This window comes from Salvelinus alpinus, chromosome 6 (assembly GCF_045679555.1).
Source record: "Salvelinus alpinus chromosome 6, SLU_Salpinus.1, whole genome shotgun sequence".
NCBI classification, from domain to species: domain Eukaryota; kingdom Metazoa; phylum Chordata; class Actinopteri; order Salmoniformes; family Salmonidae; genus Salvelinus; species Salvelinus alpinus.
Genome location: NC_092091.1, coordinates 65,734,542 through 66,022,899, shown reverse-complemented (window position 1 = coordinate 66,022,899; position 288,358 = coordinate 65,734,542). Strand labels below are relative to the sequence as shown.

The 288,358-nt window shown below is 45.2% G+C and overlaps 1 protein-coding gene across 6 annotated transcripts; it reads right to left on the bottom strand.

The window, feature by feature from the left end:
• Positions 1–163,493: 163,493 nt before the first annotated feature.
• LOC139579131 (F-box/WD repeat-containing protein 7) lies at positions 163,494–283,966 on the bottom strand. 6 transcript variants are annotated; one of them, XM_071407441.1, is made up of 11 exons: positions 283,374–283,966; positions 196,337–196,419; positions 194,477–194,618; positions 190,468–190,602; positions 186,777–186,900; positions 186,389–186,528; positions 185,048–185,161; positions 172,737–172,918; positions 171,519–171,744; positions 169,597–169,807; positions 163,494–166,172 (listed from the first exon to the last, which is right to left on the bottom strand). In XM_071407441.1, exons 2-11 carry the CDS (start codon positions 196,417–196,419, stop codon positions 165,904–165,906), a joined length of 1,626 nt encoding a protein of 541 aa, XP_071263542.1. In that variant the 5' UTR covers positions 283,374–283,966; the 3' UTR covers positions 163,494–165,903. The 6 variants fall into 6 exon arrangements, with proteins under 6 accessions (XP_071263542.1, XP_071263537.1, XP_071263539.1 ...); XM_071407436.1 differs by lacking the exon at positions 283,374–283,966 and adding an exon at positions 260,437–260,859; XM_071407438.1 differs by lacking the exon at positions 283,374–283,966 and adding an exon at positions 260,464–260,859 and having other exon boundaries at positions 186,389–186,525.
• Between the last annotated feature and the right edge of the window lie 4,392 nt (positions 283,967–288,358).

Below are 288,358 nucleotides of genomic sequence, written 5' to 3'. Positions count from 1 at the left end.
AAGTTATCGACAAAATCCAACTTGAACGCGTTCACCGCTTCGGACAGAGAGGGCAGAGGTACGAACGCCCAATCGTTGCCAAATTTGCTTCATTTAAAGATAAAATAATGGTTAAAAGCCTGGGTAAAAGACTTGCTGGGACCAAAATTGGCATGAATGATCAGTTTCCGAAGGAAATTGCAGAACGGCGCAAAGTTCTGTATCCAATTTTCAAAGAAAATAGATTAAAAGCGAAACGAGTAGCTCTCGTCGTTGATAAACTATATATTGATAACCAGTTGTTCAGAGACACAAAGACTACTCCATGGTTATTTTAAAAATTACAAAGTTCTCATAGACGAGGGAAATAAACACAATTCAAGCCCGGTTACTGATTGTAACAATACAATAAAAAATATAGCTTTTCTATAAATCTTCACATATAACTAATTGAACACACAAGCACTAATTCAACATAGTGAAGATAAAAACTAAGTAAACAGAAGGCACAGTATGTGTGGATGGTATGGTTTGTGTTTATTTTTTATTTTATTTGCTATGTTTGGAAAGTTGAGTGAGTGAGTAATGAAATGGTTGCATATCCCAGAGCCAATGTATTGCTGTGAGCCGGGTATGAGAGGGCTTTCAATGTTGTTCAGATGATGGATATACTTTTATGAATTATACGTCTTATTTATTTATTGTCCTATCATGGAGAACTACATCTTTTTACATTTTTTTTCTAATTATTTCTTATCCTATTTTAATGGTACGGTCCATGGCACTATACCCTAGACACCCACCTGAATGACCCAGATACTAAGGAGAAGTCCCTAACTGTTTTATGTGCTCGCTGTAAGCGGTCTGTATGCAGCTAAAATGAGGTCAGAGACCAAGAGCAGCACTGCCCCCTCAAGATTCTGAGCCTGCTTGGCAGGGTTGGTCCTGCAAAGCCAAAGCCCCCTAAAGGGAGAGCATAATATACAAGGAAATTCTCAAAGCTGCTAATGAGAACCTTGACGACCTTGTACCTAGCCGGTGGGGATTCCGGTGGGGTGCCCCCACCCAGGCAGTGGCAGTGCTGGCAACACTAGCTGCAGTAACCCATGGGGAGGGGGTCACACTCGGACATTCAGAGAGGGGGTATATTATTGTGGCCCTGGCGGCACAAAATCAAAGTCGGACTGCATGGAGATGCGTGGGGACATGGTCATGACGGGTGGCCGTATTGTGGGTGTTTCAGGAATAAGGTGTACATTTGACCTCCATTATCTAGGATGTGACAATGGTAAATAAATCTCTCAATTTTTGCTCATTTTTTGTGCGGTCTTGCAGGCCTTCTCATGCAGCTGCAACTGCAAGTGCATTTGTAAATCTTGACCCATCTTGAGTTGGGCTCTGGGATGGTGCAATTGTTGAGAAAGTGAGCTTATGGTTGTGTGGGGGTAAGGGCTGAGTGTGTGTGGGTTTATGTGTGTATCCCACAACTGTTGCGAAGGAAGAAGTAAAAGATGTTAGGGACAATAGAGGATGATCCACAGATATATATAATACAAATCGAGGTGAGGGCAATGGAAATGCATATGGCAATTGATCTACTTCAATTCGGTAGATGGCACTGTATGCTCTTTTCAAAGAATGGATCCCAGTCGGTTCAGGGCTATGGGATACAGGGGGTCGAGGGTGGTCTGCCGGGCATTGGGATGACAAGCCATCTCGAGATGAGGCCTTTTAGCGGGTGGAATAGTAGGGACCAATTGGAGGTTTACTTAGTAGAAATGCAAATATCATGGTACAACTATATAGACACTCAATCATTATGTTACTTTTTAATAGTACCTTTACAAAAATATATTCTGATTAAAAGAATGAAAGGTGTGTCTCATTATGGTAAGTGGTGAAATAAGTATAGCCAGTTACAATTGTAATGGCTTAGCAGATAATAAGAAAAGACGATCAGTATTTACCTGGCTAAAAGAGAAGGATTATAATATCTATTGTTTACAGGAAACCCATTCAACAGTTTTAGATGAAGTTTTGTGGAAAAAGAACTGGGGGGGCAAAATATATTTCTCCCATGGGCAAAGAAATTCAAAAGGGGTGATGGTTTTAATTAACAATAATTTTGATCCAAATGTGCAAATTGTCCAAACAGATCCTCAAGGTAGATGGATTATTTTAAATATGTTATTGGACAATAAACAAATATGGCTTGTTAACCTATACGGTCCGAATAATGATGATCCAAGCTTCTTTGAAAATATATATAAGAATTTATCAACTCTACAAGCAACACTAGACTCTATTATTATAGTGGGAGATTTTAATACGGTCTTAAATACCTCTATAGACCGGAAAGGAAATCACACTACAAACTATCACCCTCAGGCACTTAAGGAAATCATGAATGTCATGGATATATTGGAATTAGTGGATATATGGAGACTTAAATACCCTGATTTAGTGAGATATACATGGCGGAGGCTGAATCAAGCTAGTCGTCTTGACTACTTTCTTATACCATTCTCTCTGGCACCAAAAGTTAAAAAAGTGTTGATAGGGGACAGAATGCGGTCGGATCATCACATAATTGGCATATATATTTCTCTTACAGAATTTCCACGTGGGCGAGGATATTGGAAATTTAATCAAAGTCTACTAGATGATAAATTGTTTAGAACTAGGACAGAAGATTTTATAACTGACTTTTTCAGACATAACATAGGTACAGCAGATCCCCTTATTGTATGGGACACTTTTAAGTGTGCCTTTAGAGGCCATGCAATTCAGTACTCATCTATAAAACAAAGGGAATTTAGATCAAAAGAGTCCATATTAACAAAGGAAATTGAAGGACTAACAGTACAGTTAGATAGCAATAAAAACGGTACCATAGAGGCACAGAATAAGTTAGAGGAAAAACAAAAAGAAATGGAGGAACTTATTCAAGAAAGATCCAGTGTAATATATTATAAAAATAAAGCGAACTGGATGGAATATGGGGAAAAATGCACCAAATTCTTTTTCAATCTTCAATATAGAAATGCTACCAAAAAAAATGTATTAAAACTTGTTACAAATGATGGAGTCACGCATGATTCACCAAATGATATTTTGAAAGAGGAAGTAAAGTACTTTAAGAATATGTTTTCGTTTCAGGCTCCTCCATCTCCACTAACTGAAACTAATTGTATGGATTTTTTTCCTATTAATAATGTAAAATTAACATCTGTACAGAAAGACTCATGTGAAGGCCAAATTACAGAGGAGGAACTGCTTGATGCAATTGGGGCCTTTAAGGATGGGAAAACTCCAGGGCTGGATGGCATACCAGTGGAAGTATACAAAACTTTTTTTGATATACTCAAAGGACCATTATTAGCTTGTTTTAACCACTCCTATATAAATGGTAGATTATCAGACACGCAACAAGAAGGTCTGATATCGTTATTACTGAAACAGGACCCAAGTGGTATATATAAAGATCCAGTCCAATTAAAAAATTGGAGACCTCTTACACTTCAGTGTTGTGATGCAAAAATCCTAGCAAAATGCTTGGCGCATAGAATAAAAAAAGTTTTGTCAGATATTATTCATCCTAATCAGACAGGTTTTTTACATGGACGATACATTGGAGATAATATAAGGCAAGTACTGGAAACAATAGAACACTATGAAATATCGGGGACACCAGGTCTGGTTTTCATAGCTGATTTTGAAAAGGCTTTTGATAAAGTACGACTGGAGTTTATATATAAATGCCTAGAATATTTCAATTTTGGGGAATCTCTTATAAAATGGGTTAAAATTATGTATAGTAACCCTAGGTGTAAAATAGTAAATAATGGCTACATCTCAGAAAATTTTAAACTATCTAGAGGAGTAAAACAAGGTTGTCCACTATCGGCATATCTATTTATTATTGCCATCGAAATGTTAGCTGTTAAAATTAGATCAAACATTAATATTAATGGATTAGAAATCCGTGGCTTAAAAACTAAGGTGTCATTGTACGCTGATGATTCATGTTTTCTTTTAAAACCACAACTAGAGTCTCTCCACGGCCTCATAGAGGATCTAGATACCTTTGCTATCCTCTCTGGATTAAAACCAAATTATGATAAATGTACCATATTACGTATTGGATCACTAAAAAATACACATTTTATATTGCCATGTAGTTTACCAATTAAATGGTCTGACGGAGATGTGGACATACTCGGTATAAAAATCCCAAAAGAAAGAAATGATCTCACTCCAATAAATTTTTATAGAAAGTTAGCAAAAATAGATAAGATCTTGCTACCATGGAAAGGAAAATACCTGTCTATTTGTGGAAAAATCACCCTGATTAACTCTTTAGTCATATCACAGTTTACCTATTTGCTTATGGTTTTGCCTACACCTAGTGACCTGCTTTTTAAATTATATGAACAAAAAATATTCCATTTTATTTGGAACGGCAAGCCAGATAAAATTAAAAGGGCCTATTTATATAACGAATATGAATTCGGAGGGCAGAAATTATTAAATATTAAAGCATTAGACCTCTCACTAAAGGCATCAGTCATACAAAAGTTATACTTAAATCCAAACTGGTTCTCTAATAAATTGGTACGAATGTCTCATCCTATGTTCAAGAAGGGCCTTTTTCCCTTTATTCAGATTACACCTGCTCACTTTCGGTTGTTTGAAAAGGAAATAATCTCCAAAATATCCTTATTTTTTAAACAAGCCATAGAAAGTTGGTTGCAATTTCAGTTTAATCCACCTGAAAGGACGGAACAAATAGTACAACAAATATTGTGGTTAAATTCAAATATAGTAATTGATAAAAAAACTGTATTTATCGAAGAAATTTTTAAAAAAGGTATAATTTTTGTGAATGATATCATAAATAGGACTGGTGGAGTTATGTCACACATGCAGCTAACACAGACATATGGAAATGTCTGCTCTACCCAAAATTACAACCAATTAATTGCAGCATTACCACAAAAATGGAAGAGGCAAGTAGAAGGGGAAAAAAGTAAGGAACTTGTATGTCGGCCATGTATTAAAGAACATAAATGGTTAAAGAAAAGTGTGATAAATAAAAACATATACCAATTTCATTTAAGGACCAAAAAACTGACAGCTGTGCCATATAAATTGCAAAATAGTTGGGAAGAGATTTTCGATGTACCCATTCCATGGCACATGGTTTATGAATTGATACGGAAAACAACGCCGGATTCAAAACTTCGAATTTTTCAATTTAAATTACTGTACAAAATTCTTGCAACTAATAGAATGTTATATATATGGGGTATACAATCTTCCCAGCTCTGCAGATTCTGTTGTGAGGAGGCAGAGTCATTAGATCATTTATTTTGGTATTGTCCATATGTAGCTCGTTTTTGGTCACAGGTCCAGGAATGGCTGAAGAATTGCAACATTTGCCTAGAACTAACGCTACAGATAGCAATACTGGGGGATTTGAAAAGCCATAGTCAATCAATCAATAATATAATAATTATTTTAGCAAAAATGTTTATTTTTAATTTACAATCTGTAGAAGCTATGAGAATAGGAAGGTTCAAATCTTTTGTGAAGCATCACAGCACAGTTGAAAAATATATGGCAAATAAAAATCCGAAATGGATGATGTTGGAAGATAGATGGGAGGGGTTGAGTGGAACTGAAGGGTGGGACTAATAACAGGATAAACAATGTAGGGCATGCGGGATCTGTGAAATGTGTATAGGTGCGGAGCTTTTGGGAAATAGCACAGTTACAAGTGGAAATAAAATTGGATGGACAACAGAAATAGAGGAAGGACTAAGAACAAACAAGAGAGAACTATTGTAAAGTAGACTGTGTCTGTAAAATAGGTATAAGATGTATAAATTGAAGGTAAAAGCAGAAGTGTTTATTAGTTTACTCCAATTGGGGGAGCGGTGGTAGGGTTGCGGGGAATAATAATAAAGGTATATTCTTTAAAAAAGTATGTATGTCTATATAGGTATGTGTATGTATATATGTGTATATGTATGCATGCGTGTATGGATATATATATTTACCCAAAAAAATATGGGGGATTGGAAATGATGCAGACAATTACATTGGAAGCAACATTCTTTCCGCAATATTAAGCTGATCCACCCCTAATTAAAAAAAAAAAAAAAAAAAAAAAGAGAAAAAAAAAAAAGAGGAAGGCATTGATGCTATGGACTGGCCCGCCCGTTCCCCAGACCTGAATCCAATTGAGCACATCTGGGACATCATGTCTCGCTCCATCCACCAACGCCACGTTGCACCACAGACTGTCCAGGAGTTGGCGGATGCTTTAGTCCAGGTCTGGGAGGAGATCCCTCAGGAGACCATCCGCCACCTCATCAGGAGCATGCCCAGGCGTTGTAGGGAGGTCATACAGGCACGTGGAGGCCACACACACTACTGAGCCTCATTTTGACTTGTTTTAAGGACATTACATCAAAGTTGGATCAGCCTGTAGTGTGGTTTTCCACTTTAATTTTTAGTGTGACTCCAAATCCAGACCTCCATGGGTTGATAAATTTGATTTCCATTGATAATTTTTGTGTGATTTTGTTGTCAGCACATTCAACTATGTAAAGAAAAAAGTATTTAATAAGAATATTTCATTCATTCAGATCTAGGATGTGTTATTTTAGTGTTCCCTTTATTTTTTTGAGCAGTGTACATCCTCACATATGGATTTTTATCTGCAAGAAGTCCGTTTGGTGGAAAAACACCACTGGTGGGGAATATCTGCGCATTTTCATAATGCGATTTTTGAACATTTACTTGAAAATCTGTTGCCAAATGAATGGAAACCGAGCTATGATATAATTAAGCAATAAGGCCCGAGGAGTGTGGTATATGGCCAATATACCACGGCTAATGGCAATTCAAAAATCGCAAACAGATTTTCAATAAGCCCCCGCAATGCCTTATTCATATTATAAACTATTTACCAATGAATTTTGAGCAGTAAAAATAAGTGTTTTGTCATACCAGTGGTATACAATCTGATATACCACAGATGTCAGCCAATCACCATTCAGGGCTCCAACCACCCAGTTTATAATATGATCTAATTTAGCGATAGTAGGAGTGTATTTAATAACCTAGCGATAGTAGGAATGTATTTAATATGACATAACCTAGCTATAGTAGGAGTGTATTTAATAACCTAGCTGTAGTAGGAGTGTATTTAATATGATATAACCTAGCTATAGTAGGAGTGTATTTAATATGGTCTAACCTAGCTATACTAGGAGTCTATTTAATATGATATAACCTAGCTATAGTAGGGGTGCATTTAATAACCTAGCTATAGTAGGAGTGTATTTAATAACCTAGCTATAGTAGGGGTGTATTTAATATAATATAACCTAGCTATAGTAGGAGTGTATTTAATAACCTAGCTATAGTAGGAGTGTATTTAATAACCTAGCTATAGTAGGAGTGTATTTAATAACCTAGCTATAGTAGGAGTGTATTTAATAACCTAGCTATAGTAGGGGTGCATTTAATAACCTAGCTATAGTAGGGGTGTATTTAATATGATATAACCTAGTTATAGTAGGAGTGTATTTAATAACCTAGCTATAGTAGGGGTGTATTTAATAACCTAGCTATAGTAGGAGTGTATTTAATAACCTAGCTATAGTAGGAGTGTATTTAATAACCTAGCTATTGTAGGGGTGTATTTAATATGATATAACCTAGCTAGTTTCATAGTTTGAAAGGACATGTGTAGTTTGACTGGAAAAGTGTCTCTCAGATGTATTTTCAGAAACTCTGGGGAGTGAGATGAGTTTTGTAATGTTCTACTGTAGAGGCCTGTTTATTGCGTGTGGGCGCATGTGTGTGCCAGTGGAGGCTGGTGGGAGGAACTATAGGAGAACGGGCTATTGTAATGGCTGCAATGGAATGGAGTCAACATGTGGTTTCCATATGTTGGATACCGTTCCATTTATACTATTCCAGCCATTACAATGAGCCTGTCATCCTATATCTCCTCCCACCCACCTCTGGTGTGTGTGTTTGTTTGTGTGTGTGTGTGCTAAGATAAGTGTGAGATACAGTTGAAGTCGGAAGTTTACATACACCTTAGCCAAATACATTTAAACTCAGTTTTTCACAATTCCTGACATTTAATCCTAGTAAAAATTCCCTGTTTTAGGTCAATTAGGATCACCACTTTATTTTAAGAATGTGAAATGTCAGAATAATAGTAGAGAGAAGGATTTATTTCAGCTTTTATTTCTTTCAGCACATTCCCAGTGGGTCAGAAGTTTACATACACTCAATTAGTGTTTGGTAGCATTGCCTTTAAATTGTTTTACCTGGGTCAAACGTTTTGGTTAGCCTTCCACAAGCTTCCCACAATAAGTTGGGTGAACTTTGGCCCATTCCTCCTGACAGAGCTGGTGTATCTGAGTCAGGTTTGTAGGCCTCCTTGCTCGCACACACGTTTTCAGTTCTGCTCACAAATTTTCTATACAATTGAGGTCAGGGTTTTTTTGATGGCCACTCCAATACCTTGCTTTTATTGTCCTTAAGCCCTTTTGCCACAACTTTGTAAAAACGAGTTTTAATGACTCCAACCTAAGTGTATGTAACCTTTCGACTTCACCTGTAAATTTTCTTTAAGAAGACCGTAACATTACTGTGTGGAATTGCCCGTAACGTAACTTTTGGATTACTTAAACTCAGTAACAATCTGATTACTTTCAGTTACTTTTGGATTACTTTACCCTTAAGAGGCATTAGAACAGGTGTAGGCAACCTTGTTCCTGGAGTGCTGCAGGATTTGGTCTTCAGGTCGGTTAAATCAAAAACATGAAGTACTGCGGCACTCCGGGACCAGGGTTGCCTTACCCCTGCATTAGAAGAAGACTAAAAAGATCCATCAAACGCATTTGGTGTGTCATCATAGTGGCCTCTGACTTGTGGTTTGACTTGTTCAGGTGGAACAAACTTAAACTTTCTTATTTTTTCATTGCTTAATTTAATGTCCTTGAGAAAACAGAAAGGTTTCATAAGGAGCAGGTGTCATCCAAGAAGTAATCATCTACAAAAATATAAACGCAACATGTATATAAGATAAAAGATCCCAGAAATGTTCCATACGCCAAAAAGCTTATTTCTCTTAGGAGGAGTATTTTTGTCTGTAATAAAGCCCTTTTGTGGGGAAAAACTAATTCTGATTGGCTGGGCCTGGCTCCCCAATGGGTGGGCCAATGCCCTCCCAAGACCACCCATGGCTACACCCCTGCACACTCATGTGAAATCCATAGATTAGGCTGCAGGGGTGGGCAATTCCAGTCCTCGAGGGCCTGATGGTGTCACCTGACTCCAATAATCACCTAATCATGATCTTCAGTTTAGAATGCAAATTGATTAATCAGCTGTGTTTGCGAGGGATGGAGAGAAAGTGTGACACTAATCAGGCCCTCGAGGACTGGAGTTGCCCACCCCTGGTTAGGGCCTAATGAATTGATTTATATTGACTGACTTCCTTAAATGAACTGGAACTCAGCAAAACCTTTGAAATTATTGCATGTTGCGTTTATATTTTTGTTCAGTATAGTTCAATGTTTCCCAACCCCGGTCCGCGAGTACCCCCAACAGTATACAGTTTGTAGCCCTTGGTTGTAGCCCCTGACAAACACACCTCATTTAACTCATTGAGGGCTTGATGATTAGTTGACAAGTTTAATCAGGTGTGCTTGTCCAGGGTTACAGTAAAAATGTGTACTGTTCAGGGTACTCACTGTTTGGGAAACACTGATCTAGTTTTTCTAAAGTATCTGCAATCTGATTACAATATTTTTGCTGGTAATGTAACTGATTACATTTTAACTGATTACATGTAACCAGTTACTCCCCAACCCTGTGTGGAGGTGTGGCCTCTTTATTTACAGTGTTGTTTTTTGAAGTGGTGAATTGCATTCTAACCCCACGGCCAATCATTCTCATAGATTGGATTCTTGTTGCGTGTGTGTGTGTGTGTGTGTGTGTGTGTGTGTGTGTGTGTGTGTGTGTGTGTGTGTGTGTGTGTGTGTGTGTGTGTGTGTGTGTGTGTGTGTGTGTGTGTGTGTGTGTGTGTGTGTGTGTGTGTGTGTGTGTCTTCGTTTAGGAGCCATGCCTGGCTTTTTTCCAAACAGTTGCCTTTGCTCACTCAAACTAATGGGAAAGAGGAGAGAGAGATAAAGTCTGTGAGTGGCACTATTGAGAGATACTCGGCTGGCATCATAACTATAACTATTCTCCTGGGTTATTGGACTCTGTCAGGCTCCCTGGGCTTTGGTTTGAGTGTGTGCCCTTGACTTTAGTCTAGCCTCATGCAATATTACATTCCCAACACACACATACGTTCACACACATCTCACGTAAAGAGTCAATCAGCAGTAGAAACAAAAAAAAAGCGTCCTCCCCGTCTCTGTTTCGGTAAGAGCTGAGGGATGGGGCTGGAGAAATGTAACCACTTTCAAATTCATAGACAGAGTTATGGATGCAAAATTATTATTTCAAAATGATCATTCTAAGCATGTTTTGAGGCTATATAGTGTTTGTTTAAATGTACTTTGTTTACAAACATGGGAGTAAAACAAGCTTATATGTTGGGTACTGATGGGTACGACAGTTAAACTAAGCCCTTGAAGCATTTATAAGTTATATTCTTCAAGAATCAATGGGTACATGTCATTAATTTATAAATCGAAAAATGTATGGAGCAACTGCTGATTGCCCCTTTAAATAACACATGTGGAATCATGTAGTAACCAAAAAAGTGTTAAACAAATCCAAATATATTTTACATTTTGAGATTCTTCAAAGTTGCCTTGATGACTGCTTTGCACACTCTTGGCATTCTCTCAGCCATCTTAATGAAGTACTCACCTGGAATGCATTTCAATTAACAGGTGTGCCTTGTTAAAAGTTAATTTGTGGAATTTCTTTCTTAATGATTTTGAGCCAATCAGTTGTGTTGTGACAAGGTAGGGGGGGTATACAGAAGATGTGCCCTATTTGGTAAAAGACCAAGTCCATATTATGGCAAGAACAGCTCAAATGACCAAAGAGAAATGACAGTCCATCATCATGAAGGTCAGTCAATCTGGAAAATTTCAAGAACTTTGAACATTTCTTCAAGTGCGGTCGCAAAAACCATTAAGTGCTATGATGAAACTGACTCTCATGAGGACCTCCACAGGAAAGGATGACCCAGAGTTACCTCTCCTGCAGAAGATAAGTTCATTAGAGTTACCAGCCTCAGAAATTGCAGCCCAAATAAATGCTTCACAGAGTTCAAGTCCAAATTTGAGATTTTTGGTTCCAACCGTCGTGTCTTTGTGAGATGCAGAGTAGGTGAACGGATGATCTCCGAATGTGTGGTTCCCACCGTGAAGCATGGAGGAGGAGGTGTGCTGGTGCTTTGCTGGTGACACTGTCAGTGATTTATTTAGAATTCAAGGCACACTTAACCAGCATGGCTACCACTAAATTCTGCAGCGATACACCATCACGTCTGGTTTGCGCTTAGTGGGACTATCATTAGTTTTTCAACAGGACAATGACCCAACACACCTCCAGGCTGTGTAAGGGCTATTTGACCAAGAAGGAGTGATGGAGTGCTGCATCAGATGACCTGGCCTCCACAATCACCCGACCTCAACCCAATTGAGATGGTTTGGGATGAGTTGGACCGCAGAGTGAAGGAAAAGCAGCCAACAAGTGCTCAGCATCTGTGGGAACTCCTTCAAGACTGTTGAAAAGCATTCCAGGTGAAGCTGGTTGCGAGAATGCCATGAGTGTGCAAAGCTGTCATCAAGGCAAAGGGTGGCTACTTTGAAGAATCTAAAATATATTTTGATTTGTTTCACACTTTTTTGGTTACTACATGATTCCATACGTGTTATTTCATAGTTTTGATGTCTTCACTATTATTCTACAATGTAGAAAATAGTAAAAACGAAGAAAAACCCTTGAATGAGTAGGTGTGTCCAAACGTTTGACTGGTACTGTAGGCCTATAGTCAGATTAGTGAATGATTGTAGGTATCCCTTCTGCATCACAATCTTTTGATGCTTTTTTTCCTTTGTTGCTCAGGTTTGAGCAGTAGAATATCAATAAGGAGTTTCTGTTTTTTTTAGTTTGTGTGAAAATCGACGTCTGACGTAGTGGACAAAAGCAACGCTAGAACAATCCCAGTCTGGTCAGTTTCTCTCCATGTCTCCTAACAATGGTTTCTCCACAGAGTATAGTTTTAATCAGCCTCCATCTCCCCTCTGATAACTAACTCCCCATCTTGGCCCAATCCTCACTTACACAGAAGCCTTTGTTTAGCTAAGATCCCCTCCTCTCCGTCTTTCTCTCTCCATCTCCATCTCCCTCTTTTCATTTTTCCCTTTCCTTTTTGTTCTGGAATTGTAATTAGCACCCAGAACCACACTGGCGCCTAAAGACAGGACCACGAAAACACAGCAAAAATCAGTCTCGGGGGCAGCTGTGTCTGTGTCCTCAACAACAAGCATATGGCAGAACCTTCTGGAATGTGCAAGACTGGTTGGAGGATGTCTTTTCCTCTTCTTCTCTCTCTCCCAACCCAACATTCTTTAAATGTGTCTCCTTCTCAGATCACATTGAAATTGGCTCCTGTCATTGGCATGACCGTGTGATTCCGGCGTGTACATTCCTGTCAGGAGCAGGAAGGGTGAGGGGAGGGTGTTGAGGTGTCCCGACCCACCATCTTACGTACGTTGTCGATGTACCCTCATCTCGGAGGGGATCAAGCACATGCAATCTCAATACGTATGCACACACATACACACGCACACTCCTAAGCCTCACTCAGAAGTCCCCGGCCCAGGGCGTTTGCGGGGATATCTGCTCCACACTCGAGAGGCGGACACACATGCTCACACAGACAACACAGACAACATATTCAGAGAAAACACACACACACACACACACACTTTTCAGGAGCGAGCTGGCTCCAGGATAACAGATAGTCTTCTTGTTTTTAGGTATTTTTTTGATTTTCTGAAAGAAAATAACAAAACAGGATATCTGTAGAATGCAGTGTAGTCATACTCAGCGGCGGTTGAATGGCTTCTGAAAGCATCTTGGCTTTATTAATGCCTCTGATTTTCATCTTCCTTCAGTAGATGAGTTTTGAAATTCTGAACAGACAGTACTCCTCCTCCTCCTCCTCTTCCTCCTACTCCACCACCTCCTCCTCCCTCACATGCTCCAGCCTGTATTAAAGACAAGGCCCAGGCGGGGGGTAGGGTTCCCCATGGAGGCGACCCAAGGATTCTGAACACCAAACACTTGCTCACACAGTGGCTTTGTGTGGCCAGCCTAGCGTGACGCCCACAGGGCTTATAGCACAGTGAGCGCTCAGCGCCAGTGTTGGTTAGCTCACCACCGACACATTCACAGTGTCCTGGTATACAGGAGTACTGCTGTAAGACTGTCGATTTATTGTGCGTTATCTTCTCTCCTTGCCTAATTGGTGAATGAGTGATGGCACTTGAATAGGAAGAATTATACCCTGATCCTGAATGGTGTGTGTCTGTCTGGTGTAACTCCTCATGCTTGCTTAACCACAGACATATTATATACAGTTGAAGTCGGAAGTTTACATACACGTTAGCCAAATACATTTAAACTCAGTTTTTCACAATTCCTGACATTTAGTTCTAGTAAAAAGTCCCTGTTTTAGGTCAGTTAAGATCACCACTTTATTTTAAGAATGTGAAATGTCAGAATAATAGTAGAGAGAATGATTCATTTCAGCTTTTCTTTCTTTCATCACATTCCCAGTGGGTCAGAAGTTTACATACACTCAATTAGTATTTGGTAGCATTGCCTTCAAATTGTTTAACTTGGTTCAAACGTTTCGGGTAGCCTTCCACAAGCTTCCCACAATAAGTTGGGTGAATTTTGGCCCATTCCTCCTGACAGAGCCTCCTTGCTCGCACACGCTTTTTCAGTTTTTTATTTATTGATTTATTTCACCTTTATTTAACCAGGTAGGCAAGTTGAGAACAAGTTCTCATTTACAACTGCGACCTGGCCAAGATAAAGCAAAGCAGTTCGACACATACAACAACACAGAGTTACACATGGAGTAAACAAACATACAGTCAATAATACAGTAGAAAAACAAGTCTATATACAATGTGTGCAAATGAGGTGGGATAAGGGAGGTAAGGCAATAAATAGGCCATGGTGGCGAAGTAAATACAATATAGCATTTAAACACTGGAATGGTAGATGTGCAGTAGATGAATGTGCAAAGTAGAAATACTGGAGTGCAAAGGAGCAAGATAAAGAAATAAATACAGTAGGGGATGAGTTCTGCCCACAAATGTTCTATACGATTGAGGTCAGGGCTTTGTGATGGCCACTCCAATACCTTGACTTTGTTGTCCTTAAGCCATTTTTCCACAACTTTGGAAGTATTCTTGGGGTCATTGTCCATTTGGAAGACCCATTTGCGACCAAGCTTTAACTTCCTGACTGATGTCTTGAGATGTTGCTTCAATATATCCACATAATTTTCCATCCTCATGAAGCCATCTATTTTGTGAAGTGCACCAGTCCCTCCTGCAGCAAAGAACCCCCACAACATGATGCTGCCACCCCCGTGCTTCACGGTTGGGATGGTGTTCTTCGGCTTGCAAGGCTCCCCATTCTTCCTCCAAACATAACGATGGTCATTATGGCTAAATAGTTCTATTTTTGTTTCATCAGACCAGAGGAAATTTCTCCAAAAAGTACGATCTTTGTCCCCATGTGCAGTTGCAAACCGTAGTCTGGCTTTTTTATGGCTGTTTTGGAACACTGGCTTCTTCTGCGCAGCCTTTCAGGTTATGTCGATATAGGACTCATTTTACTGTGGATATAGATACTTTTGTACCTGTTTCCTCCAGCATCTTCACAAGGTCCTTTGCTGTTGTTCTGGGAGTGATTTGCACTTTTCACACCAAAGTACGTTCATCTCTAAGAGACAGAACTCGTCTCCTTCCTGAGCTGTATGACGGCTGCGTGGTCCCATGGTGTTTATACTTGTGTACTATTGTTTGTACAGATGAACGTGGTATCTTCAGGCGTTTGGAAATTGCTCCCAAGGATGAACCAGAATTGTGGAGGTCTTGTGGAGCTCAATTATTTTTCTGAGGTCTTGGCGGATTTCTTTTGATTTTCCCATGATGTCAAGCAAAGAGGCACTGAGTGTGAAGGTAGAACTTGAAATACATCCACAGGTACACCTCCAATTGACTCAAATGTTGTCAATTAGCATATCAGAAGCTTCTAAAGCCATGACATCATTTTCTGTAATTTTCCAAGTTGTTTAAAGGCACAGTCAACTTAGTGTATGTAAACTTCTGACCCACTGGAATTGTGATACAGTGAATGAAGTGAAATAATCTGTCTGTAAACAATTGTACAATGTACAAAGTAGATGCCCTAACCGACTTGCCAAAACTATAGTTTGTTAACAATAAATTTGTTGAGTGGTTGAAAAACGAGTTTTAATGACTCCAACCTAAGTGTACCTGTATGTAAACTTCCGACTTCAAATGTACATATTATATACAGTAACTTAACCCCCCCGCCCCCATCAAAAAATAAATCTGTTCTGGACATTCATTGAACAACAAGACCTTCTCTTTAGGAATGCTCCCGCTAAACCCCTAAACCGATCTACTAAAATCACGCATTCCTTGACAGTCAGTTTCTTCCTCCCCTGAACTTTTTGGGGGCTGTTTTTCAGAAGAATGCACAACACGCACCAACCTCTGTGGTGATGAAACCATGGAATCTTCCCGTTCTGGATGGCTGTGTAACATAGTCCTCCTGAGTGTACATAAGTGCAAACAAACCCCAACCCAAAAGATTTGAGACATTCCGTGAATGTAGATGGAATGTTTTCTCAAAACCCCTTAATTAATGTGAACAAGCTGTGAGGTTCAGTGCACTTGATCACACTGTGTGTGCGTGCACCGCTGAGGAGCGAGCGCATGCACCGCTGAGGAGCGTGTGCACCACTGAGGAGCGCGTGCACCGCCAAGGAGCTCCACCATGGTTTGGTTAACAAAAAGAGCCTGATTTGAAATACATTTTCATGTTAATGACGCCCTGTAATTGGCAACTGTAGAGTTTAAAGGCACTCATTATGGATCGCCGAGCAGGGCTGCCTGCTTGTCAAAGAGAGAGTGTGTGTGTGTGTGTGTGTGTGTGTGTGTGTGTGTGTGTGTGTGTGTGTGTGTGTGTGTGTGTGTGTGTGTGTGTGTGTGTGTGTGTGTGTGTGTGTGTGTGTGTGTGTGTGTGTGTGTGTGTGTGTGTGTGTGTGTGTGTGTGTGTGTGTGTGTGTGTGTGTGTGTGTGTGTGTGCTTGTCAAATGGTGCAGAGTGAGCTCTAATCGTTCTGATCCAACATGCTGCATGGTGTGATATTGTTCTACAAGTGTAGGCCTTATTTCTGAATGTGACTAAAGCAGACAATACTGACGAGGGTTTCTCCTTTGAGGCTGTGCATTGTTTTGGATTTTCAAGATTCCGTCCAAGATTCCGTCCACATTTCCCTATAAATTGAACTGTTTTTGACCAGAGCCCATAGCATTGTTGATCCTGTTATGCTGTTATTTAAAAAAAAATGTAACTGTTATTTAACTATTGGTCAGGAGGGTCTTACAAATAACTGTCAATGCATGAGTAGGTTGACCCAACAGGAACTATAAAAGTAAATGTTTGCAATACTGGGCATCAGGCTTCTGTTAACCGTTTGAATTCATCCCCACACTCAACAGTTGACATCTTTTGTTGTGCCTCTTATGACCAGCAATTCAGCTTTGCACTGTAGGTCTAGAGGAGAGATGGCCTAGTCCCATAACAGTTTGATCTGTTTGTGCTGTCTTGGTCAGCAGTGGCAAACACGTACAAGCAGATCTTGGACCAGGCTGTAGAGAGGCTGCTTCATTACATGATTGGCCTGGCTGCAAGTCTCTTAAGGTTGTTTGAAGGCGCCAAGGCGAGGTGCACTTTTACAGTATTGAACATGTAGAATATCAATATTCCATTTGACAAAATATTGCTTTCTGTTGTTTTTGCTCCTCGTTGGCTTGGACTACTTCCGGCGCCGACCGAGATGGCCGCCTCGCTTCGCGTTCCTTGGAAAATATGCAGTATTTTGTTTTTTTATGTGTTATTTCTTACATCGGTACCCCAGGTGATCTTAGGTTTCATTACATACAGTCGGGAGGAACTACTGAATATACGATTAACGTCAACTCACCATCGTTCCTACCAGGAATATGACTTTCCCGAAACGGATCCAGTGTTTTGCCTTCCACCCAATACAATGGATCTGATCCCAGCCGGCGACCCTACGCGACGCCGTAAAAGGGGCAAACGTAGCGGTCTCCTGGTCAGGCTTCGGAGATGGGCACATCGCGCTCCACTCCCTAGCATACTACTCGCCAATGTCCAGTCTCTTGACAATAAGGTTGATGAAATCCGAGCACGGGTAACATTCCAGAGAGACATCAGGGATTGCAACGTGCTCTGCTTCACGGAAACATGGCTAACTCAAGAGACGCTAACGGAGTCGGTGCAGCCAGCTGGTTTCTTCACGCATCGCGCCGACAGAAACAAACATCTTTCTGGTAAGAAGAGGGGCGGGGGGGTATGCCTTATGATTAACGAGACGTGGTGTGATCATCATAACAACACACAGGAACTCAAGTCATTCTGTTCACCTGATCTAGAACTCCTCACAATCAAATGTCGACCGCATTATCTACCAAGGGAATTCTCTTCGATCATAATCACAGCCGTATATATTCCCCCCCAAGCAGACACATCGATGGCCCTGAACGAACTTTATCTGACTCTTTGTAAACTGGAAACCACACACCCTGAGGCTGCATTCATCGTAGCTGGGGATTTTAACAAGGCTAATCTAAAAACAAAACTCCCTAAATTCTATCAGCATATCGATTGTGCTACCAGGGCTGGTAAAACCCTGGATCATTGTTATACTAACTTCCGCGACGCATATAAGGCCCTCCCCCGCCCTCCTTTCGGAAAAGCTGACCACGACTCCATTTTGTTGATTCCAGCCTACAAACAGAAACTAAAACAACAAGCTCCCGCGCTCAGGTCTGTTCAACGCTGGTCCGACCAAGCTGATTCCACGCTTCAAGACTGCTTCGATCACGCGGATTGGAATATGTTCCGCATTGCGTCCAACAACAACATTGAAGAATATGCTGATTCGGTGAGCGAGTTCATTAGGAAGTGCATTGACGATGTCGTACCCACAGCAACGATTAAAACATTCCCAAACCAGAAACCGTGGATTGACGGCAGCATTCGCGTGAAACTGAAAGCGCGAACCACTGCTTTTAACCAGGGCAAGGTGACCGGAAACATGACCGAATACAAACAGTGTAGCTATTCTCTCCGCAAGGCAATCAAACAGGCTAAGTCCCAGTACAGAGACAAAATAGAGTCGCAATTCAACAGCTCAGACACAAGAGGTATGTGGCAGGGTCTACAGTCTATCACGGATTACAAAAAGAAAACCAGCCCCGTCGCGGACCAGGATGTCTTGCTCCCAGACAGGCTAAATAACTTTTTTGCCCGCTTTGAGGACAATACAGTGCCACTGACACGGCCCGCTACCAAAACCTGCGGGCTCTCCTTCACTGCAGCCGAGGTGAGTAAAACATTTAAACGTGTTAACCCTCGCAAGGCTGCAGGCCCAGACGGCATTCCCAGCCGCGTCCTCAGAGCATGCGCAGACCAGCTGGCTGGTGTGTTTACGGACATATTCAATCAATCCTTATCCCAGTCTGCTGTTCCCACATGCTTCAAGAGGGCCACCATTGTTCCTGTTCCCAAGAAAGCTAAGGTAACTGAGCTAAACGACTACCGCCCCGTAGCACTCACTTCCGTCATCATGAAGTGCTTTGAGAGACTAGTCAAGGACCATATCACCTCCACCCTACCGGACACCCTAGACCCACTCCAATTTGCTTACCGACCCAATAGGTCCACAGACGACGCAATCGCAACCACACTGCACACTGCCCTAACCCATCTGGACAAGAGGAATACCTATGTGAGAATGCTGTTCATCGACTACAGCTCAGCATTTAACACCATAGTACCCTCCAAACTCGTCATCAAGCTCGAGACCTTGGGTCTCGACCCCGCCCTGTGCAACTGGGTCCTGGACTTCCTGACAGGCCGCCCCCAGGTGGTGAGGGTAGGTAACAACATCTCCACCCCGCTGATCCTCAACACTGGGGCCCCACAAGGGTGCGTTCTGAGCCCTCTCCTGTACTCCCTGTTCACCCACGACTGCGTGGCCATGCACGCCTCCAACTCAATCATCAAGTTTGCGGATGACACTACAGTGGTAGGCTTGATTACCAACAACGACGAGACGGCCTACAGGGAGGAGGTGAGGGCCCTCGGAGTGTGGTGTCAGGAAAATAACCTCACACTCAACGTCAACAAAACAAAGGAGATGATTGTGGACTTCAGGAAACAGCAGAGGGAGCACCCCCCTATCCACATCGACGGGTCAGTAGTGGAGAAGGTGGAAAGTTTTAAGTTCCTCGGTGTACACATCACGGACAAACTGAATTGGTCCACCCACACAGACAGCGTTGTGAAGAAGGCGCAGCAGCGCCTCTTCAACCTCAGGAGGCTGAAGAAATTCGGCTTGTCACCAAAAGCACTCACAAACTTCTACAGATGCACAATCGAGAGCATCCTGTCGGGCTGTATCACCGCCTGGTACGGCAACTGCTCCGCCCACAACCGTAAGGCTCTCCAGAGGGTAGTGAGGTCTGCAGAACGCATCACCGGGGGCAAACTACCTGCCCTCCAGGACACCTACACCACCCGATGTCACAGGAAGGCCATAAAGATCATCAAGGACAACAACCACCCAAGCCACTGCCTGTTCACCCCGCTATCATCCAGAAGGCGAGGTCAGTACAGGTGCATCAAAGCAGGGACCGAGAGACTGAAAAACAGCTTCTATCTCAAGGCCATCAGACTGTTAAACAGCCACCACTAACATTTAGCGGCCGCTGCCAACATACTGACTCAACTCCAGCCACTTTAAAAATGGGAATTGATGGAAATTATGTAAAAATGTACCACTAGCCACTTTAAACAATGCCACTTAATATAATGTTTACATACCCTACATTACCCATCTCATATGTATATGTATATACTGTACTCTATATCATCTACTGCATCTTGCCATCTTTATGTAATACATGTACCACTAGCCACTTTAAACTATGCCACTTTATGTTTACATACCCTACAGTACTCATCTCATATGTATATACCGTACTCTATACCATCTACTGCATCTTGCCTATGCCGTTCTGTACCATCACTCATTCATATATCTTTATGTACATATTCTTTATCCCTTTACACTTGTGTGTATAAGGTAGTAGTTGTGGAATTGTTAGGTTAGATTACTTGTTGTTATCACTGCATTGTCGGAACTAGAAGCACAAGCATTTCGCTACACTCGCATTAACATCTGCTAACCATGTGTATGTGACTAATAAAATTTGATTTGATTTGATTTGATTTGATTTGAAACACACTCCATTGGAGGACCTTTGGAGTGGAATTTCTGTTCCATCTTGAACCTTCATGAATTTCTGAGATGCTTGGCAAAGGAGAAGATCTCACAGACTTGTTCAATCATGGTCTTTTAGCTGACTTCATAGCTCATGTCTTAGACCTGTTGATCAGTCAGTATGACTGATGATAGTGACGCATGCAGTCGATCCATTTTCAGCTGCTGCTTCTATCTTCCTGGTAGAAACGGCAACGGGGCTTGATAAGGATAAACATGATAAATGTGAAAGAAAGGAGACATATGGTACACAGGTTATAGATGTGATTACTCTCTGTCACAACGAAACCCTCCTCTTCTAAAGAGAAAGAGAGAGAACGAGGGAACGACACAGAGAGAGAAACATTGACACAACTAGAGAAAGATGGAGAAACAGAGCGAGAAAGAGGGAGAGAAGCGTGCTGCAGAAAACGACTGCCTAATTTATCCAGTCCGGTCACATCTTCCTGCAAATTATGTTGCTTATTATCCCTATAAGCGCTCTATCACAGCCTTAAATCAGACTGAATTATGGGAGCACAGCCTTCGCCTGCATGTGACTGAGCAGCAGGGAGGGTGCAAGTCTGAGAGCCCATCAATACTATTTATCTCTCTTTCTCTCTCTCTCTGTGTCATTGTCTCTCTCTCTCTCTCTCTCTCTCTCTCTCTCTCTCATTCTCTCTCTTTTTCTTTCTCTCTCTCTCTCTCTCTCTCTTTCTCTCTCCATCCACCAGGACAGAAAAACAAGTGTCATTTAGAGGCTTTCATGATAGAAGATAATATAATGACTTGTTGCTATATTATTGAGGAAAAGTACACATCTTAACACAACAATCAGGCCAATGCATATGACCACTTAACCTCTTTCAGGCTATGGACTCAAGGTAAGGATGAGTAATACTCACCAATTACTAGTTTTACAGCTGTAGTTTACATCTTCAATTACGGAAAGACGCTGTTTTTTAATTTTTAATTTAACCTTTATTTAACTAGACAAGTTAGTTAAGAACAAATTCTTATTTACAATGACGGCCTACCAAAAGGGCTCATTTTATTTTATTTTATTTCACCATATTTAACCAGGTAGGCCAGTTGAGAACAAGCATTTACAACTGCGACCTGGCCAAGATAAAGCAAAGCAGTGTGACAAAAACAACAAGACAGAGTTACACATAAACAAACGTACAGTCAATAACACAATAAAAAAATCTATGTTCAGTGTGTGTAAATGTAGAAGATTAGGGAGGTAAGGCAATAAATAGCCCATAGAGGTGAAATAATTTCAATTTAGCATTAGCACTGGAGGGATAGATGTGCAGATGATGATGTGCAAGTAGAGATACTGGGGTGCAATAGAGCAAAAAGATATAACAATATGGGGATGAGGTAGTTGGGTGGGCTATTTACAGATTGGCTGTGTACAGGTATAGTGATCGGTAAGCTGCTCTGACAGCTGATGCTTAAAGTTAGAGGGGAGATATAAGTCTCCAGCTTCTGTGATTTTTTTCAATTCGTTCCAGTCATTGGCAGCAGAGAACTGGAAGGAAAGGCGGCCAAAGGAGGTGTTGGCTTTGGGGATGACCAGTGTAATATACCTGCTGGAGCGCGTGCTATGGGTGGGTGTTGCTATGGTGACCAGTGAGCTGAGATAAGGCGGGGCTTAACCTAGCAAAGACTTATAGACATCTCCTGCAGGGATGGGGGCTGGGATTAACAATAAATGAAATAGAAATATAGTACAAAACATGGTTACATGTGTAACGTCTGCTTCCAACTCACTCTCAAACACATAGATCCCCTGAACACAGCTCACTCTCCAGATCCCAATCACCTGAATTCTGATCACCTGTTCACATACCTGTATGTCATTTACACACACTATTTAGTTCAGTTCTTTGCACCCTATCATTGTGAGGTATTGTTCGTTTTTGTCCACATTCTAGTCGGAGCGCTGTTTATGTCCAAATTAGTCATCCTGTGTATTGTAGTTTTTGGCCATCCTCACTAACAACGTTTTTTTCCTATTCCCTGCCTGTACTTTTGCCTATCAGATTTCCTGTCATCAACGTCTTGCCTGATCTCCCTGCCTGTACTTTTACCTTTTTGGATTCCCTGTGTATGACCTTCTGCCTGGCCCTGGACCCTGCTACCTGTCTCCTCCTGTGGTCCTTTACTAAATAAACACCTGCTGCGCCCTGCGCTTGAACCCAGGACTCTGTCTCCCATCATACTCATTACAACATGATTTGACTGTCTTGGTAACTGGCTCCATATCCTGTCCTCCCCAATAGTCATTACACTGCACTTCTCTACCTCACCTCACCCCCTCGCCTACCCCTCCAACCCTGTCTTTTGATCAACCGTCTATCCCTCAAGCCATTCTATTCCATGATCGATACTACCCATCTCCCCTTCTCCTCTATGTACCAGCACTCTAATTGCAGTAATTTGGGCTTATTCAAGGATGAGATACAGTACACTGCCATAAACTTGTCAGCACATATTGCAATGTTGGAGAGACGAGCAGGGGGAGAAAGTGTCGTCCCTCCTCCCCCATTCCTCACCCGTGCCTCACCGAGCGTTCTTCAGTCTCATGGCGCTCAATTTCATATGGCCATTACATCAAAGCAGCCAGCAAGGCTCTTACATTAATGTACGTTGGCTTTGACATTACTTTTTGAGGAAACAACTTTGTTGTCACTGTGGAAGAAAAAATACCCAGTTTGATCTTGACAACATCGGAGAGAGCAGACCAGATATATTACCCATGGGCAATTTCACCGTACTGGAATTAAACTTTAATTTCACTTTAAAATGTATGCCAAACAAAAAACATTGATTTCAAAGTTTAACAAGCCAGACAACTCTATGCACAAGGACTACTTTGAACAATTTCTACTGAAAAATGTACAAAAACGAATTTAGTGGAAGAATTGTGCTGATGCAAACTTTGGTAACAGAATTACAGTAAAGTCTTCCTCAGGTTTTTATGCTACCACGTTTCCCACCTGGGATGTCGGGTATGACATGGTACCTTGAGTTTGAAAATATCTCTTTTGGTTATTGAATTTAAAGTAAGCGAAATGGATTAGATTAGATCATAGGTCCCTGATCTGTACTACACAGAAATGCATAATTATGGATATGAATGTCATTCTGCTTCACAAGTTTGGACATCACAGCAGAGCACAGTTGAGTACAGTAGAGTTTAGCACAGTAGAGTAAAGATATACTGTACTCTACTGTACTATACTACACTGTATTGTATTGTACTGTACTGTATTATACTATACTATACTGTGTTGTACTGTGCGGTACTGTGCTGTGCTATCCAAACTTGTGAAACATACGTCTGTGATAGGTTCAGATTTGGTCCAGTCCGTCTGTGGACGTTAACATCAAGGCCAGGTTGGACTGACCAAATTTCAACTACTTTTTGACGTCCGGTGTCGGTTGGTGCTCATATGGGTGAGGATGCTGGTTACAGTAAATGGAAAGAGAGGGGGCTGATGGGTAGGTGTCAGTAAGAGCTGGTGACAGAGAAAGGGAGGGTGAGGGGTGGGGTTGTCCAGACTCTTGGTTTGAACATCCTATAAAAGAAAGAGAAATAAAAGTTATCAGCTGAACATAACAGTATGCCACTTGATAAGGAGGACAGTAGTACAACTGTGGTTTGTGACTATTATGATTTCCCTTTGTAGCCAATTCAGCTGCAGTAATTCCGTTACTGGTTTTGATATCAGTAAAATCACTATAACTAATTCTTGTTACTTCTGTGAACTTTCATTATCCTCCTCCCTCATGAGGGAAATTAATTAGAACATATCTTACAGATATGTGGTTTTTTGGTAAGGAATTACAAGGCACAAGGCCAATATTTCTTAAAAACCTCTTAAAAATTTGACCTTTTTCCCCACAATTTTCGCCTAAAATGACATACCCAAATCTAACTGCCTGTAGCTCAGGACCTGAAGCAAGGATATGCATATTCTTGATACCATTTGGAAGGAAACACTTTGAAGTTTGTGGAAATGGGTAATTAATGTATGAGAATATAACAGATTAGATCTGGTAAAAGATAATACAAAGATATTTTTTTTTGTACCATCATCTTTGAAGTACAAGAGAAACGCCATAATGTACTATTCCAGCCCAGGCACAATTTAGATTTGGCCACTAGATGGCAGCAGTGTATGTGCAAAGTTTTAGACTGATCCAATGAACCATATCTGTTCAAGATGTTGTATCAAGACTGCCCAAATGTGCCTAATTGGTTTGTTAATACATTTTCAAGTTCATAATTGTGCACTCTCCTCAAACAATATAATGTTATTCTTTCACTGTAATAGCGACTGTAAATTGGACAGTGCCGTTAGATTAACAAGAATTTAAGCTTTCTGCCCATATCAGATATGTCTATGTCCTGGCTTTTTTGTTTGTTACTTACAACCTCATGCTAATCACATTAGCTTACGTTAGCTCAACCGTCCATCAGAGGTTAAACTTACAGAAGGTAAACAATTTCTGCCAAACTAAATATAAGTGTTGGCAGGGGACTTTACGTCAACATTATTGGATTTTGATGTATTTCTGATAGCTTTTAAGACTTTTTCTGGTAGATGTTTTCTAAGACAATGTTTAAACAAATTTTTTTGTGGGACAATGGTTGAAAAATATATCTATGCATTAGTTTCCCCAAAATATATTGACTCTTAGCTTCATTTGACACCCAATTTCATACTCCCATGAACTTCACATATTGGTGCTCATGGGTCCTGTTCGATGGAAATGCTCCCATGTACTGTTAAGAGACCCTTTTGAAAAAGGAATCTGATTTCCTTCTCCACGGCCGAAAAAGGCCCGTTCAGTAGTAATCCCTCTCGGGAGGTACTGGAGCTCAAAGTCCTGTTTAACTGTCCACTGAGGCTCCTGCCCTCCCTGATTTTCCCTGCCGGAGTGTGTGAGGTGTGTGTGTGTGCGTGTGGTGGTAGTAGTAGCCAGGTCCATGGCTGGACACTGAGAATACATTAAGAAGCTGCTCAATCATACTGTACGCTGAGGCTTTATCAAAGGTATCCTGCTGGACAGGGCAGAATCAATTTAGAACCATGCGGATGGAATTATATCCCTGAGTGAGAGAGTGAGAGGGGTGAAGAGAGAAGGAGATAAAGAGAGAGCGATAGAGAACCTTTCAGTGTATCCTGTCAGATGATGTCTGGGGTTGCTTGTGGGCCGTGGAGATTGGGAGGTCCCGGTTGTGTTTATCAGGCCGGTGTCTCTGTGATGGATCCTTGCCCCAGGTTGCCCCCGCTACGCAACACAAAACGCCATTCTCCATCTTGTCGGGAGTTGAAAGGGAGTCCAGTTTGAGGCACTGTGGAGGGACTTTGGTTCTGTGGTACACACACACACACACACACACACACACACACACACACACACACACACACACACACACACACACACACACACACACACACACACACACACACACACACACACACACACTGACAAACTAGCACACAAACCATTGCATATAGATGGCTGTGTATATTCATATGAGGCACCAAATGTAATTCTGATTCAATCACTACAGCTGAATGCTGACTATCCTTATTGTTATTGGTCTGAATGCTGTCTTCTGTTATTGCTATTGGTTGAGGAGGAGAGGAAGTGGCTGTAGTGCCTGTTTTGTTTGGATGAGTGGACATTAAAGATGGGAGGCATGGTGCTAAATCACATCTCCACAGTCTTCCCATGATTCCAGCACCCTAAGGGGGATACAACTCACTCCCCAACGCCGCTCCAACCAATCATCTCCCCAGGCCCTGGATAACTAGGAGGGGGGAAAGAGTGAGAAGGGCGAGAGGGGTTTGTGTGACACTTCGGTTGGTGCATTAGCCACATCACACGTGTTCCACCCCTCAACCAGCTGTGCTTATTGCTGCTAGATAAATTGTTGTTTTCAGCACTGGCATGAACTGGAGGAGTGCATTTTAAACAGGCTTGGTATGTTTCCCATTCCAGAGACAGATGAAGCAGCTCTGTCTCCGTGAGTGTGCTGGCAGTGAGTACAGCATGATTGAGTTATTTAAGATCTCATTCCGAGCAACATTTCCATGTGTACTCTCCCTCTCCATTGATGTGCTGGCGGGATGGGAGAGTCACCGGCATCTCCTCCCCTCCTCCACTCTGCTCCCACATTGATAGTAATAAGAGAGGACATAGGAATCAAGGTCTCGATTCGGCATTCAGATGAACTGACACACACACTCATAGTACACACTCATAGTACACACTCATAGTACACACTCAGGGCCAAATGAGGTGCAGGTTCAGGACTGATCATTTATCTCCCTGTGATTAAGACGGAGCAATTTCACATAGAGATGGATTGGAAGTGTGTGTATGTGTGTTTGCGTGTGTGCAGCGTTACAGGAGCCAAAAGCCCTTCCTCTTCACCCTGGTGATAACATTAAGGGAAATGTTCCTCTCCAACTGCAGAAACCAACACTATAATCTTAGGCTAACACCGTGAAGGCCACAGGGCCATAGCCGTGGGAAGTAGGGGAGCCGAGGGTCCTGCAGCACCCCCTGAATAAAACAGATTTAAAAAATATATATATTTCACAAAAGTCGTGTATTACTAGTATTAGCAGACTGATATAGACTGGAGAAGAAAAATAAATTCAGCATCTCCGCTTTAGCCAAAAAGGTAGTTGTATAATTAAGAACAATATCTTGCAGGACTTAATAGTTGGAATTGTAAGAGTTGTTGCCCTGTCCCTTTCTCTGCAATTGTTGTTCTAATGGGATCCAGAAAGAACTAAACCCTGTCCTCAAACATCTACATCAAAAGGTGCAAAGTTATATCCAAAGACACAAAACATCCACATCAATTTTTGTGCAGTACTAATTTACCATCCTTACAAACCACTTAATGTAAATGTACATTATTGTATTGTACATAGGCTGGTCATCTAGGTTTGTACCTGTAGACTTTCCATCACCATGAAGAAAAACAATGACCAATCCAGTAATTAAGTACATTGAGACATCAAGTGGTTTGTGATGATCAGTTGGTAGAGCAGGGTGCTTGAAATGCCAGGGTTGTGGGTTTGATTCCCACAGGGGACCAGTACAAATGGCGCTTTCAATGCCAGGGTTGTGGGTTTGATTCCCACGGGGGACCAGTACAAATGGTGCTTTCAATGCCAGGGTTGTGGGTTTGATTCCCACAGGGGACCAGTACAAACGGTGCTTTCAATACCAGGGTTGTGGGTTTGATTCCCACAGGGGACCAGTACAAATGGTGCTTGCAATGCCAGGGTTGTGGGTTTGATTCCCACGGGGGACCAGTACAAAAAAGTATGAAAATGGATGCACTCTGCACTCTGGATAAGACGTCTATTAAAATGGAAAAGGAATGAATAGACAGTTTCAGTTTTTACATAGAAATAAGTTGCATTTGCAAAGTATTTCAAGAAACTGGAAAACATATATCAAGCAAGTATTATCAGATTAACTGTTTTGTACAGATAATTATCAGACTCAAGTTACAAATGCTGGTAAACACTGAAATACATTTTGTTAAAAAAATCACAAAAGTAGTGTACTGGGCCTTTACTAGTCCTGTATTAGCAGACCGATATACAGTAAACGTCTTCAATGCGGGCAACAACAAAAAAATTCTGCACCCCCCACCCCCAAACTACTTCCTGCGTCTATGCGCAGGGCAGAGTGACATTACACAGACTGCTGAACGCCACAGGGCAGAGTGACATTACACAGACTGCTGAACGCCACAGGGCAGAGTGACATTACAGAGACTGCTGAACGCCACAGGGCAGAGTGACATTACAGAGACTGCTGAACGCCACAGGGCAGAGTGACATTACACAGACTGCTGAACGCCACAGGGCACAGTGACATTACACAGACTGCTGAACGCCACAGGGCAGAGTGACATTACACAGACTGCTGAACGCCACAGGGCAGAGTGACATTACAGAGACTGCTGAACGCCACAGGGCAGAGTGACATTACACAGACTGCTGAACGCCACAGGGCAGAGTGACATTACACAGACTGCTGAACGCCACAGGGCAGAGTGACATTACAGAGACTGCTGAACGCCACAGGGCAGAGTGACATTACACAGACTGCTGAACGCCACAGGGCAGAGTGACATTACACAGACTGCTGAACGCCACAGGGCAGAGTGACATTACACAGACTGCTGAACGCCACAGGGCAGAGTGACATTACAGAGACTGCTGAACGCCACAGGGCAGAGTGACATTACACAGACTGCTGAACGCCACAGGGCAGAGTGACATTACAGTGACTGGTGCACAGTGCAGGGCACAGTGACATTACACAGACTGCTGAACGCCGCAGGGTAGAGTGACATTACAGTGACTGGTGCACAGTGCAGGGCACAGTGACATTACACAGACTGCTGAACGCCGCAGGGTAGAGTGACATTACAGTGACTGGTGCACAGTGCAGGGCACAGTGACATTACACAGACTGCTAAATGCCACAGGGCAGAGTGACATTACAGAAACTGCTGAATGCCGCAGGGCAGAGTGACATTACACAGACTGCTAAACGCCACAGGGCAGAGTGACATTACAGAGACTGCTGAATGCCGCAGGGCAGAGTGACATTACAGAAACTGCTGAATGCCGCAGGGCAGAGTGACATTACACAGACTGCTAAACGCCACAGGGCAGAGTGACATTACAGAGACTGCTAAATGCCACAGGGCAGAGTGACATTACAGAAACTGCTGAATGCCGCAGGGCAGAGTGACATTACACAGACTGCTAAACGCCACAGGGCAGAGTGACATTACAGAGACTGCTCGTCTAAGCTACAGGACTGTTTTGCTAGCACAGACTGGAATATGTTCCGGGATTCATCCGATGGCATTGAGGAGTTTACCACATCTGTCATTGGCTTAATAATAAGTGCATTGACGACATCGTCCCCACAGTGACCGTACATATACATTCCAACTAGAAGCCATGGATTACAGACAACATCCGCACTGAGCTAAAAGTTAGAGCTGCCGCTTTCAAGGAGCGGGACATTAATCCGGAAGCTTATAAGAAATCTCACTACGCCAGCCGACGAACCATCAAACAGACAAAGTGCCAATACAGGACCAAGATCGAATCCTACTACAGATCCACAGATGCCGAAATCTCTATTGCACTGCCCTTTCCCATCTGGACAAAAAGAACACCCACGTGAGAATGCTGTTCATTGACTACAGCTCAGCGTTCAACACCACAGTGCCCACCAAGCTCAACACAAGCTAAGGACCCTTGGATTAAACACCTCCCTCTGCAACCTCTCCCTCAACATCATCAAGACAAAGGAGCTGCTCGTGGACTACAGGAAACGGAGGGCCGAGCACGCCCCCATTCACCTCGACAGAGCTGTAGTGGAGCAGGTCGAGAGCTTCAAGTTCTTCGGTGTCCACATCACAAATGAATTATCATCGTCCAAACACACTAACAGTCGTGAAGAGGGCACAACAATGCTTCTTCTCCTCCAGGAGACTGAAAAGATTCAACATGGGCCCTCAGATCCTCAAAAAGTTATACAGCTGCACCTTGACTGGCTGCATCTTGACTGGCTGCATCACCGCTTTGATTTAGATTTTGGAACTCTCTTTCTTATTGGTCTATTAACTACACTGAACAACAATATAAACACAACATGTAAAGTGTTGGTCCCATGTTTCATGTGCTAAAATAAACGATCCCAGAAATGTTCCCTATGTATAAAAAACGTATTTCTTTAACATTTTGCGCACACATTTGTTTAATTCCTGTTAGTGAGCATTTCTCATTTGCTAAGATAATCCATCCGCCTGACAGGAGTGGCATATCAAGAAGCTGATTAAACATCATGATCATTGCACAGGTGCAATAAAAGGCCAGTCTAAAATGTGCACAGATGTCTCAAGTTTTGATGGAGTGTGCAATTGACATGCTGACTGCAGGAATGTCCACCAGAGATGTTGCCAGAGAATTTCATGTTCATTTCTCTACCATAAGCCGCCTCCAATATCGTTTTAGAGAATTTGGAAGTATGTCCAAACAGGCCTCACAACCGCAGACCACGTGTAACCACTCCAGCTCAGGACCTCCATATCCAGCTTCTTCACCTGCAGGATCATTTGAGTCCAGCCACCCGGACAGCTGATGAAACTGTGGGTTTGCACAACTGAAGAAATTCTGCTCAAACTGTCAGAAACTGCCTCATGGAAGCTCATCTGCGTGCTTGTTGTCCTCATCAGGGTCTTGACCTGACTGCAGTTTGGCGTCGTAACAGAGTTCAGTGGGCAAATGCTCACCATCGATGGCCACTGGCATGCTGGAGAAGTGTGCTCTTTACAGATGATTCCCGGTTTCAACTTTACGGGCAGATGGTGACTTTTTAACATTTTACTAGGCAAGTCAGTTAAGAACAAATTCTTCTTTCTTGACAATGCTGGGTCAATTGTGCGCCGCCATATGGGACTCCCAATCACAGCCAGATGTGATGCAGACAGCATGTATGGCGTCATGTGGGTGAGCGGTTTTCTGATGTCAACGTGGTGAACAGTGGCCCATGGTGGCGATGGGGTTATGGTACGGGCAGGCATAAGCTACGGACAACACACACAGTAGCATTTTATTGATGGCAATTTGAATGCGCAGCGATACCGTGACACGATCCTGAGGCCCATTGTCGTGCCATTCATCCGCCGCCATCATCTCATGTTTCAGCATGATAATTGCCTCCCCCATGTCGCAAGGATCTGCCCACCATTCCTGGAAGCTGAAAATGTCCCAGTTCTTTCATGATTTTAGGGGCAAGGCCATTTGGCCTTCTAGAGGTGCCCAATCGGCTAGGGCACCAAGGCCATCTGCTAGGGCACCAAGGCCATCTGCTAGGGCACCAAGGCCATCTGCTAGGGCACCAAGGCCATCTGCTAGGGCACCAAGGCCATCTGCTAGGGCACCAAGGCCATCTGCTAGGGCACCAAGGCCATCTGCTAGGGCACCAAGGCCATCTGCTAGGGCACCAAGGCCAATAACCAAAATAGCAAATGAAATTGATTTGAAAACCGAAAACCTCTAGCTATTCAGTTAAGAAAAACATACGTGTATGTAAATGTACATAAATATTTAACCTACATGCCAAATTGTAAGTGATAGCCTATGCGTATTGGCTACAGTCTGTCATGTCCAGACCGATGCTGACAGGAGGGAGGTACCTAAAAATGTTGACAAACTTTAATGAGACTTTAATTACATGTATTATAAGCTAAACACCAGTCATGTTAACCAAATATAATGTAGGTTGGATAATTCATATTAGCGTCTAAGGGCTTGATTCTCTCATACTCCAGTCACTTTCCTTTCAGATAGGAGAGAAAGGCCCGTACCTGTTGTGCATCCCAACATCACCCACCTTGCAATCTGAACGGAGGCAGTCAACGTTTTCAAACTATTTAACCATGAACGTAATTGAATTGTTTTTCATTTTATGAGTCATATCTTACCGTGTTCCGTTAAGGGGATCCTTTTATAAACATTTCCTCAAATGCCATTGAAACCAGTATTTCTCTCATGTTCTCAACTTTCTTTCATTGTCCAGCAGCAAAAGAGACAATCCTAGTCCTATTAACAACCTATATGTTGTGCTTTGGAGAACGGTGTTTTCCTGCTAATTGCATTTCGGAACATTCACGCTTATAGCCTACTGCCGTGTGGGCATTGCTGCGCTTATAATTTGAAGACATAGCATAATAGTTTATCAACATTTTAAACGCTCTGATCTTTTGCATCAGCTTTATGGCTTTTAAAATGTTAAAAACATTTTTTTTATTGTTTTAAAATGTTTTTTGATAATTTTTTTTGTAGTTGTATTCATTTGGGATCTATTGTCCCAGAGTCTGTTTTGGAATATTACTTTCTTGCACAGAACAACAAGAAGGACTCCCCAGTTGCATCCTTGATGTGTCTGTCTTCATTAGTAGCCTCCTTCGGAGCTGCAATGCCTGTGAGAAGGACCATATCACCTGATGGGGATTGGCTAATTGAGATATATGAGAGAGCCATGTGAGTGAGAGGTGCTTTCGAAGCAGGGCGATTGGCAGCCATGGCCTTCAATACCCCATTGTGTGGTATTGCCAAACTGGGGTACGCCTAGCCCCAGGGGTAGATGCAATACCGTCGGGGGTACGCCAAATAAAAATGTGATTTATATTATTTATTTTATTTAAAATGTTTCACATTTTCGGGGCCTCCCGGGTGGCGCAGTGGTCTAGGGCACTGCATCGCAGTGCTAGCTGCGCCACCAGAGTCTCTGGGTTCGCGCCCAGGCTCTGTCGCAGCCGGCCGCGACCGGGAGGTCCGTGGGGTGACGCACAATTGGGCTAGCGTCGTCCGGGTTAGGGAGGATTTGGCCGGTAGGGATATCCTTGTCTCATCGCGCTCCAGCGACTCCCGTGGCGGGCTGGGCGCAGTGCGCGCTAACCAAGGGGGCCAGGTGCACGGTGTTTCCTCCAACACATTGGTGCGGCTGGCTTCCGGGTTGGAGGCGCGCTGTGTTAAGAAGCAGTGCGGCTTGGTTGGGTTGTGCTTCGGAGGACGCGTGGCTTTCGACCTTCGTCTCTCCCGAGCCAGTACGGGAGTTGCAGCGATGAGACAAGACTGTAACTACTACCAATTGGATACCACGAAATTGGGGGGGGGAAGAGGGGTTGTGTTAAATGCGGAAGACACGTTTCAGTAGAATGCATTCAGTTGTACAACTGACTAGGTGACCCCCTTTCCCTGTAATCTATATAATATGTATTATTTGTGTCTTTCATTCGAGCAGAATGTTGCTTTCAAAACTTTCTCTCTTCTCGCCTCTCTCTGTCTCTCTGTCTGTCTCTCGCTCGCCTCTTGCCTCTCTCTTCCTCTCTCTCTCTGTCTGTTTGTCCGTCTGTCTGTTCGCTTCTTGTCTTTCTTTCTCGCAACTTGCCTCTTTCGCTCGCTCTGTCTCTACGTTTTGTTTTTCATATCTTCCTCTCTCCACTCTCTCTTGCTACGCATCTTGAAAACTTCTCAGTTGGGCTTAATGTTGAGTTTTGGCGGAAAGGAAATGTTCTCACTTTGAATTCTTCAAAGAGAGTAAAAGTAGTCCTGGTAGGTTTGTTTGGAAGATGTTAAATGGTGGCTCCTACTTTATAATTTATCACAGCAGGGAAGCTGGCTTCATGATTGGATTTTCAATAACACCATGTAGGTCACAGGTCAATTGAGGCAAATGGGTAGAAAATTAGGATATTTGGCTAATAATGCCATGTGGAAAAGAAATGGGCTGGTGTCAGGGCCTTGAAAAGAATTCGGCCGGTGTTTTAAAAATGCCCAATCAGATGTCTGTTCCAATCCGCTCCTGCATTCCCTATGGCTTTGAGGTGTAGTACTTTCCAGTAGAGAAAAACAAATAATAAAAGCCCAGCTTTATGTCCTGTGAAATTAAACTTCGCTTATAGACATATATTTTGTCTCCCATTGGCTTTGCTGCAATGACAACCACCCTTAGCTGAAATATATCTTTCCATTTCTTCATTGGACACGTATTATTATATACTGTATATTACTCACCCGTTGGAAAGCGAATGCGAGTGGTTAATTTAGTTGGGGTATGGTTGTTTGAGTAATACTGTACACGTACAGGAGGACCAGTAAGCTGAGAGAGGAGAGGGGAAGGAAATGTTTGTTGCTGCTGAGTGTCATGGCGAAGGTTCTGGGTACTGCCTGATACTGCCTCGCTCGCTCTCTCTCTCGCTCTCTCTCACTCTCTCTAAATCAGTCACTTCCCCAGAGCAGTAACTCTCAGCTATACCACAGCACTACCAGTGACTAAGAGTTCTGCTCCTCTGACATCTGGACAGTGAGTAATTCTTGATACTGAGTTTGTGCTCTCCTCCTCTGTTTTGTCTCTGTAATGGCCTAGCTTCACACTTTTTCCACAGTTTTAGGAAACTTTGAATCAACAACCTTGTGCCACAGCTAATGCCTTCCCCGTCCCCCATTCCACATCCCATGGAATTGGCATTACTGTGAGAGTGTCTGCATCTCAGAGACTTTGATTATTTGCTGTCAAATGTCAAACGAAATATAAATATCAGGAAATCCTCCCTGGGTACACACACTCTCTGTCTCCCTCTGTGTCTTTCTCTCTCTCTGTCTTTGTATCTCATGTGTGTGTGTGTGTGTGTGTGTGTGTGTGTGTGTGTGTGTGTGTGTGTGTGTGTGTGTGTGTCTTTCTCTCTCTCTGTCTTTGTATCTCGTGTGTGTGTGTGTGTGTGTGTGTGTGTGTGTGTGTGTGTGTGTGTGTGTGTGTGTGTGTGTGTGTGTGTGTGTGTGTGTGTGTGTGTGTGTGTGTGTGTGTGTGTGTGTGTGTGTGTGTGTGTGTGTGTGTGTGTGTGCGCCAGATGAACAGGCTGGGAGCTCTGATCCAAAGTGTAATTCCAAAGACAACATCTTGTTAAGCCCTTATACCCAATAACTTAAAAGTAAAGGAGAACCTCTACAGTGATGGCACTTCTAGATTCTACATTGTTGCATCTAAAGCCCTTTGAAGTTGACCAGGTGTTACATGCATAATTTATCCTCTTTTACAGCCTCTCTCCAAGGACTATATTATCTTTGGCAGAAGTATTACTTTTTGATTCTGTTGAAGAGCCTTCCCCTGGGCAGCGGTGGTGGGAAAGGAAGAGTTTCTCAGAGATGAACCATGTAGGCTAAGGCATACTCAATTATCCTTATAGCTTATTTTGTCTAAACCCCTTCTCTTAAGATCAAAGTGTGTTTGTTGTCTAATATTCTTTCTCTTTTTACTCTACCATGCCCTGGGCTTCAAACCTGTACTTACTGTATACTGAACAGAAATATAAACGCAACATGCAACTTCAACGATTTTACTTACAGTTCATATAAGGAAATCAGTCAATTCAATTAAATTCATTAGGCCATCTATGGCAGGGGCGCAGGCATGTCTAACATTCGATATGTAGCTCTAGAACACAGGAGATTGGCGGCACCTTAATTGGGGAGGACAGGCTCATAATAATGGCTGGAGCAGAGTTGCTGGAATGGTATTAAATACATTGATGCCATTCCATGCGCTCCTTTCCAGCCGTTATTATGAGCCATCCTGCCCTCAGCAGCCTCCACTGCTCTAGACGCTTTCATCTGTTACTGTGCTCTATGGAGAAGCTGCAGTTTAACAGATATCAGCTCTGTAAACGCTTGTCCGACTGAGATACAAGTCCTCCGTGCTGAACATGACGAGGTATAGATGACATTGACCTATCACACGCAGTACAACAGTACTGTGCAATTAACATCATCGCACTTGACACGTCTTTAGTTCAGACATTCTATCAGCATTACACACACATTATTGAATAGCATATCTGTAAAAAAAAAATCGCCTAATGACAACGTTTGCGATCCAATCTGACAAGCGTGTCACAATAACACTTTTCCCCTCCGCATCATTCTGTTCCTTTGATGACAGTTCCAGCACCATTACTATTAATAGTTTACCCAGCTCATCTAAACATCCCCATTAACCAAGCCTCTCCTCTGCCTCAGTCTCAGTCTGCCCTCTGATGTCTGAGATGTGGTGTCCTTCACGGCTAATTCAGATCCCTTTTGATTGCTACAATTAGTACCGTCATTATCCCTCTTCTGTCTGTCTCATCCCATCCAGCTCCGAGTACACTGTCTATCTCAGTCCCCCACTGCACCTTTGCCTGTGTGTGTGTGTGTGTGTGTTTGTTTGTTTGTTAGGCCCTGTAATGCAAATAGGGCTTACTCCCCTCCACACACACAACCTCGCCATCATGTGGCTCCAATCAACCAAAACCAGCAATCATACCGTTAACCTCAATGAGTGTTTTTCACCCCCACCATTTGGAGAAATTATGCCCATTTTGGCATCTTTTCTCCAGCTCCAATATGCATGGCATCGCACAGAGAAGAACCCCTGTTCCCAGTGGTAGCACAACGTGGGCATGGATGGGGGTGAATGGCTAAGTGTCTCAGTAATGGCTGGTCTTCATGGCTGTGGCATTTAATGTTTCCACTGAGGGCAGTAGGCCTTATTTGCAGTGCGAGGCCAAACAAACAAACAAACACACACACACTGGCAGAGGTGTGGTGGGGGACTGAGATAGACCGTGGATGGGAAGAGACAGACAGAAGAGGGATAATGACGATACTAATTGTAGCAATCCAAAGGGATCTGAATTAGCCGTGAAGGACACCACATCACATACATCAGAGGGCAGACTGAGACTGAGGCAGAGGAGAGGCTTGGTTAATGGGGATGTCTAGATGAGCTGGGTAAACTATTTATAATAATGGTGCTGGAACTGTCATAGTCATATACACTTGTTGCATGATGGGAACCTGCTGTACTTAAATAGATTGTTCAGCTTGAAGTCCATTACTGCATTCACTTTAAAGACACTGCAGGTATTGATTGACACTTTGCAGCCCTTTCAGTCTGATACAGTGTAACTGCCCTACTTTTCTCTGTCATGGCTGGATCTGCTGCTTAGTGTTTGTGAATAATGAAGGTGCAGGTAACTGCTTGAGTCATTAGGTGTAATGGGGACACACTGCTTAAAACTACGCAGAATGTAATTGATCAATGCCTGTGTAATGTTTATGAAATGTGGACATCCTATATCAGCTTGAATGTGAAAATGGTACATTTTGACATGATGCAACATGATGCAGCTATTTTGACGTTGATGTGCCATGTACTGTGATTACATCTACACTACATCAGATTGAACGTTTTGTCAGTTTGGTGCATCACTTGGTGCCGTGGATAATTTATACATCAACGTTTGACTCTATCACTTGAAGGACGTTATCCTTGGCTTCCCTTTGAGACACTATTCAAACACAGACCCTTTTAAAATGTTGCCTTTGTGCCACTTCCTTCTCAAACATCATTGATTGGTCACTGTGAACACAGCTGAGGAGTCAATATACTGTAGAACTACTTAGTGCCATTCAGATTCATGCTTCAAGAAAATAGTTGTCAAATGTCTGGGCTGTGTGTCGTTGGCGTCATCCCACTATCCTCCCTGTCTCTCTGTCTCTCCAACCATTACTGAATGATTACCCCTGGGTGCAATTGTGTGTGTGTGTGTGTGTGCGTGATATATACTGGATTCTTGAGCCATAGCTCACTAATATACAGTGCCGTGAAAAAGTATTTTCCCTTTTCTGATTTTTTTCTATATTTGCATTTTAACACTGAATGTTGTCAGATCTTCAACCAAAACCTAATATTAGATAAAGGGAACCGGAGTGAACAAATAACACAACATTTGTATACTTATTTCATTTATTTAATTTGGAAAAGTTATGCAACCCCCAATGCCCCCTGTGTAATAAAAGTAATTGCCCCCTTACACTCAATAACTGGTTGGACCTCCTTTAGCTGAAATGACTGCAACCAATATTTTATTGTAGTTGTTGATTGTGGCCCACTCTTCAACACTTGTAGTTTTTTTTGCACAAACTGCTCGCTTCAGGTTCTACAATTGGGTTATGGTCTGGACTTTGACTAGGCCATTCCAAAACAGTATATTTCTTTATTTTCAGTCATTTCTGATGTACAATTGCTTGTGTGTTTTGGATCATTGTCTTCAGCTTACAGACAGATGGCCTGACATTCTCCTTTAGAATTTTCTGATGCAGAGCAGAATTCATGGTTCCTTTAATGATGTCAAGTCATCCAGGTCCTGAAGCAGTAAAGAATCCCCAAACCATCACACTAGCACCACCATGCTTGACTCTTGGTATGAGGTTCTTACTGTGGAATGTTTGGGTTTTCAGCAGACATAATGGGACCCATGTCGTTCAAAATACTTTAGTTTGCCAAAACGCATCTGGAAGCACCTATCTAGAATGTTCTATGGACAGGTGAAATATATACAGTTCCAGTCAAAAGTTTGGACACACCTACTCATTCAAGGGTTTTTCTTTATTTTTTATTATTTTCTACATTGTAGAAAAATAGTGAAGAAATCAAAAGTATATGAAATAACATATGGAATCATATAGTAACCAAAAAAGTGTTAAACAAATCAAAATCTATTTTATATTTGAGATTCTTCAAAGTAGCCACCTTTTGCCTTGATGACAGCTTGGCAGACTCTTGGCATTCTCTCAACCAGCTTCATGAGGTAGTCACATGGAATGCATTTCAATTAACAGGTGTGCCTTGTTAAAAGTTCATTTGCATTTGAGCCAATCAGTTGTGTTGTGATAAGGTAGGGGTGGTATACAGAAGATAGCCCTATTTGGTAAAATACCAAGTCCATATTATGTCAAGAACAGCTCAAATAAGCAAAGAGAAACAACAGTCCATCATGACTTTAAGACATGAAGGTTAGTCAATACGGACAATTTCAAGAACTGTGAAAGTTTCTTCAAGTGCAGTTGCAAAAAACATCAAGCGCTATGATGAAACTGGCTCATGAGGACCGCCAAAGGAAGGAAGACCCAGAGTTACCTTTGCTGCAGAGGATACGTTTATTAGAGTTAACTACACCTCAGATTGCAGCCTAAATAAATGCTTCACAGAGTTCAAGTAACAGACACATCACAACATCAACTGTTCAGAGGAGATCGTGTGAATCAGGCATTCATGGTCAGATTGCTGCAAAGAAACCACTACTAAAGGACACCAATAATAAGAAGACTTGCTTGGGCCAAGAAACACGAGCAATGGACATTAGACTGGTGGAAATCTGTCCTTTGGTCAGATGAGTACAAATGTTCGATTTTTGGTTCTAACCCCCATGTCTTTCTGAGAGACAGAGTAGGTCAGCGGATGATCTCTGCATGAGTGGTTCCCACAATGAAGCATGGAGGAGGAGGTGTGATGGTATGGGGGTACTTTGCTGGTGACACTGTCAGTGATTTATTTAGAATTCAAGGCACACTTAAAAAACATGGCTACCACAGCATTCTGCAGCGATACACCATCCCATCTGGTTTGCGCTTAGTGGGACAATCATTTGTTTTTCAACAGGACAATGACCCAAAACACACCTCTAGGCTGTGTAAGGGCTATTTGACCAAGAAGGAGAGTGATGGCGTGCTGCATCAGATAACCTGGCCTCCACAATCACCCGACCTCAACCCAATTGAGATGGTTTGGGATGAGTTGGACCGCAGAGTGAAGGAAAAGAAGCCAACAAGTGCTCAGCATATGTGGGAACTCCTTCAAGACTGTTGAAAAGCATTCCTCATGAAGCTGGTTGAGAGAATGCCAAGAGTGTGCAAAGCTGTCATCAAGGCAAAGGGTGGCTACTTTGAAGAATCTAAAATCTAAAATATATTGTTGTTGATGTCTTCACTATTATTCTACAATGTAGAAAATAATAAAAATAAAGATAAACCCTTGAATGAGTTTACTTTTACCCCTTTTTCTCTCCAATTGGTAGTTAGTCTTGTACAATCGCTGCAACTCCCCTATAGACTCGGGAGATGTGAAGGTCGAGAGCCATTCTTCCTCCGAAACATGACCCTGCCAAGCCGCCATGCTTCTTGCTTGCTTAACCTGGAAGCTATCCGTACCAATGTGTCGGAGGACACCGTCCAGCTGGCGACCGAGGCCAAACCATCCCCTAACCCGGATGACGCTGGGCCAATTGTGTGCCGCCTCATGGGTCTCCTGGTCACGACCGGCTGTAACACAGCCTGGGATCAAACCCAGTCTGTAGTGACGCCTCAAGCACTGCGATGCAGTGCCTTAAACCGCTGCGCCACTCGGGAAGCCCCAGGTGAACTTTTTTACCGACATGAGTCCCGTTATGTCTAGAGACATAGGGCCATCATGTTTTATACTTGTCACGTTCCTGACCTGTTTTCCCTTGTTTTTGTATATGTTTAGTATGGTCAGGGCGTGAGTTGGGGTGGGCATTCTATGTTGTGTGTCTAGTTTGTCTGTTTCTGTGTTCAGCCTAATATGGTTCTCAATCAGAGGCAGCTGTCAATCGTTGTCCCTGATTGAGAATCATATATAGGTGGCTTGTTTTGTGTTGGGGATTGTGGGTATTTGTTTCCTGTCTCTGTGTTTGTGTTCTGCACCAGATAGGACTGTCTCGGTTTTCACGTTTGTTGTTTTGTATTGTTGTAAGTGTTCACAGTTCGTTAAATTAAACATGTTGAACACTAACTGCGCTGCATTTTGGTCCTCTCCTTCATCCCAGGAAGAAAGCCGTTACAATACTCTTCAAGTTCAACTTAAATATTTGAGTAGAAAACATTAGCATTTTATTTTCACTTAGTTTCAGTTTTTTATATTCACTGTTGAACAAGAGCTGTACACCTCGCACAGGTGCAGATGGAAGCTTGGTCAATCTGGTTCATTGGTTGGTTCCGGAAGCAGGTCTGTTGGCATTGTTACTGTACCGGTCATCACACTCTCTGTCTGGCCACAGATGCCACCTGCGCTCCCTAGTTAACTATTTGGCTAGCGTCCCAAACAATTACACCAGCTTGGCAAATTTGTGGGCCTCTGCCACCAAATGGCAAATTTACCCAGCAGTAATAGTAAAGTCGATGTTTCTGTTGTAAACACACTTGTAGCTTTAATAGTGCAGTACCATTAATGTTCACTATAAAGGAGAATTTAACTGTTTAAGGCATCCAATCATGTTTGTTGTTATTGGAAGATGGCTCTTAAAGATTTTGGTAGTCCAGACCAGAGCAAGGGATTCCCAGTAGCCATGATGACTGTAGTGTGATTGCTGTTTTAATGAAAAAGATACTATCGAATAGAGAGCAATCAATGTGTTTGGCTGAGTCTCATTAAGAAACATGGGAAGCCATTTTCCCCTTCACTGATAACAATGACAGAGTGAGTTGCTGATCTAAACCAGTGGTCTCATTTCCATGAAGACAACCTTCAGATGAAATGATTGTCACATATTATTTTATCTTTCTTTCCATATCTGTGCATGAATCTGTGCACGAATTGAAGTGTATTCTTTTTTTAAGTTTGGCAAAATAGTTGATGTATCTCAAAGCAAGCAATTAAGTTGCTCCACCCCCCCCCCAAAAAAAGTTGCCTTTCTCCAATCTTGATTCAGAAAGTTGAGATGATGATGTGAGTGGGTTTCGGCAGCTGTTAAGCTAGACAGGAATCTTGGCTTTGCTATTTCATATTTATCTCTCTTTCTCACTCTCTCTCCTTCCCCCCTCACACACTCTCTGTCTCTCTCGCTCTCTCTCTCTCCACTCTCTCTCTCTTTCCTTCTCTCTCTCTCTCTCTCCTTCTCTCTGTCCCCCCCTCTCTCTCCCCTTCTCTCTCTCTTCCTCCATCTCTCTCTCTCCTCCCCCCCTCACTCTCTCTCCTACTGCTAAGACATCTTGACTTATAATTCTGAAATATACGCCAGCTGGGACCATTAGAATGAATTATTTGGTATGTTTGTGCTACTGCTTCACATGGCGCTACAACGCAAACCACAAAGGACTTTCAAAGTGAAAGAAAATGTGTTTTGTCTCCTCTCTTAGTTGCTTCAAAGGGAGATGCATGAAATGTCAGCTCCACTTAAGAAGCCATACATAATGTTCAGACTCCTCAGTCAGACAAGCGTGTGGTGTGTTAAAAGGTTTGTGGTGGTGGATATACATAACGATGAGAAGATGATTTAGACAACTTCGTACGGTGCCATAGCAACACCTCTTGAGGTGTCTGAATGATTTCAGGGACTTGACATTGGCACTGACATTTACTGTAGGCTCCGTATCACTTTGCTCTGCCCTATATGAAGTCATGTCAGCGGATATGGGTATGAATCATAGTCATAGAGATTATGGGTTGAGCAGCTACAAGTTCCTAACACTTTCATGTTTTCCCTGATGTGATGCTTGTCTTGATCTTAGACTACAGTGATGCTATTATTCTATTTGAAAATGATCCTCAATCTTTTCAATATCATGTAGTGATTCAGTTTTATTTCATAGTTATCTAGCTGGTATAACATGGTAAAATGGCAAATACATAGTAATAACATGGTGATAACATTGACATTTTAGTCATTTAGCAGACACTCTTATCCAGAGAGACTTACAGAAGCAATTAGGGTTACATGCCTTGCTCAAGGGCACAAAGGCAGATTTTTCACCTAGTCGGCTCAGGGATTTGAACCAGCGACCTTTCAGTTACTTGCACAATGCTCAACGCTAGGCACATCAACAGTCAAATAAAGCCAATTGACTGGTCTTTGGATCAGGAAAGTAATCATCCAGTGATTTTATCATCTACATACAGCTGCTGATTTTATATACATTTGCTTCTGTAAATGTTAATTAGTCTCCTACTGCGAAAACACATACATGTACGGACTTGAACTGGTGCCAGCGTTATAACTGAGTAGTTAAAAGCAAGATTGCGCCGAAGAACATGGCTGACGTTTTACATTCTCCCAACCAATTGTGCAATTTTATTTAAAAAATTGCGTTTTGTGTAACTTATTTTTTTACTTATTGTGTACATAATGTTGCTGTTACCATCTCGTATGACCGAAAATAACTTCTGGACATCAGAAAAGCGATTACTCACCGTGGACTGGAAGAAACTTTTCCCTCTAACGAGTCCGACGAGAAGGATATCCTGCTTTTACTGGAACAGGCCCAGATCCACGCCTTTTGCGTGAAGAAAAGACGCCGGAAAAGGGGACGCATATCGGGGATCCTTCTGAGAATCCGTAGGCGAGCGTTTAAACTCCCTATGCCTTTTATTCTGATTGCTAACGTGCAATCATTAGAGAATAAAATTGATGACCTACTATTAAGATTATCCTACCAACGGGACATTAGAAACTGTAACATCTTCTGTTTCACCAAGACGTGGCTGAACGAAGAAACGGACAATATAGAGCTGGCGGGATTTTCCATGCCCTGGCAGAACAGATACGCTACCTCTGGTAAGACGAGGGGTGGGGTTGTGTGCGATGTCTAATATTAAAGAAGTCTCGAGGTATTGCTCGCCTGAGGTAGAGTACCGTATGATAAGCTGTCGTACACACTATCTACAAAGAGAGTTATCATCTGTATTATTCGTAGCCATCTATTTACCACCACAAAACGAAGCCGGCACTGAATGCTCTCAACCAACTCTATAAGGCCATAAGCAAAGAAGAAAATGCTCACTCAGAACAGAAGCGGCGCTCCTAGTGGCAGGGGACTTTAAAGCAGGAAAACTTAAATCAGTTTTACCAGCATGTCACATGTGCAACCAGGGGAAAAAAATCTTAGACCACCTTTACTCCACACACAGAGATGCATACAAAGCTCTCCCCTGCCCTCCATTTGGCAAAGCTGACCACAATTCTATCCTCCTGATTCCTGCTTACAAGCAAGAACTAAAGCAGGAAGTACCAGTGACTCACTCAATACGGAAGTGGTCAGATGACACGGATGCTACACTACAGGACTTTTGCTAACACAGACTGGAATATGTTCCGGGATTCATCCAATGGCATTGAGGAATACACCACATCGGCTTCATCAATAAGTGCTTCGATGATGTCATCCCCACAGTGACTGTACGCACATATCCCAACCAGAAGCCATGAATTACAGGCAAAATCCGTATTGAGCTAAAAGCTAGAGCTGCCGCTTTCAAGGAGCGGGAGACTAATCCGGACGCTTATAAGAAATCCCGCTATGCCCTCAGACGAACCATCCAACAAGCAAAGCGTCAATACAGGATTAAGATTGAATCCTACTACACCGGCTCTAACGCTCGTCGGATTTGACAGGGCTTGAAAATTATTATGGACTACAAAGGGAAACCCAGATGCGAGCTGCCCAGTGACGCGAGCCTACCAGACGAGATAAATGCCTTTCATGCTCGCTTCGAGGCAAGCAATACTGAAGCATGCACGAGAGCACCAGCTGTTCTGGATGACTGTGTGATAACTCTCTCGGCAGTCGATGTGAACAAAACTTTTAAACAGGTCAACATTCCCAAAGCCACTGGGCCAGACGGATTACCAGGACGTGTACTCAAAGCATGCGTGGACCAACTGTCAAGTGTCTTCACTGACATTTTCAACCTCTCCCTGACCGAGTCTGTAATACCTACATGTATCAAGCAGACCACCATAGTCCCTGTGCCCAAGGAAGCGAAGGTAACCTGCCTAAATGATTACCGCCCCGTGGCACTCACGTCGGTAGCCATGAAGTGCTTTGAAAGGCTGGTCATGGCTCACATCAACAGCATCCTCCCGGACACCCTAGACCCACTCCAATTCGCATACCACCCCAACAGATACACTGATGACGCAATCTCAAGCGCACTCCACACCACCCTTTCTCACCTGGACAAAAGGAACACCTACAGTGGGGAGAACAAGTATTTGATACACTGCCGATTTTGCAGGTTTTCCTACATACAAAGCATGTAGAGGTCTGTAATTTTTTATCATAGGTACACTTCAACTGTGAGAGACGGAATCTAATCTGGTCCAAACATACCTAGACAGTCGTGAAGAGGGCATGACAAAAACTTTTCCCCCTCAGGAGACTGAAAAGATTTGGCATGGGTCCCCAGATCCTCAAAAAGTTCTACAGCTGCACCATCTAGAGCAGGGGTGTCAAACATACGGCCCGCGGGCCGGAACCGGCCCCCAAGGAGGTTCGATCAGGCCCGCAGGATAATTTGAAAGTGGAAAAAATGCATAAAAGACATGGAATTAATATTTTTAATTCGCTGCAATTCATGGATTATCCGCTAAGGGGCGCACTCTTTCCATCAGAGTAGAAGACAAGCTGCATCACTGAGACAGACTGAAAACAGCAGACGGTATCAATGCGCCATCTGCTGCTTGTTACGACGTTGTTAATACCTTAATACCTCATTAGCCAAAATGTCGTTATCCAAACGGAGAAAAGTAGATAAGGAGTGTAGAATTTTCAAAGAAAAATGGACCACGTCCTATTTATTTACAGAGATGCACGGAAAACCTTCGTGCTTGGTGTGTTTGCAACAAGTTTCGGTATTGAAGGAATATAATATTCGACGCCACTACGAGACTCATCACAGCGAAAAATATGACGGCTTGCAAGGACAACTGAGAAGAGATAAGATTAACGAATTGCTGGCGGGTCTGAGGAAACAGCAGTCAACTTTCATCCAGAGCCGAGAAGTCAGTGAAGCAGCGGTAAAAGCCAGCTACCTAATTGCTAGCGAAATAGCATTAGCATCGAAGCCGTATTCCGACGGTGACTTTGTTAAACGATGCATGATGAAGGCGGCTGAACTTGTATGTGCCGAGAAGCGACAAGCTTTTGCCAATATTAGCCTGACGAGGAATACTATAGCAGAGAGGATTTCGGAACTATCGGCAGATTTAGACAGTCAATTGAAACAGAGAGTCAAGTCATTTATTGCATTTTCCGTGGCAATTGACGAGAGCACTGACATCACAGACGTGGCCCAACTGGCCATATTTATTCGAGGAGTTGATGAGACATTGACTGTTACTGAAGAGTTTCTTGAGTTGGTGCCAATGATGGACACCACAACAGCCGTGGACATTTTCGGCTCTGTCGTTGCTGCATTGGACAGAGTTGGAGTGGACTGGTCCCGCGCTGTCAGCCTGGCTACAGACGGCGCGCCATCCATGGTCGGAAAGAAAGCAGGTGTCGCGACAAAGTTCAAAGACAAAGTTCAAGCCCTTAATGGAGGAGATCGTTTCTGGACATTTCACTGTATTTTGCACCAGGAGGCATTGTGTTGCAAGTCGCTGAAAATGGACCACGTCATGGAGGTGGTTGTTCGCACTGTAAATTTCATCCGGTCCAGAGGTCTGAACCATCGTCAGTTTGACAAACTTCTCAGCGACAGCAACATTACCCACAGCCTGCCATACCACACTGAAGTGAGATGGTTAAGCCGAGGCGCTGTGCTGAGGCATTTCTTTGATCTACGAGAGGAAATCGGACAGTTCATGGAGAAAAAAGGAAAACCGGTGTTGGAATTACAATCTCAGGAATGGCTACGGGACCTTGCATTCTTGGTTGATATTACTGAACACTTGAACAATCTGAACAAAATGTTGCAAGGCCGCAAAAAAGTTGTCACACAGTTTTCTGACAACATACATGCATTTAAGTTGAAGCTGACTTTGTGGGAGATGCAACTGGCAAATGGCAACCCTGCTCATTTCCCCTGTCTGAGAGATGTGTGTGTGACCAGACCTGATGCGGACATAAAACGGTACAAAGACAAAATTGCAGGACTACTGCGGGAGTTTGAGAAACGTTTTCAGGTATTTGGTGAACTTGAGACAGAATTTTCAGTTTTTCGCTCACCTTTCACAGTTAAAGCTTCTGATCTGCCGGTCGAAATTCAGCTAGAGATAATTGATTTGCAGTGTGATGCAGATTTGAAGGGCAAATTTGCCTCTGTAGGTCTGGACAGATTTTATCAGTATCTACTACCAGGGTACCCCAAATTAACAGCCCTGGCTGCTAAAATTTTGTGCATGTTTGGGACAACCTACCTTTGTGAACAAATTTTCTCAGTGATGAATATCAATAAAACAAAAATGCGTTCAAGGCTCACAAACAAGCACTTAAATGACATTCTGAAAGTGACAGCTAGTCAGGACATGACACCTGGTGTTGATGCACTTGTACAGGCCAAAAGATGCCAAGTTTCAGGAACAAATACAAGTCCAGACTAGACTAACACCTTTAAAATGCTGCCTTAGATACTGTTTGCATTGAAAGAATACAGCTCTGTGAAGATGAATCCTTACTGTGGTGATTTAAAAAAATGTGCACTTTAATGTTAGTCAGCAGCTTCAAAACAAAAGTTGTGTGATGGAATTCTACTGTTCATACAACTCCATAAATTTTCAGTATGTATTGTATGTGTATGTATGTTTCATGTATGAAGTTTACAGATTTACAGGACAGGCGAACACTTTCTTCATTACACATTTAAAATCACTCTCCTTAGTTTGTAAGGTGTACGCAGGGATTACATTTAGATTTTATATGCGTATGTGTAAGTGGTTTAAAAATTCCTTTCTTTAAAAGTCTCATTTAATCTTAAAGTGCATTACTATATTTTTCAGTACCAATTAAAGTTTTGTGCCTTTGTACAATCAGTGGGATCAGTTGCAATGCATATTTGTGAATGATAAAAGTAAATTGCACATTTGTCTAAGGAAATATGAGGTGTTTCATTAAATGTTTTGTAAAAGGATAGTTCATTAAATTTCAATATTTTCCTAATGTTCTTGTGCTTCTTTACACCAAAACAAAGGAAAGACATGATATTTTGGTTATTTATAGCAGAGTATGGTATAATTTTAATGGTCCGGCCCACTTGACATCTCCCTAGGCCGTATGTGGCCCACGATGCGAAATGAGTTTGACACCCCTGATCTAGAGCATCCTGACCGGTTTCATCACCGCCTGGTATGGCAACTGCTCGGCATCGGACCGTAAGGCGCTACAGAGGGTAGGGCAAACTGCCCAGTACGTCACAGAGCCAAGCTTCCTGCCATCCAGGACCTATATAATAGGCAGTGTCAGAGGAAAGCCCATAAAATTATCAGAGACTCCAGTCACCCAAATTATAGACTGTTTTCTCTGCTGGAGTGCCAAATCTAGGACCAAAAGGCTCCTCAACAGCGTCTACCCCAAAGCCATTAGATTGCTGAACAATTCATAAAAATCACCAGTGGACGATTTCCATTGACCCCCCCTCCCCTCTTGTACACTGCTGCTATTCTCTGTTTGTTTGTTACCTATGCATAGTCACTTCGCCCCCACCTACATGTACAGATTACCTCAACTAGCCTGTACCCCTGCACACTGATTTGGTACCAGTGCCCCCTGTATATAGCCTCGTTATTGTTATTCTTATTGTGTTACTTTTTAATATTACTTTTTATTTTAGCCTACTTGGTAAATAGTTTCTTCTTCTTGAACTGAACTGTTGGTTAAGGGCTTGTAAGTAAGCATTTCACGGTAAAGTCTACACTTGTTGTATTCGGTGCATGTGGCTAATAAAGTTTGATTTGATTAATGGGAGTGGTCCATGTGGTGTGTACTTGTCTGGAACACGGGAACGTCACTGTGTGTGATGTAATAAGGTGATATTACTAATTCTGCCAATGCCATGTAATCTTACTAAACTCCCAATTAGCACTTATCAAAACCCGTTGAGCCAAATGATCACCTTAGGAAATTGGCACCTGTCTTCACAACCATTTCTCAACAGTGGTAAGACTTTCAGTAGCTAACGCCTTTACGATATGCCCAATGTTATTCTGTAGACATGTTCCCATGTGGCAAATCAAGAGAAATGGCTATATATGAATTGGTTGTTAATACAATGTGTAGTTATTGTTGTATTGAGACTATGATTCTTTCTTACTACACGCTAGGATGGCTTCTTACTAATATATTACATCGCTAGCTACTGTAACCACATAAACGGTTAGTAAAGGTAAATACCAGCTGAAAAATAAAGCCAATTAGCTGGTCTTTGGTTCAGGAAGGTAACCATGCAGTGACTTCATCATCTCTGCATATGGCTGCTCATTAAGGATACATTTACTGTTGTCATTTTTCATTAGTCACCTACTGTGAAAACACAGACATGAACGGGTGCCAGCGTTATAATTGAGTTGTTAATGGGAGTGGTCCATGTGGTGTGTACTTGTCTGGAACATGGGAACTTCACTCAGTCTGCTATAGTTTAATGTAATGAAGGGATATGACTAATTCAGTGAAGAATTCAATGTTGATAATGCAATTAACAGTTATCAAAACCTGGTGAGCTTTCTGTAATTGGCACCAACCGTCAGAGCCTTTTGTGATTTGCGTCGTGCCTAAGAACAGTCCTTAGCCATGTGTTATTAGTAATAATCCATTGGTTCTCATGCCTAATTGATTAAATAACATGTAGTTATTGTACTATGATACATAGACTATAGCAGGGCTTTCCAAGCCTGTTTCTGGAGAGCTACCGTCCTGTAGGTTTCCACTCCAACCCTAATCTAGCGCACCTGATTCTAATGATTAGCTGGTTGATAAGCTGAGTCAGGTTAGTTACAACTGGGGTTGGAGCGAAAACCTACAGGAGGATAGCCCTCCAGGAACAGGTTTGGAGAGCCCTGGACTATAGGCTATTATGGTGTTTCATGTAACCACCTTCCCACCAATACGTAGTCTACAAGCTGTCACTGAGGAACCCAATGACATTGCTAGCTAGGAAATTGTTTTTGTGTGGCTCCTCTGATTACACCATTGCAGCTTTGAAAGCTTGGCAATTATTCCAGCAAGGCACAACTGCTTCAAATGAGAAAAGGTTACAGCCGCCCCTGTAGTGGTCTGATCACCACTGCTGTAGTTTAGCATCATTCAGTGGCTAACGCCTAGCAGTGAAAATGGCAGATTGAAGGATTTGATTGAAAATGGGCCCCTCGTGGCGAAGGCGTGGAGGTGAAAATTGCAATTGCGAATCCCTATCTCGATCTGATGTTTACATGTATTTATCAATCAGGGTCTGCAGCTGCATCACACACACACACACACACACACGCTCAGGGTTGTCTCTTCACAACCACCACCTACCAGCGTGATTGTATTCTATATAACAGGGATGATGTAATCAAGGACAACACATACAGGAGCAGGAATTTATATGGCAAAATATATCACTCGCCTATACCTGAGTGGCAGGATTGTAGTATGCGGGTAAACAGGAAATTATTCTTCATGGACGAGTGGTGTTTTTTCTCAGCTGGCAATCTAATTTGACATATTTTAGTGTGTTGTGGTGGGTATCTCTAAGGCAACAGGCAAACGAGTCTTCTGCATGCCAATCTTTTGATTGCCACACACACACACACACACACACACACACACACACACACACACACACATACAATCTTCTGATCTTGTGGCCCCATTACAAGGCTAGATTTCCATGTAATAGGTCATCATGGGACAAGGACAATCTGTGGCAGGACAGAACCGTGTCTAATGGAGGGCCAGATAAGAGTCTGATAATGACCTGCCAATGTCTGATGCTATGGGGTGATAGCAATCAGGGGCAAGGGTGGTGAGGTGTGTGTGTGTGTGTGTCTAGGGTATGTGGGGTGTCAGATATGCTGTATCCATTGCAGACACACACTTATTTACAAACTAACACACACACACAATGCACAATACATCCATATTGATATTGATGTGTTGTGCATTTTTTGTGTGTGTTCGTTTTGTAAATAAATGTGTGTGTCTGCAATGGATACAGCATCTCTGACACCTCGCAGACACAGACGTCAAAACCCCTTTCAGCAAGCTGAAAGAATTTGAGTAAAATAGATCAAAAGCCTAGGGAGGAATTGAAACAAGACAACCTGACACAATGCTATGTGCATGTTGACAAGAGAGCAGGAGAAGGGTTGAGTGGAGATAGTAGGATAGTACAACCCCTCCATGCCTGTAGCCTTCTCCACTTCTCCACACAACAGGACTACCTGTCTGAAACATGGCCCTGGGAATCCCACTGTAGAAAGATAGATTATTTACCGCTGCAGGTATCATATCCATATTCACCCTGAGTACAAGATAACAAATATATATATATATATAGTGTGGTGTGTGTGTGTGTGTGTGTGTGTGTGTGTGCCAGATGAAAGGGGGTCATACACCTCAGTGCTTCAGATAGTAGCTATATATACTATACTGTATCATACAGTGCTTTCAGAAAGTATTGAGACCCCTTGACTTTTTCCACATTTTGTTACGTTACAGCCTTATTCTGAAATTGATTAAATGAAACAAATTCCTCAGTAATCTACACACAATAACCCATAATGACAAAGCGAAAACAGGTTTTTTAAGAATGTTTGCAAATGTATTAAAAATTAAAAATAAAACATATTTACGTAAGTATTCAGCCCCTTTGCTATGAGACTCGAAATTGAGCTCAGGTACATCCTGTTTCTATTGATCATCCTTGAGATGTTTCTACAACTTGATTGGAGTCCACCTGTGGTAAATTCAGTTGATTGGACATGATTTGGAAAGGCATACACCTATCTAAATAAGGTCCCACAGTTGACAGTGCATATCCTGTCTTATCCGGTGTCCAGTGTGAATTTAAGTATTCTCTCTCTCTCTCTCTCTCTCTCTCTCTCTCTCTCTCTCTCTCTCTCTCTCTCTCTCTCAATTCAATTCGCTTTATTGGCATGACGTAACAATCTCTAAAAAAATATTTAAAAAAATAAAAATGTCTCTCTAGGACCATGCCTCAGGACTACCTGGCCTGATGACTCCTTGCTGTCCCCAGTCCACCTGGTCATGCTGCTGCTCCAGTTTCAACTGTTCTGCCTGCGGCTATGGAACCCTGACCTGTTCCAGACCTGCTGTTTTCAACTCTCTAGAGACAGCAGAAGCGGTAGAGATACTCTTAATGATTGACTATGAAAAGCCAACTGACATTTACTCCTGAGGTGCTGACCTGTTGCACCCTCTATAACCACTGTGATTATGACCCTGCTGGTCATCTATGAACATTTGAACATCTTGGCCATGTTCTGTTATAATCTCCACCCAGCACAGCCAGAAAAGGACTGGCCACCCCTCATAGCCTGGTTCCTCTCTAGGTTTCTTTCTGGGTTCTGGCCTTTCTAGGGAGTTTTTCCAAGCCACTCTGCTTCTTCACCTGCATTGCTTGCTGTTTGGGGTTTTAGGCTGGGTTTCTGTACAGCACTTTGTGACATCAGCTGATGTAAGAAGTGCTTTATAAATACATTTGATTGATTGTCAGAGCAAAAACCAAGCCATGAGGTTGAAGGAATTGTCCGTAGAGCTCCGAGACAGGATTGTGTCGAGGCACAGATCTGTGGAAGAGTACCAAAAAATGTCTGCAGCATTGAAGGTCCCCAAGAACACAGTGGCCTCCATCATTCTTAAATGGAAGATGTTTGGAAGGACTAAGACTCTTCCTCAAGGTGGCTGCCAAGCCAAACTGAGCAATTAGGGGAGAAGGGCCTTGATCAGGGAGGTGACCAAGAACCTGATGTTCACTCTGACAGAGCTCTGGAGTTCCACTGTGGAGATGGGAGAACCTTCCGGAAGGACAACCATCTCTGCATCACTCCACCAATCAGGCCTTTTATGGTAGAGTGGCCAGACAGAAACCATTCCTCAGTAAAAGGCACATGACAGCCTGCTTGGAGTTTGCCAAAAGGCACCTAAAGACTCTCAAACCATGAGAAACAAGATTCTCTGATCTGATGAAACCAAGATTGAACTCTTTGGCCTGAATGCCAAGCGTCACGTCTGGAGGAACCCAAGCATGGTGGTGGCAGCATCATTCTGTGGGGATGTTTTTCAGCAGCAGGAACTGGGGGACTAGTCAGGATTGTGGCAAAGATGAACAGAGCAAAGTACAGAGAGCTCCTTGATGAAAACCTGCTCCAGAGCGCTCATGACCTCAGACTGGGGCGAAGGTTCACCTTCCAACAGGACAACGACCCTAAGCACACAGCCAAGACGACGCAGGAGTGGCTTTGGGAAAAGTCTCTGAATGCCCTTGAGTGGCCCAGCCAGAGCCCGGACCCTAACCCGATCAACATCTCTGGAAAGACCTGAAAATAGCTGTGCAGCAACACTTCCCATCCAATCTGACAGAGCTTGAGAGGATCTGCAGAGAAGAATGGGAGAAACTCCCCAAATACAGGTGTGCCAAGCTTGTAGCGTCATACCCAAGAAGACTGTAATCCCTGACATAGGTGCTTCAACAAAGTACTGAGTAAGGGTCTGAATACTTATGTAAATGTAATATTTTGTACTTAAAAAAAAAAAAATTGGCAAAAAAAACTGTTTTTGCTTTGTCATTATGGGCTATTGTGTGTAGATTGATGAGGGAAAAAAACAATTGAATCAATTTAAGAATAAAGCTGTAACGTAACAAAATGTGAAAAAAGTCAAGGGGTCTGAATACTTTTTGAAGGCTTTGTAAGAGTTTACACAACACATAGAGCTGAATTGTATTTTGTTGCGGTCTCCACCATCCAAACTGAACTGAGATGAAAATAATGAAACACAGAGGAGAAAGAATGAAAGTTGGAACACTGTCTCCTTATGTATGAAATATACAGGAAGGAGAATCATCGCTGTCTGTCTACTGGTGATGTAGTACACAACTTGGCAGCTCGTCATAAATATCATGATGACCCAGTACTCCTCAGTCAGTGCACAGTAATATCTCGCCCTAATATTTATACAGTATGAGTCAAAAGTTTGGACACAGTTACTCATTCAAGGGGTTTTCTCTATTTTACTATTTTCTACATTGGTTCTTCCTTTAAAAGTTTGTAGCTTACGCCGTGACAGTTTGTAGTAGATGGTGACAGATTGTGGTAAATTGCATCATTCTGGCAACAATGGCTGACACTTAAATAACGTGCCATAGAATTCTCCGCACCCTGCAAGCTGTGCTGCAGTACGCCGCAACTTTTAAAGGAAGAACCACTGTGGAATAATAGTGAAGACATCAAAACTATGAAATAACACATATGGAATCATGTAGTAACCAAAAAAAGTGTTAAACAAATCAAAATCATTTTATATTTGAGATTCTTCAAAGTAGCCACCCTTTGCCTTGATGACAGCTTTGTATACTGTATATTTCTTTTTTATTCATTTTTTACTTTTAGATTTGTGTGTATTGTTGTGAATTGTTAGATACTACTGCGTTGTTGGAGCTAGGAACACAAGCATTTTGCTACAACCGCAATAACATCTGCTAAATATGTGTATTTGACCAATAAAATGTTTATTTGGTTTAATTAAGCCTGCTATGTGCCCCCAGGCTGTTCTCTCAGGACATCCACTCTTGTCTAACCTCTGCTGTGTGTATAACCTCTGTCTGAGATGGACATGCTCAGAGGGATATGGGGTAGAGTCCTAAAAGTGAAACTGCTTTCCGAGGAGGTCGTTCCATCCCTTGAGTCCTGCCCTACATATAAGCTATACTACTGCATTACATGTACTATAGTATGTGAAGGTCGACGCTATACCATACAGTAAAGGAAGGCCTGTATATTTCACTGTTTGTGTTATGGCTACTAATGGTATTTTAATACTCATTCAATGCAAAGTAACAGCAAAATCTGTTGTTTTTCGGCTTTAGCGTTATTTGCCAATTTATTTGTTTTATATTATATTCTCTGTCTTCTACTTTAATCTTGTTCTTTTCCTACGGTTGTTACTGTACTAGCCACAAACAACATGTTTAACTCAACCTGGAGGCATCGACAACAACACAGATTATTGCAACATTTGTTAGGTATTTAGGCTACCATTAGTTTGTTTGTACTCTGCTCTATTTTGTAGCTGTGAAACAATATCAACGTGACCAACAAGCTAATGATAATTATCAGTCTGTGGGGGTGTTTTGTTTTCATGTTATTGGAACATAAATTGGGTCCGCAGGAAAGCCGTTTGAGATGGGGATTGTGACCCAGATGGTACCATATTCCCTATTGGATGCACTAATTTTGACCAGGGCCCTAGGGTCCCTGATGAAAAGTAGTGCACTTGTTGGGAATAGGGTGCTATTTGGGAGGTAGCTGCTGTTTTCGAAAGTTTTTTTTTCTCCCCCTGGTCCGAATTAGACGTTGTGCCTCCTAAACTCTGATTTACATACGTCTCTTTGAGAGGACCAGTGATTAGCCCGTATTTAAAAAGGCAGAAGGCACAGTTACCGCGGTAATTGCTTTATTAATTTGTAGGGGTTTGGTTTGAGCTAAACTGATAAGATTCCCTTTCATGAGAGTCAGAGGGGCTGGCGAAGTCAACAAAGTCTCTCTCCGCTTAGGGAGACATGATTTAAAGCCCATTTCACACTTGACTTCAGAAATGCCTGAATCATCCTGCCTCTCTCTCTCTCTGCCTCCTCACCCGCAGAGCTGCCATCTTGTTTTGTCCTTGTGGCTCTGGCACTTTGTCTGTTTCCAGAACTAGACTTTTACAAGAGTTTAACTTTTGTAAAAAGTGGGTGGCAGGTGTGTGTGTTGGTGTGTGTGGGTGGGTTGGTTGGTGGTTTTGTGTGTGTTTGGTTGGTGGTTGGTGGTTGTGTGGGTGGGTTGGTGGTTGTTTGTGAGTGTGTGTGTGTGTGTGTGGGTTGGTTGGTGGTTGTGTGTGTGTGTGTGTGTGTGTGTGTGTGTGTGTGCCTCTGTACGACACACTCTGGCCTCTCTGACTGTGTGGGTGGGTGGGTGGGTGAATAATGCTGTTACAAGAAAGCTATAGCCTAAGTGCAGCCATCTTGTCATGTCCATATGCCATCTCCTCTCCCTTTGAGAGCTCATACTTGTTTCTGCACTCTATGTGGGTGGGAAAACATCTGCCAGTGTGTCTCGGCACTCTCCTTATTTCCATTAGAAAGTAAACAGATAGTTTCCCTTGTGACTTTCACTCCCCAACATGGCTTAAAGGTTCATATATATGCCCTAGTAGTAAAAATGATAAATAAATGGGGCGGTGGGATGTGAGACAGAATATGCGGTCTGACTCCAGGAAGACTAGCAGCCTCTAAGGCATCAGCTAATGGAGATCCAACTAAAGAAGAAAGAGAACCAGAGCTATAGAGTGAACCAGGGGAGATAGAGGCCAAAGGTATATGTGTATTGTGTATGTACAGATGCCGTATCTTAATTTGATCATCCTGCACACAGGAAACGCAAAATTGCAGTGTATTCCAGGTTTAAAAAGGCTTCAAAAGTGTAATTTCGACTTCAGACTTGATTTGCCCTAATGAAAAATGTATGTAATCCCTACAAAGAATTTCCATTAAATATAATCCACATAACAATTCACATTTCCTGTTGCTGCAGAATTATTTTCCTACTGTGTGATACTGGCTCAAATTAAGATACGGCATCTGTATATTTGCTCCTCTATATAGCCAGATAGCCACTCGTATACACTGTCTTCATTAAAACTCTAGTCACACCTGCTAAACCACTGAGCACAGATGATCAACCAAATACTGTGCTGATCAAATTCCCATTCCCTTTGTGTAAGCAGTAATTAGAGGGAGAGTGACAAACAGGCTGTGTGTGTGTGTGTGTGTGTGTGTGTGTGTGTGTGTGTGTGTGTGTGTGTGTGCGCTCTACTCTTATCTCCTCTTCCCCCTCTCCTCTGGTCACATCACAGGCTGCATGGATTGTAGAGGGTCTCCATGGCTACAAAGCATGGCTGAATTAGACGTAGGGCATTAGACATACATTATAACCGGTAACTGGGTTTACTTTCCATGACAAGACCAATACAATATCCCCCCAGTCTTCCTGTGCAGCGAGAAAGCTTTTGGAATAGATTTTTTGTTATTTGTTTCTTTTCAAACTGTAAACACTGGGCCATGGTTCTGAGTAAAATTGTTAGGTATAGGGGTCCAAATTTGCACTCTTGCAGTGTAAAATTATATTTGTTTTCATCCCCAGAAATGCAGGTATTGTTTTCGATTGAATGGCACCTTAACTTAATATCGTGGAGAGGAGTAAAGCAAAGCTGACTGGTTGTACAACACTTCTTAATATTTTTCCCATAATAAAATGGAGCACGGTGTCAATCATTGGCGTACATCGACCTGGGATGTTAATTGAATGACCTTCGTTAATGAATGCATTATCCCTCCTCATTTGCGGCTGTACGCAGTCTTAATCTGCATTAGGAGAACGGGATACGGCGTCCTGTCTCTGTAATCAGTTTATCTCTCCAAACTGTTATATTTGCTTATCTGCTTATTATCTTAATTAGAACGCAATAGGAACAGTAGATATGAACATCTAGTCTGGACCACCCGGTATTTCATGTAGGCCTAAAAGTGAAACAGAAGCTTTGTTTAATTAGATACTTTTTACATCTGTTGATTTGGTTTTGATTGCTTTGGGCTTGATAAGAACCCTGCCAACAACTGAAAGATTCAGTAATGTTGAGTTACATGTTGTTTTTCATAGCGTTACATTGAACTGAATGTCCTATTGCCAGTAAATCTTTTGCTGGACATAATGCCATTTGTCGTGTGCTGCTTGGTAGCTACTTGTACCTACAGTATTCAAGAGGGAGTAATGTAAAGTAACAAACGACAGATAATGATTGGCTTGTGGCCTATACTGTAGGTCCGGCAATCTAAAGGTCAGACAGTAGTGATAATCAGTTTCCTTCTATAGCATATTGTAGTTCTCAGAACTTTGATAGTGTTAGTTGTCCCTGAAAGAAAAGAGCCTGCACCTTTGAAGATGTAGTAACATGTTTCATCAGAATATAAATGGAGGAAAGGGCATCAAGGAGAATAGAAAACCTGATTTCCTTTGACATGTTATAAGGCCAAGGGAGACGCAGAGATACTGCAGAATCAGTTTAGATGGTATTATAAGCAGGTACAGGAAATGTTTGATGCTCGCCTCAGATTACATATTCTTCCTGTGGTGTTTAAAAAAATATATAATAATTTGCAAGAGAAGTTCACACTAGGCCACATACTGTAGTATAGGATATGAATTCACAATCAGATCAGTGACAAATATTGGCTGTGGCAGTCTTTGCTTATGTGAAGAGTAATATTATGGTTGTTGATTAATTCATATGTTGTCATATTGAGTTTGTCTAGCAGAGCTGTTCAATGTCGGTCCTGTGGAGACACGACTTCTGGTTTTGATCCTCTCCTAATAAGGGACTAATTCAAACCAGGGACAGCAGGTGAGTGCAATTAACTACCAGGTAGAAGAAAAACTACAGAAGTGTTTCTGCCCTCCAGGACCGGAATTGAACAGCCCTGGAGCCTGGCTGAATTCAAATAGGCATAGGAAATGACTGATGGTGGAATGATTTATTTTTGTAAAAATTCAGAGAAACTTTTGACTTTCATGGCAGTTGAATATCCCAGAAGCAAGAAAACAAGTCAGTTGTTTGACATCAATGGCTGTCATTAAATGATAATTAAACATGAAATATGGGTTGCATAACTGCAATTTGGACTTTCATCCCAGATAACAGAGCAGGGAGGACTTGTTTTCACTCTGAATAAAAGAAAGAAAGAGATACATTGATATGTCTATCTCCGGCACCATTTTTGACTTGTTTTATAACCTACATGAAATGAAAGAATAATGGCGATCTCTTTTGGTTTAGGAAATAATTGCCGTCAAGAGGAAAGGAAATAATGATATGTGAGAGTTTCAGACTGAACCTATCCTTATTTAATCATTTGAATCTGCTTCTGACACGATCCCTATAATGAAATAGTTTAGTAAAAATATCATCCCTGCCTAACGTAGCCTACCAACGGAAACATGGAACCGACATATCCAGAAAGGGAAGAATGTAGTTAGGCCTTCAACTAGAATTGAAAATCAACTTTATTCCCTAAGTACATTTACACATACTCTGAATTTTACTTAGTGATATAGTGCTGCTAGTGATAGACAACATTTAGAGACAGCATACAGAGAGAGGAATTTACTAAAATGTACACAAAGTAGATAGACGTAAGTGCGAAGTAAGTAACATAGAAGGAAGTGTTTGCTACTTTCACATCATCTGCATTCCACAGCTCTGATAAAGCAAATGCTATTAGCATTAAAGTGCTAGAGCTCCCCAACCATCATCGGTGTATATTCAACAGTCAAAGCTAACAGTATCAGCGTTGAAGTGTTGCTGTTTAGCTGTGGTGCTAACTGTCAAAGCTAATGCCATTAGATTAGCATTCAAGCCCTAGTGACTTAGTTGTGGTGATAAATGTCAATGCTAATGCCATTACATTAGCATTCAAGAGCTAGCGACTTAGCTGGGATGCTAACTGTCGCGTTGGTTGCACCTCATTTAAAAAGAGCAATCAGCGGCAGCATGCTGCTTATCAGCAGGTGTTTGGAGCATAAACAAATTAACCTTAGATAGATGGAGCCCAGAGGCGAAAAAACTGATGAATAGAATACATTAGCGAGAAACAAGAACGATAACCTGTCTGTCACATTCACAAACACGACCAGGCTAGAAGGCAGGAGTGTCTCTATTAAAAGATGAGGGTGTTTGATTAGAGTTTTATTGTTATTTTGTTATCTAACCATGTCATAGACACATTCATTGTGTTGTTCATCATCTACTACATAGCTTTGATCATTTAGGCCTAGGCTACTCTGAGTACAACACACAATTTGTGCGCTGTGACGTCATGCGAAGTTGAGTTGGGCAGTTAGGGGCTACGTTAGGCCAATCTATATGCTCTCAGTTGACCGGTATCCATATTCTGATATACTCACTGACACAACTTCCATGGATGTGTGACGCTGTCTTAATATGGACACCGTGCAGGTAACTTTTACTTAACTAACTGTAACTTTTGAAAGGACAATGCTTCGTTCTATCCTATCTCTGAGTGAAGGGAAGCTTTATGGCCATTAGGTATTCTCCCAGTGCAGTTTGCATTAGCCAGTATGTTCCCAAACAAACAGGAACCTGTCACCTGTGAAATTACTTCATGCATTTCCAAACACCCTTTTTGTATTCAACAGTGACAGATAAATAAAAGAACCGATTGTTTTGCGTAACGCATAATTGCTTATTAATGAGAGGCAAATTCAAAAGAGCATCACCGTTTCTCGGTCGTCACTACCCACTGGGCACACACTAGTTGAATCAACGTTGTTTCCACGTCATTTCAATGAAATTGCGCTGAACCAACGTTGAATAGACGTCTGTGCCCAGTGGGTATTGGCATCGTCTGCATGATACTGTACCTGCATTGGAATGGAAGTAACCTTATACCACCGCTAGCTATGGGATTTTATCTTGATGCTTAGATTTGTTATTTAACCTTTTCAAAAACTGCTGTGATGTCATCTGTATCTGTGCCCAGTGGGTAGTTGCCACAGTTATAATGATGACTAAACCCCGCCTATTTCTACAATGTATCTTCGAAAAAATAATATTTTAAACCTAACCCTAACCTTTACCACACCGATAACCTTATTCCTAACCCTAAACGTAAATTTTTACAATTTTGACTTTGTGGCTATGGTAACTAATTGTAACCCAATTTCTATGTAATTGAATGGAAACTTAACGTTGAGGATTTTCTGGTTTCAAGCAACACCAAAATTGTGTATGGCAACAGCTTTTCATTTATATGGGCAGTGAACACAGTTACAGTAAACAAATGTATAAAACAAATGACACAGACAAAACAGAGCCATTGATGGTGTGTACATTGAGCCCCGGGACAATCTTCCTCTCTTGATTATGGACCTGCTCTTTTATGGAGCACTCTACCAACCAACATCAATGAGAAGATCTATATATCAGTGAAGCACTTGGCCTCCTGCCTTTGAGGCTGCTGCTCTCTCCTCACCTCACTGCACCACCGGCCATAACACAATGAAACACCTTGGCTCCAGGCCTAAAGCCCACCGGCATTTGTTACCCATAATCATATCATATATTCACACTACCGCCGGAGTGTCTGCTTCGCTTGGTTCTCTCCTCTCCTCGCTTCTGTCTTCTGTCCTTTATCCCCCATTTCTCTGTCTGTCTCTCTCTCTTCTACGCCTTGTGTATTTGCGGGGGAAAGCATTCTGATTTGGATGAGCGATGACCGGGGGAGAAGCGCAGCTAGCAGGGCCCTAAGAAGCGTCGTCAAGCGAGGGAAACAGTCACAGCTGGCGTTTCTTTCATTCCCCCGCAACCAGCCAGAGTGACGTGATGAAAGTGTGTCTGCTTTTACAGAAATATATCTTTGAGGCTAGTGGAATGTAATGCTGTTGATGTGGCAGCGTGCGAGTCCTTTGAGAGACTTGGCTCAGATACAGTACACAGCAGACCCTGCTAATGAAACACAACTCATATACCTTTCAGATATTAATGTCGCTTTCTTTCTTTCAGAGTTGAACTGGGGACTGTGGAGACATCTAGTGTGGTATTGAAAAAGAAATGGACTAAGAAGTGAGGCAAGTTACGCAATCTAACTCTCTCCCCAATAATTATTCACAGGCTAATTATCCAAAATGTCTGACAGTCCCTCTCAGTAGAGGAAGTCCCTTCCTCTGCCAACGCTGTGTCTCGAAATCCCAGAGCAGAACTAAGTGCTAAACGCCCACTTTTATGGAGAAGAGGATGGATGGAGGAGATGATGGGAGTTCTGGGTTTCTCTCTGCCACCAGCCTCAGTCATCCACACAGCCAGGTGGGCGGATGAATCGTCTGGTGCTGGACTGATAGGGCGGGGTGGAACTGGATCCGACGGTTGGATTTGTTTAATAGACTGCATCGTCGACTTACTGTAGTAAACTAGACCCTTATGGGTTTGAGTGCTCTAGGGCATGTTCAAACCGGGTGTATGACAGTATGGGTTTGAGTGCTCTAGAGCATGTTCAAACTGGGTGTATGACAGTATGGGTTTGAGTGCTCTAGGGCATTTTCAAACTGGGTGTATGACAGTATGGGTTTGAGTGCTCTAGGGCATGTTCAAACTGGGTGTATGACAGTATGTATGACACCATATACACTTGTGTACCAATTGAAAGTATTCATGTTATTTCTTGCACTGCCTCCTAAGTTGACTCACTGTCCTATTCAAACAAGACACATTTTGTCGATTACTTTTGGTTGCATTTGCCCTTTAATTCTTTCACATTTTTCATATCTGTGAGAGAACTACAGTATGAGAGCACGATCTGTCTGAAAAGTAGATTTTCAAAAGCTTGAAGGATTGAATTTTTCGCCCGCCCGCCCGCCCACACACACATACACACACATTCAAGATAGCCCCTAATACGGTTCAGCTAATAACAAGTCCACATATAATTACACGGTATTATGCCTGAACTTAATGAACCTGACGTCTACAAACTTCATACAGTGAACTTTTTAATGGTCATGGTGAATACACCAGTTCTTTGGCTTTGACAATACAGTACGCCCACTAAGCGTAGCGAAGCTATGATTTGACTCTGCAGTGTGCATACTGTCTAAATTTACCCATCATGGACAATTGGACTCAGAAAGAGATCCTGCATTTCTCTGTCTCTAGGTCTGTCTTTCTCTGACAGTCTTTCTCTCTGGCTGTCTCTCTGGCTGTCTCTCTGGCTGTCTCTCTCTCTTTTGTTTCTGTCTCTTTTTCTCTTGCAGTTCTCCCTCCCTCCATAGTACAGTATGTGAGGGTCTTAGTGTGAATCCACTCAGCAGTGTACATGTTCTTAAGCAGGCCAGGGATTTCCTCTCCCCACTCTAGAGTGGGGGATGTTACCGTTGGACCCACTCCTCCTCATCCCCAGACCCTGGGACATGCCACATTTGTCGGGCATGGACTCTCGTGTAATCCCCCTCCTCCAGCAGATTTCCCCTTATTACCCAGTCCCATCACACACTGAGAAAGCCACCAGGGACCCCTATTCAGGCGAGAGCGCCTGAGATTAGATCACTCTAGCTAGCTAAAGTGGATCAGTACACACACACACACACACATGCACATATTATTCAACACGCATACACAAATGTTCTGATGCATTATACACAGTATATTCACAATCACATATGGCAATGCAATGCCTGCAGTGGCTAAAAATGAAACGGACATCAGTTTGCTGCAAACAGTATAGCTTCCCCCACCAACCCTGTACCCATACCGGGCTCCAACCAGTGATCCTCTGCTCACAGACAGACTTGAGCGCCCTCCTTGACAACGTTTGAGCTATCGAAAAATATCTAATTGGATAGCTCCATCGGCGGCAGTTCAATCTAGCTGTGGAGAGCTCACAGTACTCTGTTACACACACACTAACGCACTTCAAAACAATACATTTACCTGCAGGGGGATTATATCAGTCTCCTAAATGTTTCCCAGGGAAATTAAACACACAAAAGCACAGCATTCATATTCCTGTCATGTCGCTGAGCCACACACACACACACACACACACACACTAATGCACTTCAAAACAATAAATGTACCTGCAGTATGAATATATCAGATTATATCAGTCTCCTAAATGTTTCCAAGGGAAATTAAACACACAAAAGCACAGCATTCATATTCCTGTCATGTCTCTGAGCCACACCAAATACAACACAAACAAATTCATGCACATCATACAGGAATACTCATACATATAGACTCACGAGCACACATTGAAATGTAGGGACCGGCGAAATGTCCCCACTTGGCCAAATCTACCTTCTTTTACTATCCTTCTGAGGACTTCTGGACCCCACATTGAGACTCACTGTAGAAAACCTCTTCCCAGCTCCCAGCCTTTACTGTCTAGAAGTGCACTGGAGATGCTGCACCAAGACCTGCTGCTGTAGGCTACATACTGTACAGTATGTCTTCAAGACTGTTCCCCTTACAGCACTTCAGCTTGCTGGTTTCCTTGGAAACCCCATACTGTGTACTGCAGCATACATCATCCTCATATGGATCGATAATGTGCTCATCCAAAAGGTGTGTTACCGTGGTAGCATTATTTTATAGTGTAGCGTAGTCTTCCGACAGGTGGTGTCAGTCCTGCATGAAGCTATAATCCCCGACAGTGCAGAGGAAAGTTACGCTATGTGACACAAGACAATGGTACTGTTGTGAATATGTCTCACTTCAAACTTCCTGAAATGACTGCATCAACTAGACTAGAAAAGGGTACAGACGTGACTCAGACAGTACAGTACACACTGTCTTAGTGAGTTGTAATGGATTCTACCTTAATGCATTTATAATGATTTGCTGTCAGATAATCATACTTATGGACAATAATAATGAACAACTCACAGAAGGGCTTTTGCTTAGGGCAACAGTCGACAGATTTTCAATATCTTATTAACTTCTATTGGAAGATAATACAATATTTCTTATCTTCGGACTAACTCTGAGGTGTGTCTGACTCTGCTTTATTAAGAAGTAAAACAAATTTGAAAAGTAAAATTCATACATACAAACCAAGGAATTATGTAATAAATATAAGATAATTTGGACTTGTGCTCTTGTCGAACTATTCTGAAAGTAACTGAGAGAACTGTAAAGAAAGAGACACGCTACTTAAATTGATAAAGCCTCAGTATTAACCTTACATTTACAATGCACTTAAGTAGGAGTGCTACATCTTAGATAGCCTTTCTTCATTCTCCTGCATGCGTTGCGATGCCTCCGAGTCTCAAGGTTTTCTATGCGTCTATAATTTAAAAACAAACCCAAATCAGGCCTCTTTTATACTGTACAGTTGAAGTCGGAAGTTTACATATACCTTAGCCAAATACATTTAAACTCAGTTTTTCACAATTCCTGACATTTAATCCTAGTAAAAATTCCCTGTCTTAGGTCAGTTAGGATTACCACTTTATTTTAAGAATGTGAAATGTCAGGAAAATAGTAGAGAACGATTTATTTCAGTTTTTATTTATTTCATCACATTCCCAGTGGGTCAGAAGTTTACATACACTCAATTAGTATTTGGTAGCATTGCCTTCAAATTGTTTAACTTGGTTCAAACGTTTCGGGTAGCCTTCCACAAGCTTCCCACAATAAGTTGGGTGAATTTTGGCCCATTCCTCCTGACAGAGCCTCCTTGAACGCACACACTTTTTCAGTTTTTTATTTATTTCACCTTTATTTAACCAGGTAGGCAAGTTGAGAACAAGTTCTCATTTACAACTGCGACCTGGCCTGCAAATGAGGTGGGATAAGGGAGGTAAGGCAATAAATAGGCCATGGTGGCGAAGTAAATACAATATAGCAATTAAACACTGGAATGGTAGATGTGCAGTAGATGAATGTGCAAAGTAGAAATACTGGGGTGCAAAGGAGCAAGATAAATAAATAAATAAATACAGTAGGGGATGAGTTCTGCACACTAATTTTCTATACGATTGAGGTCAGGGCTTTGTGATGGCCACTCCAATACCTTGACTTTGTTGTCCTTAAGCCATTTTGCCACAACTTTGGAAGTATTCTTGGGGTCATTGTCCATTTGCAACCAAGCTTTAACTTCCTGACTGATGTCTTGAGATGTTGCTTCAATATATCCACATAATTTTCCATCCTCATGAAGCCATCTATTTTGTGAAGTGCACCAGTCCCTCCTGCAGCAAATAACCCCCACAACATGATGCTGCCACCCCCGTGCTTCACGGTTGGGATGGTGTTCTTCGACTTGCAAGGCTCCCCATTTTCCCTCCAAACATAACATTATGGCCAAACAGTTCTATTTTTGTTTCATCAGACCAGAGGACATTTCTCCAAAAAGTAAGATTTTTGTCCCCATGTGCAGTTGCAAACCATTGTCTGGCTTTTTTATGGTGGTTTTGGAGCAGTGGCTTCTTCCTTGCTGAGCAACCTTTCAGGTTATGTCGATATAGGACTCATTTTACTGTGGATATAGATACTTTTGTACCTGTTTCCTCCTTTTTTTCTGAGGTCTTGGCTGATTTCTTTTGATTTTCCCATGATGTCAAGCGAAGAGGCACTGAGTTTGAAGGTAGGCCTTGAAATACATCCACAGGTACACCTCCAATTGACTCAAATGATGTCAATTAGCTTATCAGAAGCTTCTAAAGCCATGACATCATTTTCTGGAATTTTCCAAGCTGTTTAAAGGCACAGTCAATTTAGTGTATGTAAACTTCTGACCCACTGGAATTGTGATATAATTACCTGTAAGTGAAATAATCTGTCTGTAAACAATTGTTGGAAAAATTACTTGTGTCATGCACAAGGTAGATGCCCTAACCGACTTGCCAAAACTATAGTTTGTTAACAAGAAATTTGTGGAGTGGTTGAAAAACAAGTTTTAATGAACATGTCAGGACCCGGTGCGAGAAACAGTCACTAATAATTGGCAGAACCCAGAAGATGAGGCAGACACAGCAGTACTAGAGATGGTGGTTTAATAAAAAATAGATATCTTCCAAAATACAAAAGAAAATCCACAAAGTGGTAAAAACAGCAAGGGAAAAAACAACCCTCAAAAGACCAATCCAAAAATACACGAGAACAAAACCAGAGAACCTCTGGAAAATCCAACAAGAGAAAAATGTTCACAAAGGCTGGGGCTGGGTGCTAACATACAAACACTGAGCAAGGAACTAAGGAACACACAGGGTTTAAATACTAACAAGGGAATGACTTACAGGTGCAAACAATAATTAGGGCAAGAAAAACAAAAGGTACAAAAAAGGTGCAAGGGGGACATCTAGTGAACAAAACCAAACAGTCCTGGCCAAAACCTGACAGAACATGCACCTGTGGAACGGTCACTAAGACACTAACAGGTTACAGACGGTAGGCAATTAAGGTCACAGTTATGAAAACTTAGGACACTAAAGAGGCCTTTCTACTGACTCTGAAAAACACCAAAAGAAAGATGCCCAGGGTCCCTGCTCATCTGCGTGAACGTGTTTTAGGCATGCTGCAAGGAGGCATGAGGACTGCAGATGTGACCAGGGCAATAAATTGCAATGTTCGTACTGTGAGACGCCTAAGACAGCGCTACAGGGAGACAGAACAGACAGCTGATCGTCCTCGCAGTGGCAGACCACGTGTAACAACACTTGCACAGGATCAGTACATCCGAACATCACACCTGCGGGACAGGTACAGGACGGCAACAACAACTGCCCGAGTTACACCAGGAACGCACAATCCCTCCATCAGTGCTCAGACTACCCGCAATAGGCTGAGAGAGGTTGGACTGAGGGCTTTTAGGCCTGTTGTAAGGCAGGTCCTCAACAGACATCACCGGCAACAACGTCGCCTATGGGCACAAACCCACCGTTGCTGGACCAGACAGGACTGGCAAAAAGTGCTCTTCACTGAAGAGTCGCGGTTTTGTCTCACCAGGGGTGATGGTCGGATTCGCGTTTATCGTCAAAGGAATGAGTGTTACACCGAGACCTGTACTCTGGAGCGGGATCGATTTGGAGGTGGAGGGTCCGTCATGGTCTGGGGCGGTGTATCACAGCATCATCGGACTGAGCTTGTTGTCATTGCAGGCAATCTCAACGCTGTGCGTTACAGGGAAGACATCCTCCTCCCTCATGTGGTACCCTTCCTGCATGCTCATCCTGACATGACCCTCCAGCATGACAATGCCACCAGCCACCACCCCCCCTTGGTTCAGGGACACATTATTCCATTTCTGTTAGTCACGTCTGTGGAACTTGTTCAGTTTATGTCTCAGTTGTTGAATCTTACGTTCATACAAATATTTACAAGTTTTTTAAATAATATGTTTATTATTTTCCAATTAAAAATACATTTAAAAAAGACAGCAATACAAACATTGACATTCATTGTACTGTTGAATGGGATGGCCAATTTAGAGGCCAAAACAGAACTTAACTCACACATACACAAAATAAAACAAAATCCTATTAGGTGGTACATGTAAACGAAGACAGCATATAGTCATTATGAACAGTGTAGTTAAGCCACTGAGTGGAATACAGCACAGAGTAGCAGCAGATCATTAACCCAGTTATGAAGGTGGACTAGACCATTTATCCAGTATCTGCTGCCATATTTTGTAAAACAATGGACTTCCATTGGAGGTATTGTATAGAATCTTTTCCATATGTATTACATTCCCTAAATCCCGTAACCACATTTCAAAGGTAGGTACCGTCTCCAATTTCCAAAATTGCAATATGAGCCTTTTGGCTAATAGAGTACAAAGAGAGACAGCCTTCCCCTCCTGGTTATTCCCATCAACTGTACCAAACAGAGCGATCAATGGGTCTGGGGCTAGAACTCTATCGAAGGCTTTAGATAAGTAATCAAAAATGAGAGCCCAGTAAGCATGTAACTTAGGACATGTCCAAAATAAGTGGGTCAACGTCCCCTCCTCCTGCTTGCACCTCTCACACAGTGGTGAGGTGTCCGGGAATATTTTATGCAGTTTCACTATTGAGTAATGTAACATGTGTATCACCTTAAACTGTACAAGGTTGTGTCTGGCATTCACTGAACTGTGGTTTATATTACTGAGAGCTTCTACCCGGTCCTCATCTGAGATTTCTGAACCAAGTTCTTGTTCCCAAGCCCTTTTAATAGTGTCTGTGGATACCTCTATGTGGGACTGTAGCACATCATACAGTCTAGAGACCGACCCTTTTGAACGGGGTTTGACAAGGATCAGGCTATCTAATGTAGGATTTTTTGGCTTAATGTGGGATATGTGTCCTTAAGAAATTCCTGATTTGGAGGTATCTGAAAAAATGTGTTGTTGGCATTTTGAGCTTTCCCTGTAATTGTTGAAATGAAGCTAACTGACCATCCATGTATACATTACCAATTGTTGTGAGCCCCTTCTCCCTCCACTGTGAAAACACCACATCATCCAATGCAGGGTGGAAAGCATGGTTCAGGCAAATCGGGCTGTCAATGTATACAGTGGGTATGTTAAGAAAATACCTCATCTGTTTCCAGATCCTAAGAGTATGACAAATGACTGGATTAGAGTCATAAGTGGCTTTTTTCACATATGATGGACTATTAACAAGTGCAGGGAGTGAGGAACGTTGACAGGAGGCCTGCTCAATCAAAAGCCATGAAGGCATATCATTCTGTTGCATCCCAGGTAAACTTTCCCTCCAGAAAGACACAATGTTCAGATTAGCAGCCCAATAATACAGTTTAAAGAGAGGGGGGCTTTGGCCTTCCTCAATCTTGTACTTGCATAAATGCTTCTTTGAAATTCTGGCTGCCTTGTTATCCCATAAAGATGTAATTACTATTGAATCCAGTTTCTTAAAATAGCTTTGCGGTATGAAATTGGGTAGACATTGGAAGAGGTAAAGAAACCTGGGTAGGACAACCATTTTAATAGCGTTTATAAGACCAACCAAGGAGATAGGCAGAGTTTTCCAAAAATCAATATGTTGTTTAAGCTGATAAATTTTAATGTCCCAATTCACTTTCAATAGCTGGTCAAGGTCTCTTGTCACTACAATGCCAAGGCTTGTGAACTTGTCCATCACTGTTCTAAATGGGGTAGATTGCAGAAATTGCATATCCACAGGCCGTGATATCGGCATCAATTCGCTGTTTTGCCAGTTTATGTTGTAGCCAGAGAAGGAGCCGAATGTATTTATCAAGTTAAGTAAGGGGGAATAGAAGTTTTAGGCTTTGATAAAAACAAAAGAACATCATCTGCATATAGGGACATTTTGTGCTGCGTGTCTTTTATTTTAACAGAAGCTATATCGGCACATGCCCGAATGCGAGTAGCAAGGGGTTTCATGGCTATAGCGAAGAGAGCAGGCGAAATAGGGCACCCCTGTCGGCAGCCCTTGAACAGGCGGAATGACTGCGACCTTTCCTGATTGGTTACCACGGACGTCATTGGGTGTGCATAAATAATTATTATCTAAATAATAAATTCCTTTCCAAACCCGAAATGCTCCAGAACCGACATCATATACTTCCACTCAATCTGATCAAACGCCTTTTCTGCGTCAAGAGCTATTACCACTGCCTGAACTTTATGATCATGATACATTACGTTGAAAAGGCGTCTCAAATTGTAGTATATATGTCGGCCCGGGATAAAACCTGTCTGGTCAGGGTGTATGATGTCAGAAATATATTTTTTCAATCGGTTTGCCAATATCTTTGTCAACACCTTATTTTCTATGGGGAGTAACGACACGGGGCGATACGACGACATCTCCATGGAATCTCTATCTTTTTTCAAGATCAGTGCTATTGTAGCCTCATACAGTGTTTGCGGGAGTTTGGCATTTTCTTTGGATTGTTTAAACATTCGCAACATAAGTGGAGCTAGACTGGCGCAGTACTTCTTATAGAATTCTGTTACATATCCATCGGGCCCAGGGGCCTTGCTGTTTGGAAATTGTGCTATCGCTGTGTTAATTTCCTCTAAAGTTATCCCAGCATCGAGTGCAGCAGCTGCCTCCCTGTCTAGTTTAGGAAGTTCACATTCAGCGAGAAAGCATTCCATAGTTTGTGGATCAGTAGCATCGCATTTTGATTGATATAGTAAAACTGCGCAAAGCATTTATTAATATCCTGCGGATCTGTTACTATTTTACCCTTCTTGTCTTTTATTTTGTGAATAGCTCTAGATGCCTGTACATGCCTTAGCTGTCTTGCTAATAATTTATGTGGTTTGTCACCCAGTTCAAAATAACTTCGTTGCGTTCTAGCAAGTAAAGAGCCCACCCGTTTCGAAGGGATGATATTGTATTCATATTTCAACTTTGTGATCTTAAGGACTGTATTCGAGGAATTCATCCTAAAAACGTTCTCCTGTTCCCCTAACTCTCTTTCAATTTCTCTCAGCCCAGTATTGGCGCGTTTCTTCCTCTCTGATGTATAAGAAATAATGTAACCTCTAATCACAACCTTTAGAGATTCCCAAAGCGTGGAGTCGTCAACATCCCCCGTGTTGTTAGCTCCGAGGAAAAGGGCAATCTGCTCCTTCAAATACTGACAAAAAGCCTCATCTTTCAACAGGTATGCGTCTAAGCGCCACAGTCGCCGACCTGTCGACATATTGTCGAGTTTCAGCACCATGGACAGAGGAGAATGGTCCGTAATTAGAATAGGTCGATAGGTAACCGACGCAGCTGCTGGAGTCCAACAAAAAAATTGTCAATTCTGGAATATGATTTATGAACTGATGAAAAGAAAGAATAATCCCTGTCTGTTGGGTGCGTCAGTCTCCAAATATCGACAATGTTAAGGTTTGTCATCAATGTATTTAGACAGACACTGGCATTTGATTGTTGAAGTGACTTTGATAGTTGTTTATCTTAAAGAGGATCTAACGTACAGTTAAAGGCACCTCCAACAATAACACTTGTATCCGAGATGTTTGGTAAGGCCTTAAGGTGGCTTAGCAGTTCAGACGTCTTTTTCTGTTCCGTATTGTCGTGTCCTGTATATATATATATTTACACCTTTCTTCGCATATCTTTTATTTATTTTATTATCCAAGAACTCAACTACAAAAGCTTTCCTGCAAAAGCTTTCCTGCAACCCGCTTCACCAATTACAAAAAGTATTATTTACCTCAATCTGAAAATCCATCGTGGAAGCTAGCCAGGGGCTAATTCAGAAGCTAGCCTGAAAGCTAACCAGAAGCTACTCCGATAGCTAGCCAGAAGCTAATCTGTAGCTGCCCCGAAATTAGCCGGTTTGCTGGCTAGCGTTGGTGTTTCAGCTGCCCACGTTTTGTGGTCATCAGCTATTCCTTTAGCTCGATAATCTACCGGCACTTTTGTGCAACGCGACTCGGACCGGAGCATTCCGGGACTTTTTTTTTTTCTCTCAGTTTCCCCGGATTCCAGCCGCAGGCTCTGGACACTTGCACCTTGATTCCGCAGCTAGCTAGCTGCAAACCGTGTGACTATTGGCTTACGTCGACCCCGGAGCAAACTCAAATCATTCTGGAGCTAGCCAGCTGAGGAGTTCCATCACCATCCGGACCCGTTTCTTTTGTTGCTGCTGCAGATACGGAACCCCACCGGGCCTTCACGACTGACTGCCGCGACTGACTGCCGACGTTATCTGCCCGAGGGATTTATCCAACCGGCACCTCCGTCCCGACGTTACCTGAACGCTCATCTGAGGCCCGCTAATCGTTAGCTGTCTTATCGGCTGCTATCTGAACAAGTATATCGGACAACTATTATTATTATTATAATTTTTTTTTTTTTTTTTTTTCCTTGGGTCACTATATCTATTTTGCCAATTTGGATTGATCCCCTCTACCACACGGAACCCCACTACACGGAACCCCACTAACCTACCGACGGAAACGCACGAGGTATCTACAAACAGACCTCCATCCTATGCTGCTACCGGTAGCCATATACCCGGCCAGCTGTCTGGATCGCCACGACCCCAAACCAACCTCTACTCACTGGACCCTTATTGATCACTCGATTAAGCATGCCTCTCCTTAATGTAAATATGCCTTGTCCATTGCTGTTCTGGTTAGTGTTTATTGGCTTATTTCACTGTAGAGATTCTAGCCCTGCTCTCTATACCATATCCAACCTCTCAGTTCCACCACCCACATATGCGATGACATCACCTGGTTTCAATGATGTTTCTAGAGACAATATCTCTCTCATCATCACTCAATACCTAGGTTTACCTCCACTGTATTCACATCCTACCATACCTTTGTCTGTACATTATTCCTTTAAACTATTTTATCGCCCCCAGAAACTTCCTTTTACTCTCTGCTCTAGTAGCTCTAGGCGACCAATTCTCATAGCTTTTAGCCGTACCCTTATCCTACTCCTCCTCTGTTCCTCTGGTGATGTAGAGGTGAATCCAGGCCCTGCAGTACCTGGCTCCACTCCTATTCCCCAGGCGCTCTCTTTTGATGACTTCTGTAACCGTAATAGCCTTGGCTTCATGCATGTTAACATTAGAAGCCTCCTCCCTAAGTTTGTTTTGTTCACTGCTTTAGCACACTCTACCAACCCGGATGTTTTAGCCGTGTCTGAATCCTGGCTTAGAAAGACCACCAAAAATTCAGACATTTTCATCCCCAATTACAAGATTTTCAGACAAGATAGAACGGCCAAAGGGGGCGGTGTTGCAATCTACTGCAAAGACTGCCTGCAGAGTTCTGTTATACTATCCAGGTCTGTTCCCAAACAATTTGAACTTCTACTTTTAAAAATCCACCTCTCTAAAAACAAGTCTCTCACCGTTGCCGCCTGCTATAGACCACCCTCTGCCCCCAGCTGTGCTCTGGACACTATATGTGAACTGATTGCCCCCCATCTATCTTCAGAGCTCGTGCTGCTAGGCGACCTAAATTTGAACATGCTCAACACCCCAGCCACCCTACAATCTAAGCTTGATGCCCTCAATCTCACACAAATTATCAATGAACCTACCAGGTACCACCCCAATTCCGTAAACACGGGTACCCTCATAGATATCATCCTAACAAACTTGCCCTCCAAATACACCTCTGCTGTTTTCAACCAAGATCTCAGCGATCACTGCCTCATTGCCTGCATCCGTAATGGGTCAGCGGTCAAACGACCTCCACTCATCACTGTCAAACGCTCCCTGAAACACTTCAGCGAGCAGGCCTTTCTAATCGACCTGGCCGGGGTATCCTGGAAGGATATTGATCTCATCCCGTCAGTAGAGGATGCCTGGTCATTTTTTAAAAATGCCTTCCTCACCATCTTTTTTTTTTTTTGTTTTTTTTTTAAAATTTTATCCCCTTTTCTCCCCAATTTTCGTGGTATCCAATCGCTAGTAATTACTATCTTGTCTCATCGCTACAACTCCCGTACGGGCTCGGGAGAGACGAAGGTCGAAAGTCATGCGTCCTCCGAAGCACAACCCAACCTAGCCGCACTGCTTCTTAACACAGCGCGCCTCCAACCCGGAAGCCAGCCGCACCAATGTGTCGGAGGAAACACCGTGCACCCGCCCCCTCGGTTAGCGCGCACTGCGCCCGGCCCGCCACACTTCCTCACCATCTTGAATAAGCATGCCCCATTCAAGAAATTTAGAACCAGGAACAGATATAGCCCTTGGTTCTCTCCTGACCTGACTGCCCTTAACCAACAGAAAAACATCCTATGGCGTTCTGCATTAGCATCGAACAGCCCCCGTGATATGCAACTTTTCAGGGAAGCCAGAAACCAATATACACAGGCAGTTAGAACAGCCAAGGCTAGCTTTTTCAAGCAGAAATTTGCTTCCTGCAACACAAATTCAAAAAAGTTCTGGGACACCGTAAAGTCCATGGAGAATAAGAACACCTCCTCCCAGCTTCCAACCGCTCTGAAGATAGGAAACACTGTCACCACCGACAAATCCACTATAATTGAGAATTTCAATAAGCATTTTTCTACGGCTGGCCATGCTTTCCACCTGGCTACCCCTACCCCGGACAACAGCACTGCCCTCCCCTCTGCTACTCGCCCAAGCCTTCCCCATTTCTCTTTCTCCCAAATACAGTCAGCTGATGTTCTAAATGAGCTGCAAAATCTGGACCCTTACAAATCAGCCGGGCTAGATAATCTGGACCCTTTCTTTCTAAAACTATCTGCTGAAATTGTTGCCACCCCTATTACTAGCCTCTTCAACCTCTCTTTCGTGTCGTCTGAGATCCCCAAAGATTGGAAAGCAGCTGCGGTTATCCCCCTCTTCAAAGGGGGGGACACCCTTGACCCTAACTGCTACAGACCTATATCTATCCTACCCTGCCTTTCTAAGGTCTTCGAAAGCCAAGTCAACAAACAGATTACCGACCATTTCGAATCCCACCACACCTTCTCCGCTATGCAATCTGGTTTCAGAGCTGGTCATGGGTGCACCTCAGCCACGCTCAAGGTCATAAACGATATCGTAACCGCCATCGATAGGAAACAATACTGTGCAGCCGTATTCATTGACCTGGCCAAGGCTTTTGACTCTGTCAATCACCACATCCTCATTGGCAGACTCGACAGCCTTGGTTTCTCTAATGATTGCCTCGCCTGGTTCACCAACTACTTCTCTGATCGAGTTCAGTGTGTCAAATCGGAGGGTCTGTTGTCCGGGCCTCTGGCAGTCTCTATGGGGGTGCCACAGGGTTCAATTCTTGGACCGACTCTCTTCTCTGTTTACATCAATGATGTCGCTCTTGCTGCTGGTGATTCTCTGATCCACCTCTACGCAGACGACACTATTCTGTATACCTCTGGCCCTTCTTTTGACACTGTGTTAACAACCCTCCAGGCGAGCTTCAATGCCATACAACTCTCCTTCCGTGGCCTCCAACTGCTCTTAAATACAAGTAAAACCAAATGCATGCTCTTCAACCGATCGCTGCCTGCTCCTGCCCGCCTGTCCAACATCACTACTTTGGACGGCTCTGACTTAGAATATGTGGACAACTACAAATACCTAGGTGTCTGGTTAGACTGTAAACTCTCCTTCCAGACTCACATCAAACATCTCCAATCCAAAGTCAAATCTAGAATTGGCTTCCTATTCCGCAACAAAGCATCCTTTACTCATGCTGCCAAACATACCCTTGTAAAACTGACCATCCTACCAATCCTCGACTTCGGTGATGTCATTTACAAAATAGCCTCCAAAACCCTACTCAATAAATTGGATGCAGTCTATCACAGTGCCATCCGTTTTGTCACCAAAGCCCCATATACTACCCACCACTGCGACCTGTACACTCTCGTTGGCTGGCCCTCGCTTCATACTCGTCGCCAAACCCACTGGTTCCAGGTCATCTACAAGACCCTGCTAGGTAAAGTCCCCCCTTATCTCAGCTCGCTGGTCACCATAGCAGCACCTACCTGTAGCACGCGCTCCAGCAGGTATATCTCTCTAGTCACCCCCAAAACCATTTCTTCCTTTGGACGCCTCTCCTTCCAGTTCTCTGCTGCCAATGACTGGAACGAACTACAAAAATCTCTGAAACTGGAAACACCTATCTCCCTCACTAGCTTTAAGCACCAGCTGTCAGAGCAGCTCATAGATTACTGCACCTGTACATAACCCATCTACAATTTAGCCCAAACAACTACCTCTTTACCTACTGTATTTATTTATTTATTTATTTTGCTCCTTTGCACCCCATTATTTCTGTCTCTACTTTGCACTTTCTTCCACTGCAAACCAACCATTTCAGTGTTTTTTAGTTTTTATTTTACTTGCTGTGTTGTACTCACTTCGCCTCCATGGCCTTTTTATATTTTTATTTATTTATACATATATTTGTTTGCCTTCACCTCCCTTATCTCACCTCACTTGCTCACATTGTATATAGACTTATTTTTTTCACTGTATTATTGACTATATGTTTGTTTTACTCCATGTGTAACTATGTGTTGTTGTATGTGTCGAACTGCTTTGCTTTATCTTGGCCAGGTCGCAATTGTAAATGAGAACGTGTTCTCAATTTGCCTACCTGGTTAAATAAAGGTTAAATAAAAAAAAAATAAAAAAAAAATACCGTTTGAAAAAATAATGGATAATCTAGTTGGGTCCATATAAATTGACCAAGGTTATTGGTTTTGAATTCAGTGTACTAGCCACAATTATATACCGACCATTAGGATCTGAAATCGAGGATGAGTAAACAAAAGGAATGTTTTTCCTTATCAGGATTGCTACCCCTCTCGCTTTTGCATCAAAGTTAGACTGGTATATCTGACCAATCCAGCCGACTCGTAGCTTGGCCTGAGCAGAGCGTTTAATATGAGTTTCTTGAAGAAGCACTATGTCAGCCCCCAGTGATTTAAGATGAGAAAAAACCTTAGCTCATTTCACGACATGCCCTAAGTGTAACGATCTTCGTTGGGAGAAAGAGAGGAGGACCAAAGCGCAGCGTGGTAAGTGTTCATGATGAATATTTAATGGAACAAAAACTGAACACTGAAATACAAAACAATAAAGTGAACGAACTAAAACCGAAACAGTTCCGTGTGAAACACACAGACACGGAAGACAACCACCCACGAAACCCAGGTGAAAAAAGGATACCTAAGTATGATTCTCAATCAGAGACAACTAACGACACCTGCCTCTGATTGAGAATCATACCAGGCCAAACGAAAAAAACAACATAGAAAAACGAACATAGATAACCCACCCAACTCACGCCCTGACCATACTAAAACAAAGAAATAACAAAAGAACTAAGGTCAGAACGTGACACTAAGCCATTACAGTTCCAGCTGACTATCTTTATTCCACCAGGTCTACTCTGTGCTCGGTCACTATGTGGCAATTCTTATTTTAGAGCAAATTGTTGCTGTCATACAAAACCCAGACCACCTGTATTAATAAACGTGAACATAAAACACAGACCCCATCCCCCCTCCCGTCCGACTTCCCCAAACGAAGCACTCCTTGACTAACACACAAACCTTAGGGTGTCTAGACATACAGCTTGAACTAACTCGTCGTCTATAGATGCTCCGCATATAAACTAATATTAAATAACACTTAACTCTCACATTAGGGGGTGAGTGGAGCTAAAACATGATAGGCTAAACAATGCTATATAAGCCACAACATCTAACCCATCGTATAAGTCACAATTTCTGATCGAAAAGACATAGGCAGGACATTCAAACACATTCCTGGCCTGTATTTGGCCATTTAGCCGGTTGACACAGCCGTTCTGTATCCTCAGCCAGGGAACTTGCTTGCCAAGAACAGATCGGCCTCTTTTGGGTTGTCAAACGTACGTGTTGATCCCTCAACTGTCACCTTAAACCGGGTTGGGAAGAGGAATCCAAATCGGATGTTGGCCGCCCTGCATTTGTTGCGTACCTCATCATACTCTTTCCGTTGGTTCCTCGCCTCCAAAGTAAGATCTGGGTAGAAAGATACCCTGGCTCCGTTGTAGTTAAGGGAGAACTTTTGACTAGCCATCTTGAGGATGAGATCCCTGGTCTGGGGATAGTGCAGCCGTACAATGAATGGCCTTGGTGGCGCACCCTTGGCCGGCTTCGTTGCCTGTGATCTGTGTGCGCGGTCGATCAGGATGGCGGTTTTGAAGTGTTCACTCCCCAGCAATGCCAGTATCAGCTCCGAGACGAATTCAGTGGGTTTCCCTTTCTCAGTGTCCTCCTGGATCCCAAATATTCGGATGTTCTGGCGTCTTGAATGCGACTCGAGCATTTACAATCGGGCTTTCAGGGTTTTGTTGTCATTTTTGAACGTTGCGCACTGTTTCTCTATGTCCTGTAGCCTCGCCTCGTGATCGACTGTCGTCTGCTCAACCTCATGCACCCTTCCCTTAGTTGCCTTCACAGTTTCAGTCAAAGTCCCAATATTCTTTGAGATATCAGCCAACCTTGTGTCCACCTTCTTTGTTAGTGACTTTATGGCAGCCAGTATGTCACTTTGAGTAGGATCTGTGGGGAACTCTTGGGAGCTAGCATCTTCAGTTAACTCCTCGTGTGTCGGCGATGTTCGAATTGGTTCGTTGTCTATCTCATTCAAATTATCTTGTTTACGCCCACTTTTTTGGTGCCTTTTCCCTTGTCATATTGCCAGACAATGTTGGAAGTTATAGGTTGTGAGAGGTTAAGATAAATATTAATTTGTTTCAAAATAGAGCGGAGCTCTAGCAAAGCACGTCTACTCCATAGCACGCTCTCTAGCGCCCCCTACACATGTTACGTTTGCTGAAAATAAACGCAGTTGACAGTGAGAGGACGTTTCTTTTTTTGCTGAGTTCATCATTGATATCTTTTGAATCTTTTGTGTTGCTGGTGCAGATAAGCCCTGGTGTTAGTTTCCCTGTGAGAGATGCTGTTTATACAGCTCAAATGGTGCATGTTTTGTGGTTGACCTCAGGCCAACGTTCTCCCACTAAATTCCAACACAAAGCACTATAGTAGAGTACACTTTTTCTCCTTTGGAGCCTGGATGTTTGTCTTCCAGTGAAGGGGAAGGAGGGAGGGGTGGGGCCGTCACCCGTCGGAGAATGTGCCCATCCGTGTTGCCGCCTGCATCTGTCCACCTTTCCCTTCGGTCCCGATGGCGATGGGATCTTATCTGGTTTCCTGTGCGGTCGGCCTGTCTCTCAGATAGCAGGCCAGGGCCCTCAGTGGTGCTCTGGGTAGGGATAATGGATGACGACTGTGCTCTCTCCATCCCAGACAGGACATGGTGTCAAAACACCTCCTAGCACTAGCTTAGCGCTGCTGGCACTGACAGCACCATTGTTTGTGTTTATTGTGTCTGCGTCTGCTAGATATGGTGGTTGGAGGGGGGTGGGGGGGTTATCTGCAGACATACTGTAGCCGTGTGTGTGTGTGTGTGTGTGTGTGTGTGTGTGTGTGTGTGTGTGTGTGTGTGTGTGTGTGTGTGTGTGTGTGTGTGTGTGTGTGTGTGTGTGTGTGTGTGTGTGTGTGTGTGTGTGTGTGTGTGTGTGTGTGTGTGTGTGTGTGTGTTGAAGGATGACAAAGCAGCGTTACTACTGACCACACTGGGTAGCACAGTTGTTGAACGGTTCCGATTAATGATGCATCATGGGAGTTGTAGGAGATTTACTGGTGGTAGGAACTCGGCTCTCTCTCTGTCTGGTAATCAGATAGCTCTGGGGTTGGTTGTTTTTCTCACAGAGGGTGCACAAAGAACATTAGTCAGTCAGTTGGTTTGCCCTTCAAAAGGAAATTGATTATGTAAAAAAGGCTACTGAACGATCTTCAAAACGAATGTTTGCATGACAGAGTAACATAAGGGTGAACTACATTGGACCCAGAGATAATACATTGAGATCTTCATTAAAGCGTCAATCAGCAGCTGAAACAACAACAAAGTGTGCTCCCCGCCCCTGTTTCTGTAAAAAGCTGAGGGATGGGGTCTTGAAAAATGAAACCACTCTCAAATTGAAAGACAGAGCTATGGCTGGAAGGACTGACCATCCATGAAATCAAAATTATAGTTTGAACTATGTTTTTAGGCTATATAGTGTTTGTTTACATTTACTTGGTTTACAAACATTGGACTAAAACAAGCTTATATTGTGGGTGCTGATGAGGTATGAGAGTTGAATTAAGTTCATGGGTAGATATCATTAATTTATGAATCCAGAAATAGATGTAGCAAGTGCAGATTGCCCCTTTAGCAAATAATAAATGGATGTCAATGTAAATATTGAGGAAGTGCTACTATACGTCTCTCCATTCCACAAAGTCAACCTCAGACAGCATTTTAACTCTTCTCTCCCATTACTTCATTGGTTGATGCTGTGGGAAAACAACCAACTCAAGACCTGGGTAATTTACTCGGACCAGACATGAGTTATACACAGCTTCAACGTTATGCATGAGTTAGAATCCATTCGGACGTCATGGAAACCAATTCATTACCCCGTTGACGTCAACCCACAGCTGGTCCAGGTGTGTATTTATGGTTATGACCTGCATTACACAGTCCTTTTACCTTCAGAGCCGGACGGAGCGGCTGTAATTATACAAGGAGGAAGTGTAATCATAGGAACAGGAAGTGTTATTGGTGGCAATAATGGTGATTGGTTAGGAAGGTGATTGGTTAGTGGATGGAGGCCCTGGGATTCATGTCTTGGAGGTCGCGGGGTCAAAGACATAGGATGATTCCATCATGACGGCCTAATAACATGTAATGATGACACGTGTATTTCCCTTCAAAGCAATCAGCGTAAAATGAAAACATGGAATGGCTATTGCTAAGGCAATGCATAGGCTACATGTTAAACCTATGGCTAAGGCAATGCATAGGCTACATGTTAAACCTATGGCTAAGGCAATGCATAGGTTACCTATTAAACCTATGGCTAAGGCAATGCATAGGTTACCTGTTAAACCTATGGCTAAGGCAATGTATAGGTTACCTGTTAAACCTATGGCTAAGGCAATGCATAGGTTACCTGTTAAACCTATGGCTAAGGCAATGCATAGGTTACCTGTTAAACCTATGGCTAAGGCAATGCATAGGTTACCTGTTAAACCTATGGCTAAGGCAATGCATAGGTTACCTGTTAAACCTATGGCTAAGGCAATGCATAGGTTACCTGTTAAACCTATGGCTAAGGCAATGCATAGGTTACCTGTTAAACCTATGGCTAAGGCAATGCATAGGTTACCTGTTAAACCTATGGCTAAGGCAATGCATAGGTTACCTGTTAAACCTATGGCTAAGGCAATGCATAGGCTACATCTTAAAGCTATTGCTAAGGCAATGCATAGGTTACCTGTTAAACTTATGGCTAAGTCAATGCATAGGTTACCTGTTAAACTTATGGCTAAGGCAATGCATAGGTTACCTGTTAAACCTATTGCTAAGGCAATGCATAGGCTACATAATGTATACATGTTACAGCTAAAGTAACAGCTCTATAGCTCTGTAAACTGTAAGTAAAGCTCTGCAAGATTCGCTGTTGGTATTTTAAGATCAAAGAAACGCTGCTGCTACCTCGCTTTCAAACCGTAAGGTGCATGAACAGACTGACTGAGCAGACTAAAGTGGAAAAGATATGCAACTCTCGGTAGCACAATGGAAGTCGTGCTTCAAAAATGAATATTTTATGATTAAAACCAACACGTTTTGATGAATTCCATCATCATCATACACGTCACTAACATCTGAAGGATTAGACTTGTAGACGCATTAGGAAAACCAGTATGCAGTGTATCTCCTTAAACTCATCAGAATGAACAAAAGGGGTTTAACGGTTTATTTATTAGCAGCATTTCATCTTACTCTGTATAATAATATTTTAATAATCCCCTCTTTCTCCCAACGATAATCTCATCAACCCTTAATCTTCGTTCCCTATTCCAACTCAGCGAAGCAGGCCTGCATTAGTGCTTGAAACTAATTCAATTATATCAGACAAAAGCATTCTGGTAAACGAGGGTAATTCGAATAGGGTGCAATTTTGGACGCAACCTGTGAAAGCACCAAACCCGTGAAAGCACCAAACCCATTATAACCAGAGTCCTGGTCAACCGTAGTGCACTATGTAGGCAACAGGGTGCCAATTTGGACGCCTCCACAGGCTTTGGCCACAGTGCAGAAACTCTACAGCGGCTTCACACTAAATTGAGTTTGATTAGGATTAACCCTTTAATGTCTTTATTAGGGAGTGATTTGAGCTAAATGCTAAATGCTTTTCTCTTCCTAATCATATTTATTCCCCGTTAGCTGCAGCTGTGTCGTCAAAACACAATTAGTAATCAGTGTTTTGGCATCTAGTGCAATGTACACACGGAGGGGCGCTGCTATTGTAGTTTTCTTTCGAAAATGTCATCTCTGTTCTGTGTTCCTTCATCGGAACAGTGTGTGTGTGTGTGTGTGTGTGTGTGTGTGTGTGTGTGTGTGTGTGTGTGTGTGTGTGTGCCTACGTCCATGCCTGTGCTTGAGCGTGAGCGTGCGTATCTCTGTATATCTAATTATGATGTGCTTTATTAAATCCATTCTCTATCATTTGCAGATCGCCACGACCACCTTGAGGACACGCTACTGCCCAGTCACCACTGGGCCCAGTGGGTTGGCATGCCAACGAACACCGTGAGGCTTTGTGTTGCTGTTTGTGTCTGGTCGTCTGATTCTACAACAGAGCTTGATGCAATTTAAAATCCAATTTGATACATTCATATGTACAAGATTGGCATAAACCCCTGTTATATTCTCATTACCCCGGTTGTTGCTTTCGGGATAGGAATGAAATGACATCAACTATCTTGAGATTGTATTGCTTGTGTTTTGATTATCTACATTAAATAAGTGTGAAAGTAAAAACAGCCTGTGTAAATTAAACATGCTGATGTCAAAATAACAGATGTCTGCGTCTCAAATGGCATCCTATTTCCTATATAGGGCACTACCTTTGACCAGAGCCCTATTGGGAATAGGGTGCCATTTGGGACGCTGCTATTGAGTCATACAGCCTGTATTGATCAGGGAAATCTGTCGCATTCGACCGGATTACATTTGCCATTTGATTCCTTTTCAATTATCTCTGCTTTTCATCACTCTTTCTCTCTCTCTCTGTGTGTGTGTGTGTGTGTGTGTGTGTGTGTGTGTGTGTGTGTGTGTGTGTGTGTGTGTGTGTGTGTGTGTGTGTGTGTGTGTGTGTGTGTGTGTGTGTGTGTGTGTGTGTGTGTGTGTGTGTGTGTGTGTGTGTGTGTGTGTGTGTGTGTTACAACAGGAAAAGTAAGGGTAAAACCTTAAACAACAATTCCAACCTAGATGCTGATAGATGACTGCAATAAATGAGCTCATTTGAAAGAATGCCCAGCCCCCACGACACCTTATAGCTCTGGGAATTGTTTTTGTTCGACCTGTTTGACTTTGACTCTTCATCCATGATTCTGCCCACTGTGTGTCTCAGTGTGGCTATCCTTGTGTGGATGGCATATTCCCGCAAGTTAACTTTTTTCCAATTACTGATGAATACGGGTTGGAGAGAATCCTATTTGTGGCACTTAGGATTCAGAGAGGCTCACTGCAGAGAGTCCAGTAGTAGTGACTGGATTGCTTTAGTTGATATCATACCACAGGGATTCAATCATACATCATCTTTTGAGGCTGAGATAAGGTGAGTGAAGTGCAGAGATGAAGCATAACTCTTCAGTCGATCTGTCCAGAGTTTGGCTGTGTTTGCGTACTAATGTGATTTTTCTTATATGGCTAGACCTCCAGGCAAGTGCCTGAGGGGAGCTGTCTGGCCCAAAAGGCTGGCCTACAAATGCCATGTATTCAACTCCAACTACCTCAAATTGATTCTGGATGACACAAAAGCAGCATACAACTGGCGAGAGAGGAAATTACTTTGCGTTATCGGCAAACTGAATTGATGTTTTGATGGGAGCAGTTCCACATCTCATATTTGTATTGTTATCCATATGAAACTGACATTACCCTTGTTATTTGGGGACTACTGTTTATATTACCAGTACCAGTGGGAAAAACAGTATCCTGAAAATGTTTTGATCTGTAGTGAACATGTTTCCTGGTTTGTAGGTCTCAATGTTATATAGCAGGGGTACTCAACTCTTACCCCACGAGGTCCGGAGCCTGCTGGTTTTCTGTTCTACCTGATAATGAATTGCACCCACCTGGTGTTCCAGGTCTAAATCACTCCCTGATTAGAGAGCAACAATGAATTGGCGTCGATGTCCAGAATTTAGTTTGTGGGTTATATGAACTCAGCAAAAAAAGAAATGTCCTCTCACTGTCAACTGCGTTTATTTTCAGCAAACTTAACATGTGTAAATATTTGTATGAACATAACAAGATTCAACAACTGAGACATTAACTGAACAAGTTCCACAGACATGTGACTAACAGAAATGTAATAAATGTGTTCCTGAACAAAGGGGGGGTCAAAATCAAAAGTAACAGTCAGTATCAGGTGTGGCCACCAGCTGCATTAAGTACTGCAGTGCATCTCCTCCTCATGGACTGCACCAGATTTGCCAGTTCTTGCTGTGAGATGTTACCCCACTCTTCCACCAAGGCACCTGCAAGTTCCCAAACATTTCTGGGGGGAATGGCCCTAGCCCCCCCCCCCCCCCCTTGATCTAACAGGTCCCAGACGTGCTCAATGGGATTGAGATCCGGGCTCTTCGCTGGCCAAGGCAGAACACTGACATTCCTGTCTTGCAGGAAATCACGCACAGAACGAGCAGTATGGCTGGTGGCATTGTCATCCTGGAGGGTCATGTCAGGATGAGCCTGCAGGAAGGGTACCACATGAGGGAGGAGGATGTCTTCCCTGTAACGCACAGCGTTGAGATTGCCTGCAATGACAACATGCTCAGTCCGATGATGCTGTGACATACCGCCCCAGACCATGACGGACCCTCCACCTCCAAATCGATCCCGCTCCAGAGTACAGGCCTCGATGTAACACTTATTCCTTTGACGATAAACGCGAATCCGACCATCATCCCTGGTGAGACAAGACCGCGACTCGTCAGTGAAGAGCACCTTTTGCCAGTCCTGTCTGGTCCAGCCACGGTGGCTTTGTGCCCATAGGCGACGTTGTTGCCGGTGATGTCTGGTGAGGACCTGCCTTACAACAGGCCTAAAAGCCCTCAGTCCAGCCTCTCTTAGCCTATTGCGGACAGTCTGAGCACTGATGGAGGGATTGTGCATTGCTGGTGTAACTCGGGCAGTTGTTGTTGCCATCCTGTACCTGTCCCGCAGGTGTGATGTGTGGATGTACCGATCCTGTGCAGGTGTTGTTACATGTGGTCTGTCACTGCGAGGATGATCAGCTGACCGTCCTGTCTCCCTGTAGCACTGTCTTAGGCGTCTCACAGTACGTACATTGCAATTTATTGCCCTGGCCACACAGTATCTGCAGTCATCATTCCTCCTTGCAGCATGCCTAAGGCACATTCACATAGATGAGCAGGGACCCTGGGCATCTTTCTTATGGTGGTTTTCAGAGTCAGTAGAAAGGCCTCTTTAGTGTCCTAAGTTTTCATAACTGTGACCTTAATTGCCTTCCATCTGTAAGCTGTTAGTGTCTTAACGACCGTTCCACAGGTGCATGTTCATTAATTGTTTATGGTTCATTGAACAAGCATGGGAAACAGTGTTTAAAGCCTTTACAATGAAGATATGTGAAGTCATTTGGATTTTTTGAAAGACAGGGTCCTGAAAAAGGGACGTTTCTTTTTTTGCTGAGTTTATGTCTGATGTGACAGAAAGGCATGTAATGCCACGAGTTTAGTATACCTGTCCAATATATCAGATTTTTTATTGATCCTATATTTTACCAGGTCAGTCTCATTGAGATTAAAAATCTATTTTAAAAGAGAGACCTGGCCAAAATCTGTGATTTCTTTAAGGAAGAAAGGAAGGACGATAGAAAGACAGACAAAGAAAGAAAGAATGGAAGGAAGGATACATGTTAAAAGTATTAGAACAGGCCCATGGTATTAGGTTAGTATCCACCCCCTATTGGCTGATTATTATACCATGTGACCGCAACACCTGCTGCTGATTTGCTCTAATGAACTGCCATGGTGTTTTGAGGGATAAAGCATGAGCGAAACTACTGTATTGGACATCATAGGCTACATTTAGACAGGCAGCCCAATTCTGATATTCTTTTCACTAATTGGTCTTTTGGCCAATCAGATCAGCTCTGAAAAAGCTCTGCTGTGAAAAGATCTGATGTGATTGGTCAAAATACCAATTAATGGGAAAAATATCATAATTGTGTCTGACTGTCTAAACACAGCCATATTGGCTAAGTTCCCTGGGTTGGGGTTGAATGGGAAGTCATTGATTGGATTTAATCTCTTTATTGATTGATTGTTTATTTGTTAATCTACCCATTATTGAGTAATGTGTGTGAAAGTGTTTGTGTGAAATAAATGTTTTCTGTGTATGCTTTGTCGTAGCATTTTTGGATCCTAAGAACATGACAGACTTGTATATTCATTGTTAGGACAGCAATAAAAACCGCTGGCACATCAACAGCTTGAACAGACACTACTTTCCAACCCAAATCAGAACTCACCCTTATTTCCAAATCAGAACTAACCCTTATTTCTCTCTAAACTCCTTCTCCCAAGGTTTGAGTGACCGGTACAAAGCTGTTACAATAGATTGGTTTATCTTTTGATTCATGAATCTCAAAAGGCGACGGGAGAAAACAGTAATTGTAGCAATAGCATTCCCAGGTTGTGTTCCTATATGACCAGAGCCCATCAAAAGTAGTGCACTATATAGGGAACAGGGTGCAATTTGGGGACGAAACCTTACTGAGTCACGGTACATACAGCTATCAGTCCTCCTGTTTGTACAATACACTCACACAAAGTCTATTCACAAACCCTAGAAAGTTATGGCCTTTGGCTTTCACCTGGAATTATTTACACGTACGTCTTGATCTAGTACATATGATCTAATACATAAAAGTATAATAAACCATCAAAATATGATTATATCATCGTGAATGAATAAGCCTTTTCATACTTTATAACATGTCCATATATAGTTACAGGAACATATGCCCCAAATATTTTTGTTATAAGTGTATGCCATGTGTCTGCCTCCTATGTAAAACAAAGTTTGACATCCACACAAAATGTCTTATTTACTTATTTTAGGCTTAAGGGTCGCATTCATCGTACAGCTATGAAAGTTCTTTATTTAAATCTGCCTGATCGAGAGGAATCTGGAGAGTCCAAGCCATGGCTGTCGTGAAACATAGAGATAGAGGACTCATCTTTATATCTGTGCCTTTATTACACCTGTGACAGCATGGGCAGCGCCATTGAGGTTACAACCTATAGGAATCCCCACCCAGTTGACTACTTTGATTACTTTAAAATGGCAGAAGCATAGTGGAAGCCCTCAATGGCGCTGCCCATGCTGTTAAAATGGCCTTTTGGCCACTATAGGCCTCTATCATTCTCTATGGTCGTGAGCAGGTTGATCTGTAGAAATGGTTTTCTAAGGACCTCCAACCACCCCTTTGACGAGACGCGGCAGAGACCTGACATAAGAGGGTGTAATGACACAGCCGACCACCGGATGCAGCCAAAGACACATTTATTGAATAAAGAAGCTTCTGAGTTTCCTGGAACTGTGGGTTTTTGTATTGACTTACAAAATGGTGGGAAATTAATAAAATAGGAAATGTAAACATTATCTGTAATTACCATTAAATCTAGTGAATGATTGAGTACTGTAGTCTTAAGTAAATGTAGCTTACATAAGTGGGAAAAACAGCTTCCAGAAAGAGGAGTTCAAACCAGGGGTTGGAACCGAAATGATTTTCCAATAGTTCCGTTCTGAACAGAAACATTATTTTTTCTGTTCTGTTCCACTGTTCTGTCCTGCAAAGTAAAGTTCTGAACTGGTTCTAACCCCAAAAAGGTATTGGCTTATATCGTTCTTTTCTTGTTATGACATGCATTATCTGAATTAGGTCCAGAGAATTATAACTACGGATGAGCGGCTTCTACCGAATAACTTTGAATGTCTTTGAACTTCAGACAGTTGGCTTAACGTTGGACCAGAGCTTGCTAGCTAGCTAGCAAACAAACTTATGTTTTTAATTCTGGTGCCGCTCTGCACACATCTTACCTTTTTGTAGTTAATAAATCTAATGTGAGACTTGACACCTATAGTCTCCGTAACTAGCATTGAAAAAGTAAATCTATTCTTCTCCAATTAAAAATATCTCCCTAATTTCTGAATCAGGCTGGCAGGCAGGCACTGGAATACGTTTCTGAGTAACAGAGTGAGAGCCTTGTTGCTTCCTTTGTGGGACCCCAAAAAAATGACCGGAACGTAAAATAACAACCGTTTCCCATACTTTTAAAAATAACGGTTCTGTTCCGGAACAGTATAGATCTCTTTCGTTCCTGGTTCTGATTCTGTTCCTTCAAAAATGGCCTTATTTTCAGGTTTTGGGTTCTGTTCCGTAACTTTATTTTGTAACATTTTGCTATTCATGTGAGTAAAGATAAAATTCCAAGACGTGGATAAATTATTTGCTTATATTGCAAAGGTAGGAAACCCTGGTCCTGGAGTGGTGCAGGTATTTTTCAATCCGTAGCATGGAAGATCTGCGTCGCAGCGCGATTGACATTGAAAGTTAATGTTACCGCTTTTGTGGAGACTGCGTTCACAATAAAAATAAAAATAAATATTTTTTATTTCACCTTTATTTAGCCAGGTAGGCTAGTTGAGAACAAGTTCTCATTTGCAACTGCGACCTGGCCAAGATAAAGCATAGCAATTCGACACATACAACAACACAGAGTTACACATGGAATAAACAAAACATAGTCAATAATACAGTAGAAAAAAAGAAAACAAAAAAGTCTATATACAGTGAGTGCAAATGAGGTAAGATAAGGGAGTTAAGTCAATAAATAGGCCATGGTGGCGAAGTAATTACAATATAGCAATTAAACACTGGAATGGTAGATGTGCAGAAGATGAATGTGCAAGTAGAGATACTGGGGTGCAAAGGAGCAAGATAAATAAGTAAATAAATAAATACAGTATGGGGATGAGGTAGATAGATGGGCTGTTTACAGATGGGCTATGTACAGGTGCAGTGATCTGTGAGCTGCTCTGACAGCTGGTGCTTAAAGCTAGTGAGGGAGATATGAGTCTCCAGCAATTTTTGCAGTTCGTTCCAGTCATTGGCAGCAGAGAACTGGAAGGAAAGGCGGCCAATGGAGGAATTGGCTTTGGGGGTGACCAGTGAGATATACCTGCTGGAGCGCGTGCTATGAGTGGGTGCTGCTATGGTGACCAGTGAGCTGAGATAAGGCGGGGTTTTACCTAGCAGGGACTTGTAGATAACCTGTAGTCAGTGGGTTTGGCGACGAGTATGAAGCGAGGGCCAACCAATGAGAGCATACAGGTCGCAGTGGTGGGTAGTGTATGGGGCTTTGGTGACAAAATGGATGGCACTGTGATAGACTGCATCCAATTTGTTGAGTAGACTGTTGGAGGCCATTTTATAGATGACATCGCCGAAGTCGAGGATCGGTAGGATGGTTAGTTTTACGAGGGTATGTTTGGCAGCATGAGTGAAGGATGCTTTGAGTGAAGGATGATTCTAGATTTAATTTTGGATTGGAGATGCTTAATGTGAGTCTGGAAGGAGAGTTTACAGTCTAACCAGACACCTAGGTATTTGTAGTTGTCCATGTATTCTAAGTCAGAGCCGTCCAGAGTAGTGAGGCTGGACGGGCGGGCAGGTGGGCAGTGATCGATTGAATAGTATGCATTTAGTTTTACTTGCATTTAAGAGCAGTTGGAGGCCACGGAAGAAGAGTTGTATGTCATTGAAGCTCATCTGGAGGTTAGTTAACACAGTGTCCAAAGAGTAAGTATACAGAATGGTGTCGTCTGCGTAGAGGTGGATCAGAGAATCACCAGCAGCAAGAGCGACATCATTGATGTATACAGAGAAGAGAGTCGGCCCGAGAATTGAACCCTGTGCCACCCCCTTAGAGACTGCCAGAGGTCCGGACAACAGGCCCTCCGATTTGACACACTGAACTCTATCAGAGAAGTAGTTGGTAAACCAGGCGAGGAAATCATTTGAGAAACCAAGGCTGTCGAGTCTGCCAATAAGAATGTGGTGATTGACAGAGTCGAAAGCTTTGGCCAGGTCGATGAATACTGCTGCACAGTAATGTCTCTTATCGATGGCGGTTATGATGTCGTTTAGGACCTTGAGTGTGGCTGAGGTGCACCCATGACCAGCTCTGAAACCAGATTGCATAGCGGAGAAGGTACGGTGGGATTCGAAATGGTCGGTAATCTGTTTGTTAACTTGTCTTTCGAAGACCTTAGAAAGACAGGGTAGGATAGATATAGGTCTGTAGCAGTTTGGGTCTAGAGTGTCACCCCCTTTGAAGAGGGGGATGACCGCGGCAGCTTTCCAATCTTTGGGAATCTCAGACGATACGAAAGAGAGGTTGAACAGGCTAGTAATAGGGGTTGCAACAATTTTGGCAGATCATTTTAGAGAGGGTCCAGATTGTCTAGCCCGCCTGATTTGTAGGGGTCCAGATTTTGCAGCTCTTTCAGGGCAGTTGACCGGGGTAGGGGTAGCCAGGTGGAAAGCATGGCCAGCCATAGAGAAATGCTTATTGAAATTCTCAATTATAGTGGATTTATCGGTGGGAACAGTGTTTCCTAGCCTCAGTGCAGTGGGCAACTGGGAGGAGGTGCTCTTATTCACCATGGACTTTACAGTGTCCCAGAACCTTTTTGAGTTTGTACTACAGGATGCAAATTTCTGTTTGAAAAATCTAGCCTTAGCTTTCCTAACTGCCTGTGTATATTTGTTCCTAACTTCCCTGAAAAGTTGCATATCACAGGGGCTATTCGATGCTAATGCAGAACGCCACAGGATGTTTTTGTTCTGGTCAAGGGCAGACAGGCCTGGAGTGAACCAAGGACTATATCTATTCCTAGTTCTACATTTTTTGAATGGGGCATGCTGATTTAAGATGGTGAGGAAGGCACTTTTAAAGAATAACCAGGCATCCTCTACTGGCGGGATGAGGTCAATGTCATGCCAGGATACCCCGGCCAGATCGATTAGAAAGGCCTGCTCGCAGAAGTGTTTTAGGGAGCGTTTGACAGTGATGAGGGGTGGTCGTTTGGTCGCAGACCCATTACGGATGCAGGCAATGAGGCAGTAATCGCTGAGATCTTGATTGAAAACATCAGAGGTGTATTTGGAGGGTGAGTTAGTTAGGATGATATCTATGAGGGTGCCCATGTTTAGAGATTTGGGGTTGTACCTGGTAGGTTCATTAATAATTTGTGTGAGATTGAGGGCATCAAGCTTAAATTGTAGGATGGCCATGGTGTTAAGCATGTCCCAGTTTAGGTCACCTAGTAGCTCAGAAGATAGATGGGGGCAATCAATTCACATATGGTGTCGAGGGCACAGCTGGGGGCAGAGGGTCTATAGCAAGCGGCAACAGTGAGAGACTTGTTTCTGGAAAGATTAATTTTTAGAAGTAGAGGCTTGAATTGTTTGGGTACAGACCTGGATAGTAAGACAGAACTCTACAGGCTATCTTTGCAGTAGATTGCAACACCGCCCCCAAGCTAGCAGTTAGCAGACCGGGTTAGCAAGCAAGCAGTTAGCAGACCGGGTTAGCAAGCTAGCAGCTAGCAGACCGGGGCAAGCAAGCTAGCAGTTAGCAGACTGGGGCAAGCAAGCTAGCAGTTAGCAGACCGGGGCTAGCAAGCTAGCAGTTAGCAAACCGGGGCTAGCAAGCTAGCAGTTAGCAGACCGGGGCTAGCAAGTTAGCAGAAGGGCCTTTGGGGGACGTCGCGATGGAGGTAAGTCTGTTTTTGCCTCTTCGTGCAGTGACGTCGATAGACCAGTCGTGGATTAGTAGGGTTCCAAGTAGCTCTAGGTAGCTAGCAGGCCGCGGTTAGCAGAATGTGCCTTCAGCGGACGTCGCGCCTGAGGGGCCTGTTGGAATCCTCGGGCAGATTATGTCGGTGTTCCAGTCGTAGAGGATCGGTGGGGTTCCGTGCCCCGTACCGGCAGTAGAAGGGGTCGGATATTGTAGCCCAGGAGTGGGCTTCGGTGGTAGCCCAGGAGCCATAGCCAGGCTAGCTTCAGGCTAATTGGTGCTTGCTCCGGGATGGAGATGCTAGCCAGGAGTAGTCACCCGGGATTGCCGTTAGCTAGTTGCGAAGATCCAGATGAAAATGTTCAGAGTTTGCGGTAGGAATCCGGGGATATGGAGAGAAAAAAATAGGTCCGTTATGCTCTGGTTTGAGTCACGTTGTACGAACTGGCGAGAGCTTTCCGAGCTAAAGGTTAGCTGATGACCGCTAGCAGTGGTTTCCTGACTGATAGCTGGTAGGTAGTTAGCTGGCTAGCTTCAGTTGAGGGATTCCAGATCCGAAGTAAATAGAAATACTTTAGAAAAAAAACAGATCCACACCACATTGGTGATCTTGTAGATAATTTAGAGTTAGGTAAGTATTTATGAATCATTAAAAAAAACGGATTTGGAGAGCCTTTACACATGAAATATATTGATGAATAAAAAATACAGTGGTTTGATTCATGCTGAAAGTTGCCATAATAATGCATTAATTGTTCAATCCATGAAATATTGGAAGGTGTTCTTGAACAAAGTTTACTCTAATACCCACTAATCATGGAACTGTAATTACAACGGTCCAGTCGTCGTGAACCGCACGCCAGGCTCCAGGTTTAAAATGCTAAGTGTGGTCTGAGTTTCATTGTCACGCCCTGATCTGTTTCACCTGTTCTTGTGCATCCCCCCCCCCCCTCAGGTGTCGCCCATCTTCCCCATTATCCCCTGGGTACTTATACCTGTGTTCTCTGTTTGCCAGTTCGTCTTGTTTATGAAGTCAACCAGTGTTTTGTCTCAGCTCCTGCTTTTCCCCAGTCTCACTTTTTCTTGCCCTCCTGGTTTTGACCCTTATCTGTCCTGACTCAGCCCACCTGCCTCACCACTCTGCCTGCCCCTGACCCTGAGCCTGCTGTCCTATACCTTTGCCCCTACTCTGGATTACCGACCTCTGCCTGACCCTGATCCTGTCTGTCGTACTGTACCTTTGACCCACTACTCTGGATTATCGACCCCTGCCTGCCTTGACCTATCGTTTGCCTGCCCCTGTTGCTGTAATAAACATTGCTACTTCAACACAGTCTGCATTTAGGTCTTACCTGAAACCTGATATACATGATGATTAAAATAGGCTACATGTCCCAAATTATTGCACAACAGTCTAATATGATCCTCAGGAATAACTATACGGACGTCACAAAGGAAAGACAGGTAAATGGAATAGATTGATGCAAAATGTAGGCTACAAAATTGAAGGAAACTAACACTAAAGTGACAGTTATAAATGTATGTGGGAATTATTGACGGTGGCTATCCATAGTGGCTAATATTTAACATGATAAAAAAAACTGTGAAAGGCCCGGGGTTATAATTAAAAGATTCTAGAGCGCATAAATCAACTCGGTACGTTCGGTGCTACAGAGGCCAATAGTTTGGGTCTTCAAATTTCATCCCCGCAAATGATACATTTTAATTGTCACAGTGAAATGCCTTTCTCGCAAGCTCCAAACCCAACAAAGCAGTAATCAATATCAATGTAGCACTAAAAATAACAAGGTAGAACAAAAACACACACAATAGAAATAAGAACAAGAGAAAGTAAGAAGCTATATACCAGGTCAGTACCAATATCATATTTACAATGTGCAGGGATACTGGAGTGATGGAGGTAGATATGTATAGGGGTATGGTGACTAGGCATCAGGATATTTGATAAAAAGAGTAGCAGCAGCATAAATTCTGATTGTATGTGAGTGTGTTTAAAGTCAGTATAAATGTGTGTGTTGGAGTGTCAGAGTGTGTAGACTCCTGTGAGTGTGCATAGAGATGAAAATAAAATACAAGAGTAAACTCAGTCTGTGTAGAAATTCTGTTAGCTATTTAGGGGTCTTATGGATTGAGGATAGAAGTTGTTCAGGAGCCTGTTGGTGTCAGACTTGTTGCTCTGGTACCGCTTGCCGTGCGGAAGCAGAATGAACAGTCTATGGATTGGGTGGCTGGAGTCCGAGTCTTCCTTTCACTCCGCCTGATATAGAGGTTGCGCCTTCTTCCAAACTGTGCATGTGTGAGTGGGCCATTTTAAGTCCTTCGTGATTTGGACACTGAGGAACTTCACTATGGAAAAGGGGCCAAAATACATGTCATGTTGATATGATTTTCATTTTTCCCTCCATATGGCTGATTTCACATTCGTCTCCAGCAATCATAAGGAAAAATCATCTAAAACAATTGCTATTTGTATTTACAATCCCCTTCAAACGGATTACTCATTTACCTAGCTCTTATCAATTCATACATTATATAGTGCATGGAGAATGATGTTATTTATATCGGGAATAGTAGATGTTTTTCCACTTGGAACCGACAGGCGCTCGATCTTATTCATGGTTTCTTCACATATAAAGGTAGTGAAATCATGAGGGAATTAAGTGTACAGTGTATCTGTAGAAACACCTCTGCCACACCTCCATTCCTGTGATCTCCACCCCAAACGTATAGCTGGTTGGCATATGCGTTTTCAATTGCTTAAGTTCAAGGTCAAAGTAAGGGTAAAGAGAAAAGTGCATAAAAAGGGAATGTGTGTTATTCAGTTACTGGGAATTCAGACCGGAGTTATGCTCGCTTAAATAGAACTACAATCAGTGGAGTGAACCTTAAAATAGCCATCACACACTAAATAACCCCAAAGAACTACAATCCCCATATGGCATTGGATAGAAATAGTATCAAACTGAGTGAAGCTGAGCAGGTGTGTATAAAATATATTATCCACACCTACTCAGTTTTATTCTATTTCTATCAATAAAAAGACCCAATGCAACATGCGAGCAAAGCTGACGGATGAATTGAAGTCTGCTGATGTATGGCTCGATTATCAATCTTCTATCATTAGTCACTAGATGAAGCAATTTGTCTTGGACTTGACAGCTTCCATTTTCTCCCAGCGTAAACTTAATCGAGGCAATTGCCTTTTGAGTCTCTTGATAAATCCCCTTACTCAAAAGGAAAAACACAGAAATGATTGTGCTACTGTATAGTTTCTAGATCATTTAAAAAAAAAAATACCTCAAAGATAATTTGAACATCTGTCACTTTCCCTGAAGACAAAGTACTACTGGTTCGACTTCTGTCACTCTCCCTGAAGACAAAGTACTACTGGTTGGACTTCTGTCACTCTCCCTGAAGACAAAGTACTACTGGTTGGACTTCTGTCACTCTCCCTGAAGACAAAGCACTGCTGGTTGGACTCCTGTCACTCTCCCTGAAGACAAAGCACTACTGGTTGGACTTCTGTCACTCTCCCTGAAGACAAAGTGCTACTGGTTGGACTTCTGTCACTCTCCCTGAAGACAAAGTACTACTGGTTGGACTTCTGTCACTCTCCCTGAAGACAAAGTGCTACTGGTTGGACTTCTGTCACTCTCCCTGAAGACAAAGTGCTACTGGTTGTGGCTATGTGTGTTATTGGCGCTGCACTGCAGTGTACTGAACAGTATATAGAGTTACAGTATAATATTTAATGAGTATACCAAACATTAGGAACACCTTCCCCTTTTGCCCTCAGAACAACCTCAACTCTTCGGGGCATGGACTCTACAAGGTGTCGAAAGCGTTCCATAGGGATGCTGACCCGTGTTGACTCCAATGCTTCCCACAGTTGTGTCAAGTTGGCTGGATGTCCTTTGGGTGGAGGCCCATTCTTGATACACACAGGAAACTGTTAAGCATGAAAAACCCAGCAGTGTTGCAGTTCTTGACACAAACCGGTGCGCCTGGCACCCACTACCATACCCTGTTAAAAAGCACTTACATCTTTTGTCTTGCCCATTCACCCTCTGAATGGCACACATACACAATCCATGTCTCAATTGTCTCCAGGCTAAAAAATCCTTCTTTAATCTGTCTCCTCCCCTTCATCTACACTGATTGAAGTGGCATCAATAAAGTCTCATAGCTTTCATCTGGATTCACCTGGTCAATCTATAGCTGTGTTTTAATATCCATACCAACATACTGTATACTACATACTTAATGAGTGTATTAGTTCATTTTAGTATACTGTAAACGAACGGTATCCTTTCAGCTGAGCGTACTAGTGCTTTGCCTGTCTACCGGAAGTTGATGCTGTTGCTATGCAACCTCTTGCTAGCTTGTTAGCGTAACAAATGACTAGCTAGACATTTTACGATTTCGGGTGTGTTCGCAAAATTCAATCTGGATTGCCAGACTGCGCTCAGAGTGCGCTCTGGGCGTTCGTAAATCCAGAGCGAAGCCAGATTGTCTGTTCGCAGTTTCGATCTCGGAGAGCGCATCACTCACAGTCCAGCACCCAAGCTAACTGACTAACGTTGGCTAGCTTGCTAGCCATTTCCAGACACAAATGAGAGAACACCTCTGACCATTTTACTCGCCATAGCAGAGCTGGTTAGGCTGTTTTGATGTTATCCAGAGCATTGGTGACTGTAACTGTGCTGCTGGCAACAATTTAAATACGCTTTTTTTTGCCGACGTTTACATTCAACACCGAGAGTGCTCTGAAATTGGAGTAGATAGCCAGTAGAACGCACAAAGACTATACCACTTAGCTAAGAATGACGTGAATAATAAGTCAATAAACATTTGGTAGTTAGCTAGATTATAGTTAATATACTGCCTGGCAAGTTCGATGTATTATTAGCCAACTAACGTTAATGTTACTCGTTAGGTAACTAATTTTAGCTAACATACCGGTATACCGGTACATACTACTGTAATGCTATGCGGTTCGTCAGGATAGAGTAGCTAACAAATTGTCAGCCAACATAACGTTTAATGTAACTTATTTGAAAAGTCATTACTTTATTACATTTCTCAACATTTTCTTAACATTTGTCATAATTAGTTAAAACCATGAATTTGTATCCGCTCTCGTCGGACTTCTGCTGCATATTTTCCACCATTTTCTTCATATCTGAAAATGTTGTGAAGCCACGCCCATTTTCTGAGTAATTGCATTATGGGCCCTAAAAGCCACGAAATAGTGCCCACTGCTTGTATACTTCGTATTTTGCCGTATTTAGTACAACATCCGGGAACTTTTGGCATACTAACTATATCCATACTATGACCAATAAGCATACTACATACTCAATTTATGTTACAACAAATAGTACAGTTAGTGAGGTTAGTATAAGTATTTGAACACAGCTTATGTCATGTAAAGAGCAGGTGTTCCTAGTGTTTTGTACATTCAGTGTATATAATAGAGTATCACAGCTAATATCTACTTGACAAAACTTCCTCTCTATCCTCAAGGCTTCTTTGTAAACATGGAATTGTGAGAAGATCAAATATCAATGTTTTTAAATATTTTATTTATTAAAGCTTACATCATATCATTTCACTTTCATTCTTACTCTCTATTCTCAATATTTTGGTAAACAGAAGATCAAATGTATTTTTTTTTACTAAAGCTTATATCACATCACTCAATATCATATCACTATATCAGACAATATTACATCATCTGGCTACATTACTATCCAATCCTTCTACCACCCCTGAAGTGTCATCGATTAGATATGAATGAGACAGGTTTTCTTTTCCCATCATCTCTCTCCATTGTCACTGAAAGTACCAAACCTGCTGTTTTCCTGTCAGAGGCCTCAGAGAGGGACTCTCACAGTGTGTGTGTGTGACCAGACCGAGAAAAGGCCGCGCCTTCCGCATGAGCAGGAAACATTGCCTAACGTCCTCCTCGTGGCAGGTGCATCACGACACTCCCTTGTTTTGAAAAAGCGAAAGATGGAGCGAGAGAGAGAAGAGGATGGACAGATGAAGAAAAGAGAGGATATTTCTACATCCCTGTCAGATGGCTCCAGAGAGGTAGGCTAAGATGGGCTGCATCATTCCACTATGTGCTTTCTTTCCAGGGGAGTTTTTTCACCCTCTTTTTGGGTCTTCCCTGGCTTTAATGAAATCTGTGGTTCCTGAGAATAACGTGTGTGGGGGAATGGGATGAATATTTCAAGCCACTCCTAAGAACAGAACATTGGCGTGTTAAACTGACACTGGCAGCTGTCCCTGTTCTGTAAGACTTCCTGGCGTTCCTTCTGTGCTGTAGGACTTTCTCTCTCCTCTAGCACGGAATAAAGTTAGTAACACGCGCATGAACCGGCAGCTCAGTTAAACCTTTTACCACAGTTGCATGCAAACGGTGCACGGTCCCCTGGTGGAATGCAACTCAACGGCCCCCTCTCCATCTCCGGGACCACTCTTCCCCGTCCATGTGTGTATGTCTGTGTGAACACAAACCAATAACGATACTGAACACCCAGCTTCTAATAATATCCCTGACCACTCTTCCCCGTCCATGTGTGTATGTCTGTGTGAACACAAACCAATAACGATACTGAACACCCAGCTTCTAATAATATCCCTGATCACTCAGCGGGGTATCCCTATGCGCCCCTGGCCGTCTTACTCCTCTAGCTCCATCTCCTTCCACCAGCCTGCCTGGCTGTTTTAGTATTGTGTCCTTAGCAACTGTGACTAAGGACCCACTACTTTACACACCCAGCATGCTGTGAAATTCAATTAAGTCTCAGCATGGAAAATTTGCGTTTGGGGAAATAAGATGGGAAGACGTGAGAGGGAGTGAGGGAAATACATCTGTCCTTTAGTTATGATTTGCTAGAATCAGAATTAGACTGGGCGTGAAGATGCAGAGTAAATGTTTTGCGGCTAGATGTGTTCAATGTGGTTTATTACAGGGGAAAGTTAAAGGGGTGGGGAGAGGGGAGGGGAGCGGAGCGGAGGAGAGGGTAGAGGAGAGCGGACAGGGAGAGGAGAGGGGAGAGGAGAGGCTAAATCAATAGGAGTATAAAACACCTGCTCCATTTCATCTCCTGGATTCCAGATGGATACAAATGCAGAACCACCGGTGCCTTCATAATGAAATCTGAAAAGTAAAAACAACACAAAGGAATAGGGATAAGTGATGAATATGTGGTGTCGAGGGCTCAAGGCAGCACATCCATTCTGAGGAAGAGAAGCTTCAAAACAATATCATTATGTCACATTTAGATACATTATTCTGTAAAGAGTTCCATCTCATCTAGGCCATATTTATCCAGCATTATGATGAGTCACCAGTGGAACTAAAAGCTATTCTCTGTCCTCAACTCGTGAAGTCTGTGAGGGTATTGATAATTATAGTTGATGAATGGCTCTCTGAAATTGGAAGCGTAAGGACATGGTTTTAAATGATTCATTAGACTCTACCTGGCTATGCAAAATGTTACAGGTGATATCTCATTTTGCTCCACATTGAGCTGTGGTTGACGATTGAGGGCTGGTTTCCCAGACACAGATTAAGCCTATTCCTGGACTGAAAAACTATTTCTATGGAGATTCTCCATTGAGCATGTTTTTTTAGTGCAGATCTAATCTGTGTCTGGGAAACAGCCCTGTATGCCTGTCAGAAGACGGATCCTTACAGAGCGGTGGCAAAGAGTGAGGGGTTGGAACTCTAATGGCTCGTGGAGCTATGATCTAATAGTATAATTCCTCAGAGTCTGCTGGCAATATGCACGACTAACCACACTGGGCAAACAGTAAGCGATGCAACACACAAGGAATGCTCTGTGCTCAGCCTCAGAAATCGATCCCTGTTCTCTTGCTGTCGGCGCTCTCTCCTTCTCCGTTTTTTCCTTTTCCCCCTCTCTTTCTCTCTTCTTTTCTCCGTTCCTTTGTATTCTCCTCCTCCTCTCTCCACATTATTGGAAGACCAAGTGCGTGCTTACTGTTCCATCTCTCCCTTGGGATCCCAAAGATTCTATTTCTACCCACCATCGTGCCATCGTACGTTGAGTTCATCTCCTCCTGAGGAAAACTACAACTAACTTTTCTTCAGTGCGAGTGGATTTCTTCCCCATTCTTTTCCACTCCTTCCTCTTCCCCCCTCCTCTTTCTGTCTCTTATCTATGTTCCTCATGCTCAACCTAAGAAAAGTATCCCATCATCCGAGGAACCATCCTGGCTTGTCTCAATGCAATTACAAGGCCTGTTATTTCATACCCTCCACTAGACCGCTGCACACTACTCCACTCCCCTCAACCAGACAGTGGCCAGTGCACTGGAGACACACACAAGGTTATTATTTCCCACTCTCCACTAGACCGCTACACATCACCCCCACACACACCCCCACACACACCCACACCCACACCCACACACACACACACACACACACACACACACACACACACACACACACACACACACACACACACACACCCCCACACACACCCACACACACACCCACACACACACACACACACACACACACACACACACACACACACACACACACACACACACACACACACACACACACACACACACACACACACACACCCTACCTGACAGTAGCTGTACACTGTAAAGCTTATCCACAAAACAACATCCACACAAACAACATCCACACAAACAACATCCACTCAAACAGATGGCTTTTCGCTCGTAGGCTACCTTTCTCTGAGATTACAGTGAAAATGTACACGATTTTGTTGATTTTGTAGTTTCTTGAGCTAAGACCCTGAAACTATGAACGAATGAAAAGTCCTTATTGGCCTGTTGTGCAGTGGCCTCAGTAGGAAATTGCATTGGACTGGTAATGGGAAGGAAAGAAAATGATATTATCTGCCCTGACCATTTCAGTAGAGGAAAAGCATCATTACAACATGATGTGACATTTCATTCACTTGCAAGCAAACACACCACACACAAACAAGCAAACACACACACACAATCATTTGGTTAGTAGCAGATGTTTACAGAATCTCTCTCACCTGCAGTTCAGAGCCATTCCAAACATGGCTGCACACCCAGATCAACTCCATCTCACATGACACCACACATTCTCTGTAATTGGTCAACACCACAGGCGTGGCTCTCGCTTCATCCAATCAGGAAATTCATGGCTAGAGGTTTAGGGGGAAAGAGTCACATTCCATCAAATATTGACAAGAGAAATTGGGTGAGTGTGAGAGCGAGAGAGACAGAGAGAGAACGTGAAGGTATGGAAATGGAGAATCCAGTGGAGTTGATGGTGGTTGATGGTGGACCAATGCATTACCCTGCCTGCTTTGCCCCAGAGCAGAGTTTCCCACCCCATGGGGTGCACATATTGGTTTTTGCCCTAGCACTACACAGCTGATTTAAATAATCAACTAATCATCAAGCTTTGATATGTTAGTGTTAGGGCAGAAACCAAAAACTCCACCCCTTGGGATCCCGAGGACCGAGTTTAGGAAACACTGCCCTAGAGGGATACGCTTCGCAGGCAGCATTGAACCTGTAATGAACCCCATTCCACTCCCCTGTCTCCCACTCCTCTATCCGCATAATCCTTCCTTCCTTGGGGGGGGGGGGGGGTAGAGGGAGATAGAGAGGGGGCAGAGGGAGGGAGGAAGAAGAGAGAGAGATGGGGGGGGGGGGGTAGATGGAGTTAGAGAGGGGGCAGAGGGATGGAGGAAGGAGGGAGAGAGAGAGAGAGCTACTGCATTTATTATTTATGATTTTATATGTTGTTGTTTTGTCCAAGAACTGCATCTAACCAGTTGGTAGAATGTGTGGGATTTGGCCATTTTCACCTCTCACAGAGTCATGCCAAGGAATCATGCCAATAAAGCAAATGGCTAATATGAATTTAAAACTAAGCGGGCGAGAGAGCAAGAGAACGCGATAATGAAAGAGAAAGAGATAGTTTGGAGACCAAAATAGGAACAGAGAGTAAGAGTGAGAGACAAGGGAAGCGAGGGAGAAAAGAGAGAGAGAGAGAGACTGCAGGTGTGAGTCAGGCAGACTGACTTAGTGGAGGAGGTAGAGAGGTGGATGGGGAGGTCAGCTGTTTCATCATTAGCAACTGCCTCTGCTGCAGTGGCTTCCTTTCCTCTCTCCTTCAGAGCTCGTCTGAACAGCAGACTGGATCCCCCTCTCGCTCTCTCTCCAGCCATCTCTCTTTCTCGCTCTCCCCCTCTATCTCTCAAACCCAGACATGGGGAACAGACAGTATATGCTAGCTGACAGGAGATTCTCATTCGTTCCCTTGCGTTCACGCTCTCAGCTACTCTCTCGCTTTTTCTCTCTCACACCTCTCTTTCCTACATCCTAACATATCCCTCAGGTAGTGCTCGGTATGCAGTATAGGATACTCTCCCTCTACCTCTCCCGTTCTCTCTCTCTCTCCAAATGTCCCTTGTTTCTGGGTCTCTAGTATACTCTAGTATACCCATACCCATGATGAAACTATCTGGTATTGGCTGTAAGGTGGTGTTGTTGTTCTTCCATCTGGTTGTGATGAGGCCACACATTTCACTCCAGCCAAGGTCATTTCACAGTCCATACACAAGCACTTTTCATCTGTGAATCAATTCCCCCCCTCAGCGATCGATATTCTGAGGAATTGCTAATGCTGACATATCACACATTTCTATACATAAACAACTGCTTAACCTTTCCAGCTAAGGAGATAGTCAGGCTGTGTCCCAAATGACACTCTATAGGGGAATATGGTTCCTGGCCAAAAGTAGTGCACTATAAAGGGAAAAGGGTGTGATTTGGGACACCACCCTCAGCAAATGCAGGAGGCATACTACAGTCAAGTGATTGATAACAAGGTAATAATTGGACCGACTTTGGGTTTAATGGAAATATTTGCCATGCTGTAAAGCGTTCGGACGGAACAGAATGAAATGGAGTATAAATGAATGCTGGTTCCAACACACAAAAATGACTTGATTTAGTTGATGCCTATATAGCTCAGTCCTCAAGCTAGCACAACTCAATCCCCTCACTTTGTGATTTAGTTCTGTCGTTTAAACATACGCAGTCATATTGGAATAAATATTTCGAAGGTATTTTTATTCAAACATTATCCGTCACTCCAAGGGATTGGGAATGTGTCCACGATTTGTCCCAAAATATGATTTGCAGAGGTACAGTGGGGAGAACAAGTATTTGATACACTGCCGATTTTGCAGGTTTTCCTACTTACAAAGCATGTAGAGGTCTGTAATTTTTATCATAGGTACACTTCAACTGTGAGAGACGGAATCTAAAACAAAAATCCAGAAAATCACATTGTATGATTTTTAAGTAATTCATTTGCATTTTATTGCATGACATAAGTATTTGATCACCTACCAACCAGTAAGAATTCCAGCTCTCACAGACCTGTTAGTTTTTCTTTAAGAAGCCCTCCTGTTCTCCACTCATTACCTGTATTAACTGCACCTGTTTGAACTCGTTACCTGTATAAAAGACACCTGTCCACACACTCAATCAAACAGACTCCAACCTCTCCACAATGGCCAAGACCAGAGAGCTGTGTAAGGACATCAGGGATAAAATTGTAGACCTGCACAAGGCTGGGATGGGCTACAGGACAATAGGCAAGCAGCTTGGTGAGAAGGCAACAACTGTTGGCGCAATTATTAGAAAATAGAAGAAAATAGAAGAAGTTCAAGATGATGGTCAATCACCCTCGGTCTGGGGCTCCATGCAAGATCTCACCTCGTGGGGCATCAATGATCATGAGGAAGGTGAGGGATCAGCCCAGAACTACACGGCAGGACCTGGTCAATGACCTGAAGAGAGCTGGGACCACAGTCTCAAAGAAAACCATTAGTAACACACTACGCCATCATGGATTAAAATCCTGCAGCGCACACAAGGTCCCCCTGCTCAAGCAGGCGCATGTCCAGGCCCGTCTGAAGTTTGCCAATGACCATCTGGATGATCCAGAGGAGGAATGGGAGAAGGTCATGTGGTCTGATGATTCAAAAATAGAGCTTTTTGGTCTAAACTCCACTCGCCGTGTTTGGAGGAAGAAGAAGGATGAGTACAACCCCAAGAACACCATCCCAACCGTGAAGCATGGAGGTGGAAACATCATTCTTTGGGGATGCTTTTCTGCAAAGGGGACAGGACGACTGCACCGTATTGAGGGGAGGATGGATGGGGCCATGTATCGCGAGATCTTGGCCAACAACCTCCTTCCCTCAGTAAGAGCATTGAAGATGGGTCGTGGCTGGGTCTTCCAGCATGACAACGACACAAAGCACACAGCCATGGCAACTAAGGAGTGGCTCCGTAAGAAGCATCTCAAGGTCCTGGAGTGGCCTAGCCAGTCTCCAGACCTGAACCCAATAGAAAATCTTTGGAGGGAGCTGAAACTCCGTATTGCCCAGCGACAGCCCCGAAACCTGAAGGATCTGGAGAAGATCTGTAGGGAGGAGTGGGCCAAAATCCCTGCTGCAGTGTGTGCAAACCTAGTCAAGAACTACAGGAAACGTATGATCTCTGTAATTGCAAACAAAGGTTTCTGTACCAAATATTAAGTTCTGCTTTTCTGATGTATCAAATACTTATGTCATGCAATAAAATGCAAATTAATTACTTAAAAATCATACAATGTGATTTTCTGGATTTTTGTTTTAGATTCCGTCTCTCATAGTTGAAGTGTACCTATGATAAAAATTACAGACCTCTACATGCTTTGTAAGTAGGAAAACCTGCAAAATCGGCAGTGTATCAAATACTTGTTCTCCCCACTGTAGGTGTCACAGTGTCATTGTATTGATGAACAAATATTTGTGTATATCAATATTTCAACTCATATAGCTAGTTAGGTAGTTAGCTATGTATTCTTTACAAACACCTTAGCGACAAAACACAAACAGTCATTTCAACTCCATTTTCAACACCCTAGACAAACAGTCTGCCAATACGAACACCCACTCACCTACAGCCTAACGAATCAAACATAATAACACCAATAAAAAGAATCCTGTACTCAGCAATGCAAAAGGTGCTATATCATGTTGTTATGACCATTTGGATTTATCACAGCCATATACAGCTGCCATATCCTTTATTGGCATGGCCTCCCATTCCAAACGTGTGACTCAGTGCCCCTAGCCCTATATTAATATAACATGATCAACAATATTGTGATTGTGAACCATGTCATGTTCAGGTTTCACTGGAGCCTCCAGGCCTCTTTGTCTTCCAATTAAGCAATGGATGTAGCAGGGGATGACAGTATGGAGCTAGAGCTGTATGACATCTGGCCATAGAGCTATACATTATCTCTCTGTCACTGTGTTACATCTGGCCATAGAGCTATACATGATCTCTCTGTCACTGTGTTACATCTGGCCATAGAGCTATACATTATCTCTCTATCACTTTATTACATCTGACCATAGTGGAGCTATACATTATCTATGTCACTGTATTATATCTGAGCATTGAAAAGTCAGGGGAAGGTCAAAGTACACCTTATGTGTTGGGCAGTCCCAACCCAGTGAGTTACTCTTTTTAAAATATCCTCTCTCCCTATTGGTGTTCCTTTTCTTGCTAAACTAAGAACGGTTAAGAAGAACCTGTAACAAAATATGTTTAAAGAAAACAAGGAAAGTAGATTGCATTGAATGTGTGTATGATCTTCAATGTGCCTTACTTACAGAGAGTATGTGACTCCAGCAGTGGTGGTGTTTTATGAGCTACATCACTAGGCTCCCTAGTCCACTATCTCCTCTCATCTAAACAACCACTCCATCAAGCCCTGCTCCACTACTGTAGTTGTGATAGCCTCCGAAATCTCCACCTGGCCATTTCAGACAGGATTTTCAGAACAAACAGCTTGAGTGTCGCCGATCTGATCTGCAATGCAATGATACTGGGATTCAGGAAGCTGAATAGACACTAATTCCATCTTAATAACACTCTCATTGGCTGAGGGCCCAAATAGCGAAGGGCTTTTTGAGTTCCACCGCCTCCTTTAAACACAACACTCAAGAGGCTGCTCTCTAATAACTTATTCCCCTCTCAGAGATGAGACCGGAGAGAACAAGCACACACACACAGTGAGATGAGACTGGAGAGAACAAGCACACACACACAGTGAGATGAGACCGGAGAGAACAAGCACACACACACACAGTGAGATGAGACTGGAGAGAACAAGCACACACACACAGTGAGATGAGACTGGAGAGAACAAGCACACACACACAGTGAGATGAGACCGGAGAGAACAAGCACACACACACAGTGAGATGAGACTGGAGAGAACAAGCACACACACACAGTGAGATGAGACCGGAGAGAACAAGCACACACACACACAGTGAGATGAGACCGGAGAGAACAAGCACACACACACAGTGAGATGAGACCGGAGAGAACAAGCACACACACACAGTGAGATGAGACCGGAGAGAACAAGCACACACACACAGTGAGATGAGACCGGAGAGAACAAGCACACACACACAGTGAGATGAGACCGGAGAGAACAAGCACACACACACAGTGAGATGAGACCGGAGAGAACAAGCACACACACACAGTGAGATGAGACCGGAGAGAACAAGCACACACACACAGTGAGATGAGACCGGAGAGAACAAGCACACACACACAGTGAGATGAGACCGGAGAGAACAAGCACACACACACAGTGAGATGAGACCGGAGAGAACAAGCACACACACACACAGTGAGATGAGACCGGAGAGAACAAGCACACTGTTTGCAGTGACAATATAGACTCAGTATTTGAATTAGTTTATTTTATACAGTCATTATTTGACCGCAGTGCTTTATCAAGGGTGTCAATCATTTCAGACCCCACTGTATATAACAGTCAAGCAGTGACTCTTATGCGACAGGTATCTTATTCACTGATTACATCTACATTACACACCCTTTGACCCCCCCTCACCAGTCCAATAGCCCTACCCACAGACGTCAATTCAACGTCAGTTCCATGTTGGTTCAAAGTCATTTATTGAAATGACGTGGAAACAACGTGGATTCAACCAGTGTGTGCCCAGTGGGAAGTCACTCCACACCATGTCAATTAGACAATCCATGGACTCCATTGGAAAGTCACTCCACACCATGTCAATTAGACAATCCATGGACTCCATTGGGAAGTCACTCCACACCATGTCAATTAGACAATCCATGGAGTCCATTGGGAAGTCACTCCACACCATGTCAATTAGACAATCCATGGAGTCCAGTGGGAAGTCACTCCACACCATGTCAATTAGACAATCCATGGACTCCATTGGTAATTAGCCTTAGTGTTGGGAAGCACACGGTGTGAAAGAGAGATAGGAAGAAGTCCAAATGCCCTGTCACGCCCTGACCTTAGTAATATTTGTTTTCTTTATTATTTTGGTTAGGTCAGGGTGTGACAAGGGGAGGTTTGTTTAGTTTTTGTCTTGTCTAGGGGTTTTTGTATGTCTATTGGTTTTCGACTAGTCTAGGTAGTTATATGTCTATGGTTGCCTAGATTGGTTCTCAATTAGAGGCAGCTGTTTATCGTTGTCTCTGATTGGGAACCATATTTAGGCAGCCATATTCCTTGAGCATTTCGTGGGTGATTGTCTATGTGTTAGTTGTCTGTGTCTGCACTTTTCATATATAGCTTCACGTTTGTTTAAGTGTTCTTCGTTTCATTAAATGAGAAGATGTATTCATTCATCTCACACGCTTGGTCTCATCCATACAACGAACGTGACATGCCCTCCAAACATTAGTTTACTTTATACTCCAAATAGTTTTTGTTTTGAAGCTGAATGTACGCTTTCAAGCACATTCAAAGAAATCGTATTGCGCATCTTAATCCTCCATTTTAAGTTTATAGTGACCTGGAGCTGCTTTCAAGAAGAGACAAATGTGCCTTGGAGAAAAGAAATCAATAAAAATAAGCTTCTATATCTAGCCTATTTATTCCAATTGTCTTGTATTCTTGTTGTTTACCTGCCTGAGATAAACAGAACATTACACTCAATGATCCAGTTCAGTAACTCTTAATCTTCAGATTTTACCCTCCCAAAAGAGACATTTCAACTGGAATTTCAAGTCCAGCAGAGACCAATTCAGGCTATTGAACTAGATTGCTTTATTGAAGCTGGAGCACTTTGATGTTTCTAATTTGTTGTCACAGAGAAATGTCTTTTTGATGTCCAAGCCACATGTTTTTGGTTCTCTGAGAACGATGAGCGATGGTTTCAAAAGTTAGTCATCAATTCATCGGCCCTTATTGAAGTCGCCCGGAAACAGCTGAGGCTGAAATAATTAACAATGTGGTCAAAGAAGGGTTTTTCTAAATCAGTTGAGATTGTGTGAAGGTGACAGACTAAAATACTTTCATAAGACTAAAAGAATGTCAAAGAATGTCTACCCAGCTTTGCTAAAGTAGTTGTTTAGAACTAAAGTTAAAACGTGTCCACTGATGCATGTATTTAAATATGAAAAACACACTGAAAATTGTCTGTAGTGCTCAATGAAAAACCAACCCCCCCTTCTTGCTAAGCAGGAAAAACTGTAACAAGATTGTGCAGTACGTACAGGATGTCAACTCAAACAGAACATCACATTGCATACATTACGAACAGTTCTTTCTAACAAGTCACAGTACAGTGTAGCACCACCTCCACCAACAGCATGAGAAGTGACGAACAGGTGAAGACAGACAGGTGGGATCAAAGCCTCGGCAGCTGGTGGTCTCGCCCGCTGGAGACGCACACACACACACACACACACACACACACACACACACACACACACACACACACACACACACACACACACACACACACACACACACACACACACACACACACACACACACACACACACACACACACACACACACACACACACACACACACACTGGAGACAGACAGATGGCTCGTCATTAATTTAGCCGAATACACACCGGACTCAACCCACCTGAGATCTTCCATTCCCCTCCCTGCCCGTCTGCCCGACTTTAAATAGAGTCTTCTCCTGTGGAAACTCCAGGGACCTCTTCCACCGCGCAGCTGTGGCGTACACACAGTGCACACTCGACATGGCGTAGACACCACGTCTCATTTTAGAGGGCATGCAGGCACGGGAAGAAATAGGATTGTCAGCGTGAATGTTGGCGGGGTGTTTTTGAATGTTAGTCTAATAGCCTTCATTAGCAAAAGTTGCAGTATCATTATAATCTTTCATGTTGAGAATGAATGATTTACTATCTGATTATTTTCTCTGTGCAGCCAGTAGCACACATCTCAAACTGTTGCACAAAATTGGATCGCAGACAGTTCGAGTCCCAAAGCACTAATCACATCATAGCCCCATGGTAACACCCTGGCCTCCATCCCCACTCTGCTGTGTGACCATCATTTCATAATCAACACGTGTGCTGCGCAGTATCATCCATTTGGCCCAATGAAGTGCATCGGAGCGGCGGAGTGTGCTACCTCATTGGGTGAAATCTCCTCAATCTCCGCTCTACACCACAGAGTAAGTCTGATTTACCAAGGCTGTCATAATAATGAATTCGGTGTCAGCCACCGCTGGGCTTCTGTCTTGTCAGAGCGTGTTCCAATTCATCAGCCGCTACACAGGATGACTACCGTGGCTGTGAGTGCGTGTGTGGCTGTGGGGTTCCTACCTTCCTCAACATCCCAACAGAGGGAACCCGCAGTGCCGCTCATTGTAATGGCTGGAATGGAATAGATGGAACGGTATCAAACACATCAAACACATGGAAACCACGTTTGACTCAGGTCCATCGATTCCAGTCCAGCCAGTACAATGAGCCTGTCCTCCTATAGCTCCTCCCACCAGCCTCCTCTGTGCACTATGTAGTATGAAGTAATGTATTGGCCATGCATACTAAGTCAGAGTCAGTGACAAGTGCCCTCTGGAGTTCACTGATTGCCTGCTGTACTTAATGAAACAAAAGATAATTACTAGATCACCTCAATCAGGTGACATAGGGGAAGAGAGAGGAGGAGAGAAGAGGAGAGAGAGAGAGAGAGAGAGAGAGAGAGAGAGAGAGAGAGAGAGAGAGAGAGAGAGAGAGAGAGAGAGAGAGAGAGAGAGAGAGAGAGAGAGAGAGAGAGAGAGAGAGAGAGAGAGAGAGAGAGAGAGAGAGAGAGAGAGAGAGAGAGAGAGAGAGAGAGAGAGAGAATCAGAGAAAGACTAAAACAATAGGAGGAGAGAAGGAGGCCCCAGCAGCAAATAAACTGTTAAAAAGAGATGTAATTAGTTCAGCTCAACTAGGTTCCCCACAGACCCCAGTAGAGCCATTGATTGGGTCAGAAGATGTGACTGCTCACAGACAGGTGGATAGCTCCCTGCTCCCAGAAGCATCACAGCCAGGTGGATAGCTCCCTGCTCCCAGAAGCACCACAGACAGGTGGATAGCACCCTGCTCCCATAAGCACCACAGACAGGTGGATAGCTCCCTGCTCCCAGAAGCACCACAGACAGGTGGATAGCTCCCTGCTCCCAGAAGCATCACAGCCAGGTGGATAGCACCCTGCTCCCATAAGCACCACAGACAGGTGGATAGCTCCCTGCTCCCAGAAGCACCACAGACAGGTGGATAGCTCCCTGCTCCCAGAAGCATCACAGCCAGGTGGATAGCACCCTGCTCCCATAAGCACCACAGACAGGTGGATAGCTCCCTGCTCCCATAAGCACCACAGACAGGTGGATAGCTCCCTGCTCCCAGAAGCACCACAGACAGGTGGATAGCTCCCTGCTCCCAGAAGCACCACAGACAGGTGGATAGCTCCCTGCTCCCAGAAGCACCACAGACAGGTGGATAGCTCCCTGCTCCCAGAAGCACCACAGACAGGTGGATAGCTCCCTGCTCCCAGAAGCACCACAGACAGGTGGATAGCTCCCTGCTCCCAGAAGCATCACAGACAGGTGGATAACTCCCTGCTCCCAGAAGCACCACAGACAGGTGGATAGCTCCCTGCTCCCAGAAGCACCACAGACAGGTGGATAGCTCCCTGCTCCCAGAAGCATCACAGACAGGTGGATAGCTCCCTGCTCCCAGAAGCACCACAGACAGGTGGATAGCTCCCTGCTCCCAGAAGCACCACAGACAGCTCGGAATAGGGAACATTTAATCATCACCGTCTCTCGTTCCATTGACCCCAGCCTCCGGCCAATTAGAAGCCATCATGGGCTGGGAGTCCAGGATCCAAGATAAGTGGTGGGCTGGTGGCTTTAAAGGTCTGAGGCAGGTAGATGAGAGTCTACCGTGGTGTATGTAGATGGCTGGGTTGGAATATGTTTTAGACTGTAAAGTCATCTACATACTCTACGGTATGATCTCGTCTAACTACCGTGGTGTATGTAGATGGCTGGGTTGGAATATGTTTTAGACTGTAAAGTAATCTACATACTCTACGGTATGATCTCGTCTAACTATGTTTTAGATTGTAAAGTCATGCCAAACATTGTTAAGTTTGAAGGCAAGCGATGGGAAGAACAAAAGATACTGTGGTCAATGTTTCAAAATGGGCATACCACCCCTCATCAACCAAGTAATCAACAACAAAATACCAAACAAAACTGATTCCTATAGTCATAAAAGAGCTTGAGTAAACTGTCCATGCCGTTACCCATTTTCCTGTTCCTTAATAATTCATATTTATTGTCTGAATAAATGGACCGTAACATTAAACAAAACTGGACTGGACAAGGCGAATGTCAAAGCGAGTGGACAAACTCTCTCCCTAGTGTCCTGACCTTTTAGCATTCAACACACAGCCATTCACAGTCTACAACTCTAAATGCCACCAAATGTCACCATCAAGGCCGAGCCGGGCCATGCAGCCAGTGGCATAGATAGATGTAGGACACAGATAAAGTAAAGGTCCAGCTTTTATCATTCAGACGTTTTTCTTGAGGAAAAGCGGTTACTTTCAAAAGGACAGCCCACATAACTACATAAATGACATGAAGACATGAAGACAACAAACAAAGATGAAAACTTCAACAATCACGAACAAAATCCTTTCACAACCATAATAGAAAGTCAAGAAGTACTATGAATTGAACTCCACCACAAACGGGCAACTGTTTTAACCAGTGTAGGTGATGTCGAGTGGGATATTGTCAAGCCTAAAGCCACAGTATTGTAGTGTATTCATTCTCAGTCTGGTCATGTCTCCAGTGTTCTTTCTGAGAGGGCCGGGACCTTGGCCTGGGAGACAAAGTTTCTCTACTCTGCAGAACAGCCTGGAATCTTAAGTGCTACGGCAACACTGTTTGATTGACGTGCCTTTGTCACTCCATCACTTCTTTGCTTTTTAACCTCAAAACAAGAAAAGAACCCTGTCAGGACCATTGTGGACAGAACCTGAGCGTTGGTATGTAGGGAGGAGTGTTGCTTTCATCAAGATGACCAGGAGAGAAACAGACTGTCTAGAACTGTACAAAAGGCCATAACCTTATCATCCTGTCGGGAACGTTATCGCTTTTCTCTCTCCATGGCTTAGTGTCGTGAGGGAAAGGCTCTGAAATGGAAATAAGTCCATGCTCATTGCTTGCTCACCTTGTGCTAAATCACGCTCAAAATGGGAGGCTCACTGTCTCAAAACTAATCTAAGTGAAGTTGTGATTGCGTGCCTAAATTATATCACTGACTGGAGTGATACAGTACTTAATCATCTATTCCAACACAGACCTGAACCTCAAAATACCAAAGATAAATTGGGTCCAAAATAGTCCTTCATAACAACACTACTTGATTATGCATTGAAAATCCTCACTTCATGTAACGAATCATTAATATGCATCAATTCATTAGCAATATTAAATTGTTGCTCCGAGCTCCTCCGCATGCACAGTCACAAAAATACACCCCCCCTCACCACACACATACACACCGTATTAAAACATAATGAAGCAGATGCATTACTTGAGAGGGAGAATTCAATTGGACCGTGCTCCATCTTCATTTGGTCTGTAATGGTGTAATGGCCTTGTGTGTTTTTGAAAATGTCAAGCATGGAGTCTGTATGGAAATCACTTCCTGTTGTAATTATGACAAATGAAGCCTGGTTTCATAGACTGTGTTCCAAATGGCACCCTGAATAGGCCCTATACAGGGAAGGCCCCAAAAATAGTCAAAGACAATCACCCAGGTCATAGACTGTTCTCTCTGCTACCGCATGGCAAGATGTACTGGATCGCCAAGTCTAGGTCCAAAAGGCTCCTTAACAGCTTCTACCCACAAGCTATAAGACTGCTGAACAATTCATCAAACGGCCCCCCGCACTATTTACAGTGTTGCTTTTTACTTTAGTTTATTTAGTAAATATTTATTGATCTGCATTGTTGGTTAAGGGCTTGTAAGTAAGCATTTCATGGCAAGGTCGACACCTGTTGTATTCAGCGCATGTGACAAAAGTAGTGCACTATGTAGAGATATGATGCCATTTGGGACGCGGCCCAGGTTCATACTCTTCTCTGAAGAGTCCAGTCAGCAGGAAGCATAGTGATGTAGAGACTCTAACCTGTAGAGACAGAGAGTAAACACAGTGTGATGAGATAGGGAATGGCTGGATGGAGAACTAGAGGCTGTGTGTGTGTGTGTGTGTGTGTGTGTGTGTGTGTGTGTGTGTGTGTGTGTGTGTGTGTGTGTGTGTGTGTGTGTGCGTGCGTGCGTGCGTGCGTGCGTGCGTGCGTGCGTGCGTGCGTGCGTGCGTGCGTGCGTGCGTGCGTGCGCGATGTAGGGTCCGCCTGTCATTCTACCCATCTCCACCTGGGAAATCTTATAGCTCGCTGCGATGGAGAAAAGAGAGGCGCAGCCAACAACACAGCTAGCACAGCTAACCACCTAACAACACAGTTAACAACTTAACAACCCAGCTAACAACCTAAAAACACAGCTAACAACCTAACAACACAGCTAACAACCTAACAACGCAGCTAACAACCTAACACAGCTAACAACCTAACACAGCTAAAAACACAGCTAACAACCGGACAACACAGCTAACAACCTAACAACACAGCTAACAACACAGCTAACAACCTAACAACACAGCAAACACAGTTAACAACCTAGCACGGCTAACACAGTTAACCTAACAACACAGCTAACACGGCTAACAACCTAACAACAGAGCTAACACAGCTAACAACCTAACACAGCTAACAACACAGCTAACATACATTTGATTGGAACACTAGAGAGAAACACATGCAGCCATATGTTTCCCTCCTCTCCTCTCCTCCTCTAGGAACCATCCACAGGGAGAAGTGTACCAACCAAGCCAGCATAATGAAGGGCAGAGAGGTTAACGGGAGAGCAAGCAGTGTTCGTCCCTCCCTCTCTGTTCCCTGGGACTAAGTGCTGATGGGGTCAGGGCCTCCATCTACCAGGGCTTGTTTTGAATTCATCAAATGGGACTGTCACAATCATAGACAATAATACATCAGGTTCTGTATGTATGCTCACAATGCAGTATACCTATACTGTAAACAGGACCCATAGATTCACTTGCATCATACATGCACAACTGTGAGTCACTTGAATTATGAATAGTTGAATTATGAATCAAGGGTTCATCTTAGGTAGGTACTTATGACAAAGCAAAAACACGTTTTTAGAAATGTTTGCAAATGTAAAAAAAATGTAAAAAATATCACATTTATATAAGTATTCAGAACTTTTACTCAGTACTTTATTGAAGCACTTTAGGCAGCGATTACAGCCTCGAGCCTTCTTGGATATGACACTACTAGCTTGGCACACCTGTATTTGGGGAGTTTCTCCCATTCTTCTCTGCAGATCCTTTCAATCTCTGTCATGTTGGTAGGGGAGTGTCGTTGCATAGGTATTTTCAGGTCTCTCCAGAGATGTTCAATTCGGTTCAAGTCCAGGCTCTGGCTGGGCCACTCAAGGACACTCCTGGGTTGTTTTGGCTGTGTGCTTAGGGTCGTTGTCATGTTGGAAAGTGAACCTTCGCCCCAGTCTGAGGTCCTGAGCGCTCTGGAGCAGGTTTTCATCAAGGAGTTCTCTGTACTTTGCTCAGTTCATCTTTCCTTCGATCCTGACTAGTCTCCCAGTCCCTGCTGCTGAAAAACATTGCCACAGCATGATGCTGCCACCACTATGCTTCACTGTAGGGATGGTGTCAGGTTTCCTCCAGATGTGACGATTGGCATAAGAGTTCAATCTTGGTTTCATCAGACCAGAGAATCTTGTTTCTCATGGTCTGAGAGTCTTTAGGTGCATTTTGGCAAACTCCAAGTGTCCTGTCATGTGCCTTTTACTGAAGAGTGGCTTCCGTCTGGCCACTCTACCATAAAGGCCTGATTGGTGGAGTGCTGCAGAGATGGTTGTCCTTCTGGAAGGTTCTCCCATCTCCACAGAGAAATTCTGGAGCTCTGTCAGAGTTCTTGGTCACCTCCCTGACCAAGGCCCTTCTCCCCCGATTGCTCAGTTTGGCCGGGCGGCAAGCTCTAGGTAGAGTCTTGGTGGTTCCAAACTTCTTCCATTTAAGAATGATGGAGGCCACTGGGTTCTTGGGGACCTTCAATGCTGCAGAAAATTTTGGTCCCCTTCCCCAGATCTGTGCCTCAACACAATCCTGTCTCGGAGCTCTACGGACAATTCCTTCCACCTCATGGCTTGGTTATTGCTCTGACATGTACTGTCAACTGTGGGACCTTATACAGACAGGTGTGTGCCTTTCCAAATCATGTCCAATCAATTTAATTCACCACAGGTGAACTCCAATCAAGTTGTAGAAACATGTCAAGGATGATTAATGGAAACAGGATGCACCTGAGCTCAATTTCGAGTCTCATAGCAAAGAGTCTGAATACTTATGTAAATAAGGTATTTTTTGTTATATATTGTTAATACATTTGCAAAATTTTCTAAAACCCTGTTTTCACTTTGTCATTATTGTGTGTAGATTGATGAGGATTTTTTATTTTATTTAATCCATTTGTGGAAGAAGTCAAGGGGTCTGAATACTTTCCAAATGCACTGTATATACCCAGAGAACACACACTGGTTGAACTAACATTGTTTCCACGTCATTTCAATTAAATTAAGTTGAACCAAAATAGAATAGACATTGAATTGGCATCTGTACCCAGTGGGTAATAATCAGGTTAAAATGTGAAAGTAAATCCACCTCCTAATCCTCTACCTGATATTTTACCAATGACTCCTTACCATAGCTCACTTTTGATACCACATGTCTCTAGAGATAACTATTTCACTGTGATAGGTCATCAGTCACTGACAATCACCTTTTCTTAACTCTTCTTGAACTGCACTGTTGGTTAAGGGCTTGTAAGTAAGCATTTCACGGTAAGGTCGACACTTGTGTTCGGCGCATGTGACAAATACAGTTTGATTTGAATAATGTTTCACACCATTCTGTATACTTCTGGCCCTTCTTTGTGTTATTAACTAACCTCCAGACGAGTTGCAATGCCATACAACTCTCCTTCCGTAGCCTCCATCTGCTCTTAAGTGCAAGTAAAACTAAATGCATGCTCACCAACCGATCGCTGCCTGCACCTGCCCGCCCGTCCAACATCACTACTCTGGACGGTTCTGGCTTAGAATATGTGGACAACTACAAATACCTAGGTGTCTGGTTAGACTATAAACTCTCCTTCCAGACTCACATTAAGCATCTCCAATCCAAAATTAAATCTAGAATCGGCTTCCTATTTTGCAACAAAACATCCTTCACTCATGCTGTCAAACATACCCTCGTAAAACTGACTATCCTACCGATCCTTGACTTCGGCGATGTCATTTACAAAATTGCCTCCAACACTCTACTCAGCAAATTGGATGCAGTCTATCACAGTGCCATCCGTTTTGTAACCAATGACTACCCACCACTGCGACCTGTATGCTCTCGTTGGCTGGCCCTCGCTTCATATTTGTCGCCAAACCCACTGGCTCCAGGTCATCTATAAGTCTTTGCTAGGTAAAGCCCCGCCTTTGCTAGGTAAAGCCCCGTAGCACGTGCTCCAGCAGGTATATTTCACTGGTCACCCCCAAAGCCAATTCCTCTTTTGGCCGCCTTTCCTTCCAGTTCTCTGCTGCCAATGACTGGAATGAACATCACTGAAGCTGGAGACTCATATCTCCCTCACTAACTTTAAGCATCAGCTGTCAGAGCAGCTCACAGATCATTGCACCTGTACATAGTCCATCTGTAAATAGCCCACCCAACTACCTCATCCCCATATTGTTTTTCTTGTTTGTTTTACTCCTTTGCACCCCAGTAGCTCTACTTGCATTACATTTTACATTTAAGTCATTTAGCAGACGCTCTTATCCAGAGCGACTTACAAATTGGTGCATTCACCTTATGATATCCAGTGGAACAACCACTTTACAATAGTGCATCTAACTCTTTTAAGGGGGGGAGGGTTAGAAGGATTACTTTATCCTATCCTAGGTATTCCTTAAAGAGGTGGGGTTTCAGGTGTCTCCTTGCACATTCATCTTCTGCACATCTATCACTTCAGGGTTTAATTGCTAAATTGTAATTACTTCGCCACTACGGAATATTTTTTGCCTTACCTCCTTAATCTTACCTCATTTGCACACTCTGTATATAGATTTTTTTATTGGGTTATTGACTGTACGTTTGTTTATTCCATGTGTAATTCTGTGTTGTTGTTTGTGTTGCACTGCTTTGCTTTATCTTGGCCAGGTTGCAGTTATAAATGAGAACTTGTTCTCAACTTGCCTACCTGGTTAAATAAAGGTGAAATAAAGAATATTTAAAAAACATTGGAGATTTTCATGAATCCCATTATTATCTTAATTACATTAATAGCTCATCAGTCACCTCTCTAGACATCCAGTTTAACTCCCACTCCGGCTTAGCAGCGTCTGTACTTATAGAGTGTCAGTTTGACATAGAGGACCTGCAGGTACGTCACTCCATTGTCCGCTTGAATAAAATACTAAATTGTAGCTAGCGAGAGGGAGATCATGGAGGTTATTTTCAATGTCTGCCTTTTGCAAATGGCTAATTTGCATCAACTACTGTACCGTCACTAAAACCATCACTTTGGTTTTGAATCGCGTCGTTCTGGCATGTCTGCCTCATGATTTGTTGAGAGAGTGTCTGAAGAGGACCCACTCCGGAATATCATTTTTTGTCCTCATCGAAGTTGACAAAAGAGTCCGTCATTGAAACCAGACCTTAGTCACTGTTGCCAAGGGTCAGGTTTTCGGGAATATCAGTCACCTTGAAAAATAACAAACCTAGAGTACCTGAAGGGAAATATTAGCCTCGTCCCAGATCAATTTGTGCCGTCTAGCCAGCTTGTATGGTCAGGGCAGTACAGCATAAACCCCAGTGGAAGATATAAATAAAATGTTGACAATACAGTAACTAACAGGTACTGTACACCCTTCACTGATTCTGGTGAGAGCCATTTGAATCATAAATAACATCATACATTTACAGAGCACAAGGGAAGTCACTGATGCACAATAAAGCCTTGCGACTGAGGATTAAAACCTCTATGCCTCAATTTGCATCTAAATAAATAAAAGCTTACACTGCATGTTACCGTTCAACTGTATCTCAATATGCAAGTCAGCAGACAGCAGATAAACTTGTTGCATGTTGCCTTGGAGACCGTGGTCATTTTACACATTCATTTTTATGCTATTACACATTTGTTTCTCTGGGTTTGTTTACGGTTCGTTCAGGGCCTGTACTACAGTCCTATGCCACTACTGGATATATATTTTTATATTTACATATACACTACCGGTCAAAGGTTTTAACACACCTACTCATTCAAGAGTGTTTCTTTATTTTTGCTATCTTCTACATTGTAGAATAATAGTGAAGGCATCAAAACTATAAAATAACACATATGGAATCATGTAAATTAGTAACCAAAAAAGTGTTAAACAAATCAAAATATGTTTGATATTTAAATTCTTCAAATAGCCGCCCTTGTCCTTGATGACAGCTTGGCACACTCTGGGCATTCTCTCAACCAGCTTCATGAGGTAGTCACCTGGAATGCATTTCAATTAACTGGTGTGCCTTGTTAAAAGTTAATTTGTGGAATTTCTTTCCTTCTTAATGCGTTTGAGCCAATCAGTTGTGATGTGACATGGTAGGGCTGTATACAGAAGAGAGCCCTAGTTGGTTAAAAAAACAAGTCCATGGCAAGAACAGCTCAAACAAGAAAAGAGAAATGACAGTCCATCATTCATTTAAGACATGAAGGTCAGTCAATACGGAAAATGTCAACAACTTTGAAAGTTTCCTCAAGTGCAGTTGCAAAAACCATCAAGCGCTATGATGAAACTGGCTCTCATGAGGACCGCCACAGGAATGGAAGACCCAGAGTTAACTCTGCTGCAGAGGATACGTTCATTAGAGTTACCAGCTTCTGAAATTGCAGCCCAAATAAATGCTTCACAGAGTTCAAATAACAGACATCTCAACATCAACTTTTCAGAGGAAACTGTGTGAATCAGGCCTTCGTGGTCGAATTGCTGAAACCACTACTAAACGACACCAATAATAAGAAGACTTGCTTGGGCCAAGAAACACAAGCAATGGACATTAGACCGGTGGAAATTTGTCCTTTGGTCTGGAATCCAAATGGGAGATTTTTGGTTCAAACCGCCGTGTCTTTGTGAGACGCGGTGTGGGTGAACGGATGATCTCTGCATGTGTATTTCCCACCGTAAAGCATGGAGGAGGAGGTGTAATGATGTGGGGGTGCTTTGCTGGTGACACTGTCTGTGATTTATTTCGAATTCAAGGCACACTTAATCCGCATGGCTACCACAGCATTCTGCAGCGATACGCCATCCCATCTGGTTTGGGCTTAGTGGGACTATAATTTGTTTTTCAACAGGACAATGACCCAACACACCTCCAGGCTGTGTAAGGGCTATTTTACCAAGAAGGAGAGTGATGGAGTGCTGCATCAGATGACCTGGCCTCCACAATCACCCAACCTCAACCCAATTGAGATGGTTTGGGATGAGTTGGACCGCAGAGTGAAGGAAAAGCAGCCAACAAGTGCTCAGCATATGTGGGAACTCCTTCAAGACTGTTGGAAAAAAATTCCAGGTGAAGCTGGTTGAGAGAATGCCAGGAGTGTGCAAAGCTGTCATCAAGGCAAAGGGTGGCTATTTGAAGAATATCAAATATATTTAGATTTGTTGAACCCTTTTTTGGTTACTACATGATTCCATATGTTATTTCATAGTTTTGACATCTTCACTATTATTCTACAATGTAGAAAAAAACCAAGAAAAAAAAAACCCTTGAATGAGTAGGTGTTCTAAATCTTTTGACTGGTAGTGTTGAGTCATCCAGGGGTGCAACTTTATTTTTAGAAGTGAGGGGGGGGCAGATTATTATTTATAAATATATATATTTTGTAACTTTTTTTTCCAATCAGATAAACACTCCAAACAGCCTACCAAACCACTCAGAGGCATCCGCATGGTCTTAAAGCACACCGTTGCCTCCTTTCTTATCACATTCCAATGCTAAAACTGGGGGGGACAAACATTTCAGAATGTGGCCTGACCCCCCAACCCCACTGATAGTTGCGCCGCTGGATTCATCCTGGGTTTACTGTCTGTCTTGACTTTATGACCACTGATGTACAGTCTCTAGCACATCTTTCTAAGACCACGTCATGACTGCATGTCACAGAAAATCAGATTGGACAAAGCGCCATCATTGGCTTTGACTGGCTTTACCCAACTGTAAATTAGACGCACTCAGGGAACATGAAAGCCGAGGCAGGGACAGGGATTGACACATTGAGATTGATATGTATTGCATGCGGATGGCAATCTGGGAATGTGCTTCTGATAGCATTCACATAACTGGGAGGTGGAGGCACACACACACACACACACACACACACACACACACACACACACACACACACACACACACACACACACACACACACACACACACACACACACACACACACACACACACACACACACACACACACACACACACACACACACACACACACACACACACACACACACACACACACACACACACACACACACACACACACACACCTTACCGCCAGTCATCAGGCCCCTAACCAAACCACCCAGCAAATGAAACCCAGACTTGATTGATCTCAGAGTAACCTATAGGGTTTACTGTTCTCATAATTGGTGCCCCACAGCAACAGTATTGCCTCATAAATAAGAGCGTGCTAGTGATGAAATATTAATGTATAGAAATAAAAAGGGAATAGTGGTGGGCTCTCCCTATACTCTTAAAGGGCAATTCCGCCACTTTTCAACCTGATATTAATTTTCTCCAGCACCAGACGGTGTTTCCATGATCTGTGGTGAAAAAGATAAGAACAAAGTTCCTAAAATATTATTCTCCGATTTTTTTAACGTGCAGAGAGTTGATAGTCAGAGGGAGGGTATTTTCTTGATCCCCACGTCACCGCAAATCTCATAGTGTTAGAAAATGACTTCTTAAAAATGCTTTCACTTCTGATGATGTCATCGGGTAGAGCTTTTTTACTTTATATTTTTTCCCAACAAAATGCTGAAGTTTTCACATACGCAGACACTGGTATTGTGCTGGAAATAATGAAAATGAGGTTCAAAAGTGGTGGAATTGCCCTTTAATGAGGAGAGTTTGAGAAAATGCTGCAGGCTCCTCATTCCAATGCCAAGCGACAGCCATTGATTTAGGGTCCATCTCAGCACAGAGGGTACATCTAGATAAGAGGTGGGCAATCATTTTGGCTCGAGGGCCACATTGAGATTTCAAAATTCAGCCAAGGGCCAGACTATTTTACGAATTTGTTTGTTAAAAGCAATTTGCGGGCCAGAAAAAGGGCAGTTATTTGAAGATATATAGGTCCTTTATAATTCCTACATGCTTTCTATCTAGTTTTAGACATTCAAGAGTGGCCTGGGATGTTTTTTATTAACTCAAAATAATAATTTCCCTTATTCCCTTTTTTTTACTCAAACCTCCCGCGGGCCGGATTGAGCGGGCTGTGGTGCAGTCCGCGGCCGTAGTTTGCCCACGCCTGATCTAGACTTCGGTTGCATGTCTCGTCTGTGGCATGGGCAGGCAGGTCCACAGATGTGCAAATTCACACGCACACAGGCTAATACGACCCCCTCCTTAAAGGTTAATTAGCTGTGTGTGGTAGCTAGCAATACAGGAGACTGGAGACACTGTCAAAGGTGTTATTTGTTTGTCTACGTTATTGATTAGGCCAGCTTGTTTACTCACAGCACACTTTGCTTCCAATGCCCACCTCCCATTGCCTGGCAGACAGACACACATGACCAGCCCCTCCAAACAGTAAGCACACTCATGATAGCAAGCAGTGAGTGGCCAACGAGGGAGCTCAGATCGCCTTTTGATGTCATGCTGCTGTGAGAACAGAACACAGCAGACAGCTTGATACTCATGATCATTTACTATAGAGTTCAACCATCTATACAGTTCTGATTCTATACGGAGTTCAGCCATCTACACTGTTCTGATTCTATACCGAGTTCAGCCATCTACACAGTTCTGATTCTATACAGAGTTCAGCCATCTACACTGTTCTGATTCTATACGGAGTTCAGCCATCTACACTGTTCTGATTCTATACGGAGTTCAGCCATCTACACTGTTCTGATTCTATACGGAGTTCAGCCATCTACACTGTTCTGATTCTATACGGAGTTCAGGCATCTACACTGTTCTGATTCTATACGGAGTTCAGCCATCTACACAGTTCTGATTCTATACGGAGTTCAGCCATCTACACTGTTCTGATTCTATACGGAGTTCAGCCATCTACACTGTTCTGATTCTATACGGAGTTCAGCCATCTACACTGTTCTGATTCTATACGGAGTTCAGCCATCTACACTGTTCTGATTCTATACGGAGTTCAGCCATCTACACTGTTCTGATTCTATACGGAGTTCAGCCATCTACACTGTTCTGATTCTATACGGAGTTCAGCCATCTACACTGTTCTGATTCTATACGGAGTTCAGCCATCTACACTGTTCTGATTCTATACGGAGTTCAGCCATCTACACTGTTCTGATTCTATACGGAGTTCAGCCATCTACACTGTTCTGATTCTATACGGAGTTCAGCCATCTACACTGTTCTGATTCTATACGGAGTTCAGCCATCTACACTGTTCTGATTCTATACGGAGTTCAGCCATCTACACTGTTCTGATTCTATACGGAGTTCAGCCATCTACACTGTTCTGATTCTATACGGAGTTCAACCATCTATACAGTTCTGATTCTATACGGAGTTCAGCCATCTACACTGTTCTGATTCTATACTGAGTTCAGCCATCTACACTGTTCTGATTCTATACGGAGTTCAGCCATCTACACTGTTCTGATTCTATACGGAGTTCAGCCATCTACACTGTTCTGATTCTATACGGAGTTCAGCCATCTACACTGTTCTGATTCTATACGGAGTTCAGCCATCTACACTGTTCTGATTCTATACGGAGTTCAGCCATCTACACTGTTCTGATTCTATACGGAGTTCAGCCATCTACACTGTTCTGATTCTATACGGGGTTCAGCCATCTACACTGTTCTGATTCTATACGGAGTTCAGCCATCTACACTGTTCTGATTCTATACGGAGTTCAGCCATCTACACTGTTCTGATTCTATACCGAGTTCAGCCATCTACACTGTTCTGATTCTATACGGAGTTCAGCCATCTACACTGTTCTGATTCTATACGGAGTTCAGCCATCTACACTGTTCTGATTCTATACGGAGTTCAGCCATCTACACTGTTCTGATTCTATACGGAGTTCAGCCATCTACACTGTTCTGATTCTATACGGAGTTCAGCCATCTACACTGTTCTGATTCTATACGGAGTTCAGCCATCTACACTGTTCTGATTCTATACGGAGTTCAGCCATCTACACTGTTCTGATTCTATATATAGTTCAGCCATCTACACTGTTCTGATTCTATATATAGTTCAGCCATCTACACTGTTCTGATTCTATAAAAAATTAAATGTAATCCATTTTAGAATACGGCTGTAATGTAACAAAAAGTAAAGTGTTCTGAATACTTTCCAAATGCACTGTATACAGAGTTCAGTCATCTTACCAAAGCCAGGTCATAGACTAACATAGTACATGTAAATCCAGGAGACTCACACATTTAGTTAAGGCAATGGTCAGGATAGATGGGTGGGCGTATAATGCGAACGTTTAGCAACCCAAAGGTTGCGATTTCAAATCTCTCATCACGGACAACAGTATTTTAGCTAATTAACAACTTTTAAACTACCTACTCATTGTGTTAGCTAACCCTTCCCCTAACCCTAACCTTAATACTTTCAGCTAACCCTAACTTTAACCTTAACCCTTTAACCTAACTTCTAAACTTAACCCTAACCCCTAGCCTAGCTAACGTTAGCCAGCTAACTAACATTAGCCAACTAGCAAAAAGTTATAACATCTCATAGATTTTGCAAATGTCTAAGATATTGTACGTTTTGGTAATTTGGAACATATAATACGAATTGTACATCGTAACATATCATATGATATGGGTGATGGACATCCACAAATGAATACATACCATACATATTAATACGTAACATATTATACTAAATGGAGAGACACGGATTTACGTATAGAATAATAGAAAATGACCAGGTTGCTTACCATGCAGGGGTTAGAGCCTAGAACATTGGATCTCTGGGTATAGAGAGGATTCTATCAATATTTGCAGAGTCTATCAAGGCGTGCACTGCAAAGACATACAGTGATCCTAGCCAAAATTTAAAAAAGTGAATCTTCTTTTAAGAGTTTAGTAACTTCTCCTTTTTGGCTGCATCTCTGATGTTTATGAAAATGTACGGCAGTTGTAATGATTTATAAAACTGTTATAAATTATGTCCTAAATTGTTTGAAGTCCTCGTAACAGTTATCCATAATTCTTCTTTTGGACCTCCAAAAGTCATACTAGTCTTTGATGCCTTAAATGCTTAAGTCGAAGCCGCAAAATGGAAAGACAGATGCTCATATTAAGCTATACTGACTGAAATGTAACTTTCCTACTGATTTAACATCTTTCAAGTTGGCTTGTCCTTTGTCCTATATTTGAGTGATGAACATCCTATTGAGTTTAGGATAATAACTCATGGATAACTCTGCTCCAAGTGAGAACAAACCATATTTTACCAGGTGGAAATAACCCTTGAATCAAAACCACTCTGTCACTGTCAACTGTTTCAGAACTTCATTTCATTACAGCCAACTTTATATTTTGTCACACCCTGATCTGTTTCACCTGTCCTTGTGATTGTCTCCACCCCCACAGCTGTCGCTTGTTTTCCCCAGTGTATTTATCCCTGTGTTTCCTGTCTCTCTGTGCCAGTTTGTCTTGTATGTCCAAGTCGACCAGTGTGGTTTTCCCGTGCGCCTGCCTTTTCTATTCTCTTTTTGCTAGTCCTCCCGGTTTTGACCCTTGCCTGTTTCTGGACTCTGTACCCGACTGCCTGACCATTCTACCTGCCTTGACCTCGAGCCTGCCTGCCACTCTGTACCTCCTGGACTCTGAACTGGTTTTGACCTTTTGCCTGTCCACGACCTTTCTCTTGCCTACCCCTTTTTGGATCAATAAACCTCTAAGACTCCAACCATCTGCCTCCTCTGTCTGCATCTGGGTCTCGCCTAGTGCCCTGATATATTTGCCATATCAACTGCAATCAACCTCAGATATACTATAACCATTAGGTATTATACATATTAATGTACAATATAGTTACAATATATAATATTAATTGGAGAGTAAAGAAACATGATAATTATGCAGGATCTTAATCACTCTCTCTGATTAACATCATAATGACAAGATGAGTGATTTGACTTATATTAATAACCAGTCTTAAAAACATCTAATCATCTAATTTAGAAAGTGAAATGATGAGTTGTGGATATAGTAATGTAAAATTCACATTGTGATGGGTGGCTTCCTTATCATGCAAGTTCCACTATGTAGTTTATCATAATCTTTAGAATATGTTAGTAGTCAATCCAATTTCCCATTATGATGAGTGAAATATTTGCCATTATCATATCATGTTTTATCATGTTACAGTAGGTGATTTATCATAATATCAAACACCTGTTTAGAATATGTTAGTGATCAATCATCAAGGTAGTCCATGCCATCTACCATGTTCAGTTTAGTACTCAGATCCAAACGGTTGGAGATCCTACGTGGAATAGTGTGACAGATTACACACCAAGCTGTTCTCTACCGTGGCTTCTCTCCAACAAGATTTGTACCACAAAAAGCATTGAAATGGTGCAGTGGTCTTTTTTTCCTCAAGGTACATCTTCCTATTCCAAATAAATGGATTCAGCTTGTTTCACTGGTGGAGCAATTGGGTCATATTGATTTTGTATCCATTACAGACCTTTTCATTACATTAGAAGCCAAACCCAAATTATCTTCCACACACTTTCAGGCAGGCAGCCGACAAGCCCCCCAAAATTATTCTTACTACAACCGCCACTACTACTTAAGGCCACTTAGTTATAAAGTAGCTCTTTGCAGGCAGTAGGCTGTTATTTTATCTTGTTTAGCATCTAGTCCGGTGTTTGGGTGCAGTTGTACAACCACTTAGTCTACAGTGAGTTCTCTTTATCACAGACCTGCGTTTAACGGGTTTCCACTGCAAACTGCCCTCGCCGCCCTCTCACTTTCTACATTCAATTTGAGCAACTGGTCTATTTGCAAAAAGCTTTTGTCTTCTTAGCGATTCATTCTTCCAATTTAAATGTCTACCTTCGGTCTTCTGACCTCACCTGAAAATAACAAATTACTTTGACACTCAATCAATGAACATGAAAACGGGGGATAATGTTTTCATTATGGGAGACGGTGGGAGAGTCGTTAGACATACATAGAGAAAAGTAAGACTTGTTCTTGAAAAAACACAGGGTGTCACAAATTATTTTATTTGTAATTATCTTTTGCAAAACTCACAAAGACTTTTCAACCACTCACGGTGCTTTTGTGCAGACATAGGCTAGCACAGCCAGACAATCTGTACAGGTAAAATAGAAAAACACCTATGATTTAGTGGCATCACACAGTCTTGTTCCACCATTATTAAGGAAGCATTGTTTGTCCAATGTTTATTAAAACATTTCAAGGAAACTCTCCTGTTGTGCAAAGAATTACACAACAATTGAGCTGTCAATAATTTTTTCTCCAGTAATAATGCATGGTAATGGTAGGAAACCATATTAGAGTGTAAACACAAGGCACTGAGAACTCACAAGTCAATAATCATCTATGAATCAATCAATATTGACCTTTGCTGACCCAATGTTATCTTCTGAAAACAGCACTGTAGCAGGACATGGAACAAGAGACAGTAAACGTACAGTACCAGTCAAAAGTTTGGACACACCTACTCATTCAAGGGTTTTTCTTTATTTTTACTATTTTCTACATTGTAGAATAATAGTGAAGACATCAACACTATGAAATAACACATATGGAATCATGCTTAACCAAAAAAGTGTTATATTTTATATATATTTTATGTTTGATATTCTTCAAAGTAGCCACCCTTTGCCTTGATGACAGCTTTGCACACGCTTGGCATTCTCTCAACCAGCTTCATGAGGTAGTCACCTGGAATGCATTTCAATTAACAGGTGTGCCTTGTTAAAAGTTAATTTGTGGAATTTATTTCCTTCTTAATGCAATTGAGCCAATTAGTTGTGTTGTGACAAGGTAGGGTTGGTATACAGAAGATAGCCCTATTTGGTAAAAGACCAAGTCCATATTATGGCAAAAACAGCTCAAATAAACAAAGAGAAACGACAGTCTATCACTACTTTAAGACATGAAGGTCATCTTCTTCTCTATACCACCCCTACCTTGTCACAGCACAACTGATTGGCTCAAATGCTATCACGTCTGCTCCTGCTCCCCCTCTCTGGCGCTAGAGGGCGCTAGTCTGCCCATCATTACGCACACCTGTCACCATCGTTACACGCACTAGCGCTTCATCGGACTCACCTTTCGACTCTATCACGTCATTGATTGCCTCCCCTATATCTGTCACTTCCTCAGTTTCATTCCCGTGTCTACATTGATGTTGTTTTGTTTCTCTTGTCCAGACGCTGTACTTGCTTCCAGTCTCCCAGTGTCTGTGGTGATTCCATATGTGTTATTTCATAGTTTTGATGTCTTCACTATTATTCTACAATGTAGAAAATAGTAAAAAATAAAGAAAAACCCTTGAATGAGTAGGTGTCCAAACTTTTGACTGGTACTGTATATATTACCCATATTCTTGTGTCAGACCTGAGGAACTAATTAATACTTTTCCTTGACATTTCTATAAAGTACTCTTTAGAAATGCACAATAAACAACGTACACACTACAGACGTAACATCTTGTGCAGGAGTCATATTTTCTATAATGGACTCCCTTTAGAAATAAACATTTCTTAGGATGTTGAGAGCACATGTTTAACCTTACAGAGGAGTACAGTTCCTCTCCATATTACGTTCTCCAACCAGCAGGGAGTTGATGCTACAATCTAATGAGAAACAAATCCGTTTTCTAACATTCTGAAGTAGCAAGAGGGTGAAAACCCACCGGGCACAGACATAATTTCAACGTCTATTCCACATTGGTTCAATGTAATTGAATTGAAATGGAAACAACTTTGATTCAACCAGTGGGAACCCTCCTACTGCTGAAATGAAGCCTCTTGTTAAGCACCTTGAACAACATGTGTTGTGTTTATCTTTTAATTAACGCCGGAGAGATAGTGTATTAATATCGCACATACAAATGTGATGTGATTACTCACGCCTTCTTGTCTCTTAACAAGCACATGCACAAGAAAGAGCGGTGATGTGTTGAGATTCTTACGAAGCTCTGAAGTTCGAATCTCACCATAGAGTGGACACCTAAGTGCTTTTATGTATGCCAAAGCATCTGTATACTTGAAGATAGGTGCCCAATATAAAATTATATTTTAAGTACTTATGTATGCTACAGCATGTATAAAGTACTTGAAGGCACACTACAATTTTCCTACTTAGTTATTTAAACAACATGGCGGCCAAGAGACTTCAAAGAAAACATTTTGTATTTCCATTTATATGCGACTTCTTTCATTGGATTTGAATGACAAACAGCATATTCAAATGTTATCTATGGCTTTGGATGTAAACAACATACCAAGGAACAGATGGTCTCGCTCTCCACAGATGAGAGAACAACAAAAAACTCCACCATACAAGTTTGACATTGTGTTCCCATAGTGCGTCTCCACTGAGTTTAAATGGGATGTTTAAACCACAAGCCGACTACACCATGATAAAGATTGTAATTTAAAGATGCGTCACGGTGGATGAAAACATATAACTCACACAAGTTTAGGTAGGAACACCTCAACAAAACCAAGAATGCTTTTTCCACATTGGTCGATGACAATATTTAGCAGAACAGCGCTCTCCAAACGCCCCTATGTCCTCCAGAATGCTTTTTCTTTCTGTCTCCAACTTCCTCAACTGTCCTCCATTGTTAACAACAGTTGAAGTCCCATTCATCATCCAAACCAATAAAGTACCATACTTCACATCAGTATGCGTGTACATTCAATACGCAAGGCCCTCTTTACTAGATGGGATCTGACTTTGTTTTACTGTGGTCTGCTTTCTTGGAGGGGAGAGGATGTGGTTTGCGGTGGACAGGCCGCAGCCAGGGAACAGGGAGAATCCTGGGATAATTAGTTTATTGGGGAGTTGGTGGTTGATGGGGTGAGGATGACAGAGGTGGGATACAGGGGGATGTGACAGGGCTATAGGCTGCGGGCTCCGGACTGGGGTTGTGGTTAGAGTCCATGGTGGTGTTTAGCAGTGGGAAACAGAGGATCGGATGGTATTGGACCAAGGCAGAGGAACTGTGATTGACAGGCGCTGAGAGGATGGTTGCTAAAATCACCACGACAACCAAATGCCAACCATTCAGTCTTGCTTACTTCATCACAACACAAAGATAATCCAAATTCTTCTTTTGATCTAAGACACAATCCAACAATAAGTGTTACTATTACAAAGAACAGAAAGAGAATTAGATGTGTATGTTTAGTCATGTGTACTGGACGTTTATCATGTTGTCTACTATCAGCACCTCCTCTTTTGTGTTTACTTCCTCAATGAGACAAAGTAGAATTGTTATATGTTGCTTCAGGTCCTGAGCCCCAATGCAGTTCGATTTGGGTATGTCATCTTAGGCAAAAATTGAAAAAAAGGGGTGGATCCTTAAGAGGTTTTAGGAGAAAATGGTGTAACGGCTCTAATGATTGTGCCACTTAGGAAATGTACAGTTATAGCAGAAATAGTTCACAACAATAATGAAAAAGTACTGAGAAAATATTCTTTCTGCAACTCATTCAGGAGAATGACTTTGCAACTTGAACCGACGCCTAGATGTTTTAATAGATATATATACCGAAATAATGGACATTTCTCAGCTTCCATATTTGTAGTGAGGGAAGAGAGGGTGGGCACAGACAGCCAGGAGAGAGTGAGTGAGTGAGTGAGTGAGTGAGTGAGTGAGTGAGTGAGTGAGTGAGTGAGTGAGTGAGTGAGTGAGTGAGTGAGTGAGTGAGTGAGTGAGTGAGTGTGTGTGTGTGTGTGTGTGTGTGTGTGTGTGTGTGTGCGGCGTAGTATTGGTGTGTGTACGTCACCGCACGTGTGTTTGTCTACGTGTGTAAAATATGTCTATGAGCTGGGCGTGGGTCGGGAGGTTTCGTCTCTCCATACTTAGTGAACTGAGGAGGGCACGCCGGACCTCATTCCGAGACCTCATGTCACTACAACTGCTACCCGCCACCTCGTCAATGAGGGAAGCCTGCTGTGCTCCAGATGGTTGAAGCAGGGCCTCGCTTGGGCCCCTAAACAAAGTCTTCATCATCAACTGTCACCCAGAGTGGACACCAAACAACAGGCGTGCTGCGTGAGGGTGTGCGTGTGTGTGTGTGTGTGTGTGTGTGTGTTTGTGTGTGTGTGTGTGTGTGTGTGTGTGTGTGTGTGTGTGTGTGTGTGTGTGTGTGTGTGAGAGAGAGAGAGAGAGAGAGAGAGAGAGAGAGAGAGAGAGAGAGAGAGAGAGAGAGAGAGAGAGAGAGAGAGAGAGAGAGAGAGAGAGAGAGAGAGAGAGAGAGAGAGTTGGCTCTATAACAAAGAACAAACATCAACAACATATACATGATCAAATACAAATCTTAGAATCAACTATTAAAGACTACTAGAACCCACTGGATTCTCCAATTAGCTTGAATGAACTACAGGACAAAATAAAAACCCTCCAACCCAGAAAGGCCTGTGGTGTTGATGGTGTCCTCAATGAAATTATAAAATATACAGATAACAAATTCCAATTGGCTATATTAAAACTCTTTAACATCAGCTCTGGCATCTTCCCCAATATTTGGAACCAAGGACTGATCACCCCAATCCACAAAACGTGGAGACAAATTTGACCCCAATATCTACCGTGGGATATGCGTCAACAGCAACCTTGGGAAAATCCTCCGCATTATCATTAATCACCTCCCCTCTCTCTCCAGATGAAATCTCGCGTCTTGTGACGGCCGGCCGCCCAACAACCTGCCCGCTTGACCCTATCCCCTCCTCTCTTCTCCAGACCATTTCCGGAGACCTTCTCCCTTACCTCACCTCGCTCATCAACTCATCCTTGACCGCTGGCTACGTCCCTTCCGTCTTCAAGAGAGCGAGAGTTGCACCCCTTCTGAAAAAACCTACACTCGATCCCTCCGATGTCAACAACTACAGACCAGTATCCCTTCTTTCTTTTCTCTCCAAAACTCTTGAACGTGCCGTCCTTGGCCAGCTCTCCTGCTATCTCTCTCAGAATGACCTTCTTGATCCCAATCAGTCAGGTTTCAAGACTAGTCATTCAACTGAGACTGCTCTTCTCTGTGTCACGGAGGCGCTCCGCACTGCTAAAGCTAACTCTCTCTCCTCTGCTCTCATCCTTCTAGACCTATCGGCTGCCTTTGATACTGTGAACCATCAGATCCTCCTCTCCACCCTCTCCGAGCTGGGCATCTCCGGCGCGGCCCACGCTTGGATTGCGTCCTACCTGACAGGTCGCTCCTACCAGGTGGCGTGGCGAGAATCTGTCTCCGCACCACGTGCTCTCACCACTGGTGTCCCCCAGGGCTCTGTTCTAGGCCCTCTCCTATTCTCGCTATACACCAAGTCACTTGGCTCTGTCATATCCTCACATGGTCTCTCCTATCATTGCTATGCAGACGACACACAATTAATCTTCTCCTTTCCCCCTCTGATAACCAGGTGGTGAATCGCATCTCTGCATGTCTGGCAGACATATCAGTGTGGATGACGGATCACCACCTCAAGCTGAACCTCGGCAAGACGGAGCTGCTCTTCCTCCCGGGGAAGGACTGCCCGTTCCATGATCTCGCCATCACGGTTGACAACTCCATTGTGTCCTCCTCCCAGAGTGCTAAGAACCTTGGCGTTATCCTGGACAACACCCTGTCGTTCTCAACTAACATCAAGGCGGTGACCCGTTCCTGTAGGTTCATGCTCTACAACATTCGCAGAGTACGACCCTGCCTCACGCAGGAAGCGGCGCAGGTCCTAATCCAGGCACTTGTCATCTCCCGTCTGGATTACTGCAACTCGCTGTTGGCTGGGCTCCCTGCCTGTGCTATTAAACCCCTACAACTCATCCAGAACGCCGCAGCCCGTCTGGTGTTCAACCTTCCCAAGTTCTCTCACGTCACCCCGCTCCTCCGCTCTCTCCACTGGCTTCCAGTTGAAGCTCGCATCCGCTACAAGACCATGGTGCTTGCCTACGGAGCTGTGAGGGGAACGGCACCTCCGTACCTTCAGGCTCTGATCAGGCCCTACACCCAAACAAGGGCACTGCGTTCATCCACCTCTGGCCTGCTCGCCTCCCTACCTCTGAGGAAGTACAGTTCCCGCTCAGCCCAGTCAAAACTGTTCGCTGCTCTGGCACCCCAATGGTGGAACAAACTCCCTCACGACGCCAGGTCAGCGGAGTCAATCACCACCTTCCGGAGACACCTGAAACCCCACCTCTTTAAGGAATACCTAGGATAGGATAAAGTAATCCTTCTAACCCCCCCACCCCCTTAAAAGAGTTAGATGCACTATTGTAAAGTGGTTGTTCCACTGGATATCATAAGGTGAATGCACCAATTTGTAAGTCGCTCTGGATAAGAGCGTCTGCTAAATGACTTAAATGTAATGTAAATGTAAATTAACAGCAGACTCGTACATTTCCTCAGTGAAAACAATGTACTGGGCAAATGTCAAATTGGCTTTTTACCAAATTATCGTGTGACAGACAACGTATTCACCCTGCACACCCTAATTGACAAACAAACAAACCAAAACAAAGGCAAAGTTTTTTCATGTTTTGTTGATTTCAAAAAAGCCTTCGACTCAATTTGGCATGAGGGTCTGCTATACAAATTGATGGAAAGTGGTGTTTGGGGAAAAACATACGACATTATAAAATCCATGTACACAAACAACAAGCGTGCGGTTCAAATTGGCAAAAAACACACATTTCTTCCCACAGGGCCATAGGGTGAGACAGGGATGCAGTTTAAGCCCCACCCTCTGCAACATATATGTCAACAAATTGGTGAGGGCACGAGAACAGTCTGCAGCACCCGGTCTCACCCTACTAGAATCTGAAGTCAAATGTCTACTGTTTGCTGATAATCTGGTGCTTCTGTCACCAACCAAGGAGGGCCTAGAGCAGCACCTAGATCTTATGCACAGATTCTGCCAGATCTGGGCCCTGACAGTAAATCTCAGTAAGACCAAAATAATGGTGAAATACCACAGTGTGCCATCAGAGCAGCAAGATTTGTGACCTGTTGCCACAAGAAAAGGCAACTAGTGAAGAACAAACACCATTATAAATACAACCCATATTTATGTTGATTTATTTTCCCTTTTGTACTTTAACCATTTGCACATCGTTACAACACTGTATATAGATAATATGACATTTGTAATGTCTTTATTCTTTTGGAACTTGTGTGAGTGTAATGTTAACTGTTCATTTTTATTGTTTATTTCACTTTTGTATATTATCTACTTCACTTGCTTTGGCAATGTTAACTTATGTTTCCCATGCCAATAAAACCCCTTGAATTGAGAGAGAGAGAGAGAGAGCAAGAACAGGAAATATAGTGATGGAAAGAAAAGGGGAGGGGGGGAGGAAGCGCTGTATTAGACACGGCTTGGCTGTCTTTATGATGTGTTGGACACGTTCTTGTCTTGTACATTCTCTGATGAGGAACTCTTAGTCATCTGGCCATACAGCACAGAATACAAAATATGTGGGGCCTGGGACTGTGAAGGGGGGGTTCGGTGTGTGTGTGTGTGTGTGTGTGTGTGTGTGTGTGTGTGTGTGTGTGTGTGTGTGTGTGTGTGTGTGTGTGTGTGTGTGTGTGTGTGTGTGTGTGTGTGTGTGTGTGTGTGTGTGTGTGTGTGTGTGCGGCGTAGTATTGGTGTGTGTACGTCACCGCACGTGTGTTTGTCTACGTGTGTAAAATATGTCTATGAGCTGGGCGTGGGTCGGGAGGTTTCGTCTCTCCATACTTAGTGAACTGAGGAGGGCACGCCGGACCTCATTCCGAGACCTCATGTCACTACAACTGCTACCCGCCACCTCGTCAATGAGGGAAGCCTGCTGTGCTCCAGATGGTTGAAGCAGGGCCTCGCTTGGGCCCCTAAACAAAGTCTTCATCATCAACTGTCACCCAGAGTGGACACCAAACAACAGGCGTGCTGCGTGAGGGTGTGCGTGTGTGTGTGTGTGTGTGTGTGTGTGTGTGTGTGTGTGTGTGTGTGTGTGTGTGTGTGTGTGTGTGTGTGTGTGTGTGTGTGTGTGTGTGTGTGTGTGTGTGTGTGTGTGTGTGTGAGAGAGAGAGAGAGAGAGAGAGAGAGAGAGAGAGAGAGAGAGAGAGAGAGAGAGAGAGAGAGAGAGAGAGAGAGAGAGAGAGAGAGAGAGAGAGAGAGAGAGAGAGAGAGTTGGCTCTATAACAAAGAACAAACATCAACAACATATACATGATCAAATACAAATCTTAGAATCAACTATTAAAGACTACTAGAACCCACTGGATTCTCCAATTAGCTTGAATGAACTACAGGACAAAATAAAAACCCTCCAACCCAGAAAGGCCTGTGGTGTTGATGGTGTCCTCAATGAAATTATAAAATATACAGATAACAAATTCCAATTGGCTATATTAAAACTCTTTAACATCAGCTCTGGCATCTTCCCCAATATTTGGAACCAAGGACTGATCACCCCAATCCACAAAACGTGGAGACAAATTTGACCCCAATATCTACCGTGGGATATGCGTCAACAGCAACCTTGGGAAAATCCTCCGCATTATCATTAATCACCTCCCCTCTCTCTCCAGATGAAATCTCGCGTCTTGTGACGGCCGGCCGCCCAACAACCTGCCCGCTTGACCCTATCCCCTCCTCTCTTCTCCAGACCATTTCCGGAGACCTTCTCCCTTACCTCACCTCGCTCATCAACTCATCCTTGACCGCTGGCTACGTCCCTTCCGTCTTCAAGAGAGCGAGAGTTGCACCCCTTCTGAAAAAACCTACACTCGATCCCTCCGATGTCAACAACTACAGACCAGTATCCCTTCTTTCTTTTCTCTCCAAAACTCTTGAACGTGCCGTCCTTGGCCAGCTCTCCTGCTATCTCTCTCAGAATGACCTTCTTGATCCCAATCAGTCAGGTTTCAAGACTAGTCATTCAACTGAGACTGCTCTTCTCTGTGTCACGGAGGCGCTCCGCACTGCTAAAGCTAACTCTCTCTCCTCTGCTCTCATCCTTCTAGACCTATCGGCTGCCTTTGATACTGTGAACCATCAGATCCTCCTCTCCACCCTCTCCGAGCTGGGCATCTCCGGCGCGGCCCACGCTTGGATTGCGTCCTACCTGACAGGTCGCTCCTACCAGGTGGCGTGGCGAGAATCTGTCTCCGCACCACGTGCTCTCACCACTGGTGTCCCCCAGGGCTCTGTTCTAGGCCCTCTCCTATTCTCGCTATACACCAAGTCACTTGGCTCTGTCATATCCTCACATGGTCTCTCCTATCATTGCTATGCAGACGACACACAATTAATCTTCTCCTTTCCCCCTCTGATAACCAGGTGGTGAATCGCATCTCTGCATGTCTGGCAGACATATCAGTGTGGATGACGGATCACCACCTCAAGCTGAACCTCGGCAAGACGGAGCTGCTCTTCCTCCCGGGGAAGGACTGCCCGTTCCATGATCTCGCCATCACGGTTGACAACTCCATTGTGTCCTCCTCCCAGAGTGCTAAGAACCTTGGCGTTATCCTGGACAACACCCTGTCGTTCTCAACTAACATCAAGGCGGTGACCCGTTCCTGTAGGTTCATGCTCTACAACATTCGCAGAGTACGACCCTGCCTCACGCAGGAAGCGGCGCAGGTCCTAATCCAGGCACTTGTCATCTCCCGTCTGGATTACTGCAACTCGCTGTTGGCTGGGCTCCCTGCCTGTGCTATTAAACCCCTACAACTCATCCAGAACGCCGCAGCCCGTCTGGTGTTCAACCTTCCCAAGTTCTCTCACGTCACCCCGCTCCTCCGCTCTCTCCACTGGCTTCCAGTTGAAGCTCGCATCCGCTACAAGACCATGGTGCTTGCCTACGGAGCTGTGAGGGGAACGGCACCTCCGTACCTTCAGGCTCTGATCAGGCCCTACACCCAAACAAGGGCACTGCGTTCATCCACCTCTGGCCTGCTCGCCTCCCTACCTCTGAGGAAGTACAGTTCCCGCTCAGCCCAGTCAAAACTGTTCGCTGCTCTGGCACCCCAATGGTGGAACAAACTCCCTCACGACGCCAGGTCAGCGGAGTCAATCACCACCTTCCGGAGACACCTGAAACCCCACCTCTTTAAGGAATACCTAGGATAGGATAAAGTAATCCTTCTAACCCCCCCACCCCCTTAAAAGAGTTAGATGCACTATTGTAAAGTGGTTGTTCCACTGGATATCATAAGGTGAATGCACCAATTTGTAAGTCGCTCTGGATAAGAGCGTCTGCTAAATGACTTAAATGTAATGTAAATGTAAATTAACAGCAGACTCGTACATTTCCTCAGTGAAAACAATGTACTGGGCAAATGTCAAATTGGCTTTTTACCAAATTATCGTGTGACAGACAACGTATTCACCCTGCACACCCTAATTGACAAACAAACAAACCAAAACAAAGGCAAAGTTTTTTCATGTTTTGTTGATTTCAAAAAAGCCTTCGACTCAATTTGGCATGAGGGTCTGCTATACAAATTGATGGAAAGTGGTGTTTGGGGAAAAACATACGACATTATAAAATCCATGTACACAAACAACAAGCGTGCGGTTCAAATTGGCAAAAAACACACATTTCTTCCCACAGGGCCATAGGGTGAGACAGGGATGCAGTTTAAGCCCCACCCTCTGCAACATATATATCAACAAATTGGTGAGGGCACGAGAACAGTCTGCAGCACCCGGTCTCACCCTACTAGAATCTGAAGTCAAATGTCTACTGTTTGCTGATAATCTGGTGCTTCTGTCACCAACCAAGGAGGGCCTAGAGCAGCACCTAGATCTTATGCACAGATTCTGCCAGATCTGGGCCCTGACAGTAAATCTCAGTAAGACCAAAATAATGGTGAAATACCACAGTGTGCCATCAGAGCAGCAAGATTTGTGACCTGTTGCCACAAGAAAAGGCAACTAGTGAAGAACAAACACCATTATAAATACAACCCATATTTATGTTGATTTATTTTCCCTTTTGTACTTTAACCATTTGCACATCGTTACAACACTGTATATAGATAATATGACATTTGTAATGTCTTTATTCTTTTGGAACTTGTGTGAGTGTAATGTTAACTGTTCATTTTTATTGTTTATTTCACTTTTGTATATTATCTACTTCACTTGCTTTGGCAATGTTAACTTATGTTTCCCATGCCAATAAAACCCCTTGAATTGAGAGAGAGAGAGAGAGAGCAAGAACAGGAAATATAGTGATGGAAAGAAAAGGGGAGGGGGGGAGGAAGCGCTGTATTAGACACGGCTTGGCTGTCTTTATGATGTGTTGGACACGTTCTTGTCTTGTACATTCTCTGATGAGGAACTCTTAGTCATCTGGCCATACAGCACAGAATACAAAATATGTGGGGCCTGGGACTGTGAAGGGGGGGTTCGGTGTGTGTGTGTGTGTGTGTGTGTGTGTGTGTGTGTGTGTGTGTGTGTGTGTGTGTGTGTGTGTGTGTGTGTGTGTGTGTGTGTGTGTGTGTGTGTGTGTGTGTGTGTGTGTGTGCGGCGTAGTATTGGTGTGTGTACGTCACCGCACGTGTGTTTGTCTACGTGTGTAAAATATGTCTATGAGCTGGGCGTGGGTCGGGAGGTTTCGTCTCTCCATACTTAGTGAACTGAGGAGGGCACGCCGGACCTCATTCCGAGACCTCATGTCACTACAACTGCTACCCGCCACCTCGTCAATGAGGGAAGCCTGCTGTGCTCCAGATGGTTGAAGCAGGGCCTCGCTTGGGCCCCTAAACAAAGTCTTCATCATCAACTGTCACCCAGAGTGGACACCAAACAACAGGCGTGCTGCGTGAGGGTGTGCGTGTGTGTGTGTGTGTGTGTGTGTGTGTGTGTGTGTGTGTGTGTGTGTGTGTGTGTGTGTGTGTGTGTGTGTGTGTGTGTGTGTGTGTGTGTGTGTGTGTGTGTGTGTGTGTGTGTGTGTGTGTGTGTGTGTGTGTGTGTGTGTGTGTGTGTGTGTGTGTGTGTGTGTGTGTGTGTGTGTGTGTGTGTGTCTCTTTGTGGATGTATGTTTGCATGCGCGCCTGTGTGTGACCGCAGACAAATAAGGATGAAAGAAAGAAAGTCCCATCCACACATCTGTTCTTCTCCTCTTTCTACTCCTCCCTTTGTTTTCCATCCCCTCATTATGTATGCAGCATTAGTGTTGCCGCCACGTAATTAATTGGTGTCGTTAATAGAAGATGCAGCAGATTAATGAGTGTTAATTAAGGCCAAGTTTTATTGTTGTGCTGTTCAGAGAGAGAGAGAGAGAGAGAATAAGACATAGAGAGACTAAAGACTAAGACCAATTTGTGGAAAAACGATCAGAATTGGGCTGCTTGTGTAAACGTGTGAAAGCCTGGCAGACAGAGAGAAAGATCCAGACAGGTATTCATGAGAAGCAATAAACCTCTTCTCAAGCCAAAACTGCAACAATGCTCTCAGTAACATCTCAGGAACTCCACTCCAGGCCGACTCTAGCCAACAACACACAGTGCAGTACTACGTCTTCATTTGTGCACCCCTCCCTGCCTTGGCAGTACACTAGCAGCTCTGACCTTCAGAGCAAAGGAGCCAAATAAAAGGTCTGATCCAGATGATGATGACTTTATTTCTCACCCTCTCAGGATGTGTCCCAAATGGCACCCTATTCCCTATATAGTGCACTACTTTTGACCAGGGCCCTATGGGACTCAATCTGAGTCTCAGGGATAACCACTCATCATCCCCTGTCACGGATCAAACGCTTCCGTCAAATACCATCACGACTCCAAACCTGCGTTTGATCCATTTAACCTTTGCCTCCCTTCACAGTATCTGGGAAAACACTACCTTCAATACAACCGGATGTTCAATACACGTACATCAACCACCAATCGATAGCAGGAATATTAGGTTCCACTAATTAGAAATTAACTTTGAATCAAAAGGTTCGTTGGTCTCAGAGTGAGGCGGTCTTGTGATGTCATTGGGCTCTGTGGTAAAGCATAGCAGAGATCATAAGGTGTACTATAGCTAAGCTTCTCATCTCGGTCTCTGTTTCTCTCTGGCTCCCTGCCTCTCTTCTCTCCTCTGCAGCAGCAGGCTGCATGGAGACTGTAGGTGCATATCAATCAGGGGGTGCTTTTTGATGATGCGCACAAGCACCCATCTCCTGCTATGTTCCATTTGGCACCAGTTGCATCAAAAAGGTTCAGGGATATTTTTAGGAGCTAGGTTGTTTATCTCCTTGCAAGGGAATATGAGAGGGAAATGTTCAAATCAACAGCTGGTGAAGGTAATGTTAGCATCAGAGGTTAGGTACATCTCTTCGTCTAACAAGCAGTCACATCACATGGGGTTGTGGTGACAAATAACCAGTCAGAACAGAATGTTCCGGAGCGTTGCCCTGTGGTTCCCTGGGGATCCCTCTCAACCCTCTTATATCCCCGTCTGGCTGAAGGGCTGACTAGAGAGGGTTGGGTAGGGAAGATCTGTCTGGCTGAAGGGCTGACTAGAGAGGGTTGGGTATGGAAGATCTGTCTGGCTGAAGGGCTGACTAAAGAGGGTTGGGTAGGGAAGATCTGTCTGGCTGAAGGGCTGACTAGAGAGGGTTGGGTATGGAAGATCTGTCTGGCTGAAGGGCTGACTAAAGAGGGTTGGGTAGGGAAGATCTGTCTGGCTGAAGGGCTGACTAGAGAGGGTTGGGTATGGAAGATCTGTCTGGCTGAAGGGCTGACTAAAGAGGGTTGGGTAGGGAAGATCTGTCTGGCTGAAGGGCTGACTAGAGAGGGTTGGGTAGGGAAGATCTGTCTGGCTGAAGGGCTGACTAGAGAGGGTTGGGTAGGGAAGATCTGTCTGGCTGAAGGGCTGACTGGAGATGGTTGGGTAGGGAAGATCTGTCTGGCTGAAGGGCTGACTAGAGAGGGTTGGGTAGGGAAGATCTGTCTGGCTGAAGTGCTGACTGGAGAGGGTTGGGTAGGGAAGAGCTGTCTGGCTGAAGGGCTGACTAGAGAGGGTTGGGTAGGGAAGATCTGTCTGGCTGAAGGGCTGACTGGAGAGGGTTGGGTAGGGAAGATCTGTCTGGCTGAAGGGCTGACTAGAGAGGGTTGGGTAGGGAAAATCTGTCTGGCTGAAGGGCTGACTAGAGAGGGTTGGGTAGGGAAGATCTGTCTGGCTGAAGGGCTGACTAGAGAGGGTTGGGTAGGGAAGAGCTGTCTGGCTGAATGGCTGACTAGAGAGGGTTGGGTAGGGAAGATCTGTCTGGCTGAAGGGCTGACTAGAGAGGGTTGGGTAGGGAAGATCTGTCTGGCTGAAGGGCTGACTGGAGAGGGTTGGGTAGGGAAGATCTGTCTGGCTGAAGGGCTGACTGGAGAGGGTTGGGTAGGGAAGAGCTGTCTGGCTGAAGGGCTGACTAGAGAGGGTTGGGTAGGGAAGATCTGTCTGGCTGAAGGGCTGACTGGAGAGGGTTGGGTAGGGAAAATCTGTCTGGCTGAAGGGCTGACTGGAGAGGGTTGGGTAGGGAAGATCTGTCTGGCTGAAGGGCTGACTAGAGAGGGTTGGGTAGGGAAGATCTGTCTGGCTGAAGGGCTGACTAGAGAGGGTTGGGTAGGGAAGAGCTGTCTGGCTGAAAGGCTGACTGGAGAGGGTTGGGTAGGGAAGAGCTGTCTGGCTGAAGGGCTGACTGGAGAGGGTTGGGTAGGGAAGATCTGTCTGGCTGAAGGGCTGACTAGAGAGGGTTGGGTAGGGAAGATCTGTCTGGCTGAAGGGCTGACTAGAGAGGGTTGGGTAGGGAAGAGCTGTCTGGCTGAAGGGCTGACTGGAGAGGTTTAGGTAGGGAAGATCTGTCTGGCTGAAGGGCTGACTAAAGAGGTTTAGGTAGGGAAGATCTGTCTGGCTGAAGGGCTGACTGGAGAGGTTTAGGTAGGGAAGATCTGTCTGAATAATCTAGCCCTACTGCAGAGCTAGAACCAATGAACTGTGTAGTGACAATCAGAATTTCCAGTAACTCCATTCATTTGAAATTGAACACCATTGAACAGTATATTGTATTTAGACATTACAATGTCTATATCTGATTTGGTTGTTCTAAAATAAGGCCTCTGCTTATAGCAACAAGAATTTTCCCATTGTGGGTTTTCGCGTAGAGGGACAGACGTCACGCGAGTGGTGGGCCCCTCAGCCATGTTGGCACCGGGATGATGACCATACATGCGTGTGTGCCCGACTGTCCGACGTCAGTCTTCTGGTAGAAAACCTCGGCGCTGTATTTCTGTCTGCCTGCGTCACTCCCAGTGGACTGCATCATTTCTGCTGCACCTCAAATGACAGGCTTCTGATGCAGATAAATAAAGAGAAGACTACTGTGGTGTAACATCTAAAGGCCAAGTGTATTAAAACAGTGCTGGGGAGGAAGGGAAGGAGGAGGGAAGGAGGAGGGAAGGAGGGAGGTAGGAGGGAATTCTAAATTGATATGAAAATAGTAACCCAAAGGGCTAACACTGAGGGGACCTATAGAAGTTCGGCATGCTACAGTGCATCCTGGTTAGATTCTTTTAATTGTGTATGAGACAACTCGGGAAATTAAGTAATTGAACTGTGGATATTGTCTGTTGTTTTCATTGTATGGATCTCTGTTCACTTTGGGCCAAATTCTGATGTCAACTGATGAATGACATGAAAGACTGAGTTATGTACATAGATCAAGTTTTCATTTGGCCCCTAGGCTGCGTTTAGACAGGCAGCCCAATTCTGATATTATTTTCACTAATTAGTCTTTTGACCAATCAGATCAGCTCTGAAAAAGATCTGCTGTGAAAAGATCTGATGTGATTGGTCAAAAGACCAATTAGCGGAAAAAATATCAGAATTGGGCTGCCTGTGTAAACGCAGCCTTAATGAATTGCCTTTCTGAAATAGACCCAAACAATTATCAAACACAAGACATTAGCACTTACTGGCTTTTGTAATATTTGTCCCAGTTCATGTGTACTGTGTCACTTTCGGGAACATCTTTCAGCTTAATCTCTTTGCTCCATCAGTTAACTGTAGTATGTGACTCAGTGAGGGTGAAAAGTCTATTCAAAAATGCTAATGCAGCCCATTTCCTAACTAGTTAGCATGTAAGGCCTAGCTTCTTGAACAGGGGCGCTAATGCAAAGTGGGAAACAAAAAGGGCCTCTAAAAACAAGCCTAGCAGCGGGATGCTGTTTGATGTGTTAATTTTCTTGAATGAGACAAATGAGGGAGAAAGGTCACAAGGGTACCCCCAACAAGAAGCCTGTTGTATCGCCCAGATCACAGAACCAGCGGTTAGCAGTTAGCCAAACAAAAGAGCAGAAAGTGGATACTAAAAGATGAACCGATCTGGTTTATCTGCTCTCATGCTTGGTAGCCTAGACTATGGTGGATATCGGACATTTTTTAGGTTGGTAGTTACTGATATACAGGAACACATATTGGAAAATAAACTTTTCAAAGTATGTCTCCAAAATTGGTATACATTTTGGGAGCATGGTAGCCTTATCACCATTGAAGCAACGGTTCCTTTATAGCAATGTTATTTATATCTAATTGATACTGTGCTGTTCTGTGCACTCAACCAGTTTTCATGTGTGCTTCTTTTCCACAGAAGTCTGTTTTGTTTGTTGACACGACCAATCAAAGTGTATGGACCGTATTGTGTCTCCAAATAACATGGTACTTCAATTGGTCCTTCCATCTCCTAGAATACTTGGTTGAGCCTCTGTTATTAACAGTGGCTAAGTCTGCCCCCTTGGAAGTACAGCAGATTCTCTCGCTGTCTGACAGCTATCTGGTAGCGTATGTCATGAGGAGAAGACAGAGGTCTGAGCTCTATTCAAAAACAAGTGCACCTAGAACAGTGTTTCCCAACACCAGTCCGAGTACATCAGATAGATAGATAGCCCTGACAGAGCTCTCTGACATCACATCACTAGCATGTACTAGCAAGTACTACCTCACAGGGAGAGACAGGACAAAAGAACAGAACTTTCAACGTGGGGTGGGGGGGATTAGCTGGCAGTGATTTCCCACAATGACATTTGAACTCCTGAAATGGGCCACTGTCACCCCATTGGTAATTACCTGCCAGTCAGAGCTCCCGAAAGACAGAGAGAGAGAGAGAGAGAGAGAGAGAGAGAGAGAGAGAGAGAGAGAGAGAGAGAGAGAGAGAGAGAGAGAGAGAGAGAGAGAGAGAGAGAGAGAGAGAGAGAGAGAGAGAGAGAGAGAGAGAGAGAGAGAGAGAGAGAGAGAGAGAAGAGAAAGAAAGAAAGAAAAAGAGAGAGAGAGAGATAATGTAAAAGAGAGATGGGTGGGAAGAAGCGAGAGAATAAGACCGAGATGGAGAAATAGGACGAGAGACTGTAACAGAGTGAGACGGAGAGAGAAAGACAAGGAGAGAGGGAGAGGGGTTTGTAATGAGGGATCTGAAACAGAGGGAAAGTCATTCAGTCAGACAGGCAGGCAGGAAGCAGAGAGCCTGTTTCCTCTAGTAATGACAGCAATTTCAGAGCAGAGCATCAGCGTGGGCTTTTAGCTGGGAGCTGCCATTGTGCTCCACTTTAGGGGCCTAATACTGCATCCATGCTAGCCTAGCAGTTCTATGAGACAAATTGCTAGGGATGCAACAGTCCATATTTCGTCTAGACAAGGGATTGCAAACAATAAAGAAAGAGATGACAGAGACGGCGAGAGACAATATGAGAGAAAAAGCTCAGATAAGTCCCTACCATTGATTAAAAGTGTCATCAGAGGAATGAATGGGATGGGTTCTCATGCCTAGTTTCCATCATGCGACTTACCCTCTGTGTTTTACCCAAAAGGATCAGACTTTCAAACACCAAGCCTGAGAAACACCCCATGGAGGGAGAGGATAGAGTTTGAATGGTGCTCCCAATGCACATTAGGCTGTTCAATGGTAATATAGATTTAGTTTTGTTCATAAAAACTATCCACATAGACTTCAAACCTGCATCCTTACATGATTAGAACAAAGAGTTCTATCTTGTCCCCAAATGCCTTAGGCAACCAGCACCAGTGTTGCCTGTCCTGGTCCTGTCCTCCTCAGTGACAGACGGGGCTCTCCCTTGGTCTCTCAAACACACACGTCTTGTCCTCCATGACAGACTGGCCTCCCTCCGTCAGCGTACAGAGGGTTTGACCTCTGACCTAGCAGCTTGGCAGAGGAGCAGCTTCCTGTCTGTGCCCTTGTGGGGTAATCGATTTGTAGCTGCAACGCCATCAGTGTGTGTGTTTGTTTGTGTGTGTGTGTGTGTGTGTGTGTGTGTGTGTGTGTGCGTGCGTGCGTGCGTGCGTGCGTGCGTGCGTGCGTGCGTGCGTGCGTAGGACAGACAGATGCAGTGACCTAGAGAGATCAGCGTCTTCAGGTAGATCGCTCACGCTTCAGGGTTCATGGAAGACTTAACTGCCTGTCTAGCTATTCGCTACCATTAGGATATAAAAAAGGCTGTGGAAAATTGGTCTATCATCATTTTATTCCTGGACAATAGCAAGAGAGAGAGATGTAGAGATGTTTTATAAGCGCTATTTGGTAGAAAAAAATATATATATATTTTATGACAAATTGAATTTACCCACTATTTTTAGTTCAGTTTACCCCTCATTATTTTAAATTTATCCAAAGCTGTGGTACATTTTCATTTTCAAGATACACTACATGGCCAAAAGTCGTCGAACATCTCATTCCAAAATCATGGGCATTCATATGGAGTTGGTTCCCCCTTTGCTGCTGTAACAGCCTCCACTCTTCTGGGAAGGCTTTCCACTAGATGTCAGAACATTGCTGCGGGGACTTGCTTCCATTCAGCCACAAGAGCATTAGTGAGGTCGGGCACTGATGTGAGCGATTAGGCTTGGCTCGCAGTCGGCGTTCCAATTCATCCCAAAGGTGTTCGATGGGGTTGAGGTCAGGGCTCTGTGCAGGCCGGCATTGTCATGCGGAAACAGGAAAGGTCCTTCCCCAAACTGTTGCTACAAAGTTGGAAGCACAGAATCGTCTAGAATGTAATTATATGCTGTAGCGTTAAGATTTCCCTTCACTGGAACGAAGCGGCCTAGCCCAAACCATGAAAAACAGCCCCAGACCATTGTTCCTCCCCCACCAAACTTTACAGTGGGCACAAAATTCAATATCTCTCTAAGCTAAATGAATGACTATACTTCCTCAAGGCAGGGTACTCATTTTGATGAAAACCCTACGATTTCTATAGCCACAATTTCTCTGGTAAAAACCTCAGTTTCCATAGCCAGCCTACACAGGAGACAAATGAAGCTACTCCATTATGGACCGTTCAGTGGCTATTTGGCTCTTTCCAATGAGAGGGTGTTCTGTCGTGGCTGTCCGTCTCAGTCCTCATCGCCTATCTCATTATGGCTGCCGTATGAATCTCTCTCCTGTTCTGCCTGACCTGCTAATGGTGGCGGGTATATGAAAGAGAGCGTCACTCCAGGGACTGAATAGTCGGTACAGTGAGGTATCATTATTCTCAAAAGGGCGACTGTAGCTATTCACAGGCAAAATTCCATCTTGGCTTGTTTGACAATGGAAGGGTATTATGGCTGAACAGCATTTAGACCCATAGGGGCAAGAGCCATGCGGGTAATGTACAATAACGATGACTGTGGTTCGCTATGGAGATGTTCGCAGGTGTTCAATTCAACAATACAGACTGTATTGGAGCACAGTCGGAGGCCAGAGATGTATTTGGTGGTCCTACCACTTAAACGCTCACCTTATTACCTGTAGTGCTACGGTTGTTGTTAACTCTTGCCCCAGGGCATAGCTGACACTATGAGAACAAGGCGCCACTGAAAGACCATTGACAGACATTTAATTTCCTAATATCTAGTGTCTATTTATTCTATACAGCCCTGTGTGTTTACACCTTCCTTGGTAAAAGGACTCAGTACAGCCCTGTGTGTTTACACCTTCCTTGGTAAAAAGGACTCAGTACAGCCCTGTGTGTTTACACCTTCCTTGGTAAAAGGACTCAGTACAGCCCTGTGTGTTTACACCTTCCTTGGTAAAAGGACTCAGTACAGCCCTGTGTGTTTACACCTTCCTTGGTAAAAGGACTCAGTACAGCCCTGTGTGTTTACACCTTCCTTGGTAAAAGGACTCAGTACAGCCCTGTGTGTTTACACCTTCCTTGGTAAAAAGGACTCAGTACAGCCCTGTGTGTTTACACCTTCCTTGGTAAAAAGGACTCAGTACAGCCCTGTGTGTTTACGCCTTCCTTGGTAAAAAGGACTCAGTACAGCCCTGTGTGTTTACACCTTCCTTGGTAAAAAGGACTCAGTACAGCCCTGTGTGTTTACACCTTCCTTGGTAAAAAGGACTCAGTACAGCCCTGTGTGTTAACACCTTCCTTGGTAAAAGGACTCAGTACAGCTCTGTGTGTTTACACCTTCCTTGGTAAAAAGGACTCAGTACAGCCCTGTGTGTTTACACCTTCCTTGGTAAAAGGACCCAGTACAGCCCTGTGTGTTTACACCTTCCTTGGTAAAAAGGACTCAGTACAGCCCTGTGTGTTTACACCTTCCTTGGTAAAAAGGACTCAGTACAGCCCTGTGTGTTTACACCTTCCTTGGTAAAAGGACTCAGTACAGCCCTGTGTGTTTACACCTTCCTTGGTAAAAGGACTCAGTCTACTCTAACTTACCTCCCCAGGACTTCACACACAGTGTCACGCTCAAGGGTCCATATTGTTTTGACAAGCTCTGGCATGCTCGTGTGTCAGAGAGGGAGCACATCCGCTTGTAAACACACACACACAGGCACACAAACACACGTCGAGCCATTGTGTTTGCATTATAGATCTGTGGCGGACAACAGAGGCTCCGGATACCTGCAGGTAATCATTGGGAAATGTATTTGAAGCGATACAGCCAAGCACCGATTGATTGTCTTCAACCTGTCTGTCTGTCTGACTGTCTGATGCTCCCAGGAAGTCAAAGCAGACAGTCTTTCTGTGAAGCAGTGCCTCAACAATAACAATAATAACAATAACAATACCTAGCTACTTCTCATTCTTAGAAAATGCAGCAGGCAAGAAGAACAGACAGACACTGAGTCCAGGATGAAGGAGTTGGCATTCACTCTACCTACATATTCTGTCCCTATGCTGAACCTCGACATCAGAGGAGGCTGGTGGGAGGAGCTATAGGAGGACGGGTTCATTGTTCCATATATTCCATTCCAGCCATTAATGAGTCAAACACATCAGACGTATGGAAACCACGTTTGACTCGGCTCTATCTATTCCATTCCAGCCATTACAATGAGCCCATCCTCCTATAGCTCCTCCCACCAGTCTCCTCTGGTTGACATACATTAGCAGTCGTGTGGGTATAAAATAGACATTCCATGTGGGTGAAGTACCCTTTCTTTCCTCTAGGTTTGACAAACCTACTCTAATTCTGTGTCTGTCTATACAACATTATACACAGGGTAATACTATATAAGTAACTGTCCATAGACTAAACAAACATTTAAAACGCATTTGGAGCTGAACGTTGTTTATCCCGTCTGTGGATCTTTGATAAATGAGCATTCCTCGACAGCCTTCTGCGGCTTAATGTCAAATGAATGTGTTGTTTTTTTTACTATTACCTTGGCGACACACAACGGATGGGAACTAATTACATTCCTGGAAAAAGAGAGAAATAAATAAAGGTTTTTCTCTTTATTCAATTTGCATTGAATCGAGTTAATGTTATTTATTTCCTCTCAGGGCCTCCCTCAGTAAGGAGAATACAGACTAGTACAGAAAATAAGAGCACGTTGTTCCGGTGATTCTCAGAGCTGAAGAGGAGGTGTCTCAGAGAACTGTGTCTCAGAGCTGTGTCTCAGAGCTGTCCCAGAACTGTGTCTCAGAGCTGTGTCTCAGAGCTGTCCCAGAACTGTGTCTCAGAGCTGTGTCTCAGAGCTGTGTCTCAGAGCTGTCCCAGAACTGTGTCTCAGAGCTGTGTCTCAGAGCTGTCCCAGAACTGTGTCTCAGAGCTGTGTCTCAGAGCTGTCCCAGAACTGTGTCTCAGAGCTGTGTCTCAGAGCTGTCCCAGAACTGTGTCTCAGAGCTGTGTCTCAGAGCTGTGTCTCAGAGCTGTGTCTCAGAGCTGTCCCAGAACTGTGTCTCAGAGCTGTCTCAGAGCTGTGTCTCAGAGCTGAAGAGGAGGTGTCTCAGAGCTGTGTCTCAGAGCTGTGTCTCAGAGCTGTGTCTCAGAGCTGTGTCTCAGAGCTGTGTCTCAGAGCTGAAGAGGAGGTGTCTCAGAGCTGAGGTGTCTCAGAGCTGAAGAGGAGGTGTCTCAGAGCTGAGGTGTCTCAGAGCTGAAGAGGAGGTGTCTCAGAGCTGAGGTGTCTCAGAGCTGAAGAGGAGGTGTCTCAGAGCTGAGGTGTCTCAGAGCTGAAGAGGAGGTGTCTCAGAGCTGAAGAGGAGATGTCTCAGAGCTGAAGAGGAGATGTCTCAGAGCTGTGTCTCAGCTGTGTCTCAGAGCTGAAGAGGAGATGTCTCAGAGCTGAAGAGGAGATGTCTCAGAGCTGTGTCTCAGCTGTGTCTCAGAGCTGAAGAGGAGGTGTCTCAGAGCTGAAGAGGAGATGTCTCAGAGCTGTGTCTCAGCTGTGTCTCAGAGCTGAAGAGGAGGTGTCTCAGAGCTGAAGAGGAGATGTCTCAGAGCTGAAGAGGAGGTGTCTCAAGGGGATTGTTGTGTTTTCCTTAGCTGCACACGCTCCTTTCTCCAGTATACCTTGAGTCTGTTTCCTTCTGAGATGAAATGCAGGGTGGAACATTGTGGAGAATACAGACTGGTTACTGAAAATAACAAACCTTTTTTTAGATTCTATCTAAACGGTGACTTTTCAAGGGTTTGGTGTGAAAGTTTTCCTTACCTGGAATTCTTCATAAATACTTTGTCAATTTCCTTCTGAGATCAAATCCATTCATGGTGGAATTCAAATAAATTATGTTGGAGTTCATTATTACCTTTCAATTATTGTCTGATTGAAGTAGGAGCGCATATGATTAGGTGAATGAACTCACGGGCCAATCAACCCCTTTAATCAATCAAGTCTAGGGGGAGAACCAAGATTGAGAGACGAGATTGCTGGACTGAACTAGGCCCGTTTTACCAAAAGCATCCTAAGGCTAAGTTCATCATTAGAACCATTGAGCTCAATGTTTCTAATGATGACCTTAGCCTTAAGATGCTTTTTGGGAAACGGGCCGCTAGACTTGAACACTGCTCCTGATCTATATGCTGTATGAAAGACAATCTGAGGAAGATTTAACCACGCAAGCATGAAACATGTGACTGGAAATGTTGGAAAGAGACTCGGGGTGAAGGAGCGCACAGTTCCATTCACACCACAGACAGGCAAAGAGTAGGAGGTGTGTTTGTGCGCGCGTGCGCGTGTGGGCAATGCGTGTGGTGGTTGCAGTGAATGTGTGGGAATGCGTTAAGTCTGCCATCCTCTTGGTGTCTTGGCAGGCACAACGCACCGCGCCATGTGCAGCCGAGCCAGGACGTCTCTGTGTGTCTCCGTATCAGTGTCTCATTTAATACAGTCCAGATGTATGTGATGTATTAAGCCCTGACAGAAGCCCTGGTCTCAGTCACTGGCTGACACCCATGCATGATGTTTCCTGTCTCCGCAACAGTAGGCCACTGGGGTGGATGTAGTACACTTGTAGGCCAGGAAACGTGGGTGGGTGTTCATTCTCTCTCTCTCTCTCGCTCTCTCAGAAGAATCCTCTTCTCATTCAGTGAGAATGTAAGACCCGTCTCAGGCACCAGAATCCTGCCAACAGTCTGCCCGGTCCGCCCCAGCCGCCTCCAATCCCAATCCCTCTCCAATCCACCATTGCCAACACTCATTATCCAAAGCACTGTTGCTCGCTCAGCCAGTGGAGGATAGAGATCACAATCCTCAGCTTTTCCTTGTTCTTTGAGCGTTTCCCAGCGTGTCTTCATTAACTGTTGAGCAAACTGATACTACATCAACGTAGCCCGATACAGGGAATTACGTTTTCCCACAAGTCTGGGAGATTGTTCTCTCTTGAGAGAGGAGTTTATTTCCGTCATGTCATGTATGCTTTATTTGCAATGTACCAGTATTCATGTTCTCGTTTGAGGTTTCTACCGGAGAGAGGAGGTTCGTTCTTGGAGGCAGACAGACATCCAGCACAGAACATAGAGTCTAGCTCCCCCCTCTCTCTCTCTCTCTCTCTTCCACATCTCATGTTGAGGCCCTTTGATCAGAGCTGTCAAGCGGCCATTATCATGCACGTCATTGTACATGGCCTGGAGGCACTGTCGTTATCATAAATCATGTGGTCCTCTTCTTCGTTGGTTTGGCGTCCTGCCGCTGACCAGCGTTTCTTTAATTATACATTCTAAAAGCATACTAGGAGATCCAGGCAGCTTCACATAGGTGTGTTTACATACTCATATTAAAAGAGCTGCTGCACCTTGTAGAGTTTGCTAGGCTTGCTAAGGGTACAGCTGACACAGTTGCTCTCTGCGACAGGATTCATAGGCAGTGGTGGTTTCTTTGCCTGACTCAATGTAAATGAATGTCAATCTTTGAATAACTTAATGTAAATGATGCAGCCCACAACAGCGGCACAAGTTTTGAGCGGGAGTAGCCAATTTGTGTTAAGATGGTTAAGGGCCGTTTCTCTGCCCACCTCAATGTACTGTCCACCACGCCCCTGTTCTGGTCTGTGAAGCCCATTGTATGAGATCTAGTCCTAACACGTTATAACAGTCGGCCCTGCCTGTCTATGTCCTGTCTTTCTAGGTCTGCCCTGTCTGCCCTGCCTGTCTATGTCCTTTCTTTCTATCTGTGCAACGCAGACGATACATAACTTTACATTTCTGTGTCACCAGAGGATTTTAGATCCACAGATAAAGTATTACACTGTATTAGGGATTGAAATACTTGGATGGCTCACAACTTCCTCCAGCTAAATCAAGACAAGACGGAGGTACTTATTATTGGAGCCAAAGCACAGAGAGAGAATCTGGATAAAACACCAGGTAAAAAAACCTAGGTGTCATTTTAGATTCTGAACTCAATTTCGAATCACACATCAGGAATGTGACCAAAATAGGTTTCTACCACACGAGGAACATTGCCAAGGTGCTGTCGTTTCTATCTCAGGCTGATACAGAGAGACTCATCCATGCTTTTATTACAAGCATGCTTGACTACTGTAATGCTCTCCTGTCTGGTCTACTCAAGAAAGCCATTGGTCAACTGCAAAGCATACAGAATGCTGCTGCACGGGTACTGACCAAGACCAGATGGAGAGCACACATTACATCGGTTTTAAGGTCTCTGCAATGGCTGCCTGTGAGTAATAGAATACATTTTAAGATTCTTCTATTAGTTTTTAAATCAATCCACGATTGAGTACCCCAATACATGTCAGACATGCTTTTAAGTTATGTACCCAGTAGGTCCCTCAGGTCCTCTGGCACTGGCCTTTCAACTATCCCAAAGCCTAGGACCAAGAGGCATGGAGAGGCAGCCTTTAGTTACTATGCCCCCAGCCTCTGGAATAGCCTGCCAGAGAACCTGAGGGGGGCTGAAACTGTGGATATATTTAAAAGAGATCTTAAAACACAGCTTTTCAGCTTTGCTTTTCCTTGGGGTGTTTTTTAGTCTTTCGGTTTTAAATAGTTATTCTTTTGTTTTTTATCCTCTTATGTTTCTTGTGTAGTAAACATTTCAGTTTTTATTTTCATTGTTTATTTGTTTTTTCCTGTGAAATGCAATGTGTTGTCTGAAATGTGCTATATAAATAAAGCTTGATTTGGTTTTATTCGATATCTCTGCCCTACCTGTCTATATCCAGTCTTTCTAACTCTAGTCTTGCCATGTTATGACAGTCTGCCCTACCTGTCTATGTGCTGCCTTTCTATCTCTGCCCTGCCTGTCTATGTCCTGACTTTCTATCTCTGCTCTACCTGTCTATGTGATGTATTTCTATCTCTGCCCTGCCTGTCTATGTGGTGTCTTTCTATTTCTGCCCTACCTGTCTATGTGCTGTCTTTCTATCTCTGCCTACCTGTCTATGTGCTGTCTTTCTATCTCTGCCCTACCTGTCTATGTGCTGTCTTTCTATCTCTGCCCTATCTGTCTGTTGTCTTTCTATCTCTGCCCTGCCTGTCTATGTCCTGACTTTCTATCTCTGCTCTACCTGTCTATGTGATGTCTTTCTATCTCTGCCCTGCCTGTCTATGTGGTGTCTTTCTATTTCTGCCCTACCTGTCTATGTGGTGTCTTTCTATCTCTGCCCTGCCTGTCTATGTCCTGACTTTCTATCTCTGCTCTACCTGTCTATGTGATGTCTTTCTATCTCTGCCCTGCCTGTCTATGTGGTGTCTTTCTATTTCTGCCCTACCTGTCTATGTGGTGTCTTTCTATCTCTGCCCTGCCTGTCTATGTCCTGACTTTCTATCTCTGCTCTACCTGTCTATGTGATGTCTTTCTATCTCTGCCCTGCCTGTCTATGTGGTGTCTTTCTATTTCTGCCCTACCTGTCTATGTGCTGTCTTTCTATCTCTCCCTTTGAAGTTCACAAGCTTTCTTTTCAACACTCTTGATGTACTCGTCATTAATAGCCGAAACTCCCTCCATCTGCTTTCACTCAGGGTGTACGTCCTAAATGGCACCCTATTCCCTATATAGTGCACTACTTTTGACCAGATGCCTATGGGCCCTGGTCAAAAGTAGTGCACTATATAGGGAATAGGATGATATTTGGGACACAAGCCAGGGATCTCAGCTCATAATAATGACTCGTTGATCAAGTCCCTGAGGTACCAAGTTTGATATTAATACGCTAGCTTTCAACACTGCAGTCGCGAATAAAAGCGCCCTAGTCTTTTTCATTAGCGGCCAATTACAAAATCCTGTCAGAAAGTAGAAAGGATCCCCTTATTCACCCATCACACACACACACACACACTTATTCACCTCAAATTAATTAATTGAGACTGCTGAAGAGGTGAAACACATACAGCCCCCAAGAATGAGCAGGAAAGCGAGACAAGAGTTTTAAAAATATATATTCTCCATATAAAAGAAATATGAACGTCACAAATGCAGGAGAAATGTCTACACTAATATGTAGTGGTGAGCCGTTTGTTTTCAGTTTGGAGAGGAAAACCTCAAAATCAATAGTTACCACACGGTCCAGTATCTATACTGAACAAAAAAAATGAAACGCAACATGCTAAAATTTCTACGATTTTGCTGAGTTACATATATCAGTTCATATACGGAAATCAGTCAATTGAAATCAATTCATTAGGCCCTAATCTATGGATTTCACATGACTGGGCAGGGGTGCAGCCATTGGTGGCTCTGAGAGGGCATAGGCCCACCCACTTGGGAGCCAGGTCCACCCACTGTAGAGCCAGGCCCAGCTAATCAGAATGAGTTTTTTCCCACAAAAGGGTTTTATTACAGACATAAATACTCCTCAGCACTCCTTCTTCCTGCCCTCTGATGATCCCGCAAGGGAAGAATGTTGAGGCCCTGGGCTGGCGTGGTTACACGTGGTCTGCGGTTGGACGTACTGCCAAATTCTCTAAAACTACGTTGGAGGTGGCTTTTGGTAGAGAAATTACCATTAAATTATCTGGAAACAGCTCTGGTGGACATTCCTGTAGTCAGCATGCCAATTGCACGCTGCCTTAAAAGTTGAGACATCTGTGGCATTGTGTTGCATGACAAAACGACACATTTTAGAATGGCCTTTTATTGTCCCCAGCACAAGGTGCACCTGTGTAATGATCATGCTGTTTAATCAGCTTGTTTATATGCCACACCTGTCAGGTGGATGGATTATCTTGGCAAAGGAGAAAATGCTCACTAACAGGGATGTAAACAAATTTGTGCACAAAATTGGAGAGAAATACACTTTTTGTGTGTATGGAAGATTTCTGGGATATTTTCTTTCAGCTCATGAAACCAACACTTTAGATGTTGAGTTTTTATTTTTGTTTCAGTATAGCAGTCAGACAGCATTTTGCATGTAAGAAATCTAATTTCCCTGTTGGACTGGGACTATACTGAAAAGGTGCTAATGAGGGGTCATGAAAAGGTCAAACTAATCTATTCTCTTGATTAACCTCTTGTTCTGACCTCTGACCTTTCCCATCAGCCCTGAGATAACACACCATTGGTCACAATGTATAGTTAATGCCGTGATGACATTGCCTGATGAACATTTTTGCTATACCCCCAATAACATCTGCTAAATGTGTGTATGTGACCAATACAATTTGATTCACCCTGAATTTAATTCCGCTGCTCTATTGATCGCTACATACATTCAGTCTGAATCTGCCATTGTACAAGTTGTTTGTGTGACTTCAAAATAAGGGGACGTTGCACAAAACAAATGAATCAGTGATTGGATCATCTCTAACCAATCAACAGTGGTGTAAAGTACTTAAGTAAAAATACTTTAAAGTACTACTTAAGTAATTTTTTGGGGTATCTGTACTTCACTTTATTAAATATATTTGCCAACTTTTACTTTACTACATTCCGAAAGGAAATAATGTACTTTTTACTGCATGCATTGTCCCCAAAAGTACATTTTGACAGGAAAATGGTCAAATTCACACTCTTAACAAGGGAACATCCCTGGTCATCCCTACTATCTCCGATCTGGCAGACTCATTAAACACAAATGCTTTGTTTGTAAATTATGTCTGAGTATTGGAGTGTACCCCTGGCTATCCGTCAATTTAAAAAAATTCATAAAATTGGGCCGTCTTTTACTTTTGATACTTAAGTACATTTTAGCTATTACATTTACTTTTGATACTTAAGTATATTTTAAAACCAAATACTTTGACTTTTACTCAAGTATTATTTTCCTGGGTGACTTTCACTTTTACTTGAGTCATTGTCTATTAAGGTATCTTTACTTTTACTCAAGTATGACAACGGAGTACTTTTTCCACCACTGCCAATCAGTGCATCAAAGTTGACAACATCATCATGTAGGCTGGCTCTGATCCAATCCATCGGTTTCTGGGACCAATCAGAACGGTCAGAATGTGTTTGCATTCTAGAAATCGTAGGGCAGGAAGGCAAATCCAGACACATCGTGGAGAACAAATGTCAGTTTTGCCAGAGTCATGTGGATGGGTATTCAGGCAAGTGATGTCACAACCCACCATAAAAGTTCATTAAACCTTAAATAACTGAGTGACATCATAACTCGTGGCTACACTCTTTAAAAAAAAGGTGCCATCTAGAACATAAAATGGGTCTTCGGCTGTCCCCGTAGGAGAACTCTTTTTGGTTCCAGGTAGAACCCTTAGAACCAAAAAGGGTTTTCCTATGGGGACAGCTGAAGAACCCTTTTGGAACCCTTTTTTCTAAGAGTGTAAGATGGCAAGTGCCCCTGAGTAGTGGCCAAGTAAGAGTGTCATCCTAAATCAGACAGTAATACAGTGGGGCAAAAAGGTATTTAGTCAGCCACCAATTGTGCAAGTTCTCCCACTTAAAAAGATGAGAGAGGCCTGTAATTTTCATCATAGGTACACTTCAACTATGACAGACAAAATGAGAAAAAAAAATCCTGAAAATCACATTGTAGGATTTTTTATGAATTTATTTGCAGATTATGGTGGAAAATAAGTATTTGGTCAATAACAATAGTTTATCTCAATACTTTGTTATATACCCTTTGTTGGCAATGACAGAGGTCAAACGTTTTCTGTAAGTCTTCACAAGGTTTTCACACACTGTTGCTGGTATTTTGGCCCATTCCTCCATGCAGATCTCCTCTAGAGCAGTGATGTTTTGGGGCTGTTGCTGGGCAACATGGACTTTCAACTCCCTCCAAAGATTTTCTATGGGGTTGAGATCTGGAGACTGGCTAGGCCACTCCAGGACCTTGAAATGCTTCTTACGAAGCCACTCCTTCGTTGCCCGGGTGGTGTGTTTGGGATCATTGTCATGCTGAAAGACCCAGCCACGTTTCATCTTCAATGCCCTTGCTAATGGAAGGAGGTTTTCACTCAAAATCTCACGATACATGGCCCCATTCATTCTTTCCTTTACATGGATCAGTCGTCCTGGTCCCTTTGCAGAAAAACAGCCCCAAAGCATGATGTTTCCACCCCCATGCTTCACAGTAGGTATGGTGTTCTTTGGATGCAACTCAGCATTCTTTGTCCTCCAAACACGACGAGTTGAGTTTTTACCAAAAAGTTCTATTTTGGTTTCATCTGACCATATGACATTCTCCCAATCTTCTTCTGGATCATCCAAATGCTCTCTAGCAAACTTCAGACGGGCCTGGACATGTAATGGCTTAAGCAGGGGGACACGTCTGGCACTGCAGGATTTGAGTCCCTGGCGGCGTAGTGTGTTACTGATGGTAGGCTTTGTTACTTTGGTCCCAGCTCTCTGCAGGTCATTCACTAGGTACCCCCGTGTGGTTCTGGGATTTTTACTCACCGTTCTTGTGATCATTTTGACCCCACGGGGTGAGATCTTGCGTGGAGCCCCAGATTGAGGGAGATTATCAGTGGTCTTGTATGTCTTCCATTTCCTAATAATTGCTCCCACAGTTGATTTCTTCAAACCAAGCTGCTTACCTATTGCAGATTCAGTCTTCCCAGCCTGGTGCAGGTCTACAATTTTGTTTCTGGTGTCCTTTGACAGCTCTTTGGTCTTGGCCATAGTGGAGTTTGGAGTGTGACTGTTTGAGGTTGTGGACAGGTGTCTTTTATACTGATAACAAGTTCAAACAGGTGTCATTAATACAGGTAACGAGTGGAGGACAGAGGAGCCTCTTAAAGAAGAAGTTACAGGTCTGTGAGAGCCAGAAATCTTGCTTGTTTGTAGGTGACCAAATACTTATTTTCCACCATAATTTGCAAATAAATTCATTAAAAATCCTACAATGTGATTTTCTGGAATTTTTTTTTCTCATTTTGTCTGTCATAGTTGAAGTGTACCTATGGTACAGGCCTCTCTCATCTTTTTAAGTGGGAGAACTTGCACAATTGGTGGCTGACTAAATACTTTTTTGCCCCACTGTATATAACTACAGTACTATACTACTATACCAGGAGTGAGGTTGACCACAGTCATTAGTATTCTCTTATTAAATATAAGTTAGAGAAAAACTGTTTCCCTCCAGGGTGAGGTATGCTGATGAACGTATATTAACATAGATGTCTTGGGAATCATCTAGCGATATGTTACAGATGGTGGATATAATTAGTGTCCTTGTATTGGAGGCACTTCTCCCTGTAATTGCTGAATGGCCTCTCTCTCTCTCTCTCTCTCGTAGGCCTCGTCATCCCTCTCATCTCCTCCTTTCTGTGTACTTCAGGCCTCTCCTGTCTCTCTTTATTTCTCTCTCTCCCTTCCTGTCTCTCTGCTCGAGTTGTGAGCTGTGCTCCAGAAGGGTTTGTTCTGCCCTAGCTGTGCCTGTGGCGCTCGCCTCTTCAGGAACTGTCAGTAGCACTGTTTCCCTGCCAAGGCATAGAGGGCAAAGACACACACACACACACAGGTGCATGCATAGACACGAACGCATAAGGTCACAACCTGTTCTTAAATTTTTAAGACAAGCTTCGACCCAAGAGCAATATAGTGTACAGTACAAACCCACACAAACACTTACCAGTGCAGTCACGCACTCACCTACTGAAACACACACACACACTGCAGTCTGCCCAGTCAGGTAGAGAATATTGAGTGAGTAATACAAATTTGAGGGGGAGGACAAATTAGATGACTCATTTCATCTACGACACACACCTCATGTGCTGTGTTTTCACTGACATTTTCATCCTCTCCCTGACCCAGTCTGTAATACATTTCTAATCTCAATGGGTCTTACCTGGTTAGATAAAAAAATATGAATGTTTCAAGCAGACCATAGTTTCTGTGCCCAAGAACGCCAAGGTAACCTGTCTAAATGACTATCGCCACGTAGCACTCACATCTGTAGCCCTGAAATGCTTTGAAAGACTGGTCATGGCTCACAACACCATCATCCCAGACCCACTCCAATTCACATACCGCCCCAACAGATCCACAGATGATGCTCTCTCTAAATGTGTAGCTATAGGACTTTGAATGAATTCTATTGTTTCTGGCTTGACTGGCTGCATCACCGCTTGGTATGGCAACTGCTTGGCATCCGACCACAAATCAGTACAGAGGGTAGGGCCGATGGCCCAGTACATCACTGGGGCCGAGTTCCCTGCCATCCAGGACCTCTATACCAGGCGGTGTCAGAGGAAGGCCCTAAGAATTGTCAAAGACTCCATCCACCCAAATCTCTGCTACCACACGACAAGCGGTATCGATGAACCAAGTCTGGAACCAACAGCACCCTGAACAGATTCTACCCCCCAAGCCATAACACTACTAACTAGTTAGTTAAATAGTTCACCAAATAGCTACCCGGGATATCTGCATTGACCCTTTTTGCGCAAACTTTAAAAAAACGTATCACATACGCTGCTGCTACTGTTTATTATCGGTCACTTTAATCTTAGTTATATGTACATATCTACGTCAATTACCTCGTACCCCTGCACATGAACTCAGTACTGGTACCCTGTGTATATAGTAAGTTATTGTTACTCATTGTGTACTTATTATTACATGTTTTACTTTAATATTATTTCTCTATTTTCTTTCTCTCTGCATTGTTGGGAAGGGCCCGCAAGCATTTCACTGTTCGTCTACACCGGTTGTTTACTAAGCATGTGACGTATAACATTTGATTTGACCTTGACCATCAAACACACACAAGGTTCTCTCATGGACAGGTGGTCCTCTATCATCAGATGCTGTGACTATACATATCAGTGTGTTTGTGTGTGCCCTCCCTGTGGCAGTATGTCCTCCTGGCATGTCCCCTGCCTCTCTCCGCCCACGCACAGTAGCGCTGTACAGATGGGCTCTGGCGTAGTGTGAGTGTGTATGCTCATTTCAAGTCCCCCACACTGAGAGAACACACACACGTCAGCTTGCTGTTCCACCTCCAAGTTCTCAACTCCAAAGGTCAGTCAAACTAAACCAGGTGGGTGGACAGTCCAATAACTACTCACACTAAATCAGTAAACATACTGCTGTGTCTGTGTTCCAAACCATTGGTGATAGACTAGAGGACATCTTGAGTGCAGCTTAGTTTGACTGTCTTATTAGTTCATGTATCTCAGCCCAGGAGCTGTTATAGATGGGATTATTGGAAAGCAGGTCACCATAACCGTGTGTGTGGGGGTATGCCCTAGTAGCCTAGCTCCCATCCTAGCTCCAAATGTTACTGCACTTGAGGGCTTTTGGAAAATAGAGCAGATTAATTGAGAATGGCCATTCTTTCCCTCTCCATATGTATGCCAACCATTGTGCCCAGTTCTAGATTTGCCAGAAGGCCAAGGTCGTCCCTTGTGCGCCAATCAATCATGAATCCCAACAGATCAAAGAGGCTATAAGCCAAGCTGGAGACCGACGGCTACTCTCCTGAGATTAGTGATGCCTGGCATGCCGCTGGGTATACTATCAGCCATGCCTGCCACGCCATACAAGTGAAGGGAAGCGCATGACTGTGAATATGAATGTGTTGGAGCCTTCACATGCAATTGTTCTCAAAATCTAGGCCCTATTCATTAGGCACCAAACGGAAGAAAACGGACTGAAACAGGGAGGGACAACCTGAAGTTCTCCAATAAGAAACGCTCGGTTTAGTCTTCTGTTGCGAAGTATTTTGCTACCGTGCGCCCTAATGAACACGACCCGCCTTGTGACTCGTCTCATTGTGCGGTGTGCTCTATCAGATGTGATGTGACCCTCCATCTTGTCTTTCCTGAACCCAGGAAGTCAGAAACTCATTCTAAAAGGCCAATTAGAGAAATGACAAACCTACCTAGCATCACAATGGGGCTTTCAATATCTTGTTAGAGTCCTACCTTGCCAGGTCAAAAAGAGGGGAAGGTCAGGACAGTCAAACACACACCTCTGGTTTCCCAGCAACAACGGAGTGTTGGGTGGCGATTACCCTCATGCCAGCCTCAGTGTGTGTGTCGTGTTCATTCACAACTAGTCTCCATAGGGCCACCCTAGGTGACAAGATGAACGACTAGCACATCAGCTCCCAAAGGAATCAGGGCTATATGGTTCTCTATTTATTCCTGTCTAAAATGGCTCTCAGAGGAACTACATCATGTTCCCTTTATGGATCTCTGCTAGTTAGCACTTTCCCCACTAAGGAAAGATACCCAACCCCCCACTGGGTTCTCCCCTGCTAGCTATGGAGCTGTGTAGCATAGCATTAGCCTAGCCTAGCACTGGCCAGTTTACAGGCCCTGGTTTTGAGCATCTCCTGGCACTAGTACACTAGTGATAAAACTATCGCTGCAGGGCAGGATTACTGAACAAAGGGATGAGAGGGAGGAGGGAGCAGGGATCCTCCCCCTCCATCCCAACTCCTTTACATTAAACCCTTCATCTTTTCCCCCTCCAAACACAGACCTCACCCCCCATCAAAACCCATCTATATCACTGTAAAACAGTAACACCCCTCCCCCTTACCTTCCCACCAAACCTTTCCAGCCCCATCTCTCTTATTTTATCACCCCTAGTTGGGTCTAGCCATGCATCCCAAACGCACCCCATTCCCTGCAGAGACCTATGAGCCCTGGTCAAAAGTAGTGCACTATAAAGGGAATAGGGTGCTATTGATCTCTCCTGCTTATTTTACCACGCCTGGCTAGCACGCCAGGCTAGGTTTTGTGTGAGTGGATGGGAATAGGATACATCCATCAATGAGCACTGGCCGCAATGCATATATGCAGAGTGAATTACAAGGCAGAGAAACGAATCCTGCCTGGAGGTAGGAGAAAGGGGGGGGGGGTAGAAGGTAGATTATTGTAAAGTGGTTGTTCCACTGGATATCATAAGGTGAATGCACCAATTTGTAAGTCGCTCTGGATAAGAGCGTCTGCTAAATGACTTAAATGTAAATGTTAAATGTAATAGCTAATAACTTGGAAGGAATAGAGCCGATTCATCACGTCCCAAAATGAAGTGCTTTAAGAGTGGCTGTGGATATACATCAGTGTCTTGTAATGAAGCTACTGTATCTTTGCTATCCACTCAGAAACCTGTCGGCCGCAGCTGCCATTGGTTGAAATGTACCTGCAGGGAGCCTTTCAGAATTCCTTTTCGTTGCTTCTTACCTTTAACTATATATTCTGTCAGTAAAATGAGTGTAGAATGTATGAAACTTGTTCCAGTGCTGTTGCCAGTCTTAAAACTATAAATGGTGTTGTCTTGTCTTTATAGGTATGAAACTTTGAAGCCCAAACATTACAAAAACTTTTAGAGATTCATATCAGGAAATAACACCAAATCTTACTAAATTGCACTCAGGCATATAAGAGTACATCTATTTTCTCCCCTGTACCCAAATCATCCCATTCTTTAAAAAAAATATAAAAAATCCCAACTACAACCAGTCTGTATGCATCACAACGACTGCAGTCTCAGATGGAATAGGCATGAAGGGATAAACTTGTCGACAAGAGGGGATACTTTACCTACAGTCTTCATGCCTTTATAGGCCGTCATTGTAAAATAGGAATTTGTTCTTATCCGACTTGCCTAGTTAAAAATAAAAACTATATTTTTAGAGAGTCTTTTATACTGCAGCCTGAAGAAGAAAAGATGAGATATCACTAGCCAACATGCAGATGAGAAACCACAGGCTTAAACTGGAAGTCTGAATATACGAACCACTCTGGATTTCAACAGTGCAGGCGCATATTAGACGTCCATAGCGGAACACAGTGAAGATGACACTTCAGTTGAGAGGAGGTAGTCGATATTCCCATAGGAATACATTCGTTTTATATGCTAACACGTTCTAATGTGGAGGTCAAGTGTTGTATAGCAAAACTGGATACAGAATGAAGCTAATGATATGGGTGGGGTTAGGCGCTTATGTAGTCACGGTAAATTAAATACTATGGAAATGAGACTTCTGACACCACAAGGAACACTGGTGTGTAGAAGAACCAAGCACCAGCACACTACTTAACCGTGACTCCAGTTCCGTGAACCTCATTTGTTCAACATGCTAGTAATCTCAAATGTTATCGTGGTTACCGGTTTAATTTGCCATGCGAATGTGTGTGTGTTGAAACGTGCACCAAAGACAAAGTATTTGAAAGTATTCCCCTCAGTAATGTAATAAACCGAAGACGCTTTATTGAACACATAACACAGTGAAAAACAGACAACTGAAATGCTTGAAATGAAAGAAAAAAAACCTCACATTTTATTGCACTTATAAGAAAATAAAAATTCTAAGTTGAATCAAACAAATCCACAATCCCTTTCAGGTTTTTTTTCTCTGTCTGTTTTCTTTTTGCCAGGCAGTTACATGAATGAACTGAAAAAATAAAAACACCTGCGGCATCTGATTTCTCAAACCAGATCATAAATTAAAACAGATTAAAAATAAAACGAGAGAGGAGAAAGAACAAGATTTTTTTTTTTTTTAATATACAGTGTTAAACCACTTTCACAGTTCTGCTTGAGTTGTGTGTGACTCCTTTCTTGGGAGATTGAGTTTAACTTATCGTTTTGGCTACAATGTTCTGTTCACTTGAAGCCAGGTTGCCTGTTGGTACATTTTCCATTCACAAACCATTAGACGGCTAACTGCTACGCGAGCTAGCTAGCGCTTAACAGTTTGACTGTAATGTGTAATATGTCATATTCATAACACTAAGACTGTCCTGCCTTCTACTGTACTTGTTGTCAGTTTGCGCCCATTCATCAATGTGGCTTCAAACATTTGAATGGAAACAAGTCACATATGGATGGACAGTTCTTTCTTTCATTCACTCAATAAAAAAAAATAAAAAAACACATTTGCTATTTTCTTTTTTCTCTTTGCCAGTCCACACAGCATCTAGACAGTTCCCCACAGAACTGGCTGAAAGCGCTTTGTCCCAAGGAATGTGTTAACAATTTGCCCAAAAACATACACACGCGCACACACACACAACACACGCACATTACACCCTATCGTTTCCTCTACGCAGGCAAACCTGTCTTTGTCCAACACTCTCTCCTCTCAGCCTCGCTGAGGCATGTTTGGCTCAAGTTTCAGTGGCAGAAACAAAACCACGGTTGTTATTGTCATGTTTCCCTCTCTCTCTCTTTTGTGTGTCGTCTGTTTAAAACATTAGAAGAGTCCATTTTGGAATTTAGTCTGGGACTAAAACGTCACAGCGAGTAAAAGTTCCATCTTAATTTCAGTTTTATCTAGCAGCATAAATACAGTTTACCCACTGGGAAAACGGTACTGGGAGGGAGGGAGGGAGGACGCTATTCCACACGAAGAGCTCCGAGAAGAGAACCCCAACCTTTCCCCCCCCCACGTAAGAACCAGCATTGAGGAACCAACCCAGCCAGACTCGTTGAAAAACAAAGGACAGCATAATGTCTAAATCTGGAGACGTAACATCTCCGGACTTCAGCTATGAAGAAAAGAAAAATGTAAAGAACAACCCAAACAGAAAATAAAACGTGGTGAGATAACAAAAGCAAAGACGTGAGTGGAACAGGTTAATACTGGGAGTTGTTGCTGTTGGCAACAATAGGCAACCAAAAAACAAACAACCAAAAATCCTCGTCTTTGAACTGATTGAAAGAACATAGCTACAACAGGAAAGCAAATTCACAGTTGTGTGTGTGCTCCTATGTGTTTTTTGAAGAAATCAAACCCTGGAACTAAAAGACTGAAGAACAATAAGAATGGAACAAACAGAGAACAGGATATAGGGCCTGATGTTATAGGCTCATACCTGGTTTGGGGACCAATCAGATTCTTGGCATGTCGTTTCTCTCATTCTCTCCCCGACGACAAGAACCTCCTTACTTAGCTAATATTGTGTGTCTGTGTGTTCAACTTTTTCCCAATTCACTTAATTTCCTCAAATGAGAATTTGATGTTTCCCTGTGTCTTTGCCTTGTGTACTGTATACAGTGTTGTTCTTCTATTAAATAGTCGGTTGGCGCTTTATGTGGGGGATAAAAAATTATATATCTTTATACATCTGAACAAATGCTTGCGTCAGGCTTGAGTGAACAAGTCTCTGTTTTTTTTTGCGAAGAAGCTGCCTCTATAGCCGCAGAGTTATTTCTTCAAGAGTTCCTGTCTTTCTTCTCTTCCTCCTTTATTGGACGAGTCTGTTCCTCCCCCTCTCCTTCCTCTTCCTCCCAGCCTACCGCAGAGGTGCGGGCGGCTCGCCACACCCCTGTTTAAAGCCACACCCATTTCCACCCCACCCCTTCTGATTCGGACTCCACCCCCTTAAGGTGGGAGGGGTAACAAGTACGGGTGCTGGCCGGTGAGGTTGGCGACTGTGGCTTTGTCAGAAACGGCCACTGGCGGGGGGAGGGGAGAGGTAAGGAGGGGGCGGTGGTAGCGTTGAGGGTAGGGTGGGGCTGTTTCTGAGTGTGGGAGTGAAGAGTTTAGGGCACGTTCACCCTCGATGTTGAGCCATCTCATCCTCGTCTCCCTTTAACCCTCCTGCCCTCTCCTCACTTGTCCCCGTCTCGACCATTTCCGCTCCTCTCCTCTCACTTCATGTCCACGTCAAAGTCTAGCACCAGTAGTTTTGTCTCCTCGGTGCCGTTGCGGCTTCCCACGGCACACACCAGCTTGGTGTTGGAGGCACGGATGCGCCACACCACCCCGCCGCTGCCGCCGCTCTCCAGCGTCACCAGGTTGCGGATGAACTCGCCCGTCTTCAGGTCCCACAGCTTCACCGTGCCGTCGTCCGAGCTGGTGATGACAAAGTTCTTGTTGAACTGCAGGCACGTCACGGCGCTCTGGTGCTTGTGGGGACCTGGTGGTGGAGAGGGGGAGAGAGAGGAGGGGGAGAAGAGTGAGCGAATGTGTGAAAGAGATAAATAGCTAGTTTCTCCTTTTCACTGTAGTGTCCCTTTAACGTCTACCTCCCCAGAGTCAGATGAACTCACAGATACCATTTTTTTGTCTCTGAAGTTGCTAACTAGCGTTAGCGCAATTACTTGAAGTCGATGTGACTTCCATCAATTGCGCTAAAGCTAGTTAGCATTGGGTCGCGAAACTACCTCTAACTTCCTTCATACTGGACACAGAGACATAAAAATGGCATCAATGAGTTCATCCGACTCTCGGAAAGTAGATGAAGGGCCTCGTTGCCAAAATCCCATAATATCCCTTCAAGAACACAGAGGCAGAGAGTTAGATGGACTCAACGAGTGAGGGAAAAAAGGAAACCAATAAAGAGAAAAGGCTTGATAGAAAGAAATCATTGATTGCGAGGTCATTGGTGGAAGACCTGGTAGAGATGGTAAATACTATACGGTTTATTTCTGGAGAGTGTTAAGGCAGGGAAATAAGGCACCCTGCCTTGTCCTCGTCTGCCATGGAAAATCCTGGGCTAGTAGAGGAGAGGAGCCCAGGGCATAGAGCTGTCACCATCTACAGCTGCTGACTAGCTCTGCTGACTGCAGCCTGTTGGCACTACAGCGGTGTGTGTGTGTGTGTGTGTGTGTGTGTGGCAGCAACACCCATTTGGTGTGTAGAATGTGGCGTCTGTGACTGTTGCCTTCTCTTTCGACGAGGTGCCCCTGTGTGTGTCTGTGTGAATGACTAATATTCCCTGAAGAAATGCAGATGATAAATCCCCCACATTTGATCTAGTTTACACTATTAAAACACAGAATCACAGTTTCAAAGATGTGGCTGGCAACATTACAATACCTTCCAGCAGTTATTCCACAAAACTCTAAACAGTGAATAGTAATCAGGATGATATCTCTAATATGGTGTACTACAGTCCACAATGAAATGTGCTCATTATGAATGCGAAATCATTCATTGTATGAAGTACACTAGGAATTGTGTTCATTAGCCTACCAACAAATGTCATTTGAACAGTGCTCCAGTGGCAGCCAGCAGTGTAAACCCTCATCCTCTCCCTTCGTCTGTCTGTAGTGTTTTCAAAGGGCTAGACATTTTGCACTGCGCCTTTCTCACAAAGATTTGACAATGTACCCAGCCAACCCCCACATATCTCTCTCTCTCACCCTCCCCCTCTCTTCCCTCCCTCTCCATGTAAATTTCCACAACAAAGCAGCTGGCTACGTCGTTACCTATCCTCTCAGCTTAAGTACCTCATCTGTGGCTGCCAGTGAGTTGCCTGTTGAGGCTTTTGTCTTATCTAAATGCCCTAATGAATGAATGGCAGAAATTGCCCATTGACCCAATTACATGACCTACATCCCTGCACCCCATCCCCCTCCATGCCCTCTTGGCCGAGCGTCACGCCCCCTTGTCATGCCCCTCATGGGCCAGGCTCCCCGACAAGACAGGACCTGGGCCAGGCTCCCCGACAAGACAGGACCCCATCCACCTTGCTTCCTCATCATAAGGGGCTTTATTGGCATGGGAAACATATGTTACATTGCCAAAGCAAGTGAAACAGATAAAAAATGAACACTCACAAAAGTTCCAAAAGAATAAAGACATTTCAAATGTCATTATGTCTATATACAGTGTTGTAATGATGTGCAAATAGTTTAACTACAAAAGGGAAAATAAATAAATATAGGTTGTGTTTGTTCTTCACTGGTTGACCTTTCCTTGTGGCAACAGGTCACAAATCTTGCTGCTGTGATGGAACACTGTGGTATTTCACCCAATAGATATGGGAGTTTATCAAAATTGGGTTTGTTTTCGAAATTCTTTGTGGGTCTGTGTAATCGGAGGGAAATCTCTCTCTAATATGGTCGTACATTTGGCAGGAGGTTAGGAAGTGCAGCTCAGTTTCCACCTCATTTTGTGGCCAGTTCTGCCTTCAGTGGCCTCTCAATAGCAAGGCTATGCTCACTGAGTCTGTACATAACCAAATAATTCCTTAATTTTGGGTCAGTCAGTGGTCAGGTATTCTGCCACTGTGTACTCTCTATTTAGGGCCAAATACCATTCTAGTCGTCGCTGGTTTTTTGTAAAGTCTTTCCAATGTGTCAAGTAATTATCTTTTTGTTTTCTCATGATTTGGTTCAGTCTAATTGTGTTTCTGTCCTGGGGCTCTGTTTGTGTTTGTGAGCAGAGCTCCAGGACCAGCTTGCTTAATTAAGGGGCTCTTCTCCAGGTTCATCTCTTTGTAGGTGATGGCTTTGTTATGGAAGGTTTGGGAATCGCTTCCTTCTAGGGTGTTGTAGAATTTAACGGCTTTTTTCTGGATTTTGATAATTAGCGGGTATTGGCCTAATTCTGCTCTGCATGCATTATTTGGTGTTTGTGAATTCTTGGTTGGTGAGCGGACCCCAGACCTCACAACCATAAAGGGCAATGGGTTCTATAACTGATTCAAGTATTTTTTTAGCTAGATCCTAATTGGTATGTCGAACTTTATGTTCCTTTTGATAGCATAGAATGCCTTTCTTGCCTTCTCTCTCATCCTCATGCAGGGCCATCACCCCTTTCACCCCTCCTCTCACATCCTCCCCTCTTCTCTCTCATTCTAAAACAGGGCGATATCTATTCCCTTTGTTCCAAGGGGAGGGGACACGTGTGAGTTGTAGTTCCATGGGAATCGTTGGGTTTGTAGTTCACTAATAAGGCCATTTGGGGGGAAATTAGCACTGGCAGAAAACAGTGCAGCTGCACAGTAAAGGTTTCTCCATTTCTCCCCATTCAAGGTAACAGTACTTAGTGCTAATGGCTGAGAGAACTGTTACACTAACATCCAGAGCCAGGGAAATGATCCCTATCTGAAGAGTGGCTGGCTGGCTGGCCCACAATGTGTTGGCGCCGTTTGGCCATGCACAGCCAAGCACATCATTGAGTGAATATCTCAGAGCAACAGCCTTATGCTCGGGTCCAAAATTGGCCAATTCCAGACATTTTCCCCACTTACAGATAAAAGGAGGTTGTAGAGTTGTCTGCGGTAGATGGTGGAGTTTGAAGGGAGTTTCCCCCCATACCATGTAAAGCATTTTGAGAGTCAAGAACGCACTATATAAGTCATATCAAATCAACCAATCAATCAAACATGGTTGTATTTACAAACCACCAAACAGAAGAAAACAGGCTGAAACAGGGAGGGACTACCTGAACTTGTCCAATGAGAAACACCCGTTTTCATTTTCCATTGCTAAGCGTTTCACTTCGTTGTTCTTTAATGAATACAACCCTGTTCCAACGAGGGCGTTGACGACAGACTCGCCTTGCAACGTCTCCAGGCACTACGTGTGTCTGTGGGAAGGACGAAGACTCACCTTGCAACGTCTGCAGGCACTGTCCCGTCTTGATGTCCCAGATCTTGACGGTGGAGTCGGCGTTGCCCGAGACCAGGATGTTGTCTTTGAGCTCCATGCCGCTGGTGAGGGACTGGTGACCTGTCAGAGTGTGGATGCAGTTACCCGTCTCCACATCCCACACCCGGATAGACGTGTCCAGGCTACCACTCACCACGTGGATCCCATCAAACTGGAGGGGTGGAAGGATGAGCCAGTTATTGCGGTACATTCCGTTTGACACCAACAGATTCCAGTCATTTCTATTCTAGCATGGAATCAATCAATAGAATGTATTCATGAAGCCCTTTTTCCATCAGCAGCAGTTATCAGAGAGGCTTTACAGTACCCTGGGACAGAACCCAAAGAGCAAGCCACACAGAGGAGGATCCACTTATATATTACAATAAAATGTAGTGTAAAATAAGGAATTCTACATCGGAATTCAGATCGGATGTGTCTGATGAATCCATTGAATCGGAGTCAAATAAGGCTTTTCTAGATACTATTGCATAAGATATAATGAATTAAATTCATTAGCATTCATATAATATCACATTAATTCATTAGATCTAATTCATTGTATAGATGTGTACAGCTTTTTCAAAGTCAGAGTCACATAGAGTGTATAGAGTGGAGGGCATCTGTCCATCTAAACAGTAAACCTCTCTCTCTCTCTCCCCCCTATTCCCTATTCAGATGAACTACTTTTGAGCCTGGTCAAAAGCAGTGCACTATAAAGGGAAAAGGGAACCATTTGGGATGCAGCCTCTCTCTCTGAAGGTGATAGTTGTGGCTCTAAACTGCTCCGTTATCACACAGAGAGAGAGAGCAAGAGCAAGAGAGATGTAAAGGGAGAGGACATCTTCGAGGACACAAGGCAGAGGAATCCATTAACCTTCTAACACTACTACTACTGTGTGTGTGTGTGTGTGTGTGTGTGTGTGTGTGTGTGTGTGTGTGTGTGTGTGTGTGTGTGTGTGTGTGTGTGTGTGTGTGTGTGTGTGTGTGTGTGTGTGTGTGACCCAGACTCACACCAATGTTCTGTTTATATAATGTTACTGCAACGTAGAAAGAGAAGGAGTTGAGAAAAACCCATCGTACTGCTGCTCTGCTGCCTTGGATACAACAGACAGAGGGACAATTTTGTTGTGGCTTTTTCCCAACCAGTGTGGTTCACATGGCAACCACCTTATCATATTGTGGAATGGCGGTTCTCAGCACCAACGGCAAACACTGTTTTAAAGGGCTCTGGGTTCTCTAAGTCCTCCGAGGTCTATCGTTCTTGTTTTATGGACGCGTTAGGCACTGTATGAACCAGATGAGACCCTGTTGTACACTTTCAAAAGAGATGATTATAATTTACACCAAACTGTACAGTGGATATATGAAGGGATTTGATTTGAGTAGAGGATGACGGCGTGCTAAATTGATTCGTTTCGTGTTTTATCCCTAGAGGGCTGCCAAATAGTAGGACATAAAAGGAAAGTAAAAATAGTGATGTTTGAGTTGGGGCGGGGTGCCCTTTGATGAGAAGGGCTTGATTTTGCACAGTTTAAATGCACAGTTTAAATACACGGTTCACTTAGAGGACTGTAGATTAAAATCCAATAGACTAAGTCACTACACAAATCTTCAGACATTAATGACATGCTGGACTCTGTGGTGCGTATGAGTGTAAGTGAGCGTGTGCGGCAGGTAGCATAGCGGTTAAGAGCGTTGGGCCAGTAACTGAAAGGCTGCTGGTTCAAATCCCAGAGCTGACTAGGTGAAAAATATGTCAATGTGCCCTTGAGCAAGGCACGTAACCCTAATTGCTCCTGTAAGTCGCTCTGGATAAGAGCATCTGCTAAATTACTCAAATGTAAATAAATATGAGACAGCACGTGTACACAGACCCCTACCTGTAGTGAGTACACTCTGTTGGTGTGGCCCTGCAGCGTGTGGAGGCAGGTCTCAGTCTCGGGGTCCCAGACCTTGACCATGAAGTCGTAGGCCCCGCTGACCACCCTGCGGCCGTCGTACTGGACGCAGCGCACCGCAGCCACGTGGCCCATGAGGACGTGTAAACACTGGCCCGTCTCGACGTTCCACACGCGCAGCGTGGCGTCGCGAGAACCACTCACCACCCTGGGAGAAGAAAGAGGAGACGGATTGACGAGACATCAACATTCAAAACACTAGTCTATTCCTGCAGGACTTTATCAAATCTAAAGTTAGCTGGCTGAATGTCTGAGAATTACAGGCTGAGTGTTTATGGCTCAAATCTACTGGTTAGATTGGATTCATATAGGATCAAGGCAATTGCTTTTATGTTCGTGTGGGAAAAGGGAGCAGTTAGTGTGACAGCTTTGATGGGAATCTTGACAAACCTAATGGTGTTTTTGCCAGGGCCTTGCAGACACGTATCCTTCATGTTGGTGATTTACTGGCAGTAAATGCAAGAGGTTGACCTCTAGCCCTCATTCCCATAATGACAGTTGATGAAAGCAAAACAGGAAATACGTAAATAAGATTGTAGCCTTCTCATTCTGACAAAGACCATCTTCGAGTTTCGCCATCGTCATGCTGGTACATGAACGTACACAAAACCCCCAGGACACAATACCCACCCCCTCCTAAACCTGCAACCCCTCCGGCACAGAAAGCAGGAAAAACAGGCTCATAAAGAATTGGGAGGCGTACTCCATAAGTTACAATACGGCTTCCGGCATCCAGCACTGACAAAGATGGAAATCACTGTTCTTCCACTGTCAAGCCCTGCAGCCGCCAGAGGCCCTTCACTTCCTGCGAGTGAGTAATCAAAATGTTACACAGAACACATCGGCCTCGAGGCAGGAAGAGCACTAGAGGAGTGGCAGGCGGATCACTTAGACGGCCACTTTGGTTCTATTCAGGGTTCTATTCAGTCCCTATGAGACCCTAAGTACACTTCATGAGGCACATTGGCATGTTGTGGTCTTCCACTGATGTGTTTTTTACTGCCTGGGTACAGTATGCTTGTAATACATGCTGTTTTGATACCAGGAATAGAATAGAGTATGTTTCTCAACTCGTGTCGGACAACTACTGGTCCATTTGAACGATAACAACCTGTGGGGGAACAGTCACTCAGTACATACGTTTTCTCGTGCAGGTGCATACAGCGCACCGTTGAGGTATGCCCGTACAGGGTGTGGATACAGTCGCCCGTCTCTGCGTTCCAGACCTTGAGCGTCCGGTCGGTGGAGCCGCTGATGATGATGTTGTCCCTCATCTGGGACGACCACACGCCCCCCGTGTGGCCCACCAACGTCCTCAGACACTGCAGAGAGAAGATCTCTCAGTCTAGATACTTCACAATGACAAACATAAAACACACCTCATTATGCATACTCCATGCTATGACATATTCACATAGATGGGAGCCACACATTGGTGGTGGACGTGGTGAGTTCCCCTCCCTTCCCACGTAATTATATAAATCCATTTCCCTCAAGTTTGAGATTGACCCTCCGATGATTGGATGGAAGTCCAGTTGAAGACAGGATGGGATACCAGGCTGAGATCACGTTCCATTCAGAAGGTATAACAAAGTGAATTTAAATTGATCTGACCTTTCCTAAAAAACCTCTAGTCAAGTCAATCCACATGTAACTGCAGCACAGGGGGGATAAAATGTATTATATTGACCTTTCCTCCGTCTTAGGGAATTGCTTTATACTTATCTACAGTTGAATGAGGAGCCATTTCCTTCTGTTGTTCCAAGAAGATGGCAGTCCTGGGGTTCAAATACTTTCTCTGGGCTTTATTGAGCTTTGCTGGTGCAATCTAACCAACACATTAGCCGGAAAAGGGCAAAACCCGACCATCTGACACGCCAGGCAGACTGGAGCAACCACTAAGTATTTGAAAGATTTCAAATAGTATTTGAACCCAGGTCTGGAGTATAGGTGGTGACAAAGCCTTCACAAAAAGAGACCCATTCTTCCTAATTTGCAAAGCGAGATTAGCTATTGATTACAGTACAGTGATTAAAGAAATCTTTCCAATCTATTCTATTCAATTTGTAACGGCTTCCATAGCCCTTATCCCCCTAAATATAATTATCCCTCGAATTTAATTAGATTTTTTGGGATGGGATGGTAAACCGGAGGAACCAGTCTGTTCCGGGGGCGTTATGATCCGTGCCGGGACGTGTCGCGGAGGGTGTAAAACATGTGACCTCCTGAATGAAGCTGATAAAGTGGCGAGCGTCCAGCGACCGTCAAGGCAAAGCGGGGGCAGGGGTTTTACTGAGGTTTTACTGAGGTGAGTGAGTAGAGTGTAACTGCAGTCGCTCTCTCACGCTCCCATCTCAGTTACACTCTCCATCCATCTCCCTTGCTCTCCTGTGATAAACAGGGACGCTTAATTAACTTTGGGACGTAACCTTTTCTCTCCAATGTCACAAGCTATTTATTTTATCCATCTAACTGCAGTCAGGCCTCCATTCGCTCAGCTTCATAACGGTTATATTGCGGGAAGAGGAGGAGGCGGCAATTAGTAATGGTTCCAAGCAGGATATAATGAGATGAAAGCTTCTGCTACGACTGAGCGAGATGGTCACCATCTAACAGTGACTGTCAACGTCAGTAAACGGTCTAATAAATAATGGGTAAAATACAGTGGAGTATTTTGGCATGTTGTTCTGTCAGCTGTCAACATAGTACCAGGTTGTGGTCATGAATGCATTGAATGAGATCAATATTACATGTATACATATTTTTGACTGCATCACATCAAAACACTGTCCTGAGTCAAAGTACTCAACACACAGCAAGTCTGTTACCAGGGTGATGGATTCCCAAGCAAAACAAGCCCAGGGTTCTGACATTCGGGTTCCAAGAACGTGGAAGCATTCTCTCCTGCTCTCGGGTGATTAAAGCCTACTTCAGAGTCAAGGAGAGAAGGACCCCTGAAAGTGGAGGCTTAGGTGTCTATTTATCTGCCTGTGTTGAACAAATATGAAGAGGCATCTCTCTGCGTCTCAGAGGAAGATTAGGCATTCTTCCTCGAGGGCCTGTTAGGGGCTGGTTTGAAGACCAGGGTTTGATCAAGTGCTCCATTTTTGCATTACACTTCCTTCCTGAATCCTTTGATCCTTGGCGTTAAAATGTTGGAAAGGTACCCTGTATTGCTCTTCCCCACAGTTATCTTTCAATTGGGGAGACCATTTTGTTTTTCTACTGCGACTGCTGACAGTTGTCTCCTTCCCATAATGGTCACCTTTCCCAGAAGGCATAGTCTTCAGAACAGAAAAACCCCCAACAAAACCAGGTCGGTAAGTGAGGATGCCAACAGACAGGTGATGCTAACTGAAGGTAAAAGGCTAGCCAGCTAGCCCCGGGAGATAAACAAACAGGGTCTATTACAAGGCTATGAGAAAGCGGCACAGTGCAAAATAACAAGATGGTCACATATACTAGGCTAGACAACGTTTGCGGGAAACTCAGACTAGGCCAGATTGCAGACCTTGTTGTGTTAATCAGAGAGAGCTCACAGTCCAGCAGAGGTCAGATGTAAAGGAGCCTATATGCTGGAGAGGAATGTTTGTGTACAGAGGTGTTTTTCTTGCTGCCGCCTGCATTTGAACAGACCTGGTGGTTACCCAAGATCTCATTATGACTCAGAGGTACAGAGAGAGTGGGAGCAGTAGAGGGAGGGAGAGAGTGGGGGAGGGAGGGAGGGAGAGAGTGGGAGCAGTAGAGGGAGGGAGAGAGTGGGAGCAGTAGAGGGAGGGAGAGAGTGGGGGAGGGAGGGGAGAGGGAGAGAGTGGGAGCAGTAGAGGGAGGGAGAGAGTGGGAGCAGTAGAGGGAGGGAGAGAGTGGGGGAGGGAGGGAGGGAGAGAGTGGGAGCAGTAGAGGGAGGGACAGAGTGGGGGAGGGAGAGAGTGGGAGCAGTAGAGGGAGGGAGAGAGTGGGAGCAGTAGAGGGAGGGAGAGAGTGGGAGCAGTAGAGGGAGGGAGAGAGTGGGAGCAGTAGAGGGAGGGAGAGAGTGGGAGCAGTAGAGGGAGGGAGAGAGTGGGAGCAGTAGAGGGAGGGAGAGAGTGGGAGCAGTAGAGGGAGGGAGAGAGTGGGAGCAGTAGAGGGAGGGAGAGTGGAAGCAGTAGAGGGAGAGAGAGGGAGCTGTAGAGGGAGGGAAAACATGAAAAAGAGAGATGTCCTTTCAAGGACAATGAGGGAGAGATAAAGTGAATAAACCGAGAGAACAAGGGTTTTTCCAGCACTGTGCAAATGGCCCCGTGACACACAGGAGAAGGGTGTAAACTCAACACGATAAGGCCTCCGCATGCATTCCTGGGTCTTGATGATACGGCCTCAGAAGTTTCTGTTTGACGGTCAACACAGACCTGGCGTTGATCCATGTTAGTCACGCTCTCAGCTGTGATCCCACATCTAGCTAGTGGGGACATGCCAGGTCTGGATACGCCGATTAGTATGAACATAATAACATAGGCTAACAGTCTCTCACAACGACACACATGTCAAAACACAGTCTACAAAGATGAGACATGACCCAACCAGAACAATCAATTTAGATTTCAATCAAATAAACATTGAATGTGATGCTTCAGTTCAATACATGTAGGTCTCATATACAAGGAGATCAATGGACTCATTATGGAGTCTGGAGCTTCACATGTTATTATCTGAGGTGAAGGTGCACCAGGAACACACAGCTAGAGTGTGTGTGTGTGTGTGTAGCATCTGGCATAACAGAAGATGTCTTTCCTCTCTGTAATAGAGGGAATCTGCCTGCCTGCCAGGCTGTTTGCCTGCCATTTTAGATCAGCCTGACAGGCAGCGGAGTGTGTGTGACAGGCAGCAGAGTTGTCTGTTGACGGGCACAAGGACTTTCACTGCTCTAGCGCACAGACAGACAGCCTTTGAAGCACTGGGTGCGTGTACAGTGTGTGTGTACTGTGTGTGTGTACTGGGTGCGTGTACAGTGTGTGTGTACTGTGTGTGTGTGTACTGGGTGCGTGTACAGTGTGTGTGTACTGTGTGTGTAGATCGAAGCTTGACAGCTCTCATTGAAAGCGAAGGACAGCAAAGACAAAAGGTGCATGCCTCAGACGGACTCAGCAGCCCGCACCATATTCCACGACAACATCTGATCGCTAGGCTACTGAAGAGAGACAGACTGAGGAAAACTAACAGACAATTTAAAGTCTGGGGCTGCAGTAAACAAAATGCTAATATGTAAAAAAATAAAATAGAGCATCAACAATGAAGCCAAACCGAAGCAGTTCTCCGTCTGAGCCCAGACCATCATTTCACGGCATTGTGGTTTCTAGCCTCCTCTTCTTCAGTCTCAAAGCAAACGCTTTTAACAGAACTCCAATGGCGCCCTGTTATCTTACTTAACCGCAGAGCAATGCGGAATTCCAGGTTTGTACTTCCCAAATGGCATCCTATGCCCTATTATAGTGCCCTACTGTGGGCCCTGGTCAAAAGTAGTGCACTATAAAGGGCATAGGGTGCCATTTGGGACGCAAGCCAGTCTCTCAAGGAGAAGAGTCAAGGAAGCGTTTGTAGAGTAATCTGCTGGTGCAATCATGTCTTGATTGCTCACAGTGGGGTGTCTTGATTCACTCCCATACTGTATGATAGTACTGACGGAGTGAGAGAGGAAAAACCTCTGGTATCTAAAGGACAAGAATAACAATCCTAGTCTCAGATAATGATGGAATCTTTCATTGGCGACATGAAAGGCTAAATTCCACAACAGCGGAAGATCCATGATCTGATCTGAAGAAATTCTGCCGTGACGCACGATGGAAATGAAACGGTAAATGGTGTTGGATGGGATACGTTGTACACGCGAGCCATGTCTAACAGGGAAAATCTATGGAGACATTACAGCACCAGACACGTGTCTTGCTCCATTTTGTTCCAAGCGATGTATCAATGCCAGGTGCTACTTTGAGAAATGCAACTGGGGGACTGAACATGCCATAAAAGGAAACGAGGTCCATAACATGAGTTCTAAACAGTAGGCTTTGCACTGCGTTTGTTCTCTACATTAGAACATGTTCAGCAGAATATTTCATTCACTCGACTACTCCCCTCTCCACCGGTCAGGGACAGAACCCTCGCCAAAAGTAGAGCACTATATACGGAATAGGGTGCCATTTTGGACACAAGCTTGGTCTAATCACTGAATCCAGTGGCTGGGATAATGAAGTCATATTCAGACTGCACATTCTTTTTGGGACAGAGGAATTCAAAGCACTCTAGGTGTGACATTCCTGTCTGTGCCAGCTCATCTTTACCAAAATAAAAGCTGAAGGACAACAGAATTAAAAAACACAAATCAATGTGTTCAGACGGACATGGAGGCCAGTCTAGAGATGGAGTCAACATAGTCTCTCTGTAATATCCCAGTAAAATGACAACGTAAGAGCGAAAACTTAGACCTCAACGTAGCACCTGGCATTGATACATCACTTGAAAGACTGAAATGCATGTCTTTTCAAGGTCCATTTTGAAGCGTGGGTTTCTCTCCATCACCTATTGATCCAGCGGTGAATAAGCCCTTAGTCTGGATGTTAGCTGCTGAAAGCTGGGTAGGAATAGGCTTCCCTGAGCTCCTGTGAGGCTGAAGGTTTACGCCACTTAAGCTGGGACTTGGAGTGGAACGCCAATGTAGAAGGAGAGGAAACACAAGCGAGCGCACACACACATGTACTCCCACACACAGGCAACACACACACACACACACAGGCATAACACACACACACGTACTCCCACACACAGGCATAACACACACACACACGACACACACACACGTACTCCCACACACAGGCATAACACACACACACAGGCATAACACACACACACACACACACACGTACTCCCACACACAGGCATAACACACACACACGTACTCCCACACACAGGCATAACACACACAACACACAGGCATAACACACACAACACACAGGCATAACACACGTAAGAATAAATAAGAACACCCACAACCCAAGGTCAGACAATCTGTAAAGAAAGAGAGAGGAAAGAGAGAGAAGCTAAAGTCCTGTCTGGCAGCCAGGCAGACATTATGTCTATTTGCTGTTGAAACAGAAGCAGGATCAGGAAGAAGAATGCGGTAGCAGCACTGGACTATTCCCTGGCAGGGGTCATCCTGGGGTCAGGTCAAAACAAGCCTGGCTTGTCACTGCGAGGGATGATTGATGGTGAATATAAGGGCACTGCAGAGAGCAAAAGAGAGCGCGAGCGAGAGCGCAACAGAGAGAGCGCGCGAGAGCAAAAGAGAGAGCCCGCGAGAGCAAAAGAGAGAGCGCGCGAGAGCGTAAAAGAGAGAGCGCGCGAGAGCGTAAAAGAGAGAGCGCGAGAGAGAGCGCGAGAGAGAGCAAAAGAGAGAGCAAAAGAGAGCGCGCGAGAGGGCAAAAGAGAGAGCGCGAGAGAGCGCAAAAGAGAGAGCGCGAGAGAGAGCGCGAGAGAGAGCACGAGAGAGAGCAAAAGAGAGAGCAAAAGAGAGCGCGAGAGAGCACGCGAGAGAGCAAAAGAGAGCGCGCGAGAGAGCGCGCGAGAGAGCAAAAGAGAGAGCGCGCGAGAGAGCAAAAGAGAGAGAGCAAAAGAGAGAGCGCAAAAGAGAGAGAGCAAAAGAGAGAGCGCGCGAGAGAGCAAAAGAGAGAGCGCGCGAGAGAGCAAAAGAGAGAGCGCGCGAGAGAGCAAAAGAGAGAGCGCGCGAGAGAGCAAAAGAGAGAGCGCGCGAGAGCGCAAAAGAGAGAGCGCGCGAGAGCGCAAAAGAGAGAGCGCGCGAGAGAGCAAGAGAGAGAGCGCGCGAGAGCGCAAAAGAGAGAGCGCAAAAGAGAGAGCGCAAAAGAGAGAGCGCAAAAGAGAGAGAGCAAAAGAGAGAGAGCAAAAGAGAGAGCGCGCGAGAGAGCAAAAGAGAGAGAGCAAAAGAGAGAGAGCAAAAGAGAGAGAGCAAAAGAGAGAGCGCGCGAGAGCGCGCGAGAGAGCAAAAGAGAGAGAGCAAAAGAGAGAGCGCGCGAGAGAGAGCGCGAGAGAGAGCAAAAGAGAGAGCAAAAGAGAGCGCGCGAGAGGGCAAAAGAGAGCGCGAGAGAGCACGCGAGAGAGCAAAAGAGAGCGCGCGAGAGAGCAAAAGAGAGAGCGCGCGAGAGAGCAAAAGAGAGAGCGCGCGAGAGCGCAAAAGAGAGAGCGCGCGAGAGAGCAAGAGAGAGAGCGCGCGAGAGCGCAAAAGAGAGAGCGCAAAAGAGAGAGCGCAAAAGAGAGAGCGCAAAAGAGAGAGCGCAAAAGAGAGAGAGCAAAAGAGAGAGAGCAAAAGAGAGAGAGCAAAAGAGAGAGAGCAAAAGAGAGAGCGCGCGAGAGAGCAAAAGAGAGAGCGCGCGAGAGAGCAAAAGAGAGAGAGCAAAAGAGAGAGCGCGCGAGAGAGAGCGCGAGAGAGAGCAAAAGAGAGAGCGCGAGAGAGAGCAAAAGAGAGAGCAAAAGAGAGAGCAAAAGAGAGCGCGCGAGAGGGCAAAAGAGAGAGCGCGAGAGAGCGCAAAAGAGAGCGCGAGAGAGCGCGCGAGAGAGCAAAAGAGAGCGCGCGAGAGAGCAAAAGAGAGAGCGCGCGAGAGAGCAAAAGAGAGAGCGCGCGAGAGCGCAAAAGAGAGAGCGCGCGAGAGCGCAAAAGAGAGAGCGCGCGAGAGCGCGCGAGAGAGCAAGAGAGAGAGCGCAAAAGAGCGCAAAAGAGAGAGCGCAAAAGAGAGAGCGCAAAAGAGAGAGCGCGCGAGAGAGCGCGCGAGAGAGCAAAAGAGAGAGCGCGCGAGAGAGCGCGCGAGAGAGCAAAAGAGAGAGCGCGCGAGAGAGCAAAAGAGAGAGCGCGCGAGAGAGCAAAAGAGAGAGCGCGCGAGAGAGCAAAAGAGAGAGCGCGCGAGAGAGCAAAAGAGAGAGCGCGCGAGAGAGCAAAAGAGAGAGCGCGCGAGAGAGCAAAAGAGAGAGCGCGCGAGAGAGCAAAAGAGAGAGCGCGCGAGAGAGCAAAAGAGAGAGCGCGAGAGAGCAAGAGAGAGCAGAGAGAGAGCAAAAGAGAGCGCGAGAGAACAAAGAGAGAGAGCAAAAGAGAGGCGAGAGAGCAAAGAGAGAGCGCAAGAGAGAGCAAAAGAGAGAGCGCGCGAGAGAGCAAAAGAGAGAGCGCGCGAGAGAGCAAAAGAGAGAGCGCGCGAGAGAGCAAAAGAGAGAGCGCGAGAGCAAAAGAGAGAGAGCAAAAGAGGCAAGAGAGAGCAAAAGAGAGAGCGCAAAAGAGAGAGCGAGAGCGAAAGAGAGAGAGCGCGAGAGAGAGAGCAAAAGAGAGAGCAAAGAGAGAGCGCGCGAGAGGGCAAAAGAGAGAGCGCGAGAGAGCGCAAGAGAGAGCGCGGAGAGAGCGAGAGAGAGAGCGCGAGAGAGCAGAGAGCACGAGAGAGCAAAAGAGCTCGCGAGAGAGCAAAAGAGAGAGCGCGCGAGAGAGCAAAAGAGAGAGCGCGCGAGAGAGCAAAAGAGAGAGCGCGCGAGAGAGCAAAAGAGAGAGCGCGCGAGAGAGCAAAAGAGAGAGCGCGCGAGAGAGCAAAAGAGAGAGCGCGCGAGAGAGCAAAAGAGAGAGCGCGCGAGAGAGCAAAAGAGAGAGCGCGCGAGAGAGCAAAAGAGAGAGCAAAAGAGAGAGAGCAAAAGAGAGAGCGCGAGAGAACAAAAGAGAGAGAGCAAAAGAGAGAGCAAAAGAGAGAGCAAAAGAGAGAGCGCAAAAGAGAGAGCGCAAAAGAGAGAACGCGCGAGAGAGCAAAAGAGAGAGAGCAAAAGAGAGAGAGCAAAAGAGAGAGCGCGAGAGAACAAAAAGAGAGAGCAAAAGAGAGAGCAAAAGAGAGAGCAAAAGAGAGAGCAAAAGAGAGAGCAAAAGAGAGAGCGCGCGAGAGAGCAAAAGAGAGAGCGCGCGAGAGAGCAAGAGAGAGCGCGAGAGAGAGAGCGAGAGAGAGAGCGAGAGAGAGCAAAAGAGAGCACGAGAGAGCAAAAGAGAGCACGAGAGAGCAAAAGAGAGAGCAAAAGAGAGAGCAAAAGAGAGAGCGCGAGAGAGAGCAAAAGAGAGAGCGCGCGAGAGAGCAAGAGAGAGCGCGAGAGAGAGAGCGAGAGAGAGAGCGAGAGAGAGCAAAAGAGAGCACGAGAGAGCAAAAGAGCTCGCGAGAGAGCAAAAGAGAGAGCGCGCGAGAGAGCAAAAGAGAGCGTGCGCGAGAGAGCAAAAGAGAGCGTGCGCGAGAGAGCAAAAGAGAGCGCGCGCGAGAGAGCAAAAGAGAGAGCGCGCGAGAGAGCAAAAGAGAGAGCGCGCGAGAGAGCAAAAGAGAGAGAGCAAAAGAGAGAGCGCAAAAGAGAGAGCGCAAAAGAGAGCAAAAGAGAGAGCGCGCGAGAGAGCAAAAGAGAGAGAGCAAAAGAGAGAGCGCGAGAGAACAAAAGAGAGAGAGCAAAAGAGAGCAAAAGAGAGAGCAAAAGAGAGAGCAAAAGAGAGAGCAAAAGAGAGAGCAAAAGAGAGAGCAAAAGAGAGAGCAAAAGAGAGAGCAAAAGAGAGAGCGCGCGAGAGAGCGCGCGAGAGAGCAAAAGAGAGAGCAAAAGAGAGAGCAAAAGAGAGAGCGCGCGAGAGAGCAAAAGAGAGAGCGCGCGAGAGAGCAAGAGAGAGCGCGAGAGAGAGAGCGAGAGAGAGAGCGAGAGAGAGCAAAAGAGAGCACGAGAGAGCAAAAGAGCTCGCGAGAGAGCAAAAGAGAGAGCGCGCGAGAGAGCAAAAGAGAGAGCGCGCGAGAGAGCAAAAGAGAGAGGGCGCGAGAGAGCAAAAGAGAGAGGGCGCGAGAGAGCAAAAGAGAGAGCGCGCGAGAGAGCAAAAGAGAGAGCGCGCGAGAGAGCAAAAGAGAGAGCGCGCGAGAGAGCAAAAGAGAGAGCGCGCGAGAGAGCAAAAGAGAGAGCGCGCGAGAGAGCGCGCGAGAGAGCGCAAAAGAGAGAGCGCGCGAGAGAGCGCAAAAGAGAGAGCGCGCGAGAGAGCAAAAGAGAGAGCGCGCGAGAGAGCAAAAGAGAGAGCGCGCGAGAGAGCAAAAGAGAGAGCGCGCGAGAGAGCAAAAGAGAGAGCGCGCGAGAGAGCAAAAGAGAGAGCGCGCGAGAGAGCAAAAGAGAGAGCGCGCGAGAGAGCAAAAGAGAGAGCGCGCGAGAGAGCAAAAGAGAGAGCGCGCGAGAGAGCAAAAGAGAGAGCGCGCGAGAGAGCAAAAGAGAGAGCGCGCGAGAGAGCAAAAGAGAGAGCGCGCGAGAGAGAAAAAGAGAGAGCGCGCGAGAGAGCAAAAGAGAGAGCGCGCGAGAGAGCAAAAGAGAGAGCGCGCGAGAGAGCAAAAGAGAGAGCGCGCGAGAGAGCAAAAGAGAGAGCGCGCGAGAGAGCAAAAGAGCGCGCGAGAGAGCAAAAGAGAGAGCGCGCGAGAGAGCAAAAGAGAGCGTGCGCGAGAGAGCAAAAGAGAGCGTGCGCGAGAGAGCAAAAGAGAGCGCGCGCGAGAGAGCAAAAGAGAGCGCGAGAGAGAGAGCTCGAGAGAGAGCAAAAGAGAGCACGAGAGAGCAAAAGAGAGAGCAAAAGAATGAGCAAAAGAGAGAGTGAGAGCGCAAATAAAGGAAATCAGTTTTTTCCTCTTCTTGCAATGGAGATCTATCCACCAGCGGTTTTAACAACTGATCTAGGATCAGCTCAAATTGCTTCAGTCCTGACTTCAGCAAACTAACTAATCTGGCCCAGGCGAAGATGGTCTCTAGATTCTTCCAAACTGATTTAGGATCAGCTCACCTTTCTACAGCTCTGACCTCGACTGTCATAATAAAATGAACAAATCTGGCACAGGAACAGCTGGTTGGGGCATAAAAGGCAACCAACCACACGGCAGGGAGGGGTGAGGGCGGTGTTTGTGGATCCAGCCCAGATGCATCGTGGGACGTGGGAAAAGAATGGCCTCGGGCCAGCCTGCTGGGTTACGGTGACTAATCACGCACACACCTGTTCTGACCTCGGTCTTCACAGCATGGTGTGAGCAAGACACTGCAGCACTAACCTGAGAGTTACAAGTCATCCGGATGGACATCATCCGGATGGACATTAATGGTGGTGGTGGGAAGAGAGACAATCCGCATGGCTTCACTATCAGATGCCCTTGGTACTGATCTGTTCACATCAGCACAACGCTGAGAGAGACCGACAGACTGTATAATCACTGCTTGGCTGAGTGCCCAATGCAATCAAAAGGGAGGAAGCTTTTCTGTGATGAGGCATTACGCTTTCAGTGTTTCAGTGTTTCATGCACCTGGGCACCACTGACGCATTCAGAGTGTATTTGTAATTTTCCATGCAAGGATAGAACCACGTCTAAAACTTTTTGTTCCGTCCCTTAGTCGTTCTCCTTGCACTTTAAAAAGCCAGAGAGCTTTGTCCTAAAGGAGACATTTCATTAAGAGCTCCAGTGAAAATGGAGTCGGCGAAGACCAGGGAAGAGGTGATTTACAATACTCCCTGAGCCTCCCTACCTCTTGCTCTCCCTCTCTCAGCGAGGCCCACACCACGCCACCATTTTAGTAGACCCTATAAACCAGCAACACAAGGCCCGTGTCACCGCATCAGTCCCAGTCATGAATACCAACAGCCCCTCCCTCGCCTGTCTGACGACACAGATCTTTCACTGGCTCTCGGCACAATGGCTAAGGCTCAATCTCCAATGGTACCCAGGTACTACATAGAGAATAGGGTGACATTTGGGACAAAAACTAAATGCAGGAGCAGGAAGAGAGAACAAAATGGATTCCAGACAATACGCTGCAGTATTGCAGGACAGGTGGTGTTATGTGCCAATGTTGAATGATGTCACTAATCAATTGCAATCTGGTCAGGGTCTCAGGGAGATTCTGGAGCGTCAAGCGGTATCATTTGTGTAAAATCTCCAGTATACTGTAGCCTATGCATTTGAGTAAACCTTAAATGCAAAAATCAATACAAAACCCTTGATCGTGAATCTGAGGTATTGAGTGAAGACACACTAAGTCATTTAAAGAGCTGCCATAGCATGTGGACTGACTTCCTGCTAACATGCTTCATTACAGATCAATGAGACGGTAATGAGAAATACACGAGCTGTAATGAGTTCCTTCAGAATAGGAACTCATTACTATGCGTATGCATTCCATATAACACTGAGATGCAGTGGGATGGAACAACCAATGAGACTTAAAGAGACACTTTATCACTTTTTAAACTCCTATTCATAATCTCCGGAACCAAACCATACCAATCTACATACCAGTACCATACCAGTCTACAACTGAGACAATGGCGATTTTCTACATTCTGTAGTCAAAAAGGTTTGGACCAGTTTCAATGTGGGGGTTGGAGAGCGAGGGATGAGTGACAGTCTTACCTTTCCTGTGACAGCCGACCAGACCTTGAGCGAGTTGTCATCAGAGCCGCTGACGATGCGGTTACCACAGAACTGGAGGCAGGTGATGACATGGTCATCATGACCCTTAAGCACCTGGAGAGAACGAAGGGATGGAGAGGAGAAGAGGGAGGGAAGGAGAGAGATGGATGACAGGGAGGGAGGGAGGGATGGAGAGAACAGGAAGAGAGATGGATACAGCGGAGAAGGAGAGGACGGAACGAGGGAGAATAAGATAAAATGTCAAGAACCAAACAGGAACAATGACAAGGCTGTATTTCTCCAGACATCAAAGACTTGAGGTAAATGTCACAACGGCGCTTTGCAGGTGTACAGAGACCCCCGTTCAAAAAAGACTTGCGAGTGTATGTGTGTGTAAACTCAGCTGACGGACACGGGGGTCACAGAACTGCCGACTCGGCGAAAAACAGAGCGCGTTACAGACGGACGCAGGGGAGTGAAGAGCAAGCGCGGTAACCATGGTTACGTCAGCCATTCCTTCTAGTCACAAAAGGAACTGAGGGCTTTTTGAAATTAGCTAAATTAGCCATACGAGGCATATTACTCTCCCTTGCTCGTCAAGCTCAATTTAAACTCTGAAAACAGGAGAGCCCGAAACACTCAAGAAACAGCAGTTTGATGTAGAAGTAGAATTGAGGTCATGTCGAGCTCTAGAGAATAACTACCATTAAAAAAAACTATCTATAAGAACTGCAATTACCAAAATCTTCTTTAGGCGAGGTTGAGAACTGACCCACCGGCTTCCAATAAAACCCAGCATAAGAGCCTTATCGACTTGGACGCCTGATCTAATTCAAAGCCGCTTTATATCAAATCCATACGAGTCTCAAGGGAGTGTTCAGATATAATGAAACCGTCTAATAAGGAACGAAGAAAGGCTTTAGATTCTAAGTTTTATACAAAACCACCAACTCCAAAGTTGAGAACTGAAGGAGAATTAAATACTGTGGGCTAATGATGAACGCAAACAAAATGATCTATATTATAAACTGGGTGGTTTGAGCCCTAAATGTTGATTGGCTGACAGCTGTGGTATATCAGACTGCATACCACAGGTATGACAAAACATGTATTTTTACATTGGTAATCAGTTTATAGTAGCAATAAGGCACCTTGGGGGTTTGTGGTATATGGCCAATATACAACGGCTAAGGGCTGTATCCCGGCACTCCGCGTTGTGTTGTGCGTAAGAACAGCCCTTAGCCGTGGTATATTGGCCGTATACCACAAACCCCCAAGGTGCCTTATTGTTTAATTATATAAAATGTTGAGAATAAGGGGAAGCAAAGACAAAATGTCTACCTTGGGTGATCGGAGGTCTCCTCTCCTCCAGTTGGTGTCTATCCTATGCTGCCTGATGTACGCACACTTCCAGGGGCTGTGGGTGAAGCCCGGCTTGGTGATTTTCCTCTTCTTGAAGGCTAGAGGCTCATCAATGCCTGCTTGTGAAGAGATGAGAGGAGAGGAGCAGTGTCAGTCCGAGACTGCGTCAGAAAGCAGAATATCTACCATTTGCTCAGGCCATTGTCAATCTAGTCTGACCATTGTTCAAGATTGATCATATTGGTCAATGTTGGTGTCAATCATGGTCTGAAACTACTGCAGCATGTTCCTTTCGGCCAGTACTTGTGCCCGTCATGCCCGTATACCGGTTCAGTGATTCCTATTGGCTAAGTGCGTCTAGACTGACCCTCCTCCCGGCACTTCTCCCTCCAGAGGAGGTTGTCCTCAGCCAGGATCCGCCAGTAACGACAGGTCTGAGCGGCCTGCAGTAGGTCCTTGGGCTCAAGGAACGACAGCACGTACAGGGCCAACTGACGGAGGAGAGGAAGGATGTAGGGAAGGAGAGAGAGAAAGGAGGAGAGAAGGTTATTTTACAGCGTAAGGGCGTTGCCGTGGTAGAGTGGGTGGTCTGGGTCTAGTTGACCAACACCACACCTCCTAAAATACCAGTGCTCTATAATTCAATACCAGTGCTCTACAACTCAAACATACCTCATCCCCAAGCCATTATTGACGATTCAGAGCAATTGAGAGCGTTTGAAAGTGTTTCATCGATGCAGCACAGCAGAACCACTGATTGTGTATTGAGTTGGTTACATAACAGGGTACTACAGGGTGTCTTCGTCTTACTACATGTCTCTGTCTCATCCATATATGGATACCACTGAACTGCCCCCAGGGTTTGTTCTGTTGGAGCTTCTTTACTCTGCCTAGTGCCTACCACACCCTATCACACTCCAGCCTGAGAGACAGAGAGACAGAGAGAAAACAGAGAAGAGCGAGAGAAGAGAAAAAACGGCGAGAGAGAAAAAAGAGCGAGAGAGAAACGAGACGGAGAGAAGAGAGAAACGAGAGAGCGGGAGAAAAAGAGCGAGAGAAAAGAGAGTAGAGAGAGAAGAGGAGATAGCGAAAAAAGAGAGGAGAGAGAAAAGAGAGGAGAGAGAAAAGAGAGGAGGAGATAGCGAAAAAAGAGAGGAGAGAGAAAAGAGAGGAGAAAAGAGAGGAGGAGATAGTGAAAAAAGAGGAGAGAAAAGAGAGAGAGCGAAAAAAGAGAGAAAAAAGAGGAGAGAAAAGAGAGAAGGAGAAAAGAGAGAAGAGAGAAAAGAGAGGAGGAGAAAAGAGAGGAGAGAGTGAAAAAAGAGAGAGAGAAAAGAGAGGAGAGAGTGAAAAAAAGAGAGAGAAAAGAGAGGAGGAGAAAAGAGAGGAGAGCGCAAAAAAAGAGAGGAGAGCGAAAAGAGAGGAGAGAGAAAAGAGAGGAGAGAGAGGAGAGAAAAGAGAGGAGAGAGAAAAGAGGAGAGAGAGGAGAGAGAAAAGAGAGGAGAGAGAGGAGAGAGAAAAGAGAGGAGAGAAAAGAGAGGAGAGAGAAAAGGAGAAGAGAGGAGAGAGCAAAAAACGAGGGGAAAAGAGGAGAGAGAAACGAGAGGGGAAAAGAGAGAAGGAGAAAAGAGAGAAGGAGAAAAGAGGAGGGAGAAAAGAGAGGAGGGAGAAAAGAGAGGAGGGAGAAAAGAGAGGAGGGAGAAAAGAGAGGGAGAAAAGAGAGGGAGAAAAGAGAGGAGAAAAGAGGAGAGAGAAAAGAGAGGAGAGAGAAAAGAGAGGGGAGAACAAATGGGAAGCAAAGCAGAAACAGCTAAATGGGAAGAAACAAGTAACAGTGACAGGGAGCAAGACAGGCTGCCTCATGCACCAACCTCTGCTAAACAAGGTAACAGTGAGAGGGAGCAAGACAGGCTGCCTCATGCACCAACCTCTGCTAAACAAGGTAACAGTGACAGGGAGCAAGACAGGCTGCCTCATGCACCAGCCTCTGCTAAACAAGGTAACAGTGACAGGGAGCAAGACAGGCTGCCTCATGCACCAACCTCTGCTAAACAAGGTAACAGTGACAGGGAGCAAGACAGGCTGCCTCATGCACCAACCTCTGCTAAACAAGGTAACAGTGACAGGGAGCAAGACAGGCTGCCTGAGGCTCCAACCTCTGCTAAACAAGGTAACAGTGAGAGGGAGCAAGACAGGCTGCCTGAGGCACCAACCTCTGCTAAACAAGGTAACAGTGACAGGGAGCAAGACAGGCTGCCTCATGCACCAACCTCTGCTAAACAAGGTAACAGTGACAGGGAGCAAGACAGGCTGCCTGAGGCTCCAACCTCTGCTAAACAAAGTAACAGTGACAGGGAGCAAGACAGGCTGCCTCATGCACCAACCTCTGCTAAATAAACAGTCTGAAGGGGCTTGGCCACTGGAGCAAGCTGAGGGGAGGCTATTTAGAGCATTACAGACTACTTCCCACACATCTCCCTTCACTCACTCCCTCCCTCCCTCCCCCATTACAGACGATTCCACACCTTGCCTTTCTCTCCCCTCTCCCACTCCCCGTCCAGACCTCCCTCACACCTGACAGACAGGAGGCAGGTGCCAGACTGAGACAGCCACTCTGTTAAGGACCTCTCTGAGGACACCAGATAGATCCCCTGAGAGCATAGAGTCCTGAACAGAGACACATTGGCCTGGTGTTATTAGTCCTCAGTTTGAGCGAAGGGTGACACACCCACCGAAAGGTGCCATTAAGGCTATTTCCAATGAGTTAAGTGGAGATAAGAAGACAGCTCAGGGAGCTTTCAGTTCTCAGCTCTTTGGGCAACAGGGATGGATGGATGGATGGGAGAGTGCAGTTGGGGGAGTTAAAGAGGTGGTTCTCACTTCTTTAGGAGGTAGAAAAGCAAGTGGGTAGAGAGGCGTTAGAAAGAGAGCGGGAGGAGAAAGAAGGGGTCAGAAAGAGAGCGGGAGGAGAAAGAAGGGGTCAGAAAGAGAGCGGGAGGAGAAAGAAGGGGTCAGAAAGAGAGCGGGAGGAGAAAGAAGGGGTCAGAAAGAGAGCGGGAGGAGAAAGAAGGGGTCAGAAAGAGAGCGGGAGGAGAAAGAAGGGGTCAGAAAGAGAGCGGGAGGAGAAAGAAGGGGTCAGAAAGAGAGCGGGAGGAGGAAGAAGGGGTCAGAAAGAGAGCGGGAGGAGGAAGAAGGGGTCAGAAAGAGAGCGGGAGGAGGAAGAAGGGGTCAGAAAGAGAGCGGGAGGAGGAAGAAGGGGTCAGAAAGAGAGCGGGAGGAGGAAGAAGGGGTCAGAAAGAGAGCGGGAGGAGGAAGAAGGGGTCAGAAAGAGAGCGGGAGGAGGAAGGGGTCAGAAAGAGAGCGGGAGGAGGAAGGGGTCAGAAAGAGAGCGGGAGGAGGAAGAAGGGGTCAGAAAGAGAGCGGGAGGAGGAAGGGGTCAGAAAGAGAGCGGGAGGAGGAAGGGGTCAGAAAGAGAGCGGGAGGAGGAAGGGATTAGAAAGAGAGAGGGAGGAGGAAGGGGTTAGAAAGAGAGAGGGAGGAGGAAGGGGTTAGAAAGAGAGAGGGAGGAGGAAGGGGTTAGAAAGAGAGAGGGAGGAGGAAGGGGTTAGAAAGAGAGAGGGAGGAGGAAGGGGTTAGAAAGAGAGAGGGAGGAGGAAGGGATTAGAAAGAGCGGGAGGAGGAAGTGCTTAGAAAAGAGCGGGAGGAGGAAGTGGTTAGAAAGAGAGAGGGAGGAGGAAGTGGTTAGAAAGAGAGAGGGAGGAGGAAGGGGTTAGAAAGAGAGAGGGAGGAGGAAGGGGTTAGAAAGAGAGAGGGAGGAGGAAGGGGTTAGAAAGAGAGAGGGAGGAGGAAGGGGTTAGAAAGAGAGGGGGGAGGAAGGGGTTAGAAAGAGAGGGGGGAGGAAGGGGTTAGAAAGAGAGGGGGGAGGAAGGGATTAGAAAGAGAGAGGGAGGAGGAAGGGATTAGAAAGAGAGAGGGAGGAGGAAGGGGCTTTAGAGAGGGAGGAGGAAGGGGTTAGAGAGGGAGGAGGAAGGGGTTAGAAAGAGCTATAAAGGGGTTGTCACCTCTTTGGGCAGCAGGGAGATGAAGTCGCGTTGGAACTGCGGCTCAATGACTTGCATCATGTGTTTGACATGCGTGGGCTCACAGCTATCGATTAACTCATCCAGCGCCATCAGCTTCTCTGGGCCACTCCAGCTCTGAAAAACACACAGGAGGACGAGGGAGAGTAGGGTTAGATGGGATGTGTCGATGGTACACTACAGCTGTGGAATACACAGGACCAGTCAGGAGAGAAGTACATGGAGGACTTTGTGTTGATGGCACTTGATTGTAAAAGTAGTTGTTTTTAGTGTGTGTTGCGTTGTATTGGCATACAAGGGTGCTTGCTGGAAGTGTGGTGGAATGTAAAAGTGTTTGAAGCCAATTTGCATAGATGTAGAAGTGTGTATATTTGTGTGCCAATGCATACACTATATATACAAAAGTATATGGACACCCCTTCAAATGAGTGGATTCGGCTATTTCAGCCACACCCGTTGCTGACAGGTGTATAAAATCGAGAACACAGCCATGCAATCTCCATAGACAAACACTGGCATTAGAATGGCCTGACTGAAGAGCTGTGACTTTTAACGTGGCACATTGTCATAGGATGTCACCTTCCCAACAAGTCAGTTCGTCAAATTTCTGCCCTGCCAGAACTGCCTCAGTCAACTGTAAGTTCTGTTATTGTGAATTGGAAACATCTAGGAGCAACAACGGCTTAGCCGCAAAGTGGTAGGCCACACAAGCTCACAGAACGGGACCGCCGAGTGATGAAGCACGTAGTGTGTAAAAATAGTCTGTCCTTGGTTGCAACACTCACTACCTAGTTCCAAACTGCCTCTGGAAGTAACGTCAGCCCAAGAACTGTTTGTCGGGAGCTTCATGAAATGGGTTTCCATGGCCGGGCAGCTGCACACGAGCGTAAGATCACAATGCTCAATGCCAAGCGTCGGCTGGAGTGGTGTAAAGCTTGCTGCCATTGGACTCTGGAGCAGTGGAAGCGCGTTTTCTGGAGTGATGAATCACACTTCACTATCTGGCAGTCCGACAGACAAATCTGGGTTTGGAAGATGCCAGGAGAGCACCACCTGCCCCAATGCATAGTGCCAACTGTAAAGTTTGGTGGAGGAGGAATAATGGTCTGGGGCTGTTTTTCATGGTTCGGGGTAGGCCCCTTAGTTCCAGTGAAGGGATATCTTAACACTACAGCATACAATGACATTCTAGACCATTCTGTGCTTCCAACTTTGTGGCAGTTTGAGGGAAGGCCCTTTCCTGTTTCAGCATGACAAAGAGGGCCATAGAGAAATGGTTTGTCGAGATCGATGTGGAAGAATTTGACTGGCCTGCACAGAGCCCTGACCTCAACCCCATCGAACACCTTTGGGATGAATTGGAACGCCGACTGCGAGCCAAGCCTAATCGCTCACATCAGTGCCCGACGAATGCTGTTGTGGCTAAAGGGAAACAAGTCCCCGCAGCAATGTTCCGACACCTAGTGGAAAGCCTTCCCAGATGGGTGGAGGCCATTATAGCAGCAAAGGGGGGACCAACTCCACATTAATGCCCATGAATTTGGAATGAGATGTTCGACGAGCAGGTGTCCACATACATTTGGTCATGTGTACGCAAGTGAATAATACATTCCCTCAACAGAAGCCAGTTAGCCCAAGGCACCTCGCCGCTAACTACACTGGCAATAGGCACATTAAAAGGCCATTTCCACATCAAGCGCCTGGCCTTCATCAGCACTGTTATTACCTAGCTATGCTCCGTGGGGGATTTCTCCTAGCTGAATATTCAGCACCGCTCACAGCCTGAAGCTCAAAGCCAAACTGTTGAGCTTAGCTAGCAAGGGCTGTAGTTGTAACTAGACCAAGTGTCTAGGTGCTGGGGCCAACGTCGTTTTCCTTTGGGAGAGCGCTCAAATGTAACACAGTGATTATAAGAGAGAAGGATGGAGGGAGGCATGGAGGATGGAAAGCATTGGGCATGTAAAGCATCTGTAATTTGACAGTTAGACTGACGCCACCGGAGGAGCTGGCTGTGCTGGTAGTTAGAAAGGTAATCAGGGAGTTGGGTTCAAAGCAGTACTCCTCGAACCCGGGCAAAGGGTTGGATTACTGAGTGGTTACTCAGCGCTGGCTGGCAGGCGACTTAACACCCATTGGTTATGCCTCTGGGAATTAGCTTTCTGGGTAGAAACACCGCTAGCTACAAAGCTTGCTTATGCTTTGCGGGTAATGCATCGAATGAAGGCACTGCTTACAAAGCATGGGTCAGTCAACCCTGGTTTTCAACCAGACGACATAACACCATGTTTATTTCAAACCTCGTAAAGAGGATTCATTGAATTTCTCTCTCACTCCATAGGAAGCACAAAGGGTCTGAGCATGCCAGGACAGGAAAGAGAGGAATGTACAGAACGCACGTTGTGGGTTTAGCTGCGTCTAATACAAGCTGTCAGACGAAAGGCAAAAATGGGGCCATAGCAGGTGAACTACGTCAATAGTCTCTCTCTCCCGCTCTCACGCTCTGTCATAAACCCACACACAGAGGGCGAGTTCTCACATGGACAAGCTATTTCACAGGATTAGTGGTTTTTGGGAACGATTAAGCGATAAATGCAATGTTACAATATTTGACAACGGATGTCTGACTGAATTGTTTGATGCCGTGCCATGTCCCGGAGAGACAGGTTACTGATCTTAGAGGTAGTTGTTGCAGAAGTAAACAGAGCGGAAAAGACCGACCTTGAACGCAACATTGTTCTAAACAGCTGCGGAATCTTCACATTCTGAAGTAAGACTTACAGGCATCCAATTGTTAATGATCTTGGCCTGACATCTCTATGCTGCAGTATTGCTTCTGTGGCTGTAAATCGGTACAGGATGGATTACATTTCACAATACCAGTAAACTGGTTTATTCACCAAACAGCGACGTGAAGAAAGTTAATCACCGCAATATTAGCAGAAAGATGTTGCCGACAGGAATGTTATTAGCTAATTGCCATTTTTCGAATAAAAGATTTCTTGACATTTTGTTGCGGTTATGCAGCCATTACCTTCAGAGAATGCTTTGAAGACAGAGCTAAAGCTCTAATTTCTTTCCTGTTTATTTCCACAAAGATTTGGCCTTTATGACTGGCAAAGTCAATACAGGCACAAAGCCTGCTGTAAAAAACTTTAGCGAAGAAGGTAGCAGCATTACAGCGAGTTGGTTGCCAAGTCAAATAAACCCGGCAGTGTTCCCATTTCGGAAAGGGGTGCTTACTGACGATGAATTTGATATTAACAAAATGCTGGAAACAAATCTCAGATGTCTGAGCACTAGTCATCAGTATGGAGTTGCCTCAACACAACAAGGCATTTGTTGCCCTATCAAAAAGCAGAGAAGGAACATTACGGCCGTGCCTGAAATGGCACCCTATTCCCTATATAATAAACTCCTTCTGACCTGGGGCACTACAGGAAGTACCTGAAAGACAAAAGGATTTCTCTATTGACTATTGGCTGTGACTTTAGAACTCGACCATAAGCTAATATGTCATACGAAGCTGACTGGCCTAAAATACTATATGGCTTTGAAAGGATTACCTGAACAAAGATCACATCTGTTCAACTGTTGACATAGTACACATCGGGCGTTGGCTGCACAAATACAATATTGGAGCCTGTATTCTAAACAGGTAGGCTAATTCCTATCCCATGCTACAGTGCATATGGTAATGTGAGGGCCAAAACATCAAGGCAGCAATTATCTTCAAGGCTTGAGTAAACATTGATTGGGCGCAACATCATCTTTTTGATGAGCTCTCGCTCCAGGGCTTCGAAGGAAGACACTTAAGGGGGGGGGGGGGAGACGTATGTAACAAAGGAGTTGGGAGGAACTAGGAATTACCTACTTAATTAGCTACTTAGTTAGAACCATCACTCCTCAGGGAGCAGAGGCCAAATGGCCACTAGGAAGGGGAGGATGGACGTGACAGGAAGACATTGGAGGTGGTAAGTGGGAACTATCTCACCTGAAATGTCCGGAGCCATTCCTGGAGTCCTGTGGGAGAAGGGATGGAGGTGATACGCCGCCTCTGCTGCCCCTGACCATTAGCTGTCCTGATGTGCCCAAACGTGGTGGGGGTGGCTGGGTAGGGGACCAGCCCTGTAGCACTGTGGGGAGAAATATGGAGAGATGGCGAGGGAGAGAGTAAGAACGCAGGATTTTTTCCCCCTTCCCACAAGAAAAAGATAACCAGACTCTACACTGAAGAAAACCTATTTCTCCTGTTCTCCTGAGGAGAAGCACGAGGGTTATATTGATAGCGAGGAACACGGAGGTCATTATGAATAGTTTCAAAAGCGGGCAAAGTGCAGGTGCTGCAGCAGTAGCAGCTTCTGCAGTTATCTTCCGCTCCGCTCACTAATTACAACAGCAGTGAGAAGGAGTATAAAAGTTGGATGGAGAAGCATACAACAGATACTAATGAGAGAAACAACCCTGGGTCTCTGCCAAGAGGAGATTAACTGGGTTTCTATAGCTGGGGTGTATTCATTAGTGCACACCGTAGCAAACCATTTTGCAATGCAAACAGAGTGATCTATTGGGCAAATTCAGGTAGGTTCCTACCCGTTTGATTTAGTTTGCTTCCTAGTGAATACAACCTGCTCTCTTCTCAATGCAAAAGTTTCTCTGGAATTGAACTGAAACCAAGTTCGCATTCACTAGGCACGAAACGGGAAGGTACTACCTGAACGTCAATTAAGAAACGTTCAATCAAATGTTCCATTGCTAAATGTTTCAGTACGCCGTGCATGAATAAATATGAACCTGCTCTCTTCCAGAGTGTTTCTCTGGAACTGAAACCAGCTGTTTATTCCCATGTTTCCATCATCATTAATCAACTAAATGCATCTGTACACAAGCTTGATTCAATTTGGTTTGGGTTACTAACTTGTTTTTATTCAACTAAAAAGATTTGAAATCGACTTGATTTAGGGGAAAGAGAACTGCTATTGAGGTGCAGAGCAATTCTGGAATGTGAATTTTAGGGGGATTTCTATCAATGCGCGCCTCTCGCCCTGAGACCTCAAAGTGCACATAGTTCCAAAGAAATAAGTTCAATGTCAAACCCCCCCCCCCAAAGGTGAAGCCACGAGGCGTGCGCTCATTCGGTACTAGCCAAACGCCAAACCAACCATTTAGCAGTTCCTCACGCCGTTCTGCTTAGCGACAGAAGTATGTGGTAAGAGAGTGAGGTCTGTTTCATAATGGGTTTATTTTTAATGGGATTGAGAGCTAGACCAACGTGTGGCAATTACAAGGCTGCAGAAGCAGCACAGTGGTGCCAATGAGTGAGGCAGCAGTGCTTAGTCGGGATCCTCAGGAAGGCATGAAGTACACTTTAATGGGCAAAGAACACGCTGCGGTGAGCACTTCTTATGAGGATTATGTCTTAGTGTGAATAACCACATCATATTCTGACTTACAGGGACAACTGGGGCTGCCTGCTGGATCCTGTCTGTGATACAACACAAATGGGTCAGGGTTTCTTTACCATTTGCATTGCTGGTCTACTGGGTAGGAAGGCTACATCTATTGGTTAACTGGTAGGAACAGGGGGTTGGTTCTTTACCTTGGATACTGGATAACAGGGTAGGGGAGATGGGAACGGAGGGTTCTTTACCTTGGATACTGGATAACAGGGTAGGGGAGATGGGAACGGGGGGTTCTTTACCTTGGATACTGGATAACAGGGTAGGGGAGATGGGAACGGGGGGTTCTTTACCTTGGATACTGGATAACAGGGTAGGGGAGATGGGAACGGGGGGTTCTTTACCTTGGATACTGGATAACAGGGTAGGGGAGATGGGAACGGGGGGTTCTTTACCTTGGATACTCGGAGCCTTTGCAGGGCTTTTTTCCTGAAGGGAAAGATCGGACCTCTGGGCCATGGTCCAACTTTCTCTTCATCTGCAAAACAAGAGAGGTGAAAGGAGAGAAAGGAGAAGAGATGTTAGGAGGCAGTAGAGCGAGACAGACACCACAGACGTACACCCTTGTGTGCGTGCGCACGTTCCTTCGTTCTTGCACCCCTCTATAAGAAAATAATGACAGGGCCCAAAACTAAAAAACCTCCCTGCAGCAACCTAGCATTTGGTGAAAGATGAGACCTGGCTAGAGTGTAAATGATAATTGCTACCTCACTCTCCAGATTACTTCTCCTCAAAGACAGAAGATATGAGTCATCTCTGCCATTAACATTTACAAGCTGTACTCCTGAGGAGAACGAAGCAGCGCCTCACTTTGAGAACGGGGAAAGAACGATGTTGTTGTTGAATAACTGGTACTGCAAACAAACGCTGACTTGAATGCTTTTGAGGCTCACAGCAGGAAAGCACCGACTGTTTACTTCAGAAAATTATTTGAACACAACTGTAGTTCTTTTTGTGCACACGGCACCGATCCTCACAAGAATAAAACAAATTTAGATATAGTTCTCTTGCATTGCCACGTGAACCAACCATTTCCACGTGAACCAACCATTTCCACGTGAGCAAACGTAAAATGATGAGCAAGAAGCCGAAGGATCCCTACTTATTCAGCCTATAGACAAAAAGACAAAGAATTTTGAAGTTTCAGTCATTCTCAATGCAGATGATGGCGCTGCATAACACAGGCTAGGCTGGCTCTAGCTGAGAGAAAGAACAGGCTGAGGTGTGGTAGAGGTTGGATCTAACTGAAAGACATTTTATGATTTCTTTTTATTAGGATCCCCATGAGCCAAAGCCAATGAAAAGGCAGGGCTGAGGTGTGGTAGGGTTTTTTTACACTGAGGAGCTTCACTCCAATAGGTTGCATTCCATACTGAGAGCCTCTGACAGGTGTGGGGGATTCCAAAAAAGAGCAGGGGACACGAACACACACACTCACTGAAACAATCATTTGGGAGCAGGTATATGCTATAGGACAGGCAATGACTGCACCCTTCGCTAGAAAGAATAACTCGATTAGAATAGCTTGATTTATACACGGGTGGTTCAAGGGAAACCACACACAACCTCTCCTGCCTCAGTGGGTGCATAGCTAGAGCCTGGATACTGAACATCTAAACAGGAGAAAACAAAAGGCCTCAGTATCCACTCACACACCGAGGCCAAAATGACATTTGAATAAAACTATTTTTGGGGATGTACTTGTACAGTGAGGTCTCAAATGGATTTTTATGCACTTGGTGAATTGAACGCCCGGTTAGGAAAGAGCACGGGGGGTTTTCGAAAGACAAAAGCCTTTTCTTTCACGTGGTGTTTGCTTTACTCCACTTTGGTAGTGTCTGTTACTGGTTCATCATGACATAAACAGAGATTTTGCCTATTTTATATGGGACGTTAACCCAAATAGACGCAATGTCCACCACAAACACTGGACTATAATAACAGACCAAGAATACCCATTAACTATTCATATCTTCATGTCACTGCACTCTGACCGTCGGGACTCACACATGCATGGAACACTAGCTAGATGCACTGAGACGGACAGAAACTACGCCAAGGACAAGTTAAGAATGCAAAAAATATTTCATTTGTTGCCAATTCTGGAGGCACAGAAAAATAGATAATATAGACTAGCCTGCAATGTGGCTATAGAACTGCAATGCGGTCTGTATGGGGAGGCCTACTTTTCAACTTTGCCTATACCTGAATAAAGTTCGACTGATAATCAACGAACGTTTAACTTCTACCCAACACCCTATTATTTGACAGCTGGGGATGTAGCCTAGTTGATTGGAGGACCAACCAACGATACTGATATCAAAGACTATTGATTATAGTTGAATTTCCACCAGATCATTTGGCGCCGAGTGTGTGTGTGGTGGTAACTGAGCTGAGGGAAGCGGTTCTGGTTTCTCTTTCTTGTGAAGAGCTGGCTGGGTTTTGATTAGGGGCCCCGAACTGGGATGGTTCACAGCGCGTTGACGAGACAAGTCGGGTCAGATCAAGACAAATGAATCAGAATCATTGAAAAGAGATTTTGATGGGATGCACTGCAGAGACGGCAATGAAAAGGGATTGTAGAAGAGAAATGGTAGATAAAAATAAAATCATTCTTGAATAACATTCCAAATGTTGGTGAAGAACGAAAGATTTATCATCAATATGTTTTCCATCTAGTTAAAATTCTCTCTCTCTCTCTCTCAAGCGGTTGGGTTTTTATAAGATATTCTCTGCTTGATAGGGGATTCATTCTCAACCCCAATCCCTTGTTCTCCAAGGAATGACCTCACTGCAATGGCAGTTCAAGTACTAGGGAGAGTATGAGTGTGTGTGGGGTACATGGGGTGGTGGCTGACGAGAGAATCTCCCAAGTGCAGGCATTGAAAACACATTAGAGTGCAACAACCGGTCTCTTGTGTTTCAGCCGTGGGAAAAGGTAACCCAAGACGAGACGGAGAATGTTGTTTGTAGACAGCTACTAATCAGTCACTCTGTCTCACACCTCTGACCTCCCTAACTGTGAGAAGGAGGAGGAGGAGAGCTGGATAGAGAGATAAGGACATTTTGAAAAGCAGCGAGAGAATGAAAGCGTACGCCATAAGATCTGAGGAAATCATTCACTTATTATAAACTGGGTGGTGAATGAAGGCTGATTGGCTGACAGCAGTGGTATATCAGACCATATACCACGGGTATGACAAAACATTTATTTTGACTAAATATGTTGGTAACCAGTTTATAATAGACAAAATAAAGATTAGCTCCCCGTCGGTCTGAAAAGACAGATAAACCAACTGTAATGTGTTATTACTCATTGAAATGTAGACCTCATGAAAAAATAACTAATTGGAACAATGTTCTCCGTACACGCCACAGTTATTCAATTACCATGTCAAGCAGCCATGAAATCATTTCAAGATCTCCATTGGAGAAACAAATAGAATTGGGACATAACTAGAAAGAGATGGGGTATCCGTAATATCCATTTGCACGGAACAGATAGCAAAGGGACCTATTGCTTTCAGAGAAATTAAAGTCAATTTTTATTAGTTTTTTATTTTCTATTAGTCTTTGAAAAAGCAGCCAGTCTCCCCCTCTGTGCCTGTGAAAACAGACAATTAAAACAGACAATTCTTACAACACTGAGCACTACCTTCCCTTCAGAGTAGAACACGCTCCCTTTGTAAGTCGCTCTGGATAAGAGCGTCTGCTAAATGACTTAAATGTAAATGTAAATGTATAACAGCAGCTAAGAGGATGGCAGAGAAAGAGCATCTAGGCATGAAATTATACGACTCTGTAGAATAGTCGATTGAATGTGAGAGAATATGAAATGAGAGGAAGAGTCGGCTACTCACTGAGAAGAATTTGCTACAACAGGAGCTCACAGTGAATGGCAGAAAAATATAATTTAGGTATGAAATTATAGCCTCCTACTTGATACCTCTTGAAATGGAAATAAATAAACAGAAAGGCTCATTATCATATTTTAAATCCTATCTGAATAGAGGTGGGAAACGCCTTGCCTGGCTGAACACAAACAGTCCACATTTTAATCCCACTAATTAAAAACCTGAAATGCATCCAAACCCCTGCAGCCCAGTCAATTTGACTAGCCAGCACTTTTCTCCTTGGATTTTGTGCAAATGAATTTGAAGTGATTACCCAATTTGTTTACATAATATGATCTACTATAAAATCATCAACAGCTGCACGTTCCCTTTCGTAGTTTCGGGAGGACGTGCCGAAACTGTTTAACGGTAACCAATGGTGTACACTGACACGGGAGGTGTGGGATGTTCCGCTGCCCGGTAAGAGACGTTATTCAGATTTTCCGGTGTGCTCAATTCATACCGGTTGATTTCCTCTCATAGGGCTCGCTTTCCACACAGCCAAGATATTAAGCGGATCAGCAACCGCATTCGTCAACGTTATCCGCACTTGAAACCGTAATCGCTTTTAAGAGACGCTGTGATGTTGGTTGCAGTAAACGACTTGCAGTCTTTCAACCTCATCACCAAAGTCTATGAAACATTCCGCCACAACAAGCGTGCATTTCTGGATGACATACTATGATGAATAAACATCTGTCATGAAGGTTGTTTTGCCTTATACACAGCAGTCTGACACAGTGACTCATAATTTGTGCTTGAAGTCTCAAGCAAGTCTACAGCGTAAGGAATATAGTCTCTTCTTCAACAGGCAATTCAACAGATACAAATCAGATAGCCTACAGGTAACTATGCAGTGAGTCACTTGGCAACACAAGATGCCCACAACTGCATATGTAATAGCCTGATGCATAACACATAGGCAGACCAGCTACAAGCTAACCTAAAAGTAATGATTAAAAAATAAGCATATTGCTCACTATAACCTGGAAATGGAGGTTATATTCTATGCGAAAATGGGAAGAAAATTCCCATATTCTGAATAGGTCTGGTTTTGCATCCTCCATAAACACACAAAAAAAACTAAGTATCTAGTCTAATCATTCCTTCTGATGTTAAAGCACTCTATGCGGGTAAATAATGCAACATTGTAGCCTATTGGTTAATATGCCGTGATGCAAAGGAACACACTGCTCACGCGGTCAGTGTGACACGCAAGTGCAGTTAATTGATGGGCAGATAGGCTGGGTCACCGCGTTTTCAACAACGGGCATAATCCATGGTAAAGGAATGAATGCTTATTGCTCAAACGACAGCAAACCTCACGTGTAATTATTATGCAATAGGCCTATACATAAAACCCAATGAATTTCATAAGCAATATGTATTTATTCTGTTGCCGACATCCCTGTACCCTGAATGTCATAATGAAAACGAGGACCGATGTGCTCAGTATGAATCTCTCAGTCATTCTAAAATATTAATCAAATCGGCTATGATATGAGCCCCGCATAATTCCCCTGCTGTTCCCGTTCATCCTCTGCAGTGCCTGGCCATACAATCTGCTGATGTATACAGCGGCGCGTCATTTTCAGGAATTCAATTCGCAACTGCCAGAAAATTATTTCCCAGGCGCTTGGTCAATATGTCAATCACGCAACGATATGACAGCAATATTGTGCGGCATGATGTTGCATATAGACGTAGAAAGCCTACTCACTTTATAGAAAATCATCTTTAAAGTGCCGTAGAAACCCATGTTTGGTAATCCGGCTGTGGTTTCCTATTCCTTCACTGCGAATCGTTGAATCCCCAATATGTCAGAGTGGTAGAATCGCAGCGCAAAGGGGAGCAGGGCAGGGTGCTCGCGGGTAGATCCGTGACAATCTCTGATGTGGACATGCTCGAGCACGTCACCGAATGGGCGTGCGTGCTTGACGGTAGGTGTAGTAGATTTCTCGGTGTGGATTAGCTCCGTCCGTGCCACACCGATTGATTTTTCTCAGTAACGATTCAAATACAGAACGATGTAGCTAGGAGGCTCTCACTACCGATTGCCCCACAGGACTACACGAGCGAGGATAATGAGCAAGGAAGGAGAGAGGGATGATAAAAAAGGGGAAGTTGCAACTCGGGAGAAGGGGAGGAGTGGCTAGGGGAGAAAATGGAGGGCCATGCCCTCTTCAGAGCCTTTACAACGCTAGTTTCTGCGTAGAGCTCGGATTACATTTTCCCCGGCAGTGAGGAGGCGAATGGTGCAGTCCAACAATCAACAGTATGCGCAGCGCATCAATTATTGGTGCGAATACACAGCAGCCAGGCAGGAAAAGGGAGGGGAAATCACGGATGTGACTAGATGGAGTACAGCTACGACCGGAAGTGACTTTTCGTAGCAGGTTGAGAGGTTTTTCACTAACCTTAACCTAATTCCCCTAACCTGCCATGTTAATTATTCCAACCTGCTGTGTAAATTCTCCTAACCTGCTATGAAAAGGTCACTTTCCGGTCATAGCTGTATACCACCGAGTCAACCCCCTCACTTGTTGCAGTCCACACACACCCCATGGTATGCCAGCAGTGGCACCGCTAATGTTCTTTCCCCATCACTGGGCAGGAGGTATTTATCACAACTTGCTTTGAATAGGATATTCTGTATAATCAGTGCTCTGCTTAGGGCAGTCAGACAAATTACATCCCGAAAAGTGAGAAACTAATATAAATATTAGAGGGAGAATATGATATTGAATAAACAAAAAAATGTACTTAATATTTCAGCCCATGCATAATAAACGCATAACATTCATATATTATATTCCACACTTCATTCAGCCCGGGGATAAAGAGAGATCCATTATTCTTTAGTCGGCAGCGGTACACAATATGCACTTCAGGTGCAGCACCTGATTTACACACGAAATGAACGCTAATTCCTTTTCAATATGGGCAAAAACAATGATGGGCCTTAGTTAACATAACTAGAACATAGGTGATGGCTTCACAAATGGGAAAGGGCCATCGCATGCAAATTATACTGCTGGTGAGGGGAAATAAACTCGATAGGCTGGTTTGGGTCCAAAACAAAGTCACAGCTGAACAAACTAATAAATAATAATGGTTGAGGTGAATACACATTGTTAAAAGAAAATACTTAATAGTATTTGTCACCTCCAAGGTAAGAGGGAAGCTTTTCACAGGGCTATCCAGCTATCTGGTAAACAAAACCTGCACTGGCAGGTAGCTAGCTTGGCTATTGTTATTCAAATAATGCCTTGCGTAGAAAATAAATACACATGAAAAGCCCTTTCGCTTACGTTGATCAATTTGGACAAATGGGAAACTAGTCTGGGAATCTTGAATTAGGTCTGCAAACACCTGCAAGGTAAAAGCAACTAGCCTGCAGTCCTGCAATTCTCTGAACATGTTGAGACTTGTTCTCCATAGGGGCCGATTCATAAAAAGGCTGTTGCAGTGCCCATATTTCCTATTGAGAGCGTCATTGGCAACATGGGAGGTACGTTGTTTTATTATCTTGTTAGAACATCTCTTTAGACATCTGTCAGCACATTACCGGTGAAGCAAACATGCTGTCACATTCTAGAAATCCAGCTTTGTGCTTTGAAGCCCCTGTGTCAGTCGAGGTTGAGTAATTTAAAAAACAATCCATTTCCCTCTCATCAACACCTTGGAGATTCCCTAAAAACACACCACTTCGATTCAGCTACGACCAGAAGTTACTTTTTCATAGCAGGTTAGCAGAACTTACGCAGCAGGTTAAGAGAATTAGGTTAAGGTTAGGAAAAGGGTTTTTGTTATCCTTTTGTTTTTATCCTGTGATGTTTGTTGTGTAGTAAATGTTTGTTTTTATTTTCATTGTTATTTATCAAATGTTTTTTCCTGTGAAGCGTGTTGCGTTGCATTCATGTCTGAAATGTGCTATATAAATAAAGCTTGATTATGATTTGATTAGGGTTAGCAAAAATACTCTCCTAAACTGCTACGAAAAGTCACTTCCAAGGGGGCTCCCGAGTGGCGCAGCGTTCTAAGGCACTGCATCTCAGTGCTAGAGGCGTGACTACAGACCCTGGTTTGATTCCAGGCTGTATCACAACCGGCCGTGATTGGGAGTCCAATAGGGCGACGCACAATTGGCTCAGCGTCGTCCGGGTTTGACCGGGGTAGGCCGTCATTGTAAATAACAATTTGTTCTTAACTGACTTGCCTAGTTAAATAAAAAAAATCCAGTCGTAGATGTATTGAAGTGCCGTGTTTTTTTAGGGAGTCTCCAACACCTTGCGTTCTTGCCCCGGTTCCACAGTCCACCTCCCTAATCAGTGACTAATGTCAGTCAAGATGATTCAAATAACCACACAGAGACAATGGAGGAGGATCACAGGAAGGGCCTCTTCACAGGTTACTGACTGGGAATCAGATTTAACAGCTCTAAAGGCCATTAAGACACTCGACACCTGTCATTATCCAATCATCTGGATTCAGGTGGGAAATCGGGGGTTTGGAGGTGAGAGGTGAGGAGAGGCACTTGTCGAATTGGTGAGACAAGAATGAGAGGAGAGAAAATGTGCCAGTATCCCAAAACCATTTGAAGGAAAATCGGAAAACTCATACGAGGCAGGCCATATAGCAACTGCTTAGAAAAGCAAGCCACCTTGATATCCAGATGTTAGTTTAATAGAGATAGTAAACCATGTACACACACACACATGTTTTATGACAAGGACTTGCATGTATGACACAAACTACTTTTAAAGGGTACAATTGAGGCCTTTGAGAGAGGGGCCTCACTGCAGCCTCACCTGCTCCCCATGTAATCTAGTGTTGGAGGGGTTAAAGGTGGCCAGGTGCAGTATAACTAAGATAGTCTGGAGCTCCGTGTGTGTGTGTGTGTGTCCCTTCTCCGTGCACTGGAAATCTTTCCTAGTTTGTTTTTGTTGCCACAGCAACACCAAGCAGCACACCGAGACGATGTGTGTGTGTGTGTGTTGGGGCCTCTTGAGAACAACCCCCTCGCTGCCCAACCTTAACACAGTACATTGGAATGCGTGGACCGTGAGAGCGGTGGCGCCCCAGCCTTTGAAGAGCCTGTGACCTCTGTTGCTCCCCTTCTGCCGCTCGGTAAAGCATTAACAGACAGCCAGCGGCGCTAGGCTCTTACCTCACAAAACGTATCAAAACCCTCCCGACCCAGACATGGGGCTTCCACAAAACAGGTGTCCTCCGAAGTAAACTCATTTCAGACTCATATCTGAGCCTTGTCTGTGTTTTGTCTTCAAGTGATAGACCTCCGTGAGAGAGACTGACAGATCTCTCTCTCTATAGATATATGAATATCTAGATATAGATCTATCCATATAGAGAGCGATATATAGAGACAGAGAGAGGAGCGAGAAGGCTAATATATGATGAATGGTTCTCGGTGTTGGAATATATATTGGGAACTAGAATGGAGAATGTAGTAAAATTACTATCTTGTAACAGCGCAGTGGAATGTCTGGAGGGCAAATGCAAATGCTCTATTCCCTTTATGTCTCTTCTCGCTCTCTCGTATGGGGCTTCCTACGCAAACAGTAGGCTACAGCATGTGGATGTATGGATTTCTATGGCAGTGTTTCAGCCAACAGAATAGAAATTAGCTTATGAGTTCTTCTGGAAAAATTGAGCACCCATGACTGTTTTTTTATGTACGTGATACTGCAGTATTTAAAGGAAAAGGAACTGCAGAACTGATTCACGGAATTCATCATTCTTCATGAGGTTTCATTAAATAAAGGGTAGAAAGGGAAAAATGAAGGGACTTAACCCTCTCTATAGGTGGATTAGATGGACTTGGACATTGAGCTTTTCAAAGGCAACAGATATGTGGGAAAATACCCTGGCTCAAGCTATAGGAGAATGGCCTCCTTGATCAAATGTTTAAACGTGGTGCCTTGTTGAACTTGAAGCAGCAAATACTTCTTGGGCAGTGGTGTGTCGCTGAATAACCGCCGTGTCATTGTCCTGGCGGTGACAAAATAGGGGACTGGGGCGGGGGGCCTTCGATCTCAATGGCCGCTCACCGAGAGAGCAATAGCAGGGTGCATTCCAACCAGACAGATGACATGCGATCGACGGACGACTACGGGGAGAAGTGTGACAAATGGAACGTTGGATCATCGGTGCAGCATTCCATTCTGGGGAACATTATTCTGAATAATGACATCCTCTGCCTGTGGCTGCTTGGGGCCATTAGCATAACAGCCTTAAGCCACCCACGCGACTGCAACCCCCCGAGAGTCCAGGCCTCTATTGGGGTCAGGTCAACGAGGAAATTAAAGTGAGGAGGGCTGACATCTCCTATTGTGACATCACGAGTGTTCCATGGGAAATGATATGGACAGAACAGAGGATAGAAGGGCAATGTCCATTACTGCCAATCACACGCTGTTAAGAGTCAAATAGTAACTTAACCTGGACCCAAGGTTGTTCTCATGCTTGATATCTGGCAGGCTGAAAGTCTGGGAAGCCCATTGGAAATTCCAGAGAGACCAATAGTCTCCACTACAGTGAGTTTTGGAGAGGAGAAAGTGTATAAAACTCTCTGCACTATGGAGAACAAAAGTTTAACTACAAAGACAACTTACTGGCCAGGGTGCGCACACACACACACACACTATAAAGCCCAAGACACCAGGGGCGACTGGGTGTGCTATGGACCCGTGATAATAACACCATAAATTACTGTGACAAAACTAATATCGAGCTTTATTAGTTGTTTATCCGCCATCAGGATCTAAAATTGGACTTTATTTCCCTGCTGAAAGCCATTGAAGGTCAGACTTCACAATAACACCACAAGGCATTCCCACTTCCTGGAAGCAATACTTAATAAGTAAATAAGAAATCAAACCGCTGACTAAAGACTTTGATATTTTTCTGCCCCGGGGTTCAAGTGAGAAGAGAGACGTCGGACGTCACTGTGACATTTATCTAACCAACTGTGCCTCTCTTTGGATTACAACCGAGAGAAACGGAACTAAATCCCTGGCTGACAAAAAGGTCACCTGGATTATTTTACTAATCGAAAGAAACCAGTGCTTTATCTATTAGCAGGAAGTAGGTAGCAGGCTCGTGCTTAACTTCCAGCAGCACTGTGGGAAAAAGTGTATCTGGGTGGTGGGCTCCTGCAGTTTCTCAGTGGATGGGGGGATAGAGGCTTCTTCCTGACCCCACAACTGGAGTCTTCCCTTCTGGGGTGGGCCAGACATGGCACCTCCCAGCTATGGAGGCCCGGCCAGATCTGAGAACAGAAACCATCGCTTACCTCGTATTTTCCCACTGCCTACTGATATAGTGTATCACTGATCTGTGACCTGCCTCTAGAGAGGGACTTCAAATGAAAATGGGGGAAGAGGAAGCTGTTGACCTTGTCGAGTAGCGCAAATAAATCAGACAGCAGGAAGTGTTGTGTCCTTTATGGATGGGTTGAATTAACCCTTTGGCACTGAACTACAGAGAAGCTGACAGACACACACACACAACAGAACGATAAGCACACATACAGAGTTAGAAAGCCAAACACGAGTGCTCCCTCTTGGATTCTTCAAAGCCAGTCTTGACCTTTACCCATTGTCAATTAATACAGAGACGTTCTTCTAGCTACGAACGGCGGCTATAAACAAGATCAGTCAGAGCATGACTTATGTACCAGACAGCCACACAGGAAAACAATGTCAGGGGTTGATATAATGTTTCTGGGAGCATTTATATAACATCATTATAGGATTTAGCTGGCCTGTACCATGAACAGGAAACTTCCTAACACTGACACTCCAATAACGCAGTTAACGTGAATATTACCCCTCTGTCCCATCCCTACTGTGTTGCGGTTAAGCATGTTTTGCATTTACCTCATCAATATTCCACATGGACATGAACACGGAGAGAAGAGGGTTACAGAATTGGTAGCCATAAGCCAGGTGAACCTTGGCCCGCGCGGGTGTCAACATTTACAGAGGAACGGATAAACCCCCTTTAATTATTCAAAAGTGCCACTCCACAGCCCAGATTAGGCAGAACGAGCCAAATTGCAAAAAAGCAGCGGTGGTTTGCTGGCTGTTGGCTCGGTGTCTGGATGAGCTAGTTGGAGGAGGAGGACGAGGAGTGTGAGGAGCCCAACTGTGTCTGGGTTACCTTTGACCTTCCTGGGTCTCTGGGTTCTGCCCAGTGTGCAATAGGGGAATAGCTCCACCTCCTTTTTCACATCACACCTTTTTCAGATCTCAACCTCTCCTAACCACAGTCCCACAACACCCCACCTCTCCCAACACAGGAACAGGCCTCTCTGGGGAACTATTGCCCTCTCCTAATAGGATCAGAAAGAGCAGGCTATTCAATCCAGACCTCTGCAAATTACAGATAAGAAGCAGGAAGCCAGACTCTGTTGCGCTCCATCTTTCTGTCGTCAACATGGGGGAATGGGGAAATAGGCATGTATATTGGTCACCCCCCACCCCCACCAAGGCATTTACCTTCATTTGGAGAATAATTTATAAAGCCAGTAACTCGGCGTGTAGTAAAATGCCATGGGAGAATGCAGATGGCCTGGCCATGTCCATATTATCAAGCTTCAGCATCTCAATAAACGGTGACCTTTAAATGCAGAGTGGTGTGTGGGTGTGAAGCACTTTATCAAGATGTGGGACTGTTCATGGAGTTATGAATGCCTGGCCGTGGCTCTGTACATCCGGAGCGCACACAACACACACACACTGCGTCTCTCCCACCCACGCTCGCGCTTCAGCAGAAGACGTCACTTTCTCCTTTAAAAATAGCTCCAAATTACAGCCCTGCTGCTCCCCTAACAATACCCAAAGACTAATAGGCATTCTCCTAGACCCTGCACTGGAAGGGGCAAGTCAGGGAAGAAGAGGAGGAGGAGGAAGAGGAGATGCCAGGGTAAAGGAATCTCACTAGAACCCACAGCATGTTTCTCATGTATAGTTTTCTAGAAAAAGCCACACTCTTTTCAACTACACCATACCGGAGCCAACTCCATACTACAAAACATCCCTCTCAAAAGGAGAAGGTAACTATACAGGGTCCAAACCGGAGCAAAATCTATTCTCTGAGATGCAATTGGAGTGGATGGAGCAGCTGGCAACTTTGGGCTTGGGGTCTCAGAAAAGCTTGAGAGTGGGATAGTTTTCTCCAGAGCAGAGGAAGAAAGACCTAGAACCCAAAAGCTGAGGCTAGCGGAGAAGACACGAACCTGAACGAGGACGGAGAAGCAAATTGGAGCGGAGAGGGTGAGGTAGCTGTTGTTTTTTTGTTGCCGTCTTTCTGAAGATTACGGCGTGATGAACCAGGAAGACAGGTGAGCCTGAAGGACGGTGTAACATGGAAGGAATGCAGGTGGAGGATCCTGGAACGTCTTGACGTGTTTAGCTGAGCTACGACCAGCAACAACAACACTCTTTGTTCCAGAAAACCCATTGTACTAGCAGTCCTGAAACATTGCTCCATTTCAATACCGTTGTTCTCCCATACTTGACAGTTTACCTACCCAATGCCATCTCCACAGCAACCAGCTACAAATAGGGAAGCAAGTCGCAAACACATAAACAATGGTCTCATGATAAGGAGGAGGTCAACATGAGAGGCGGCGGGGGACAACGCTTGATCTTGTTTAGATGTTGTCCATTGGCTTAGCCTTTGAAAAGTACAGGCTCTTTGTCTAAATGGACTTTGCGGGATTAGACTTATCTATAACAGGCTAACAGCAGAAGCGAGTGATAGTGTTGTGATGGAGTCAGGTGGTAAAAATGCTGCCACACACACACACACACACACATTGCCATGTCTTGTGTTCAAAGTGAAAGAGACATACATGGAATTTGTTTTGGGTGGTTTGTCAGTGGAATGTGACTGACGCAACTCAACAGCAATGCAACCTGGTCCAAGTAGTTGAGGAATGCCCATAACCACAGCCATGTCTGAAATATTCTCCTCCACTCCTGAGTATGCAAGTGCAGTATATTAACATGAGAGTGTATGCTTGTGTAAGTATGCATGTGTGTGTGTGTGTGTGTGTGTGTGTGTCCTGTAGCTGAATCTGAAGCAGTAATCTGCTAGAGTGTGTGTACGTGTGAACGTTTGGTGGGTTTTAACACATGCTCCCTGATAGCGGAATCCTGCCGTCTTTCTGCATGACTGGCTGAGCAGCAGTGGTACGGAAGAGCGTCCTCCCGTTCTGGGAACACACTCGTCACACTTCCTCGGTTAACCCGGTTAGCATCACCCCACATGAACGCAGACACACACACACACACACTCGATGGTCTGCCCTTCAGGTGCGTCGCTCCCTTACACAGTATGCGATCCTCCCTTTTTCCACACGTCTCAGACTCAGGTAGTCAGCAGATCCCCTGAGGAGAAGCTAGGTAGAACCCAAATACATCTCTATGTTGAGAACACCTGGGTCTGTATTCATGCTGCTTGTAGCCTAGCGGTTAGAGAGGTGAGTCAGCAACCGGCGGGCTGCCAGTTTGAATCCCGGGTCCGACAGGAAAAATCTGGCGGGAAGTGAGCCGGTATTAAATCCTAGATGCCTTCGCTTGCCTTTGTGCACTTGTGCCCAGTGTGGAAGCCTCCAGTATCTCTCCAAAAGCTGCACGTGTCTTTGGTAGGGGTTGGGTTAAAAGCCGAGGTCAAATTTCTTACTGACCAATAGTGATGTTAATCTTATTTAGAGCGGCCGGCCAAACCTCACAGGTCTTTCATCACCTCCACTATCCATCCTCTGCCCTGCAGCTGCAGTGCTAGCCACAGTCAGCTAACACTCTGCTAGAGTATTCCAGCCCGGCTAGAGTATTCCAGCCCGCCCAGAGTATTCCAGCTCGCCCGGAGTATTCCAGCCCGGCCGGAGTATTCCAGCCCGCCTAGAGTATTCCAGCCCGCCTAGAGTATTCCAGCCCGGCCAGAGTATTCCAGCCCGGCCAGAGTATTCCAGCCCGCCTCGAGTACTCCAGCCCGCCTAGAGTACTCCAGCCCGCCTAGAGTATTCCAGCCCGCCTAGAGTATTCCAGCCCGGCCAGAGTATTCCAGCCCGGCCAGAGTATTCCAGCCCGCCTAGAGTACTCCAGCCCGCCTAGAGTACTCCAGCCCGCCTAGAGTACTCCAGCCCGCCTAGAGTATTCCAGCCCGGCCAGAGTATTCCAGCCCGGCCAGAGTATTCCAGCCCGGCCAGAGTATTCCAGCCCGGCACTACAGTACAGCTATAATATTACAGTGCTGCAGTCCCTATGCTCCAAACACTTACCCCTTTAATGGACAAATAATAGTGTGATAGTGTTTCAGTTTGGTTCAAATTGCCCAGAGAGGGTTGTTTGGCTTCCAAAACTTTAATGGATTCATTTCATAAACAGATACATTGTACAAGCACAACAAACACTGGTCCATCGTTTAGGCTGCATGAGCTGAGGCGTGTGTGTGTGTGTGTGTGTGTGTGTGTGTGTGTGAGGGGGGTGACTTGCTTGACTCAACAGCCTGAGGAAAACAGAGTGACACTAGGGGAAGAAGTGTGTGTAAACAGCAGCGTTGACACGGCTCAATGACCTGCCGTGTGTCATGGGACTCTCCTCATGTAACATGTTTAAGTCTACAGAGAGGAGGGGTTAGATTAGGGAGGACAGAAGGTTACAGTGAACGTACGACATATTGGTTTAATATGAGGAAGCAGAAATAACACACAAGTGTGGGTACACAAATGTCTAGGTAAGTGTGTTGGTTGGGAAATAAACTGTCTAGGTAAATGTGTGTGTGGGGAAATAAAATGGTTGAGCATTGTGTGTGGTTATACAGAAATGGTTGAGTAGGCTATATGTGCAGTGAAACAGTTAACTTTTTTTGAGAGTACCAGTGAGGCCGCTTGTATAGGAGAAGGACAAGCGTTCTACAGTCCTATTAACCAACTGAACTGAGACAGTTGAGGGCAGGGATGGCTGGGAGGGCAGGGATGGCTGGGAGGGCAGGGATGGCTGGGAGAGAGGGATGGCTGGGAGGCAGGGATGGCTGGGAGGCAGGGATGGCTGGGAGGGAGGGTGAGACTGAGGCCTTGAGAGAGGTGAGGTGTCTTGCTGAGATTCAGAGTGCTGGATGTGAGTGTAGAGGGCCAGAGTTAGGGCTGTTACGGTGACTGGGCTTCTCCAAAACGGCTTTCCTCATATGAAGAACATTGCTTTACAACAGGATTATAGTAGGCTTGTCACGATACCAACATTTTACAAACAATACGATACCAGGCCAAGTATCACGATGCCGATTTAGTATCGGGATACCAATGTGGGAAAAGAAAAATAAATAAATCAGTGGCTTAGCATCCTGTTTGACCCGGTTTGGTTTGTGAAATGATATAAAACTTGTGTAAATCCTGATAGAAAGACCAAATAAAGGAACCTCCGGTAATATGGGTCATATACAGTGAGGGAAAAAAGTATTTGATCCCCTGCTGATTTTGTTCGTTTGCCCACTGACAATGAAATGATCAGTCTGTAATTTTAATGGTAGGTTTATTTGAACAGTGAGAGACAGAATATCAACAAAAAAATCCAGAAAAACGCATGTCAAAAATGTTATAAATTGATTTGCATTTTAATGAGGGAAATAAGTATTTGACCCCTCTGCAAAACATGACTTAGTACTTGGTGGCAAAACCCTTGTTGGCAATCACAGAGGTCAGATGTTTCTTGTAGTTGGCCACCAGGTTTGCACACATCTCAGGAGGGATTTTGTCCCACTCCTCTTTGCAGATCTTCTTCAAGTCATTAAGGTTTCGAGGCTGACGTTTGGCAACTCGAACCTTCAGCTCCCTCCACAGATTTTCTATGGGATTAAGGTCTGGAGACTGGCTAGGCTACTCCAGGACCTTAATGTGCTTTTTCTTGAGCCACTCCTTTGTTGCCTTGGCCGTGTGTTTTGGGTCATTGTCATGCTGGAATACCCATCCACGACCCATTTTCAATACCCTGGCTGAGGGAAGGAGGTTTTCACCCAATATTTGACGGTACATGGCCCCGTCCATCGTCCCTTTGATGCGGTGAAGTTGTTCTGTCCCCTTAGCAGAAAAACACCCCCAAAGCATAATGTTTCCACCTCCATGTTTGACGGTGGGGATGGTTTCTTGGGGTCATAGGCAGCATTCCTCCTCCTCCAAACACGGCAAGTTGAGTTGATGCCAAAGAACTCCATTTTGGTCTCATCTGACCACAACACGTTCACCCAGTTGTCCTCTGAATCATTCAGATGTTCATTGGCAAACTTCAGACGGGCATGTATATGTGCTTTCTTGAGCAGGGGGACCTTGCGGGTGCTGCAGGATTTCAGTCCTTCACGGCGTAGTGTGTTACCAATTGTTTTCTTGGTGACTATGGTCCCAGCTGCCTTGAGATCATTGACAAGATCCTCCTGTGTAGTTCTGGGCTGATTCCTCACCGTTCTCATGATCATTGCAACTCCACGAGGTGAGATCTTACATGGAGCCCCAGGCCGAGGGAGATTGACAGTTCTTTTGTGTTTCTTCCATTTGCGAATAATCGCACCAACTGTTGTCACCTTCTCACCAAGCTGCTTGGCAATGGTCTTGTAGCCCATTCCAGCCTTGTGTAGATCTACAATCTTGTCCCTGACATCCTTGGAGAGCTCTTTGGTCTTGGCCATGGTGGAGAGTTTGGAATCTGATTGATTGATTGCTTCTGTGGACAGGTGTCTTTTATACAGGTAAGGAACTGAGATTAGGAGCACTCCCTTTAAGAGTGTGCTCCTAATCTCAGCTCGTTACCTGTATGAAAGACACCTGGGAGCCAGAAATCTTTCTGATTGAGAGGGGGTCAAATACTTATTTCCCTCATTAAAATGCAAATCAATTTATAACATTTTTGACATGTGTTTTTCTGGATATTTTTGTTGTTATTCTGTCTCTCACTGTTCAAATAAACCTACCATTAAAATTATAGACTGATCATTTCTTTGTCAGTGGGCAAACGTACAAAATCAGCAGGGGATCAAATACTTTTTTCCCTCACTGTATATATATATATATATATTTTTTTTTAAATGTTTAGGTCAGAGAAGATTTTTTGCTGTAAAGCTGCAAGCATGCCTGTCGTGAAGCGGTGCTCCATTTTCCCTCCCTGACACTCAGTAGCTGCAGGACAGTGAACTTGCAAAGTCTACTCAGACTGGTCAGTGCAGGTGAGTGATGGCTGGTAGGGGATGAGGCTGGCTGATCACAGCTGCCACACGTGATATGCACATGAAAGTGAAGTGGATATTTCTGGTGTGCAGACAAGAGACTAGCAGCTGTTGCATAAACTTATCAGAATTTATCAATAAAATTGACTTTATAAACATTTTATAACAGGCGCCAGCAGGTTCTTTAGATCAGCAGGGCTGAAACAGTCGGTAGTATCATATGTAACGGTACTCTGGGGTTCTAAAATATTGGTAACATAAGTATCATGACGTTTTGGTACCTGGCTGGCATGAAAATGAACCACGGGAAAAGCGTCCATTCGTTATTTAAGTGCATAGATGACATTTGTTTTTCCCCCTGCCCCTGTTCAGACCGGCGCAACTAATTTCACACATATATTATTTAGTACATGTAAAGACAAGACTAAATGAAGAATAGTCTGATGCGTGACAATATCACTTGGGAGTGATGCCCAGCGTGTGCAGTAAGGCAAGAAACATCGCCTGCCTTTTTTTGGCGAGTTTTTGTAAGGTTTGTATCAACTAAAATGGCCATATAACTCCAAACGTAGCCTATAGGCCTAGGACCTATACGGTTAGAGTACAGAGCCTAGTGACACGTGTTCTTAGAGACCCAGTCACCGCGTAATCGCATGTGAAAACAGAGTTTTGACTGACCACTTTTTAAAAAGAGGATCCCAGCTTTCTCGTGCTGCTATATTTATGTATTGCTAAAGTCCATATGGCAGAGCCAGATCAGGACCTAACATAAGAACAACTCAGAGTGTGCTATTCTGTTCTTCTGAAATAGACTACATTTTCTTCATAGCATGCTTCTTTACACCTCTAAAATAAATAAGGGATTCATTGTGATGTGTAGGCTATATTACATGGATTTAGTAGACTGTTTAAAATGTAGATATTCCAAAAGGTCTGCATCAGTGACTTGTAGGCCAAGCGTGGGAAGCCACGGGATGCTAAACGGGTTTATGTTAATTAATGGTCACTTACCGTGAGACCAGCAGTTATTTGCATGACAATCACCGGTTGACAAAATCTTATGACCGCCACAGTCCTAGGTCAGAACCAGTTAATTTGAGAGAGGGTAGATAGAGGTCCCTGCAGAATGTGCACAGTGTGTGTGTGTGTGTGTGTGTGTGTGTGTGTGTGTGTGTGTGTGAAGAACACATTGTAGTGTACACACACACACACACACACACACACACATCTGTGAAGTCCTCTGAGACCAGATAGACCAGGGATGGGCAACTCCATTCCTCAGGGCCAGAGTGGTGTCACCCTTTCCCCCCCCATCCCTAGCAAACACAGCTGATTCAACTACACTGCATTCTAAACTGAAGATCATGATTAGTTGATTATTGGAGTCAGGTGTGTTAGCTGGGGCAAAAGTGTCAGGCCCCCGAGGACTAGTTGCCCATCCCTGAAATAGAGCAAGCAGCAAGAGGAAAGTGGCAGACTGCAGGGAAAAATATTAGTGATGTGTGTGTCAGTGGGAAAAGGGGACAAAGGGAGAGAGAGAGAGAGAGAGAGAGAGAGAGAGAGAGAGAGAGAGAGAGAGAGAGAGAGAGAGAGCATTGCTGACATGTCACCCAGGCAACAAAATCTAGCAGAGTTCTCTTATGACTATAAAAAGCCCTTGGCTATAGTCACCACAGCACAGATAGAGCACCACTCAGAGAAACCGGTTACTACCCACAGGCAGAGAGACAGAGAGAGAGAAGGGAGAGATAAACACTGGTTACTACCCACAGGCAGAGACACAGAGAGAGAAGAGAGAGATAAACACTGGTTACTACCCACAGGCAGAGACACAGAGAGAGAGAAGGGAGAGATAAACACTGGTTACTACCCACAGGCAGAGAGACAGAGAGAGAAGGGAGAGATAAACACTGGTTACTACCCACAGGCAGAGAGACAGAGAGAGAAGGGAGAGAAACACTGGTTACTACCCACAGGCAGAGAGACAGAGAGAGAAGAGAGAGATAAACACTGGTTACTACCCACAGGCAGAGAGACAGAGAGAGAGAAGAGAGAGATAAACACTGGTTACTACCCACAGGCAGAGAGACAGAGAGAGAGAAGGGAGAGATAAACACTGGTTACTACCCACAGGCAGAGAGAGAGAGAGAGAGAGAAGGGAGAGATAAACACTGGTTACTACCCACAGGCAGAGACACAGAGAGAGAAGAGAGAGATAAACACTGGTTACTACCCACAGGCAGAGAGACAGAGACAGAGACAGAGACAGAGACAGAGAGAGAGAGAGAGAGAGAGAGAGAGAGAGAGAGAGAGAGAGAGAGAGAGAGAGAGAGAGAGAAGGGGGAGATAAACACTGGTTACTACCCGCAGAGAGAGAGCGCGAGAGCGAGAGAGAGAAGAGAGGCCATGCTCTAACGCTCCATGCTGTCAGTCCTGCTTGGAGTCTAAGGGAAGCAGAGATTTGTGATTGGCAGGTAGAGAGACTGGCATTAAACCTGAAGCAGAGGTAATGTGACCAGCCTGGTGGAGGTGAACACTGCCCTGAAATAGACACCGGTAAGGAGCAGACTGGAGATGCTGGGAGAGAGGAGAAACCTTGATAGAAGCTGCTACAGATACTATCAAGTAGCTACCAGCTAGTAAAGTAACAGATACTAGACCTTGACAGTAAGATGAAAATGACAAGAATGAACGTTGAAGGATTGTTATACCCACAGAAACATTGACTTGAAATGGGAATTCCTGTTCTAGCCTAGTCTATTTCTATGGTTATAGCAACTGTCTCTGTTGGTGGTTCCCTCTTGCGTTCCAGAGCTGAAAGGGCAGACCAGACGCTAACAGTTACAAACCTGGGGTGTATTCCAAATGGCGCCCTATTCCCTATTGACCAGAGCCCTAGTTGAAAGTAGTGCACTAAGACGCAGCCCTGGACTGAGACAGTGCAGAGGCAGACCCCAGCTGCTGCATGGGGAGAACCTCACATCCCTGTGTGGGGTCTGGAGTTAGGATATCCTGTTGAGGAGAGCCATGGGCTGAGGTGAAGAGGATTCTCCTCCCCGCTTCCTCTTTCTCCCTCTCCCTCTCCTTTTTGTCAGCAGTGAAAGGTCAGCGTTAGACAACCCCTTGCTATTCTCCCCCTCAAAGTTCCTACCTCCTTTTAGTACAGCAGTGGAGAGACAACCATCTTGCTTTCCCTCCATTTCTTCTTACAAGAAACTTTTACATAGCTTATTAATTCCTTTGCACATCTCAATTTGGGAGAATAATAATAAGAATTTTTCCAATTAAGCCACTTAGATAACTGCTGTGTTTTAAATGTGGTTATCGGAAATTACACCACGCAAAACAGTGACTTTAATAATGTGTCTTTCATTTTCATTATCATAAGGAAGGGGATGAGGTCTTTCTGTCCTTCAGAACAAGTCTCCAACTGGGCCTCAATTAATGCTGTAGATAGACACCAGAAAAACCCATTTCTAACTTTGAAAAAGTTAACAAGGCTGCGAAGCATGAGTCACCGTTTCAGAGACTTGGTGGAGAAAGCGCTGGGACAGGGCAGGTTGGGTAGGCCTCGCAGGTCGAGAGGGGCTCAGGAGGTGGGACAGGGCAGGTTGGGTAGGCCTCGCAGGTCGAGAGGGGCTCAGGAGGTGGGACAGGGCAGGTTGGGTAGGCCTCGCAGGTCGAGAGGGGCTCAGGAGGTGGGACAGGGCAGGTTGGGTAGGCCTCGCAGGTCGAGAGGGGCTCAGGAGGTGGGACAGGGCAGGTTGGGTAGGCCTCGCAGGTCGAGAGGGGCTCAGGAGGTGGGACAGGGCAGGTTGGGTAGGCCTCGCAGGTCGAGAGGGGCTCAGGAGGTGGGACAGGGCTGGTTGGGTAGGCCTCGCAGGTCGAGAGGGGCTCAGGAGGTGGGACAGGGCTGGTTGGGTAGGCCTCGCAGGTCGAGAGGGGCTCAGGAAGTGGGACAGGGCAGGTTGGGTAGGCCTCGCAGGTTGAGAGGGGCTCAGGAGGTTGGACAGGGCAGGTTGGGTAGGCCTCGGAAGGTCGAGAGGGGCTCAGGAGGTGGGACAGGGCAGGTTGGGTAGGCCTCGCAGGTCGAGAGGGGCTCAGGAAGTGGGACAGGGCTGGTTGGGTAGGCCTCGCAGGTCGAGAGGGGCTCAGGAAGTGGGACAGGGCTGGTTGGGTAGGCCTCGCAGGTCGAGAGGGGCTCAGGAAGTGGGACAGGGCTGGTTGGGTAGGCCTCGCAGGTCGAGAGGGGCTCAGGAAGTGGGACAGGGCAGGTTGGGTAGGCCTCGCAGTTCGAGAGGGGCTCAGGAAGTGGGACAGGGCAGGTTGGGTAGGCCTCGCAGGTCGAGAGGGGCTCAGGAAGTGGGACAGGGCAGGTTGGGTAGGCCTCGCAGGTCGAGAGGGGCTCAGGAGGTGGGACAGGGCTGGTTGGGTAGGCCTCGCAGGTCGAGAGGGGCTCAGGAGGTGGGACAGGGCTGGTAGGGTAGAACTCGCAGGTCGAGAGGGGCTCAGGAAGTGGGACAGGGCGGGTTGGGTAGGCCTCGCAGGTCGAGAGGGGCTCAGGAGGTTGGACAGGGCAGGTTGGGTAGGCCTCGCAGGTCGAGAGGGGCTCAGGAGGTGGGACAGGGCTGGTTGGGTAGGCCTCGCAGGTCGAGAGGGGCTCAGGAAGTGGGACAGGGCTGGTTGGGTAGGCCCCGCAGGTCGAGAGGGGCTCAGGAAGTGGGACAGGGCAGGTTGGGTAGGCCTCGCAGGTCGAGAGGGGCTCAGGAAGTGGGACAGGGCAGGTTGGGTAGGCCTCGCAGGTCGAGAGGGGCTCAGGAAGTGGGACAGGGCAGGTTGGGTAGGCCTCGCAGGTCGAGAGGGGCTCAGGAAGTGGGACAGGGCAGGTTGGGTAGGCCTCGCAGGTCGAGAGGGGCTCAGGAAGTGGGACAGGGCTGGTTGGGTAGGCCTCGCAGGTCGAGAGGGGCTCAGGAGGTGGGACAGGGCAGGTTGGGTAGGCCTCGCAGGTCGAGAGGGGCTCAGGAAGTGGGACAGGGCAGGTTGGGTAGGCCTCGCAGGTCAAGAGGGGCTCAGGAGGTGGGACAGGGCTGGTTGGGTAGGCCTAGCAGGTCGAGAGGGGCTCAGGAAGTGGGACAGGGCAGGTTGGGTAGGCCTCGCAGGTCGAGAGGGGCTCAGGAAGTGGGACAGGGCAGGTTGGGTAGGCCTCGCAGGTCGAGAGGGGCTCAGGAAGTGGGACAGGGCAGGTTGGGTAGGCCTCGCAGGTCGAGAGGGGCTCAGGAAGTGGGACAGGGCAGGTTGGGTAGGCCTCGCAGGTCGAGAGGGGCTCAGGAGGTGGGACAGGGCTGGTTGGGTAGGCCTCGCAGGTCGAGAGGGGCTCAGGAAGTGGGACAGGGCTGGTTGGGTAGGCCTCGCAGGTCGAGAGGGGCTCAGGAAGTGGGACAGGGCAGGATGGGTAGGCCTCGCAGTTCGAGAGGGGCTCAGGAAGTGGGACAGGGCAGGTTGGGTAGGCCTCGCAGGTCGAGAGGGGCTCAGGAAGTGGGACAGGGCAGGTTGGGTAGGCCTCGCAGGTCGAGAGGGGCTCAGGAGGTGGGACAGGGCTGGTTGGGTAGGCCTCGCAGGTCGAGAGGGGCTCAGGAGGTGGGACAGGGCTGGTAGGGTAGAACTCGCAGGTCGAGAGGGGCTCAGGAAGTGGGACAGGGCAGGTTGGGTAGGCCTCGCAGGTCGAGAGGGGCTCAGGAGGTTGGACAGGGCAGGTTGGGTAGGCCTCGCAGGTCGAGAGGGGCTCAGGAGGTGGGACAGGGCTGGTTGGGTAGGCCTCGCAGGTCGAGAGGGGCTCAGGAAGTGGGACAGGGCTGTTTGGGTAGGCCTCGCAGGTCGAGAGGGGCTCAGGAAGTGGGACAGGGCTGGTTGGGTAGGCCTCGCAGGTCGAGAGGGGCTCAGGAAGTGGGACAGGGCTGGTTGGGTAGGCCTCGCAGGTCGAGAGGGGCTCAGGAAGTGGGACAGGGCTGGTTGGGTAGGCCTCGCAGGTCGAGAGGGGCTCAGGAAGTGGGACAGGGCTGGTTGGGTAGGCCTCGCAGGTCGAGAGGGGCTCAGGAAGTGGGACAGGGCAGGTTGGGTAGGCCTCGCAGTTCGAGAGGGGCTCAGGAAGTGGGACAGGGCAGGTTGGGTAGGCCTCGCAGGTCGAGAGGGGCTCAGGAAGTGGGACAGGGCAGGTTGGGTAGGCCTCGCAGGTCGAGAGGGGCTCAGGAGGTGGGACAGGGCTGGTTGGGTAGGCCTCGCAGGTCGAGAGGGGCTCAGGAGGTGGGACAGGGCTGGTAGGGTAGAACTCGCAGGTCGAGAGGGGCTCAGGAAGTGGGACAGGGCGGGTTGGGTAGGCCTCGCAGGTCGAGAGGGGCTCAGGAGGTTGGACAGGGCAGGTTGGGTAGGCCTCGCAGGTCGAGAGGGGCTCAGGAGGTGGGACAGGGCTGGTTGGGTAGGCCTCGCAGGTCGAGAGGGGCTCAGGAAGTGGGACAGGGCTGGTTGGGTAGGCCCCGCAGGTCGAGAGGGGCTCAGGAAGTGGGACAGGGCAGGTTGGGTAGGCCTCGCAGGTCGAGAGGGGCTCAGGAAGTGGGACAGGGCAGGTTGGGTAGGCCTCGCAGGTCGAGAGGGGCTCAGGAAGTGGGACAGGGCAGGTTGGGTAGGCCTCGCAGGTCGAGAGGGGCTCAGGAAGTGGGACAGGGCAGGTTGGGTAGGCCTCGCAGGTCGAGAGGGGCTCAGGAGGTGGGACAGGGCAGGTTGGGTAGGCCTCGCAGGTCGAGAGGGGCTCAGGAAGTGGGACAGGGCAGGTTGGGTAGGCCTCGCAGGTCAAGAGGGGCTCAGGAGGTGGGACAGGGCTGGTTGGGTAGGCCTAGCAGGTCGAGAGGGGCTCAGGAAGTGGGACAGGGCAGGTTGGGTAGGCCTCGCAGGTCGAGAGGGGCTCAGGAAGTGGGACAGGGCAGGTTGGGTAGGCCTCGCAGGTCGAGAGGGGCTCAGGAAGTGGGACAGGGCAGGTTGGGTAGGCCTCGCAGGTCGAGAGGGGCTCAGGAAGTGGGACAGGGCAGGTTGGGTAGGCCTCGCAGGTCGAGAGGGGCTCAGGAGGTGGGACAGGGCTGGTTGGGTAGGCCTCGCAGGTCGAGAGGGGCTCAGGAAGTGGGACAGGGCTGGTTGGGTAGGCCTCGCAGGTCGAGAGGGGCTCAGGAAGTGGGACAGGGCAGGATGGGTAGGCCTCGCAGTTCGAGAGGGGCTCAGGAAGTGGGACAGGGCAGGTTGGGTAGGCCTCGCAGGTCGAGAGGGGCTCAGGAAGTGGGACAGGGCAGGTTGGGTAGGCCTCGCAGGTCGAGAGGGGCTCAGGAGGTGGGACAGGGCTGGTTGGGTAGGCCTCGCAGGTCGAGAGGGGCTCAGGAGGTGGGACAGGGCTGGTAGGGTAGAACTCGCAGGTCGAGAGGGGCTCAGGAAGTGGGACAGGGCAGGTTGGGTAGGCCTCGCAGGTCGAGAGGGGCTCAGGAGGTTGGACAGGGCAGGTTGGGTAGGCCTCGCAGGTCGAGAGGGGCTCAGGAGGTGGGACAGGGCTGGTTGGGTAGGCCTCGCAGGTCGAGAGGGGCTCAGGAAGTGGGACAGGGCTGTTTGGGTAGGCCTCGCAGGTCGAGAGGGGCTCAGGAAGTGGGACAGGGCTGGTTGGGTAGGCCTCGCAGGTCGAGAGGGGCTCAGGAAGTGGGACAGGGCTGGTTGGGTAGGCCTCGCAGGTCGAGAGGGGCTCAGGAAGTGGGACAGGGCTGGTTGGGTAGGCCTCGCAGGTCGAGAGGGGCTCAGGAAGTGGGACAGGGCTGGTTGGGTAGGCCTCGCAGGTCGAGAGGGGCTCAGGAAGTGGGACAGGGCAGGTTGGGTAGGCCTCGCAGTTCGAGAGGGGCTCAGGAAGTGGGACAGGGCAGGTTGGGTAGGCCTCGCAGGTCGAGAGGGGCTCAGGAAGTGGGACAGGGCAGGTTGGGTAGGCCTCGCAGGTCGAGAGGGGCTCAGGAGGTGGGACAGGGCTGGTTGGGTAGGCCTCGCAGGTCGAGAGGGGCTCAGGAGGTGGGACAGGGCTGGTAGGGTAGAACTCGCAGGTCGAGAGGGGCTCAGGAAGTGGGACAGGGCGGGTTGGGTAGGCCTCGCAGGTCGAGAGGGGCTCAGGAAGTGGGACAGGGCAGGTTGGGTAGGCCTCGCAGGTCGAGAGGGGCTCAGGAAGTGGGACAGGGCAGGTTGGGTAGGCCTCGCAGGTCGAGAGGGGCTCAGGAAGTGGGACAGGGCAGGTTGGGTAGGCCTCGCAGGTCGAGAGGGGCTCAGGAAGTGGGACAGGGCAGGTTGGGTAGGCCTCGCAGGTCGAGAGGGGCTCAGGAGGTGGGACAGGGCAGGTTGGGTAGGCCTCGCAGGTCGAGAGGGGCTCAGGAAGTGGGACAGGGCAGGTTGGGTAGGCCTCGCAGGTCGAGAGGGGCTCAGGAGGTGGGACAGGGCAGGTTGGGTAGGCCTCGCAGGTCGAGAGGGGCTCAGGAAGTGGGACAGGGCAGGTTGGGTAGGCCTCGCAGTTCGAGAGGGGCTCAGGAGGTGGGACAGGGCAGGTTGGGTAGGCCTCGCAGGTCGAGAGGGGCTCAGGAAGTGGGACAGGGCAGGTTGGGTAGGCCTCGCAGGTAGAGAGGGGCTCAGGAAGTGGGACAGGGCAGGTTGGGTAGGCCTCACAGGTCGAGAGGGGCTCAGGAGGTGGGACAGGGCAGGTATGGTAGGCCTCGCAGGTCCAGAAGGGCTGAACGAGGCCCTCAAGGACAAGCCTGAGGCGGGAAAGTCGGGGCTGCAGTGCGGCAAACACGGCTACACAACAAGCCCTTGTATTATTGAGAATGGCAATCTGCTGGTCATTATTTATACATGGGGGGCTGGTGGATACAGAAAGTTAAGTGCTCATGTATACTTAAGAGGCCCATGGGGTTGACGAGCCATCTCACTCTCCTAAACGGCAGCCCCCGTGGGAGAAGCGGTTATGTATCCGCGTTAGTACACTTGATTTCATTCCGCCACCCCTACTGCCCCCCCCCCCCCCTTCTTTCAGCACTCAGTAGATAGTACATAGCGGTACTGTACACAGCCCACACAGCTCTCAGGAAGAGTGCTGGAGAAGACAGCATCATCAGCAACACTCCTACTCCCTCCATCTTGTGTGTGTGTGTGTGTGTGTGTGTGTGTGTGTGTGTGTGTGGGTGTGTGTGTGTGCCTGTCTTTCTGTCTGTCTGGAGTGGTATTCAAACATCCAACCAGAGCCAAGCCCATTGGCATTCTAATCAGTTGTTCATCTTTGACTTCTCCCATCTCTCCGTATTGGTCTTCTCTTCATTCTTTGCAGCGTTTTCCACAGGCTGCCCGTTTTGCTTGTCTTCTCACTGACAGCTCCCCTCAGTCCGTATTGTGCGGAGGACATTTTGTTTTCAGAGTGGGGCTGTTGCTACGAGTCCAACGAACTTCAATAGCCGGCGTTATTGAAAGTGTAACCACACAAAGCTAGTGCCTACGTCTTTGGGGAGAGGGACGGGAAGAGGGTGCCGAATAAAGAAGAAGTGAAACATGGACAAACATCGAAGGATGTCAGTTTTTGAAAAAACGTTGAGCGGCTGGCAGTTAATTAACTCGTTTCATTGTTGTGGCGACCATTTTCTCACCTTGTTCTCAGAAAAATGTGAAGGGACTGCAAATACTGTATACTGCTACCCTTTCTCCTTAGTCATTCATACTGGACTGCTGTAATCAGTGAGAATAATCAGCCCTTCAATCCAAGGTTACAATGTCAAGGATGCTGCATTGACTACAAACCTGGTCATAATTTGTGAAGTAATTTGCTATTCAACTTCATACGCAATATTGTATGCAGAAAATGTTAGGGTAGTAAGAATAAAAACATCACTTAAGGAGTACACAACATAGTTCTTTGAGTGTCATTCTTTTTTGTAAGAATGTTCTTGTTATTTAGTACAATGCAATCAATTCCATTGTGGACAAATGACAATACCAGTCCTTTCACACACATCTTCCTTGCTAGTGACTCTGGGGTTGAAAAGATGCAGCAACTCAATGGACGTTTTCTTTAAAATCACGCTAGCGATTCCAGGGATAAAATCCCGAGGTGTAAGATTGCCTCTGGGTTAGTTCGGTCACAGTGACCCTACAGCACCCAAGGACACAGAGGAAAGTGTGACATGACCCAGCTAGGCCTGTGAGGGAAAGGAAGTCGGGAATGTGCGCTGACAGCTAGAGGACACAGCAAGCGTTCACGCCGACCGTGGCATCGCCACACTGCTGTAGTGATGTCGGGGCATGTCACGTGTCATATCCTTCAGTTGTAGAATGGCTCAACGGGTTGCCCACCCTTTCCACAATCAAAAACGCCAGCTACTCCGACCATGGCAAACCATTCTTGGACCTTGCCCACTCTATACATTAATCATCGCTATTCAAAAAGCATGCCCAGTGCAGGTTTCTCACCCATTCTATGCTGAGGTGTAGGCCTAAACCCATTGCCAATAAAAGCCTTTTTGACAAAATATTTGCACATTAGCTACAGAACAGAAAAGTCACTTAAAAACGATGGCCGCCATAATGGAAACTAACGAACGGAGAAAAAAAAAAACAAGCAGTAATGTTATTAAGAGACTTGTCTCTTTTGGTCTCTGCTTTCCTAAATCCCATGCGTTGCGTAGATGAGATGGTTGGTGGAGCGTTTCCAGCGCAGAGCTCTAAAAATAAAGCCTTTAAAATGCTACTCCGTGTCACAGTGTATTCTCATCATGGTGGGGAGGCCAGGCCTCTGCTGAGAGGACCGTCTGTGTAGCAGAAATCTCTTTAAGGCAAAAAATAATAATAATAATATCACCAGTTTCACTGTGGACAGTGTTGCTCTGTACTGATGTCATTTCATCTTCTCGCCCGACGGTCCAGCTGTGAAGCGACCTTCGCTGTGACCTCCAAAGGAGAAGGGCAGAACATTGTCCAGCAAGCTTTCAGTTCAAGCCATGCTCTACAGTCCGCGCGTACCTGTAATTCGTACGGATGTGGGGCATCACTACGAGTAAAAGCATTGCTTGTGCAGAGGCAGTTTGCAGAGGGACTGAATAACAGATGCTGATATGTTTTTGGGTGGTGGCGTGTTCCTAAACGCAGGGAAAGAGCATGCATTATGTGGCAAGAGTTATTAGTCTGTCAGTGCTAGGGAGTCTGCAGCGTCGCTTCCCTTCCTCTGAAAACAAGCTGTTTTTTCTCCTCTCCCTCTATCGTCTCCACCCAAAGTAGCGTGTCTACTGTGAGTCTTGATAAATCATGTCAAATTCCAATTTGGTCACTTAGCAGGGAAACGATTGCCTTTGGAACGACTTCCAGTCAATTACTTCCAAAACGATTTAAGTTGTCGGCTGTATACAAAGCTCAGTTCTCCTTTGTTTGGTGCGAAACACAACATGACCCTTTCAACCTGCCTCTGACGGGAGAGTGAAGGGTTGCTGCGACAACTTAAGTCAGGACATTTTTACAAGGCTCAATGACAGTGAGTTTTACTCTACTCTCCACCCTGCAGCAGTCAGAACATCTCTCCGCACCTCCTGAGCCAGCTGACCTCTGAGAATGAGATATAGAGAGACTGCTGGAAACGGGGAAGGAGTGAGGTTGGTTGGACTAGCTTCCCAAAAATAGACATTCCTCTGCAGACGGAGTGTCTTGCCTCTCATACCACAACAGCAGTACATTTTCCGAAGGAGGATTCTGAGGTTTTCCGGCTCTGGAGCCGCACTCACTGCCTTCTTAGGGGTTGTGGTTACTGCTACCAGCGGAACAGAGCCAGAGGGGGGTAACAGTCAGTCCTCTTTCGCAGGTAGACAAAAAGCTAGAAATAAATTATCTACGGTTTTAATAATCTATGAGGGTAGTCACTCCTGTTATATCCTGGCCCCTATATTTTCTCTCCGCTCTCTCTTGCTCTCCACATGGCTTTAGGTCTGAGGGTGAACAGACCTTGAGTGGGCGTTGACACTGCATTTGTTTTGCACACAGCACAGGTCACAGTCTGCCCCTCGGCAGGTCGGACAGGGCTGCTAACGGGTGATCATTATCACACCAGTCAAAAAGACCAATCTGTTGCCTTTAGCACTAGTCAATAGTGCTGTTTAAGGATCAATACTCTCTGGAAATGTCCAATAGCAGCAAGCATTAATACCACAGCCAGTGTATCTCAGCTTGCTTTCCCCCTCAGGCTGTGGAAACAACCAGGGCAAGCAAGCTGGGCTCAGAATCATCATCCTTGACCGCTATAACTCCTGGGGTATGACCTTTGATGTCACTAGGGGCCCCCATTGGCTGCCATGTGCCTAATGACTTAACACTAGAACCGTTAAAGCAGTCATTTAGATTTTTTATTACTCTGCAATTTTTTAAATCATGCCCCCTCGGTCCTTGACTTTACATAAATAAGCCTATATAACACGCCGCCATTGTCAGAATCTTAATATCAAGAACAGAACCAGTTTTAGGAGGGCATGTCATTTACATAACAAAACAAAAAAAATGGTTTACCCCCATTGCCCCTCTTCCCGACAGTAGGGCCTGCTCCATTCCTTCTCCCGACAGTAGGGCCTGCTCCATTCCTTCTCCCGACAGTAGGGCCTGCTCCATTCCTTCTCCATTCCTTCTCCCGACAGTAGGGCCTGCTCCATTCCTTCTCCCGACAGTAGGGCCTGCTCCATTCCTTCTCCCGACAGTAGGGCCTGCTCCATTCCTTCTCCCGACAGTAGGGCCTGCTCCATTCCTTCTCCCGACAGTAGGGCCTGCTCCATTCTTTCTCCCAACAGTTGAAAGTGCAGTGCCCAGCTGATAATCACTCCAATAATTGCCTCGAAACTGAACCTAAACTAACCCAAAACTAATTTCACACATAAGAGGAAATAAATGAAGCAAAGTATGAAGGGGAGAAAGGGGGGAGAACGGGTGAGTTGATGAGCGAGGGGAAGCAAACGAGGCATAATTATGTAATCACCAATTGAAGAACAGGGCGGACCATTCTATTGTATTGATCCAGTCTAATTATAAGCCTAATCTCAACATGGTATGTACCCTATATCAGTTCACCCAATCAAAGCAGTCTTATCGGTCTACTCTGGCCTACTTGGAGTAGGCTACACAGCAAGAGTGTGCGTAATTGTACACGCTGAACGGCTTTCAATATCTGGGAAAATATCCACATCGGGCATTAGGCGCGAATGTGGTGCTGAGGCTTGTGGAATCTCACATTGGCAAGGGGAGCAATGTCACCACGGACATCTTCTTCACTTCACTGTCATTGGCGAACAAGCTGCTTGAAAAGAAAAGCAGTCTGGCCGGCACCATGAACAAAGTGAGACGAGAGCTCCCTCCCTCCATGGAAAATAAGGCACCTGCACAGCCGCTGTGGTACAAATGTCAACGGGACACAATAAAAGGAGAAAAGCGGAGACTATTACGCACTGCAACCAAACAAAGGTACGTTCTGGATAGGCAACTGAAGGAGATAACCTACCTGTTGGTTGTTTGATCAAAAGGATTAAAGTTCACAAAAGTAAGACTCGTGTGGTATTTACATATTTGCAGGAAACCATTCAAGTTTCTTGGGACTTTTGCTAGCTACTGCTTTCTAAACAATGATCTGAACAGAATCCTGCTGTACTGCTGCCTGTACAGTGGAGCGCAACATCAAAGTGAAAGGCATATGACCATATGGCACAGCTATTTGCATAATAGGCCTACTTTAGCTGTGATTGGTTGACGCACCCGTCTGTGTAGAGTCCAGGCCTGGACAAGACTGACATTTATTCTACATTCTATGAATGTATATAAAAAATATAAAAACATTTGCATATGTATTTGCTCTTTGGTCACAACATTTTAAGTGAAAATAGTTGAGTCATATTCTTCCTGAGGGTGGATATGAACATATTTGAATAAGATGGTGCTAAATCTGTGTCTGTTCCACGGCAGACCGAAGAGGGCTACTAAGATCATTATCATACCAGTCAAAAAGACCAAATCTGTTGCTTTTAGCACATTCAATAGTGCTGTTTAAGGATCAATACTCTCTGGAAATGTCCAATAGCAGCAAGCAGTAATACCACAGCCAGTGTATCTCAGCTTGCTTTCCCCCCTCAGGCTGTGGAAACAACCAGGGCAAGCAAGCTGGGCTTAGAATCATCATCATCCTTGACCTCTATAACTCCTGAGGTATGACCTTTGATGTCACAAAGACCCCACAATGGCTGCCCTGTGCCTAATGGCTTAATCCCCAGAGTCCATCTGCTTGCTGCAGACCGGACCCTGCTTGAGGAGAGTCTGTGAGGGAGAGGAAAGGGCCAAGGCAAGCATGCTCTGCCTCAGCTCCTGGGTGGCACCCTGTTCCCTATATAGTGCACTACGTTTGACCAGGGCCCATGGGGAATATGATGCCATTTGGGACGCATCCTCTGTCTGCCTGGTCGCCTCTGGAGGCAGCTGTATTGTAATGAATCAGGCAGAGGTCCGGGACAAGCGGCACTGTCACAAGGACCGCCCGGCATCGCTGGAAACAAGGACCCCCTTCTCAGCGGCCAGCCCCAGGCATGAACTTGGCAGATTAGCCATTCAGGAAACAAATAAGGCCTCCACACAGACGGCCCCCCCTGAAATGAACAAAAACAATCCACCGCCCGGGACCGGAGACAAGGAAGCGCCTTGGAAAGAAACAGCTTTTTTCTCTCTAAAGCCTTTTGTCTGAGGGAGTGAAAAACCCTCTGCCTGCCATCTTGTTGTTGTCCTCTTCCACGCTCTAATAAGAAATAGGAAACATACTCTTGGTGCAGTAGTTCAGCCACACTGCAGTATAGACATCTTCGTGGAGTTCATTTATGGGCTACTGGCCTCCATCTTGCTCCCTGTCCCTCAAAAGGTGGTTAAGACCCAAAGGAGGAAATCAAAGCTCAAGAATAGCAGACACACGCTATCAGGTTTCTAGTAGGGAGAGCAAAAGGGAGTGAAATGCTTTGATCAAACTGACTGGCCCCTGTTCTGTTGGGGAAACTATGTTCTACTCGCCCACCTCTGGTGCTGGGATTCAGCCAGTGGGGCTGATCTCTTAGGGAGAGGCTGGGTCAGGGGAACTGACTATGTTTACTTGCTAGGGAGGCCAGATGTATGGCTCTGGGAGGTTGGATCATTACACGATGCTGGTTATCATAGATATTCAATTCCACGAGCCAAGGTCTTTGGGAGCTTGAGAGGCCAGGCTAGGCGAGTGGCCGATCTGCTCCCTATGAGTCTACTCTCTGCCCGGGCCTGTTATGAGGGACGGGCGGGGGCGGCAGCCACAGCCGAGACCCCACCACCCTCCCTCCATCCATCTGTAAACGGTTGCCTGGCAACACTGACAGAGAGCTCTGGGCTGGCCTCCGGGCTGCAGTGAGTTAAGCTGCCTCTGCCTCTGGCCGCAGCTCCAGGATGAGGATGAGGGGGGCTCGTCTTGTTTGCTGTCAGAGACCCAGTCCAGTCCTGGCAATGGCCGCAGGTCTTGAACCTTTCAGTAATGAATACTGCTAATGAAGTCTTCTCTTTCACAGCATCGCTTTATTTCAGAGGCCCCCGTCCGTCATACAGGCAGACAGGCACTGATTACTTTGGCAAAGCAACAACACCAAATACGACAGGAGTAAAGGGTTAGTTGGAGGGAGATTCAAGGTTGGTAGAAAGAGAAAAAAGGAAGCTGAACAGAGGGGCAGCTACACAACTACATTTTCAGATGTTCCGCTTAACTGATTTGCAGTGATGCCATGCTTATTAGCCCAATCATTCACTTCCCTTCAGCTAACAAAGCCACGTACAACCGACCGGGCATAGCCCCCCTGTAGTCAGCGTTCAGAGTCCCATCCCGCTGAGATGGAAATGCCTCTGATAATCTTTAGAGGCAACAGCCAACCTTTAGAGTTTTTTCCCCTCCCTGGTCTACGGTCTGCCATCTGTCTCTGATTCAGACCATGATAATGTAGGTTAATTATTATGCAGGAGAGGGAACGCATACTCTACCAAGAGGCAAGCTCCACAGCAGCCCGGTCCATGAAGTAGCCACATCAACTGCTCTGACTAGATCACTTGCATAGTAGTAAGAAGGGAAGCCTAGACTACATGGAAACGGCTTCTTACATGGTATGAAGGGAGAACTAGTGAAAACAACATATGGGTAATGCAGTAAAGGATAGCCTATATGACAATGTGTGTGTGTGTGTGTGTGTGTGTGTGTGTGTATATATACAGTTGGAGTTGGAAGTTTACATACACTTAGGTTGGAGTCATTAAAACTTGTTTTTCAACAACTCCACAAATTTCTTGTTAACAAACTATAGTTTTGGCAAGTCGGTTAGGACATCTACTTCGTGCATGACACAAGTCATTTTTCCAACAATTGTTTACAGATTATTTCACTGTATCACAATTCCAGTGGGTATGAAGTTTACATGCACTAAGTTGACTGTGCCTTTATTAAACAGCTTGGAAAATTCCAGAAAATGATGTCATGGCTTTAGAAGCTTCTGATAGGCTAATTGACATCATTTGAGTCAACTGGAGGTGTACCTGTGGATGTATTTCAAAGCCTACCTTCAAACTCAGTGCCTCTTTGCTTGACATCATGGGAAAATCTAAAGAATTCAGCCAAGACCTCAGAAAAAGAATTGTAGACCTCCACAAGTCTGGTTCATCCTTGGGAGCAATTTCCAAATGCCTGAAGTTACCACGTTCATCTGTACAAACAATAGTACGCAAGTATAAACACCATGGTACCACGCAGCTGTCATTACCGCTCAGGAAGGAGACGCATTCTGTCTCCTAGAGATGAACGTACTTTGGTCCGAAAAGTGCAAATCAATCCCAGAACAACAGCAAAGGACCTTGTGAAGATACTGGAGGAAACAGGTACAAAAGTATCTATATCCACAGTAAAACGAGTCCTATATCGACATAACCTGAAAGGCCGCTCAGCAAGGAAGAAGCCACTGCTCCAAAATCGCCATAAAAAAGCCAGACAATGGTTTGCCACTGCACATAGGGACAAAGATCGTACTTTTTGGAGAAATGTTCTCTGGTCTGATGAAACAAAAATAGAACTGTTTGGCCATAATGACCATCGTTATGTTTGGAAGAAAAAGGGTGAGGCTTGCAAGCTGAAGAAAACCATCCCAACCGTGAAGCACAGGGTTGGCAGCATCATGGTGTGGGGGTGCTTTGCTGTAGGAGTGACTGGTGCACTTCACAAAATAGATGGCATCATGAGGGAGGAAAATTATGTGGATATATTGAAGCAACATCTCAAGACATCAGTCAGGAAGTTGAAGCTAGGTCGCAAATGGGTCTTCCAAATGGACAATGACCCCAAGCATACTTCCAAAGTTGTGGCAAAATGGCTTAAGGACAACAAAGTAAAGATATTAGTGTGGCCATCACAAAGCCCTGACCTAAATCCTATAGAAAATGTGTGGGCAGAAGTGAAAAAGTGTGTGTGAGCAAGGAGGGCTACAAACCTGACTCAGTTACACCAGCTCTGTCAGGAGGAATGGGCCAAAATTCACCCAATTTATTGTGGGAAGCTTGTGGAAGGCTACCCGAAACGTTTGACCCAAGTTTATATTGTTTAAGGCAATGCTACCAAATACGAATTGAGTGTATGTGAACTTCTGACCCACTGGGAATGTGATGAAAGAAATAAAAACTGAAATAAATCATTCACTTTACTACTATTCTGACATTTCACATTCTTAAAATAAAAAGTGGTGATCCTAACTGACCTAAGACAGGGAATTTTTACTAGGATTAAATGTCAGGAATTGTGAAAAACTGAGTTTAAATGTATTTGGCTAAGGTGTATGTAAACTTCCGACTTCAACTGTATATATACAGTAAAGGATAGGTTATAAATGACAGTAAAGGATAGGTTATAAATGACAGTAAAGGATAGGCTATAAATGACGGTAAAGGACAGCCTATATATTATATATGTAGTAAAGGACAGCCTATATATGTAGTAAAGGACAGCCTATATATGAGAGTGGGTGGTGGTGAATGGGTAAATGAAGGAGAGGGCTTCCAGTACCAGTAATGAGTGAAGAGACCAATGATTGAGGGACGGGGGCAGGACTGTGACACTAAAATGGTGGGGGAGTCTAGCTAGTCTCTTCTTCTCCGTTTTCTTCCATTTAGTGCTGAATAAGCATGACCCAAGATGAGAAGGGATAGGGACAGCCTCCTCCTCGTTAGGGATGGGAGACAAGTGAGCCGCTGTCAGGGATTCCCCCTCTAGAACAAGGGTCTGTTTGTAGGAGGCTCACATTCCAGGATGTAAAAGGGTAAACAGAGGGTGGGAGGTTGGACCTCATCAACCCCCGATTCCACTCCATCAATCCCTGACACCTGGCTGGGCATCTCTGCTTTGCAGCAGTCCGGGCAGGCACTGCAGTCTGCAGCAAATGAACCACACCATGATGTGGCCTAGAAACAATGTACAAAAACAACAGCACCGTATTTATGCTCATTAATGTCTCTGACGGACGGAGAAGAGGGGAGGGCGGGAAGAGGGGGGTGGAGATCATTTGGGCTACGAGGAAAAGTGCTGAGACAATCAAAAAGCTGACCATGCGAATAATAAACATACTATGTAAAAGGGCTTTGTGGTAGGGATAGCTTTAAGGTAACATTTGCCTTGACTCTGGGTGCTAATGAACCTTAGTGGGAGGAAGAGGAGAGCTTTTAGCTCTTTAAGGGCCTGTCAGGATCGGCATTTTCATAGATGAGCCGAAAAAAAGGAGTCTCCAGAGGATGTGGAAAGGCGGCCCACTTTTAATTAAAACGTACCCTAATCTTTAGTGCTCCCAGCGAACGCTTTCATGCACCAAACTCCTCGAAGAAGTCCGACGTATTCATTTGTCTCCCTTTTAAAAATGACTTGAAGGGGGCGCTTTATTTTAAGTCCCCACATGACCCACTTGATGTGCACACCTACACTCCCCAACCCCCTCTGTTTGGGACGCACTTTCAGGAAGTAAGATCCTGGTCCCATTAGGAGAAGTAGCTCCAGGGTTCTGCTACCCTCTCATGTGAGAGCAAAGATAGATTTGAAAGACTTGGCTGTTGAAAAACCCCAACGTAGAACAGAAACAGGAGTTAAACCATTCAGTCCCTACAGAGCTAATAAAGTTTCAAGTGGTCTCTTTCTCCTTATACCTTCCATCAATCAGAGGCTTCAAATGTTTTATTCATAAGTGAACATGGCAAAACCGATAACACTAGAGCACTGCAGACCCCTTACAAGGGAGGCCATTTTAACCAGCTCTTGTCTTCCATTGATGACAGGAGAAGAACTGCTATGGGTGTAAGCAAGCAGCAGTTATAGGCAGCACTGCAGCAAACTGACGCCCCCGTTGGCAGCCCTCACCGGTCTCTTTCCAAACATTGCCGCCCCCCCCCCCCAACAAACGAGAGAAAAGATTCCACACACACACCTGTGTTTGATGTGGGGATGGCTTCGCTCAAGGTCGGTTTACTGTTCTGAGCCTGTGTGCTCACGTTGTGTGTGTGTAGGTGTGTGTGTGTGTGTAGGTGTGTTCGAGGGCTTCCTGTTTGTTCTGCCAGCCTGCCACCTGAGAAAGTCTGATGCAGACCCGACTCCATCTACCAGCTCCTGTCTGGGGAATAGACTTGAGAGGCTCGCCTCCTGCCTGCCTGCTACACTGAAACAAAGCAATAACACAGGGACACCAGATTCATCAAAAGGGCAAAGGGATTGTGTGTGTTGTATTCTGGAGGGGGGACTCGTCTTATTACAGTTGACACAACAAGCCTCAGAGAGGGGCTGATGGGAGAGGACATACCACTCAGGTACATAGTGTACCTTGGTATTGGCCTAGGGTGATTGTACACACACACCACAGGATATTCAGGAGAGAACAAGAAACCCTTTCAATTACCAGTACTGCAGAACACACAATGGTATAAGGTGACCTGGAGCTAAAATGAATGGAAAGACAAACTAAGAGTAATCTCTTCATTGTGTTACCTTGTTTTCCTGTAGAGAAAACCGTAACTAACGTGCCCCTAAATGCACTTTTTCCTGTACAATATGCTGCTTTGTATTACCAAAGATAAATAACAGGGCTCTGTGACGCCTCTTCACACTGTAGTAAATGACCTGGGGACGTGAGGCTGACTCAGCAGGTGCTGCTCCACAGCCAGTCTGAGACCCAGCAGCACAAGCTGGCCACCAGGCTCTCCGCTTGCTTACCCCCGGGGGGCTCCGGCTCTCCAACACTCAAATTAAAAAGAGGCCAGTTCAGCCACATCAGCACTTTCTCTTTCTCCCTCTGTCTCTCTCAGCTGCTTGCTGCTGTGTTGGGGCAGGTAGGGGGTAGCCATACCTAGAGAGAGACGGTGTCCATAGAAATGGAATTACTAGAACGGGGATTCCTCATTCAAATCAATGTACTGTCCTCGGTCGTAATTCTATTTCTATGGTGGTGGTGATGCCCAGCCCATGTGAGCAGCCTGAGCCTTCGAGCAAAAACTCTGCTCAACCAGGACCAATTCCCCTCTCCCCTATCTCCTCTCGCTTCTCTCATCAGTGGAGAATGAAAAACAACCCACGGGCAAGAAGACGAGTAATTAAAAATCTAATAGTTCTCCTCTCAGCTAAATGATTTGTGGTCTTGTCGCTTCTTGGTTTTGTTTACATGTGTCAAAGTAATCCTCGGCACGGAAATAACAAGAGCTGGATAGAAGGGGGAGGCCAGATTTAACTAAGTTAGAAACCACAGATGGCCAGCGTCTCATTTATGACTCATCCTTCTCATTAAGCGCTGGTTGGTGACAGTTCAGGAAGCTTTGGATGGTGCACTACGGCGAAAGGAAAAGGCAGGTTCCTTTCCCCCCCAGTGTTTGCCAGTTTCGAGAACTCGTGCCTACTTGCAATGGACGCCAACTGAGAAGGACCATCATCCCAGTCCATGGAGCGTGAAGTCAGCAAAATATACTACAAGTATGCAATAAAAAACCATTACCACTAGTCGAACTGCACCGTATGTTAAAGAAAAGGGAGAAAAACTCAAGATTTCTGGAAGACAACCTTCCAGAGGGCGAAATGTGAAGTCTGTCCTCAAAATGGCGGACATATTTCACAGGGGTAATGGTAAACAAGTAGTGGCCTGGCGTAATGAAGGGAGTAAATGAGGCCCTGCTAATCACATCAGTAGTCCAGTAGTCTGTCTAACAGGAGGCCTGCTGACGCTGCTGGGACCGGGACAGGGTGGGTGGAAAATCAAATGTAGCCATGGAATCCCTGCTCATTATCATCCATCACGCTAACACAATAGAACACGCCGAGGCTCACACAACTGGGCCATCAGAGATGTATTACGGCCCCCGTATTCAGAACAATGCCATCTGCCCCAGCCTGTATCTGAAGCTGAGAGGGAAGACAGGATACCCCAGTGAGCCTTCTCGGCGGATGCTGTTGTTGAGATCCACCTGGGGTACTTATGGCGTGTCTGGGGGGGGGGGTATTAGTAAATTAATCCGTACGACGTGCTCCCTCTATCCTCAGCAGAGGACTTGGTATCGATTGCTGTGTTATATCGCCGTTAAGGAGGGGGCTGCGTTGCTAATCAAAATCTAAGTTCTGCTGGGAATAGTGTCGGTGTAATATTTAATTCTGGGCCATGCAAAACAAACCCTGGATAAACTGCTGGAGGGGGATTCGGTGGGGAATTTCGTAGCGTCCCAAAAATGTGCCCTTGCATTTTGTTTGGGTTAATTCGACTGTCTGGTGTGGCCGTCATCCAAGTATTTCCCAAAGACAAATACTGTAAATTCTCCCAGATACCAGCTCATTCCATTCAAAGATAAAACGCATTCTAAATTCCAGACTGTGGTTTGGGGCCTATAGTCATTATTCTACCATTGTCACGAAAACAGTTCCCTCATCAGTCATGTCCTAAACACATCCTGTCCACAAGGACTGTAATCCCATTAGGGTTCTGGAACCCCCATGACACTCAGCAACTGATCCAAGAACAGATGTCGTACTACGCCACCTTGGCTGTTCTGTTGCTGCTAGCGTCCATTTCTCTGGGTTTTAATGATCAGCGTGTGGGGAGAGGAACAGCAGCAGCGTTCTGGACTTGGATTGGGGTACAGCTATACAGCTCTTTTCAGTTAAGGGGTGCGTCCAAAATGGCACCCTATTCCATATGTCATGCAAGACTTTCGACCAGGGCCCTCGAGGCTCTGCGTAGGCTCGTGTCCAAAGTAGTGCACTATATAGGGAATAGGGTGCCATTTCAGATGCAGCCGAGGGATGATCACCGCATCAAGGGAAATCCATCTGTTTTAATGGGAATTGGAAGGAGAAGACTCAGAGGGAGGGGAAAAAACCTTCAGCAAAGAAGAATGTAATGAAGAGTAAGGACGCAATAGTGGCTAGGAGCTAATTAAATATTACTGCTGTGGGTTACTACTGCAGGATGCTGTAGGACTTGACTGGGGGCAATCTGAGTGAAGGCTGTTGACAATATTGCGTCAACCACCTCCCATTCACCTTGCTGATATTCTCCTTTTCACCTCGCGTTGCGAGTGGCTGATGAAGGATGATTCGTTTCAGTCTGAAAGGGCAAGGACTAGGCTAGAAGTAGTATGGCTGAGGTATATTGTTTTATTCTTACTAACCACACATTGTGCAGCCATTGTTCTTCAAATCATACCGCCACTTAGACATGCAACAAAAAAAGTTACAAAACAAGTATATATTCTGATTCTAATGTCCAATAGATCTGAACAGGCAAGTTGACAAAATGTGATTATTATGGCAATGAAATATAAAAGACGTCTGAAGAAATGTTACAGGTCCTGATTATTTTAAGAACCATCTTATAGAAGTTAGCAGTGGGTTTAAGAGGGTCCAGATGGAAATTGTTTGTGGCTGGTACGGGTTCTGTAACCAAGTGTTTGACAACGCTATAAAACCGGTGGGCTAACCTACATGTTCAGGACAGAAACACGGTTCCGAATCCCATGAAAGGAAGACTGGATAATATTACAGTATTTGGCAGTAGTGTCACGCTATGTTCGATAATTACAAGTGATATCGCCTTTTTTTATTTGGGTCCACCACTTTCTCTTCTTTTCAAATGCCATCTTCAGAGTCTGAAAGCCCCCGAGTAGCCAGCGGTGCTGATGCCACACCAGGGGACATCGGGCTGTTTGAAGTGCTGCCTTTTACAGGCACCTGGTACTCATTGATATTCCAACGGTTGCTTTCCCTGCCTCAACTCAGAAATGTTGCCCCTCAAATTGAGAACCTGTGTGTGGGGGGATAACGGTGTGTGTGTAGTGTGTGTAGTGTGTGTGTGTGTGTGTAGTGTTGCTCAAGTTGGCTCAAGTGGAGTGTCACAATGAGATAGAAAGCTGAGGCTCAGTCAGTGATGTTTTTGTTCTACAGAGGACAGGTGCCAGCTGATCCTGAAGACATTGCTTCTGGGTGGAAGTGGAGGCAACTGCTGAGGCGAGAGCCGTAATGGTGTGTGGATAGGGAGCATGCAGGTCCCCTGTAGAGGTTGGCCAACTGGGTTGTTGTGGTAACATGGTAGAGCCATGGGAGGGGGTGGGTGGGGGGGGGGGGGCAGTTTCCAAGTGGCCAGTTGAATGCACACTGAGATTGGAGAAAAGGGGACTCCATGGGGAGCCTCCAGGAGGAATAGGAGTTGTCATCGTCTTGGGGATTGTCGTGCCCTCAGAAGGGCCTTCTCAATGCCTACTGTCACAATATAGTTAAGATCAGGTCTCAGACCAATCAAACTCCTTACATAGACTAACCCTAGGCTCAATAGAAAAGTATAGGCCATCCAAGAGTTCAAAGAGGATGGAGTCTTGAGACCAGACGACCACGGTATAATAAATCACACGACCAGTCTGAAACCAGACTACCATGGTATAATAAATCACACAACCAGTTCTGAAACCAGACTACCATGGTATAATAAATCACACAACCAGTCTGAAACCAGACTACCATGGTATAATAAATCACACGACCAGTCTGAAACCAGACTACCATGGTATAATAAATCACACGACCAGTCTGAAACCAGACTACCATGGTATAATAAATCACACGACCAGTCTGAAACCAGACTACCATGGTATAATAAATCACACGACCAGTCTGAAACCAGACTACCATGGTATAATAAATCACACAACCAGTCTGAAACCAGACTACCATGGTATAATAAATCACACGACCAGTCTGAAACCAGACTACCATGGTATAATAAATCACACGACCAGTCTGAAACCAGACTACCATGGTATAATAAATCACACGACCAGTCTGAAACCAGACTACCATGGTATAATAAATCACACGACCAGTCTGAAACCAGACTACCATGGTATAATAAATCACACGACCAGTCTGAAACCAGACTACCATGGTATAATTAAGCAATAAGGCCCGAGGGGGTGTAGTATATGGCCAATATAACATGGCTAAGGGCTTTTCTTAGCCACCACGCAACGCGGAGTGCCTTGACACAGCCCTTAGCCGCGGTATATTGGCCATATATCACAAACCCGAGGTGCCTTAATGCTATTATAAACTGGTTACCAACATAATTAGAGCAGTAAAAATACATGTTTGTCATACCCGTGGTATACACTCTGATATCAGCATTCAGGGCTGGAACCACCCAGTTTATAATAAATCACATGTAACCAGTTCTGAGGTTGGAGCTCTGGTGGTTCTCCAAAGTTGTGCAGAGTTACAAATCACTCAGTCACAGAACAGCAGGTTGGGTACAGGCCCAGTCTCTAAACTGTTGTATTGAGTTTGGCCCAAGTCTAAAAAGGACAGTGTGCATATCACCGGTCAGCAGACAGAGGGAAGGCCTCAGCAACATCTCTCTCAGTAAAGAGGCCTAGTGCCATTGTCCTGGTTTGAATAAAGGATGGTCTAGAAATAGAAACACTTAAATATCTCTTAAGTGCACATGTCCTCCAACAAATCACTATTCGCAAGCACACACACCGCAAACAATGACTGGATTGCAAAAGTAATGTATTTTTTTGGCAAGCACCCCAACTTGCCCACAACTAGAGATTTATGCTGGTCCAGGCCTGCAAGGGGCTGTTTAACTCCAAAGTTAAACGCATAAACGTAAATAGCTTCATTTCATCTGCCACTGACTGGACTAATTAACTGCGGTTGGTGTGTTGGTCTTATCGCGCTGTGTGGAGGCTCAACTCAATTCACAGACCTGCCCAAGAAGTCTACAGAACAACCCTAGGAATGAACGACACAACGCCCTAGTTATAAACACAGGTGACTAGAGCTTTCAAAAAGGAAAAGAGGAATATAAAAAGCCTTGCAGCTCTTTAAGTTAACGACAGCCAAATTGAATGGGAATGTTGACTTGAATCTATTAGGTAGAAGCTTCTAAACAGAGAGGCTCCTGTTGCGCTGCTAACTAAGGCAGGTGTGTGTGTACACGTGTTACTCCTACAGCCTCACTGTAGGGGTTCCCAGTGGAGGGGGGATCCGTGACCCGGCAGCGGCCTCTTCCGTGACAAGAGGCAGCCTACCCGCGGTGAGTCAGGCTCCTGTGTGTGTGTGCGCGTGTGTGTGTGTGTGTGTGTGTGTATCGAGAGCGAAGGAGACACAACAGAGATGTGGCTTTTCGACCCGCACTGTTATGTCAAGTTGCCCGTTGCATAAAGTTCATTGATGCCTCGCCAGGCTCCCCACTCAGCCCCCGCCATCCCACGCTGTGCCGGGGCAGTGTGCCGCTGGGTTGGCAGTCAAACGACCCCCATCATGCGGTGGTGACGCGTGGACCTCTTTGGTGTGCGGGGACCCAGGGGGACCACCCCTCCCGCTGGGAGGCCAAGCCGTGGGGCCTGAATACACCGGCCCCTCCGTCCCCTGATCTTTGCCTATAGCTAATCGTGTTGGTGGACAAATGCAATTATCGGATGGCTTTACTTGACTTCTTGCCCTGACTGCCACAAACGGGCCGCAGGTTGAGCCAACACGTCATCCATCACCCCACTGTATAATAACAGCAGCACTATCACCACAATGGCCAGCTTGTCCACAGAGAGGAATCTGTAGACCATTACCCGGGCACTGCAGCACATTTCACTGAGCACTGACTGAATGCAGTTCATTTCACTAGGCACTGAATGTAGTGCATTTCAGTCACGCTCTCCTTTGAGTGGTTAACAGAGCTCAGTAATATGTAAGAGGGGCCAATAACGCTGTTAAGTCAAAGGGAACACAGTTGGTGGTCCACTTCCCTCTCTATTGAATGACGATTCGTCTACATGAACAAGTCAGTTAAACAGGCCTTTCTCTACAAAAACACATATTTGCTTGATTTCCATTTACTATGAATGTAGCTAAAGACCATAATGTCCTCTTTCCTTCCCTAATAGTTCAACTGAGAACATACATCCAATGCATTCAATTGCCTTCACAATGGAAATTGATATTCAAAGAAAAACCACTACCGAAGAAAAAGGCTAAATTCAAAACTTTTCTGAAGAAATAAAAAGCACATTTCTCATCCACATCGTATTTTTCCTGGTATTGTGAATCTCAGTCATTCATGACCAACATCATATTCATCTGGAGGTCTGCCTTCTGCAGAGAGACAGAGACCGAGAGACAGAGAGAGAGAGAGAGACAGAGAGAGAGAGACAGAGAGACAGAGAGAGAGAGAGAAAAAGTGACCCTCAACATCCTAATGCAAGACTGAGCGCTGCATGCACTTGTAGTTGTCATAACAACATGCACATTCAATGGGGCTCTAAACCGTGTGTGTGTGTGTGTGTGTGTGTGTGTGTGTGTGTATATTGACAGGGCCACTCTACATACATACAAATGTGTGTGTATGGGAGATGGCCAGTTGGCAGAGAGCAGAACAGGCACTGTCTCAAAGCACGCAAAGTGGTTGCTGGGAAAGGTCCACACTGCTGCAGCCAGACAAAACCAAACGATGACCCGAGGGGTTCTCTTCAGGGTGTCACTGCCCTAATCCAATCAACTGCAGCTCGTTTAAATCAGCCTAGCCTGGCGCGTTCCCACAGCATCTTGTTAAAACGCACAGGTACAAAGCACCTCTAATGTGGTACACTGGTAAATGGAACAGGGACAGGCAATTAAGCAGAGGGCTGAATGAGCCGTGGTGCTACAACCAACCACAAGTCAGGTTGAGTAACAGAGGAGTAACATGAGGACGGGGAAGGGGTGGGGTGTCACTGGGCTGAGCTGCTGCATGCTTCTCTCTCTGTGAGTGAGCTTGTAGGTAAGTAAGTATTGCCCCCTAGTGGTGATTAAACACCCGTTCACCCTGGTCACAAAGGGTGTTATGACAAAGGTACATGTTTGACTGACAAATGTATGTTTGACTGACAAATGATGCAGAGGAGTCCGAGGACAATGAGCCTGGAGGGTTGTGTGGCTTACACATATAGAAAACAAAGTGAACAAACATAAGATCTGCTTACCTGAGTTAGCAGGAATCAACAACGGCAGAGGAACATGGAGAGAGAGAGAGAGAGAGAGAGAGAGAGGACAGTTGTTAGGCATTGGACACGTCATTAACTTCCATTATGAGGCAAAGCTCTCTTTGCATTGAAGCAATGTACACACTGCTATTCCTACATAATGGCAGGTTTGCATTCATTGTCCTCTCCCAGACAGGCACAAAGCCATCCCATGTTCACGTTCAAGAAAGGAAACAGGTGGTGATTTCACTGAATGAAAAGCCAACGTATTCCTTCTATGAAAATGACTGCTAGTGATCGGGGGCGAAAAATTGATAGTTACATAACGGGATATTATTTTTGACGATTATTTTGACAGTATCACAATATTATTTGTGCGCTAGTTGCCTGTACCTGCTCCAAAACTCCAGGATTTTCCCCTCATAGCTTGTTCTCCATCTTCTATTTAAATTAGGGAGGCAATATGTTTTCAGCACTTTTATTTCCATGACAAAACGCGTGTTCTCATGGCTCTCTTTAGTCCCTCTGCAGCAGACATATGGGGAGCAATACGTTTGGAACATCGAATCGCAATAAAAATCAGTATCGGATCGCAAAACATATAGAATAATGAGAATCGCAATGCATATCGTATCGGCACCTTAGTATAGTGATACTATTGTACGGTGAGGTCCCTGGCAATTCCCAGCCCTAATGACGACCAGACAAATACACGCAGTGTGTGACAAACGGCACAGTGATACAATATCCATGCAAGACTGCTTCTTAGAATAAATACACCATGCCAGATTCCCATCATGCAGTAGTGAATCAGATAGGAGACAAGAGTCTGAGCTATGCCAGAAGACTGGGACAATTCGTCATGATCCACAGAGAGGTTAAACGACTCAAACAAGAACTATGAAAACAGTGAACTATTGCTATTCTATACGGATTGATGACGAGCAAACTTCCTTTGAAATCGCTCCGACTCATAACCCGTAGACTCAGTAATGACACAGTGACTTGGACTGCGCCGGCTTAACGTTGTTATTTTGGATATCAGCTCTAGACTGTCTGTCTTAATGATAAAGCGTGGGGTTGGTTGGGAATCATCAGACTACATCCAAATAAACAAGAGGCGGCGGTGCTTTCCATACTAATGGACCCATTTGAATACGGAGAGGAACGGAGAAAGGAGTTTTTTGGGGGGAGGGAAAGCAGGCCACGAGTCGGAACATTCGAGGATGCGCTTAAAGCACTGTGATTATCAAACAAAGAAAAACAGAAGGTTTAGCATAAGCTATTCAGTTGGGGTGTGAAGAAATCACAAAGTGTGAGAAATGAACACGTGTCCATTGCTGACTGAAATAAACTTTTGTCATATTTCACATTTGGGAAGAGACTTCTTCAGGTGACAACCATTCCAACAGACCAACAATGAATCTGTCAAATAGCAAATTAAGCCGTCAGTCACATTATTGCACCTCAGATGGATTTTCTGAGTTTCTTTGCATCTCACTGGCAACAAACCACATTTCATTTTCAAAGAATAGAGGGAACATTCAGTCCAGTGTTTGTTGGGAGGGAGAATTCTCACCAGGGTGTACAGTATGGTCCCCCAGGGGCTGACAGTGGGGACCTGGTCCGCACAGAGCCTGACTGACTGCCCAGCCTGGCTGGCTGACATCTTGCCTGACTGACCGCAGGGTATTTAGTGATTCCAATGACTTTCCAAAAGGCAGGGGTGGCCAAAGAGACAGCATTCGCCTCCTCTGATCCCTGTATAAGGCGGGAGTTGCACAGCCTAAGATAGCTAGAACCGTGGCACAGCCTAAGATAGATAGAACCTTGGCACAGCCTAAGATAGATAGAACCTTGGCACAGCCTAAGATAGATAGATAGAACCTTGGCACAGCCTAAGATAGATAGAACCTTGGCACAGCCTAAGATAGATAGGACTTACTGGAATACAGATGACAGGACTAACTATTGCAATCTGATGGCTGAATAGACCACAAGGAAAAAATATGATTTATTTTTTACCCCTTTTTCTCCCCAATGTCGTGGAATCCAATTGGTAGTTACAGTCTTGTACGGACTCGGGAGAGGCAACGGTCGAGAGCCGTGCGTCTTCCAAAACACGACCCAGCCAAGCCACACTGCTTCTTGACACAATGCCCGCTTAACCCGGAAGCCAGCAGCACCAATGTGTCAGAGGAAACACTGTACACCCGGCGACCGTGTCAGCGCGCAAACCTTCCCCTAAGCCGGACGACGCTGGGCCAATTGTCCACCGCCCCATGGGTCTCTCAGTCGTGGCCGGCTGTGACAGAGCCCGGACTCTAACCAGGATTTCTAGTGGCACAGCTAGCACTGCGATGCAGTGTCTTAGACCACAGCGCCACTCGGGAGGCCCAAAATAGGATTTTTTTTTCAAATGGATAGTAAGAGTGATCCTTCTCCCTGAAGGGGTTTAGGGGAGGGTGGGCACTGGGCAGAAATGACTCACATATGACCTTGAAGAAATACCTTGCTCTAAGTTACTGGGGAAACTCATTGGGGCCAGATAAATGTGTTCTTAGAAGTGGTAAGGAGTAAAACAAGGGGAGTAAATCGGGGTGCCGTCACAAAGGGAGACTGAGCAATGCAGAGGGCTGAACCAATCACCCATAGGGTCACAACCCTCAATTTCAGATCCCCAGTTCTTCAAGCATTAGAGACCACAAAATGGCATCGAGGGTGACTCTTAATAGAGCATTGTCCTAACACTGTGTGAAAAGGCCATCTTTTTCAGAATGTTTGGACTTCCAAAGCTTTTACGACCCAGAGCTGCACTACCAGTCATATATTTTGACTGAGCACAGCGCGAGAGTGCAGTAAATGTCAATCTAGGCTCCTGGGAGAAGAATGAGAGAGCTAGAAGTCTTCACAACAATGACAAAAGTCTATTCAGATCAACAAGATGGGACCCAAACAAAGTGATACTGAAATGATTTCTTAAATTAGCCTACGTAGTTGCTACACATTTCATTCAGTTGCATTGCTCCTTCTTCATAACAAACTCTGCTCTAAGTATTGTCCACTGGCAATAGGTCCTTTGTTTGAGATCTACCCAGTGGAGGCAGAGGCATTTTCTCTAGACTATGAATGTTTCATATAGGTCAGTTATGCAATGGTAAATAGCATTAATGTTTCAAAGCACTGTTCACACTCTGTCATCAATAATGGTCAAAACAATATGCTCTATGAATATTTTACTTCTGAAAGAAATCTCCAAAGAGTGTTTACTTGATGGCTGCTTTGAACAAGTAAAGCCAGCAGCAATTAACATTCTGTGCGATAGTTTCTAGTGTAAACAAAGTCTCTTATCCAAGTCGTGAGTCTCAAAACACTAGTGGAACGTCGAGTGAAAAATCGCATGCAGACATCCTTCGATTGGTAATGTCATTATCGCCTTATCAAATTAGACAAACACTCATCATGGTTGAATGTTACTCATTGCAAATCTACTTTCTGGAGCAGTGAGGAACTAGCTAATCAACTGGCAGGCATCAAACAGTATGCTTGCAAAGAGGTAGTCTGTCAGCCTTCCAATTAGAAATCTTAATGAAGAACTACTGCCAGAGTCTAGAAATCTGAATGTAGCTGCAGAGGAAGAGGATGAAGTCATTTTCCTATATCACTCAGAGAAGGCACTGCAGCATACTGCACTGTTAGAAAAACTAAAACGCCAGGATTTACCAAGCAGAGTTCATCTACAGCTGTTCTATACCAACTGTTCTACCCAGAAGTGTATTTGTCTGGCAGCTGTCATAACACATCTTGTTTCAGGGAAGTTCGTATATTATGCTACTTGGAAAAGTCCGGCAGCAATCAAATGGGCTACATTCTTTGTTCAGTAAGTTTGAGCTCTACGGATATTAGACCAGACTAATGGAAACGGTAACAGTAGGACTTGTCAAACCCTTAAGTCTTAATCCTCAACCACATCACACAGCAAATAGCCCAGAAATGACTTTTAGGTCAATATTAAATCACTCCCAGCGTTGGTCTGTAGTTTCTGTGAATGCTAGTTCAACCTGCATTTGCGACAGGGACAGTTGAGGAACGCAGTGGCATTCAGAAATAAATTCAGCCTCATCATGGGTTTGAAGACTGAATGATTCCATTAAGCTACGGCTAATGAAGAGCCCACCCAGTCCGCAGGAAAGGGAGGATCGGGGTGCTGTTGGCCAGAGATAAGACAAGTCCATAGAGAGAGGGATGGAAGGAAGGAGAGAGAGGATGAGGAGGGGTAATATGTGGTAAGGAGAGAGAGAGAGGATGAGGAGGGGTAATATGTGGTAAGGAGAGAGAGAGAGGGTGAAGGAGGGGTAATATGTGGTAAGGAGAGAGAGAGAGGGTGAAGGAGGGGTAATATGTGGTAAGGAGAGAGAGAGAGGGTGAAGGAGGGGTAATATGTGGTAAGGAGAGAGAGAGAGGATGAGGAGGGGTAATATGTGGTAAGGAGAGAGAGAGAGGGTGAAGGAGGGGTAATATGTGGTAAGGAGAGAGAGAGAGGGTGAAGGAGGGGTAATATGTGGTAAGGAGAGAGAGAGAGGGTGAAGGAGGGGTAATATGTGGTAAAGAGAGAGAGAGAGGGTGAAGGAGGGGTAATATGTGGTAAGGAGAGAGAGAGAGGGTGAAGGAGAGAGTGGGGACTGTGTGGGAGAATAGAGAGGGAGCCACTGGACCTACATACGGACACAATCAATACTCTAAGACATGCAGCTCTCGCCCCTCTGCTCAGTACGATGCTTTGAACGGGAAAATGGGGGGTGGAAGTAATTGCATTCCTCCTCCCTCAGTAAACTGTAAGGCTATCCAAAGTCGAACGACGAAGTGGGTCCTGTATGTCTGTAAACGTGAGTGAGCTGTCTCACTGTACTACTAAACCAGAATGATTTTTTGGGGAAATACGGACAGTGCAAGTGGTCTGCAGTAACAAGCAACACACAACAGAAATGCCTTAGATGCGACGTGGAGAGGTGTGAAAGGGTTGCCTTGACACTAGCCTCGCCTCCCCCAATGAGTACAGATGTAGGAGCCTACAAGCAGAACGAGAGATGCCAGACAGACAGACAGACAGACACAGACACAGAGAGAGACGGGTAGGTCCACCTGAAGTCCATTAAGTTGGATATCATATCCTCCTCAGCTGGTTTGTTTTCCTCAGAGAATGCTCCTCCCTCTTCCAGACGTCTCCTGACCTGACTTTTTAAAACACGGCAACAAGCAGCTGCTCGGTACTCCCGCTTCTCCCTCATCAATCTACTGGCCTGGCGGGGTCAGGATCTAAGGTCCACAGCATTCCAGCTACAGAGGGAATAGTGGGAATGGGCCTTTGACTAATAGTGGGAATGTCCCCTTCTCTAACACGGAGAAAAGGGCTGTTGTGATGAAGGGTCAGAAAGTTGATGTAAAACACAAGTGAACCTGACGGTGAAGAAACGGACTTTAGACAAGGTCAGTGATGTCAACTAGTCCCTGCGGTGGTTAGCTAAAGGTGGGGTTTAAATGGCTGCCTTGATCTCGGCTAGTCTTCCAACAGATGGAGTCACTCGTACCCAACAACGCCTGTCCCTCAACTTAGTCGCAGACGAATGTTGCACAAGACAATGACGGCCGTCATGCCAACGTGTGGTCAGTCTTCCCTGCTGCCAAGGACGGTCCGCTACAGTACGGCAGAGGAGAGCGGCTGGATGATGAGCATTGTTTTATCACTGCACACAAAGCCTGAGGGCTCAAGGAACTGACAGGCAGGGTCCTATTAATAGCCGGCTGAGTCACCGGAGCTACATTAGTGAGAAGCTGGCGACTCGCTTTTACATAGAAAACACATCCATCTCCCCCCTGTGCCTGGGCGCCTTGATGTTATGTATAATTAAATACAGCGAAAGCCAAGAGGGGGAAGCTGTCCTTAATTGGACAGGGAGCTTGAGAAACAAGTTTGGAGAGAAGACGTGCTGGAAGGAAGGCCTGGTTGGTTGGGTAGGCAGGCAATGGTGGAGGTGGACAAAGTTCAGGCTGCTAAAGAGATGTGGGAGTTGGGCTGCGTCTGAAATGGCACCCTGTTCCGTGTATAGTGCAATACTTTTGAGCAGGTCCCTGGTCAAATGTAGTGCACTATACAGGGAATAGGGTGCCATTTGGGACAAACGCGTGGCCTTCTGAACTGAAGAGATGCGATGTGCCGCTTGCCTTTACTTGGGTGATGACGCAGGTCTCTCAGACGGGGAGGTGGACGGCACGGCGAGCCCGGGCAAGGGGAGACATTTCTAAAACGGAGCAGGGTTTATAAATAGGGGGGAAGTTGAAGCCTGGCGTAACATCTCCCACATGATACACGGTTATAATCAAATGTGAGAAGAGACCTCGGGTTTCCAACGTCTTCAAAACATGGTCAGCTAACTGTGTGTGTGTGTGTGTGTGTGTGTGCCCGCTAACTACGGCAGCCACGAAATCCTCACGAGTTGTCATTGCGTTTCCTTGGATAAGTCGTTCCTTACTTTATCACGACATGCAACAAGTTTGTCTGCCTTTCTGCCTCGATTCTTCCCAACAGAGACATTAACATTGTCCCTGTACCCATTGGTTTCCCTCTGCAGCCTAAACGTTAGTCTTAGGAGGCCTTCAGTTCTAGACACGTCGGTAGAGGACATGTGGAGATCGATGGAAGCGTGAGAGGTCTGTCTGTATTCAGAATGAATACGCAGTACATCTGAGGACTAGACAACCACAAGGCCCCTTAGTGCTCCTTCACATCCAGGGATGCAGACTAACTAATACAATGTGAGAGCACACACACACACACACACACACACACACCACACACACACACACACACACTCTCTTTCCAAGGACACTCGTATAGCGGTAATAAAAGCAGAAACAAAAAGGACGGAAGCAGAGTCTTTCCTCCTCTCTCCCTTTTACATGTTTAACCTTCATTTTACGAGGCAAATCAGTTCAGAACAAATTCTTTCTTACAATGACGGCCGACCCCGGGCGGCGCTGGGCCAATTGTGAGCAGCCCTATGGGACTCCCAATCACGGCCGGTTGTGATACAGCCTGGATTCGGACGTGGGTGTCTGTAGTGACGCCTTAAGCACCGAGGGTAAAGGATAATAAAAAGCCACTTCATATGCATGTGCAGGACCAGGAGGAGCAAGGCATGCTCCAAGGAGCCCCTTCTTTTTCTAAAGCCTCAATGTGTGAAGAGCATTACAGGGCACTGTGTTTTGTTAGCGGAGTGGGCGAGGCACTACTCAACTGAACCCAGTAACAAGGTTTCCAGGATTAGAAAAAGTGAATGTATTTTTACTACACGGTTTCTTTTGAAATTAGATGAAATTGTGTCCATTTTCACACTGTAGCATAAACATTGTTGAGATATCAATGTATAGTCAAATAATCCAAATCTATGGGATATCACAGAAATCATACTACAAGGTTCGATAGGGTCCTGCGTTCACGCACTCCGTATGCCAGAGCCAAGATGGCGGACCAGCTGGCACCAGACTGTCTGTGCTGCAGAAACCGCTGGCTGTCCAGCTGTTCATCGCAGAGCCCTTAGCAGGCAAACCCAGAGACACTAGCATGGCCGCCAGACACGAATACAGTTACGGGCAGGGTGAGGGTGAAGCCGTGGGCTAAAAGTCAGCCTACACTTCACCAGCGACGTCAGTCACGACTCGTTCGGTGCCACTGAACCGCGGTGGATGTGACGCGTGACTCGAGCAAGGTTGAAGGCGTAGAAAGTTAGACAAGCCTATACTTCACATGAATGACCTTTGAGCATTAACGACTGGTCTCAACTAGTTTGGTACCACTGAATGGGTGGGAGCTCATCTGATACTGGGGATCCGTTAGACAGAGCAGCCTAAGCAGCTCCACTCTAGCCAAGGCATGGAGGGTCATTACCAGCACTGGTGACAGGCATGACGAGGCAGTGAGCCTGGCAAATGGGTGAACTGAACCCACTATAGGAGATATTTGACAGAATACCAGCCAACCCGGACTGACCAGTACCGTTGTTCAAAACCAAAGTCTACTTGAACAACTCATTCCAAATCACACACTCATTTTAAGCAACAAAGGCTCTCCACTCCTTGAACAAACCGCCCAGAGGTATTTGTTTAGTCTTTCTTTAGTCTGTTCAATACACTGGAGTTTCAGCCGTCTGCAACAACAGAACAAGCAATGTCGCTCCTCTGTCCTCTATATTCTGCAGGCGGGGCCTGCTGTGCTTCTCTCTGCTGTGCAAGGCCATCTTTATTACTACCAATGCTGAGCCTGGCTGCACTCTACAGTGGGTTCACTGCGGGTGGTGGAGAGAGAGAGAGAGAGAGAGAGAAACTATTTGCACATAATATGACATTTGAAATGTCTTTATTCTTTTTGGAACTTCTGTGAGTGTAACTGTTCATTTATTATCTATTTCACATTTGTTTATTATCCATTTTACTGGCTTTGGCAACGTTAACATTGGTTTCCCATGCTAATAAAGGCCCTTAAATTAAATTGAGATGGAGAGAGGAGAGAAAGAGTGAGCAGAGGGAGAGAGGGCAGGGAGAGGTAGAGGCAACATCACCTGCCAGCTCAAAGCTCACAGGATCCTATGACCCCCCACTCTCCCTCTCTTTATCCTTCTCTCAGTCTCAGTCTCTCGCTCTGCACCTCTCTCTAAACTCTCAGCACCTGCACCCTCAGAGCAGCGCCAGGGGGACCACACACAGAGAACGAGGGACGGAGGGGTTATGCACAGATTAAACAAACCATGCAGACAGCCGCATCAATTACAGCCGGCCGGTTGGCTATCTATTCACCGGCTGTGTCCGACTGCTGCTGACGACCCAATTACGTGCCGGCTAGGCACGCGAGCCAGAGCAACAGAGAGATGGGTGGGTGGGTTTTAAAAGGGGAGTAGCAGCAGATCTTGAGGCTTGAAAAGGAGGACCAGACAGACGTTTAACCAGCTCACATTTCCAACCATGGGATCCCAGCCCAGAACACAAGGCTGTGGAGGCGGGGAGTAGGGGCAGTGTTGCACAGGCATAATTACACACATGAGAAAAATCTATAATGGGGGGGGGGGGGGGGGGTCTGTTGTTCCTCGGCCACATGGCGATCAAAGCCAGAGACAACTGATCAATGAGGAAGATTGATTCTCATTGATCAGTATATATATATATACACACACACACACACACACACACACACACACACACACACACACACACACACACTGTTAGAGTGAGGGCTGTGGCGCGAGGGGCTCAGTGAGAAGCATAGCATCAGTTCCTTGGAAACTGTTGATTGAAAATCAAGAGGCGACAGGGTAGCTTAGCCACTCTGGGTTCAGGCTGGCAGCTTAGAGACGCCGGCACAAACACAACGCCCAAATATCCCAAAACTTCTAGAGCAGCTCGGCTCTGTGTGGCTCCTGACACAAGTGCTTAGCAATACTAGATCACAGGCGAGGTGCAGGGGCCCCGATACGCTACGCCTCTGACTCACTTCAAAAACAGACTCCCAAACGAGCCGTTAGTGAAGCAGCAAGGAGAAAACAGGCTACGACAGTGCAGTCTTGTTTAACCTCAGGCTTACTTATTGGATGTAGTTGTTGGTAATGATGACTCAGTTTAGTCTGCAGAGTAGTGAGTAGACCCTGAGGTACCGTACACCAGAGACGACAACTGAGAAGCAGAGCAGTGTGTATCAGCGTGCGTGTAGAGGGGTTTTATAGCTGCCACCCCAACTTCAGTTTCTCTCCGGTTGGGGAACACGGCGATGCTTAGGCCCTGTGACACATTCCTGAGGGAGGAGAACGTCTCTTCTTAACCCCTCTTGCCCCCGCCTGCCGTGGGAAATGTCAGTGCCTCCAGGCAGCCCTGCTGCAGGTGGGAAGGGCCGTGACTGAACTACGACCTGGGCCAGTCGGTCGTGAGCCTACTGAGCAGGCCTTGGTCACACTGCGTCACGTACAGCATACCACGGGAAAGACGAATGCATGCAGCTTTTAGAGAGAGAACTCATATTCACCTGTAAAAGGCCACAGTGTCGAGACATGCAAGATATGCACGCGAGAGAGATCGCCGTGTCATCAATAATGACCAGGCTCATTTATGTTGAAGTACTCGGAAACAAGTCAACGTTTTCAGCAGGAGGCTGAAGAAATTCGGCTTGTCACCAAAAGCACTCACAAACTTCTACAGATGCACAATCGAGACCATCCTGTCGGGCTGTATCACCGCCTGGTACGGCAACTGCTCCGCCCACAACCGTAAGGCTCTCCAGAGGGTAGTGAGGTCTGCACAACGCATCACCGGGGGCAAACTACCTGCCCTCCAGGACACCTACACCACCCGATGTCACAGGAAGGCCATAAAGATCATCAAGGACAACAACCACCCGAGCCACTGCCTGTTCACCCCGCTATCATCCAGAAGGCGAAGTCAGTACAGGTGCATCAAAGCAGGGACCGAGAGACTGAAAAACAGCTTCTATCTCAAGGCCATCAGACTGTTAAACAGCCAACACTAACATTTAGTGGCTGCTGCCAACATACTGACTCAACTCCAGCCACTTTAATAATGGGAATTGATGGAAATGTATGTAAAAACGTATCACTAGCCACTTTAAACAATGCCACTTAATATAATGTTTACATACCCTACATTACTCATCTCATATGTATATGTATATACTGTACTCTATATCATCTACTGCATCTTGCCATCTTTATGTAATACATGTATCACTAGCCACTTAAAACTATGCCACTTTATGTTTATATACCCTACATTACTCATCTCAAATGTATATACTGTACTCTATACCATCTACTGCATCTTGCCTATGTCGTTCTGTACCATGACTCATTCGTATATCTTTATGTACATATTCTTTATCCCTTTACACTTGTGTGTATAAGGTAGTAGTTGTGGAATTGTTAGGTTAGATTACTCGTTGGTTATTACTGCATTGTCGGAACTAGAAGCACAAGCATTTCGCTATACTCGCATTAATATCTGCTAACCATGTGTATGTGACAAATAAAATTTGATTTGTTTTCCAGTACACCCTGATGAACATTGACTGATAAAGAACAGTGTTTGTTTACCATGATTCGTTGTGGGTAAACAGAAGAGAAAACTCGTATTTGTTGATTAGATTAGAGGAAATCAAACAAAATCAGGTCAAGAGGAAGTGAAATTAAACAGATGATTCGATAAGACTGCTGCTACAAACAAGAAACACGAAAACCGACCGTCCTCCCAGGCTACCGAACACTTGCCTCTTCATTTTCTTAGTGGGGGACAGAACAGCTTGGTTGGGCCGAACTGCTGGCTGGCGCTCTCCCTCTCTCTGCCCTGGAATTGGTCTGCCTAGAATAGCATGGAGCAGATGCCTTCCTCCCTTCCACCCCCCCTTCAGTGTTATTTGGAGCCCAAGGGCAATGGAATCCCAGCACCTCTCCCAGGAGTGAGGGAGCAGAGCTCTGGTCCTCGCCTCAGGAGAGAGGGTGGGGGTTGAACGGGGCCGGGCATCAGCTGTCCAGATCACAAATCCAGAGATGAAAGTGGCAGCCAGCCGCCCATATAGACATTACGGATATGGTCAAATACGCCAAAGGTGCGGGAAGGGAGGCGGGCGCTAGTGAGGCTAGCTAGCAAGACGGCTAACACCAGGGGAACACCGCACGAGTCCATGCCCCACAAATCCCTTTGACATGATTTGACATCATTTCGCCATCACTTCTTCCTTGGCTTTGAACTGAAGGGGAGGTCAGTACGTCTGAGGCGAACGTGTTGTGGGTTTCTCTCAGCAGCTGAGCCATAACCGGCAGAGAGGAGCTGTTCTTATGTGGGTTCTATTAATAGAGCGTAAAGGAGCAGCAAGACAGATGGTTGTGATGCGCAGCCAGAATGCTATGGGTATCCATCGCACTGCAACACTTAGTTGGCGATGGGGACTTACGGTCAGTTTGTGAGCGAAGACCGGATTGGCTACTGATAATGGGAAAAAGGGCATTTAGAGCTGGAGGGCGATGAATAAAAGCCTTCAAAGAGTATAATCTGTAATAGAAAAATGACAAGATGTACACTGAAGGATTAGAAGTGGGCGAGGGTGCCATAAAGAGCTCCCAGAAGGTACTTATCTCTAGTGAACTTGTCGGGGAAGGAGAGACTGCAGATACAACGGACCGACTGCCCAGTGCCTGACCCTGTCGCCAAGGGCATGTCTTACACCACGAGGCCCACTGAATGGACGTAACAGGCGGCTCCCCCTGTGAGAGCAACACCGCTCTGGGAGTCTGTGTTTCATCTTCTGCTCAAAGCTGTGTCACTGCCCAGCAGGATAACAGAGTAAAAACAAGCGTACGGGTCTGTTCAATACTCTGCAACCTGTTCTACTTGGCAGGGAATAGACGGCCGATTAGTCGGAGGGACCTTGGATTTCTAGTGTGTGGGGAGAGCGTGAAATTGTGAATGCGGTCCTCAGTGGCAGAGTACATTTATAAGGTCATCATGTTGAAGCGTGACACTATACTGACACGAAAGAAACAAATAGCATTGTAAATATGTAATAATTCATCCAAAAAGAAAGCCACAACTCAGAAGGTATTGGAGTAGTAATGTAGGGTGCTTTATTATTCCAGCATAAGCCCTGTCGTCTCGCAGTCTTTTTGCATCAGCAAATATACCATCTTCAGTGCTTCTCCAGGCCCTCCATTTTAACGACATCTCTCCTGAAATGACACCTTGCTGTCAACGGCAATAACGTGAATAGGGCCGCTAAAGCGACGCGGCGAGGAGCCTCGCTCGAGACCCCTAAAGACGATTGCTTCGGTGGGCCATGATGCAGAGTCAAGGGATTGCGAGTCCCATTTTGATCTATGTAGCACCAAATGAGTACAGGGTGAAGCTCCTCAAATCCAAAAAGTCTTATCTGGACCGACCGCCGCAGGCACCTTACTTAATACATGGCTGGGCCCGACCGGCAAGCAGTTGGTAAATGTGTTTACCAGAAGATGGATTTGAGAAATAATCCACTGCAGAGATTGGAGTCTTGGGAAGAGCGTGAGGGAGTTAAGGGAGTTAACTGGCAGTGCACTGATCTCTAAGGCCTGGTGTGGGCTTTTCTCAACATATCTTCGTTGGCATAAAGGTGCAAACTTTTGTGCTTTCTCTGCAAATAACTTGTTTGAAAGTATGATGAATGACACAGTAGTGCTAAGCAGTTAGCACGCAAGGGCATATACAGTATACAAACAGCACGCTGGCGAAGTTGAATTTAACATCCTAAAATTGGTGCCATCTCATATCCCTTTTATCCAACACTCTTGGAAATGTTCTTGAAAAGTGACCGAAGACATGACAGCGAGGTTGCAATCTGCGCCTGGCTTGCAGCAAACATCGTAGGCCGCACCTACCAAGAGTGTCACGTCGCCCTGCTTCACATACACAGACACAACCTTACAAACAAACAAAAAGGCCATATGAGCACTCAATTACAACAAATTGTTTTATACTACATACTTGGCTGATTAACTGCTAAATCCGCAACAGCTAACATGTACCCGTTAGGCTATACAAAAATACTTTGAAGGCAAAGAACGGATTTATAACGGACAAAATAGCAAAGTGTTTCCTTTCGCGGCTTTTGAGATCTAGCTATTAGCTCATCCGCTTTGCACTTGATATCAGAGTCTCTAGGGAAAGTTGTAGCCTATACTGAGCGAAAGTCCAAGCAGCAAAAGGCCCTGGGGACAGGACACATAGCTGTAATGGGCAGGTCCAGATCATCTTACCCAAAATGGCATGGCAGCAGGATGAGCCAGGAAACTAACACCAAGTCTCAAATGCACTGCTGTGTAAGTCTTATTCCCGATAACCATCTCTACTGCAACAGCTGGATGCCTGTTCCGGCCTGGGAAACGAGGTTTACGTAACCTATGTTGGCACATGTTAATTGGAAACTCAAGCCAAGTCCCTATGCTATTTATGTCAGGAGATTGACAGAGTTGAAGGACGATACAAAAGATCCTGGAGATATCCTCAGACAAGGACCAAACTTAAGCTTGTGTGCCTACATTTCAGGAGACACATTATTGCTAAGCTATTACAGAGGAAGCAAATGTTATGTAACATTATTGCTGAGCAATTAACCAAGATTTTGGTTTTTTTTGGGTGGTGAAGGGGGTTATTAAACAACTAATTGACGATGTCAGTTCAATTACTTGAATTCCATTCAGGAATTTTGTGAGCCCAACGCGCCGTTTCTTTAGAGAGAAATCTAATCATTCACGACAGATATGCTGGCCTGAAGGGGAGTTGTAGTTTGCATAAAGCAAATATTCAACCTAGTTCAGTGCAGAAACCTGGTAATTAACTACAATGACCATATTCAAATTTGATTTGAATACATACGACCTTACCGTGAAACGCTTACTTAAGCTCTAAACTCTATTTCTTGAACTGCATTGTTTAAGAAAATCCATCGCATTATTTCATAGTCATTTCCTATTTCTCTATTGACCTGACTGAAAATATTCCATTGTCTCTGTTTTTGCAATTGAATGTTCATAATGATTGACTGGAATTTATTTAAAAAATATATATATATTTTTACTGTCAATATTTCATAATGCATTTAATGATAATCGAAACCGAAATCCATGACAATTCTTTTTACAATCAAACTACCTCACTAAATCGCTATGGACCATATGATAATGTATTCAGTTAACTGAAGTTAATGAATGTATTTTTGTTAAAATAACTAAACTTTTCAGCAATTATCTCAGCAGCAACACTGTCGCATTAGAAATGACAGAAATGTCTTGTGAAAGCTCCTTGGACTCTGAGGAATGAGCTCTCTCGAAAGCGGAAGCTCCGGGGAGTTAAGTTCTAACGTCCCATAGAGACCAGAGAAATACCAGCAATTCCATTCACTGGAGCCAGCTGCTGCCTCCACAGTAGTCTGATGGAGTCTGCGTGGCACACCAGCAAGAGCAGCCCTACAACTGGGCATGGCATGGGGGACCTAGCTACTGTTCGGTTTGGTCTACTGAGACAAAGTTCTTCCAGAAGGCAGTGGCAAAGTTTAGACTGTTTTTCAGTTCGGGGAACTCTCTCCTCGCAGTTGGCACCATTTTAACACAGCGACAAAGATGCAAAAACAAAAGAAACTTGTTCTTGAACACGACCCACTAAAGAACAAAAAGGGGAAGCCTGTAAGGGCCCATTTTGTCTTTTCATACAAAGTTAATCTTACTGGGGGAATGTGTGCAAATTGCTGATAGAACGCCTGGATTCTGCAGTGTTTTAGTTAGTGGGAGAGAGTGAAAGAGGTAGAGAGGGAAGGCAAAGATCCCCTGATGTGGAGGAGTGGTTGGCATGCCGAGGGCGCTGCACTGCTTTTGGAGGGGGAAACTGCACTCTCGCAACGGGAAGCCAGCGATTAAGCTCGACCTGCAACAGTGGCGTAATCCTACATTTATTTTATTTTAGTTATAAACCAATTACTATCCGGAGGCTGCCAGAGGTGGGGCCTTAACTAACTTTTTTCTTCCCGTGTTCGGTTCCCTGTGCCAGGGGTGTCTCGTTTCATGCTCCCCTGGAGGCCTAGGTCTGGTTGGTACCAAAAGGTGTATTTCACCTTCAGCTCAAACGATTAAATCCTAATTATCGTCAAGGCTGAAGTTCCCTAGCAGTTGTAGAAAACAGGGCATAGAACATTCCTTACCAAAGGAGTGGGAGGTAAGGAATGAAGGGAGGGATGAAATAGAAAGAGGGAGAATGAGAGAACACAGAAGGTACCCAGCCGGACACCTTATTTACAGTTCTAACACCCTCAACACCATTTCACAGCCCACAACACATCTGAAACATTACACGGTACAAATGAACACTTGTTGGATGGAGGTCAAGACATTCTGCATCCATGAAATTCTTGGGGAGAATCACCTCACAAACATAGCCTTTTAAAGGGCAAGGGTACCGGGTCCAAAACAACCACTGAGTTTAACAGGTTAAAGGGCTATAGCCATCATATGCCTGGACAGTTGCTCACCCTGCTTTGTGATTTTTGTTAGTTATGCGGCGTAACAGAGGAATGTAAACAGCCTGTTTTACCTTGCAGAAAATGATTACGTGATTATTATGAGTGCCACTTGAATCCCATTGGACAGTGAGCGATACACTTACAAAGAGAAACATCTTTAATTCTGACTCTGTGGCCAGGAAAGACAGAGCATAGTGGATATTATCCTGCCTAGCCACCCCCTTAGATCCATTTCGGCTCAGCTTTTGAACCTGCAGCTAGCGCGTAAACAGCACTAATGAAGGACAAATTACCATTCTGATCCCTTTGTCTCTGAGCTGTTTTACCTAGTGGCTGGCTTTGATCTCAGACAGCAGAGAGAGAGAGGGGGGGAGAGCGAGAGGGGGCGGGGGGGGGGGGAAGAGGGGGAGAGAGCGAGCGAGAGGGGGGGAAGAGCGAGCGAGAGGGGGGGAAGAGCGAGCGAGAGGGGGGGAAGAGCGAGCGAGAGGGGGGGAAGAGCGAGCGAGAGCGGGGGAAGAGCGAGCGAGAGTGGGGGAAGAGCGAGCGAGAGGGCTGTTTTAGCTGTGTCCTCTTCATTCTCTCTCCATCCTTCACTCTGTCCCTCAACTCCCTCTGTGAAAGCTGCAGAAGCGGAGGTGTAAAGAGGACAATTTTATTCTCTCAATCTTTCATGTCCTCTCCCATCCTTCCCTCAGCAACCCCTATAAAAAGAGCCCTTCGTCTAAGCTCCAAGGCATTTTTACTATGATGTAGCCAACACCCAAACATTGAGGTGCCAGTCTAATTTGACAAGAAAATACCAATGCTGTTAGCTATAGTCAATTCAACTCCCCCAAGTGATGAAGTTCTTAAGGGTTCACATCAGTACAATGTCACAAAAGTGCAAATTGCCCATCAAGGGCTGCCAACATTTCCCGCGTCACAGACGCGGTACAAAAGCTGTGGTACGTCTGATTCCTTACAGGGGAACTAGAAAAAAGGTTGTGTGGGCCGCAATTCAATTTGGCAGGATATCAGCTCAACATGGCAGTCAAAGCCTTGGTCAGCCTTTCACAAGTGTGCACCTTCTCCACTTGTTGCCGCAGTGCGCCACATATATAAATAAATAAAAAGCGTGTACGTGCAAGGATGCTGGGCTGGTACGAGCATGGCGTAAGCGGTGCATAAAGAGACCGGGTTCTCAAAATGGAAGCCGGTTTAGCGGCAAGATTTGCTTACCTAAACACGACAAAAGTCATTTTCCTACGCCCCTTTTCCCCCCGAAACATTAGAACGGCTCAATTTTGGTTGCTAAGCATAAGGAGTAAAACCGCAGGCCAGTTGTCGAGGTGTAACGTTCCATCGCGTCCGATATCATTGAACAGTCCAGGCCGTCACTTACTTAACCCCCCTCCTATCTAGCAGCACCTCTCCCATTAAATCAGATGACATCACTGAAACACATCAGCAATAAAAAGACTAGTCAAGATAGAGGACATCCAGAGCCTTTGTCTTTTATGCACTTGTCCCTATAAAACGTTCAACTTTATGTTCTTGAAACATCGACAACCGATATTTCCTTGGACTACAGAAGCTGCCAGGTGTTTATCCCTGCGATCAATACATTTGGTCACCGTCTCCTAAACATAATCTATAAATAGACAGATACCATGCAGCCTTTTTAAGGTCACATGTAGGAGTCCTGAACGGCGCTTTGGGCGAGGCTGCCCGAGCACATGACTGCGTCAACAAGTGCATTGTTGCGCCCAGCAGTCGACCCACAACACACGGTAGCATAAAACCGTGTTTTAGAGAGACACCGAATACTTAAATACAAATAAATTGGTTGAAAGCTATTTTTGCTGAAGTAGGCACATGATTAAGGATTGGGTAGTGTGCATTTGTTAGCATTACAAAACACGGTACAATGTAATTGTGACAAAACCCTTAGTAAAAGTCCTTGGGGAATAAGGTATTCTACCAAACTGACAAGCTATTGCGCTCATTCACGTGTTGGCAATATAGTTTTCATATTATGAAACGCTTTGACAAGAATAAAACCTGTCACTGCATTTACGTTCAAGGACAAGTGCCAACACTTACTATCGCTTTTATCTTTTCCCTCTTGATTAAATGAAACAAGACAGTACAGGTAACAAATGACTGTTTGTTGACTGAAGTGGGAAGAGATGTAGTAGGTGGGGGGGGGGGGTTATTCATGGTTATTCCTAACCAGATACAGTGTTTATATCCATGTTGAGAAGGCTTGTGCGTCAGAGGTCTTTTTGAGACGGCCTCCACTGTGCTTCACTTTGACAAAATACAACCCAGGGAAGAAACAAGACTCTTGTTGAACATTTCAAAAACAAAAGAAAAGTCACCTCTGTCAGATGGAGACAAAAACGGTCACCTTGATTAACTACAAACACAACAACACTGAGAGACTGACAATGTGCAATTCAACAGAAGAGAGGAAACGGGGAAGAGACCTTGACGCTAAAACAGAATCACAGTTGCACTAGTCCGCAGACAGTTTTGCTTTCGGCAGTCCTGTGTCACAGATGAGCCAGCAGGGTGCGGAGTGACCCCTTGACATTTTATGTGGGTGACAGGCGAGATTCCTCGCTCATGTCTGTAAGCATCTGGCCAACCCCAACCCCCCTTAACACACCTTGGGCCCAAGCCCGGCAGCACTCACCCGTCTGCGACAGAAGGGCAGCCCCTGAGTGATGATGTTGATGCTGAAGAGCCGGAGCACTTTCTGCGGGGGCAGTGGAGGCTCCTTAGCCACCTTGACCACCACTTTTGGGTCTGCCACTATGTCCAGGGCCTGGCTCTCCGGTGTTGCCAGGGGGGCCTTCTCTTTCCCAGAGGCCTTGGGCATCTTCTTTCGGGATCTGGAAGATGCGAAAAGGGGTATGGGGCAATGCCTCATCATTGCAAGAACAGGGGCTAGTAGGTCATATCCCAGAGGGGGAATCAGGGAGCAGGTTGTCGTACAAAGTGGCCGGGGGGAATTCGACTCTTCTCTCTGGAGCTCTTGAAAACACTAATACAACCCTCACGGTGCGCTGTTGATGGTGGTCTGTCCACTCCGAGCTCGCTCCCCAGCTCATCGCCCCCTTTTAAAATATCCCAGGGCGTGATGTCACCGCTGAGGTCCCTGTCAGGCAGAGCAGCTGTCTGCCATGCCTCAGGATAGGCCACGCCCCCTCGGAACGACGAGTCACTGTGGAATCCGGCTCCCTGACCCCCCCTGGGGAGCAATGTGTTTCACCGGTCGTCCAAAACTGCAGTTATGAGGAAGCTCAATGGGGTGACGTGCAATCCCCCAGACCAGCCCCCCCCCCCCCCCCCCGTCCTGTCTGCTCCTCCCTGACTTACCACTGTAATCAGCTGCTTTGACATGGTCTCTTAACGCAGTGGTTCCCAAACTGTGGGGCACTTTATTTATTAAGGAACTCAGTCGGGCTTTCAACTTACTCTTGAAAGGTGCGATAGTAGAATGCACAAGGTGACATTTCTAAATTGGGTCGTGCATCATCAGTTCCTCTTGTCATGTCAGTCATCACATACCTTAGAGAGCTATTTACAATTTGTCAGAAATGTCCAGATCAGCTGGTCCGTGTCAGGTAACTTTTTTTTTGTGGGGGGGGGGGGGGGGGGGGCATAATGTTACAGTATCGCAGTGGGACATGACACCTGCCATAAGTGACAGTTCATGCCAACTCATGACAAGCAGATCAATATTTTTAGTACATAGCATATTTAAGCTAAGTGGTATGTAGATCGAACAGCAGGTCGAGAGATTCATTCTGAGTGTGAGGAACACTTAGGCCCCTGTTCATGAATGCCTGAAGCCGTCGACGGCATCAAATCTAAAGTGAGGGTTAACAGAAACTCGAACTGGTCCGTGCTGCCGGCCAGGGAGTTATGGCATCATCGTAACCTTGACTATGATGCTGAGGCGGATGAAGGATATTTAGGGCTGCTGTTCACACAGCAGACAGATGTTGGAATGTGTGCCATGGCCACTTCATCGAGGCTTTATTTGACCTGCTGGAGGCAGGATGGATAGGCTTTGGGCCTACAGCAGACACTCTGATGAAGGCATAACTGACGAAACGTTACCCTGTCCGGCAGGAAATAAAAAAGGTGAAATGAGGGGGGGCGTCTTTTTGTCCAATTTTTTAAATAAACTTTTTGGAGTGCTGCCGTTTCCCAATGTTTCTTGAACTTGAGATTTCATTTGAAGGTTTAAATCTCCCTTAGAACTTCTCCTGCTCTTCTCCAACTTTTTTAATTGCCTCCACTTCTACTTCTTCTGGGACGATGTTGTCCACAGAATGTGCTGCTGCATGCCGGCTAGGACATTTCTCAATATAGTGTGTCAACCTATTGGGAATAGACTCCATTACCATACCCCACATAGGTCACACATCTCAGCACGTGGCCCTTCCTCAAATTCTAATCAAAAGGCTGGAGAAATAAATAATTGCTATGGGTATTGCTAATTCAACTACAGAAAGAAGAAATAGGTCTGGATCAGTGGGGATTACAGAGTCTTCACAACTCGGCAGAACTGACTGACAAAGAATGCTGACTGACTCCCCCCTACGCTGCCCTTCCCTTATCAATAAAGACGTCATGAAAAACAAAGCCCTAGTCCTCTTGAACCAAGAGGCCTCTTCATTTTGTGTTGCTTCTGGATGTTGGCAGGCAACTGAATAATTCATAAATACAAAAGACCTCCCCGCTGTAGGAGTGTGTGATTCTAGTCTGAATGCGGAGCTAGCAGCATTAGTACCTTTCCCACTGAGGTTTAGTGTAAACAGTCAAGAGTGCAGACACATGGATACAAGCAAGGCAGGCCCATTGGGGATAAAGGTGACCACAGAGACACCAACAAAACCGCTCGTTTCCGAACACATCCTGAATAGGCTACAGCAAATGTCTCCCCCGTGTCTATATTCCGGCTACCTGAGCTTTTTGGCTAATCTCCAACTACTAAACTATGTGCCATGGACCCACTGCTGAGGCTCATGTCTGTTAACATGATAGGCCCAAGGTAAATGGTATTAATGTCAGCCATGAGGGATTTAACCTTGGGTCCTGGGGAATTCAAGCCCAAAGCCTTCGGTTTGAGGGAATCTCTTATCCTGAATGCCATACAGTTTTATACAGCCTCCAGAGGGATGTTAACTTCCAAGGCTTGAGGAGATTTAGAGGTCAGGGTTTAAGGTAGAACGGGGGATGGGAGATCAACTGAGCGGTACTATAAAAAGGTTAATGGTTGTGGTTACAGTTAAAGCGGAAGTCAATATGCTAACTCCGATGGGCTATATTAGCCTATAGGATCTTAACCTACGGTCTGATCTTCTTCATGAGAATATGCTAGGTTTACCTACATGGTGGTAACTCATCCTCAGTAAACAAAGCAATTGACTTGCTCAAGCATTTTGGTCAAAAGCAATGAGCACACACACACACACACACACACACACACCCTGTCAGCAGAGCTTTTCTAGAACACACTTCACTCCTGTAGTATATACCACGACCGTGCAACCGCTTCCCTTCGGGGTCCCTAAGGTTGCATTCTGTGAGGAGAAAGCTCCGAAACGCTGATGTGTCAGAGGTCAAGCCTTTTAGGACCTCGAGTTACTCAGCACACTTACAAATGTTTCTGACCATGACAGCCAATGCTGCTAGGACTGGGACCTACATTACTGAAACTAAAACTCCAAGAACAAGTCGAAATATGGCTAAAAACTGAGTCAACTTATTGGAGGATGTTAGCCTATGACTTAAAGATGGAATCCGCAGCAGGGGGAAACAATGCCACTGGCCGCCCCAACACCGTTGTCGTTTTTGTCGCCGAGCTGAGTAGCGTGGCGCAGCACGGTCAATTGCAGTACATATTGTCCTTCTATAGCACATGCAAGGATTTACAGGGAGGGGGAAAAGGGTGCTGTTTGCAGTACATATTGTCCTTCTATAGTACATGCAAGGATTTACAGGGAGGGGGAAAAGGTGCTGTTTGCAGTACATATTGTCCTTCTATAGCACATGCAAGGATTTACAGGGAGGGGGTAAAGGGTGCTGTTTGCAGTACATATTGTCCTTCTATAGCAGATGCAAGGATTTACAGGGAGGGGGAAAAGGGTGCTGTTTGCAGTACATATTGTCCTTCTATAGTACATGCAAGGATTTACAGGGAGGGGGAAAAGGTGCTGTTTGCAGTACATATTGTCCTTCTATAGCACATGCAAGGATTTACAGGGAGGGGGAAAAGGGTGCTGTTTGCAGTACATATTGTCCTTCTATAGCAGATGCAAGGATTTACAGGGAGGGGGAAAAGGGTGCTGTTTGCAGTACATATTGTCCTTCTATAGCACATGCAAGGATTTACAGGAGGGGAAAAAGGTGCTGTTTGCAGTACATATTGTCCTTCTATAGCAGATGCAAGGATTTACAGGGAGGGGGAAAAGGGTGCTGTTTGCAGTACATATTGTCCTTCTATAGCAGATGCAAGGATTTACAGGAGGGGGAAAAGGGTGCTGTTTGCAGTACATATTGTCCTTCTATAGCACATGCAAGGATTTACAGGAGGGGAAAAAGGTGCTGTTTGCAGTACATATTGTCCTTCTATAGCAGATGCAAGGATTTACAGGGAGGGGGAAAAGGGTGCTGTTTGCAGTACATATTGTCCTTCTATAGCACATGCAAGGATTTACAGGAGGGGAAAAAGGTGCTGTTTGCAATACATATTGTCCTTCTATAGCAGATGCAAGGATTTACAGGGAGGGGGAAAAGGGTGCTGTTTGCAGTACATATTGTCCTTCTATAGCAGATGCAAGGATTTACAGGAGGGGGAAAGGGGTGCTGTTTGCAGTACATATTGTCCTTCTATAGCACATGCAAGGATTTACAGGAGGGGGAAAAGGGTGCTGTTTGCAGTACATATTGTCCTTCTATAGCAGATGCAAGGATTTACAGGAGGGGGAAAAGGGTGCTGTTTGCAGTACATATTGTCCTTCTATAGCACATGCAAGGATTTACAGGAGGGGGAAAAGGGTGCTGTTTGCAGTACATATTGTCCTTCTATAGCACATGCAAGGATTTACAGGAGGGGGAAAAGGGTGCTGTTTGCAGAACCTTTTTTGTTGTTGTAATATCCCAAATGGACATGTCTGTTTCACCATCATTAAAGATCCCAGCTTTAATTAAAGTGCATAATGCATCAGGCTAACTTGTGTTTTAGAAGACATAAGACGAAGCATGCTTGCAAATCCATTAAAATATGAAACAAATACGGTGTATCAGACTATTCAGAAACGGGAACCTGTTTACGCGTAACCGTAGCAACACATTCCCTTATTCACACATCTGGAAGGCTCGTACAGCCAAATCAGACAAAGCATAACAAGGCTCTTCTGGCCCGGGCTTGTATGGTGACTGGGCATGATGGATCGCTGGGAAGGCTTAGCTCACACCGGACCACACACAGACTGCTTCCTCGCTGTTTACATTATAACACACTTACAGTCACACCTCCCTTGCAACAGTGAGTGATTAGCCGTACCAATCTATACAACACGTGCTAGAACACAAAGTTGATGAATGAGTAATCACACACACACACAAGCTTTTCACTACACTCGCAATAACATCTGCTTACCATGTGGATGTGACCAATAAAATTGGACTTGATTAGATTTTGAATGAGTAGTCCAGCCCCTTGAACAGCGACAGCCTGCCACTGTGTACAAGTGTGGGTTGAGGTTCTTTCCTGTTTACATTAGCATCTCCGCCGGGCATAAACACCAGCCGACAGCCAGCGATTACGGTCGCAGAAGCTATAACCCGATAACAATAGCATTGAAGATACAGGCAAGCGTTAAAATGACTTCCACATGGATCGGACGCCGGAGTAAAGGGAACGGGAGATACCTAGTCCTTTGGTACAACTGAATGCATTCAACTAAGAACATTCTACACATTATTTGAAAAAGAGTTTGGCCTCGAGAAAACAACATCCACATAGGATTAAGATCAACACTTCTGGTAGGTGTTTGATAAGTTCCTAAGAAAAACAGCTGAAGTTTAAATGGACACTGTTGGGACATAGGGCTGTGTTCAGCTCTGCTGAGGCACAGGCCCATTTCCATATCCTAATTGCTAGACATTGTATTGCTTCAAAATCTGAAAACGTCCATGGAGGTAAGTCAAAAAGCCAACAGCTATTTAGCCGAATGAAGACGAGTGCCAGCGCTTCCTGTTGCACTACTGGCCCGGGATCAGCAACGTGTCAATTCTGTCAAGAGCGGTTTAAACCTGCCTCAAGTCTTTCCAATAGGAATCCAGACCGTCTCAACCACATTCAGTATACACACACACACATACTAAAAGCGCAACAGAAAGCTCATTTGAGAGAAGAATAACTAACTGAAGATCATAAGAATTGCAAGCAGCCATTAATCTTTAATGTCTAGGGCTGCTTGTGTGAGAAATAGTCCTTAAAACACATTTCTCCAAGGACAAACAAATGACAAATTGGCTTGGTCCGGGTACACATAGGCGTGTGTGTGTGTGTGTGTGTGTGTGTGTGTGTGTGTGTATATAGCCACAGTGCCCTTATTTTGGGGGCGCCCGCCTCGTTGAGCATAAGGCATTGGGCACTGCATTTTTAGAACACACATCCTAACTTTCCATTGTACATTATGGCCATTCAGGATTATGAGATATATATATATATATAATAATTGCCCCAATGCTCACTCCTGACACAAAGAGGCCTTGGGCCAGACAGTTGTCAACAGACAGACATTCCAACCTAATCCCGGGTGGCGAGTGTCATAAAGCTGTGGCGCTCATCAGCCAAGCCGGGTGGCGAGCAACAGAGGCTCTGCTGCTACAGGGGTGAGGCAGGCGACAGGGGAAATGCCAAAGTCAATTTGCATAGAGATGGAAATGGGTGAGGGAGGAAGGGACGAGAGGACGTGTGTGCGCGGGGGCAGTGTGTTCATTGAGCCAAACGTTTATCCGTGTTACTCAGTGATTCCAACTCTTTGCCTCCACTCTACCTCTCGACGTGTGTCTGGAGTCTGCCTACGAGCTGCCACAACTACAGAGGGTTGAGAGGTATGGCTCAGAGTAGGAGGTGTGTGTGTGTGTGTGTGTTTTCCGCCAATTTAATGAGTCCCTTTGCATTCACCACACAGTGTTTGAGATGAGGTCGTTTAAAAGCTGGGATTGAGTTCATGCTTCCTCTTTAATGAAGAGGTTGTCAGTGAAATAAACACATCTACTGTAGGCCTACACCAGACAGAATTCATCCCAGCTCTCATCAAGTCCTCAGCCGTAGACCCTCATCGTTTCCACACAGCCGACCTCTCCCAGTACCTCCGTCCCCCTGCATTGTGCACCAGTGTGGCTCTGTGTCTCAGAGGCTGACGCTACCCCAGAGGAGCAGACAGGGTGGGCCTGCACACAGACGGCTGAATGAGGCTGTCCAGTGACAGTGGGTAGCAGATGGGAAACAGCCGATTTGTGTGTGAAGCCTGGGATGCTGCTCTGGCGGCACAGCTGCAGCCTATGGAACCCCACAGCCAGAGCATTGCCTCCCTCTGGTGGACAGTGTTGGAACTGATTCGGAGCAGCTTTCTATGCTGTTTTATTAGGCTACATTGAAATCCAAGTTTATTTGTGGCATACACAGATTAGCAGATGTTCAAACAGATGTAGTGAAATGCTTCTGTTGTTTTTCTGAGCTGCCAGTGACCGTGTAATACCATCTTAGAGAGATTTCAGCACAGGAAGCTTGATCCTCAGTCACTCTTTCCCTGAGACGCCCTCTAAAGGGGAGTCTTGTGGGGTTTGGATGAAATAGACTGGCACTAGGGTGGAATCATTTGAGTTGCATAGCAACAGTTACCAGGGTCAGGATTTTTATTAAAACATCCAACCAGCGTGGGAGGGAGGGAGGGAGGTTGACATGGAGCAGGCTGCCTGTCACCTACAGACCACACAGCCATCAGCAGCCAGGGCCGTTGTCATAGAGACCTGGTGCCATAGCCAATCATTCCTCCCTCCCACACCACAGTAGGGGTCCAGATACAGTGGTGTGCATCACACGAGCTAGGTCCAATGATTCAAGTCTGGTCAGTGACGTGCAAAAATTCAACCGCCGTTATCATTGGACGTTGTAGCTAGCTCACAATGCCCTCTGATGATGGGTTCAATTAACGTGAGGCGGCAGGAGATTGTCTGCCATCTCCATGTGTCCAGGCCGGCCAGGTTTCCATGAGAACTAGCGTAGGATAGCGTCGGCGAGGGCTGAGGCGCAGCGGTGCCAGCAGCAGGAGAGTTGGACGGGAGTTCAGCTGCATTTGCCTTGGCGTGGGCGGACGGGTGCACGTGACCTTTCGCGGCTCAGCTCTGCCAGGTCTCTCCCGTCTCTGACGGGCAGCCGGCGTGTGGGAAAACACCACCTACACTACGACAGGCTGGCTCTCAGAGTTAATTACACATAGCAGGTGGGATAGAGGGACAGCGAGGACAAAGCGTCGCCACCTCCATCGCAGAAGTCAGGCAGACCTGAGTTTAGAGTTTTTCAGGGGTACACTTATTCATTTCCTGTACCGCCATATGCATATCCCTTGACATTTACCCCTATGATTGGATGCAAAAATGTACTTCAGCTCACACGCTCGCAGACGTCTGTTTGCAAGCAGGCAGACTTCTGTGAGTAAGTGTGTGGGCTGAAGTATCCAAAATGTGCAAGTACAGACAGGCAAGTGTGTTCCTGTGGCCTGGGCCAATAAAGCAGTCAGTGTGGAGGCAGGACAGGCCTTGGCGGCGGCAGGACAGGCCTTGGCGGCGGCAGGACAGGCCGACAGACTAATGTCTCTCCAAAGGTCAAGAAGGAAAGCCTTGGCTGAGCTGCGGCAGAGTGCAGCCCTGTCCTGGAGATGGCAGACCAACTCCAACCGGTTTCCACAGAACATAACATGGAGCCCACTGAGTCTCCTGTAATGAGGTGGCCCAAAGAGACACAATGACAGGAAAGGGAGGGAGAGCCGGGATGGAAAGAGAGAGAAAAGGGGCTAGGTTTGTTCAGACTTCATAAGTCCCCTAGTTTTACAAAAGCACAGTAGCAAAGCACAAATAGATAAGAGCATACTGTGGAACTAGTCAAAGTCACTACTGCTACATGACCAACACAAAGCTGAGGCTATGGAACCCTGACCTGTTCACCGAACATGCTACCTTGTCCCGGACCTGCTGTTTTCCCACTCCCTCTCGAACTCTCTCGAAGTCTGAATGCTCGGCTACGAAAAGCCAACTGACATCTACTCCTGAGGTACCCGATGACATCAAAAGTGTAAAAACAGTGATTTTCATACCCTCCCATGGGCTAGAAACTAGCTTTTAAAATCAACGGTCTTGAACTTTTAATCCTACCCTGTGAGAGAGAAGCATTTTTTAGGACCTTCTTTCTTTTTAACCACGCCTCATAGGAAGGCTCTGTTTTCACATAATGTAGACACTGGTTTGGTGCTGGAGATAACCAACCCGAGGTTGAAAAGCTAAGTAACCTTTAAGCGATGTAATGTTCTGAGACTACCTGAACACCCCTGTGGAGGCTGTGTTGGCCCTGTTACCTGGCAACCTGTTGGGGAGAACTAGGAGAGATAAAAGCGAGGAAGAGATGGAGGGACGGGCGATTGAGAATGACTCGATGCAATAAGTTGTTGCAACTCTGACAAAATGATGCCATCTATCTAAGGCTAGCACTTTTAGCTGGATATCCAGGCCTCTGTAGCCTGAGGCGAAACACACACACACACACACACACACACACACACACACACACACACACACACACACACACACACACACACACACACACACACACACACACACACACACACACACACACACACACACACACACACACACGCCATCTTGTTGCTATCCATAGTGTAGGACTGATGGACGAGGCAATCAGCATTGACATTCTCCTCAGGCCTGGCTAGAGCTGGCCTGCTTTGTTAGATCAAACCAACAGGAAAAACATTAGTATTTAGCCTAACAAGGTTCCAGTTCTCCCCAAAAACATAATTTACTGGCAAAAATACATCCATAAACGAGCATTTGAACAGAGCTCCACTGCATACAGAATAACAGAGATTCAAATGGAGTGAGCATTTAGCTTCCATGAGGCATAGACTGCTCATTAACTCTCCAGAGAGTAGGCTAAGTTATGGGGGAACTCCGACAACCAGTGTTCATCACACCAAGTCAATGCTACATTACGCTAGTCGTCGACTAGTAAGCCAAATAATATTGTCTGGATTTAACTAACTTTCAACTCCAAAGTATAACTGTCTGAAATGTTTTTCATGCTCTTATTTTCTGACTTAGAAACCTTGTTTGTAGCTTTAGGCTATGGACAGCAGTTGAACAGCCCCCTCCATTTAAAACTCTTCAGAGTGACTTCTCATTAATGAGACACACAAATTTAATTTTCTTACGTTTGAAGGTTGAGGTAGAAACTTCTAATGAATTAGACCCATTGAGTTTATTAAACACTGAAAATGGGAGACCAAAAACAAATCCAAGTGTTTCCTCTGATCCTCTATTCCTAGCAGGCTTGGATCAACATGCTGGCATTCCTGAGACAGCTGGGACAGTTCCCTGCTGGGTGTGTGGATGCTTTTGACTAGACTACATTACCGTCCGTAGAATCAGTAGAGTAGGCGTGTGGAGGCTATCTTGTTTGAAGGACGCGTGCAGAGCTCCACCCAGGCGACGCAGAGCTCCACCCAGGCGACGCAGAGCTCCACCCAGGCGACGCAGAGCTCCACCCAGGCGACGCAGAGCTCCACCCAGGCGACGCAGAGCTCCACCCAGGCGACGCAGAGCTCCAACCAGGCGGCGCAGAGCTCCAACCAGGCGGCGCAGAGCTCCAACCAGGCGACGCAGAGCTCCAACCAGGCGACGCAGAGCTCCAACCAGGCGACGCAGAGCTCCAACCAGGCGACGCAGAGCTCCAACCAGGCGACGCAGAGCTCCAACCAGGCGACGCAGAGCTCCAACGTGACAGCAAAACAACAACCTTGGCTGCGTAGCCTTGAAGCCAGCAGGGGCCCGGCTCAGGAGAATAGCAGTTCATCGTCTCCAGTAAAAGGGCATAGTTAATTAGGCCGGTATCAAATATTCAAACACCATGTCTGTGATGTGCCTGCTCCGGGCAGCACAGTACAACCAACAGATGGGGCAGAGGGAGAGGGGACAACTCTGCTGGTCTCAGCCCAGGCTGGCCTCCCCTCAGCTGGGGAGCAGACAGGAATATGACCCAGCACCCCTCCAGAGAACCAGGGGGCAACTACAGAAAAAAAGCAAATGGGGAGCGATTCACTGTCGGCTGTTCCGATTGATTGAAGCCACCAGACTTGATTTCATTGATCAGTGCAAGTGGGCTTTATTTTGAGCCATGGTTAAGAAGATGGAGGAAGTTTGAGTAGGTTTCTACAGGAAGTCCAAACGGTAGCCTAGCAACACAGTAAACATTGACTGTTTTTTACTCAACGTCTCAATGTTATGAAAAGTATAAATTCTCTTCGCAATAACTTTTAATTATCGGGGCATTTAAGCCACTTAAAACGATCAAACGACTCGAATCCATCAGGACTCTTAATTCGTCTGCTAATGCGAGCGCTGCTTATCAGAACTTGAGAGCCCTTCTTTTTCATCCGCGGCAGAACGAGCAAAAAACTTCTGAGTAATCCATGAGGAAACAGAAAGAGACTGTGCCTTTAAGTGTTTGCATAGCAGGTAACACTGCTACTCACACTGCAGAACAGATGTCAGTCACAGTGTGGTGGAGCAGCAGGGTCACACCAACAGCGTTGCTTCCTCTGCTGCACACAGAGTTCTCTCCATTGATTTATTGGGGAAATCTCTCTCCTCTGTCGCACCGGAGACACACAGAGAGACTGGCATAGCAGGGGCCACAACCAGATTTCCGCCGCGTGTAAGGCAACACTCAACTGTTGTATCATGTCTCGGCTTGTATCATGGGTGGACGTGGCTGCCTGTGTCATTGAATGTACGACCAAATTTCTGTGCCGAGAGGCAATACTCGCAACCGTTAAGACATGTTTGTTTGTATTAGCAGAGTAGGCCGTGTTATTGACCATGATCCAGAAAAGTGCTGTAAGGTAACACTGGATTGTTACAGCCTGTTATGCTTTTCTGTTTTGTGTTATTGGCTGTGTTATTGGCTGTGTTATTGGCTGTGTTATTGGCTGTGTTATTGGCTGTGTTATGGCTGTGTTATTGGCTGTGTTATTGTTATTGGCTGTGTTATTGGCTGTGTTATTGGCTGTGTTATTGGCTGTGTTATTGGCTGTGTTATTGGCTGTGTTATGGCTGTGTTATTGGCTGTGTTATTGGCTGTGTTATGGCTGTGTTATTGGCTGTGTTATTGGCTGTGTTATGGCTGTGTTATTGGCTGTGTTATGGCTGTGTTATTGGCTGTGTTATTGGCTGTGTTATGGCTGTGTTATGGCTGTGTTATTGGCCTCGATCCAAAACGCCTTTAATCCCATAGAGCCAGGGTCAATGACTCAATAGTCCAGTCACACAGTAGTGGTGCCATGTCACGGACATTTGGTTCTGCTCTAGTCCTTATCTGGGTCCTGCAGCACAGACCATGCTACAACGGACATCTGCCCTGCTCTGGTCCACGGACAGACTGGCAGAAAAAACACTTTAGTTTACATTCAAAAAACCATCTAGCAACAACACAGAGTAGACTAACCATCCGAGCTGGCAGTGTTGATCATGTCAGGGTTGTGCTTTAATTCAAAGAGGACGAGCTTGCTTTACGATTCACCAGAGCAGAGCACCACATCAAGAGACACTTGGGTAGTTGTTTGATGATCAAACTCCAATTCACTTTATTCCCCAAACAGTCATCTGGAATTCCTTCAGTTGAATTTTTAAGAGGCTTCTTTTAACTGTCAAGCTGAATTTAAAAAAAAAAGCAGCAGGTTGGTTATTTACGAGGAAGAAAGGATTAACTTCTCTGTTAACACTCTAACCCCTCAGTTTGTCAACTGCTTTAAACGAAAATCCCCTGAACAATAAACAAGCGAGATAAATATATTTATAACAAGAAAAATTGTCTTTAAAAAACAACGCTCATTAGTCGGTAATTAAGAACACAGCGTCATGTAAACAAACATTGTTAGACTTAGTAGGTTGATGGAATCCTATGAGCATTCCTTCTTATGCAATCTGTTAATGACTGAAATGGTTTACCCGCTTCAATTTTAATAGGATTCTAACTGTGGGATGATAAATAAAGTGAAAGTGTGTATCTAGAAAGCTTAGTGGAAAACTAGTCTCCCATTAAGCCTCTCATTAGGTCTAGCAAGTAAATAACAGGCTTCGGGTTCGAGAGGATAATTCGTACAATGTACCTTTAACAAGTCTATGGATAAGTAAATCGTTATATTGAGTCTAGACTGAAAATCACAACTTCATTTGATGAAGATTATGATCTATTCACATCATACACCATGTGGCTTGCAGTACAGTGAGGTCATACATTTAGTATTAGCATGTGACACAGGACCACATATCAGTACTTAAGGATATAACGTTGCTCCCAGACAAGGCCCAAATCCCCATCATTTGCATGAAGAAAATAGGGAAATATAGGGAGATTTGGGTGCCGTGTGAGAATTTGTCGGGCGAGTGTGTAACCCGCCTCTAGTATCCGTTCTATATTGGCTGCCGTGCAATCACTGGAGAATAAACTGGATGAGCGCCGTTGAGACTATCCTACCAACAGGATTTTCAAAAATGTAAAATCTTATGTTTCACCGAGTCGTGGCTGAAAGACAACACAGATAATATACAGTTGGCTGGGTTTTCTGTGCATTGGCAGGAGAGAACAGCTACGTCCGGTAAGATCTGTGTCTATTTGTCAATAACAGCTGGTGCACGAAGTCTAAAATTAAGGTAGTCTCGAGGTATTGCTCGCCTGAGATCGAGTACCTCATGATAAGATGTAGACCACACTAAGAGAGTTCTCACCTATATTTTTTGTAGCCGTCTATTTACCACCATAAACCGATGCTGGTACTAGGACCGCACTCAACGAGCTTTATAAGGTCATAACAAACAAGAAAATGCTCATTCAGAAGCGCTCCTAGTGGCCAGGGACTTTAATGCAGGCCAACTTAAATCCATTTACCTCATTTCTACCAGCATGTCACATGTGGAACCAGAGGTAAAAAAAAAAATTAAACTCTAGACCACCTTTACTCCACACACAGAGACGTGCTCTCTCGAACTCCATTTGGAAAATCTGACCATAATTCTATCCTCCTGATTCCTGCTTACAAGCAAAAACAAGAAAAAGGAAGTACAAATTACTCGCTCAATAAGGAAGTGGTCAGATGACGCGGATGCTACGCTAAAGGACTGTTTTACAAGCACAGACTAGAATATGTTCCGGGATTCATCCAATGGCATTGAGGAGTATACCACATCAGTCACTGGCTTCATCAATACGTGTATCGATGACGACGTCCACAGTGACCGTACGTACATATCTCAACCAGAAGCCATTGATTACAGGCAACATCCGCACTGAGCTAAAGACTAGAGCTGCCGCTTTCAAGGGGTGGGACTAAGATCGAATCGTACTACACCGGCTCTGACGCTCATCAGATGTGGCAGGGCTTGCAAACTATTACAGACTACAAAAGGGAAACCCAGTCGCGAGCAGCCCAGTGACGCGAGCCTGCCAGACAGGCTGAATGGCTTTTATAAATCACTACGAGGCAAGCAACACTGAAGCATGCATGAGAGCACCAGCTGTTCTGGCGGAACAGCGGCTCTCCGTAGCCGATGTGAGCAAGACCCTTTAAACAGGTCAACATTCACAAAGCCGCAGGGCCAGACGGATTAACAGGACGCGTACTCCGAGCATGCGCGAAGCAACTGACAAGTGTCTTCACTGACATTTTCAACCTCTCCCTGACCGAGTCCGTAATACCTACATGTTTCAAGCAGACAACCATAGTCCCTGTACCCAAGAAAGCAAAAGTAACCTGCCTAAATGACTACCACCCCATAGCTTTGAAAGGCTAGTCATGGCTCACATCAACACCATCATCCCGGAAACCCTAGACCCACTCCAACAGAACCACAGATGACGCCATCTCAATACTGCCCTTTCCCACCTGGACAAAAGGAATACCTATGATACAGCCTATAGGGAGGAGGTCAGAAACCTGGCAGTGTGGTGCCAGGACAACAACCTCTCCCTCAACGTGAGCAAGACAAAGGAGTTAATTGTGGACTACAGGAAAATAACAATAATGAGGCTATATACAGGGGGTATATAGCCTCATTATTGTTATTTTATTGTGAAACTTTTGGGGGGTTTATTTAGTCAATATTGTTGGTTAAGGGCTTGTAAGTAAGCGTTTCACGGTAAGGTAAGGTCTAATGTTGTATTCGGCGCATGTGACAAATAAAACGTGATTTGAAACAGACATTTTTTCTTTTAAATTTAACCTTTATTTAACTAGGCAAGTCAGTTAAGAACTAATTCTTATTTACAATGACAGCCTGACGGGGAACAGTGGGTTAACTACCTTGTTCAGGGGCAAAACGACAGATTTTTACCTAGTCAGCTCGGGGATTCGATCAAGCAACCTTTTGGTTACAGGCCCAACGCTAACCACTAGGTTACCCGCTGCCTCTATTCATCACAGGGGCGCTGTACCTAGTACCTACCCTACTTGCATTAACTCAGTGCTCAGATGCCATCTGGGCTGACCCCTGGCTGTCAGACAGGCGTATAAAAAGGCCTCCCTCCCCCAGAATGGCCTTGACTGCCCCTGGGGCATTGTCTGGAGAGGATCCAGGTCCAAAATGGGACTGAACAATGCTGGTGGCATGTGTGGCGAGAGACACACACAGTAGCGGTCTATGTGATGTCTGTACATAGGCCTACACACCTCATCCACATAGAAATTAAGACATTTGCAAGCCAGGCAGCAAGGCAGACCCAGGCTGGCCCCCTCCCCCTCTACAGACCCAGGCTGGCCCCCTCCCTCTCTATGCCAGAACACAGAGGTGTGTCATTGAGATCACCAACAGTGGGTTCCAATTGTTCACATATTCAAAAGGCCAGTAGCACCCCCCCCCAGATTAGGGCAGTTAAAGGGTACACACACACCGGCAGGCAGACAGTCACAAGGCGGCTCAGTCACCATGGAAGCCTAATCTCCTGTTCGGTCTAATCCACCACCCCAGATGGTTTATGGGGGATTTATTGTCAGGGCTAATGGGGAATCCCAGAGGAGGGAAGTGCATATGCATATTCCACATAAATCATCTGTGATGTGGTGTTGAAACTATAAAAAAGTTTAGAAAACAACAAAATACCAAGGAGGATAGTTTTATGATATCATAAGCCACCTACCACAGTCTGACCGATGCTAGTTTATGTTAAGCCTATTGCAATGAACTAACCTTGTCCTTTATATATACACACACACAGACAAACTGCACGACAGCGGCCAAACGGACAGCAGCCATATCTGAACCCTACACATCCAATACAGCATTCATGAATCATCATGTTGTAATACTGTTTGATGGCATGCCTCTTCAATTGCTTGGAATAGAGAGGCATCTGTTGTAGAGAATACAATAGAAGTTGATCAGAGCGCTACAGCAGGTTAGTTACAGGTTAGAGGTCATTTGAAGAGGTCGTCAGTGGTGTAGAGATCGTTAATGCACAGCATGTGATTAGTCATGGAGCGGAGGTTAAATCCCAGAGTTCACTGTACCTTGTGGGAAACATGACCCCACTGAGAGTGGGAGAGTGCTTTCTGTCGCTGACTCTGTGTGTGTGTCTGTGTGTCTGTGTCTGTGTTAAGCAGCAGAGGAACTTGGCAGGCAGTCAGGTTGAGAGTGATGGAGAGTAAGGGGAGGAAGAGAGGGTCTAATTCAGGAGCCTCTCCTAACCCAGGCCCTGTAGTTCAGAGAGCCACAAGCCCCCATCTGTCCCTTTCTCAAGACACGCCAGGCAGAACAGCTTACTGACACATTCCTCCACACAGGCAGCAGCCTACTCAGACTTTAACACAGGGCTGTTTCTACATACCAGCCCCGTGTTGGTTCCAGCACTTCCACACCTCTCACGGTGTTTACTATATCACACATACGTCCATCCCACCGTGATTCAAGACACTCGTTATCCAATAGCAAAGCCCATAAAGCCTAAAGATGCACTGCAATCAAGGCTGTTTCTACATTCAGGCCTGATGTTGGGAGCAACACTTGAACCTCTCACAGTTTGTCATCTCTGCTCAATCACATACTCCATGGACCACCACACCACGATTGGAAACACTGGCTATAATAGTACAGCATATGACATAGCACAGCCTATTTGGTCCACACACCGCTAACATGCACACAGGCTCGTTTAAAAGCACTTCTCCTGTCCCTTGAATATAGGATATTTGACCTTGTTCAGTTCCTCCTAATTACAAACAGACTGAGTCTCCAGCTGTGAAAATGTATCTCAGACACACTCCAAAAGGCAATACAAAAGGACTGAATACACTGTTGGGGGGAGTGGGGACTTGAACCCCAGAGGCACTAAGAGATATTGCCAGTCTAAAATACCCAACTGGTTGTCATGAATTCTAAAACAAGAGCTCTCGATCAGAGAACTCCAACAGCTTATTTTCTAAATTAAATATTTCATTTCTCTAGCTGTCTGGCTTCTGGAGATTTAAATTCTGATTGCATATTCTACATAATGAACGAGCATTCTCTTCAGCACACTAAGCCATACTTCAGGATCTGCAAGGACATCAACAAACAGTGAGGCAGAGAAAGACACTCGTCTTTACACACCGCTATAAAAACACTGGTAATATCAACTAGCTTTAGACTCAGATCGTCCCTCTTGAATACATATTGGAACTAAGAATCGAAGTTTAATCCATGATGAACTCTTTCTTGGTACTAAAATAACAGCGATTCTCAACTGGTGGGAGGTTCTGAGTGCGTCGCGGGTGTCTGAGTAAAAAATAAATACTCCAGTCTGAACTGAAACGACTTAAACCAGGTATTAGGTGTGTAGAAATTACAATGAACTTACATTTAATTATTTAAAAAAAATTCTTCAATCATAATATTTTTAATATAGAACTATTACCAGCGCTATGTTGGTTGATTTTGTGGTCTCAAGCCAGTGAGTTAATTAACATTCTTCATCAAGAATATGGGCACCATTTAATTACTGACAATGAAAGAGGTGGGAATGTTGTTCCCTCGTCATATAACTGCTACATTTACTACTAATATAGAATTCAAAATAGGTTTCCAGATTGTATTTTGATGATTATTTTACACGATGCTACTATTGGGCCGTGACTGAGACAGGCAACCTTGTGCAATTTGGGTTCCGAGGCAAAACCAGTTGAGAACCACTGCTATAAACTGATGTCTATGATTAGATATAGGACTATGCCTGCGGGGGCAGAGCTAATCTAGATAACCAGGACATCGTCCGACATCTACTCAAAACTATGTCCATTATCACAGCCTAGGCTCTTGTACAGTAACTTTTTATCTTACCTTTATTTAACTGATTGCTGGTGCTGCTGGTCATTTGGCGCCAACGTGGTGAGAACCAGAGAGGGACATGACTTTGGGGTCGTGCTGTGACAGAGACAGAGGTCATGGCCGGTCGTGGGTCCGTGGGAATTCTGGGTCTTTGTGTCAGTCTCCTTGCGTCACTCACCCGTGAAGAGATCTCTTTTCTTTCAAAACAATAACTAAGGAGGATGGCGGTAGGGGACATGTGGTGGGTTGAGCTTAGCCCTGACCAGAGCTTCTGGGCTGGCCACTACGGGGGAATTGAGAGCAGATGTGCTGTTCTCCAGTTATATTTCGCCCAACCTCCCTCTTCATAAAGATGGACAGTCTAAAAATATGTTGGAGTTTATGCGTTTCTAAGAAAGTGCTCTCCAACTGTAATGCATAACAATGAGAAATAACAAACTCTCTATAAGAGATGAAACTGAATCAAGGTCAATTACAGAGCAATCTGAATCCCCAGCTGGAGGTTGGCTTTCCTCTAGGTCCGGCAGCAGTTGAATCTCTACTTGCACATCATCATCTGCACATCCATCACTTCAGTGTTAATTTGCTAAATTGCTTCGCTACTATGGCCTATTTATTGCCTTACCTCCTTACTACATTTGCACACACTGTATATAGATTTTTCTATTGTGTTATCGACTGTACGTTTGTTTATGTCACGTGTAACTCTGTTGTTTTTTGTCACACTGCTTTACTTTATCTTGGCCAGGTCGCAGTTGTAAATGAGAACATGTTCTCAACAAGCCTACCTGGTTAAATAAAAAAATATAAAAACTTGTGTCTTATCGCAAAGCCAGCACAGGCAGCAACACCATACAGTCCGACATACACTAACCAAATTGAAAGCGCTTGACACTTACGGAGATAATTGCATGAGAAGAGAAGAGATGATTAAGAGACTGTACCCGTTAGCTGTCCTGTGAGGGCACCACTCCTAGCCTAGTAAGACATCAGTTTCAGCTGGCGCGCGGCACCCACCACACACAATCAAGATCGACAGTTAGGTCAAAGTATTTCAGGACAATGTTAGCTGTGTAGTCAAGTACAACCAGCCGTCTCGAGAAAACCAGCCGTCTCGAAACACACACAACAGTAACAACTCCACACATGCTCACCAGTAGCAGCACTACCTTCTTCATGGTGCGATTCCCCATTGCAGGAGGAAGACAACGGCTCAGGCTGGACTGGAGGATGAGGAGCAGTCAGTCCTTGAGCTTTTCAGTAACAGTGAGACAGACGGGCCACTTCCCTGTTGTTGACAAGTGTTACTGTCACAGCTCCCCCGCTTGTGGCGCGCTCGGATGTGAATGGAATCCCATTTACTGCTACAGTAGCTCTCCCTCCCCCTCCTCTCTCTCTCTCCCTCCTCCTCTCTCTTTCCATCTCTCCAAGGTGTTTGACTGCTACAGTAGCTCTCCCTCCCCCTCCATCTCTCTCCATCTCTCCAAGGTGTTTGACTGCTACAGTAGCTCTCCCTCTCTCTCCATCTCTCCAAGGAGTTTGACTGCTACAGCTCGATCACGCTCACAGGAGAGAAGGGGGTGGGTGGGTATGGCAAAAAAAACATGTGGCACATTTCATGCCGACCGGCGGCTGCACAACACGTGTGAAAGGTGAACAGAGCCACATGGCTCGGCACAAAGAGACACATGCAGGACTGCCTGAAGGGACGCACCACGCGGCTGAGTCTAAGTCACATTCCATGTTATGTAGAACAAACATGCCTCTCTTGACATGTAGAATAAGGAATCGTGTCAGGTCTATTCATGATATTAACTTCCATCTGTAGCTTTCCAGAACGTTGGCCTACGGAACGTGGCCCGGGGCTGCCTGGGGGAGCCACAGCGAGCTCAGGCAGGCCTGTCCCGTAAATCGGTAGCCCCAATGTCATACAAGCCCTGGGATAAACTTGGCACTTGCCCGAGGATAAAACAGGGGTGGGGGTGTAGATGACACACATTCGTCCTTCTCTGGAGTGATAAATCTAGTCCAATAAAATGGTCTGCTGCCTGGTCTCGTCGTCTTTCAGGGGAGGCTCTGTCCTTGTAGCGGAGGGCTACCCCGGGTCCAAGGCCACCAGGCGGGCCGAGTTTGTCACTTTACTGTCGTTCATTATTTCTCCGGACTAATTAAAGAGTGATTTCCGAGGGCGGCGGAATAGATTTCCCTTCACGGGTTGGCTGAGTGATTTGAGAAGAGCAGCGGGGAATGGATGACCTGTCAGTCCAACACAGCACTGTGTCGATGGCGTTGCCAAGACAGACAGCAAGATGCGGTTAGACGAGGACACACTAGAGTAGGTGGGCGGCCAAGCACTGAGCTGTGTCCTTGGTGAATGCTCCAGTCTATCTCAACTGACTGAGCTGTACTTGAAGTACTATAGGTCTGCTTAAATGGATACGTAAGGCCTCATTGCCAATATCCTGATCTACTTCTCCAGAGAATGCTGGTAGCTACCCATAGACTTCGTCATTACGCTGACGCTATTTAGCATTGGCTCGCAAAACTACCTCCAACTTCCCTCATACTGGACAGAGACAAATGACACGAGTTCATCTAACTATGGAAAGTAGATAAAGGGCCTCAATCCCAAAATATCCCTTTAATAGTCAACCCTACTGTAGTAGTCTTTCAAACAATATTTCTGATTGTGTCAACAACAGTTGATTGACGGCCCATAACATGATATCCAATTAGAGTTGAAGTAAAGCTCAGCTGAAGGAAACACAGTGGTGCTCAACAGCGACTTTGAGAAGCGCCGCTGGGAACAATCCTTCAAGACACTCAATCTTCACTTATGGATCCTCAAAATAGAAGGTGAGGCTTCTTGAAGTCAGCACCTTTGCTGCTTCTACCAAGAAGGAATGTCACAGACACGGGTCAGGCATGCAACCCAAGAAAGGTTGCCAGCTACTGCTACATGTCAATCAGCACATAACATTCTCCCTGTATGACCTATGCATTGTAGAGAATAGAAATAGAATGTCTAGTAATTCCATTTCTATCTTGAAGATCAGAGGTATTCAACTCTTACCGTACGAGGTCCGGAGCCTGCTGGTTTTCTGTTCTACCTGATAAGTCATTGCACCCACCTGATGTCCCAGGTCTAAAAATCAGTCTGATTCGAGGGGAACAAATGAAAAGAAAACGCAGTGGAACTGGCGCCGAGGTCCAGAGTTGAGTTTGAGGGTTGTAGACCTTCTCATAGTACCTATTACAGACTACTGTAAATGTTCTCTTAGAAGTTTCTATAGGCCGATATGCTATAACTGTTTGATATGGCATTAACGCATTGCTGTAGCATTGCAATTTGACCACAGAGACAGCCTGACAAATGGCTGAGGGGTACAGCTAGTGGAGTGTAGATGGTATGTGAAATAGCATTTCAAGACCAATTCACAGGACTTTTTATTGTCATTTTCAACAGTCGAGAAATTAACTCCATGAATTTAAAAAATGTAGTATCTTCTTTTGAACACAAGAGGGAGCCATTGGATTAGAAATACAGCAATACTGTACTGCTCTGTTAAGGACTACAAGAGTTGTGGATCACGTTCAGTATCAACAATTGCTCATGTCATGCCTGGAGGCAAGGGTCGCTAGATTATTAGGCACTGTTAGAGGTTTTGCACAGTTCTGGAAGTGTCTGCTTTGAAACAGAGCTTGACTGCTTACCGTCACCTTCTCAGGGATGTGGAAAAGCAAGGAGCACTTTGATCCTATTCACACAATACTGTACCTGTTTCTATGTACATTCAGACCATCACACACACAACATAAAAACTGACCACAGGTTAGTGATGTCACAATACCAGAATTTTGTCTTCGATACCAACACCAGGTTTAGTATCATAATACTCGATACCATCATGATACCAAGGGGAAAAAGAAGCCCTATTAGCCAGTCACAGAATGCGACTTGATCCAGACAGATCTTTAGGAGTTCAATATTTTTTTTTTTATATGTATTTAACCTTTAACTAGGCAATATCATTACATTTGACTTTTTTATTTTATTTTTATTTTTTATGCATTAATGAATCAATCATAATATCAATTTGACTTTGCTTTTAACAATCTAACCACATAACAACTGAAAGGTAATCATTTATTTGAATGGCAAATCTCTATTGATAAATTGGGGAAATCAAGATGTAGCCTTGGCCTATTCACAATACAGGTGAATGCATATTCAACAGGAGTGTGTGCAAGCATTGAGTTAGTTTTGGCTGATTTCATAGGGCTACAGATGACAAACAATCTGTTACCCTTCCATTAGGGACTTATTTTATTGTACTGATCAACATTTGCATAGAAGAAGAAAAAACGTATTATATAAAAATGTGCGCGCTGTCTCTTTAAGACCCATGATGTCATTCATACTCAGTTTGGGGCTCCAGCAAACTGATGAACTGATGTACAATTCAGCTGTAAGCTAGCAAGGAAACTTATCTTACAAAGCTGGAAGCTACCAGTATCTTCTTGTTCTAGCCTGTAATGGACATTGTTGTCGTTTTGCAATATTCACGGGTGTTAACTTCTGCTCAGCATAAGTGGTGATGCAGCCCAGACTCCCAGTGTGTGCAGTGGTTCCTCAGGCCAGGCTAGAGACAGTATGAGTGGGGAGATAACGTGATGCAGCCCAGACTCCCAGTGTGTGCACTGGTACCTCAGGCCAGGCTAGAGATAGCAATTAGGAAGCGGACGAGGCACGATAAGGCGACGTCGGCTGCGCTGATACAGACTTGATCCTCTCTCAAATCAGAAGATGGCGTGAGACATTTGACGGATGAACGAAAGTAACAATTCTAGTAGAGAACCGTTTTTGAAGGTTCTAGTATCTAGTAAGTTCTGGTATACTGTGAAACACTAACACTGGTCAGGTCTTACCTTCTTCTTGATGGGTGAGCTTTGGTGTTGGCATCCCGAGGACTGGTCCAGGTTGTTGTTGGGGACAGACGCATCACTCCTGAGGGAGGGTGAGTGGAGGCCGTCCTCCCCCTCCTCCTCCTCCTCCTCTTCTCCTCCTCCTCCTCCGAATGCTCAAAGTCATCACTGTCCTGGTCCATCTCCTCCTCGTCCTCCTCCTCCTCCCTCCCAATTCTCTCTCCTCCCTCTGTCCTTTCCTCCTCCTCTCCCTGCTGGCTGCCACTGTTGTTGTTCTCCTCTTCCTCCTCCTCCTCGTCATCCCCCCCCTGTTGCCGTCGCTCCGCCTCCCACATCCACCGGCCGCCCTTAGTCACTCCTCCGTTCACCTCGTTGGGTACTCCTCCTCCATCCTCCTCTCCCTGGGGTCCATTCTCCCTGGAGGTCCACGGCTCTTCCCCTCCTGCCGAGGCCGCACGCTGGACTCTGGACTGCTGCTGTTCTTGGTCCTCCACCACCCGGTTCAAGTGCTCCTCCTCGTCGGCCTCCTCTCCAGGCTGCTGGCCCTGGGGCGTCCGGGCCGAGGAGGAGGCGTTACCTCGCTGGGCCCCCGGGCCCCCTCGCCGGCCCCCCAGGCCCCGCCTGCTGCCCCCCGACAGCAGATCCTGGTTCATTTCCAAAAGCCAGCTTGCTACCTCCTGGACCTTCACTAGGCTGTCTGAGGAGGAGAAGGGCTTGGCATTCTGTAGGAGAAAGATACGAAAAGAGCCAGAGAGACAGAGGGAAAAAAACAGAGAGGGGGGAGAAAAGAGGAGATATTAGAGTTATCCATCTCATACACACAGACAATTGCAATGCTGACGCTCACCAAAATAAAGTGGAAATATACCCCTTCATCTTTTATTCATAACGTTAGAAATAAAACAAAGCATTTGTGCTGGGAGATGCACGAGATGGTTGCATTTTGGTGGGGAGACAATAGAGGAAAGCGTTGGCTTTGGATCACACAGCACGGGCCTTGGAACTTCTACAAAAACTACCAAGCCTCAGCGTGACACACACACAGAGCTACTGGTATTCTAGCCTCTGACACAGCCAATGAACACAGCCCATCTGTCATGATATGAAAGCAGCGACATTCCTGGCTCCATAAGGAAGAATCCAGTCCAACTACTGTTCTTAACCATTGGGGTAGTTTGGAATTGGATGGCGGCCGTGGAACATTGTTCAGAATGAGAATGAAAGTCCAGCTCTGTTATGTTTAGAGTTGTTTATCATCCGATGCTGCTGGTCTACTGACAGTGAATCTGGTGGTTCCCAGAAACTTTAGCCTAATCAAAATAAATCAAAATATACTGTGCGGAGGAATTTAACTCTCGTCTTGGTAAACATACTGTAGGCTTGTGTCAGACAGCTTGTTCATGCTGTTTGAAGCCTGCTGTTATTCACAAAATTATAGACGTTAATCGCGCAAGCATGACATGATGTAGCCTGTTTGTGCCGTCTTGCCAACTCCTACTGACAGCACAAACAGATCTAGGACCAGGTAAGGGTGTAAGCCTACATCAGAATAAAAGGCCATGTTCGCTAGTTAGATGACAGAGACCCTGTACCAGAATCTGATGGAGCCAAGTTACCCAACATGACAACGCCTTCACTCTGAAGCCAAAGTGTCAGAAAGCTCATTATGTACGGCCTGAAAATGAGGATGAATATGACGTTAGTCCATTAGCCGTGGCGGCTAGAGTTTGGAAAGACAAGTGAGGGACTGAGTGAGGGAGAGGAGGAGTGCAGGCTAGAGGAGAAGGAGTGAGGGAGCAGGGAGGAGTGCAGGCCAGGCGAAGAGTGGAAAGTGGGAAAGCTCCATCCCAGTCATGTTGTTTCATTAGCCTCTTGGGTGATCACAGTGTAGATCTATGTGACAGACTAGAACAGGACACATTCACCTTGCTCAGGTACGCAGACAAAGTTGAACCTGAATGAGTTCACTCAGAGCCATGCATTTAGAGAAATACATGACTGAGTTCACGGTCAGTGTCCCTCACTCTTATAGGAGAATACAGTAGGAAGGTTGTCTGACAGACACACACACACCAAACCTGTCTATCACCTGGTGGAAAATAGCCGAGCATAACCTACATGCCATGCCCTCCTTTTGAAGTCTGCCACATTCTGTCTCCAGTTCCCCAGGAGAGGTGACAGTTTGAGAGACTGGACCGCCTCCACTGACACCAACAGGAAGTGAGTGCACTCCGTTAGAACAGGAATAGACGCCGGCCTGCCTGTGAATTCCATTCAGAGGACGAGTCAATCTGACAATGGCTGTCTTTAGTATGACAGCTCTCTTGATAAACTGGCAGGACACTGACACTAGGCCAAGGCAATGAATCAGACACTGAAAGAAGAGCCAAGAGAACAGGAATCTGTAGCCTAAACATGACAGGTTCTATAAAGGGGGTCAAGAGAGCACAGATCGTTTTTAATCCGAATCTAGCGTCAGAAACATCCCTGATGTTCATTCTGAGAAGAGGTATCCTCTTCCAGTACTTGATTGAAGAACCAGCAGAGGGAGTACTTGTACAGAGTCCTGCTGAAACCCCATTCAAATCAACCAGAGAGGACCAACAACATAGGTCAGTTTCCCAAACTCCCTAAGGGGTGCACGTTTTCGTTTTTGCCCCAACACTACACAGCTGATTCTAATTAAAGCTTGATTATTAGTTGGTTATTTGAATCAGCTGTGTAGCGCTAGCGCAGAAACCAAAACGTGCCCCCCTTAGTGTCCCGAGGACAGAGCTCGGGAAACCCTGCCATAGATCATTCATCATAACGTCAACACCAGAGATCATTCATCCACTATGATCAAGATGCTTACGATGATACTGGACCAGTATAATGGTCCATAGACAGATAGTAGCCTATGCTTCATTAAGACAACCTGTATGGCTGCTAATGAGATCATATAAAGGTCAAAGGTAACGGGTGAGCAGCAGAGGTGTTACATGCATAGAACTGGAATTACATTGTGCTTTTTACCATTCTAGTATTTATATTTCTGTGGCTATAAGGGCAGTGTTAAGACAAGACGGAATAAAACATTTGTCAGTGTTAATCAGACAGGGGAAACAGTGGGAGGTCAATACAAATTCTATAAGCCAGCAACGGCCCTGGGAGAGCGCACACACACACACAGTTGGAGCTGTTGTGTGTAATGACAGGATGCCATTAGGTTGTGTGTAACAAGGTAAAAGGTGACAAGAATAAAATGGCAGCACTCAGGACAAGAGGGCCAGACTCTCTCTCTAGCACATAATGTGGCACAGAGCTGGCCCTTCTGTGGGAGCGGGGCCCATTCAAACATACCCAACTGTTGCTTTACTGTTATGGTTAGACCTATCCTTTACTGAGCAGGTGCCTCTAGTCTAGCCTACACAACGCAAGTACCTTTCAGCAGCAGTTAAGAAAACACATAATTATCCAGCTGCACATTTACGACTACAGCAATGAACTGGAAGTACGGAGCCCCAAGGGCCCAACAGCGGAGTAGTGGCGTGGACTACCTGGAATTTCTATCAGCCACAAGCACCTGCTCTAGCTAGTTTATTTCCTACCCAAATACACATGACTATTTCCTTCTTAAGATGTATTTTTCATTTTGCGCTTGTTTTAAGATAGAGGCAGCTTCTCGTTTGATGACTTCAACCTTGGACAATCAGCGGGGTTCCTCCAGCAACGTTTAATCAACCTCCAATTAACGTAAGACAATGTTTTCCGACCGCCGTACCGACCCAGTGCTTTGCTCGTTAGCGTAACCCCTCTGATTAATGTTGTCTCCAACAGGAAGGGAAATGTTAGTGCTAATTAGACCACCCAATCAAGAGAGCGAGAGAGCCCAGACAGAAGGCTGGCGGAGGTGAGAGTTTGAGACACTGGCTGGTGTCAGAGTGTCTGCTATATTGCTTTAAAAAAACAGAGGCTCTCTCGCTCTTCCCCTCCCTCCCCCACCTCGGTGTAATTGAGGATGGTTAACGCGTTCTCGTCATTTAATGTTTGGCCCTGATCTGTGGGGCACCAAAGCCTGCTGAGAACACATTGCTAAAAATCGGCCACAGGGGCAGGAATTACAGTACAGCGGAGGGATTATCCAGCGCAGGGCAGATCCAGGGGTGAATGGAGCGATGCAGCAGGGCAGCACAGCTGGGGGACTGATGGAGGAAGCTATTAAAACGCTGGTTAGGGGAGGTGGAGGGGGGAGTCAATGCACCTGTTGGGAACCGTGGGAAAATTGACTGTCCTAAATGGCCCCCTAGTCCCTATATAGTGCACTACTTTTGACCAGGGCTCATAGTGTTCTGGTCAAAGTAGTGCGCTTTCTACGGGACAGGGTGCTATTTGGGACGCATCCATAATGTGCTTAACTTTTCCTGGAAGGACGCTTGATTGGTAGATGTCCCTTGACTTTATAGGAGTAGTTGAAGGACAATGTTGCTGTCCCAACATGCCTTACACGGAGGTTATTTCCATGTGACTGAACAGATGTGCTTAGACCTTAAGACTGTTTGTGCTATTGAGAATATTACTAACACAAATACTGTTCTCTCTCGCCCTTCCTGGCTGCCTGCCTCGCGCTCACACAGTTCTCAATGGAACATGACTGAGCCACTCTCTCCGGCCAGTGACATACTGCATCTGTAAATATGTCCTGAATGGCGCCCCATACTGGCCATCAGCTCTCTGGGGACACAGGCATCCGGGCATGGGTCACCCCTGTACCCCCTTCAATGCCCTTCAGGGTAGCAGGGTTTCCCAGTACACTAGTGCTTGGGAAATGATCTTTATCTAGGCAGGGTTCCTCCATGCTTACTTCATTTCATTCGGTCATCCACTCTTCACTGGTTGTGCTCTAGCTAGACAGACTCCTGGTGGGAAGATGGTCTAATCTTTAACCCCTGACACTCCAGGGAATTGGCTTTTATGGATAGAGCTAAACTGAAATGTTTCTTACAGAA

Excerpts from the sequence above, each read along its gene's own strand:
- LOC139579131 (XM_071407436.1), bottom strand. The coding sequence starts at position 260,703 with ATGATGAGGCATTGCCCCATACCCCTTTTCGCATCTTCCAGATCCCGA. Across the intron at positions 196,420-260,436 it reads CTGCCGGGCTTGGGCCCAAG|ATGAAGAGAAAGTTGGACCA; the intron begins GTGTGTTAAGGG and ends CTTGTTTTGCAG. Across the intron at positions 194,619-196,336 it reads AAAGGCTCCGAGTATCCAAG|TGCTACAGGGCTGGTCCCCT; the intron begins GTAAAGAACCCC and ends TTCTCCCCACAG.